Source organism: Microtus pennsylvanicus, chromosome 5 (assembly GCF_037038515.1).
Source record: "Microtus pennsylvanicus isolate mMicPen1 chromosome 5, mMicPen1.hap1, whole genome shotgun sequence".
Classification (NCBI taxonomy): Eukaryota; Metazoa; Chordata; class Mammalia; order Rodentia; family Cricetidae; genus Microtus; species Microtus pennsylvanicus.
This window is the reverse complement of record NC_134583.1, coordinates 138,844,578-139,132,935: the sequence shown is the minus strand read 5'-3', so window position 1 is coordinate 139,132,935 and position 288,358 is coordinate 138,844,578. Positions and strand designations below refer to the sequence as shown.

The following is a 288,358-nucleotide window of genomic DNA, read 5'->3' as shown; positions in this document are numbered from 1 at the left end:
GCATATATGGTATGATATAGTAGCTTGGTGTTGTTGTGGCATTCGTAACAGTGTAAGCAGAGGTTTTTGCTGATATTTTTTGCCTATTATTGGGAGCCTTTACTTCCTACTGAGTGGCCTTATCCAGCCTTTATGTGATAGTACATGCCTGATCTTATAATAGCATATTTTAACATGTTTGATTGAAATTCCTGGGAGGCCTGCGTTTTTTCTGAGTGGAGATGTGTGATGGGTATCTGGTGGCAAAAGGAGGGGTGGGAAAGAGACTGGGGGCTCAGGAAGGAGAGGAAACTGCAAGTGGGATATAATATATGAGAGAATAATAAAAATAATAATTTCAAATATTGGCATATGTTTCTTTAGAAGATAATGCCAGTATATCTACCTACCAATGTATGACAGTATAAATGTACCTTCACATAGTCACTACAAATGAAAAACATTTGAGAACACAGGCATTGTTGAAGGATTCAGGAGGTTTGGTCTTTGTCTTGGCATATAATGTACTGATAACCTGATTCAGATTTTCATATTATTATATGGTAATACCGTCTCCTTCTTTTGTTCTGCAGATTTAATATAAATGACTGAATAAATTTTACAGCTCTGAATAAAAGTCAAGAATCTGACAAATTTCATCATCATCATGATAATATAATTCAATAATTGGTATAAATAATGACTGCTTTGAAGCATTGTAAATTATATCTGGTATTATCTATGCTGTTATAATAACAGGTCATGACTGAAACTCATTATGTCTGAAAATGTTTCAAAATAAATGTTTTTATAAAGTTAATTATGGGTTGATAAATAAAATATTATAATGTAAAATTCTAAATCATAGAATTACCACATAAGTGATTAAATATTTAATTTCCAGACTCCTCATAAATACCCTTAGTTCACTTGTCATCAAATACTGAAGTTTATTAGTATTTTACTGTTCTGATTTCTCTTGGCATAGTGAATTGTCTTCAGCTTACTCAAGGAAGAGTTAATTAAAAGCAAATGCTGAAGAAGTTTTCTATATTCAGTGAAATAATTGCTTTCTAGCAAAGTTTACTAAAGGCAGTGGAATGCTCCTGAGGTCTAATTAGTCAGGAATAAGAAAATTCAGAGTTTGACTGCTAAGAAGGCACATTGACAATACTTGATAAGCTCCCGAAAAAGGCATTATTCAAAGAAGCCAGTTTTAATCAATGATTTAGTGTGACTGAACTAGTTGTCTTGAGGAGCCAACAGCTACCTGGGACTCAGGACATTGAGCTTGCCAGAAGAATTGTTAGGTGAGAGTTTCATATTTTGTAAAGGAAACATAATTATAGACCCCAAGGGAGTACATGGAACTTAAAAATCATATATTCACCCATTATCCCAGCCATTCTAGGCTGTTCTTGGCATGACAAACATTATGGATAACTCTGCTAAATTCACCCTCATAGAAGAAAAAGTGTTCTGGAGTCTTTTCCTATATTTTAATTTATTTAAATTAGTGAAAGTCATACTACATATTAACTTTTTCTTTCTAAATTATCCTAATTAATATGATAGTACAAGAGTTTTCCTATAATATATTAAAGATTTTTTAAAAACTTATTATTTTCTGAAACAATCTCATGAAACAAAGGCTTGTATAGAACTTGTTATATGGTAGAGAGTGGTTTGAGCTTCTGATATTTCTGCTTCCATTTCCCCAGTGCTGAGATAGCAGGTGTGAAAAACCCTGCCAGGATTAAACACCTCACTGAGAGTTACATAGCATTTCAGGTGATCTAGAATATTTTACATACACCTTTTTCTGACCTCTTGGGTCCTATCCGGCTCCCCAGAGGAGGCCGCTGCAGTGTGGGAGTCACTGCAATGAGAAACTCACCATGCCCCCCACCTAGATAACTTGCACATCCTCTGTGGCGCTCCTGTGAGTGTTTGGGAGATGGTTGCTGGCCCAGAGACCAACCAGGAGAAACTGCAGGCCACAGCTCCTGCACTCGCTCCAGCCCCAGCCCCTGCATTGCTTGCTGTTGCTCCGGCACTTGCCTGCCTCCTGGGGCCTCTGGCCTAAACAGTCTGGTTGGCTAGCTAACAGTGCCTTTGCCTCCCATCACTGCATGCAGTGGCCGCTGTGTGGGCTCTGCAGAGTGTGCATAATTTTCATTAAAGGTATTTATATTTGTACCAAGCTGTTTTCTTTCTCCTGGCTGTGACCCTCTTGGCAAAGGCAGGGGCCCCCAGAAGCTGATCCCAGCATGGAATGGGCAGGCTCAGGACTTCCACAAGGGACTCATCCACCCTTACAAACATTTGTTTCATGATGGCAGTGTTGAGATTTCTTTCCATAACACCTTAGATCCCAGGAGTACCTCGGATCCCAAGAGCTGATAATTCATATGATTTCTAATTAACCTCAGTCCTTGATAATTGCACATAAAATATTTCTATGTTTATATTTTTGGCTTTTGTTTATTTGTTTTCTTGAGACAGGGTTTCACAGTGTAACCCTAACTGTCCTCTGAAGATCAGACTGGCTTGAACTCAAAGACATACACCTGTCTCTGCCTCCCAAGTGCTGGGATTAAAGTCATGGACCTCCACTTTTTGACTGCATTTTTGTCTTTTAAAAATATTTATTTTAGCCGGGCGGTGGTGGCACACGCCTTTAATCCCAGCACTCGGGAGGCAGAGGCAGGCGGATCTCTGTGAGTTCGAGGCCAGCCTGGTCTACAAGAGCTAGTTCCAGGACAGGAACCAAAAAAACTACGGAGAAACCCTGTCTCGAAAATTTAAAAAAAAAAAATTATTTTAGGATTTATTTCTAGGGTTAGTAGTGGAAAGTTGTAGAAAAGAGTTGAAACAGTTTCTTTTTCTCCAACCAGGGCTCTCAATTTTCCTAATGCTGTGAACGTTTAGTACAGTTCTTCATGTTGTGGTAAACACCAATCATAAACTTATTCCATTTTGTATTATATAATTTTGTTATTGTTATAAATTACACTGTAAATATCTGATATGTAGGATTTCTGATACTTGGCCCCCAAATGTGTTTTGTGCCATATTTTGAGAACCAATTCTCTGTCCGGACATGTTAACTCAGAGTAAGAGATGCAGTGATATTCCAGAATGTCTTTCTCAAAAAAGGTATGAATATTTCATCTTGAATAATAAAAGTTAAAGTAGATTATTCACTTAACATAAAAAATATGAAGTGTATTTTTAGAGATATATTTTCTTTTCATCTAACTTCTCAAGTGCCACAGGATCTGTTCTGACACGGTTCCATTGATTCTGGTCATGACTTGGAAACAGTGCCATCTGCTGTCTGACAGGTAAAATGACAGGTTTCATTTTTAATGGGACTCTAGCTGTGGCTTTTGCTGCCATTTTGGAAGAAATCACAAGAGGCCTATATGCCTATGGGGGTACCTCAATTTACTTGTTATTACATTTTAACTTCCTTCTTAATACTATATCGTTATGGAAGTACATGGCATTAATTGATAGGATTAATACCATGATAGGCAAAATTGACTCCTTATCTATGTGTACTAGGAACTTACCTGAAAGGGTCCAGACTGTTGAATTTGACTCTCAGAAGTTGTCACAGAGTTTTGATAAGGTAACAGACAGAATATACCTCCAGGATGGCAACTTACATGATATCCAGGGACTGTTCAAGGAGGAGATGTTATCTTTGAAAGGAAGCAGTAAAACCTTGGAATCACAGGTGCAGAATAGGGACCAGAAAATTAATACCATAGGGAAATCACTAGAGACCTTTGCAGGTCAGGAGATTCAGACCTTACATAAAACAATGATTAAGAGATTTGAAATGATTGAAGAAATTATTGGAGCTGATATACCGGGTGAGAAGATACAAAGGCAGGATACAATGCCACTACCAGCTGTTAGAACTGGCTTACCCAGGGTTTTAGGGACATATCTTGTAATTTATTCTGACAAAGCATTAACTTCTAAAGGCTCAAAGGGAGCCAAAGAAGCTAGATGGACGCCAGTAGGAATGAATGACCTAAAGGAAATTAAGCAAGCCATCATTAATTATGGCTTGCACTCTACATTTATTAAGGAAATGATAAGAACTTGGGCTTCTAATGTCAGTGTTATCCCCCATGATTTCTCACAGTTAGCTCAAAGATGGACCTTCCTTGATGTTTGGAGTTTATTTCAGGGAAGAATCCAAACATATAGAACAGCAGGAATGGTGTGGAGGTTTCACAGGATCAAATTCTTGGTGTAGGAGCCTATGCTGATCCACAGGTCCAAGCTCTTTATGATGATGAAGTATTGTCCCTATGCCACAAAGCAGCCTTGAATGCTTGGAATAGGTTACCAGAGCTAGGAAGAAAGATAGAGTCATATACTAGGGTTAGGCAGGGACAGAGAGAACCCTATACTGACTTTTTGCAAAGAGTAATTAAGGCTCTAAACACAGGAATAACAGACCCAGAAGCTAGATGACTAATTTTTGAATCACTGGCTTTTGAAAATGCAAATTAGACTTCAAAAAATAATTGGGCCTTTAAGGTCTAGATCAGCACCTATGGATGAATGGATCCAGCATACCATGAATTTTGAGACCTTTAATTATGATGACGAATAGGAGAAGCGATTTCTAAAGTGATGAGGGGACATCAACCTGCCAAATGTTTTAATTGTGGTAAATTAGGACATCTGAGAAGGGATTGCAGGCAAGGTATTTCTAGGAATAATACTTCATCTGGGAATGGCAGGAATAGGAAACCTTGGCCTTCAGGTATATGTAGGAGATGTGGTAAAAGACAACATTGGATGAATGGATGCAGATCAACAACAGACAGACAAGGCAACCCAATAACATCAGGAAATTGCCTGAGGGGCCTCTCGCAGGCCCCCAAGCCAAAAGTGGCCCAGTCATTCCCAGTAACCATGGAGGACATGACACACCGGGAAAACTAAAAACTCTAGAAGCTTCTGTGCAAGACCATAATGTTCTAAATGATGTAAATTTGGAGAATAAGTCAGAAATTCAATTAGGAAATAAGAAGCGTATATTTTGGCAAACTTCTATAAATAATCAGAGACCAAAGCTGAGAGTACGTATAAATAGAATTGTGATTGTTGGCTTGATAGACACAGGAGCAGATGTGAGTATCATCACTCCAGAATCTTGGCATCCAAATTGGCCTCTTCAAGAGGCAGATGTTCAATTACTAGGAATTAGAACCATATCTCAAGTTAAACAAAGCATGAGATGGGTTGACTGTATTGGGACAGAAGGTCAAAGAGGAAAACTAAGGCCATATGTAGGTGATATTGCAATAAATTTATGGGGCTGTGACCTGCTACAGCAATGTAATACCCAGATTAACATTCCTGCAGTCCCAGGAACTCATAATTCTGGGAAGGATGTAATAAGGTACTATGTACAAAGGTCACCAGCTATTCAGACTGTACAAGAACATAAAGCCACTAACAAACCTTTAGAGGTACCAAAAGCCCTACATTTAAAATGGCTAACTGAGAAGCCAATATATGTTGAACAATGACCTTTAGCTGAAGATAAATTTCAGGCTTTAAAACAATTGGTACAGGAGCAATTAGATGTTTGACATATTGAGGAGTCAACTAGCCCTTGGAATTCTCCTGTGTTTGTTGTAAAAAAGAAATCTGGCAAATGGAAAATGGTGACAGATCTAAGGGCTGTCAACAAGGTAATTCAACCTATGGGCCATCTACAGTCTGGAATTCCTCTGCCTTCTCTGTTACCCAAAGGATGGCCTCTTATAGTTATTGACTTGAATTGCTTCTTCACTATACCTTTACAAGAAAAGGATAGAGAAAAATTTTCCTTCCCAGTGCCTACTTATAATAACTCTCAGCCTAATAGGAGATACCAGTGGACTGTCCTTCCACATGAATGCTCAATAGCCCCAGCCTGTGTCAATACTTTGTAAGTCAGCCATTGGAAATAATACATAAGAAATTCCCTAAATCTATAATATACCATTACATGGATGACATTTTGCTATCCAATTCAAACATAGATACTTTAGAAAGAATGTTTGAGGAAGTAAAGATAATTTTGCCTAAATGGGGATTACAAAATACTCCTGAAAAGATTCAAAGAGGAGATTCTGTTAATTACCTAGGTTACAGAATAGGTTTACAAAAAATTAGGACACAAAAGACACAAATTAGGAGAGACTGATTATGGACTCTTAATAACTTTCAAAGATTGTTAGGAGACATTTCCAGTCTGTGACTGGCTGTTGGGATAACACCTGATCTAATAACTCATTTAAACAAAACCTTAGATGGTGACAAAGATTTGAATAGTCCCAGAGAGTTAACAGCTGAAGCAAAAATGAAACTGACAATGGTTGAGGAAAAATTACAGGAGGCACATGAGGATAGGGTGGATCCAAATCTTAGTTGTATTCTAGTCATATTGTTTTCCAGAATTTCTCCTATGGGAATTTTAATTCAGAGGGAAGATACTATTTTAGAATGGATCTTTCTACCACACAAACCAAGTAAAAAATTAAAAACTTATGTAGAAAAGTTCTCTGAATTAATTATAAAAGGTAAACTGAGACCCCGTCAACTAGCAGGTATAGACCCAGCAGAAATTATAGTGCCTTTCACTACTGATGAAATAAGAAAGTTATGGGAAGACTTTGAAATAAGAAATAAGAAATGCCCCAGAAATAGATTACATAATGCCTTATTAACCTTGAATTTTCTTAATGCTAATGAGAAGGGAACAATAGCAACCAAAAGACATTGGATAATGGAAAAGTCTGCTGAACTAAACCAACTGGTTTATTTCAAGGATGTGCTGACCTCTCAATGGAAGCCAGGAGATGTGCTACGTTGGGGAAGGGGTTTTGCTCTTGTTTCCACAGGAGAAGAAAAATTGTGGATACCATCAAAATTAATAAAGGTTCGATTTGAAGAGGAGAAACCTCTTGGAAAGGAAAAATGACAGCTCATCCACAATGATAATAATCATACAAGTGGTAAGAAAAACATATAGAATGGGGGCAGGGTTCTGTTCTTATCTCCGCAGGAAAACACTCATCTTTGAAAAATTCAAGGGATGCTGGATGTTTGAATACTGACAGATGGAAAAATAACTATCCAATAGGGATTATCAAGAAAACTGAATAGATTCTGTAAGTAAGATATACTAAATCATATTTCTAAATTTATAGAGCTGGTTTTGGAGTTGGACACTGGCTCAGTCCCTCTCTAATTTTAATCCTGTTGTTAAGAGAAAAACCTAGTTTCTGGAGTTTCTGTCTCATGTCAAAAAGTCATGATATGGGACAGAAAGAAATATGAGTTTAGAAAACATCTTTGCTTTTCTTCATGTCTATCATACCTTTCATTGAATATATCTATCAGACCTTTCATTGAATATATGTATGTCTGTATATGTCTATATAATTAATGTTTAAGTTTTCCACAATAAACAATGAGTTTTTCTTGCAGTGACATTTGAAGTTTCCAGGAAGAATATGGGGCCCCATAACAACAACTCCACCTAGTTGATATGACATCATGATACTGATAGCACTACTACAAGTCCTGTGTCAGGTATCAGCTGCACAGATGGTTCCAACTTGGTTAGCTGAAATGGTGCATATCTTGTACAACATTCTGGCCAGACCTCCACAAAATACTCAGAGACTATTTGCAATTTTAAAAGACATTGATCTTCAAAGTTAACCATCATTTTCCTTTCACAGGATCCCCCAGAAAGAACATTGCCCCCGTGACAGCTGGAAGTAATTCTAGAGGACGACATCCCCTCTCCCAGCAAAGTTTGTCCTCGGGTTTAGGGACCATTTTTAGGGGTTGATTATAATTAGTATAGGGTTGAGGGTTGGGGGAGGAATTTTATAAGCTAAGGGATCTTTTTGGAAAAAAAAGAGGGAAAATTGGATGATGGGATAATAAATAATGGTATTTGTGAGTTACTGTTTATAGATAATTACATCGACATAGATTTTTGTATATGGATACAAAGTTAAATTATATTGAATATTGTATGCATGCATGCTTCTACCTCTGTTTAAAACATTTTTATGTATTGATAAATATATATATGTATATTGTATATATATATATATATACCATATTGCAGTATACATTTCTACCTCTGATTAAGATATTTATATATTGTTTATGTATTGATATTCATTGTTTATATTTCGAGGTCATTGTCCTCATTTTATGGCACAGTTGTTTATTCTCTTAGTCTTTAAGTTAGATAGGTATTAAGAATTGTAGATGAATAGTCATCTAGGTCTGTCATATTTATAGTTAGACTAAGCAGGTTCTTTAGATACTTAGAGATTATATTCTGTATAAATAACCTTCACCTCTTCAAAGAGCTGTAGAAATGGCATTTAATTTAATCTTAGAGTTCTGTGGTAGTGAGACATAATCACTTCTGGCAACACCGATCTATTACCTATTATCTATTATCTATTGTTGAGCACCAAAGACACTCTACTTGGAGCTTGTCTTCTTGGCAAAACCAGCCTCTGGGCAAGGAACTGCCCATACCTCAACTACTGACAAAATACATAGTATCAGGAAATGAATAAGGAGAACTGTCAAATCTTGACAAGACAGGGTAAGACGGTTTTGAAAAATTTCTTGCCTGTTAAAAATAATCTGTCAGTTATTCTAGGCCTTAGCCAAAGTTGGTTGCTTCAACGCTGAAAACATGAGTCTGGGTGATTGCCCAGGTAGCCAGTTGTCTCTGTGATTTGTTGCATGTTTTGGAAGTTGTTTGATTGCACTTCCTAATTACTCAGGTAACATTAATTCCCTTCTCAGATCTTCAATGGGGTTGAAAACTAGATAATTGTAGCAACTTTCCTCTCATGACTTGGCCAAGTTATTTATTATGCAAGACTTAAGCTAGTTAGGATAGAATATTTGTTCTTTTTTATTTTATCTTCTTTTTTTAATTTTTTTGTTTATCTTTTTAGTTGTTGAAAAAAATTCTGCCTCCTCCCCATTTCCCATTTCCCTCCCCCTCGTCCCACACATTACCCCCTCCCCCACTCCCCTTCTCCTCTCCCCCTCCCCCCCCACTCCATTCTCCCTCCCTCTCGAGAATGAAGAGCAGTCCAGATTCCCTGCCCTGCGGGAAGTCCAAGGTCCTCCCACTTCTATCCAGGTCCAGGAGGGTGAGCATCCAAACAGGCTAGGCTCCCACAAAGCCAGTTCATGTATTAGGATCGAAACCTAGTGCCATTGTCTTTGGCTTCTCATCAGCCTTCACTGTCCGCCATGCTCAGAAAGTTCTCTTTCATCCCATGCTTATTCATTCCCAGTCCTGCTGGCCTTGGTGAGCTCCCAATAGATCAGTTCCGCTGTCACAGTGGGTGGGTGCACCGCTCGTGGTCCTGACTTCCTTGCTCATGTTCTCCCTCCTTCTGCTCCTCATTTGGATCTTAAGAGCTCAGTCCGGTGCTCCTATTTGGGTCTCTGTCTCTATCTCGATCCATCGCCAGATGAAGGTTCTAAGGTGATAAGCAATATATTCATCAGTATGGCTATAGGATAGGGTCATTTCAGATTCCCTCTCCTCATTTGCCCAAGGTACTATCTGGGGACATCTCCATGGACACCTGCGAGACCCTCTAGAGTCAAGCTTCTTGCCAACCCTAAAGTGGCTCCCTTAATTAGGATATATAATTCTCTGCGCCCGTGTCCCAACCATCCCATTCCCCCATCTCATTCGATTCCCCCAAGCTCCCCAAATTCTCCTCTTCTCAAGTTTCTCACCCCAATTCCCCTTAGCCCCATGCCACCTCACCCCCAAGTTCCAATTTTTTGCCTGGCAATCTTGTCTACTTCCCATATCCAGGCGGATGACTATATGTTTTTCTTTGGGTTCACCTTCTTATTTAGCTTCTCTAGGATCACAAATTATATGCTTAATGTCCTTTATTTATTGCTAGAAACCAATTATCAGTGAGTACATCCCATGTTCATCTTTTGGAGTCTGGGATACCTCACTCAGGATAGTGTTTTCTATTTCCACCCATTTGCATGCAAAATTCAAGATGTCATTGTTTTTTACCGCGGAGTAGTACTCTAATATGTATATATTCCACACTTTCTTAATCCATTCTTTCATTGAAGGGCATCTAGATTGTTTCCAGGTTCTGGCTATTACAAATAATGCTGCTATAAACATAGTTGAACAAATGCTTTTGTCATAAGATAGGGTATCTCTTGGGTATATTCCCAAGAGAGGTACTACTGGGTCTTGGGGTATGTTGGTCCCGAATTTCCTGAGAAATTGCCACACTGATTTCCAAAGTGGTTGCACAAGTTTGCATTCCCACCAGCAATGGATGAGTGTGCCCCTTACTCCACAACCTCTCCGGCAAAGGCTATCATTGGTGTTTTTTATTTTAGCCATTCTGACAGGTGTAAGATGGTATCTCAAAGTTGTTTTAATTTGCATTTCCCTGATCGCCAAGGAGGCTGAGCATGACCTTAAGTGTCTTTTGGCCATTTGAATTTCTTCTATCAAGAATTCTCTGTTAAGTTCAGTGCCCCATTTTTTAATTGGGTTAATTAGCATTTTAAAGTCTAGTTTCTTGAGTTCTTTATATATTTTGGAGATCAGACCTTTGTCTGTTGCAGGGTTGGTGAAGATCTTCTCCCAGTCAGTAGGTTGCCTTTTTGTCTTAGTGACAGTGTCCTTTGCTTTACAGAAGCTTCTCAGTTTCAGAAGGTCCCATTTATTCAATAATGTCCTTAATGTCTGTGCTGCTGGGGATATACGTGCCCATATGTTGTAGAGTACTTCCCACTTTCTCTTCTATCAGGCTCAGTGTGTTCAGCCTGATATTGAGGTCTTTAATCCATTTGGACTTGAGTTTTGTGCATGGTGATAGATATGGATCTATTTTCATTCTTCTACAGGTTGACAACCAGTTCTGCCAGCACCATTCATTGAAGATGCTCTCTTTCTTCCATTGAATACTTTTAGCTCCTTTATCAAAAATCAGGTGTTCATAGGTCTGTGGGTTAAAGTCCGGGTCTTCTACTCTATTCCATTGATCGACTTCTCTGTTTTTATGCCAGTACCAAGCTGTTTTCAATACTGAAGCTCTGTAATAGAGTTTGAAGTCAGGGATGGTAATGCCTCCAGAAGTTCCTTTATTGTATAAGATTGTTTTGGCTATTCAGGGTTTTTTGTTTTTCCATATAAAGTTGATTATTGTCTTCTCCAGAGCTGTGAAGAATTTCGATGGGATTTTAATGGGGATTGCCTTGAATCTATAAATTGCCTTTGGTAGAATTGCCATTTTTACTATTTTGATCCTCCCAATCCAAGAGCAAGGGAGATCCTTCCATTTTCTGGTGTCCTCTTCAATTTCTTTCTTCAAAGACTTAAAGTTCTTGTCAAATAGATCTTTCACTTCCTTGGTCAGAGTTACCCCAAGATATTTTATGCTATTTGTGGCTATTGTGAAAGGTGATACTTCTCTGATTTCCCTCTCTGTTTCCTTATCCTTAGTGTATAGAAAGGCAACTGATTTTTTGGAGTTGATCTTGTCCTGCCATATTACTAAAGGTGTTTATCAGCTGTAGGAGTTCTTTGGTAGAGTTTTTGGGGTCGCTTATGCATACTATCATATCATCTGCAAATAACAAAAGCTTAAGTTCTTCCTTTCCAATACGAATCCCCTTGATCCCCTTATGTTGTCTTATTGCTATTGCTAGAACTTCAAGGACTATATTGAAGACGTATAGAGAGAGTGGACATCCTTGTCTTGTTCCTGATTTTAGTGGGATGGCTTTGAGTTTTTCTCCGTTTAATTTAATGTTAGCTGTCGGCTTGCTGTAGATAGCTTTTATTATATTTAGGTATGACCCTTGTATCCCTAATCTCTCCAAGACCTTTATCGTAAAGAGGTGTTGAATTTTGTTGAATGCTTTTTCAGCATCTAATGAAATGATCATATGGTTTCTTTTCTTTCAGTTTATTTATATGGTGGATTACATTGATAGATTTGTGTATGTTGAACCAGCCCTGCATCTCTGGGATGAAGCTTACTTGATCATAATGGATAATTTTTCTAATGTGTTTTTGCATTCGGTTTGACAGTATTTTATTGAGAATTTTTGCGTCGATATTCATGAGTGAGATTAGCCTGTAATTCTCTTTCTTGGTTGAGTCTTTGTGTGGTTTTGGTATCAGGGTAACTGTAGCTTCATAAAAGGAATTTGGCAATGACTCTTCTGTTTCTATATTGTGAAATACATTAAGGAGTATAGGTATTAGCTTTTCTTGGAAGTTCTGGTAGAATTCTGCATTGAAACCATCTGGTCCTGGGCTTTTTTTGGAAGGTAGATATTTGATAACAGTTTCTAGTTCTTTGCGACTAAGAGGTCTATTTAGATCATTCACATGGTCTTGGTTTAGCTTTGGTATATGATACTTATCTAAAAAAAAAGTCCATTTCTTTTGCATTTTCCAGTTTTGTGGCATACAGCCTTTTGTAGTAAGATCTAATGATTCTCTGAATTTCTTCTGTGTCTGTGGTTATGTCCCCTTTTCATTTCTGATCTTATTTATTTGCGTGTTCTCTCTCTGTTGTTTAATTAGTTTGGATAGGGGTTTGTCGATCTTGTTGATTTTCTCCAAGAACCAACTTTTTGTTTCATTGATTCTTTGGACTGTTTTCTGTGTTTCTATTTTGTTGATTTTAGCCCTTAGTTTGATTATTTCCAGTCTTCTACTCCTCCTAGGTGAGTCTGCTTCTTTTTTTTTCTAGAGCTTTTCAGGTCTTCAATGTGTGCTTTCTCTGTTTTCTTTAAGTGGGCACTTAGTGCTATGAACTTTCCTCTTAGCACTGATTTCATAGTGTTCCATAGGTTTGAGTATGTTGAGTCTTTATTTTCATTGAATTCAAGAAAGACTTTAATTTCTTTATTTCTTCCTTGATCCAGGTGTGGTTCAGTAGTTGACTGTCCAGTTTCCATGAGTTTGTAGGCTTTCTGGGGGTAGCATTGTTGTTGAATTCTAACTTTAATCCATGGTGATCCAATAAGACTCAGGTGGTTACTAATATTTTTTTGTAACTGTTTAAGTTTGCTTTGTTACCGAGTATGTGGTCAATTTTTGAGAAGGTTCCATGAGCTGCAGAGAAGAAAGTATATTCTTTCCTATTTGGGTGAAATGATCTATAGATGTCTGTTAAGTTTATTTGATTCATTACCTCCCTTAATCCTCTTATTTCTGTTAGGTTTCTATCTGACCTGTTCATTGGTGAAAGAGGAGTGTTGAAATCTCCTACTACTAGTGTGTGTGGTTTGATGACTGCCTTGTGTTTTAGTAATGTTTCTTTTACATAAGTGGGTGCTTTCATATTAGGGGCATAGATATTCAGGATTGAGACTGTGTCCTGATGAATTGTTCCTGTTATGTGTAAAAAATGTCCATCTCCATCTCTTTTGATTGATTTTAGTTTGAAGTCAACTTTGTTAGAATTTAGTATGGCCACACCTGCTTGTTTCTTAGGTCCATTTGCTTGATAAACCTTTTCCCAGCCCTTTACTCTGAGTAGATGTCTGTGTTTGTGGTTGAGGTGTGTTTCTTGTAAACAGCAGAATGTTAGATCCTGTTTTTGTATCCAATCTCTTAGCCTGTGCCTCTTTATAGGTGAGTTGAGTCCATTGATATTAAGTGATATTAATGACCAGTGGTTGTTAACTCCGGTCATTTTTTTTTTTTTGGTTTTTCGAGACAGGGTTTCTCTGTGGTTTTGGAGCCTATCCTGGAACTAGCTCTTGTAGATCAGGCTGATCTCGAACTCACAGAGATCCGCCTGTCTCTGCCTCCCAAGTGCTGGGATTAAAGGCATGCGCCAACACAACCCGGCTCATTTTTTCTTTTTTTTTGGTATTAGAGTTTGTGTGTTTCCCTTCTTTGAGTTGTGCTCGTGAAGGGTCACTAGATGTCTGAGTTATTGTGGGCATTGTTGGACTCCTTGGGTTGTGATTTTCCTTCTATTACTTTCTGTAAGGCTGAATTTGTGGCTACGTATTGTTTAAATTTGTTTTTATCCTGGAAAATTTTGTTTTCTCCATTTATAGTGAACTAAAGCTTAGCTGGGTATAGTAGTCTAGGCTTGCATCCATGGTCTCTTAGTTTCTGCAGTACATCTATCCAGGACCTTCTGGCTTTCATGGTTTCCATAGAGAAGTCAGGTGTAAGTCTGATAGGTTTACCTTTATAAGTAACTTGATCTTTTTCCTTTGCAGCTCTTAATGTTCTTTCTTTATTCTGTATGTTTTGTGTTTTGATTATTATATAGCGAGATTTTTTTTTTGGTACAGTCTATTCGGTGTTCTGTATGCTTCTTGAACCTTCAAAGGAATATCTTTCTTTATGGACCGTTGAGCTGTACTTCTCCTTCTTCTACCCCTATTATTCTTAGGTTTGGTCTTTTTATTGTGTCCTAGATTTCCTGAATGTTTTGTGATGAGACTTTGTTGGTTTTGCTGTTTTCTTTGATCAGTGTGTTTATTTTCTCTATGGTATCTTCAGTGTCTGACATTCTTTCTTCTATCTCTTGTAATCTGTTGGTAGTACTTGTCTCTGTAGTTCCTGTTTGTTTACCCAGATTTTCCATCTCCATCCTTCCCTCGGTTTGTGTTTTCTCCATTACTTCCATTTCATTCTTCAAGTCTTGAACCGCTTCCCTTACCTGTTTGATTGCTTTTTCTTGTTTCTCTTGGGTATCTTTGAGCGATTTATTCACTTCCTCTACCTTTTTGTTTGTAATCTCTAATTGTTTATAGCAGTTTTTCACCTCCTGTTTAAGGTCCTCTATTAATTTCATATAATTCATTTTTGAGTCGATTTCTTCTAATTCTTCTGGAGTAGGGTGTACAATTCTTCTTATTTCGGGATCCCTGGATTCTGGTGATGTCATGTTGCCTTTCAGGTTGTTAGAGGAATTCTTGCATTGGTGCCTTCTCATCTCTTCCTTCAACTGGAGCCAGGAGAGGCCTGGAGTCTTGGTCCAGTCTTTGCTGTGACTGACTCTCTGGTTGTATCTCCTCAGTGTAGAAGTAGGAACCGTTTCTGTGCAGATGGAACTCCTCAGCACCGAAACATGGACGATTGGTAGTCCAATGACCCGTGGATAAAAGGGCAAACTTGGGGGGCAGGGTGGGGTCGAGTAGAGCACAGGAGGCCCTGCAGCACAAGCTGAAGGTAGTCGGGCTCCCTTGCCAGGGTCCTAGAGGCCTGACCAATAGGCAGGCACTCACCACTCTGGGTGGGTAGACTTAGTGTAGGAGCAGGAAACTGTTCCTGAGCAAAGGACCTTGCAAACAGTGCAGGCTTGGGGGCAGGTTCATGTGTGAAAAAGACATCCCTGCAGAAGGAGCTGGGGGAGGGGAGTTTGTGCTCTCTTCTGGGACAATCCGCCCTTGGATAGCATACACTCACCCGTCTAGATGGAACTCCTCAGCACCTAAACAGGGACACCTGGTAGCCCAATGAGCCAGGGACAAAAGGAAGAATGTGGCAGGCAGGGCCGGGTCCAGTGGAGCACAGGAGACCCTGCAGCACAAGCTGAAGGTGCCCGGGCTCCCTTGCAGGGGACCTTGAGGCCTGCCCAGTATGCAGTCACTCACCGCTCTGGATGAGTAGTCTTAGTGTAGGAGCGGAGAACTGTTCTTGAGCAAAGGACCTAGCAGACAGCAGGGCAGGCTTGGGGGTTGCTGGGGGGCTGGGTCGTGTGTAAGAAAGACAGCCCTGCAGCAGGAGCTGGGGGAGGGGGGTTTGTGCTCTCTTCCGGGACAATCCGCCCCTGGATAGCACACACCTGTCCAGATGGAACTCCTCAGCACCTAAACAGGGGCGCCTGGTAGCCCAACGAGCCAAGGACAAAAGGAAGAACATGGCAGGCAGGGCGGGGTTCAGTGGAGCACAGGAGACCCTGCAGCACAAGCTGAAGGTGCCCGGGCTCCCTTGCAGGGGATCTTGAGGCCTGCCTGATATGCAGGCACTCACCAGTCTGGGTGGGTAGTCTTAGTGTAGGAGCAGAGAACTGTTCTTGAGCAAAGGACCTAGCAGACAGCAGGGCAGGTTTGGGGGGTGGGGGGCTATTTGTTCTTATTGTATATAATTTTGTAGTAGGTTTAGAACTCTCTTACTTAAACAAAAGGGGGAGGTGCTGCGGGAGCACCTTCTACTCCTTCAGCCAACAGCCACTGAGATACCAGCCCACTAGGTGTGGTCTATTTCTCTTTAAAAAAGGGCAGCAGTCCTCTGCTCGCTCTCTTGGTTCCAGCTCTTGTTTCAGTGACTAGACTCCTTTTCTGGCTGTCAGTGTTCTGTAAGTTTTTCCCCTAAAATAAATACCCCTTTTAATCCAAACTGGTGTGGGATTGTTTCGCACATTAATTTATGACTGCAAACCAGAATGTATTTCACGTGTTCTACAATAAATTTTATATTGTTATCAAAAAGTGATTTATTGTGCATAAGTAACCGATAAATAACTGAGAGCATGAAAATTAAAAATGAATAGAAATAAGGGTGATACAAGGCCAGCTGGACTGGGACTGAATGAGCATGTGATCAAACTGGATTCTCTGAATGTGGCTGAGAATGAGGGCAGACTGAGAAGCCAGTGATAATGACATCAGATTTGATTCTATTGCATGTACTGGCTTTTTGGGAGCCTAGTCTGTTTGGATGCACACCTTCCTAGACCTGGATGGAGGGGAGAGGGCCTTGAACTTCCCACAGTGCAGGGCGCCCTGACTTCTCTTAGGACTGGAAAGAGGGGGAAGAGGAATGGGGGAATTGGAGAAGGTGGAAATTTTTAATACAAATAAAAGAAAAAGAAATGAGTGATACAGCTTATTCTAGAGATGAACTGGGAAGGTAGCTTGATACCTAGGGCTCTGAAGAAAAAGGTACCCTGATTATTAGAAGTCAGGCCATACCTACAGCTGTCAAGGGAAAGTGTACTGGATACCTACAACTATGAGGAGAAAAGGTATCCTTGTGGAGACCCAAAACTGTGAGCCTATTTCCACCATGTCTGAAGGTCAGAGTTTGATGTTGCTCAAAGTTGTTAACAGGTGTGGCTACAAACCCTGACCTAAGGTGTGGTTGTTTTGTGTTTTAGACTTTAAGAGAGCCCATACAGGTAAATCCACTCCCCCTTGAGCAAAAATGAGAGAATTCAAACATACTTCTGCTACTTCTTTTGAATTAAGAGGTTTGTCCTAGGGAATGACTGCCTTTAGGATTCTTGGTCTAGGATAGTTTCACTGCCTGAATAGGAGAATGTTTTTCTCAATAATTAAGGACTTGAAGACTCAAAGTATTGAAGCAAGTAACAGTTCTAGTTGTCCTTTGCATCATGTTAAAACAGTCTTTTGTCTTCTTCCTCCCTGTTTTATTGGGCTATAAAAATATATGGAAAATTAAATGCAGGCAGATTTACAGTATTCACTGGAACTCCCACCCAGTACTATCCTATGCTTCTATTTTATTATTTTTACTTGTGTCTTCATTCTCTTTACTTATTTTTCTAATCTCCACGCCCCTATCCTGGTAGGTGGTATACATGTCAAAGATGGTCCCTGACATATACTGACTATCAGGAAGTCTGGCTATACCCAAGGCTGTGTTCCAGTGAGAGATGTTCTCCTTGCAGGATGTAGCAATACTGCTCCTATCCAAAAGAGAGCCTCTACAGCTGGGCCCTGCTTCAGTCTGCTAAGAGAGCTTCAAAGCAGAGATGTCCATTGCTGTTCTGCTCCACTTCCCTAAGGGAGTTTCCTAGCAAAGGTATCCAATGCTTCTCTGTTCTGACACATTAGGGAGTTTCCTAACAGAGATGTCAATTTTTTCTCAGCTTTAGCCCAAATTGTTACTTCTCTGCTTCACTGGGAAATTATTACAGTCTCTGGTGAAGAGTTGCTACTTCTGCTCTGCTCCTTTATGGGAGTTTGCCAGCAGAGGTGACCAAAGCTTCTCTGTTCCAATCCACTACAAACTTTCTTTTCACTCCAGTGAAATATCTTCAACCAAAACTCACTCAAGAAATTTATTAGGAAGGGGCTGCCTCTGTCAGGACAGAAATGGGCAGATGCCAAATGAGCATGTACAGAACTTATATAGGACTTCTTAGGGGCAGAGTTTTCCCAGGGACAAGATTCTCAGGGTGGGAATTGGATAGATGTCAATCCCTGATCTTGAACAATGCAGAGATTGGCAGGAATTCATGTTCAGGGGTTGGTAGATCTTGAGCTTAGGGATTAGCTGCTTTTGTGCTCAGTTGGTCAAGGGTAGAGTGTGTTTCTTTGACTCTTGTTTCAGGGCCAAAGTGTGTTCTTTCACTGGCCCCTTATAACCTTTTGAGTCTGGTTTCAGGATCAGGTGTTTTTTTCATTGGATGGGGATTCAGGAACAAAGTGTTTCCTTGTCTTGGCTTTAGAGTCAGGATGTATTTCTTTGGCTCCAGTATCAGAGTCAAAATTATGTATTTCACAAATCTGGTTTCAGGGTCAGGATGTTTCTTTGGCTGCTCCCTTTAACCTACATATAGGGTTTCCTAAAATAATAAATTCATTTTACCATGATTTTCTAAGTACAAACAGTATAAAAAGGACATCATAATGCTCAAAAAGATTGTTAACACTGTCAAATTAATTTCTACAGAAGAAAAATAGCCTTATGTTGTAGGCAGATGATTCTTTTTCATTCCTGGCTGCCCAGACCCAAAATAATCACACAGAAACTATATTAATTAAAAGACTGCTTGGCCTATTACCTCAGGATTCTTATTAACTAACTCTGACATCTTAAATTAACCCATTTTTATTATTTTGTGTTTTACCACAAGACTGGTGAATTACCAGTAAGGTTCCAGGGCATCTGTCTCCTTCAGCAGACACAAGGAGTCTGACTCTACTTTCTTTTCTCCTATATCTCTGCTTGGAATTTCTGTCTTGCTCTATTTTGCCCTGCCATAGACCCAAAGCAGCTTCTTTATTAAACAATGGTAACAAAATGCATTCACTGCATACAGAGGGGAATCCCAAGTCATTGTGTAGCTGATTATAAGTGTTTTAGCTAAAGAACTTACCAAAAGCTTTATAATAAGAACTCCTCAGTATCTTTTTCAGGTAGTCAATGTTTATTGTAATAGGCAAACATTTTAACAGATTGTTGCAAACAAAAGTTTTACTCCTATATAAAGTATAAAACTTTATCCTACTGAATACATTTATAGGGTTTCTCTGCAGTATGATTTTTTTTCTCATGATTTAGTCACACATGCAAATGCTTTACCACAATGATTACATTCATAGAGTTTATCTCCAATGTGTAATCTTTTATGCACTTGTAGAGTACTATGAAGTGCAAAAGTTTTACCACTCTCATTATATTCATAGGGTTTCTCTCCAGCATGTGTTATTCATGTCTTTGAAGATGACTATGATACACAAAGATTTTACCACACTAATTATATACCTAATGTTTCTCTCTAGTATGGGATTTTTTTATGCTTTTGGAGGTTAATGTGACATGCAAAGGCTTTATCCCATTGATTACATTCATAGGGTTTCTCTCCAGTATGGCTTCTTTCATGCCTTAGAAGATGACTTGCTGTGCAAGGGTTTTACCACACTGATTACATTCATAGGGTTTCTCTCCAGTCTGGGCCCTTTTATGTGTTAGGAGACTACTGTGATGTGCAAAGGCTTTACCACACTGATTACATTCATAGGGTTTCTCTCCAGTATGGGTTCTTTCATGTCTTCGGAGACTACTGTGACGTGCAAAGGCTATACCACATTGATTACATTCATAGGGTTTCTCTCCAGTATGAGTTCTTTCATGTCTTCGGAGACTACTGCATGTGCAAAGACTCTACCACACTGATTACATTCATAGGGTTTCTCTCCAGTATGGGTTCTTTCATGTCTTCGGAGACTACTGTGACGTGCAAAGGCTTTACCACACTGATTACATTCATAGGGTTTCTCTCCAGTATGAGTTCTTTCATGTCTTCGGAGACTACTGTGACGTGCAAAGGCTTTACCACACTGATTACATTCATAGAGTTTCTCTGCAGTATGCATTCTTTCATAAATTTGCAGATGACTGTGACGTGCAAAGGCTTTACCACACTGATTACATTCGTGGAATTTCTCTCCAGTATGAGTTTTTTCATGTTTTTGGAGACTACTGTGGCATGCAAAGGCTTTACCACACTGATTACATTCATAGGGTTTCTCTCCAGTATGGGTTCTTTCATGTCTTCGAAGACTACTGTGACACGCAAAGGCTTTACCACACTGATTACATTCATAGGGTTTCTCTCCAGTATGGGTTCTTTCATGTTTTCGGAAACTACTGCAATGTGCAAAGGCTTTTCCACACTGATTACATTCATAGGGTTTCTCTCCAGTATGGGTTCTTTCATGTTTTCGGAGATTACTGTGACACGCAAAGGCTTTACCACACTGATTACATTCATAGGGTTTCTCTCCAGTATGGGTTCTTTCATGATTTTGTAGACGACTGTGTTCTGCAAAGGCTTTACCACACTGGTTACATTCATAGGGCTTCTCTCCAGTATGTGTTCTTTTATGCCTTTGAAGATTACTGTGATATGCAAAGGTTTTGCCACACTGACTACATTCATAGGGCTTCTCTCCAATGTATAGTATTTTATGCATTTGAAGATGACTGTGATGTGAAATGGCTTTATCACACTCATTTCCTTCAAAAGTTTTCAATCTAGGATGTGTTTTTCCATGCCTGTGAAGATGACTGTCACATTCAAAGGTTTTAACACATTGAGGATATACAGAAGTTTTCTCTCTAGTTTGACCTTTTTCATGCCTACAATGATAATGGTACATATGAAAGCATTACTACATTTAATACATTGGTGAATATTTTTATCTGTTTAAATTAATTTTACAACTTAATACTATTTTAAAGAGGAATTATATGTTAAAGTTTATCGCCATGTTTACAATCTTGTTTTTCCCCTTCATTAATGCTTGCATTTCATCTTTGAACATATCTGATAACAGCCTTTAACACATGGTTAACATTTACAGAATTTTTTTTCTGTATGAGAATTTTCATGTATTTGAAGAGAATTGAAAAAAACTCAGAGCTTTACCACTCTTATTGCATTCATAAAGTTTCCTATACTGTGAGTGATACTACATTTGCTAAGTGAACTAGGACAAACAGAAGTATTTATACAGTCCTAGTACCCATGGTGCTTTTCTGAAATGTGAGATTGTTGATATATTAACAATGAGGCTATAAAACTAATTACTTGTATACTTTTACATCAAATTCAACAAGTATACTCAACATGGGAACTGCTATATATCTTCTATTTGTTCTGAGAGAGAGGTATGTTATATCTTTTCACATCCCTCTGTTCATGTGGCTTGTTTCCAGAGTAACATATGATATACCTAGTAAAGGAAGAATAACAAACATAAGGTTTTCCCCCATTGAGTTTTACCAGTTTGACTTTCTGTCCTCATAGACTTTTGGTATCTGGATTAAGGACTCTCCACAAAAGCTGCCCCTTGATTCATGATTCTAACTGTCCCCTCACTAAACTTAACACAGTCACAAGTATATGGGTTAAACTACTTTTTCGATGGACTATTAATGTAATAGTTTTAGAGGCATACTTATCACCTTTTCAAAATGTCTGTCTTTTATAATATGAATATGAAATAAATGGATTGACAACTTCATAGTATAGCTCTCATATTATGATTCAAAAGGTAATATACGTTAAGACATTGTTTCCTTGAATTCTTTCTTAAATGCAGTTCACCTATCTGAAATTAAGGTATATGATTTTGTGAGAATTTAATAATCATCAACACACTTTATTATTTACACTGTGGCTTTTGTTTAAAATATATAGAATACATTACAAATTCTTCAGAGTTACATTTGTATCACCTTATACATGAAAATTACCTTTCATGTCTTCTAGAACTTTGACAATGTTCTTGAATATTATGGTCTTCCCAACCGTATCCTAAAATATAGTGCCAGAAAAATGTATGTTATATATTTAAAATTGTAAAAAATTTAGTTGCCATTCAAAGCAAACCTTACAACCATGCCTGATTTATTTACCCCATTATTCTTTCTCAATCATATTACAAAATAGTACCATTAATCAATGAACGGTTGTCCCCTTATTTGAAACATGAAAGATAATTCAGTCTTACTTATAGCAGTGAGGTTTCTGTAGGTCTCCAGCATCACATATTTGTAGAGACTCTTCTGGGAAGGATCCAGCAAAGTCCACTCTTCCCAAGTGAAGTCAACATGCACGTCATCATAGGTCACTGAATTCTAAAATATACCATACATGTGCACAACAGAATGCATGATTTTGACAACACTGTAAATGTATCCATCTTTGACAGTATAGTCATGTAATTCTGATGCTCCCCATACTTATTTCATGACATGGACATCATAATTTAATCACCAAGTCACTTTAGAAGCAAACTGAATTGGAGGTTCACCTATGTCATTTTTGAACCCTTTGAATGGGATATCACCTTGCAAGAGAAATGTCTACTGACCAACAATGAAAGATACATAAACAGAACAGTACAGAGTACAGATAAGAGAAATTGTATGAATGAGTAATTCCTAACTACAAAAAAGAAAAATAAGATGAAAAAGCTGGATGCATTGAATCATGCCTCTAATTCTTGCACTCAAAAGGCAGAGGCATGTATATCTATCTGCCTCTGCGTTGAATACAGTCCATGCAATCACTTATAGGACAGTGAGAAATACACATTAAATACCTGTTTCACATGAAAAAAAATCAATCAAACAATAAAGATAGAAATAACTCACAGGTTTTTGCTGAAGTTTCTACAAAGAGTTATGCATGCATTAAACTCTTTATTCATCTACAAGAAACCGGAAGTGCCACAATTTAAACTGCAAGATATATAAGATTTTACTAAAAAAAAGCACTGTGTGTTTAAAAAGTTATGAATGGACAAATGGAAACAATAGCAATTAATATGCTGATTACAAATAATCAACACAGAGCAGGAAAGATGGCTCAACACTAAAGAGTCCTTCTGTTCTTCTATACAGGTGAGCTCACTAATATGGGAGATCATAACTATCCATTATTCCAAGTTCAGGGTTTCTAGTAGCATCTTTTGATCAATGTAAGGACCAGGTACTCACATTGTGCATATCCATGTATACAGGTAAAATTCTCTTTTTAAAATAAAAATTCAAAACAAACAAAACAGGCAGGAAGAAGGTTATGCACCTGCAATCCAATTACTCAGAAGGCACAGGTAGTATTAATGTCATGAATACATACCATGCTAAGAAACATAATGATACCCTCTGTCAAATTTTAAAATTGAAAATATGGGTGAAGTTCAGTACAACAGCATATGCTTTATAGGAACAAAAGCATCATACAACAATATAAAAACAAAAAAAAAAAACAGGAATACTGGCCCACCTTTCATCCCAGCACTTGGAAGTCAGAGTCAGAGGATCTCTGAGTTTGAAGCTAGCCTGGTATGTTGAGCTACTTTCAGGACAGCTAGGGCTACACAGACAAACCTTGTCTTCAAAAATAAACAAACAAAAATGAAAACAGTAGGCTACCAAACCACCTTAGCACCAAATGGCAATTAATTCTACTGATTCTTATGTGATTTAGTGATAGAGTTTATGATGGTGGGGAAGTTATGACAGCAACAGAAGTAAGCTGACTGATTAGTTTCAAGTACAACACAGTAGGCACAAAGAACAGGAAATGGGTTGAAGCTATAGAAACTCATATTGTGGGATTCCCCTCTGTAAGCTGTGATTATCACTGGTTAATAAAGGAACTGCTTAGGTAGGTAGGGAAAACTAAACTGAGTGTTGGGAGGAAGAAGGTGGAGTCAGAAAAAAGTCATGTAGCCCTGCTGGAGACAGAGACTGAGAACTTTACCTGGTAAGCACAGCCACATGGCGATACACAGATTAAATTAATATGTAAGAGCTAGCCAATAAGAAGCTAGAGGCAATGGGCTATGCAGTGATTTATTAATACAGTTTCTGTTTGGTTATTTTGGGGCTGAGCAGCTGGGAACTAACAAGTGGCTTTCCACAACAAACTCGTGCCCACATGGCCAACTAAAATCCACTTAAAATCTTAGAGAGCTTGGGAAGGAATTGTAAACACTAAAAAATGAAGTTTAGCTGCATTTATTCCCCCAAATGGGCTTTGCTTACTGGTGACATGCTACAACTCCTTTAAGAGAGGTTTTCCTGATTTAGAGGTAACAGAAAAAAAGCTATGCCATTTTGAAATGCCAGCTTTCTGGGCTGTGCTGCCCACGCAAACTTTTGACTCTTTCTGGAGGACTGGCTGTGTGGTCTGTGAGCAGATTGCTAATGGCAACTTAGACCCCCTGTGTGCCTGAAAACGGGGCAACATACACAGCTCTCGGAAGAAGCAAACATGCCTCTGTCATGTTGGACTGGGTGAAGCAAGCAGGCAGGCCGTATTTGCCCTACCAATGGCACAGCATAAGTTCATAAGAAGTGCTTAGCATTTTAAGAAGCACTCCTGAACAGTAAAGAATTACAGATACACAATAGGACAGATTCATAAATAACAGACCTCTAAATGAGACATAGTGTGTTTAAAAACTATACATAGGCTTGGGAGAGAAAAGAAAAAAATAGTTACATAAAGAAGTAAATGGATTATAAAAAAATGAAACAAAATCTTTAAAGAGACAGAGTACACTCATAAATTAAAGGAGTAAAGATAATAAATAAATATTAAAGAGTAATAGAATAAAAATAAGCCACATAAAGAAGGACTATACACAGAGTGTGTGGATTATGTATATTATTGTGTTTTCTTTGAACTTTTTGACTGTAAAGGAGCTAAGTAACCAACATGTATACTTTAAAGGTATCATATCTTCAGAATTTGGGTCTAAGAATTAGTTGCTTTGGGAAAGAGGTGCTTTTGTTTCAACAGAGGATGAGTACCTGTGGCTTGATGAATCAAGACTACCCAAAAGGTCACTGTGAACATCCCCAAAAAATTACTTCACCAAATAAAAAGCAGGAAGCAGTTTGGAGAGAACTATGCCCATATACCCAAATACAGTTCATAGATGTTTGTTTATATTTAAATGGGGATATGCTATAGAGATTTGCATTGGCATGGATCTTGGTTTATTCATACAAATTTAAGAACAATTTTATTATATGTATTTCTGCTCTTGACTAAGGTATTGTATTTGTGCAGCTCATTTAAAAATGTAATGTGTAATTAAAAATATAGGTAAATAGAGAGTCGTCTATATAGTAATAGTCAAGTTTGTAGTAATGTTCATTGATTTTCTAGACTACAGAGATGTATTTCAGATAGATAGGGATTTGTCCAATCTTTCAGAGATTTTCACAATATGGCATTTAAAATGTTTTAAGAGCTTAAGACTTTTCATGACAATGAGACACATCTGCTCCTGGCTGATGTGGGAGTGTCATATATCAATCTGTTGATTTCATTGGTTAAGCAATAAAGAAACTGTTTGGCCCTCATAGGTTAAAACATAGGTGGGAGGAGTAAACAGAACAGAAGGCTGGGAGAAAGAAGCTGAGTCAGAGAGTCGTCATGATTCTCCCACTCCAGGCAGACGCAGGTTAAGATCATTCCTGGTAAGCCAGCTCGTGGGCTACAGCAGATTATTAGAAATAGGCTAGTCCAGGTGCGAGAGCTAGCCTAGAAGAGGTTAGATAGAAATGGGCCAAGCGGTGTTTAAAAGAATACAGTTTCCGTGTAATTATTTCGGGGCATATGCTAAAGCTAGCCGTGCGGGCGGCCAGGTGCCAGGAAAGTAGCCCACCGCTCTTATTTCAACATATAGATAGGGATTTGTCCAATCTTTCAGAGACTTTCATAATATGGCATTTAAAATGTTTTAAGAGCTTAAGACTTTTCATGACAATGAGACACATCTGCTCCTGGCAGCACCAATCTACTTCAAGAGGATGATGGCCATCGAAGAGTCTCCTTATGGAGTTTGTTAGACATTTGGGCAAGAAACTGCTCTTGCCTGGACTGCTTGATGAACTGGACATGCAAAACCCATGGAGAAATGACTCCTGAACTTGCCTAAGGGTAAGATGATTCTTCGGGGTTCCTGATTCATGAAAGAGTCTGCTAGACATTCTGCAGGACTCAAAAGAAAGCATCTGGTGGACGCTTCCATTGTAATGCAGAACAGGTCTTCAAATTTCCTGCTTCATGAAAAAGTCTGCTGGATACTATAGGCCTGTGGGCTGAAGATTGAATGCCCCAACAATACAGAAGAACTTTGAGTGACTGTCTGGGCAAAAAACTGTCTCTCTCATTTCTAGAGTTTCAGACATTATTACAAAATACTTCCTGTTTACTTAGGTAATATTGTATCCTTCTGTGGTCTTTGATGGAGTTGAAAATTTATAGTTATAGTTTTTCTTAGTTATGATTTAAAAAAAGTAGATATATTTTTTTTTTGATTTTTGAGACAGGGTTTCTCCATAGCTTTTTTTTTTTTTTGGTTTCTGTCCTGGAACTAGCTCTTGTAGACCAGGCTGGCCTCAAACTCACAGAGATCCGCCTGCCTCAGCCTCCTGAGTGCTGGGATTAAAGGCGTGCGGCACCACCACCCGGCTCAGATATAAATATTTTAACTGTAATTCTTGCATGATATCTGTTTTGTGATTTGTAATTGTACTATGTTAAAATTAAAACCTTTCTTTTCATTTATACAGAAAAGGGGAGGTGATGTGGGATTCCCCTCTGCATGTTGTGATTATCATTGTTTAATAAAGAAACTGCTTTGTGCCTATAGCAGAGCTATAGGGCAGAACTTAGGTAGGTGCGTAAAACTAAAATGAATGCAGAGTCAGAGAGAAGTTATGTAGCCCAGCCAGAGACAGATGCTAGAAACTTTACCCAGTAAGCCACAGCCACATAGCAATACACAGATTAATAGAAATGGGTTAAATTAAAATGTAAAAGTTAGCCAATAAGAAGCTAGAGCATATGGGCCAAGCAGTGATATAATTAATAGTTTCTGTTAGATTATTTTGGGGCTAAGCAGCTGGGAACAAACAAACAGCTCTCTTTACTACGTCATATCATATCCTCAATGAGAAATTTCATCCAGAAAGGCTCCTCCTATTAATGGTTTCACACGCAATCAAATAAAAGTTACCAAGAAGAGGCACATGTTAAAATGCATCTTCCTATTTGGGAGGTTTTTCATTCAATCAATTACATTCTGACCTGGATCACTATAGGCTCCTGGTCATCCATGAAGAAAATTAATTTAGTCACTTCAATGATACTCATAGTCTACAATAGCCCCTAACTGTTCAAATGTTCAAAGTCTCTTCTGATGCTTAAAACAATCTCTTGACAGTGATTTATTGACAGAGGTTTCTCTCCAGTCTGGTCCCACAGTTATTCAGTCCCAAAGAAACACACAGAGGTCTACATTACTTATAAACTGGTTGGCCTATTAGCTCAGGTTTCTTATTAACTGATTCTTACATCTTACATTAGTACATAATTTGTGTCTGTGTTAGCCACATGGCTTGGTACCTTTTATCAGTGAAGCATTCTCATCTTACTTCCTCTATGTCTGGGTGACAACTGCAGACTGAGCTTTCCTCTTCCCAGAATTCTCCTGTTCTGGTCACCCCACCTATCCTTCCTGCCTGGTTACTGGTCAATCAGCATTTTATTAAACCAATACAAGTGACAAATCTTTACAAGGTACAAGACCATTGTCCCACAGCAAGTAACATCTTGTAAAAATCAGAAAACAACTTACATCTTTCCAACATACAATGGTATAGAATACCATTTACACTCCAAAATAGAGAAATGGAGACATAGTGATGGAAGATTGAACCAAGCCAAGACTGAAGCACGACAGGACAGACATCAAATCCTGTAGCTCTGCCTCAGATGCACAAGGCTTCAGTTTCAAAGGGCTTATATGGCCCTATCCATGCATCTTCTCATACATCTCTCTCTTTGGTTACTTCCACTCCCTACATTCAGCTAGTTCTCCATAGAATATGTCTTATAGTTTAGGCATCTCAATATCATGTGGTATCAAACTGAAACCTAGTTTGTATCAAAATACAACCCTGGCTATTCTGGAATATTATTGTAAGATGTGTTATATTTGTTTATGTTGTGAAACAATTGTTTCAATGATGCAAATATGTGTTGCATTCTTTTATGCATTCTTATTCTGTGAAGCTGTGATACTGGGCTGGTCTAAAATACCTGTTTGGCCTAATGATCAGTCAATAGCTTGGTAGGAAAAAATATGAAGGGCTGGCAGACAGAGAGAATAAATAGGAGGAGAAATCTCAGAGGCAAAAAGGAAGGATGACCAAGAAAAGGAGAGGAAAGCATGGGTCAGCCACTCAGCTACACAGCAAGCCACAGAGTAAGAAGTTTAAAAGTGTATTCAGAATAGAGAAAGATAAAAGCCCAGAGACAAAAGGTAGATGGGACAATTAGTTAAGAAAAGCTGGCTATAGCCTGGCCACCAGGACAGGAACCAAAAGCTACGGAGAAACCCTGTCTCGAAAAATCAAAAAAAAAAAAAAAAGCTGGCTAGAAATAAGACAACCTAAGACCAGGAATTTATAAGAAATAATAAACCTCAGTGTATGTCATTTTTTTGAGAGATGGGTATCAGGCACCCAAAAGAGTAAAAACAACAACAACAACAATAGGTTTCATCCTCACAGCTTCATGAAATGAACTCTCACAATCTCTTCACTGGGTTTCTGACTCTGCTAAACATGGATGCCAGTAACAATGCTGAATTGTAACCACAAACTAAAAACCCATTACCTTAAATTTTGACTCTTGTTTCCAGGACCAGCACATGATGAATGGTCCTGAAAAGTTTAACTTCTTAACTGATAGACACTAACACACTTGGCCACAGGTGTAGCAGAATTTGTAAGAAGTTGCTTCCTAGGACTAGGAATCACTTTGCTTATTTTTTACATAAATTGAAGGTTTATGTGGATGGAGTTTTACTCTTGGAGCACCTTGCTAGACTTCCATTCTATGGCAAGGACCTTCTCTATAATAGTAATAAACTCCTTGAATATTCCTGCTTCTTCCAGTAATTGGCTGCCACCTGAAACTACCTTTTCATTTTCATTTATTTCAGCACCTCTTGTTTTCTTTTTACTGTAGACCTGAATGAATCATCAGTAATAAACATCCAACAGAGTCAATACTTCATTTAAGGAATTAGCCCATTATTTTTTAATTGTGCTTTACTAAATTTCCAGGTTATAGGCAGATAAAGAAAGATTTTGTAGCTAAACTACCACATAAATGACCTCAAACTTAATCTGCTATGGAGTCTATCATTTCCAACTGAAATCCTATGATCTCAATTGTTGTAAGGAGAGGGCCGCTTATTCATCCCGGCAGCCCAGCTATCTTAGACCTAAAATAACCACACAAAAACTGTATTAATTAAAACGCTGCTTGGTCATTAGCTCTAACTTCTGATTGGCTAACTCTTACATATTAGTTTAACCCATCCCCAATAATCTGTGTACTGCCACGTGGCAGTGGATTACCAGCAAGATTCTAACCAGTGTCTGTCTCAGGTGGAGGATCCATGGCTTCTTTCTCTCTGCCCTTCTTCCCAGTATTCAGTTCTGTCCCCCCCACACACACACACACACAACTAAGTTCTGCCCTATCAAAAGGTCAAGGCACATTCTTTATTCATTTAGGGTAATCTCAGCACACAGTGGGGACTCCCACATCACTCAATCTCTACTCTCTGGTATTCCTCTTAAGATTTACATCTACTTGGTCCTATAAGAACAGAAATTAAATAAAGACTTCACAATTATCACAAAATTACCACAAAGTGACCCTTAAACTGTTGTTTCTGACCCTCCAGCTACTAGCCCCATGCTCTAGAGCCCTCTCTGAAAAAAAAAGAGATGATCTACTGCTATGGTTCTGCAGCCCCTTAGACTTCCTGGTGTTTTCAGGTAAACCCAGCCCCACTGATGCCCAATCCCAAAACAATATAGAACAATATCTGCTTCCTGCCAAATGGATTATAGCACAAGATATAGATTCTTCTCTATCTAGCTGCCCAAAATCATACACACCTACTAAACCTCTGCAGTTCAGAAACTCCCTTTGTTCCCTGGCACTAAGCATCACTGAATCATACCATTGCAGCTGGCTATAGCAGAAAGTTAGAAACATTTTAATCATGCATTGCTAAAAGACAATCAACATCATGATAGTTCTACCAGCTTTTAAACTATTTGAAAATTTATAAGACAAATTTGAAAGTAGACTGCAATATTCAGAACTTCTAGAAACCAGATTATCAGTTTTCAAATCTGTCTTCCCACTGCACACCAAAAGTATCATTCTGTGTGTACACTGGACAGTGATATTTCAAGCATAATAGCCTACCATGCGAGGGCTGCAGAGTCACCCTCACCCCAGGAAATCCATACATGGAGAGGCTCAGAGGACAAGGAGCACTTCCCAGGTGATTACATAGAGCAACAGAACCACAGCCTGGCCCATGGTCCATCCAAATCCCAGCAGAAATGACAACTCAACAGACCTTCTCTGAACACCCTACACTTGCTATAGCATAGCTTGTGGTCTTCCTTAAAACTCATCATGACAAAAGTAGAGAAGAATTCTGGAAAGAACCTGCAAGCTACCTGCCACTATTATTCCTGATTGCTAAGCCTTTCCAGAGTGCCTCATTGGCTAAGGCCACCCTACTGGGCCTCAGAATATTATCAGGTCCCATAATGGGTGATCAGAGATCAAATGTCTCTGATAGAACAGAACTTCCTGTTCTGCCCTTCCAGGCCAGTAGACAGGGCCCTAGTCCAGAAAGTTTGTATTTTAGTAGAGATTCATCTACTTTCCTAGAGCATACCCTGTTCCTCATCCAAAGCACAGGGTCCTTTGTATGAACATTCCATTACACACTCAATGTGCAGTACAGCCAACCGATCGCCTCATACCTGGGAAATCCTGCAGCCAAACACAGGTCACATTCACAATTTTTGTTAAAAAGAAGCCATGAATTAGGTAAGGCTTGGAGACAGGAAAGAGAATGTGGATATGATATAGTTATAATCTCAAAAAATTATTTTGAAAAGTTGAAACAGGATTTATGGCCATGTGCTTCAGAAACTAGGGATTTATATTAGAGAATATCAAAGATTTCTCAAACCTTTTATCTCAGGGTATATATTCAAAATCAGTAAAATAACAGTCATGTTAGGCAGGGCCACATTTTACTCAGGTCTATTTTGGCTGAACTACTCTAACTATAGCAATTTGGTTTCATTATAAGTCTCGTTTTTTATCCAGATTCTGGATTGCTTGGTCTGTGGACAACAAGAAATGACCATCTGGACATTTATGGAGCACCTACAATTGATTACCTGGTTCTGCAATGCTAATCTCAACTACTGTTGAAGTAGGAAAGTTATATACCACTATCCTGTCTCTCCCGTCTGCACTGCGGATCTACCAGCTTCAAGCTTTGTCTCTGCACTCAGTTCTTGCACAAATGCCTCTTCATCTATAATTATACACTAAAAGTCAGAGAGACTGGAGGTCATTCATTAGCTGGCTTATTTTTCCTTCTCACTGAACAGTCAAGGCCCAGTCCTGAAGAAGCTGAAGGACTATCTACCCAGCACTGGACAACAGAGGCAGGATTAGGTTTTCAAAGCAATTCTCAATTACACAGTGTGAGGCAACAATATCACAAGCTCATAGTCTCCAATGCCAAGATGTCAGAGCCTCTCCCATACTCAATAAAGCTCAGAGGCCAAGTGCAACTACCCAGTTACCACAAAGAACAATAGAAACTGTTTGTCTCATGGTCCATCCCTGTCCAAGCAACTATGAGAGCTCAGCCAACCTGCTCTTTTTGGTCTGGAGACAGTCGCCTTTGGGCAAAGCAATGCCCATGCCTCAACCACTGACTGACAAGATATATAGTATCCAGAAATGGATAAACAGGACTGTCAAATCTAGCCAAGACAATGTAAGATGGTTTTGAAATTTTTCTTGCCTTTGAAAATGGTCTGTCAGTTATTCTAGGTCTTAGCCAAAGTTGGTTGCTTCAATGTTGCAAATGAGACTTTAGGTGATTGCCCAGGTAGCCAGTTGTCTCTGTCATTTGTTGCACATTTTGGAAGTTGCTTGATTGAACTACCTACTTACTCAAGTAATATTATTCACCATCTTGGATCCTCGATGGAGTTGAAGACTAGATAATTGTAGTTACTTTCCTCTCATGACCTGGCCAAGTTATTTATCTTACAAGACCTAAATTAAATAGGATAGGATAATTATGGAATGTATTTGTTCTTATAGTATATAATTTTGTATTAGGCTTAGAACTCTCTTATTTAAAGAAAAGGGGAAGGTGCTGTAGGAAGTATTACAGCTTGTATTTGCCTGCCTACTGGGGCATGGTCTCTTATACTGTTTATGGGGAGGTCAAAGGTACATGTGCCCCTGCTCTCTAGTTCCCCTTGCTCCTTTCCCACTGGCTGCTCCTTTGGATTTTGTGATTCAACCGGTCAAGTGAAGAATTCTGATTTGTGAATTTTCCCCTAAAGAAATAACTATCTATTCCTTGATTCTGAGATAATGTAGAGTTTCTTTGAAGCAGGTTCCCCGTGACACTTGTGGCAGATTCCCCGTGGCACTTTCTGGTGGACTTAGGCCAGTCCTGTGACAGGTTCATTTCACCTTCCACCAAAAGGAGTCATGACCCACCAGGTTGAGAATCACTGCTCTAAACTGATATAAATAGATGAATAAATAAACAGCACTTTAAAAATTTAATGAAATTCAAAAACTGGGAAACAGTAGAAAATAGAAACAAAAAGATTTTAGCAGCCATGCCTTTGAAGAAAATGAAATCTAAAAACAATAACTAATAATTGACTTCTTAAAATAATAAAAAAAAAACAATTAAACACTCATTTATACTGATTTTCAAAGTAGGCACTTCCCTGGTAGAGAAAATGTCATTAAGAAGAAAGTGCATGACTTTGTTCCATGTAAAATGTTAGCTGCTGAGTATTGTAAGCTGACACATGAAGTTACGGCCAAAGGATTGTATCTCAGACATCTGAGCTGACTTCCCTGTGTCAACCAGGACTGAAGATATCTGCATGGGAGAGTTCACTAGTTAGAAACTAAATACTTAGTGGTTCAGGCTATCCTCCTTAACTGTACACCCACCAGTGTCTGTCTTCATGCACATGGAAGGAATTGATGTACAATGGGAAATTACACAGAAAGTCACACACTGTGCCCCATCAGGTCCTTCTTGTAATGGATATCCCTGCAGCCCACAGCCTTAAACTTCAGTCTAAGACCTAGCTATTGTCCAGTGTGTTTACCCCCTCCACTGTACACAGTACACTGTTCCTACTTTTCTGGGTTGAAGGGAGAAGCTATGCTCCACATGCAAATCCTTTTACTGTTATCGCAATGGACAGTCCCACTGTATGACTCAAACTGGTAATTTTAGAGCTCTGTGATGCGGCATACTTGTAATCCAAAAATTTATGGTACTTAGCCATGAAGATAGCAAGGACAATGTCCTGTGGAGCTACAGACAGGATTCAAGTTCACCTCAGTCAGCACAGGGGACACTGAGACACATCTGCTTTCCTAAGAGCTGAAAAATGCAGCTGTCCTAGAATTATTATACTCTCCTGGCACACAAGGTTGTGACCCCATAATGGCCCCAGGAGCAGCAGGTCAGATGCCTTTGATAGGGAAGTGGGTCTTCTGGCTGGTTTTAAATTATGGTTGTCTCATTTGTTATAGGAATGTACCTTAATGGCTGATTAATCCTAGTGAACAAACATTTGCATCTCATGTTAGTAATCTCTAACAGGCATGGTGCGCATGCTATGCATTTTTGGGTATTTGGGATGCAACCCTCCCTCACTTAAATTCTACTTTGTGTGACTTAATGACTCCTAAGAACCAGTAAATCCTCATACCATTAATTTTTATCAACTATACTCTTCTATATCACAGTTTAACAGCAGAGTGCTACTCTACACAGGAGAAACCATTTACATGCCGTACAAAATTAACTACAGATGAATCCCAAACACCATCATCTGCGGTTCCTGATGCACTGCTCTGTGCAGACACAGCCCAAGCAGTGAAGTGGTTCAGAGGCTGCCAGCATAGAGTGGCAAGGATTATTTAGGACTACTGAGGCAGGAAGACGCTAAACTCTGTGTCTATCCGCTGGCTCCCACCCAATTAGTGGAGGGCCAAACCAACGCTGCGAGCTTCAGTGGGCCACTTCACTTGGTTTGACAACATTGGCCCCTTGCTTGCCAAACCCAGGCACTCCTCCCATCTGTGGAGAGCAACCCCTCACTCACCATGGCACAGCCACCAAGCTAACTAACAGGCTCTCTGCCAGCAAGGGATCCCAAGGCGCAGTGCATGAGAGAGCTGAACCAGAAAGGAAGTCTGGCTCCAGGAAGAACCCTCCCATCTGACTGGCAGGTCTGATGGAGCGTCTGATTGGCTGGTGAGGTCTGAGTGACGGGACCAGGTGGGGCAGAGAGGACTAAGCACTGTGGTGGAAGACTAGAGAGAAGGTAAATTCCACATAAGTGGCTATGGGAAAGATGTTGTACAGGCTGGGTGGAGACATTTCTGTGTGGCTGCTTTTGGTAACTTCTATTGCACTGAAGAGACACATGACCACAGCAATACTTTGTTGTTGTTGTTGTTGTTGTCTTTTTCGGAGACAGGATTTCTCTGTAGCTTTGAAGCCTGTCCTGGAACTAGCTCTTGTACACCAGGCTAGCCTCTAACACACAGAGACCCACCCGCCTCTGTCTCCCAAGTGCTAGGATTAAAGGCACGTGCCACCACCAACTAGCTGACCACAGCAACACTTATAAAGAAAACATTTGATTGGAGCTGGCTTACAGCTTCAGAGGGTTTTGTCCGTTATCATCATGATGGGAAGAATGGTAGATGCAGACAGAAATGGTGATGGAGAAAGAGCTGATAGTTCTCCATCCATATCAGCAGGCAGCAGAAAGTGACTATGACATACCTACTCCAACAAAGCCATATCTCCTAATAGTATGATTCTCCAAGGAACTTGGGGGTTATTTTGATTCAAACAACCATAGAATCAAAACCCTTGTATCTTTTCAACCATGCTGAATAAGTAATCTCAGTAAACTCATTGATTTCCCAGGATGGACTTTGGTGAAACTGTATTTTTTATCTTCATTGGGACTTATGGTTATGAGATAGACATTGCTTCCTCCCCATCCATGCTGGAGAAAATTCTCACAACTGATCATAAACATATTCATTAGTGTTCCTATTTCTCATGGTATTAGAAAAAGGAAGCAGTACATAAAAGAACATATTAGAAGAATATAAATGTGTCAATTACCTTAGTTTTTAAAGAAAGAACTTATATAAATAACATGAAGACTGGATGGCTTCAGAATAAAGAAGACTAGAAAGGTTTTGCAAGCTATGAAGGTCTGAGTAAGTTGTTTAAGGTACATCAAAAACAGGATTTAGAGGTCATATATTTATTAAATATGACAAGGTCAAATCTCAACTGTTTCAAGGACTGACTAAAATGTATGTCAGGTAAAGTTTATTGAGTTGTATCTGGTTATTGAAAAATTAAAAGTAGTTAAAATTACACAACTGGTGAAAAACCAATCTTCTAGGTGTTTAATCATCATTCTTAGAGGCTATTCTAATGTGGTTAGGGGGATAAAAGGGGAACTATTTCTCCCATTTCCATACAAGATCAGTGAGGTTCCTAGGAACAAAGGCCATTGATTATTTATTCTCCTGTTCATGGAGGCCATGGAGAACATACTCAATGAATCTGAAACATTATCAAGTCTACAAAATAAAGATCAATGTGGGAAAGATTTCCTCAATGTGTCAAGGAAGCCATAGTACATAAAGCAAAGCTTTTGAGTCATCCTCACATTGATGGACAACTGATAAAAGAGAGACTTGAAGAGTCTGAAATTCCTTCCAAGCACAAGTGACCTCGAAAGACTTGTTGCTCAACTGGCCTTGACAACACAGAAAGAAAGATTAACTTTTGCCACCTGCATTGGTCTTCAGTACTCAAGAAGAAAGTTCATCAAAGGATAAGAGAATTGGTAACAACACAAAGGATCACACTCTACAGACATTAGATGTAAGTATACATGAGATGATATTTAGATAGCAAATCTTACTAATATTTTCTTCTTGATAAAAAGATGTTGTCCAGATATGAGACATCAGACCTTGGCTCCTGGGACACCTTCCCACAGCAAAGGACAGGGCATTTATTGTTTTAATATTCAAATTAAACTATGCTAAATACCTCCTCTCTCTATATCCAGAAGCCATGTGGGAAGGACATCATGCTGACTTTTGGCTGATAAAATGGGTATACAAGGGTGTGAAAGTTGGTTGTGGGCTCATCCCTCTGGAGACCGACTCTAGAAGTTAAATGGAAACCTCTAACAGATGGAAGCTATTGTGAGCCCATCAAGAATGTCATATGGACTTTGAACATTTTCGTGCTTCCCAAACAGTAAAGGAATTCCTTTTCTGTCTTCATCTGAGAGTTTGGTCTTTAAGAGAGGTTCAGTGGAAGGGTATCACAGTACTGCCTCCTGACAACCCAAATTCAACTGGAAGAAACCAGATCAAGTCATTGCTTCAACCCCATAATGGTAGTTAGTGTTACCTCTTCAGAGGGAGGTGAAATAAGAACTGGAGGGAGAAATCAACTATACAATGCAGGGTAACAAAAAAAGCTAACACTCATGGCTCTCTATTGGCTTCCTCATAGCTTGCAATCTACTTCCATCTTGTGCTCCTGATTGCCAGGCTTGCCCAGAGTACCTCAGTAGCTAGAACTGCCCAGCTGAGCCTCAAGACTGTTAACAGTTTCCCTACTAGATGAGCAGAAATTAAATGACTAATACCCTGTCTCGAAACACCAAATAAATAAATAAGCCAGCACAGCTCTTCCCAGCTCTGTCATTACACCCTAGGGGAACACAGAGCTCTAGTCTGCAAAATTTATATTTTAGTAGAAACTCTTCCAGTCTCTCAGAGCACTTCCTGTTCCTCTTCCATGATATGGTGTCCCTTGTGTGTGTGTTCTATTACAGAGTCACTAACCAGTGCAATCAATGCTTTCCCTCATAGCTCAGATGTCCTGAAGCCAAACATAGGTCACATTCAAAGAGTAACTCTTGATAAAGCAAAATTCATGATTTTTCTAATTACTGGAAAGTCTTAGAGGCAAGAAAGAGATGATGGAAATAATGTAATTATAAGCCAAAAAACTAATCTAAAATGGTCAAACAGATCATGTGCTCCAAAATTTAGTAATTTATATTAGAGCACACCAAGTATTAGTTTCACATTTTATCTCAAGCTGCCCATCTTAATATGTAAAATAACAGGTTTTTTTTTTTAGGCAAGGCCACACCATTTATCCAGTTCTATTTTGGTTAGATTAGTGTAACTACTGTAATTGGTTTCATAAATTTGGTTCTTTATCCAGATTCTTGATTCCTTACTCTGTGGATGCAAGAAATGGCCAGTCAGAATATTCAGCAATCATCTATTATTGATTACCTCACTAGTTACTTCTAATGTGAACTACAGTCTAGGGGGGAAAGCTTTCATTTTCCTCTTTCCCATCCCTCTCTGTGCTGTGACTACACCTGCTTTATGTCAATGAACTCAATTCTTACATGGGTCCTTCATTTGCAATAAAATCCAGAGAAGTTGGAGGACACTCATTTATTCATCTATTTTCCTTCTCACTAACCACTTAAGGCCCAGCCCTGAAGCAGTTGCAGGACTTTCTTTTCAGCACTGGGCAGAAGAAGGAGGATTAGGTGTTCAAAGCAATTCTCAACTAAATAGTATGAGAAAGGTAATCTCTATAAATTCAAGAGCCACTCTGCTCTACAAAGCTAGTTGCAGGACATTCAAGACTACACAAAGAAACCCTGTCTTGAACAACAAAAAAGTACTAATTTAGTTGTCTGTGATGTGCCGAACTATAATTCAGGTACACTGGAGACAAGGTGGCCAAATCTCTTTGATATTCTACAAGATCCTAGTCTGTACAGTGAATACCGGGACAGTCAGAGATTCATAATGAGGCTATTCTTTAAGATAAAATTAAAAAATTATTAATAAAGTAATAAACTTGATATTTTTGGTGTGACTAATTTGGTACAGTGATGAAGATATAAGGTGTTTAATTTATCCTTGGGGTCCTAACAGGTTTAGATAGATGGCAAGGGATATACACAACTAAGTTAATATAACTAAGTAACATAATAAAAGCTTTCCCATCTCTAAAACACTCCCCAAACCTCAGCTCCTGTCTCTCCTGTAAGGTGGCCAGATAAGGAGTAAATGTTTCTTCAGTAGAGACAGTCTCACCTGGAGAAGTCAGTCTTTTTCCACAGTGAAATTCCCAGGAAAACTCAAATTTTATAGTGTCTGTTATTTCACTAGTTGTTAGCCAAAGGGAGAAATTTAAATGTATCCTGGAATATCCTTATTCTTGCCAGGCAGGCAAGTGTTGAGGATTGATGGGGTGGAGACTAAAAAGCTTTATGTTCCCATGGAGACTGCAAAATGGGGGCTGTAGAATACTGCCACTGACAGTTACATTGCCAAAAAAGTAAATAGTGGAAGACCTGGAGGTGGCTGACCCACCATAGTAGAGTGGATACAGAGCACAGATGGTGCCAACTTGCCCTCAAGCACACCCTATGCACTGCACTTAAGCATCTGACCCTTGGGCTTTTGCAAGGCTCCATCCCTAACAATTCTTTCAACCTCCACAGCTCTTTGTAAATATCTGATTAGCTTAGCCTTACAGTGACTTCAGCTCAAGTCTCAGGATCTCCCCCAAAACATGGATGTCATCCGGTCACCACCATTCAAAACTCCTAACTGAAGGTTTAGTAGGCCTCAGGGAAGCACAATATGAATCCTATTTAGATACGTCAGACTTCATGCCTGCAAATTCCTTTCCTCTCCTTCACAGGAGACAAAAACTCAAGCTGGGGTCTGACTGACATGTGAGCTTACGGCTCAAATTGTCACCTATTTACCACATTGCAGACAAAACATTCTTTTGGCTTTGGGTAAATGGTCAACCATCTTTTAAAAGACTTTTATTGTCATTTTCCCTCCTGATCATTTTAGTATTTTACCCTCATTTTATGGAGTTTTGGATTCAGAAAATTCTTTACGCACCAAGTCTAAGCTTCTGATATAATCAATCTTTTATTTCTTCTGGGTCATCAGGACTGAGGTAAAGATGATCTTAGATCAGTCATTCACACCTTACTGCTATTAATAACATGTTCATGTGGGCTGAGTAGAAGGCTCAGCACTTAGAACACTGGCTGCTCATTACTAGGACCTGACTTTGATTTCCAGTACCTACAAGATAGCTCATTAACTGTCTATACCTCCAGTTACAGGGGATCAGACACCATCTTTTGGTACCACTGGTACCTGGCATTCTTTTTTAAGATGCATGTAGAAAACATTTTTAACATATGGAATCACGTACATATCTTTCTTTTCACCATTTGCATATCTGGTGCCCTAAGAGGCCAGAAGAATGCACCAGATCTCCAGGACTTGGAAATACAAAACTTGGGTACACAAGAGAAGCAGTGGTACAGAGTCAACTATCCAGGTCCCAAATATGTCATTATAATACTGAAGGTGAAGAGTTGCAGTGCTCCTTCTGTCTCCTATCACTTGAATGTCAGGAAAGTTCCTCTGGATGGTTGTCAAAGGACCCAATGGATTTCTATACCTCTGTGAATGGACTTTCTATATTACTCCTTATTTTTATTGTTAACACAGTTCTTTTGATGTGAGCAAAAATAACAAAAAGTTTGTTGAAACCTATCAGAGTCTATTCACACTATATTAAGAAAATTTCCATAATGAGATATGATTTTTTTCTTTTTGGAATTCTTTTGAAACAGGATATGTTCACATAGCCATGGCTGCCCTGGAATTCACTATGGGAACAAATCTGGCCTCAAACTCACAGAGATTGGCCCAACACAGTCTCCCAAGTTCTGGGATTGCAGCCATGAACCTGTAATTCCAGCTGAGGTGTGTGTTTTTAAAGACCTATCATTGAATTAGAAAATGAATGGGAAAAGTAAGATTTAAAAAAGAGCAACATTGTTTAGATGGACAGTAATATTTCTTAAAATTCTACAATTTAAATGTGCAAGCCATTTATTATATGATTGATAATTGGGTTATTTTCTTTGTTTTATTAATTTTATCTAACCAAGTCTAGGAACTCCAATGGAGGAGATCAGAGCCAGAGAGCTTTACAACCCCAAGTCAGGAACCTCTGCAAGAGCAGATCCAGACCAGGGACATTTACAGAAAGAAGTCTGAGCAAACAACCTAGGCTAGAGCAGGCCCAAGACAACAAACTCCATAGGAGTGGAGCAAATTCTGGGAGCACTGAGTGACCTCCAGGAACACAGAGTGATCAACAGGGTATCTAGAACCATGGCACTGACTGTACCATGAGAAACAACCATTTGAGCCTTGAATTCACTGGTACCTAGATTACCCACTGAATCATAGACAGCCCCAACCACACCAATTAGAGGAAAAGATGAGTACACAAGGTAAAAACAAATGCAACACCACAAAGAGCAACACAACACCAGTAAAATCTAGAGTCCCTACAACAGCAAGACTTGAACAACCAAATATAGATGAAGAAGAAGAAAATGACCTGAAAAATAACTTCAGGAGAAAGTTTGAAACTCTTAAAGAGGAAATGAGAAATTCCCACAAAGAAAATGAAGGAAAAGACAAAAAAAATGGAACATATCAGCAAATCCCTTTAAAAAATAAACCAAGAAGAAGGAATCAAACATATGAAAAAAAACTATTCAAGACTTGAAAACTGAAATAGAGACAATAAAAAAACACAAGCCAAGGGAATTATAGAAGCAGGAATCATGAGAAAACAATCAGGAACCACAAATGCAAGCATAAACAGCAAAATACAAGAGATGGAAGAGAGAATCTCAAGATAGTAGTAGACTCATCAGTTAAAGAAAACAATAAATCTAACAAAAGCTTAATCCAAAATATCCAGGAAAATTGGGACCTGCTCTTCCTGAACTGGGGATAGTCACCTTTGGGCAAAGAAATGCCCATGCCTCAACCACTGACTGACAAGATATATAGTATCCAGAAATGGATAAACAAGACTGCCAAATCTTGCCAACACAGGGTAAGACAGTTTTGAAAATTTTCTTGCTTTTGAAAATGGTCTGTCAGTTACTCTGGGTCTTAGCCAAAGTTGGTTGCTTCAACGTTGTAAATGAGACTTTGGGTGATTGCCCAGGTAGCCAGTTGTCTTTGTCATTTATTGCACATTTTGGAGGTTGCTTGATTGCACTTCCTACTTATTCAAGTAATATTATTCAGTTTCGGATCCTTGATGGGGTTGAAGACTAGATAATTGTAGTTACTTTCCTCTCATGACTTGGCCAAGTTATTTATCTTACAAGATCTAAATTAATTAGCATAGGATAATTATTGAATGTATTTATTCTTATTGTATATAATTTTGTATTAGGCTTGGAACTCCTTATTTAAAGAAAAGGGGGAGGTGCTGTAAGAAGTATTACAGCTTGTATTTGCCTGCCTACTGGGGCATCGCCTATTATACTGTTTATGGGAAAGCCAAAGGTGCATGCACCCCTGCTTTCTAGTTCCACTTGCTCCTTTCCTGCTGGCAGCTCTTTTGGATTTTGTGATTCAACAGGTCAAGTGGAGAATTCTGATTTTTGAGTTTTTCCCTAAATAAATAAATACCTATTCCTTGATTCTGAGATAATGTGGAATTTCTTTTAAGAGGGTTCCCTGCGGCACTTTCTGATGGTCTTAGGCCAGTCCTGTGATAGGTTCATTTGACCTCCCCAAAAGGAGTCATGACCCACCAGGTTGAGAATCACTGCTCTAAACTGATACAAATAGGTGAATAAATAACAGCACTTAAAAAATGGAATGAAATTCAAAAACTGGGAAACAGTAGAAAATAGAAACAAAAAGATTATAGCAGTCATGCCTTTGAAGAAAATAAAATCTAAAAATGAAAACCAATAATTGACTTCTTAAAATGATAAAAAAAAATAATTGAACACTCAGTTATACTGATTTTGAAACAGAGTAGGTACTTCCCTGGTAGGGAGAATGCCATTAATAAGAGGATGCATGACTTTGTCCCATGTAAAAGGTTAGCTGCTGAGTGTTGTAAGCTGACACATGAGTTACAGCCAATGGACTGCGTCTCAGACATCTGAGATGACTTCCCTGTGTCAACCAGGACAGAACATATCTGCATAAGAGAGTTCACTAATTGGAAACTAAATACTTAGTAGTTCAGGCTATCCTCCTGTAGAAGGAGCTGCGGGCCGCTTCCCACCACCCAGCTACCAGCCACTGGCTAGCTTAGCCCCAGAATAATTACACGGAAACTGTATTCTTTTAAACACTGCTTGGCCCATTAGCTTTAGCCTCTTACTAGCTAACTCTAACCCACTGCCATCATCCTCCCTAAACTGTACACCCACAGGTGTCTGTCTTCATGCACATGGAAGGAATTGATGTACAATGGGAAATTACACAGAAAGTCACACACTGTGCCCCATCAGGTCCTTCTTGTAATGGATATCCCTGCAGCCCACAGCCTTAAACTTCAGTCTAAGACCTAGCTATTGTCCAGTGTGTTTACCCCCTCCATTGTACACAGTACACCATTCTGACTTTTCTGGGCTGAAGGGAGAAGCCATGCTCCACATGCAAATCCTTTTACTATTATCGCAATGGACAGTCCCACTGTATGACTCAAACTGGTAATTTTAGAGCTCTGTGGAGCAGCATACTTGTAATCCAAAATTTATTACGGGGCTACAGACAGGATCCAAGTTCACCTCAATCATCACAGGGGACACTGAGTCACAACTGCTTTCCTAAGAGCTGAAAAATGCAGCTGTCCTAGAATTATTATACTCTCCTGGTACACAAGGTTGTGACCCCATAATGGCCCCGGAGCAGTCAAATGCCTTTGATAGGGAAGTGGGTCTTCTGGCTAGTTTTAAATTATGGTTGTCTCATTTGTTATAGGAATGTACTTTAATGGCTGATTAATCCTGGTGAACAAACATTTGCATCTCATGCTAGTAATCTCTAACAGGCATGGTACGCATGCTATGTATTTTGGGGTATTTGGGATGCAGTCCTCCCTCACTTAAATTCTACTTTGTGTCACTTACTGACTCCTAAGAACCAGTAAATCCTCATACCATAATTTTTATCAACTATACTCTTCTACATCACAGTTTAGTAGTGGAGCGCTACTCTACATAGGAGAAACCGTTTACAAGCCGCATGAAATTAACTACAGACGGATCCTAAACCTAAATGTTAAAAGCGCAGAACATCTGAAGACCCAGGAGAGACCAGGAGTCTCCGCGTTTGGCGAATGTGGTGATACGACGATATAAGCTCAACGGACACCACCTTCTGCGGCTCCTGACGCTCTGCTCCTTGCAGACACAGCCCGGGCAGTGAAGTGATTCAGAGGCTGCCAGCAGAGAGTTGCAAGGATCACTTAGGACTACTGAGGCAGGAAGACGCTAAACTGTCTGTCCGCTGGCTCCACCCAGCCAGTGGAGGACCCCACACAGGCCGCGAGCCTCAGCGGGCCGCTCCACCTCCGCTTGGCGACACTGGCCCCTCGCTTGCCAAGCCCAGCCACTCCTCCCGTCTGTGGAGAGCAACCCCTCACTCACCATGGTGCCGCTGCTGAGCTGACAGGCTCTCTGCCGACAAGGGAGCCCAAGGTGGAGAGCTGAACCAGAAAGGAAGTCTGGCTCCCGGAAGAACCCTCCCATCTGACTGGCTGGTCTGCTGGAGGATCTGATTGGCTGGTGAGGTCTGAGTGACGGGACCAGGTGGAGTAGGAGGGACTCAGCACCATGGTCAGCAGTGGCTTCTAACCTAAAGACAGACCTGTCCCAGATTGGCTAGAGATTTATGCCAAATTCAACAGCAAGTCTCTTACTAATGTAAATCAATGGGTTCAGTTTTCAAAGGAAGTATACAAATTCAGAAAGAGGCCAATCAGACAAAATAGCACAAGAGGAACATTGGGTATATTAAATTTCATTTTTTAAGATGCATGACGAAAACCTTTTTATTATATGAACTCACATACATATCTTTCTTTTCACCATTTGAATTTCTGGTGCCCCAAGAGGCCAGAAAAATGCACCAGATTTCCAGGACCTGTAAATACAGGAAGCTCTGACCAATCTGAGGTGGGTGCTAGGAATGAAACTTGGGTACACAAGAGGAGTAACGGTACAGAGTTAACTATCAAGGTCCCAAATATGTCATTATAATCCTGAAGATGAAGAGTTGTAGTGCTCCTATCACCATTTAATATGTGCTCAATAATTGGGTTATTTTCTTTGATTATCTTTGCATGTAAAAATGTTTGAACTGTGTGTGAATACACCTGTGCCATGATGTGTATGTAGCACTGAGAGGATAACTCACAGGTGTTTTTTACCCACTTCTTCTATGTGAGTTGTAGTGATGAAACCTAGGAATTCTTTTGACTGCAATTGACCTCAATTGCACTTATTCAGGATTAAAAATTATTTATATATATGCTCATGTAGGCGTGTGCATATGTCACTGCCAAGTTTAGAAATAAGAGAAAACTTGTAGAGTAATATGGGTCACCCAGAGATAGAACACAGGTCGTCAGGCTTAGCAGTAACCAATTTTAATGAATGAGGCAATTAACTATCATTCAATTGTGGTTCTAAGAAAGTGTTATAAACAAATATTGTTTAATCCCCAGGAAAAACAAATTTTAAAAAATGTGTGGTCATACAAATATCTTCCTTTGCAAAGGGGATTTATTATTCAATTTATCCTATGTTCCTCTATCCTTGTGTGAAATTATTTACAATTTGAAGATAAGACAATTGTTTCCTATTATAATATTACTACTAATAATCTTATTTGAGGACTAGTGAGATGGCTCAGTGGGAAAGATCTGTGGCGTGCAAGGCTGGAAAACTGATCTTGATCATCATATTAAGAGGACCAAAAGTAGAAACTGCAAAGTTGTCTTCTGGTCTCCACATATCTGCATTGGTCCTACAAATGCATAATCATATCACACACACACACACACACACACCATAAATCTTTGTTACAAAATAAATCTTAGCACCATTACATTATCTGGCATCTCTGGATGATTTCCTTAGAAGACAGTTCTTCAAGATGAAACACCAAATGATTAAATATAGGGACAGGGAGAAGCATGAAACATCAAGATATGTATATATCCTAATATATATTTATATGTACATACACAAATAAATATATAATAGATAAATAATTATATTTATATAAGAATATTTATATATAAATATGTAAAAATAATATATATTTTTAATTTTTTCATTTTTATTACCTTATAAAGAATACCAATCAAAATTTTCACATCCTCTCCTCCTAACACTTCCCTCTCACTCCCCCAAATGCTCTCCCCCTCCCCCTCCAGTCCTAAGGAAGGACAAGGTACCCTGCCCTGTGGGAAGTCCAAGGCCCTACCCCCTACATACAAGCTTAGGAAAGTATGCATCCAAATAGAATAGGATCCCAAAAAGCCAGTACATGCAGTAGAGACAAATCCCAGTGCCATTGTCATTGCCCCTCAGTATGCCCAATTGTCAGCCCCATTCAGAGAGTCCAGTTTTATCCCATGCTCATTCATTCCCAGTCCAGCTGGAGTTGGTTAGCTCAGGCACACTGTCTCAGTGGGTGAACAAAACCCCTCATGGTCCTGACTTCCTTGCTCATATTCTCCCTCCTTCTGCTCTTCAACTGGACCTTGGGAGATCAGTCCAGTGCTCTGATGTGGGTCTTGGTCTCTATCTCCACCCTTCACCAGATGAAGGTTTTATGGTGATACCCAAGATAGTCATCACTCTGACTACAGGACAAGGCCAGTCCAGGCACCCTCTCCTCTACTGCCCAGGGTCCTAGCTAGGGTCATCCCCGTGGACTCCTGGGAATCCCTTCAGAGCCAAGGCTCTTGCCAACTCCAAAATGGCTCCCTCATTTAAGATATCTCCTTCTCTGCTTCCATATCTGTCCTTCCTCCATCTCAACTATCCCACTCCCCCAAGCTCTCCCAAACCCTTTCCATCTCCCCTTTCCCCCCACCTCCCCACCCCCATGCTCCCAATTTTTGCCTGGTAATCTTGTCTGCTTCCAATTTCAAGAAAAATCTATATATGTTTTTCTTTGGGTTTACCTTATTACTTAGCTTCTCTAGGATCATAAACTATAGACTCAATGTCCTTTGTTTATAGCTAGAATCCACTAATGAATTAGTACATACCATATTTGTATTTTGGAGTCTGGGTTATCTCACTCGGGATAGTGTTTTCTACTTCCATCTATTTACATGCAAAATTCAAGTTGTCATTGTTTTTTAACACTGACTAGAGCACTAATGTGTATATGTGTAACACTTTCTTTATCCATTCTTCCATGGAGGGGCATCTAGGTTGTTTCCAGGTTCTGGCTATTACAACTAATGCTGCTATGAACATAGTTGAACAAATGCTTTTGTAGTATAGTTGAGAGATGCCATGTAGCCACCAGAGGGGCAAGACACAAGCCAGAACCTTGCCAATAGGCCACAGTCCTTGTGGTACAATATAAAATAATGGAAATTGGTTAATTCTATATGTAAGAGGTAGCTAGCAATATGCTTAAGTGATTGGTCAAGCCGTGATTTAAATAATATAGTTTCTGTTTAATTATTTTGGGATTGAGCAGCTGGAAACAAACAAGTGGCCTCCTACACCAACACACTTTGAAGATTAATACAAAAACTTCATGCTAATGATAATATACACTCATCTCTGGATAATGTTCAAAAAGGAGACAGCCTAGACAATTTTGCATTCCTCATATGCTGTCATCATTAAGTTTCTTTTAGGTTCATGCTTTATGACAGACTTGGAACAATTTCAATTTGGAGAGGAAACTGCAAGTCTAGTCACTTAGGCAGATGGAGGACTTATACAGCAAATATATTACCAGAATTATTTTTCAGGTACACCAGTGATCTGATACAACAAGTCATTCTTCAGTAACAGAGTCTTGAGGTAAAGGTACCAGGATGAGAAAGATAGGAAAAGTAGAAGACAAAAAAAGGTAACAGCTGGGTTGGAGAGTTCTTGTACCAGCTATGTCTTATATCAACCAAGTAAGTGTTTTAAGGAGAATATCATCTTGTGTACTACTTCCATGGGGGAAATGGAAAGAAATGAGAGACTTCTATGAAGTCAGGAGAAAGTGTCATGCAATGGGACAAAATTAGGAGGAAGCTAATCAAACAATGGTGCATAAGGGGGAAAGGGTATTTCAAGAATATTACTGACTAAGCCCACAGTGGCCTTGGGACTGATAAGCATACATCATTGTTGTGGGAAGAGTTGAATTCTCAGAATCTGAAGCAATCCCTCCACAAAGGCCTTGGCCACCAGCCCATTACCAGTTCTCTCAAGCACATCCCTGGGTTTATTGTCAACACATCAGGTCCTTAGAGAAAACCCCCAGGGCCTAGGTCCAAAGGCCTAGGTCCCCTGCTGTTACTAGCTCTCCCAAGAATACTCCTCACTGCCTGAGGGCCTAAATGAAAGCCTTGCTTGATCAGGCCAGACCTTAACACAACGATGTTTTACTTTTTTAATACTTGTCACCTAGTGTCATATTTCCCATCTGACAGAACTATGCTTTTCTCAAGAAGAAAACTAACTTTATGGCCCTTCAGACCTTAAGTATGTTGTGTGACCCTGTAATGCCTCAATGAGCATCTTGTTAGAGTCCTGTTTTTTTGATGTGAAGTTGAGCCTAATGGCTGGTTCTAAATCAGGGGTGTCTTCATTGTAATAATTTGGAGCCAAATGTCTGGACAGTCCAGATGAACAAGTGTGTATCCTAGCATCCTAATCTTTAACTAGCCTGGTTAGCATATACTTATCTTTGGGGCATTTTAGCAGAAGGCCTCTGTAATGAGCATGGAAGCAGATTTCTCTGAATGAATAAAAAAGGGGAATCTGTAGTGTAGATAGAGCAGGAAATTTATAGAACAAGAATGAATGTAACTTGGTGTAATGTAAAAGCATTTCTTCTTGTGTGTGCTGTGGAAAATTACTAAGGTGAAATATTAAGAAAACATTTGCCCCCTTGAAGGCTGCCAGGCTGCACCCAGGAACTGTGGTAATGAAATAATCTTGCCACACAAGAGGGACCCCCACCCTTCTGTGACCAGTCGATACTGATAACCTAGGACACCTGGTTATCAGAAGGATCAAATGAGGGGCAGTTTCGAACTGACTTAAAAAGAGAGGGCTGAAGGAGGATGGTCATTCTCACTTCTCACAATGGCCTGGGCACCAAGTCTTGTAGAGAGAGATCCTCCAAGCCTGCCTCCTGGAAAGCAGAAATATTAAATGCCTTGCCTAAACATTTAATGCTCTGTCTCCTGAGTGCAAAGCTTCATCTCCCGAAAACAGACATTTAACGCCTTGCATCCTGAATGCAAAGCCTCATTCCCTGAGAGTGGGCATTGAAGGTCTGTCTCCTGAGAACAGACAAGATACTCTGCCTTTCAGAACACTTTGCCATCCCGAGAGCAAAGCTTTATCTTCAGGAGTAGAGAACTAAAAGCCTTGTCTCCTGAGACCTGGTCACCCAAAAGCCAAGTCCAAAGGCCACAGACTACAAGGTCAAGAATTGATCCAGCACCTGGTATCAGCCTTGAACAGGACATCAGAACCTTATTTCCTGAGCGCAGACTACAGGGTCAAGAGTAAATCCTTGCTATCCAGCCCCCAGCACGGTCAGACGTCCTGCCTGAAGAAATTCAAAAAGCCCCTTTTAAACTGAGGAATACCAGGTCGTATGATGCTATTTCATGTATGTATGAGATGTTAAGAGAAGAGCATAGATGTGTTAATACATACGTTTAGTGTGTGAAATGTTAAGAGATATCTTATGGATAATTGATAAGATTAGGAAATGTTAATTCATAAGTTAAGGTTAAGAAGTGTTTTATAGATAAGTAATGGATAAGTTGTATTAAGGTTAAGAAGTGTCTTATGAATAAGTGATAAGTTAGATTAAGGTTATGAATTGGTTTTATGTATTAGGTTTAGTAGGATTAATAATTGTGATATTGAATTTCCTGTGTGTTGCCCATTATCAATCCCCCATGCCTATTAAGATTGTAAACCCCATTGATGCATCGGATATTGAAGTTGCTAGTAAAGAATCATCATAAAAACAATTCTCTTGCTTGGTCTGGCCACTCATCGCTCTCTGAGGAGAAGGGCACAGAGTCTTCATAGAAATTACTAGAAAAGAACATGGAGCTGAAGTCCCCCAGCTCGTAACATCCTCCCTCAGCTAAATTCTATTTTGTGAGACTTATTATCTCCTAAGCATTGGTAAATCCTTTACATCACCAATTCTACTCTTCTACATCACAGTTTAGTAGTGGAGTGCTACCCAACATGAGACACCTTTTACAACCTTAATAAATTAACTATAAGTGGATCTTACACATAAAGGTTAAATGCCAAGTGCTGAACCTCAAGAAGATCCTGAAGAAACTAGGCCTCTCCAAGCTTGGTAACCTGCTTCCCATGGTTGCACAAAAAGCATATTTGAAGTTGACTACAAAGATGTTTCTATGGGCCTGGAGAGATGGCTCAGAGTTTAAAGAGCACTGGCTGTTCTTACAGAGGTCCTGAGTTCAATTCCCAGCAACCATATGGTAACTCACAACCATCTGTAATTCAATTGGGTTCCCTCTCCTGGCATGCAGACAGAATATGTATACATAATAAATAAATAAATTTAAAAACAGCTCCTTGCTCTTAACACCCTGAGCAAATTCAGCCCACAGAGCAAAGTTATTCAGAGGCCACCTTCAAGGACCACATGGAACCTCACCGCACAGGGAGTCTGGTTACAGATTCCCACTGAGATCTAGGGAAGATCGAACACACCAGCTCCCACACCTTACCATCTGCTACTCTCCATCTGGGGATAGCAGCCCCTTTCTCACTATGTTGTGGCTTCCCAGCTCACCCATGCTCTCTTCTCAGTTACCTGAACCAGAACTCACAGCACAGCACATGAAACTGCTGTTGCCAGCACCTCATCAAAGCCTATCCTGAATCCAGCAGCCAGAGGGTCCTGGAGCACTTCTGACTGGCAAGCTGACTAGTGGGCCTGATTTGTTAGTGAGGCCTGAGTGGCAAGAGCATCTCCCATAGGGTTATACTGCTTAAAGACACAGCAAAATGGTTCCCAACCCTGCCTGACAAAGCCCTTTTCTAGTCCAGCAGAGATATGCATTTCAATAGCATTTTCCTCTGGCCCCAAGAGCAGACCCTGCTATCATCCCACACTCCTTAAGTACTTCCCCTTCTTCCTCCAGGACACAACGTGGCTAGCTAGCTTTTATAGCCCACTATACTGTGTGGGTTATGAGGAGTCCAAGAATAATAATATAGAAATGTAGGCTCCAGGAATAGAAATATAGAAATAAAAAAAAATATATAAAGTTCTAAGCCTAGGGGAATGAGAGCAGATTGTCAGCAGCTTCTTCAGCAGTTTAAGGATTAACTATTAACTTTGCTTTACAACACATAGCTCCATCTACAAGTCTGAAGTGGCCCTCTGCAAACTGACAGTCCCTCTGAAACTGAGTTTTTGGATAACCCCTCAGCCACTCATGACCAGCAATGAACATGAGCTGAGCTAACTTTTAAATTGTGGGTTGTATGTGGCATTTTGATTGTGCGTTGCCCTATATCCTTCCCTGCTATGCAAAACTGACAGGGGAAGTGCAGAGCTTCAGTAAACACCATCAGGAAAGTACTAGAGAGAAACAATGGACTAAATACAAACACCGGTTTAACTAAAAAAAAACCCTGTTAATGGAAATTGTAAAAAAAAAAAAAAGGCAATTTGTATCTGAGTTTTACCTTGATATTGTAAAAATTCTTTTGTTCAATGCTTACTTCTTGCTATAAAAAGGCATGTTCAGAAACAGCCTATTGCCACAGCTATAGAAGCCTGATCTCTGGCTGTGGTCACAGCTATAGCTGATTTTGTGCCCCCATGAAGATCTTTTTAAAATTTTTCTGCAATAAAGTTTGCTTCTAGCTTAATAGATTTTGGTGGGCTGTCCCCCATCTTTGCACGATGCCAGGAGTAAAACAGATTGGAGTGATTCTGTCACATGAGTGGAAGGGTGCCCCAAATATTAACAGTAAAGAGAGATTTAAGGACACAAAAGGAAATGTTTGCTGTGTGGCTTTACACTGCGGTCAGGTGTACTGAAGGTACTTTTTATCTGGCTAACAAAGGGACTTCAGACAACCAAGAAAGAAAAGCAGGAACAAGATCACAAATAAGATAATAGGTCTTTCTCCCATCAGAAAGCTGGATGATAACTCATTGCCTTAAGAGTTTTATTCCTGAAATCTAGAGCAAACTGCTGGCAAATGAATAATAATAAAAAGAGTAGTCTTCATGGAAACTTAAGTAGTTAAAGAATAATGGAACTAGGAAGAATGTTCATGAGCACTATTGTTAGCCAAAACATCTTCTTCAGTGGTAGGTGAAAAAAATCCAACCGTATTTATTATGCAAGGTTCTCTATATGATTGGGACTGTGAAACTGGGAAAGTGAACTAGATACAGCTTTTGAACTCACCAAGACAGGATAGATATGGAGTATTTTCTCTGAATTTGTCAATTGTTAATGGACTAGACATTGTTGATGTATTTATTGCCTGTATATATTACATATAGTTAGTGTAGTTACTGTATATAATTTTTCTTATATTAGTTATAACCTTCTTTTAAAATATTTAGACAAAAAGGGGGAAATATGGTGATATCTTGTTTGTACAAATAAGCCTTGCCTGAAGATCAGAGGGTGGAGTTAGCCACTAGCTAACCATAGAGGTCTGGAGGTCTATACTGATAGACAGGAAGTGATATAGCTGGGTGGAGAGAGGAAATTATAAGGTGGGACTGCTAGTATTAAAGGCATGTGACTCCCAAGTACTGCTATTAAAGGTATAAACCATCACTGCCTGGCTCTGTTTTTCTTTTAGACTGGATCAATCTCGTGTAGCCCAGGGTGGCCTTGAACTCACAGAGCTTCATCTGTCTTTTCCTTCCAAGTGCTAGGATTAAAGTTGTGTACCACTACTCCTGGCCTCTATGGCTAACTAGTGGTTTAGCTCTACATTCTCATCTTCAGGTAAGCTTTATTTGTTATAGCATAAACAAAATATCAGTTGTCTCTTGGTGGGCCCACTTCATGTGAACTTTCTTTTTCCATCCTTAGTGAAAATGGTGACTGTCCATGTGACTGTACTCAATTAAAGTGGTGGCAGACCATGTGTTGTTTCTCAGAACAGTTCCAATTTTGAGTTACAAGTTTTTGTTACATATTTTTTTAACCATACTGAATTCCTTAGCTGTTTTATTAAATAAAGTAGAACAGTATAAAATAACTTTCTCTGCCATCATATCAGATAATGGTCACAAATCTCAGAGGCAAATTCTGAACCCAGGCAGCTAGTTGTAATAACAGTTGAGCTATTTATCAAGACACATGGGACATGTAAACTCAGGTATTCAAGACCAGTCAGAAATAAGCATGCAGTGGCCACATACATTTACATATCCAACTGAGCCTGAAGTAATCATATAGGCACAGATTCATCCATACACACAAAATAGTAACAAGACAAAACTTTCTGTAGGAAACAGACTTTGATTACAAATTATAAACCATTTTAGATGAGCAACTTCAAATCCTGAAATAAGAGGTTACAGTTCTATCAGCATATAAGAAACCATAGGAATTCCTCATTTAGGAGTGAGGAATCTGAGAATGAAAACAAGGTACAGGACTGCAGGTGGAAACTGAGAGCATAGGATGTCTACAGTCTGACTGCAAAGTGAAAGAAATCCAGGAAGGAGCAGAAGATAAGGAAGGTGTAGTGATAGCAGTGGCGGGCCGCTTCCCCCCCCCACACCCCCGCTCCTGCACAGCTAGCTTTACCCGAAATAATTACACTGAAACTGTATTCTTTTAAACACTGTCTTGCCCATTAGTTCCAGCCTCTTATTGGCTAACTTTCACATCTTGATTAACACATTTCTAATAATCTGTGTAACACCACAAGGTGGTAGCTTACAGGAAAGCTCTTAACCTGCGTCTGTCTCGGAGAGGAGAATCATGGTGACTAGCTCACTTCCCTTCTTCCTAGCATTCTGTTCTGTCTACTCCGCCTACCTGTCCTATTTTCTGTCCTATCAGGCCAAGCAGTTTTCTTTATTAATTAACCAATTAAAGCAACAGATAGATACAAGACCCACCTCCATCAGGAAGGTATCCACATGGGTCTGTAGACCACAAGAGCCAGAGCCACATGGAAAATACAGTGGGTCTCTCAGGCTGCTGGGAGCTGAAGCGAGCAGGAGAGATGACCACATTAGTGCAGTGGGCTGCAACACACAAGTGTCCATGTGGAAAGTAATGCAGGCCAGAGGGAAAGAATGAAAACCACCTCAGAGCTAAGGCATGAGAGGTTGACAGATAGATGAACAGAGAACAGGCAGGGGGAAGGACAGAGTGAAGACAAACAGAAAACAAGAGAGGGGAAAGGGTGGGTGTGCAGAATCCAAAAATCCTGTGTGAGGGAAATTAACCCATCTGTTGTATGGTGTGAACAGCCCCAATTTGGACAAATTTTGTAGAAGATACCCCAAGTGTGTCTAGGGTTCAGACTTGGACCCACAAGTACCCATTCACAAGTCTTACTGAAGACCAAAGGATACAGAACTGAGTCTGGTTCTAAAAGCCTATGGCCAGGAACAGTATGGGGACTGTCTCTGCGCAGAATGTTTCCTGTACAAAGGAACCCAATGGACAGGATTCTCGCTGCTCTGGAAACTGGCCAGGATAGCATGGCACTTCAGTGGCTTTGGCAGGTAACCTGGAAGACTTTGACCCAGAAGGGTTAAAAGACTTGGAAGAGATCCTGTATCCCTTATAGGATTTTGGTTTGGAATTGGGTGACTTGCCAAGCCAAAAGTCAGTCCAGTGTGTTGGAGGGGTTGGGGTTGGGAAGCAGGTAGGGAGATGTTGTCTGAGTTTCTGTCCTGTCCAGTTCTCACAATCGCTAAGTCCCAAAGAAATCACACAGAGGTCTACATTAACTATAAACTGATTGGCCTAGTAGCTCAGACTTCTTATTAACTCTTATAACTTATATTAGCCCATTATTTTTTATCTATGTTAGCCACATGACTCAGTACCTTTTTTGGTAGGGTAGTCACATCTTGCTTCTTCGGTAGTTGGGTCAGGACTGCAGAGGAATGGGCTTCCTTCTTTTCAGAATTCTCCTGTTCTCATTGATCCACCTCTACTTCCTATCTGTGTCCCGCCTATACTTCCTGCCTGGCTACTGGCCAAACAGCATTTATTTAAAATATAATTGACAGAATATAGACATTTGTCCCACACCAAGGAGAATGGCTTTCCATATGGTTGCAGAAAAGACTCAACTCTACCCAGCCTCCACACCAATATGATAAGTATTTTTCTGTCTCTGGTAGTAGGTTTCTCCACCAACACAGTAAACCAAATTGAGCTAAATTTAAAAAGTAAAGGACCAGGTTTAATCTGAACAAAGCACTCCAGGGTGACTTTCAGAAAAGGGAACAGGAGAGAAATCAGGTCTAGATGGAGGGGCTTAAAAACCCTGTAGGCATAGTCCTGAGCTTTGGGGGAGGAGCCTGGGCTTTTGTAGGTCTTTCTGAGAAGGGTAGGGTTTGGAGAGGGAGGAGTGAGGCTGGGGTAGAGTTTTCAGCCAAACAGTTTCTACATACAGCTTCCTGATCCCAATGTTCTGCACAGATGCAGGCCACCAGTAGAAGTTATTCAGAGATATCCACTCAGGGAGTTGCAAGGACTTCATGGGATCTCAAAGGGCACAGAAACTGGCCATAGGTTCCCACCAATTCCAGAAGAGGACTTGCCACACCAACTCCTTCAGCTCACCATCTTCTCCCCACCTGGAGACAACACTCCCTCACACAAAGTTATGTCTTCTGAGTCACCCATGGGCCACTCACAGCCCCCTGCAGCAGCACTCACAGAACAGCACCCAAAACCATTGGTGTTTGCCCTGCACTGAAGAGCACTGAACCACTTCTGACTGACAGGTTAGACTGGAGGTCCTCATTGGCTAGTGTGGCCTGAGTGACAAGCGCAATCTCCCTTGGGTTACAGTGTGCTGAATGCACACAGCAGAACTGTTCTGGCTCTGGCTTCTACCCTAGACCCAGATCTTTCCCATATCTTCAGATATGCATTTCAATAGCGTTTGCCCCTGGCTTCAAGAGCTGACACCAAGGCCAGCTGGCCTGGGTCTGAAAAAGCATGGGATAAATCCGGACTAGCTGAACATAGAGGACAATGAGGACTACTGAGAACTCAAGAACAATCGCAGTGGGTTTTTGATCCTACTGCACGTACTGGCTTTGGGGGAGCCTAGGCAGTTTGGATGCTCACCTTAGGAGACCTGGATAGAGGTGGGCGGTCCTTGGGCTTCCCACAGGTCAGGGAACCCTGATTGCTCTTCGAGCAGATGAGGGAGGGGGACTTGATGGGGGAGGGGGAGGGAAATGGGAGGCGGTTGCGGGGAGGAGGCAGAAATCCTTAATAAATAAATAAATTTAAAAAAAAGACCACAAAAAAAAAGAGCTGACCCTGCTATCTTCCTGCACTCCATAGGTACTTCCCCTTCTTTCTCCTGAACACAATATGGCTTTCATAGTTCATTATAAAAAGTGGAGTGGAGTGACCTCCTCAGTCCCCCAGTTGGAAAAGCATGTAAACAATTAAAAAGAGATTTTAGGATACAAAAGAGATATATATCTGGCCTGCCTGGTTTCTGTCCTCCAACCAGGTCCCACAGTCATTCAGCCCCAAAGAAAATTATACAGAAGTCTACATCAATTATAAACAGATTGGCCCATTAGCTTAGGTTTCTTATTAACTCTTATAACTTATATTAACCCATTATTCTTATCTGTGTTAGCCACATGGCTTGGTACCTTTTTCAGCAGGGTAGGTCACATCTTCCTTCTTTGATGTTTGGGCAGGACTGCAGAGGGAAGAATGGGATTCCTCCTTCCCAGAATTCTTCTGTTCTCATTGCCCTACCTCTACTTCCTGTCTGGCTGTCTCACCTATACTTTCTGCCTGGATACTGGCTTATTTAAAAAATAATTGACAGAATACAGAATTGTCCTACACCAGTAACACATGTCCTAGTTTCCACATCTTTAAAGTATATCGGCTGATTTAATGCTGTTGTTTTTTTCTATTATCCAATGTCTTTCCACATATGTTGTTTTTTTCTCATTAGAATTTAGAAAATTCAAAGTTAATAAAGCATTTTATAATCTATTTCTAGGGGTATTTATTATTTTTTCTGACTATTTAACATATCCTTTAGTGTTTGATATGATCTTTCTATAACTGTCTGGCCTGTAGGATTTTGAAGTATATCAGTAATATACTTTATATTATACTAATCAAAAACTGTTTAATTTTCTTAGAGGCATATACTGAAGCATTGTTTGTCTTTATTTATACAGGTATAACTGTGATGGTCATAACTTCTGGCACATGAGTGATTAGTGAATAAGCCTTTTCTGAACTCAAAGCAGTTGCCCAGTGAAACATGAATAGGTATCAGTGGTGTAGTGTATATACTTTAGTTTTATAAATTCTACAAAATGGAGCACATCCATCTGCTAGATTTCATTCCTGTGAGTACCCTTTGGGTTACTTCCTGCAGGTAGTGGTGTTTGGTTATATAAAGAACAAGAATGACATTGCCTTATATTTCCTTGGCTTGTTGCCATGTGATGGAAAAATCTTTTTTTAAACCATTACTATTGACATGGCATATTTATAAAATTATGAGGCATTCCTTCAGCATTTTTCAAATCAATAATTGATCAATTTCTGAATTATCTTGTTCTAGAGAACCTGGCAGACCCATATGGGATCAGATGTGTGTTATATATCTGGAAGGATGACTATTCCTGATTATATCTTGTAACTGAATAAATAATGAAGCAAATTCTGTATCATTTGGTATAAATTCAGCAGTTTCAACATGCAAAACAACTCTGTGACTTGACAATTATGTTGAGAGATTCTTTAAAATCTTTTAGTACCACGAGAATAGCATATAATTCTTGCTTTGGACATAATCATAAGGGTTTTGATTTACTTACTTAAATTTTCTTATTTGTAACCTACCTTTCCTGATTTATTTGCATCAGTATAGAATGTAGGGGCTCCAGTTATTGGTGAGTCCCACACAATGTGAGGAAGGATCTAGTTAGTTCTCTTTATAAGTTGAATTTTCTTGTTTTGGGGGTACTTGTTGTTAATCTCTTCAAAAAAATTACTATAACATCTTTGTCGGAGTTCACTTTCTGCCCATAATTTGACAATTTCATCATTATTCAAAGACTCTATAATTTCTGCTGTGTTTATTCCTGATAACTGACAAAGTCTCAATTTTTCTTTTGTAAATTCAGAGACCTTTTTCACATAAGCTTTTAATTTTTACCCAGTTTATGTGGTAAAAAGATCCATTCTAAGATATCTTCCCTCTGCATTAAAATTCCTGTAGAGGAATGGCTGGAGAGGAATTTGACCAAAATGTGGTTAAGATTTGATCTATAAGATCCATATGTGCCTTCTGTAATTTCTCTTCAATCAAAGCCAGTTCTCTCACAGCTTCCACAAATAATTCCCTGGAACTATTTAAGTCCTTGTCACCATCTAAGAGTTTGTTTAAATTAATGAAGTCATCAGGACATATCCCAATAGTGGTCTGTAGATGGGAAATATCTCTTAGCAATCATTAAGAGTCTGCAATCAATCTCTCCCAATTTGCACCTTTTGGGGTCTGATTTTTTTTGTAAACCTATTTTATAACCTAAATAACTAATAGAGTCTCCTCTTTGTATTTTCCAGGAGCAATTTGTAATCCCCAACAAGACAAATTTTTCTTTACTTCTTTAAACATTCTTTCTAAAGAATCTACATTTGAATCAGATAGCAAAATGTTATCCACATAATGGTAAACTATAGATTCAGAAAATTGCTTGTGTATCATTTCCAATGACTGACTTACAAAACATTGGCACAGGGTGAGGCTATTAAACATTCACTTGGGAGAATCTTCCTTTGATATCTTTTAGCATGCTGAAAATTATTATAAATAGGTACCTTGAAGACAAATGTTTCTGTCTCTTTCTTATAAAAGTATAGTGAAGAAATAATCTTTTAAATCAACAACTGTAAGAGGGCATCCTCTAGGCAATAGAGAAGGGAAAGGAATGCCAGACTGTAGGGAGCCCATTGACTGAATCACCTTATTAACAACTCTTAGATCTGTTACCATTCCCCATTTTCCATATTTCTATTTAACAAAAAAATACAGAATTCCAAGGGCTGGTTGATTCTTCTATGTGCAAAGCATCTAGTTGCTCCTGTACCAGCTGTTCTAAAGTTGGCAGTTTCTCTATTGTTAAAGGCTATTGCTTAACCCATACAGGTTTCTCTCTCAACCAGTTTATAGGTAGACTTGTTGGTGCCTATGGAAGAGCAACAGCTGTTGTTCCCTTTTCTTGTATAACCTGAATGGTCAATAACTATTCTTTGCAGATGATATGATAGATGATAGTGTAAATAAGTGACCCCAAAAACTTCACCAAAGAACTCCTGCAGCTGATAAACACCTTTAGTAGCGTGGCAGGATACAAGATCAACTCCAAAAAATCAATTGCCCTCCTATACACAAAGGATAGGAAGCAGAGAGGGAAATCAGAGAAGCATCACCTTTCACAATAGCCACAAATAGCATAAAATATCTTGGGGTAACTCTAACCAAGGAAGTGAAGGATCTATTTGACAAGAACTTTAAGTCTTTGAAGAAAGAAATTGAGGAGGATACCATAAAATGGAAGGATCTCCCTTGCTCTTGGATTGGGAGGATCAAAATAGTAAAAATGGCAAGTCTACCAAGGGCAATTTATAGATTCAATACAATCCCCATTAAAATCCCATCGAAATTCTTCACAGATCTTGAGAGGACAATAATCAACTTTATATGGAAAAACAAAAAACCCTGAATAGCCAAAACAATCTTATACAATAAATGAACTTCTGCAGGCATTATCATCCCTGGCTTCAAACTCTATTACAGAGCTTCAGTATTTAAAACAGCTTGGTATTGGCATAAAAACAGAGAAGTCGATCAATGGAATTGAGTAGAAGACCCGGATTTTAACCCACAGACCTATGAACACCTGATTTTTGATAAAGGAGCTAAAAGTATACAATGGAAGAAAGAGAGCATCTTCAACAAATGGTGCTGACAGAACTGGTTGTCAACCTATAGAAGAATGAAAATAGATCCATATCTATCACCATGCACAAAACTCAAGTCCAAATGGATTAAAGACCTCAATATCAGTCTATTCTTTGTAATATCTTGTAATGTTTTCCCCAGAAACATATGTTAATTTATAATTTGTTTCTAAGATTGGGGGAATGTTAATTTGAGTGTTTCATTGCTGTAACAAATCATGTTCTCACAAATTCATTGCTTTGTTAGTGACATCTGGTTTTATTAGTCCTCTCTGTCCCTCTGACCCTATGCATTTCACCCATCTCAGACTCTGCTTTACCTGAGATAAAGTTCCAATCCCTAAAAGCTGAACATTTACATCCTGAAGAGGCCAATTTTGATAGCAAGATTTTGATGAAATTATTGTTACATCTGTTGGAGCCCACAAGACAATGCAGTAAATGCACAGCTGATTGATCAATAGGCAGATCCACAGGAAATATATACATACATGTCCACATGGAACAACCTATTATACAGAGCTGTAGGAACACTTGTCTTTTGAAAAAGTCACTGTCATATCTGTAAAAACCTTGTGAAATTATTATTTTTCCCTTCAAATGGAATTTATTCCCAGAACACCTCAGCAGTGTAACCTCTGCAGAGGTAGTGGAATGACCTTGCTCTATTTGCCCACATCATGAGGCCTTGGAGCTAATGACATTGACTCTTTGTTCTATCAGTCAAATTTACATAGAGAAAATCTCACAAAATTACCTGCTAATAGACCACATAGAATTTTTATTAAAAAAAAAAAAAAACAGGCACTGAGGAGGAAGGCAGCATGCCCCACCTTTCCTAGCAAACAAATCTGGGTATCCTCAAAGCTGGTTCTCACAAAAGAAATTAGATGAAGAGAATGGATAAATCCAGGATTCAGGGATGTTTAGCAATTTTATCTAATGGTTTGGAATGTCAGGTACTTCCTCTTGAATGCTGGCTCTTTCCTGGGTTGGGTCACCCATTCCAGAGTATTGTTTTGTCAGGTTCTACCTGCCCCTTTTTGTGATTTTGATATGCATATTATCATTGACCTTGCCTATGGAATTTTCCAAGTATGTCTGTAAAAAACTAGAAACCTTGTGGAGATCAGCCCTTACTCTTACTCTTCTTCTTCTCCTTGCTACTTCCACTTCTTCCCCTTACTCTTATTCTTTCTTCTCCTTATTCTTCCCCTTACACTTCTTATTCTTCCTCTCCTCTGCACCCCCTTCACTTCATTTTTCCCCTTGTATGAAAAATAAAGGAGATGCAGAGGTAATGTACTTGAATTAATTTTTTAGCCTCAAATCTTCACCTTCCATAGACATCCAACTCTGAGCACTGAGAGCTGGTACTGAAGCTGGTACTCAGGGCCCCTGAAAACATCTACGTCTGTATCTACCAGATCTTTAATGACAATGTCATTTATTCATATTTTTAATTTTGATTTTTGTTCATTTATAGAAGTTTGCCAAAAATTTGCTTTATGGTTTCTTCTAATTTTTGTTCTCTCTTTCATAGCTGTTCTATTACTCAGAGCAGAATGGTTTCCTACAATAGGTATTAGGTTCTTTAATTGTGCTGGGAAAGAGTTCCTTCTATGATGGCAGGAAATGACTGAATGGGATTTGGCACATGAGCCTGTGAGAGGCTCTCACAGAGTTTCCCAGTGGCAAAGGATTACTTTGAACATTCTTCATTGACCTCCATTCATTAGTCCAATGCCTGTTTTTGCCACAGTTTCCACATAGTCCAGAAGGGAGAGATGCTCTGAATGGATTATTTTTAGAAAAAAAAACATTTTTTCTAGGCATGTCTTGTCTACAATCCCTGTTAAGGTGACCTTGTTTGTCACAATTGTAATATTTGATATTTTGATTTTTCTTCAAACCTCTGAAATCACCTCTCCTATTTATGCATTATCATGGTCATGAGATTCAATATTTTGTATCTCAAACCTATTCCTCTGAAAGTGCTGACCTTGCCTTTAACAGCCTAATTATCTCTTTTCACAGAGAATTGGCATTTTCAAAAGCCAGAGATTCAATTATTATTTGTCTAGCTTCTTGATTTGGTGTCATTCTATTTACTGCTGAAGTCAATCTTTGTAAAAAAAAAATCCATAAAAGCTTCCTTTGGGCCTTTCATAACTTTAGTAAATGTCTCGATCTTCCTTCCTATTTCTCCAATTCTGTCCCAAGCATTCAAAGCTGCTATGCAGCATAAATCCAGGCTGTGGTCATCATATATATCCTTCTTTTCTATAGTAACATAGTCTCTTTCTCCAAGAAATTGATCTTGGAAGGTTGCCCTACCTCTAGTTTTACTCTATTGTTCAATAATCTTAGCCTCTTCTCTGAACCAGGTACTCCATTACAATTGTGTACCAGTCTCTAAAACTCCATTAATCAAATCTTTCCAGTTGTTAGTGATAATTCTATTGTTGGCAAAGTTACTTGTTGGTTCCCAGATGCTCAGCCCCAAAATAATCACACAGAAACTGTATTAATTAAATCACTGCTTGGCCTATTAGCTCTAACTTCTTATTGGCTAACTCTTACATCTTAGTTTAACCTATTTCTCATAATCTGTGTATTGCCACATGGCTGTGGCTTACTGGTTAAGTTCCCAACATCTGTCTCCAGAAGCTCCAGGGCTTCTCCCTGATTCTGCCCCAAAAGGAAACTGGAATCTTTTCTTGGAGAAATAAAGGGCCCTTCATCTGCACCAATGTTGCTGCTTCCATATAAGATGGGAGCCCTTGCTACACACACACACACACACACACACACACACACACACGGCTTGAAGTTCCTCAAGACATCAAAAGGGATAGCTCCTGTAGTGAGAGCAGCTGAATACATAATGACACAGACACAGAGAGACTAAGAAACTTGTCCAAAGTTACACAAATGGTAAGTGAGGAAGACGTAGCCAGAACTTAACTGTGGAGTAAATGATAAAATGTCATAGATGAAAATATTTAGATTTTAGAAAATGGTCATGGTCTGTTTTGTGTTGCTATAACAAAAATGCCTAAAGCTGAGTAAACTATAAAGAGAAGTTTGCAGTGATTTATGGTTTTGGAGGTAAGGAGTTCCAAGCTGAAACTGTCACATCTGGTGAGGTCATCATACTATGTCATAAAATAGCTGATCATAGAGCACATAAAATGGCTGGTGTGCATTCCAGGTAGAAAGTGGTTCATGGAGAAGAAAGATCACATGAAAGGATATGAAGTATGATAATGAGCAGAGAAAGTTCAATTTATTTGCAGCAGCTATTCTGGAGGTAACCAGTCCAGTCTGGCAGACCTAACCCACTCTTTTTATATAGTGGCATTTCATTTGTATTTTTAGCAAATAAAGCTTGCCTGAAGAGCAGAAAAGTAAAACAGCAACACTGGCCAGCCTTACAGAACAGGCAGCAATGATACACACCTTTAGTTCCAGTAGCTACAATGACACACATGTTTAATCTCAGTAGCCACACTAGCTTGCCCTAGAAACCAAGCAGTAGTGGTACATGTTCTTAATCCCAGAACTAGAACGGCTTATAAAGCAGAAGGAGACAGCTCCCAGTCTCACTCAGTCTCATTCTGAGGTTTCCTGGAGCAGGATCACCATTTTCAGACTGAGGTCAAAATAAGAGCCAGTGCCTGGCTGCTTTGCTTTTCTGGTTCAGGTTGAACCCCAATATGTGTCTCTGAGGTTTTATTAACCATGCTTCACTTTTATTTATTTGTTTTTTGCATTAATATTACTTATTATTATTAATTATTATATGCATGTGGATGTTTTCTTTGAATATTTAAAAAGCCGAGCCATGTCCCCAGACCTTAACACACACCAAAGAGTGGCATTAGTCCCTTCCAACATGGTGCCTAGGTACCTAATATCCATTCACTAGGTCCACCACTTCTCAATACAATTTATTACAATGGGGACCAAGTATTCAGTACGCAAACCTTGAAGTAACAAAAAAAAAATCTAAAACAACAGGAACATTAGCAACTTGCCTCAGTTCATGGAGCCAGTGGTTTGCAGAACCTGGTATTAAAGTTATCTTGGCTCAATGCCCCACCTCAACACCACACTGAACCGCTAATCTTTCTTCTCTCTGGCCAAGAGTGGGCTAAGCAGGTTCCTGCTTCTGCGTTTGCCTTGGCTTGCAGGACACTGACTGGGGTTTTCAAGTGGAACTTTACTAACAACCCACAAAGACCATAGGAAAATAAACAAGGGAAATAATTATGACATATAATAAAGTATTGAGCTTATAAAGAATAGTGTTTTCTCTTTTAAAGGAGTACTAGTACTGTATTGGTTTCTTGCAGCTGCTCTAACAATTACCACAAATTTAGTGGCTTGCAAAAACACAAATTCATTCTCTTGTTCTGGAGGTCGGATGCCTAAAATCAAGTTGTTAGCAGTGCTGTAGAATAGAACAGGGAGGCTACTGAGATGTCTCAGTGGTTAAGAGCATTGGCTGCTCTTTCAGAGGATCCAAGCTCAATTCCCAGCTCCTACATGGCAGCTCACAACTGTAACTCCAGTTCCAGGAGATCTAACACATTTACACCAATGCACATAAAATAAAGTTAAATAAATTATAAAAAAAGAACAGGGAGGTGGAGAGGTGATTTGGGAGCTACAGGATTTTTTATTTATAATATACTGATAAAACACAACTAAGAATGAAGATAAGCTTATTTTCAGGAGACCCTCAGTTGGCATGGTCCTTTATCTAAGTTCCTACACATCAATCTTTCTGGTTTTCAGAGAATTGGAAGGAATATGAAAAAGCATCCACAGGCTAGTGTTAAAAACTAGCCCATTGCTATGCCTTGGGAAACAACATAGACACCATGTGGTACTGGCAACATCATGGGCACCATGTGGTACCGATTCCCTTTGTGCTGTAGAGCATCAGGTTTGAGACCATAACAGACCCCTCTCTTGGTTTGAAAATAAAATAGCTCCCTGTTGCAGGGTCCTGATGGGTGTCCCTTGGGGAGAGAGAAAAATGGGCACAGTACCAAAATGATAGGCGCTGGGAACAGGTTGAAACAAGTTCAGTTTATTTTAGGAAGGGGTAAGCCTTACATTCTCCCCACTCTACCCCGGAGGGTGGAATCCACTGAGCTGGAATCTGTTGAGGTGATGTGGTCACTGTTCGTAGTCATCTCCTGTCAGACTAGGTTGCTGTTGTCAAGGCCCTCTGGCAGACCCAGGACAGCTTTGAGGAAATAGCTATTGTGCATGCTCTTTACTGTTGGTCCACGCTGGCTGGTTCTCAGGCCTATTAAGGCTTTGTCATCCCATACTCCCCTGAGGTGGTTTAAATGAGAAATGGGCCCCATATGCTTATGTAGTTGAACAAGACTTGTTTCCCAGATGGTGATGCTGTTTGGGAAGGTTATGGTACCTTTAAGGGGTGATGAAATATGTCATCAGGGTTTCGTTGTACAGCCCTGGCTGTCCTAGAACTCACTCCGTAGAACAGGCTGGCCTCAAACTCACAGAGATCTGTCTGCCTCTGCCTCCAGAGTACTTGGATTAAAAGTGTGTGTCATCACCACCCAATTAGGGAACCTTTTGAAATTACAGCTAAATTGCAGGCCATCTACACGTATTATGAGTAGAAAATATTTGAATACAAAATTATGTTTATTCTAAACACAGACTCTTTTGTTGCACTGCTTAAGCAACATAGTTTAACAACTCTATACAAGCACAGACACTGTAATATGGCAAGAAAGATAGAGAAGATTTAAGGACTGTAAGAAAAACAAGTATAAGTGATATGTAAGTTTTATCCTATTAAGATAAGGGACCAGAGGCACCTTAGGGTTCTATCTCAAAGAATGTTGAGTGAAGAGTGCCATTCTCCAGGATCCCCATGATGAAAACTGGTACTACTAAGGCAATGCTGAGAAAACGTCACCTTTTTATACTCTAGCTGCCAGCCAGAGCTCCACAAGCAACAAGTAGAAAAGAAAGAATACAGTCCGGCCAATGACAAAGGTAGGCAAAGTGACGGCATTGCTGACACCTGTGGCGCCTGTTGTTGTGGACTCTGACTGGAACTGGAAAGGGAGGTTTTCATCCATGTTGGGCAGGAGAATCAGCCCATGGTATCCTCTGTCACTTTGACCCCGTCTCTGTATACAGACCATGTGAGAGGATGATTAGCCCAGACTGTTGAGGTGGAGGAGGAAAAGCTACTTGTTTACGTCACAGTGGTATGGACAGACTGAAGGAAGGCAGAATGTGTACATTTAGCATGAGGATTGTTTGGAGTTCAAGGCATTGGAAAAGCAGCAGGTTTAAGCACATCCTTATGATTTACCACTAAAAGCAGGGATAGGTTTGTAAATGCCACTGAGCAATCTCCATTTTTCCACAGGATGGGGTTTGTAAAAATATCCCCTTTCTGTTCTTCCATGGACATCTTTGCACCCCAGAGGGCACCACCAGAGGAATCCATGTCAATAAGCATTGTCAATTAGCCTTTACCCACGTTAGTTTGCCAATTTATTTGCTTCCTCACACCTCAAAGTGCCTTTCCTGGGCTTGTCAATTCTCTAAAAATTAAGTGTTCTCTGGTTAAGAAGCTTTTTGAAGCCAAGTTCTAAGTTACTCATTTGAGTGCTCCTGTATGTATGGTGATCTGCCTATATTTTTGTCCATGATTTTCTCTTGTTAATCTCTCTTTCCTTGATCCAGTTCACAGTCTTCATTAGAAAGTCTAGGAGAGTTAGATGGAAGAATTGTTTGAAGCTTTTTTCTTTAACAAGTTCACAAGAACAAAAGCTTCAACTAAGAAAGAAGCTCTCTCTGGACATTTTTGAGCCTGAATTCCCAAAAGGTAGTCTGGACAGTAGAAGGCCCAGCACCTCCTCCAGCACCATGGGGAGAATCATAGAAAGGAAAGCCTCTGCTTCAGTCTAGAATGGCCTGTCCACTTTCAGGACCTCTAGTAGGAGACCACGTCCCAGATTCTGCAGACCATCAGTATAGGCCTCACCTCTGCTCTTTTTTTTTATTTTATTATTTTTTATTGGAAAAAAAGTTAATACAGTATATTTTGATAATTTTTCCCTTCCCCAAACTCTTCCCAGATCCCTCCCACCTCCCTACCCACCCAACTTTATATTCTTTCTCTCTCTTTCTTTCAAAAAAAAAACAACCAAGAAACACAAAAATGTAAATCAAAACAATCAAGCGAGAGACCAATAAGACAAAAAAAATGCCAAAATTAAGTAAAATGAAATTTAAAAGTCCACAAAAATACCATTGAGTTTGTTTCATGTGGGCATGAGTCCTGCTCTGGAGTGTGGTTGATAGACCCTATTCAGTGACATTTTCTGTGGCTTATAAGCTCAGGGACACTGTGCTGCCGAAAATTCTCTTTACCCAGAAGGTATTAATTGCAGATAGCGTCTTTGTTAAGGGTGGGAGCTGCTGTCCACCTCTTCTTAGTGGGACTCCACCTGGCTTGAACCCTAACGGTTCTTTTTTTTTTTAATTTATTTATTTATTAAGGATTTCTGCCTCCTCCCCGCAACCGCCTCCCATTTCCCTCCCCCTCCCCCGATCAAGTCACCCTCCCTCATCTGCTCGAAGAGCAATCAGGGTTCCCTGACCTGTGGGAAGCCCAAGGACCGCCCACCTCTATCCAGGTCTCCTAAGGTGAGCATCCAAACTGCCTAGGCTCCCCCAAAGCCAGTACGTGCAGTAGGATCAAAAACCCACTGTGATTGTTCTCTGCTCTTGAACCGCCCAATATCCAGAGGCTGCAGAACTGTCAACACTGGTACCAGGATTTTCCATTTCCCTTCCAGCTTTGGCCTCCAGAATGGTGACACAGTAAATGCCTCTTGTTTAACCTACTCTGACATTAATAATGTGTGGTAGTCAGGAACTCATTTGAAATGCTTCCCAACTGCCAAACACTGATAGACATGTTATTGGGTATATATACTGTATGTATGTGGATATAAGCATATGTGTACAAATGTGTGCATGTTGAAGCCAGAAGTCAACACTGGATGGCATTCCTCATATGTCAGTCACCTTGTTTTATGAGACGGAGTCTCTCACTGACTTGGAGATAACCAAGTAGGCTACTCTGGCTGGTCAGTGAACATCAAAGATGCTCATCTGTCTCTGTTCTTTACCACTGGAATATAAGTGGATGCTTCTGCCTAACCAGTTTTTCCAGGTGGGTTCTGGAAATTAAACTTAGGTCATCATGTTTGCACAGAAAGTACTTTATGAACTGAGTTATCTCCCTGGCCTTTAATAGACAGCTTGTGTAAATTATCAAAGTCCCTCTATTGCTAGTAAAAACAAATGGTTACTATACCCCTGGACAAATTAGGAAATTGAGACATAGAACAAGTATGCAACTTGTCTGAGCTGTCCCAGGTGCACAAATTGAAAAACTAGAATCTGAACTTAGACCTTGGAGCTATAGAATTTGCATGCTGAACTGATCATGGAGCAGAAAAAAATTTAAAATAAAGAAATAGTTTGCTTATCAACCAAAGGCATAGACTTCAGAAAGTCAGAGGGCTTGCTGAGGAAATACCAGACCCCAAAGTTCATCAAGGCTTTGCTTGTGGATTTTGTTCAATAACATCACTTGATAGAAAACCCAGAGGCCACTTCAAATATGAGATTGGGATTACTACTTAGAGTGCACTGGTCGATGGTAGATAACTCTGAAGAGAATTATTTTCTCCTTCACCCTCTACTTTACTGCTGTGAAACATCAGCAGCAGAAGTGATCAAGGGCAGGAGCCAAACCAGAAACCTTCATTACAGGGTTGGGCTCTTTGGAGTGGAATTCTTCTTGGCTCTGTAGTCCAAGTTTCTGCTAACTCGAAAGAACGTTTGTCAGTGGTTTCAGCAGAACCTCATCTGAATAAACAGGCTGCCAGTTACCAGAGGGCAAGTATACCGCATGTTTGGCTCTAGTGTTGAGAGGATGCAGGGTGGGGATGCTGACTGTGGAATTTTGATGCTTTCTCTCCTATCCTGTACCCTTTGGGATATATGGCTCAAGTGGTAGATGCAGATCCCTTGGATTTCCCTGGGGACTGAGGAGGTGGGGTAGCCTGGCAGGTATGTCTCAGACTTCTCCAGAGTAATCCCTAAGCCTTTCCCCTACTCTATTTTTGTTTGTATTGTAGAATTATCTAGAAGAAATGTGATATAAATGGAAGGAATAATAACATTAGCAGCTACTTTAAAATTTTTTAAATTATGTTTAATACGTGTTTGTGTATGCATTGATGCATATGTGTGAATGCATGAGAAAGCCAGAGGCTGACATCAGGAATATTCCTGTTACTCTCCCCTTATTTTTGAGACAAGATCTTTCACTAAACCTGGAGCTTGAAGATTCAGTTATACTGGCCAGTGAATCCCAGGGATCTTCCTGTCTCCGTCTCCCTGTCTTAACACAGCTTGCCACCAGGAAGCTACACCCACAAGGCAACTAAAGCCAGGTCCACCCACTATTTAGCTCAAAGAAGCTCTGTTCACAGTGGTACAAGAGCCTCACTTGCTGTGGTTTGAGGGTTCCTAGCACTCAAAGTTTCTTGCTTGTGACCATCTCAAGGGGTCTAGGTAGATCTCACCCAGAGCCTGACACTCCCTGGTGTCCCAAGAAGGGCTGGGTTTGGGAGGAGAGCACCTCTCCTGGGCAAGACCAAATGGAGACCATTCAGTGCCCTCATCTACTGTGCACAGCTGTTTAGAGTGAAGAGCGTAATAGAGGTGTGGATCATCACTTCCTCCCACCTATCCTCCTTGTCTGCCCAGACAAAGTAGGGTAATGAGGTAAACAGTCTCGGTGTGCAGGGCCATGGGACCCGAGTTTCTTCCTGATATTCTGTCAGGAGGTTGGCTGTGGCAGTGGGCTTTCTAGATTGGTAAAAGTCTCCCAAAATAATACATAGCCTTCAAAGGGTTAGGGAAGGTTTCCACTATCTCTAGTGAGGTTCCTGTCTCTTGAGTTGGAAGGCTTCCTGTCCTTGGTCCCTCCACATTCTCTTGCAAGTCTTCACACATGATTAGCAACATGTACCTGTTGGTTGTTTCCTCAGTACTGCTGCTCAGCAATTCTTCTCTCATTCCAGGAAAGACGATGAACATCCCATTCCATCTCATTGCCAGGCAGCACCTACACAGAGCTTCTGTCTCAGTTTGTCTTTTCAATTAGGAAAAGTGTCTGCTTTCCAGGAGCCAGGGGACTAAAGTCTTCCATGGGGCATATGAACTCCAGAGCTCATGCTGGAAGACAGGAGCCTCAAGTATCCACTCTCTTCTGTGTCCTTCTGCTCTACCAAATGCTTGCTGGGGAAACACAGGGTGTGTGAACAAATGTGGGGACTGCCACTGTATTCACCCCATCTCAAAAAGAATCTAGAGTTTGCCAGGGGACCAGGTCCACCAGAGCATAGGCCTGGGTTCTGGGTATCCCATGTCCTCATGAAAGCTGAAAAATGTTCTTTAAAGAGCCTGCCTCTGTGTAAAAGGCTCATCAGGCAGCAAGTATGGGTGCCTCCTGGCATTCCTGTCCTAGTCTACTTTGTCTCCATGACTAGAAACTGTTGGGTTTGTGTTCAAACTCTGATGGCCTTGTAAGAGTTCTGCTGGCCTCCTTAGGTACTAACGTGATGGCAGTTCTTGGTGTGGTCAGTGCAAGGGCCAGATTTGGTTTGGGTGGAATCGACTTGAGAAAGGATTAACTGAGGGGCTATTGCAGTCAGTATGAACATGTTTCAGGCAAGTGTCACACAAACAAGAGGTCAGTGTTTCCACAGAAGAAAAGAAATGCAGTATTATATTCATTAAGGAATTTATTTATCTTTATAAAACAACAGTGGTTGTGGCTAGACATGGTGGCACTGTAACATAGTGGATGGAGCATGAGAGGTTCAGAGCAGCACAACAGAAGCTATTATCATTGAGAATAACCTCCAAAATGAAAACCTTTGGATACTAGAGTTATTATTCTAACAATGCCAGCAGCCACAATGCCCTTCTAATGGACAATATTTATTTGTGATCAATTATAGGAATGGTAGGTCAATAAACTGGAAAAATGCCCAATTCCTTTAGGTGAACCAGCTTCTTTCCTAGGGTGACCTAGCTTGTCACATGTTAAATCATTGTCCTGAGTCATGACTTTTCAGTCTGAGCCAGAGGAGATACTTTATGTGCCTGTGCAGGATCTGGCCTACATACCTGCCAGCTTCACTAGCTGGGTGGCTGGCTGTACAAGCAGGTATAGAAAGTGGGCCAGGGTGGGGCTTCCCAACTGTAGTCTGGAGGAAGAGACTTTATACTGCTTTTCCATAGCAAAACCTATGTTAGAAGGTCCTATTTCAGGGTATTGGTTTATGAAGACACTTGGAAGGGGATGAGGATACAATCAGAAAAGAAAGCACACGATTGCCCAAGAGAAGATCCCAGTGTTGCTTTTTTCTTTCTCTTGGGACCTCTAGCTGTCCAAGAAGCTGGCACCATTCCCTTTGTCAAGGCTTAGAATGCCAGACTCTGGGAGGCTGCATGGCCTGCTCTGTGTTGAGGTTAGTGGCTCATTTAATTTGCTGGAAAGTAAAGCCAACCTTTCAAGAAAGTACTTGGTCCAGAAGAAAAAAATAGATTGTAATATTGGGCTGAGTTCCTTGGAGAAGCATGGAAGCTTCCCAGCCTCAGCTTTCTCAAGGGGTTGGTCTCAGCTCTGAGGCAGACTCTCATTTTACTTGTGCCTCTGATGCAAAGAAGTGCCGTGCACATGTTCCCATGCGTGAACTCATCAGAAACATCATGAGCCAGTGCCTGTCAGGCATACATATGACTGGGGCTACCTGTGATCTGGGTCTGTGTGGCAGGTCTCTTGCTGCCTGCCCTCCCAGAAAACAAAATATATCAGAGACCAGTCCTGTGGCTACAGCCAGGCTCAGCCCCTAGGCAGGTAAGTAAATTTGGAGCCTTGTGTAGTTCAGGTTCAAAAATGATTAGAGGATACACACCATCTTCCTGGAAGGTGAGGATCAGACATTCTTGATATTCTGGGGATGATATTCACAGTCCACCTTCCCCCCACTAAAGTGTATAAAGGACAATTTTAAGTCAGAATGGTTACAGCAGAGACCACCCTACATACTGCAGACAGAGGCCTATTTCCCAAACAGCAAAAGCAGAGAAGCTTCTCATTCCAAATCAAGGGACATTCAGTTAGAAACATGCCACACTTGAAACAAGAAAGGTTCTTCTGCAAAGAGTTCACGTGCACAACAGAGTGTCCACATACACTTTCTCCTGGACATGGCAGAGGGCTTATTTTCATTTTAAAACAAAAAAAATACCTTTAAAATGCAGCTATAGAAACAAAGGCAGGAGGAAGACTTAGTCAGGGAGGAGGGACACTTTTCAGGCACTGTTTCTTGCTATGAAGCCATGAGTAGGCCAAAACAAACTGAAAGACTGAAACATGTGTCTATCCCTGCCTCCCATAGGCACTCAGGTACATTTCAGTGCACTGGTCTTTCAGGACCTCATGATGCAAACACATGGTAGACAGATTTGTGTTTTCCGTTTAGCTTCCTGGGTATTCTTGATATGGTATGTTCCTCTGTATGCTGTGAATATGTTTTATTACCATTGGTTAATAGAGAAGCTGCTTTGGTCTATGGCAGGGCAGAATATGGCAGGCAGGAAATCCAGGCAGAGATACAGGAGGAAAGAAGGCAGAGTCATGGAGATGCCATGTAGCCACCGAAAGAGAAAGATGCCAGAACATTACTGGTAAGTCACAACCTCGTGGCAATACGTAGATTAATTGAAACGGGTTAAGATGTAAGAGCTAACTAGGAATATGCCTAAACCATTGGCCTGACAGTGTTGTAATTGATATAGTTCTGTGTGATTATTCAGGTCTGGGTGGCTGGGAAACAAAAGTGCAGTCTCTGTTCACAGATTCTTTGCTGAAAATGGACATTGCCTTGATTTTGAGGCCTAAGGAGAAACTTTCCTAACCGCTACCTATTTGACATGAGTTAAATGACTTTGGGTGGGGAAATAGGAACAAACCTGTGAAAAGGAGTCAGAGGTTGTGTGTGGCTGGGGCTTATAACCACACCAGAAAGATGACAATTCTTTTGGTCCTCAAGGAAGAAACATGAGCAACAGCTTGAGGATCTGGAAGTACTGAGTGTCCTGCTCCCCAGCAGAACCTGGATATGGTCATTTGCATTTGATTCATATTCAGCCCTTCAAAAGTTCAGAAGCAGTCAAGGGGCCAGGCTTGAGGTTAATCATGCATCATAGAGCCTGGCTGTTTCTTCTCTCATGGTTAACTGACTTCAGGATGATTAGTCCCAAAGACCAGGCTCCTTTCTAGCAGTGAGCCCTGGAAGAGCTTGGAATCAAAGACATGAGACTAAAATGCTTGGGATTTTCCTCCTGACAGGCTGAAGTCTCAAAGCTGTCAGGTGCCTCAGGAAAACACATTCGGAATGGCCATACACACAGGCCTGGGGGATGGTTCTCACACTATGGGGCATCAGAAGGGTCTGAGCAGCTTAGGAAAGATGCATTTTTCATGGTAGTATGCACTTACAATCCTAGAATTCAGGAGGCTGAGGCAGGAGGATATTTAATTTGAAACCAGCCTGGACTACAAAATGAGATCATCAAGTATTGGCTTGGGGTGTTGCCCAGTAATCTGCATTTTAACAGGAGCTGATTCCAGTAGCACCTGGCTCACCCTGTAAGAAACCCCAGTAGTTGGTAGCTGAGACAAATTTTGAGGCAGAGTCACACTCAGAGTCTCATCCTCCCAGGGGAGCAGTGAGACCAGCTGCTTACCCTGTCCTGGTGAGAAGGTGAGGGCCAATCTGTACCTTGTCACCTCCTGGGATTTCAGGGGCTGGACAACAACTCCCCGGGGCTGGAAAGGTAAGTCCATCAAATCTTCCACGAGTGACTTGTGCCTGTGACTTTAAGATGCCCAATTAGAACGAGCCTTTGGCCAAGATCTCCTTGGGAAGTGACAATAAGATTGTCTTGTTACTTCACCAGTACAAGTTTCTTCTTAGGCATCCCACTTGCCTAGAAAGATGACTTCCTTCATGCCACATGAGCCAACAAATCTGTGGGACCCCATTAAGGTGTCATGATATGATGATCACTTTACTGACCAGCAAAGGCCTAAACAGGCATGGAGGTAGTCACTCATGATGGAACCCCCAATTCATACTTTTCCATAGTCCCATGGTTTGGAACACTTGGGTTTCCTACTGGTCCTTATCATCAGTATAAACTACTAAAAATAATATATAGGAGAAATCCCCAAATACAACAGAAATCTCTTAAAAACCACTGGCTTTAGCTGCCAAGATCTGCAGCCCAATGACTTGGGATTCCCTGCCCTGCAATGCCAGACACCCAACAGCAAGAGAACAAGAGAAGCTGCAGTGTCAAATGCCTGCCCATAGAAGTATTCTTACCAATGATGCCCCACCCCACAGAGAGTGTTTGAGGGAGGAATGTCTCAAGTGCATTTTGGCATTTCATTCTGATTGTTATAAGTCAACAAGAGAGTGAGAGCTACACTGAGGAAAAGATCAGAGAGATGAACATAGGTAGATGCAATCAGGGCTTAAAAGGTAAAAGGTGAAACATTTTCTACATTTAATAAAAAACATTTTCTCTTCTGAAGCTCTGGAAGTCTAGAGCCACTTTTTTTTTGTAAAACCCCCCATCTAAAATGGCTTAAAACACATGGCTTAAAAGTGGCTACACAGAAAATATACACCCTCAAAGTCTTGACTTTCAGTTAAATACAAATATACAAAATGTAAACTGAGACAATAGAGAAATTTACAAAACTTTCCTTTAAAAATGATAAAGACAAAATTCAGTTCTAATTAGGATGCTATTAAAATCCATGCAAGTTGCATATCCCATTGGGTTTCTATTGCAATATTCAACAAGGACAATTCTAGTTCACCCCAGCTTGGGGCCACCTTGAAAAGCAGACCTGAGTGGAAATTTCTTTGAGAAACTTGGAGGCTTGTTGTTGGGATGAACAGTATCCTATCCCAGTTCCCAGGGGAGCTCTCCTGGCTACCCAGCCATAGTAGAAGCTCCATCAGCTACAAGTTCCGCTTCCAAGTAGAAGGGTCTGAGCTGGTTCCACTTTGGACTTCAAGACCAGAGCTGAAACTAGCTGCTTCCAGTAGAGTTTGAACTGATGTGGTTTGAATTTATGCGGTGGTTACAACTGGTCTTAGGAGTGGGTGAACTCTTGGAATTGTTCTGATGCTGGGAAGAGAGAGGAATAGAATCAGTTCTTGGTAAATTCAAAGCCCATGGATTTGACACATTCATGGTGGCTCTGGAAGTAGGGCAGTAGAATCCAGAATGTTCAAACCTTCTCTGTGTTTTGGCTTTTTGCATTCTCCCCAGAAGACCTGAGTTTACAGGCTGCTCCTTGAGCAAAGGGTTTTATCTGGTGCCCAGGAAGAGCCATGGAATTAAGAAATCCTAAATCTGTGAGCAGAGGAAAAGGGTGATTTCTTTCTAGAACTTGGAGTTTTACTTGATGGAACTGTTTAAACATGTCTTTGTATTATAAAAACACAAATATATCACAGTGTAGGATGTGAAACTTAAACTTGGTAGGGGGCAGACCCCATGAGTCTGAAGATGCTTCCTGCCCTGTGTCCCAGATAACAGATAGTCTGTGAGGTCACCAGAGGTGTGAGCTAGGGTTAAGTTCTTTGAGTCCATCAATCTCAGTCTCCTTAGCTGGAATGGAGCAATGAAAGCCCACACATGTGTTCACACTTCACCAGGATGCCCACAAGTAATGAGTCTCCCCCTCTCTTGGTACATGGGAGGTGCCTAAGATATGGTGGTAGAATGAATTAGTTATTGGATGGAAGCTGGGGTATGGGATATCAAGTACACAGCCTAGGGCCTAATCCATAATGCATCTCTGTAAATAAGCACCTTTATTTTATCCTTGCTATCTGAGGGAGAGAGCTGAGAGTTCAGGTCAAGTGACCACAGCTGACCTAGGGGAGGAGAGACAAGTAGAGAAAGACTTCCAAGCTCTAAGATGGGAATCCTGAGGCTCCTCCTTCTTGAAGGGCTAGGCTGACTAGACACAGCTGCAGCTGCCTTTGTAGTTGTGGAATAGGGCTCCTGGGTTCTCACACTCTGGATTTTCAGATCTTCCCAAGGGCTGTTCTTTCATTTGGTCTATACCAATCCTTCCTTCAGGGATAAGCTTTGATGGAACAAAGTCTGTTCCCAAGGGGAAAATGCCAGCTAGTATGAGGGGATTGAGCAAGGGAACAGTGTTTCCCAGTCTGAGGTGGGTTTGCCCTGCAGGGTGACCATTAGTGCTGACCACTGATAGAGGAGGTGCTGAGTTGTTTCTTCCTCTGTGTTTATTGGGCAGAGGTTGGTAATGCTTTTTCAACATCCTTCACTCTGTGGCACAGCCCTGTGATGAGAATCAGTTTCCCTGTGTCAACAATGTTAACATGGGACCCTGTATCACCAACAAGGGGTGCTGGGATTTTGGACAAGCTGACTAACAATTCCAGGCTACCAGGCTATACAAACAAGGGGCAGTCTGGATCTCTGGTGTGTGAAGTGGGCTGGAATCCTAGAGCTCAGGCCAGGTTGGCCAGGCTGACTCTCACCTGGCGCCTGAAGAGTCTATGAAACAGCCCTTTCTTTGGAGGTTCTGGAGGCTGATTTCTGTTCAGGTCTGGTGAGAGGGTACCATTGGGTCCAAACACATTCAGCTCCTTGAAGCATTCTGTTTCTATCATCTAGAAAGGCAGAATAGAAACAACACTGTCACCCTCGGGGGCCTTCCCTGAGACATTAGACCCTGCCCTACTGGCTCTGCCCCTTCCTCTAACAGGGCTTCTCTGCAACTTTCTGGGGGTCTCCACTAAGAATATAACCCACCAGAGGCACACTCTTCCCCCTCCAAACCATCTCCTATAGCTTACTTGACCATCATCCATACCGCATTTGATCAGCTGACTTACTCAATTTAATGTATGTACTTTTAGAAGATGCCCCATTTCCTTCCATTTCAAGCAGACCTCCTAGGGAGGCACCTGGCTGCTGCCCACCTGTTCTCTCTCAGCTACCTTGTTGGCTTCCAACCCAAGCCCATCTGTGCTGCCTACCCAGTGACCCTTCTGTTGTTTTGCACTTTCATCTTCTCTGACAACCCATCCCTCTTAGAGAAAAGCTGGTGGCATGCCCTGCCCACCTCATTTTGCCATGGGATTGGCACAGATCCTGTGGAGAACTTAGAGTAGAAGTCATCGTCCGTATGGTCCAAGTTGACACCTTTCACAGTAGAGAACTGCTCAATGTCCAGCACGTCCTTGCAGTACACAGCCCGGGGCTATAAGAGACAAAGGGCTCCATCACATGGGCCCTTCCTATGGCTGCCAGGTCCCCAAGCCTGTCTCTTAGGTTCTGATAGAGAACAGTGGGACATCTTCCTAAACTTCTCATCTTTTGGGTCCTCAAACCTGAGGTTCCCTCTCTCAGATCCACCAAGGGGACCTGATCCAAGTAAAATGAGAGCTGGGGACGCCCAGTCCAGAGTTCCTTTTTACCACTGCTTATTCACATAGACCATAGACCTGTGATCTCTTTCAAGACAGGTCCAAGAGGCTAAGAGGTTATCTCTGTCTTTAAGTTCATGATCTCTGGAATCTCTGGGCACCTCATCCATCAGCTGCCTTGGCTGCTAGGAAGCCCACACCATCAGGAAGATAGCACTGTTTCAGAGTGTTATCTTTTGGAAGAGAGGTGGCACTGGTTACAGTTTGGGGTTTGTGGTCTGTGGGGATGCTGTGGACCCAGAACCAGAGCAAAGCACAAGACGGCTTTGACAAAAAGGGAAAGTGTAGTGATATTTCATTTGTATTTTAATAAATAAAACTTGCCTGGAGGTCAGAGAGTAAAACCGCAGTAGTGATCAGTCTTACAGACCAGGCAGTGGTGGCACACACCTTTAATCCCAGTAGCCACCCTAGTTTGCCATAGAAACCAGTGGTAGTGGTACACACCTTTAATCCCAGCACTAGAGAGGAATATAAAACAGGAAGAGACAGCTCTCAGACAGTCTCATTCTGAGATTCCTGGAGACAGGATTGCCATTTTGGACTGAGGTAGAGGTAAGAGCCAGTGGCTGGCTATTTTGCTTTTTCTGACTTCAGGTTGAACCCCAATTTCTGTCCCTGGGTTTTTATTAATCATGCTACAAAATGGTTAATAACTAGTTCTTGGAAAGGGGTCTTGAAAAGCTCTGATTTGTAATATTGGCCAATTGCTGTGGTGTCAATAGTCCCATCCTGGTCTACTGCAGGCTCTTGTCCTGACATTACTAAGCAGGGGGCTGGGAAGAGACGTGTACCACATCTGCCAACTTTGAAACAAGCCAGTTCCCAACTCCAATATTCTTGTACCTTCCGCAGTCCTTGGCTCCATCCTCCAGACCCCAACAAGGGTCCTCAATCTTGAAAGCACAGAGGCACAAAAAAGCCTTGCTGGGTGGGCCTCCTTTGTGAGTGTGAGCTAAACATGAGCCTGGGCTATGCAGACCCAGTAGAGCACCTTTAAGGAAAATCCTAATTTAACTGGACAGTAGATGCTCAGCTATACTGAACTGAATGTGGTGGTCCTTAATACCCATTACAGCACTTTCCATTTAGGTTATCTCAATCTTCCATGTACTGGAAGGTTCAGGGAGGGGAGGTGTCTTGGACTGCACTGGACAGGTAAGACAACTGAAGGTTGTCTAGGCCCCCTATACTGGAGAAAGTACCTAAGTCTCTGAACAACCAATGTAGAGTTCCAGGGCTCACACCCCATCCGTACATTCTGACAACATGATTTACAGCCCTGTCACAAAATAGCCAGAGTGTAGGAAGGGACAGTCGGCAGTCTATAATGCTCCAGGAGGACAGCTGGACTCTCCAGTCTACTAGAAAGCATGTCTGGGAGAGGTGAGTTTAGAGCTCCTAGGAGCAGTGGTGGCTACTCACATCTGGAACGAAGGGAGGGTCCAACATCCCAGCCTCCAGGCGCTTGAAGTTCATGTTCCTGAAGAAGGGGTGCCTCTTGACCTCAGCAGCCCCTTCGTCCTGGCAGCCCAGCCTCTGCTTCGAGTCTTTGGTGAGCAGCTGCAACAAGAGAATCCCATGAGGCCATGTGGTTGGGCCTTTCCATCTGCCCAGAGGACAGAAGGGCGAAGGAACATCTGTGGCTATAGCTCTCACAAGTGTCTCTCTTCTAGCCTCCCCAGTGCTGCCTCCTAGAACTCACAGTCTAGGTGAGGAATTGAAGTGGCAGCAAAACAAGCACCAGATCACATCTTTGTAACAAATAAGGCATGTTCTCAGTCACCCTGTGGCACATTACCAGGCTGGTGGCTCAGATTAGTGCCCACACCTGGACTTCTCTTTTTTAATTTGTTTTGTTTTACAATGTTTATTTATTATTATTGTGTGTGGAGATCAGAGGACAACTTTGTGTGGTCCGTTCTGTCCCTCTACCTTTCAAATGGGTTCCAGGACTTGAATTTAGGTCACCAGGCTTGCACACACACACACACACACACACACACACACACACACACACAAAAGCAAGCTTTACCTACTGAGCCATCTCTCTGACCCTGAGTTTCTCTTTTCCATATATAACTGAGCTATGTTCTCTCCATTCCAAGAAACACCAAAGAAGCAAGGCTATGAAGTGGCTGTCAATACAAAACGCCTGTAAATACAGCTCCAATCGTCCACAGTGCTGGCAGATGGGTAGCATCATCAAGGATAAGATGAAAGAAGGATGAGAAGTAGGGCTATGTTACTTATCGGCTACTACCAGGCCCAGAATGATCCAGGAGACAAAGAAGTTAGATGTGGGGACTTCTAGACCTTAAGAGGCATGATTTACAGGTCTGGCATTTTAGTAGAGCAGAGTGTGTATTACAAAGAAGAGGATGTCTAAGTCCAGAATCCACGACCACAAGAGAAGACTTCTGGTGGTTCTTCCAGGTGACAAAGATGAGGGTTCAACCCTTTGTTTCTTTTCAGCTACAGACCAGAGTATCAAGCTTAGCCAGCATCTTTCCCAAAGTGGCCACAAGGGGGCAGAAGAGGGATATCAATGTCCCTAGTTACCGGAAGAGTTCCAGCTCAAAGACTGGGGTTGAAGCAGAAAGTTGGTGGGGGAGGGTGAAGGTGATATGCTGGGTGCCTCTGTTTTACTTCATCTGCCTGAGGCACCCTCTGATAGGTTTAATAAACAGACGAATGGCCAATAGCTAGGTAGGAGGGGTTAAGTGAGACTTGCAGGCGGAGACAGAACTCTGAGAAAGAATCTGAGGTAGGAGGTTTGCCAGCCAGACACAGGAAACCAGATGTAAGATACTGAGGAGAGGTAATGAGCCACATGGCAGAACATAATTAATACAAACAGGTTCATTTAAGTTTTAAAAGCTAGTTGGAAAAAAGTTTAAACAAAAGCTGACAGTCTGAAGAAAGACCAGCTACAGTGGTAGTGGTGTTAGGGTCATGTTTGCCTCATCCTCTCAGTATGTACATGTCCCTGTTGACCTAAGACTGTGACACCTCCTCCAACGGCCTTGTCACACCACACAGATAGCTGAAGATGGCATAAACAAGCATCACTGGCAACCATCTCCCTCCACCCTGACCTTTGCTGCCAGTCCCTCTGGTACCCACTCTGTCTGCTGCAATGCTTCTCTGAGGTTGATTAATGGGCTTAGGGTCTATTTGTTGCATGCCATTCTTCATCGTGTCTTTTACACATGTCAGGGCAGAGGAACACTTCTTCTTCTTTTGGACTTGATCAGATGGCAAATCCAGTCATTCCCTTCCCATAGCACTATGACACAGAAGTGGCCAGACAGGGGTAGTTGCAGAAAACAATGATGTGTCTAAGCCCCAACCCAGGCCCTGGGATTAACCTAGGAGTGGGAGATCACCTTTTGGAATTTTCAATTTAGTGTCAGGGGCCTGGTGCACCATAGTAGACATTGTCAACAAGGCTCGCTTTGTTAGAATCCAGAGCTGAGGGAAAAGGAGGTCCAAGTTCAAGAGCAGAAACTTGCTTGTGAACCAGCTTAGGCTATCATCCTCATCCTTTGCTTACTTCTCCACAAAGGATAGACCTTCATGGGTGTTCACTCAATCCCCATTTCTTGTTCATGGGGTAATCCTGCCCAATATGCCAGACTTCCCCTAAGGCATATCTAACATCTCAGTCAGATCAAGGAGCACATGCGATTCTAGTGTAAGGGCTATACCACCCATAGATGTGTATTAATGTTCCTATCCTGTCAGCCTGTCTGAGATGAGCTTACCATGTTGCAGATGGACTTGGCCTCTTCAGAGAACTTGGGGGAATATACCTCTTCAGTCTCCAGCACCCGGCGATCCACTTCTTCCCGCTTAACCTTCTCCTTGCGGCCTCGAAACGGCGACTGGCCCTCAATCATCTCATAGATGAGACAGCCCAGACCCCAGTAGTCAGGGCTCAGGCCATATCGCTGGTTGTTCAGGACTTCTGGGGCTGAGGACAGAAGGAAGGGAGAAAATGAGGGACAATAGGCAGCAGGATGCAGCCCAAGCACACAGCCGGTGCTGCTCCTCATCTTAGCAGTACCCAAGGGTAATGTATTCTCGCAGAAGGACTGGGGTTTTGGACTGGGGCTACCTTCTTTCAAAGCCCCAACTTCAACCCAGCAGGTGTGCAAATACCATTTTGTCTAGAAAGCCTTCCTGGACATGATGCTTCACTGTGCCCAAGAGCTCTGAAGGAGGTTTCAGAACTCTGATTATGGAGCATGGAAATGTGTCCTCAAATAGAATACACACCACAGTTTTCACTACTTTGTCCCCAGTGACAGGTATGACTTTCACATACAGGATGCACTGCATACATATTTATTTCAATGGAGAAGGGTACCCACCTAAATTAAAGATTCTATTCGATCTACCTGGACTTCTAATAATTTCTTGGGAGATGGGTTTGCTGTTCTAGAGCACCTCAGTTTGATTCCTAGCACCCACATGGAAGCTCAGGACCACAAGTGATTCCATTTTCAGGGGATCCAACAACCTCTTCTGACCTCTATGGGAACTAGGTACACAGATGGTACACAGACCCATACACATAAAATAATAAAAATAATAATTTTTAAATCCTTTATTGTATCTTTCCTACCACTCTTATAAAAATGACACACAGATTCACCACAGAAGCACAAAACAGCTACATGTCTTGAGGCCAGTCAGAATGAAAAGCACACACACACACATGACATGCACCAGTGGACACGTGACAGAGACTGTGTGAGAACAAAGCATTCAGAACTATGTCCAAAAGGAGAGCAATACAAATGTGTAAACAGATTTCCAGGCAGGCACTGAACAAGTGTATCTTTATCTACCTCTTTGCTTATCTCCCCTTATGTCCATTGATCATCCATACACCCATCCATCAATCCATCTATCTATCATCCATCCACCCGTCTGTCTGTCTGTCTGTCTATCTATCTATCTATCTATCTATCTATCTATCTATCTATCTATCTATCTATCATCTATCATCCATCCATCTATCCCCTATCCATCTATTTGCCATATATCCCTCAGATCTCTCAAATATAACTATCAGAATTCACATGGTCACATACACACATACTCACACAAATATCCCACAGCTTGCCACGTGTTATGTAGTGTGAAAAAGAGCATCTAGTACCAGAGACAATGTATTGAATCCCACACATCATCTGCAGGTACAGGCCTGGGTAGATGGCAACAGGTCTCTAGCCTAGAGTTTTCAGGGAAACCCTACACCCCAGAGTTACTGGGGATACATATACAAGGAATGTGCAGGGAAGTAAAAAATGTTCATAATTGGTAGGAGATTCTAAGAGTTTAGCTCCAGGTCTACTCCCAGCATGTTAGTCTTGGAACAGGCTGAGAGGACGCAGGGTGGTCCTTACTTAGAACTATGCTTGGAAACATGATAGGCTCCTCTAATTTTAGAGCTCTTCTTTTTTAAAAAAAATTGCTTGAATTCAGGTAAGTGCCTAACTAGAAATTAAACTTCTTGTGCATACAGCATTAGTGTCCCAGTGCACATATGCAATAGTCTCTGGAACTCTCTGAATAACGCACTGTGTGTTTTCTGTGAAAACAATCATATGCAAAACTGACTTGTTCTTGGCGATCTCCAGACACTGCTTTGTCTTTTCTCAGGGAGCGATGTGATTTCTCATCACGTGCTACTAAAACTGTGCATATTTTGGAAAATTGTATTGTATTCTTTTAGGTACAAGAAATTATTTCACCTTTGTTTGCATCTTAAAAACTGTTATTTCAGAATATTGGATATAAAAAATAATTTTCTGAAGGAGTTATAAAAAGGTGACAAATAAATTTTGGTGCAAGTTTAAAAAAATGCTTTTAAGTTATATATTTTTCTCCTCCCATCCTCCCTCCCCTTCTGCTATCTCCCACGGTCCCCATGCTCCCAATTTACTCCAGAGATCTTGTCTTTTTCCATTTTCCATGTAGATTAGATCCATGTTTATAACTCTTAGGATCCTCTCTGTTGTCTAGGTTCTCTGGGATTGGAAATTGTAGGCTGGTTTTTCTTTGCTTTATGTCTAAAAGCCACTTATGAGTGAGTACATATGATATTTGTCTTTCTGGGTCTGGGTTACCTCACTCAATAGATCCATTCATTTACCCACAAATTTAAAAAATGTAATTTTTCTGCTATGTAGTACTCCACTGTGTAAATATACCACATTTCCCTTATCCATTCTTCAGTTGAGGGGCACTTAGGTTGTTTCCAGGTTCTTACTATGACAAACTATGCTACCATGAACATAATTGAGCAACCTTTGGGTATATACTGGTATTGCTGGGTCTTGAAGTAGGTTGACTCATAATTTTCTGAAAAGTCGCCATACTGTTATCCAAATGGGCTGTACCAGTTTACACTCCCACCAGCAATACAGGAGTGTTCCTTTTACCCACATCCTTTCCAGCATAAGTTGTCATCAGTGCTTTTGATCTCAGCCATTCTTACAGGTGTAAGATGGAATCTCAGAGTTGTTTTGATTTGCATTTCTCTGATGGCTAAGGATGTTGATCATTTCCTGAAGTGTCTTACAGACTTTTTAGATTCCTTTGTTGGGAGTTCTCCGTTTAGGTCTATACCTCATTTTTTTATGGATTATTTGTTCTTTTGAGGACCATTTTCTTGAGTTCTTTGTATATTTTGGAGATCTTTGTGTATTTGTTTGATGTGGGGTTGGTGAAGATCTTTTCCCATTTTGTAGGCTGCCGTTTTGTCTTGTCGACCATGTCCTTAGCTTTAAAGAAGCTTTTCAGTTTCAGGAGGTCCCATTTATTAATTGCTCTCAGTGTCTATGCTACTGGGGTTATATTTAAGAAGTGGTGCCAATGAGTTCAAGCATACTTGTTACTTTCTCTTTTATGAGGTTCAGTGTGGTTGATTCTATGTGGAGGTCTTTGATCCATTTGGACTTGATTTTTGTGCATGGTGATAGATAATGGACCTATTTTCATTCTTCTATATGTTGATATCTAATTATGCCAGCACCATTTGTTGCTTTCTCTCTTCCATTTTATATTTTTTTTGCTTCTTTGTAAAAAAAAAAAAAAAGGTGTTTGTAGGTGTGTGGATTGATATCTGAGTCTTTGATTTGGTTCCATTGTTCTTCCTGTCTGTTTTTATGCCAAAATCAGGCTGTTTGCAGTACTGTATCTCTGTAGTTGAGTTTGAAGGCAGGAATTGTGATGCCTCCAGAAGTTGCTTTACTGTACAGGATTGTTTTGGTTGTCCTGGGTTTCTTGCTTTTCCATATGAAGTTGAGTATTATTCTTTCTAGGTCTGTGAATAATTTTGCTGGCATTTTGATGGGCATTGCATTGAATCTGTAGAGGTTTTTTTTTTTGTAAGATTGCCATTTTTACTATGTTAATTCTACCTACCTCTGGAGAAAGTGCTGTCGGAAGCACAGGGGAAAGGGGAAGTCGAGGAGGGAGCTACTTCCTGATGGAGTCAAGAAAAGGGAAGGAATCACTCCCTGGGCATCTTTCAAAAAGATGGTGACACCAAAGAAGTGGGTCTTAAGACCTTCTGAGAGTGACAAGGAAGAGAAGTGGACAAGGTCAAGAGTGTCATGTTATCGTCCACAGAGAGCACAGTGTCAGGAATGCTGGGAGAAAGAAGGGTGGAGTCAGAGAGATGCCATGTAGCCCAACCAGAGACAGACGCTGGAACTTTAGCCGGTAAGCCACAGCCACGTGGTTATACACAGATTAACAGAAATAGATTAAATTAAGATGTAAGAGTTAGCTAATAAGAAGTTAGAACTAATGGGCTAAGCAGTGATTTAATTACTACAGTTTCTGTGTGATTATTTCCGGTCTAAGCTAGCCGGGAGGCCGGGAACCAACCAGTGGCCTCCCTTCCTCCAACACCTACCCAAGAGTGTGGAAGATCTTTCCATTTTCTGGTGTCTTCTTTGATTTTTTTCTTCAAATATTTAAAGTTCTTGTCATAAAGGCATTCTTTATGTTGTAGGAGGCTGCTTATTGGTTCCTAGCTGCCCAGTCCCAAAGTAACCACACAGAAACTGTATTAATTAAATCATTGCTTGGTCAATTACTCAAGCATACTGCTAGCTAGCTCTTACATCTAGAATTAATCCATCTCCATTATTTTATATTTTACCATGAGGCTCGTGGCCTACCAGCAAGCTTCCAGCATATCTGTCTCTGGCGGCAACTCCATGGCTTCTCCTTGACTCTGCCTTCTTTCTCCCAGCATTCAGTTTAGTTTTCCTTGCTTAGCTCTACTTTTCCATATCTCACAGGCCAAACCAGTTTCTTTATTTACCAATAAAAGTAACACATAGACAGAACCTCCCACATCATTTACCCTTTTCTGTTTAAATAAAAAGGAAGGCTTTAACTTTAACATAGTAAAATTAAATATAACAAAATAGGTATCAAACAAGAATTATGATTACAATACTTATATCTACTCTATCTTTGATCATAACTAAAAACTATAATTATAACTATCTATTCTTCAACTCCATCAAAGACTCCAGAAGGATATAATATTACCTAAGTAAACAGAAAGTGCATTGAAAGTGGCTTCCAAAACTCTAGAATTGACAGAGACATCTTGCTGTCTGGACAGTCACCCAAAGTTCTTCTGTATTGTTGGGGCATCCATCTTCAGCCTACAAGCTCACAGTATCTGGCAGACCTTTCCACAAAGCAGTAAATTTCAAAGACAGTTCCACCTATATTTGCATTTTGTCAGTCACTTTCTTCTGTGTCCTACAGAATGTCTGCCAGGAACCCTGAAAAATGATCTCACCTTTAGGCAAGTTTAACAGTCATTTCTCCATGGGTCCTCCATGTCCAGTTCACACAGCATACCATCAAGCAATCCAGCCAAGAGCAGTTTCTTGCCCAAATGGCTAACAAACTCCATGAGGAGCCTCTTCAGGGCCCATCAACCTCTTGAAGTAATTGGTGCTGCCAGGAGCAGATGTGTCTCGTTGTCATGAAAAGTCCTATGTTCTTAAACATTTTAAATGCCATATTCTGTAGTCTTTGAAAGGTTTGAAGAATGCTTATCCATCTGAAATACAACTCTGTACATCTAGAAAACCTAACTAAAATGACTACAAGCTTGACTATTATGGATGACTATTAACCTATATTTCTTAATTATACATTACAGTTTTAAATGAGCTGCACAAACACAATACCTTAAGAGCAGAAATATATATAGTTTTCCCTGCCTATCTCTACTCTACTCTATCACACAGGCCAAGTCAGCTTCTTTATTCATTAGCCAATAAAAGATACACATAGAAGGACCTCCCACATCAGTTTCCTCTTGCTTGTTTAGAGTGAGTGACTCCAAGATATTTTATGCTATTGTGGCTATTGTGAAGGGTTGTGGTTCTCTGATTTCTTTCTCAGTTCATTTATCATCTGTGTACAGGAGGACTATTGATTTTTTTCAAGTTAATCCTGTATCCTGCTACATTACTGAAAGTGTTTATGAGCTGTAGAAGTTCCTTGGTAGAATTTTTGGGGTCACTTACGTAAACTATCATATCATCAGCAAATAGTGAGAGTTTGACTTATTTTCCAATTTGTATCCCCTTGTTCTCCTTTTGTTGTCTTATTGCTCTAGCTAGAACCTCAAGAACTACATTGAATAGATATGGAGAGAGTGGGAAACCTTGTCTTGTTCCTGATTTCAGTGGGATCACTTTGAGTTTCTCTCCATCTGGTTTGATATTGGCTGTAGGCTTACGTATATTGCCTTTATTATGTTTAGGTATGTTCCTTGTATCCTTGCTTTCTCCAAGACCTTTATCATGAAGGGATGTTGCATTTTGTCAAATGTTTCTTCAGCATCTAATGAGAAGATCATTTTTTTTCAGTTTATATGGTGGATCACATTGATTGATTTTCATATGTTTAACTATCCCTGCATCTCTGGGATGAAGGAGACTTGGTCATGTTGGATGATTTTTCTGATGTGTTCTTGGATATGGATTGCCAATATTTTATTGAGTATTTTTGCATCACTGTTCATGAGTAAGATTGGTCTGTAATTCTCTTTCTTGGTAATGTCTTTGTGTGGTTTGGATATCAGGGTAATTATAGCCTCATAAAAAGTTTGGCAATGATCCTTCTGTTTCTATTGTGTGGAACAATTTGAGGAGTGCTGGTATTCTTTGAAAATCTTGTAGAATTCTGTGCTGAATTTTTTTGGTTGGGAGATTTTTTTATGCATGTTTCTATCTTTAGCAGTTATAGTTTGTTTAATGTGCTTATCTGGTCTTGATTTAATTTTGGTAAGTGATATTTATCCAGAAAATTGTCCATTTCCTTTAAGTTGTTCAATTTTGTGGAGTACAGGTTTTTGAAGTATGGCCTGATGATTCCCTGGATTTCTTCCATGTCTGTTGTTATATCTGATTTTCTGATTTTGTTAATTTGAATATTCTCTCTCTGCCTTTTGATTACTTTGGATAAAAGTTTGTCTATTTTGTTGATTTTTCTCAAAGAATGAACTTTGTCTCATTGATTCTTTGTATTGCTTTCTTTGTTTCTATATTGTGATTTCAGCTCTCAATTTGATTATTTCCTTCTGTCTAGTCTTCCTGGGTGAATTAGTTTCTTTTTGTTCTACAGTTTCTAGGTGTTCTGTTAACTTACTAGTGTTGGGTTTTTCCAGCTTCTTTTATATAGGTATCTAGTGCTATGAACTTTTCTCTTAACACTGCTTTCATTGTGTCCCATAAATTCAGGTATGTTGTGTGGTCATTTTTCTTGAATTTTAGCAAGTCTTTAATTTCTTCCTTTATTTCTTCCCTGAACCATTGATGATTCAGATGAGCATTGTTTAATTTCCATGTGTTTGTGGACTTTCAGGAATTAGTGTTGCTGTTGAATTCTAATTTTAAGCCATGGTGATCCGGTAAGATACATGGCATTATTCCAACTTTTTTAATCTGTTAAGGTTTGTTTTGTTACCTAGTATGTGCTTAGTTTTTTTGAGAAGGTTCCATGAGGTTCTGAGAAGAAGGTATATTCTTTTATGTTTGAACAGAATGTTCTATAGATGTCTGTTAAGTCCATTTGAGTCATATCTGTTAGTTCCCCTATTTCTCTGTTGATTTTTTTGTCTGACAGACCTGTCCAGTGGTGAGAGTGAGGTATTAAAATCTCCCACTATTAGTGTGTGGAGTTTAATATATAATTTAAACTTTATAAATGTTTCTTTTACTTATGAGAGTGCCCTTGTATTTGGGGCATAGACGTTCAGTATTGAGATTTCCTCTTGATGGATTTTTCCTGTGACTAATATGAAATGTCCTTCGTTGTCTCTTTTGATTGATTTTAGTTTGAAGTCTATTTTGTCAGATATTAGGATAGCTAACCATCTTGCTTCTTAGGTCCATTTGATTGGAAAAAATTTTCCCAACCCTTTACTCTGACGCAATGTCTGTCTTTAAGGTTGAGGTATGTCTCTTGTATGCAGTAGAAGGATGGATTCGATTTTTGTATCCAAACTGTTAGCCTGTGTCTCTTTATAGGTGAGTTGAGTCCATTTATATTAAGGGATATTAATGACCAGTGATTGCTAATTCCTGTTATTTTAGTTTTCGTTGTTGGTGATGTTATTGTGTGTATTTTTCCATTTTGCCGGATTTGCTGCTGTAACATCTTCTAATGTCTATGTTTTTGTGGATGTAGTCAACTTCTTTGGGTTGGAGTTTTCCTTCTCGTACTTTGTGTAGGCTGGGTTCATTGCTAGGTATTGGTTAAATCTGGTTCTGTCATGGAATATCTTGTTTTGTCCATCTATAGTGATTGAAAGTTTTGCTGGGTATAGTAGTCTGGGCTGTCATCCATGGTCTCTTAATGTCTGCATAACACTTGACCACAACTTTCTGGCTTTTACGGTTTCCAATGAGAAGTCAGGTGTAATTCTGATAGGTCTGCCTTTATATGCTACTTGTCCTTTTTCCTTTGTACCTCTTAATATTCTTTCTTGATTCAATATGTTTAGTGTTTTGATTATTATGTGGCAAGGGGACTTTTTTTTATCCAGTCTATTTGTTGTTCTGTAAGCTTCTTGTATCTTTCTTTAGGCTGGGAAAATTTTTCTTCTATGATTTTTATTGAATATATTTTCTGTGCTTTTGAGTTTGACTTCTTCTCCTTCTTCTATCACTATTATTCTTAGGTTTAATCTTTTCATGGTGTCCCATATTTCCTGAATATTTTGTGTTAAGCTTTTGTTAGATTTAATGTTTTATTTGACTGATGAGTCTATTTCCTCTATTGTATCTTCAGTGCTGGAGATTCTCTCTGCTATATCTTGTATTCTGCTGTTTATGCTTGCATTTGTAGTTCCTGATTGTTTTGCAATAATTTCTGTTTCTATAATTCCCTCAGTTTGTGTTTCCTTTATTGTCTCTATTTTGATTTTCAAGTCTTGAATAGTTTCTTTCATCTGTCTGATTGCTTTTTCTTGGTTTTCTTTAAGGGATTTGTTGATTTTTTCCAATTTTTGTCTTTTCCTTCATTTCTTTGAGGGAAATTTTCATTTCCTCTTTAAGGGACTGAAACATTCTCCTAAAGTTATCTTTTAGGTCATTTTCTTCTGCTTTATCCATATTTGGTTGTTCAAGTCTTGCTGCTGTAGGGCCACTAGTTTTTATTAGTGTAGTGTTGTTCTTTGTGGTGTTGAGTGTGTTTTTACCTTGTCTACCCTTCTTTTCCTGATTGGTGTAATTAGGGTTGTGTCTCTGATGATCAATCTTTCAGGTGCCAGTGGATCCAAGGCTCTGATGGATGCCCCTTGTGGTACAGTCAGGGTCACGGTTCCAGTCACTCCAGAGGTTGCTCTGCAATCCCAGGTGTTATTAGGGCTTGCTGCCACAGAGATTGCTGGCTCTGACCTGTTCCCACTGAGGTCATTGCCTTGGGTCTGCTCTGGCAGAGGTTGCTGGCTCAGGCCTGCTCCCTTGGAGGTTGCCAATTCATGCCCACCGGGTCTGCAGAGGTCTCTGGCTTGGGCCTGTTCCCTCAGCTGCCCCACCTGTTCCTGTGAAGGTCATTGCCTCAGGCCTGCTCCAGCTGAGGTCACTGATTCAGGTCTGATCCTGTGGAAGTCACTGGCTCAGGCCTGCTCCCACAGAGGTCTCTGGCTCAGGCCTACCCGCCTCCATGGTTGCTCTCTTGTACCTGCTCCTGTGGTGGTCCCAGAGCTCTTCTTAATGGCCACATTCTTCTCAGAGGTCTCCCCAAAGAATATCTATCTGATACCTATTCTAGGTAGGTCCTTCTTCAACAACAGCTCCCCTAGAAATGCTAGTGCCAGGCTCTGGTCCCAATCCCCAGGATGACTTGTCTTTGAGACTTAGGTTGGCTGGTGGTAGGGGGTTACAGAGAGCTCAGTTTAGGTTACACCTTGGGTCCCACTGGCCTACCCCACCTGATTGGGCCTCCTACCAAGCATCCCTATGGAAAATCAGTACAATACTTTTAAACAGCAAAACAAAAAGAGACAAGAGGACTTTTAATTGATGGCCTTGGGGAGGCTCAGTTGTGATGGGCACAAAGTATTACTCACCCATGTAACCAACAGTGCCCACACGGCCACGAATAAGGTCTCCTTCAGGGATCTTCACGGCTAGTCCCAGGTCTGAGATCCGAATGTGGCCTGTTGGGGACAGCAGGGTCAATGAGTTCATAGTCACATGAACACCCTGGTCAAGGACATAGACACACAAGGCCTCTGCGCAATGAAGATGTGACCTCGGCCTGCTCTCACAAGGTAACCCTGTGACCTTAGGAGACTGTAGGTGAGATGTCTAGAAATTGTACATAATGAGGGAAACATTAATAAAAATGCAGAAGGATGTTTGGACAAGGCTAGTCACGGACTGACCTATCACATTTAATGTCCCAATAGGCTTTCTGGAAGGCTGAGGTCACAGAGTTTAAAATATCCTGGCTGACTCTCAGATTGCTTCACAGGAAAAATATGAAGTTCTTGACATTTTGCAACAATTTGCTTAAGGAGAAAAATTATAAAGCAATTTGAGAAGCCACTCCCTGCCTTCCTGATTGGTCTTTGGAGTTTGTTTGTTTTCTTCAAAGATATGGAGAAATGAGAAGAGCAAGATCTGGCCTGGAATCTGAGTTCAGAGTCCAAACTGACCCCCAAGGCCCAGGCAGCACTGCCTACCTCTACCTATGCAGAGTCATGGATTATATTTCACACTCAGGAAGGAGCACATGCCCTTGTCCATAAATGCCTGTCAGGCCTGAGTATCTCAGATGGCCTCCAGCTCTGTGGTCTCTTACAGGAAAGGGGAAGAGAGCCCCTGTGGGACTTCAGTGTGAGTAGTTCAGAGAATGCACTGTGGCCTGGACCTCTTGGAGGATCCTGTGCTCCTTGTTTCTCTACACACAGCTCTCTCCAAGTCACCAAACTGGGAAGGAGGAGGGGGGCTGTGTAACCCAGGAATATGCAGGAGACTTGGTAGTATCTTTGTCATGGTCAGGCTGGCCTGAGTCTCAGGCTTATTATATGTAAGATGGATACTTGGAAGCCACCTGTCCCTCTGTGGCAGGAATAACTAGGAAAACCTAGTTAGGTACACGAGAAACTATGTATGAGGTATGAGGGATTGAACTGCATGAGGGAATACCACCCACTTGCTTATACCCAAGGGCAAGTACAATGAGAGTACACAGCTAATGGCATGTTCACAGCTGGCTGGAGTCAGCAGCTGTTTTCTGTGGGCCATCATGTAGTACCCTCACTACACAGTCCTCTTCACAGTGTCCATCACAGTCCTGATGTTTCTGCTTCACAAACAGGACAAGGAGCAGGACAAGTGGCATGGATGTCCAGCACTACCTCCAAATCTTTGCTTCTTTGCTTTTGGTCATCACTCTCTGTCACTGACACTGGCTCTGATGTCAGAGTCAGCTGAGCTACACTACTTCACAAAGAAGGATCCTTCCTCAAGCCCAGGAGTAAGAAGCAGTAATGGGGTCTTCTGCCCTATGGACCCCCAACCCTTTCCATGGTCCTGGTCTAACCAGGCCCTCCATTCCCGAGAGTGTCTGCAGGCCCTTGCTCTGGGTAACTTGAAACATTAGCCTCAGACACTGTAACGGAAAAGGCCCCCATCTTCCAGTCCCTGACTTACCATAATCATCCAGCAGGATATTCTCTGGTTTCAGATCTCTGCAGGGTGAAAACAATAGGCATCTGAGCATGGCCATTCCATGCAGCAAAGACACATTGCATCTGAGCTGATCCTCTGGTGTCAAACAGGCCCAGGGGCCACAAGATGTCTGCCTCCCACCTCTGGGTTGAGATAGTCTGGTCTCTATGGGTCAAGACCATTGTCAGATCATTTCTCTCCTCCCAGTAATTTAACACAAATGCTGAAGTTTGCCTTTGGCTTCTTCTCTTTCCTACAGAGTAACTAGGAGGTCAGAAAAGGCCAATTCTAGTGCCTATCGTCACACAGGTGGTCCATGGGGCAGAGGACACTGGCTAGTATGGCTAGAGACTTGCTGGAGGGCTGGGAAGACATGATATCACAGAATACCCTGTAGGCAGAGCAGGTCCTAGAAACAAACAAAGAGAAGACACCAAGACCAGAGCACCATTAGGAAGAAAGCTGTATGGTGAAGATGGGCCAGAGGAGAGATGCCTATGGAAGAGGTCCCAGGAGGCTGGCTTATCTCCTAAATCCTACTGTGTCAAAGCCCAGGATTAAGCTCAAGCAGAAGCCACAGCTGCTAGTGGTGCTGTTTCATCTTATCCATAATGTCTCAATTCACTGACAGGATCTTGCTTATAAAGAATAACTTCTGCCTTCCCAGAGAGGGGAACAGACAGAAGACTGGATATCCCAGCAAAAGCTGGGTGAAGTTGTAGCTTAGATTGGGATCCCAGGGCTGACAAAACTGGCATCTGGATGGAGGCTCCAGTTCTGCACCAGCCAGCTTTGTTTAACCGATGGCAGTTGTTCTTACAGGAAGACTACCCAAATCCTGGGCAGTCCCACCAAAGGAGATGGGTATTGCGTACCCTTCTTTATTACAGACCAGCTTTGCTGCCTTTTATTATTTACATGGGTTTCTTTTGATGTGCTGACATTTCCAAGGAAAGGTAAAAACTCTCAACTCAAGAAACCAGTGGCAATGGATTGGAAACAACAGATTGCCACGAACCACGGGACAGGATCAAATTCACAGGCAATCTAGGGCAGGTAGAACAAGAAGGAATACCTTACTTATGTCAGTGGTTCTCAATTTGTGAGTTGCAACCCCCTTGGTATAGAATAACCCTCCGAAAGAAGAGGTAGCCGAAGACCATCAGAAAACATATATATATATTTACATTATGATTTATAACAGCATAACTACACTTAGGAAGCAGCAACAAAAAATAATTTTATGATTGGGGTCACTACAATTGAGGAACTGTATTAAAAGGTCGCAGCATTAGGAAGGTTGGGAATCACTGCCTTAGGTCTTTGCTGCTCTAGAGGAAGGGAATTTGGGACTCTAGAGGCTGTCCCCCCACATCCCACAACACTTTTAAGTGAAAGGCAATTAAAGAGGTTCTTTTAGCTCTTAGGGTAACTCTTCTGACTTCTTACTATAATAAAAAACAAAACAGAATTACAGGCAGGAGCTATCATTTGGGGCAGGAGCTCTCAGGAACATTCTTTATTGCTTCTAAAATCCTCTTGGGTTCCAAAGACAATCTTCACCCAGAAATCCCACGTAAAGACATGAACTGAGTGTGTGGGTGCCTGGGGTGTCTGTGAGGACTGACAGTATCCCATATGCTGGCAGTGTCCGGGGTAGAGCTATCATCAGTCCTTAACTTTCAGGAACTTATCACAGTTTTTTTTTTAAAGGCACATGGTGGTGGAAATCAATTTGCTACAAAAACTAGATTATAGTGGGTCCCTTGAGAAATGTAATGCAGCTGGCCAATATCAAAACATCAGTCCCTTCTTCTGAACACATAAGGAAATAATTCAGTATTTGCTCAAAATGCAGAAGGGAAGACAGAAGAGATGGCTCAGTGGTTGAGAGTACTTAAAAACTCTTCAAAAGGACCAGAGTTTGGCTTCCAGCATCCATATCAAGATGGTTCACAATCACCTGTAATCCCAGCTCCAGGGGAGCCACTGCCCCTTCTGGATTCAGCAGGCACTGATACAGACAAACTCACAAACACACATAAATTTTAAAAAAATAAAATAAAAATCTTTTTTAAAAGTACAGGAGAGGCAACGGAGTCTGTCAAAATCCTGTGCACTAGGGGGAGAACATGAAGTGCTGTTCACTGTAAGAAGCATCTTGGTATGGGGCTCTATAGAGTCCGGGCCATTGTGATGTTAAGATGGGGGGGAGGTGAAAGTTAGAACAGGCTCAAGGTTGGGTGGGGCAGGTCATGTGGCAATGTGATACCGTTAGACAGTGACTCTTCCCATATCTTACTGGGACTGATTCAAGGATCCACTGAGCATCCCTGGGCCATCTCTAGGAGCACCGCTCACCTATAGACAGTGTTCTCACGGTGTAAGTCTTCCAGGCCACAGAGGATCTCAGCTGCATAAAACAAGGCTCTCTCTTCTTCAAAGCCAGGGTTCCCCATGTTGTAGATGTGAAACTTCAGATCACCCCCATTCATGATGGTCAGGACCAAGCACAGCGCATCTTTGGTCTCATAGGCATAGGCCAGGTTGACCTGTGAACACAAGAGCAGCACTATAATGCAGTCACAGCAGCTGTCACCGACTAATACTGCCTTCTCTTGGATCATTAACACTAGGAGGAGAGGGGAGTGGAAGGGACAAAGCAGCTCATACCCTGTGCCCAGTTCTCCCCTCGCTGACCCTGCCAGCTTTCCCTCACAGCCAGCAAAGAACTCATGCTCAGATCTTCTGACAAGCGGCTCAAAGTAAAGGGCTTACAGCTTCCAAACTACAAAACATGTGCAGACATTAGTTTTGTTAAACCGGATGTTGCCTAGTTGGCTGGTCAGAAAAGCAAAGCATAGTGGCCCTTTATGCTGTAGGAGGGGCAGTAAAACTTTGGAACAATAAGGGCCTGACAAAAAAATCTTCTATGAAAGATATGTCAACAGATGTGGATCTGGTGGATTCCAGATACCTACGATGTAGAGAATGAGGCAGGTAGTGCTGGGTTAAGGCACCTTACACTATCCTGTCGTCTTCACTTTGGGAATTTGTACAAATGAAATCGGCCACTGATGGCCAGGCTAGGGATAGGATGTAAATATCAGGAAGAATAGGAGTTATTTCTGAGGAAAGGAGACAATCTGATAGTAGAGGTGGCATGAGCGCTGGGTTCTATCGCCAGTGGCTGGAGCTGACCCTCTCTTCCCTCTACACCTGCCCAGGTGAGCCCCAGGAAGGCTCCACGAGGAGTGTCATAGTTTGAGTGAATATTCTCTAAAGGTCCACATGTTCAAGAACTAGGACCCACAGCGGTGCTACTAGAAGAGAGGACCTTAGGTCATTGGGGGTGTCTTAGAAGGGGACTGTGAGACTGGACGACCTCTTGTCTCTCAATTCTACTAGGAGAGGAGAGGACCTTAGGTCATTGGGGGTGTCCTAGAAGGGGACTGTGAGACCGGACGACCTCTTGTCTCTCAATTCTACTAGGAGAGGAGAGGAGAGGAGAGGAGAGGAGAGAAGAGGAGAGGACCTTAGGTCATTGGGGGTGTCCTAGAAGGGGACTGTGAGACCGGACGACCTCTTGTCTCTCAATTCTACTAGGAGAGGAGAGGAGAGGAGAGGAGAGGAGAGGAGAGGAGAGGAGAGGAGAGGAGAGGAGAGGAGAGGAGAGGAGAGGAGAGGAGAGGAGAGGAGAGGAGAGGAGAGGACCTTAGGTCATTGGGGGTGTCCTAGAAGGGGACTGTGAGACCTGATGACCTCTTGTCTCTCAATTCTACTTTGTTTATGGTATAAATCCTACAACAGGGCTACTTGATGTTGGATAAGAAGCTCCAGAATTGGGAGCCAAAATAAATCACTGTTTTTTTATTAGTTAAATGTCTCAGGTATTTTGTTATAGTGACAAAAGTTGACACCAAGTATTATTGTGAGAACTCTCTGCCACAGGTAGTGGATGGAACCCACTTAAGGAAGGTGGGGCCATCAAAACCAATGGACCTTGAAGATGTGCCAGCCCAGGCTTGTCAGACATACCATGCTTTTCAGAGTAGGACCCACCAGCACCCCTGTCACAGATAAGGGTTCCACTGAGCAGCATCAAGATGCCACAGGCAGGGTCTGTGCTGATGCCCATGGCACCTGATAACATCGGCCATGCCGATGCCAGGGGTCTGGGCTGCCACCTGGAACCATGCCAATTTGGGTGGCCTGCATTGCCAACTGAGGCCATAGTGACATCCAGTCCTGGGCTGCTACCAAAAAACTATGTCTGGGTCCATGGTCCTAACACAGCCAGGGTATGTGTTGATGTTCATGGCACATAGTAACACCAAAGTTCACATAGACGTCCAGGACTAGGCCACAACCCATAGCAATGTTGGTGTCTGAGGGCTATGCTGCCAGTGGGGCCATGCTGATCTGGGTGGCCTATGCTGTCACACAAGGCCATGGTGTTGTCTGGGCCCAGGATGCTGCTTATGGCATGTCTGGGTCCATGGCCCAGCAGCAGTAAGGGTCTAAGTTGATGTCCATGGCTCCTGTTACCACCAAGGGCTATGCGGAAGCCCAGAGTCTGGATAGCCATTGAAACCACGTTGGTGTCCGAGGGCCTTGCTGCCACTGGGTCCATACTGATCTAAGTGGCCTATGCTGCCACCAGGGCAGTGATGATGTCCGGGAATGAACTGCTGCTGATGGCCATGTCTGGGTCTGTGATGATAGCTTATGCTGGAGAGGATGTGGAGTAAGGATCATCCATTGTTGGTGGGAATGCAAACTTGTGCAACCACTTTGGAAATCAGTGTGGTAGTTTCTCAGAAAATTGGGAGTCAACCTTCCTCAAGATCTAGCAATACCACTCTTGGGAATATACCCAAGAGATGCCCAACCATACTACAAAAGCATTTGTTCAACTATGTTCATAGCAACATTAGTTGTAATAGTCAGAACCTGGAAACAACCTAGATGCCCCTCAATGGTAGAATGGATAAAGAAAGTGTGGACTATATACATATTAGAGTACTACTCAGCGGTAAAAAACAATGACATCTTGAATTTTGCATAAAATAGATGGAAGTAGAAAACACTATCCTGAGTGAGATAATCCAGACCCAAAAATACAAATATGGTATGTACTCACTCATTAGTGGATTCTAGCCATAAACAAAGGACATTGAGCCTATAGTTCATGAGAAGCTAAGTAATAAGGTGAACCCAAAGAAAAACATATATAGATCCACCTGGAAATTGGAAGCAGACAAGATTGCCTGACAAAATTTGGGAGCAAGGGAGCAAGGGGTAGAAAGAAGAGAAGAAGGGGAAGTGGAGAGGAGAAGGGGAATATTGGGGAGAGCTTGAGGGAAAAGAATAGTTGAGATGGAGGAAGCATAGATATGAGAGAAAGGAAAGAGATATCTTAATTGAGGGAGCCATTTTGGGGTTAGCAAGAAGTCTGGCTCTAGAAAAATTCCCAGAATCCACAAGGATGACCCCAGCTAAGACCCTAAGCAATAGAGGAGAGGGTGCCTGAACTGGCTTTGCCCTGTAGTAAAACTGATGATTATGTTATATATCACCATAGAATCTTCGTCTAACAACAGATGGAAACAGAGGCAGAGACCCACATCGGAGCACTGGACTGAGCTCCCAAGGTCCAGTTGAAGAGCGGAAGGATGGAGAGTATGAGCAAGGAAGTCAGGACCATAAGGGGTTCACCCACTGAGACAATGTGCCTGAGCTAATGGGAGCTCACCAACTCCAACTGGACTGGGAATGAACAAGCATGAGATCAAACTAGTACCTCTGAATGTGGTTGACAGTTGGGGCAGACTGAGGGGCACTGGGATTTGTCTCTGCTTCATGTACTGACTTTTTGGGATCCTATTCTCTTTGAATGTATACCTTGCTCAACCTGGATGTAGTGGGGAGGGCCTTGGACTTTCCACAGGGCAGAGTGCCTTGCCCTCTCTTAAGATTGGAGTGGGATGGGGGTGTGTGTGGAAGGAGTGGGAAGGGACTGGGAGGGGAGGAAGTGGGAATTTGGATTGGTATTTTTTAAAGTAATAAAAAAATAATAATAATAAAGAAAAAAACAAAAACAAAAAACCCAAAGCAGAGATGAATAGTTTTGTTTTGTTTTGTTTTTTAAGGGAATGGCTAAGCTGTTGGTCTAGACAGAGGAGAAAAAAGTCAACTTCAGGGTAAAAACTATCATAGTATAATATGTATAGGATAGTCCTGTTAGCTAAAAAATAATAAAGCCTATATATGAATAAAGTATGCATGGAATGATTACCCATAGAGGGAGTTATTTGTATTTATTGTATATCTTTTTGTGCCACTTGAATTTTACCTCTCACATATTTTAGTTTTTATAATAACATGTAGAAGAAACATTTAGAGCTTACCAAATAGCCATATACCTCCATACTCCCCAGCCTCTTCTGCCTCATCCTGAGATGACAGCTGTGACCAGCGGAAGCATGGAATACTAATCAAGCAGGGATAGTGAAAGGTCCCAACAGAGACCCCTCAGCATTCTTTCCTGGGTTTGGTTAGGGTAGTCAGTAAGTGAAGAGGGTGGGTCAATCTGACTGGACTTGATGTGCCTGAAAGATAAGCTTTTGTTGTGTCTAGCTAATTAAAGTTAGGGCTAATTTATTACTTGGGCAGAGTCTTGTCTAGACTGACCTGGAGGCATACAAACAAAATAGCACCTCTCTAGGAAACTCCACCAGGATGGTCTCCACCACAGTAAAACCAGACAACAGCATCCATAGAACCCAGAGATCCTTGTTTGAGTCGATAGTAATCTTGTTTTGTTCACTGAGGGGTGTATAAGGTGGCCTTGGAGAACAGGGATCCCAGAAGTGGGGACTCGCTGCATTGGAGGACCATCATTCCTAGCAAGGGAAGGAAGTCCCAGTCACCACAAGAGTGGGCCTGTGACTGGGCCCTGAACACTCACCACAAACTGGCTGTTGACTTTCTCAAGAATCTGCTTCTCATTGAGTGCCATGGACTCTCCTTTCCTCTTTTTGATCCTCTTCTTCTCTAAGCGTTTGCAAGCATACATTTTACCTGTGGCCCGAACCTGGCAGGCACAGACCTGCAGTAGAAGAATACACTAAGGTCATAGGATACTAAAGTGGTTTACCCAACTCCAAGGCCAGGATGTCAGGTCTCTGGAGCTGGAACTGGTGGGTCCAAAGCCAGCAGGTGTGACCTGTGGTTGTTGGAGTTCAGGACATCTGGCTCTGTACCCAGTGCTGCCTGAACTCTGTCTTCATGAACTAGCTCTAAGACGCCTCCTCCCCTGAGAAGGCTCTTGGCCTTGAAGGTACTGAAATGACCACAGCATAAAGTCAGGTGACCGGCTGAGGCTTCAAGTGCTACCCCTGATCCCCACATCAGGTACAAGTGAATTTTTTCCTGCCAGCTAGAAGAGCTTGTTTTGGGAGTATAGTGAAAGAAGACCTTCACGAACCCTAACTTTACAACTCAGAGAAACGGGAAGAGCATTGAGAGTTTAGCACCAGTTCTTTCTTTACTGGTTGTATGACCTTGCCTAAGTCACCAGTCTTTTCTGAACAGTTTTCCTTGGCTCCAAAATGGAAACAAGGCTGACCTCAAATATTGAGAAGACCACATAGTATTATTAAATCTCTATTCCTGAAACAAGATATACTAGCAGTATCACGTGGACCCCTCATTGGCCAAGGTTGTTCAGTGCCTTCATACATCCTCAAACATAACCCAGGGGACCCATCCTTTCCTTGAAGCTCCCACTTGAGGTTATGGAAAGAACCTCCACTTCACCTGCCCTCACAGGGCAGTGAAGTCTCTTGTTACTCTCCTTTCTCTCTCACAAATATGTCCGCGTCCAGGCCAGACCCCTTGCTACCAGACCTCTCTGCTAGCAGAGGGCTAGGGCAGAACAAGTAGATCCTTCTAAAAGCACTACTGATCTAAAAGGGGTGAGGAAAGGGAGCAGAGGCCAGACCCTTTAACGAAGATTTTCACTCACCTCTCCAAAGCCACCTTTGCCCAGCACCCGGTACTGCCGGAAAGTATTTTTGGTCACTGGTTGCCTGAAAAATATCAAGAATCTGACATTGATGTCCTGAAGGTAAGATCTAAGACCCATAAAAAACAGATAAGGTGGCTGGCAAGGAACAAGCCAAGGACATGCAATGCCTTCCTCTGAGGCTGTACTAGAGACTCAGATCTTTGGCTCCCGATCCTGGGCAGCTAGGGGATGAGCCACCCTGGCTTGCTCAGAAGGACAGAGAGAAGGTTTGGAAGAATAAGCCCACAGGGCTTAACCAAGTTGAGTCAGGACTTCTCTCTGGAGGAACTCAGTGCAGCCCACGCAACTAAAGGCTCCCTAGTTGCTGCCCTTCCACTGACAACATCCCTTTGCTCTCTCCCAAACTTACAGTCTGTGGCCAGACCTAAAAGGGAACTCTGCTTCATATGGTATGTGTGTGTACGTGAGTGTGTGTGTGTGTGTGTGTGTGTGTGTGTGTGTGTGAGTGTGTGTGTGTGGCAGAGGCCACATAGGAACATACAGATCTCCCTATACCTGTAGAGCTCAGTTTGTCCAGCAGGTGCCCATACTTGGCTATTCTGGGCACTCATGAGTGAGTGCACCTTGCTTAGAGCGAATGTTGCTAGTTATAGGTCTGTTTCAGGTACTCTGTGATCGTCAGCTCTTAAACTTTCCTTCACAGGGACTGCTTTGCTATATTTCCATCCATCCAGGACACTAGAATACCATGAATGGCCAAAGAAGTGGTGATAAAATACCCATCATTTTCTGTCTTCAGCTTCCCAGTTCCCAAATAGATGACAAATAAAATACTCTAGCTTTTGCCAAGAACTCCAGGGTGAAAAGCTTGTTTTTATCCCTGTCCTGGTTGGCAAGGACTTATCAATGTAAAATGGGAAACCACCTCTTGGAGCACAAGAGCTATTCTCTCTCTCTCTTTCTCTCTCTCTCTCTCTCTCTCTCTCTCTCTCTCTCTCTCTCTCTCTCTCACACACACACACACACACGCTCCATGCCCTATAAAATTCCTGAGCAGAACAGGGGCTAGAGGAGACTGAACTGGGTCAAAGAACTGGATCCATTTGAGGAGGAGGACTGACAAGGCACCATGTCACAGAAACCCTCAGTACCTGGCTTCCTACTTAGCACTAAGGCATCTCAGGTGTACAGAGAAGAGCTAGCATCTGACACAGGGCAAGAAGCCTTTCCTACAACCACTACATAAGGGCAGAAAAGTTTATATTGGTATAACCATTTACAATGTATGGAGAATAAACAGTCAGTCACCACTATTGTAGAGGTCCTCTACTATAAAATGATTGTTCTGCAATTTCCTAGGAAATTCTTGGTTAACCCTGGGAGGGAAAAATTCCCCTTAATATTCCAGTAACACAGTTTAAATATGTCATGATTGAGGGGGAAACATTAGAGAGGTGGGGTGTCATCAGTGATGTGGGGCATTCCTAATCTAGGATCCTATCTTATTGGCTCTAAGAACTTAGTACCTTCCAAAGGGTATATTCTTAACTTTGTAGTAATCAAAATGTCCATTTCATGAAGCTAGTGCAGATAAATAAAAAGAAAGCCAGTGGCCTCAGCCAAGAATCAATTAGAATTGGACTGCTGGGTATAATGAGAACCAAGGGCTTGAAAGACTTTGTATTCAGATTCTGGCCTTCGCCAGTTCTTTGCTGTGTAGCCTAGAGCCAACCCACCAAACTCTCTAGGCCTTCCATCTTCAATAAAATGGATTTAATGAGAAGGAAAATGTATCCATACCAAAGCTTCTCATAAGTTGCTTTTGTAGTAGATGTCATTATTTGTAATAAAGAACAGGGATGTTCTGGGGATCTTCAAGCTGACCACACCTATAGCTAGATGTGCCTTGCTTGTGAGTGCTGTCATTGTTTGAATGCAAAACTGTGTCCCCAAGGTTTGTATGTTGAAGGCTTGGATCCCAGTGCTGCCATGAACAAAGTTGAGACCTGGTCAGGTCATTCTCACTGGTCAGGATAGAAAAATAATGGCTTTAAGCAGGTTGCTTTCATGATGAGCGTTCTGAAGTATGCATAGAAGGCAGGTCTTCTCTGGGGCCTTGAGATGGCTCCTGGCCCACAGCCTTTAACTATCTGTGAGGGACTTGGCCAGTGAGTGCTGTACAGTACAGTCCATAGAATAATATGGCTTCCTTCTCTGAGTGTGGAGCATACCCCGGGATACCAAGCTTCTGTGGAAGGGACTCCTGACCTGAGGGGACACTTCCATTCCCAGTCTATCCAGGAATGCTTTAAGCCAGGTATAAACTCTGCTAGTCATAAAATGAGGCTGGAATATTTCTCCTAGCCCCTCAGAATTGACTGGCCTAGTCAGAGACAAGATGAATCATGTCCCTTTCATGACTTTTGCTTTCTTGTCAGTCACAGAGAGGCTACATGTGCCCAAGAGAGAGTTACCCATGAGAGAACTTTGAAGAGACTTGGGCAGCAAACAAACTAGGCAGATGCCCAATCTCACTTATAATTAGTGAGGGGAAAATAACGAGTAAAGATACCCCGCTGCTCACTAGTGGGAGGAAAACATGAGAACAGTGCAGAATATAAGGAGCAGGGGCTCAGGCACTGGCAGGGCTAGAAACTGGAGGTGGCTGTTTTGGAGGGCAATTGAGCAAGCCCCTCACAGATTACAATCAGTGCCTTTTGAGAGTGTACTGCCAAAAGTACACAGAGTTTTATGTTCGAAGCTATTCATTCTTTAGGGAAGGTAGCACAAAATCCTAAGACTGGGGGCTGGGGGTATAGTCAGCATATATTTAGCAGATGCAGGGTTTGATCTTCAGAATGAGAGAGGGAGAGAGAGACAACACAGTATACAATAGAGAAAAACAGAGAACCAAAGAGGCATAAACAAGTTGATGTGTATGGGGGCACAACCCAGTTAATACTTTCTTTCATAAGTCCATAGCATTTCAAGACTACCCAAAACATTAGTGGAAGGAGAGTGGTCAAGTTGATTATCACCAGGAGTTTACAGAAGGTATCTTATCTCTGTATGAATTACCATACAGATGAACTCTACCCTACCCCTCACACTTGCACACTTCCACCTGATGAGTGCATGGTACTCACCTTTCTAACCATTTCCACTGCAGAAAACGATCGAAGTACATGCTGTCCAGGTACTCATGGAAGGGGTCTCCCTTCAAGTAATCATGAACAGACCTAGTCCAGAGTGACAAAAAGATGAACCTGTTATAATTTCCACCTTGAAGGAGCTAGACAGAGTCTAGTGGGTTACTGCCTTTAGAATGCAAACAACCCAAGCCTTGCAATGGATGCTCTACATCTGGCCAGAGGCCTGTTTGTTCTTCAAATGGTTGCTTAATTGGATTGACCTTGCAAGCAATTGTTTCAGGTCCTGTAGTAAGGCAGGGAGTATGGGGTAAATACACAAATGGGAACATAAAACGGTAAATCACAAACATTAAGTCAACAATCTCAGAGATGAGCTATATTAAATTACAACTCAGGAGGAGTTCTCTGAGGAGACCATGAGCTGAAGTGAGAATAAATGCTGACTTGCTGAGGTAGAGAAGGGGCTATGATTCATAGGTGGAAAAAGACAGAGTGGGATACAGTCCCCAAGAACCCAGGCTTTGGGTTTGGTCTAGAAGAAAAAACACTATCTTTCAAGGAGGAAAAAGATTTGCCTACATAGGTAGGAGTCTGTCCAGATAGATAAGGGTCAGCCCAGGTAGGCACAGGTTTGCCCAAGTAAGCAAGTGTAGACAGAAATTTCTGTTCTACCTGGTCCCCCTGCCATTCAGTTCCAAAGAAACACACAGAGGTTTATATTAATTATAAACTGTTTGGACTATTATCTCAGGCTTATTATTAATTAGCTCTTACAATTTAAATTAACCCATAATTCTTGTCTATGTTTAGCCACGTGGCTTGATAACCTTTTCTCAGTGAAGCATTATCATCTTGCTTCCTCTGCATCTGGGTGGTGACTGATTCTCTCCTTTCCTCTATCCAGAATTCTCTTAGTGTTCTCTCTGCCTATACTTTCAGCCTGGCCACTGGCCAGTCAGTATTTTATTAAACAAATACAAGTGACAAACCTTTAAAATGTACAATAGCATTATCCCACAGCAGGCAAGGACTCTCCCAGGTGGGAGGACCCTGATGGGTAGAACACTTACTGAGCACAAGCAGAGAAGAGTTCCTTGCAAGGCCTCTGCAGGAGCTTCGTCTCTGTCTGGGAGACCAGGTCCTGGCCAACTTGGGCGATAAAGAGTGGGGACTAGAAGAAGAAAAGGATTGTTGTCAGTGAGGAGGGAGGAACAGGGTGGCTGGAACTGCCTCATAGATACAGGGTCAAAGACAAGCCAGATGCCAGGTGATGGTACAAAGATGTAGATAACTGTCTCAACATTTGGCTGCCTGCCCTCTGTCTGCGCCCACTACACACACATACAAACACTATGAAAGAATAAAAGACCCCTACCTAGTAGCATTAAGTTAGCAGACCCCTACCTAGTAGCATTAAGTTAGCACAATTGGCCTACAATGCATGGACAGTGTTTAGTGTGGCAGAGAGGTTTCTAAAATGGACGGCAGTGAATGAGCCCAGACGTAGTGTGAGATTTCCCTCTATGTGACTTCATGGAAGGCTCTTTGCATCTCAGAGTCTTGTTTCCCCGGCTTCACCCATTCCCTCTCTGCCATTCACCCTTGCCAACCACCTCCCAGGACTTGACACACCATCTGAACTTCAAGTGGAATTTTAGTAAATCACAGGGAAATTTTTAGAAAACTGCAACAAACGGAATCCAAAAAAAAAATGCAATGTGAATTATGAATAGTTTGATTTTTCTCCCAGCTACAGAGATGTAGCTATAGGGCTGGGACACAAGCTAAGGTCCATCAGGCAGTGCCTACAGGAAGCTGATCCGGGGGGGGGGGTAGCATCTAGTACATCCCTACTGAATAAAGGAAGTGGCTGACTTTCTGTTCCTCATGGTTTCAAATGCTGAAATCTATTTCTTCTTTCCCAGACCTGCCCTCTGTGTGGGCTCACCCCCCTTGGGGACTCCCTCCTCAGCTGGCTGGAGAGGCCCCAGCCCTGGTGGAGGTGGCCTGTGGTGTGGCTGTAAAGGCATTTTCACCAAGAGCACATTTTCCACCATGAGCTGTCTTAGGTGGTAGCAGTTCCCTCTGCCTTCTGTGAACTCTGCCTGATCTATTCCTGTCCTCTTCCCATTCTCTGCCCTAAGAACTTAAGATTGTATCCCAAAGAGAAGATGTCTACTCTCCTACTGGAGTCAGGGGCCTGACCTTAGCCATCCTGTGGCTCCATCTCTTTCTCTGGAAAAAGGTACTCCAGAGATGATGAAGGCTTCTTTGAACTTTGAAAATTCAAGAATTTTTCAAAGTTTCCCCCTAAGAAGAAGATAAATTTGGTTGGGGGATTCTGGCAGTTTAGTCTCTTCAGAGCCAGTAACTGCAGGCAATGAAATTACAGGTCAATAGCTGTAGGCAAATCTTACTCAGGAGAAAGAGGGCTGGCTGGTAGGCCACCTGGGTTGGGAAGGTGGGTTCTATGCCTGGCAGATGGCTGCTCACTGCATAAGTGTCAATCACAAAATGCCTTGGGTCAGGGTCTGATCTTGATCTTAGTGTGAGAGACGCTGGATGTGGGAGTTGTGGGGAAGAAGGAAGCCATTCTTTAGCTTCACAGAGGAGGGGCCCAAGTTGACAAACTGTCTGTACTAGGCACCAGAGTCTATCTGTTTTTCACCTACACAAGACCCAGCTTATTCCTTATTAGCCCAACTGGCAACTGGCATGGGGAAAGTAGGAGAGAAAAAGTTAAAGCCAGTGTGGTATTGACCTCAATTGTTTTTCTCCATACAAATGACATGCCATAAGGTGACAGACACCCTACCAGAAAAGTCCCAATGTCCCTTGGTTACATATGGTGATTACACAAAATGAACTAAAACCAGAACTTGATGGCTTCACATTTTCTTAGCCCCTGATCTTTCTTTACTAACAAATGAAAGTTACTAACAGATCTAATATTGGAAAGCAATAAAAAAAAGTCTATTACCATGTTTTACATACACTAACACCCAATCTTGCTCAATAATGAATGGAACGCCTGGCACACATTACTATTTAATATACACTGTGGTTCTATGAGATAGGGACTACTATGTCATCATCTTGCAGAAGATGAAAGTTCAGAAAGGTTAAGTAATTTTCCCAAGATAATGCAGTCAAGAAGGGGTAGAGAAGAAATTTGAACCCAAGTTGGATTACTTTTGGTTGAGATCTGACTGGAAGTAATGGTCATCTGGTCCCCTCCTCTATCTGCTAGTGTAGAGAGCAAGACACTGTAAGGTCTGCCAGCAGCCTGTAAGTTCACAGGAAGAAAAGACCAAAATGGGCTGGACTCATCTCAAAAGACTTTTGGGAAGATGAAGTCAGAGACAAAACAGAACCTAGCCTGAAGCCTCTTCACCCCCTCTTCAGCCTTTACTTGTAGGTGAAAGTATCCAACAGGGTTCTTTTCTCAGGGACAGCAGGACTGCCATGAGTCTAAAGGTAACCCATTTATGCACATAACATCAGGCAATTCTCTTACTTGGGATTGGCTGCCCACAGGCAAAGAGCCCTGGCAGGATAGCCACAGAATAGACAGATAATAATGTTTTGGTTTAATAACTATGGGTTTAAATTCAGCTTCTGGTTCAACTAAAAGAAATTAAGTGATTCAAACCAAATCCTCTTTCCAGTGATTCCAAGAAAAGAGAGATCTAGACTGGAACCCTGAGTCTGCCAGAAAAGTCAGACAGAAGACACCACATCAGGGCGCAACTCTCCTGGGAACCTCCTGCTATGTTCTTCACTGCCTTTTTTGCCTTGTTCATTACTCTCCCAGAGGCTTCCTCTTCTTGTTCTTGGGGATCCTAGCAGTTCTTGAAGTCTAAGTTTACCAGAACACACCTCTCCATGCAGAAAGAAAGAAAAAATTCATGTAAGAGTTTTCCTAGGCACTGTCACACATTTAAAAAAATAATCCTCCACGCCATTCTGAAGCAGAGCAGGCCTTGGAATGTGTAGAGGAGATGGTTGAGGTAGTGGTCTGGTTGAATGAAAGATTTGGGGGATCCTGAAGCTGTATAGGTAATGAAATGGATACAGAGTAAGTATAAGCTTGGTTGGGGTGGCTTAGTGTCTTGTATGTGAAAAGTTGCAATCTTTCTCCTGGGAACAGCACTGTACAACGCTTGGTCCTCCAGAGTCCTGCAGTGTCACAGAGCCTTCAGTACTGAACTCATAAAAGAAATAAGCCTAGGAATTTGGGGGACGGAGGCAGACTGAGGAGGGCAGAGGAGGCATGGGTCTGTCCTGGGACAAGGCCAGCAATCACACCACGAAGCATGTATACATCACCTCAACACACAAGGCCTCTGCTGATGCTTACAAGCTCACTGTTGGAGAGATGGAGTCGAAACCGATCAGCCTTTGCCAATTCAGCCATCAATTAAGCAGTTGGTCCACAAGATGGCACTATTGAGCCCCTTCAGTACTGCTTCCCAATGAGAGGGAGAAGGCCAGGGCACACCACAGGGCCAGCTTTCTGTCCTCAAGTGTGGGGAGGCCAGAGGGGAACAGTTGAAACAGTCAGCCTAGATGACTTTCACCCAGTAGTATAGCCTTTACTACAACAGTGAAACGGAAGAATAACTGATCAATTCGGGAAGGAAACCTTGAGTAGTTTAAGATAAGAGCAGGGCCTCGAGGGAGACAGAGGATGTAGGGGATGAAGAGAGAGTTCTTGCTGAAGGCCCAAAGTTACATAGTAAGACCTGTCTAGAAAATGCAGACTTATAAAAAGAATAGTGGGTAGGTGGAGACCACAGAGTCATGAGCCTGTAGAAGACATCTTTAAAGTGGAGCCACTGATGACCTCAATGGTGTCAACTATTCCTAGAGACCCTGTGTAACAGAAAGAAGAAAAAGATTGCATTTTTTTCACACCAGAAAAAGCCCAAATATCTTGGGCTCTCATAACCAAAGCTTTGTCTCTGCATCAAAGTATTTCAAGAAGTTGAAGTGAAAAGTGGATCAGTTACACAAGCAGGTTTACTTGGACCTTCAGGCTCCTCCACTCACATAGCTCCTCAGTGGTCATCGACAGTCCTCTGCATCCCCTTTGAGCCATCTTGGAAATATACACCCTATAAATTGGGTGAGATATTTAGAAAGAACCCTTGAAGGAGGATCCTTAGGTGATCACTTTTCGACTCATCATGGCACAGATAGGAAAACTGAGAGAAAAGGCCCCTAGTGCTCTGATGTTGCTTATTGGAGAGATAAGGAGCATCTGAGTCAGTTGTGGACTTGAACCTTATAAGTTCTGGTCCAGTTCCATGGGGAAGACACAGCTTTGACCTCATCAGCTCCACTCAAAACCAGGTTGTCTGCATTTTACATTCCTAGTCATCTTGGATCCTAAAATCTCTCCATCTCCACGTCATCATTCTGCTTTCCAGAAGTCTCTCCCAGGAGTTGCCTCATAAATTCTTCTAATCACTTCCCTATTGGTTTGACATCATAACACTCAAAGCAGTTTTACCACATAACACAATTCCTATGATCCTTGCTGCCTTCAGGATCAAGTCATGAACTTCTTAGAGCTGTCCCTCAAATACCCTTCCAGACCTGCTTCCCCTTTCTGGCCTCTCTCCCAATGCTCTGGACATGTCCTTAGTAAACTTTGGAATTCCAGCCACTGGGCCCTTGCTTGCTCCCATGGACAGAACCCTTCTTCACCCATCATGGTACCCACGACACAAGAGATGCTTCAGGACCCACAGCCAAAAGAATCCTCTTAGCAACTAGGGCCTTCTGCCTTACCTCACCTCCCAATGGTAACAGCCATAATCGCTGTCCTCATGGCAGTTGCACGATGAACACCTCCTTACCACAAGCCAGGTATGAGGCTGTCCAGTGTGGTCTTGTCCAACCTCTCAAGGCAAGTTCTGTTATTGACATCTCTAGTTTACAGATACAGAGACAGCTCAGAAGTTAAGTGATTTGCCTAAGGTCACACAACTGAGGTTTAAAAACTAAGATTCAAACCTTGGCAACTTGACCAGAGAGCCCCATCCCTAAACAGCGGCAGGAGGTGAAGGACACCAAGCTTCTTCCTAAGTAGCATGTAAAACCGTGACTATGACCTCAAAGAGCAAACCATGGATGTTGGAAAAGGAAACATAGCATATTATTCATATTTTGATCAATGTTGCTTATATGGTCCTGTCACGTGTAGTGCATACATGTGCAGGTGAACAGACATGCATGCATGCACACAAGCTAATGTCCAACATATGTTTTGCTTCAACATACAAAACATCCCCCTGAGGAATTTAATGCTCATTAGAAGTGGTTCTGCCAGTGGACAAAAGGTCAGCTGGGGAGACTGTCTGCTCTATCTCCAGACGCAAGTACTTAGGTCTTAATGATGTGTATATTTTCATATGTGGGCAGCTGACATTCTGTATGTAAACTATTTGCAATCTCCAACTTTCTCAGGAAAAGCGAAACAGCAGAAAGGCAAGATTCTAGAACAAAGGAGTCCTCAGGGGTTCCCCTCTTTCTAATTTTACAAAAGGTTTGGCTTGTCCTGCTGGACATGGGTGAAGGCAGATGTTCTGAGGATCCTTGTTTTTCCTCGGGGAGGGGAATAAGGAATGAACAGTCCTACAAATATATCCTGAATGCCCATTTACATGAGGGGATTTGTATCAGCTACAGGAAGCCTGGCAATAGGAGTAGGGAAGGAATGGCAATCAGACACCCAGCAGGACCCAGGATCGAAGGCAGAGGCTATGGGCACCAGGGGAGAGGGCTGGCTTGACAGTCGCTGGTGCTGAGCAGAGGCCACAATGTCCTAGACCCTCCCTGTGAGTTTCCTATCATTTATACTTCTGCTTCTCTTGGAAAGTATGATGTAAAGTGTAATTCATGGCTCCAGGGACATAGGCATATATGCTGAGACTTAGAGAGCTGGGGGAAAATAGGTTGGTATTTCACTCCAGTTTCCCAAAATGGAGTATTTCCTAAGAGACTAAATATTCAGGAAATGGTGGACTTGACCCTTGATTCAGGTCTACCTAAATTTCAAATCTGAAATCTCTCAACTCTACTTGCTGAAACAAATGGATGAAGTTCAGAACACAGAAGGTGCTTAATATGCTTGTTAAATAAAGGTATGTACACATATGTGTTTAGGCTATGAGTTATCCAGTGGTAGTGTTGCTTGTTACCTGCAAGGTCCTAGGTTCCAAGTATGACACTACATTTTTTGAAAAAAGAATCCTTCTTCAGACTCCAGAAGTTAGCTTCGTGGAGTCATCTGATCTATCTCTGCTTTGGTGACAAGCTAGGGACAATTTTCTTAGAACTAAATAGAAAATCAGGGGGAATTTCAGACAGATACTTGTGGCTGAAGGCCAGAAAAGACGCAGTTGCTTTTGGGAGACATTTCTTGGGTCCAGGTGCTCTCAAGCCCAGTCAAGGTAGCACCATATCTACTATGGGTTCATCTGTTCATACAAGGAGTCCCTTCCCAAAGCTTTTTAATAATTTCCCCTTTGAGCAACTGGAAGATACCACCCTGTCATTTGCTAGAACAGGAGACCTGGGTGAAGAAAGCAGAGAGTGGCAGGAGCATATAATGAGGACCAGTTACAAGCCTAGACTCCTGGCTCAAAACTGCACATGCTGTCAAACCACAATCAAAAGACAGGGGGAAGGTTGCTAGACTGCAGCCCATGGAGAGCATAGCCTTGCTTAGGTGATGTAAGGCCTGGCTGACAGAAGAAAGTATGCCACTCTTTCACCTTTTTTTATTAAAACCTCGGGGTCCTATATTAGAGCTGCTGCCACCTGTCCATCTGGGGCAGTTCCTCTCTGCCTTTGGTCATGCAGGAGATACAATCCACAAACCCCAAACAAGAACAGATCAAAAGAGAGTAAAAGGTTTTGTTTTCTAGGTCACTGGGGAGAAATAAATCAGTATGGCTCACAAGCAAAATACCCTCCACACTGGGTCTAAGGTTGATATCCAGTAGTTCATAGCAGAAATATCTCTCTTCTCACTCAGGATCCCCAAGGTCAACCCTGCAGGTCAGCTGCCAAGTCCTGAGCAACACGATGGTGCCTTAGTAGCTATCAATCACTCAGAGGAAGTCTAGAAAGGTAACTTTCCTTTATCATGCTTCTGAAGTGCTAAGGGAAAAACTTCATTGCTTGCCAAAGAGGAGTCTCCAACCAGGAACAGGAGCACCTGCAGTGATGTGGGATTCCCCTCTGTATGCTATGAATACCATTGGTTAATAAAGAAATTGTCTTGAGCCATGATAGGGTAAAACAGAGCTAGATGAGGAAAACTAAACTGAATCCTGGGAGAAAGGAGGCGGAGTCAGAGAGAAGTCATGGAGCCACTGCCAGAGACATGTCAAAACTTTGCCAGTAAGCCACAGACATGTGGCAATATACAGATCAATACAAATGGGTTAAATTAAGATGTAAGAGGGGAGAGCTTGGGAGAATGGGACAGTTGGGATGGAGGAAGAGTGGATATGGGAGCAGGGAAGTATATATCTTAATTAAGGGAGCCATTTGAGGGTTGGCAAGAGAATGGACTCTAGAGGGGTTCCCAGGTGTCCAAGGAGATGTCCCCAGCTTGTTCCTTGAGCAGCTGAGGACAGGGCACCTGAACTGGCCCTATTCTATAGCCATACTGATGAATATCTTACATATCACCATAGAACCTTCATCTGGCAATAGATGGAGATAGAGACAGAGACCCACATTGGAGCACTTGACTGAGCTCCCAAGGTCCAAATGAGGAGCAGAAGGTGGGAGAACATGAACAAGGAAGTCAGGATCGTGAGAGGTGCACCCACCCACTGTGACAGTGGGGCTGATCTAACAGGAACTCACCAGGCCAGCTGGACTCGGACTGATGGAGCATGTGATCAAACTGGACTCTCTGAACGTGGCTGATAAGGAGGGCTGACTGAGAAGCCAAGAACAATGGCACTGGGTTTTGATTCTACTGCATGTACTGGCTTTGTGGGAACCTAGTCTGTTTGGATGCTCACCTTCCTAGACCTGGATAGAGGGGGGAGGACCTTGGACTTCCCACAGGGCAGGGAACCCTGACTGCTCTTTGGACTGCAAAGGGAGGGAGAGGGGGAATGAGGGGAGGGGGGGAATGAGAGGAGGGAAGGAGGTGATAATTTGTAGTAATAATAATAATACAGAAAAAAAGATCTAAAAAAAAGATGTAAGAGCTAGCTAAAAATATGCTTAAGCTATTGGCCAAGAAGTGATTCAAATGATATAGTTTCTGGGTGATTATTTTGGGGCTGGGACTGGGAACAAACAAGCAGCCTCTCCAACAACAAATTGATGTACTAATGTAGTCAACTAAAATCCACTTAAAACCTGAGAGACTTTGGGAAGGAATTCTAGGCAAACAAAAAAAAAAAACAGAGTTAAGCATGGCTTAACACGATGGCTCCTTTAAGAGAGGTTTTCCTGATTCAGCAGTAGTAGAAAAGAAAAGCCACACGATTTTAAAATAGTGGCTTTCTGGGCCATGCTGCCAGTGCAAACTCTGGCTTTTTCGAGAGGCTGAGCATTTAAATGGGGTTTGTGGGCAGCATGCTGCTAGTTACTTGGTGGCAGCATAGGCCAACATAGGCCAGCATAGGTTATCAGAGTTGAGGTGGTAAGGATGGCTCCCACCCGGCAGTCTCAGGCACTAATGGACTTCTGCCATGTTGTACTGGGAGGAGCAAGCAGGCAGGGCCATATTAACCCTAGCAATGATTCCGCTTAGGTTTTTAAGAAGTCATCCTGGTCAGAAAAGGATTACAGATGTACAATAAGGAGAGATTCAGAAATAAAAGACCTCTAAATGAGACACAGTGTGTTTAAAAATGTACATAGGCTTAGAAGAGAGAAGATAAAGAGTATAAAGAGTCATAAAAGGAAGTAAATGGTTAAGAAAAAATATAAAACAAAGTCTTTAAAGAGACAGAGTACAGACAGTTATACATTAAAGAAGTAAAGATAATAAAATAAATATTAAAAAGTAATAGAGTAAAAAATAATAAGCCACGTAAAAATGGAAAATAGAGAGTCTGGATTATGAATATTATTGTGTTTTCTTTGATTTTTTTTGACTGTGAATGAGCTAAGTAACCAACAATATGCTTTAAAGGTATCTTGTCTTTAAAATTTGGGTCTAAGGATATGTTGCTTTAGAAAAGAGGTTCTGCTTTTGTTTCGACAGAAGATGAGAACCTGAGGATCAATTCTAGACTAATGTGGTTTAAAGGACTAAGACCCCCTGAAAGTCGCTGTAAACACCCCTCAAAAATTACTTTGCCCAACAAAAAGCAGGAAGCACTTTGGAGAGAATGATATCCAAATTCCCAAATATTATTTATAAATGTTTGTTTACATTTAAAGAGGGATATGATATAGAGATTTGCACTGGTATGAATCTTGGTTTATTGATACAAATTTTAGTTCAATTTTGTTAAATGTATATTTCTGCTCTTGATTAAGGTATTGTGTTTGTGCAGCTCATTTAAAAATGTAATGTATAATTAAGAAATATAGGTTAATAGACAGTCATCCACAATAGTCAAGCTTGTAGTCATTTTAGTTAGGTTTTCTAGATGTACAGAGTTGTATTTCAGATGGATAAGCATTCTTCAAATCTTTCAAAGACTACAGAATATGGTATTTAAAATGTTTAAGAACATAGGACTTTTCATGACAACGAGACACATCTGCTCCTGGCAGCACCAATTACTTCAAGAGGTTGATGGACATTGAAGAGGCTCCTCATGGAGTTTGTTAGTCATTGGGCAAGAAACTGCTCTTGCCTGGACTGCTTGAAGGTATGCTGTGTGAACTGGACATGCAGGACCCATGGAGAAATGACTGTCAAACTTGCCTAAAGGTGAGATCATTCTTCAGGGTTCCTGGCAGACATTCTGTAGGACACAGAAGAAAGTGACTGACAAACTGCAAATATAGATGGAACTGTCTTTGAAATTTCCTGCTTTGTGGAAAAGTATGCTGGATACTATGAGCCTGTAGACTGAAGATGGATGTCCCAATGGTATATAAGAAATTTGGGTGACTGTCCAGACAGCAAGAAGTCTCTGTAAATTCTAGAGTTTTGGAAGTTGCTTACAATGCACTTTCTGTTTACTTAGGTAATATTATATCATTCTGGAGTCTTTGATGGAATTGAAGAATTTATATTTATGAAAAAGTTAAAGAAGATATAAATATTGTTGCTTGATAATAATTCTTGCTTGATACCTGTTTTGTTATATGTAATTTTCCTATGTTACAGTTAAAATCTTCCTTTTTATTTAAATAGAAAAGGGGAGGTGATGTGGGATTCCCTTCTGTATGCTGTGAATACCATTGGTCAATAAAGAAACTGCTTTGAGCCTTAGCTCTGGAAGAACAGAGCTAAGTGGGGAAAACTAAACTGAATGTTGGGAGAAAGAAGGTGGAGTAAGAGAGAAGTCATGTAGCCCTGCCGGAGACAGATGCTGAAACTTTACATAGTAAGTCATAGCCTCATGGCAATACACAGATTACTAGAAATGCGTTAAATTAAGATGTAAGAGTTAGCCAATAGGAAGCCAGAGGCAATTAGCCAAGCAGTGATTTAATTAATACAGTTTCTGTGTGGTTATTTTGTGGCTAAGCAGTTGGGAACGAACTAGCCGCCTCCATACAACATCTGCAGTAAGATTTAAGCTTGGAGCTCTCTATTTACTGCCCTAAGGAGCTATAGAATATTTCAAAGGAGGAGGAAAAACCAGTTTCTGTGGACAGGATTTCTATAAAAACACTTCCAGTAAACAGAAATGGCTCCAGGAATTTGGTGATTTCTTGTTTTGTTTTCAGTATTTACTTTTGTACATGGTGTGCTCTTTTTTAAAAAGACAGATTTATTAATACAGGGTTTCTCTGTATAATCTTGAATTTCCTGGAACTTGCTCTGTAGACCAGGCTGGCTTCAAACTCACAGATATCTACATGCTTCTAGGACTAAAGGCATGCGATACCACTGCCCAGCTAAAATTTATTTTTATTTTATGAGTGTTTTACCTACAGTATATATGCACACTGTGTGCATGTCTGGTACCTGTGGAGCCGAGGAGAGTGTCAGATGCCCTGGAACTACAGTTACAGATAATGGATTTAAGCTGTCGTGTAGGTATTGGGAACCCAACCCAAGCCCTCTGCAAGGGTAACAAGTGTTCTCAAACACTAAAGTATCTTTGTATCCCCCATATAGTGCTCCCTTCTTCCCTTCCTCCCTCCCTCCCTTCCTCCCTCCCTTCCTCCCTCCCGCCCTCCTTCTGTCCATCCCCTCTGAGGCAGAATTTACTGAAGAATTATTTTATTTTATGTGTATGAATATTTAACCTGCTTGTATATATGTGTATCATGTACATGTCTGGTGCTCTCATTATAAGAGAGAATCCAGATTCCCTGGAACTAGAGTTAAGATGGTATGAGCCACCATGTGGGTGCTGAGAATCAAACTCAGGTCCTAAGTAAGAGCAGCAAATACTCATAACAGTTTAATCATCTCTCTCGCTCCATGAGGCAGGATCTTGCTTATACTTCAGGCTGACCTCAAACTAATGGTGCTTCTACTGCCTCAGCCTCCAAAGTGCTAAAGTGTGCACCACCATGCCCAACTGCTATTTATTTTCTTAAATGAGGATATTTCCCACATCCTTTAAGCTTCAGCCCCCATAAAACCAGAACCTTCCTTTGCCTCCACTATAGAGTGTTCGTGGCCAGTCTCACAGGCACTTCTCCAGAGATCTGTCCAGAGTCTAGTTCATGCCTCAGCAGTCTCCAAGCTTCTAGGAAGATAAGTCCAACCTGTCATCTTTCTACTTCATGAAGATCTCAAACACCCAGAGTCTGAGCTCTATGTGGTTGAGTGTTTGAGCAACTGAAAGATAACACCCTGCTACTTTCTGTCTGAAAAGGGGCTAGATTTTTCTCCAGTGAAGATTTGTTTGTTGATTTTTTTTTAAGACAGAGTTTTTCTGTGTATCCCTGGATGTCCTGGAACTTGCTTTGTAGACCAAGCTGGCATCAACTGAGACCTGTCTATCTCTGTGAAGGAATTAAAGGCATGTACCATCATGTATGGCAACTCCAGTGAAGATTTTAACCATTGGGAGGTGGTGATGAATGAGGGGAAGCAATCTTCTAAGATTAAAGAAATTCAACCAGAACTTCCCACCCCCATCAGATGTCATACTTATGCCCAAGACCCACAGGTGGGAGTGTTACATAAGAAACACTCTGACTCTGGTTTGGAAATAACAATATTCTATATGAAGTCCACAATTCCACCACAATGCAGGCACATAACTCTCTAGGTGGTGACCTCTTGAACCTTATGGATGGGGGCCTGAGGACAGATGAGAATTCTGATAGGTCAAGAGTAAGCAGAGGTAGAGGACACAGTGTGATCAGTCAGATGCTTCTCCAGCTGGGGTCTAAGTCAAGTCTATCATCAGCCACAGACTCCCTGAGTGTCCATCCTGTGTCCATATCACAGGATTCAGCCCAAGAGCTTAAAGGTCAACTCAGTTCCCCAACAGCAATAGTTACAGACCAATGAAGACTGTGGGTGGCTAACTGTGGGCAGCCTCTTTGTCCTCAGGGAGAGCTAGAGAGATGGTCTCATCAACACAGGTGGTTCTACAGCTGAGGCAAGGCACAACCATGCCTAGAGATGAAGTGGTTGAGTAGGCAGTAAAGAGTTCCCTTCATTTTTCCATTTCTAGTGTCTGTGCTCTGGGAAGGGTTCAAAGAAAAATGAAGTTCTGGATGAATTAATTTTCTCCTTAGGATAAAACTGATGTGTTTCTGTACAGCATTCAGAGAATAGGATAACCTATAAGAATCCTGAGAGCAGGTGATGATGTGAAGGCAAGAAAGAACGAGGAACAAGCCCTACTGACTAGGCCACTGGGACCTATGCTGTTCCTTTGGATAACAAAGAAGAACACAGAACCCCCGGGAAATAGACATGGCTCTCAGGAGAATACTCACTGGGTTCAATAGATCTAGACACACATTTTCTTGGCTTTTCAAGTGTCTTCACCGAAATCAGAATGAAAAATTCTTGAGCAATGGGAAGAGAGACAGAGAACATTTTAAATAGTACTGGAATTTAACCAGGGGCCCTGGATAGCACTAATGAGAAGGAAAGGAAACCACACTGACTCTGACCCAGACCTCGACCCTTTACGTCAGAGGCAAAAAGAGGATAATTAACAAAATGTAGTGTGCCCAGACATGGAATGAGAGGCCAGCTGAGCTCTGTCAATTTGATAATACCCAGTTGTGACCTGTGAAGCCAAGTGTGCAACCAGAGATGTTTACACAGGCTTTGCACATGGGGCTTGCAACCCCAGAGAAGTTGCTGGGGCAGAAGGGGTTCTTCCTTGTGGTTTGTATTCAGCCAGTTTTGTTCTACGTGAGCCAGTGCCACCTTATGCAGGTTCTTCACAATTGGCAGTCTGGTCCCAAGGGGCTGAAGTGTAGAATGTCCCTTCAGGAGAGTTCCTTAGGCTTTATGTGTGAGAGGTGAGGGCACAGCCAGCTGATTTTCTGTCTTCTAGAATAGTCACTGTCCTCCTGTTCCAGAGCTTCCAATCCAGTCTCCATCTGAAAGCGGGCTAGTTTTTTCTAGTAAAGATTTTAATCTGTGGATGTTAAGATGAAGGAGGGACAGTAATCCCTATGCCTATTAATGTCATGTCTGTGTTCAAGGCCTGCAGATGGGTGCGAAGGTGAGATATACAGTGAGTCAGCCAAGCACAGGTACTGCTAGGATCAGTGTCCTGCCCACCCAGGACAGCTGGAGGAAGGGATACCCAAAATGGAATTCTAGACAGGAAACGCACAGAGAAGAAAGGAGGGCAGAAGCAGAGCTGGCCGTATGAGTATCAAAGGGATGTCCAATTTTCTGACCTGAAAGGTCATAAGAAAGGAAAAAAGCCCTAAGGGACCTGCTTCATCTTGCTATGAGAAGCTGAAATGAAACAAGGCTGTAGACAAAGACAATTCTGTTTCCAGGAAAAACTGTTCAGGAGTCAGAGGTATATCTGAATGAAGAACAATTTGTGCAGAAGGACGTTTACAAGAGAAAATGATCAAGACGCACTGCAAGTGGAACAGAAGTCCAGACTAAGGGACAGGGGAGTCCAATCAGCATGAGCAAGCTAAAGACAACAGCCCCACCTCACATTGAGACTTGATCATTCTTAGTGCCTTGTCACTCTAGCTACACCCAGGAAACTGATTCAGGGGGCAATTTTGCTGTGTGTTAAATTCTGAGAAGCCCAAACACTGAAGAGCCCAGACTCTACAGAATAAGGCTACATTCCAGCCTCACTCTTAATCTGTCACTCTTCTACTTTTACAAATATGCTATCTTAATCATTTTTAAGTGTACAGTTCAGTGGTGTTGAGTTCACTCTTTCAATCATCTTTTCCTAAAACGTTTTGTCACCCTAAACACAAACTGTACCCATAAAGTGGACACTCCACATCCTTTCTGGAAAACCTGAATGTAATTTCTGTAAGTCTGTCTATCCTGAGCTGGCCAGATGGTTCAGGAGCTGAGGGCACCTGTTACCAAGCCTACAAGTTAAGTTCAATCCCTGGGACCCACATAGTAAAAGTAGTGAACTGACTCCCATGGGTTGTCCTCTGACCTCTACATGTATACTGTGGCGTGTGCGCGTGCACACACACACACACTTTTAAATCTGGCATCTTTCACTTAGTTCAAGGTTTTTGAGCTTCAGCCATGCTGTCGTATGTATCAGAATTTGGTGGACTTAAATATGTCACTATACATATATGGTATATTTTATCTATTTATTTATATGTTGATGGACACTTGGATTCCAGTCCAGTTGTAAATAATGCAATCTGGACATTTGCAGACACATATTTGAGTCCCTGCTTACAGTTTCCCCTTCTTTATCATTACTAAACAATGTGTTTTAGGGTAAAACGGAGACAACTGTTGTTTTTCATTGAGAATTATACGGAAACTGGAATGAGCTAAAAGCATAAAGTCCCATGTGCTGTACAGTAATTAATGCTTCTCCTTCCCACCTCCAACATGAAAACCCGCTTTTGGTAAGAGAGAATAAATTCAACATGTAGATGAGGATGGGGTGGCACCAACTGCCTACTCCAATAAGCTCAAGCACTACACATGGTACAGTATCTAGACATTTACTGACCACAAAAGAACAGTCTACGGGGAATCTGGGCCTAGATGCAGGCCACCTATGGTGAAAGACAAAAACAAAGCCAAGCAGTGCACTTTTGATGTTATTTATCCATGTTTCTTGCCCAGGGTCTTGCAAAGTTCTGCAAGGGTGATTCTAGTCTTCTTTTTCAAGCTGTGTGACCAGTCCTTCTCTGGGCCTGTTTCTTCATGTAGGAAATAAACAATCTGGCTTAGATCAGTAATTTTCAACCGGGTTAAGTGGAATCCTAACTATTCTTACAGTCAGATCCTAAGGAGTGAGAAAGAAATGCAAAAGGGAAGCCTGGTTAACTACTGAAGATCTTCTTTGTCTGCCTGTACTCTGGAAAACAGGAGGAAGTAGCCTACTTGGCACTTGTATAGAAAGTGACTTCAAAAGTCCCACCCTCAAGCTTTCTTTCCAATTCTTTTCTGCCCTCAATTCTCCTCACAGTACTGTGGCAAGAAGCTGAAAAGCCAGGCATATGGTTGCACCACCCTTCCACCCCAGCCTGCCACTTGGAGAGACCCCTTATTAAGGCAAAGGCAGACTCTGAACTCATTACATTCGTTGACAACAGGGTGAAGATCCATTCCTGTTTCTGGGAGACAGGAATCAATAATCTCAGTGGAAGAGAAAAGCCAGATTCAGGCCCGGTGTATAGAGTTCGTGGTCTATGAAGAAGGTTGGAGAAAGTACTTTTGTAGGGGTAATTCCCATGCTCTTGGTTGCCCTGGAGACCACAGGTTGGCTAGATGGTGTGATAGCTAATCTTACAGGTCAACTTGACTAGACTTGAGAAATCTATAGGAAAATCTACCTCTGAATGTTTTTTTTTTTTTGAGTGCTTTTCCAACAACTGGACCATGAGGGTTCTGACTTAAGGACTCATCAATTGATAGACCCAATATTCAAACAGATTACCCAGGAGATGGGGTTACTGTGGGAGGTAAGGCCTAGTTAGATAAAGTTGGATACTAGGAGTACCTTTTTATAAGCCATAAATTTTCCTGGTCCCTTCCTGTTGCTTCCTGTCCATGATGATGTAAAGGGAAGAGCCACATACTCCCAACACCACAGTGCTCTTGTCCAAACACTGTAAAACAGTGAGCCAAAATAAATCCTTCCTTCATCAAGTTGGGGTTTTTTGTTTTTGTTGTTGTTGTTGTTTAACCAGAAATTGGTCACAGCAACAGGAAAAATATCCAATACAAACAGGTTGGTCAATTCTACACTACCTATATCAGAAAGTTGTGTCACCTGGTTCAGAGATCCTTGTTCCAGGCCACACTATCTTTATTATCATCAAGTCAGCATCCCATAATGCATCACTAGCTAGGAAGAATAGAGCATTTCTGAAGATAATGAATGGTCTCAGGAGAACCAGGGTGACAAATAACACCGAGGTACTCAGAAAAGTTTATCCTGTTCAATTCTTCTTCAAGTCCCATCAAGAAAATCTCAGCAGTGTACTAGTATATGATTAGCTCACCTCTGACACATACTAATCACCATACAGTGAGAAAGGTTCATCATGTCCAGAGCATTACTCTCTAGTTATCCCTATATACATACTGGTTTACCTTGCAGCTCACTTTGTTTTAGTTAAAACATGATTTGACTCAAAAGAAAAATGCTGATCACTGTAATTGTGGTCTGCAAATATGATATCTATGAAAACTGATGATACTGAGTCCAGGCCTGCACTCGCTCTCTTCAATTCTTAGATGAGCAAACTAAGGTGCTGCTGTTTGAATCTGAAATGTCCTCAATAGGGTTAACGATTTCAATGCTTGTTTTGTATCTTGTGAATATTTTGAAAGTTGTGGAAGCATTAGAGTAGAGCCTAGATGTAAAAAGTAGGTCATAAGTGCCTTGAAGGTTATACCCATGCCCTGATACCAGCCTGCACTCCCTGTTTCTTGGTATTCTGCCACATAAGTAGTTTCCTATTAACATTAGCTGTCAACTTGACACAGCTTTAAAAAGGTTTCCATTGATCAACTGTCTTTATCAGGTTGGTCCACAACCTTGTCTGTGAGGGACTGTCTTGACTGTTAATTGATGTAGAAGGACCTGCCCACTTATGGGTGGCACCATTCCTGGAGCAAGTGATTCTGGGTTGTATAAGGAAGCTACCTGAGCATGAGCCTAAGTAAACAAAAGAGAAAGCACAGCAAGCAGTATTCCTCCATGGTTTTTGCTTCAGAGTTCTGCTTGAGTTCCTACCAACTTCCCTCAGTGATGAACTGTGACCTCAAAGTATAAACCAAAACAAACAAACAAAAGCAAAACAAACAAAACAAAAACCCTTTCCTTTCTTAAGTTGCTTTTGGTCAGAGAGTTCAATCAAAGAAACAGAGAAGAGATCAGAGCACACCTCAAGATTCTGTCATCAAGAGACTTGGCTCTAGAGGGGATCCCAGGTGTCCACGGGGATGTCCCCAGCTAGGTCCTTGGGCAGCAGAGCAGAGGGTGCCTGAACTGGCCTTGCCCCACTATCACACTGATGATTATCTCGAATATCACAATAGAATCTTCTTCTGGCGACGGATGGAGATAGAGACAGACACAGAGCTCCCAAGGTCCAGTTGAAGAGCAGAAGGAGGGAGAAGATGAGCAAGGAAGTCTGGACCGCAGGGGTTGATCCACCCACTGAGACAGTGTACTTGTTCTAATGGGAGCTCACCAAATCCAGCTGGACTGGGACTGAATGAGCATGTGATCAAACCTGACTCTCTGAATGTGGCTGATAATGGGGGCTGACTGAAAAGTCATTGATAAAGGCACTGGGACTTGTTTCTACTGCATGTACTGGCTTTTTGGGACCCTAGTCTATTTGGATGCAAAGCTTCCTAGGCTTGGATGTAGGGGGAGGGCCTTGGACTTCCCACAGAGCAATGTTCCCTGCCCTCTCTTAAGGAGGGAGGGAGAGGGAGTAGGGTGAGTAGGGGAGCAGGAAGGGAATGGGAGGAGGGGAGGAAGTGTAAATTTTTGAATGGAAAAACAATTAATTAAAAAAAGAAAATTCTGCCACCATAGATGGAGCTGCTTTGCCATGTCTTTCCTACTGTGATGAACTTTGAAACTCCCTAAAACCTTTCCCTCTGAAGTTGTTTCTCCCAGGCACTTGATCACAATGATGTTAAAGTTACTAATACAGGCTCCAAGGATGCTTGCAGGACTAGAAGTTAGCAGGACTGGTCTTCTATGTGGTCCTGACAAGGAGTGAGGCCAGAGCTGAGAACCAGTCTGACCAGCCTTTGCTCAACATCCTGGTGCTACTGTCTGGGGCAGAAAAACCTACCACTGAGAGGGTACAATAGGCAAGAGAGGGGTCAAGAAATTAAGAAGCAAACTAGGAATCATTATTTCTTTTCATACAACCCCTTTTCTTTTTCAAGGGTGGCTGCTTTCCCAGAGAGCTAAACATACATTAGGGATGAATTTCTTTTGTGCAAAAGGAGGCTGATAGATCTACCATAATAGCAACAAACTTCCATTTTACCCTGTCATTTTTAATTTTTATTTAAAAAAAACTTATTTCCCTCATTTCACATATCAATCCCAGTTTCCACTCCATCCCCTCCCCCTCCCTCCCTCCATCTAACCTCCCATTCACTCCTCAGAGAGGGCAAGGATTTCCATGGGAAGTCACCCAAAGTATAGCACATTGCTTTGAGTCAGGACCAAGGCCCTCCCCACTATATCTAGACTGAGCAAGGTATCCCTTCAAAGAGAATAGGTTCAATAAAGTCAGCACAAGCAGTAGGGATAAATCTTGGTCTCACTGCCAGTGGCCGCACAGTCTACCACAGCCATACAACTGTCACCCACATTCAGAGGACCTAGTTTGGTCCTTTGTTGGTTCCCCCACTGTCAGGTTGGAGTCGTTGAGCTTCATTAGCTCAGGTAAGCTGTTTCAGTGGGTATCCCAGTCATGGTCCTGACACCCCCCCCCATTGCTCATATTACCATTCCTCCCTCTCTGCAACTGGACTTTGGAACCTCAGTCCAGTGCTGCACTGTGGATCTCTGTATCTGTGCATCAGTTGCTGGATGAAGGTTCTTTGACGACATTTAAGATAGCTATCAATTCTGACTACAGGGAAAAGTCAGTTCAGGTACTCTCTCCACAACTGTTTAGGGTCTTAGCTGGGGTCATCCTTGTAGTGCCAGGTTTCTTTCTAGCTCCACAATGGCTCCCTCAATCAAGATATCTCTTTCCTTGTTCTCCTTCTTTGTCCTTTCCCCATCTAGACCATCCCGTTCCCTCAAGTTCTTTTCCCCTTTCCTCTTTTTCTCTCCTCCCTTTCTGTCCTTCCTTCTCTCCACACCCCCATGCTCCCAAATTTCTCAGGAGATCTTGACTATTTCCCCATCCCAGGGGAATCTATTTATATTTCTCTTAGGATTCTCCTTGTTACCTAGCTTCTCTGGGGTCTTAGATTATAGGCTAGTTATTCTTTGATTTACATCTAATATTCACTTATGAATGCGTACATACCATGCTTGTCTTTCTGGATCTGGGTTACCTCATTCAGGATTTTTTTTCTAGTTCTATCCATTTGCATGCAAATTTCAAGATGTCATTGTTTGCCACTGAGTAGTACTCCATCATGTAAATGTATCACATTTTCTTTAACTATTCTTCAGTTGAGGGGCATTTAGGTTGTTTCCAGGTTCTGGATATTACGAATAATGCTTTTATGAACATAGTTAAGCAAATGCCCTTATAGTATGATTGCACATACTTTGGGTATGTGCCCAAGATTGGTATTGCTGGATCTTAAGGTACAATTTTCTGAGAAACCGCCATACTGATTTCCAAAGTGGCTGTACAAGTTTGTACTCCCACCAGCAATGGAGGAGTGTTCTTTCTCCTTACTCTGAATTCTCTCCAGCATAAGCTATCATTGGTGTCCCTGATACTAGCCATGTGACTGGTGTAATCTTAGGGTAATACTAACCAAAGAAGGGAAAGACCTATATGACAAGAACTTTAAATCTTTGAAGAAAGAAACTGAAGAAAATATCAGAAAATGCAAAGATTTCCATGCTCTTGGATAGGTAGGATCACCATAATAAAATTGGCAATCCTACCAAAAGAATTCTACAGATTCAATGCAATCCCCATCAAAATCCTAACACAATTTTTCACAAAAAATTCTCGAAAAAACAATATTCAACTTCATATGGAAAAACAAAAAAACCAGGATAGCCAAAACAATAACATACAATAAAGGAATGTCCAGAGTCATCACTATCCCTGATTCAAGATCTGCTACAGAGCTACAGGAATGAAAACAGCTTGGTGTTGGCATAAAAACAGAGAGGTTGACCAAGCGAATCAAATGGAAGACCTGGATATTAATCCACACACCTATGAACACCTGATTTTTGACAAAGAAGCTAAAATTATACAATGGAAAAAAAGAAAGCATCTTCAACAAATGGTGCTGGCATAACTGGATGTCAGCATGTAGAAGAATACAAATAGACTCAAGTCCAAATGGATCAAAGACCTCAACATAAATCCAACCACAGTGAACCTCATAGAAGAGAAAGTGGGACCTAACATTCAACACATGGGCAGAGGAGACTACTTCCTAAATATAACACCAGTAGCACAGACACTGAGAGCAACAATAAATAAATGGGACCTTCTAAAACTGAAAAGCTTCTGTAAAGCAAAGGACACAGTCAATAAGGCAAAAAGGCAGCCACATCAGACAGAGAACTGATCTCCAAAATATATAAAGAACTCAAGACACTAGACATGAAAATACCAAATAAACCAATTAAAAATGGGATACAGATCTAAACAGAGAATTCTCAACAGAAGAGTATCAAATGGCCAAAAGACACTGAAGGAAATGTTCAACATCCTTAGCCATAAGGGAAATGCAAATCAAAACGACTCTGTCATTGTTTATAGAAACAAAGAGACAATCCTATGTCTGCAGAGGGCAGGGAGAACAATATCCTGCCAGAGGTCCTTTGGTCCAAAAATAAACTCCAAATACTGCCTGGGCTGGGTATTCTCGCCATCCCACAGAGGAACACTACAGTGACTCTGTCAAATCTGCTGATCCCACCTGTCTACCTTTCCTGTCTAGGAAGAACCCCCTGCAGGGCTTGCTTGAGCTTCTGCTCTGACTTCCCTCAGTGATAAACTGTGATCTGGTAGTGTAAGCCAAACAAACCCTTTCTTCTTGTAAGATGCTTTTGTCAATGATTTTGTGTGTGTGTGTGTGTGTGTGTTCAGGTTGAGGCAGGGGGCATCAATGCACCAGCACTGAGCTTCATATGGATCCACTTAAACTTTCTAGCAAAATTAGATCTAAAGTGGGAACCACCTGTCAGGCCTTAGTCATTAAGATTTAAATAAAATGAGCCACAGGAAAATGCCCTACAGATAGCACTGCTGAGGCAAGTCACTCGATAGTCCATTCTGAACTAGCTTCTCTTCCCAAACCTCAGCTGCCTGGCCTGTAAAGTGGATGCACAAGTGCCCTCTTAGAGAGTTACTGGGAAGATCTGTAAGAAATCATGACAGTGTAGTGTTGTACTCCGAAGGATCTAAAGGCTATCACAGAAAACAACTGAAGGATGCTCATGCAGAATGGTTATGAAGGGTCAGGCTTGGTCCTGACCTTTTTCTGACAGACATCAAGGTTTTGGTTCTCCAGAGGAAGAGTGGCTCATGACACATCATGTACACCAGGATTTGTTCTTTTTGTTTCTGTACACACCCTGTTCCCAAAGGAACAGAGGACTTCTTAGAAAAACACTTAAGGCAAGGCAAGGCAAGCACAAGTCATTTGAAAGTAAGTATGAAGTATGAAAATAAGAAATGAAGCATGAAATTCATCAAAAAATTGTAAATGTCTCAAATAATACCATCAAGAAAGTGAAAAGATGAGATCCACAATGGAGAAAATAGTTGCAAATCATACATTTGAGAAATGACTTGTATCTAGAATTCTTGTATACAAAGAATTCTTGTAAATCAACACTTTATCTTTAAAAATGGGCAGAGCATTTGAATAGACCTTTTTCAAAGAAAATATACAGATGACCAATAAGCACAGGAAAAGATGAAACACTATCAGTGACTAGGGAAATGCAAATCAAAATCGTACCAAGAAACTAACTCATACCACTAAGGTTGATAAAATAAAGACAGAAAACTGAGGGCTGAGAAAATGGCTCTGGGGGTAAAGTACTCACTGCATGAGTATGAGGACCTGCGTTCAGATACCTAGGACCCACATAAAATCTGAATGTGATGGTGTACCTACAACTCCAACACCGAAGAAGCAGAAACAGGCAGGTCGCAGGATCTGTTGGCCAGCAAGTATAGCCAAAACAGTGAACTCCAAGTACAAGGAGAGGCTCTGTCTCCTAAAATAAGGTTAAGAACAATAGGGGAAGATACCTAAAAATCAACCTTTGGATTCCACACGTGCATACACATGTGAAAGCACCCACACAAATGTTCTCAATAGCTCTCTCTCTGCTCATTTGTGTTCATTCTCTCTTTCCTCTCTTCTCTTCCTCTCTCTCTCTCTCTCTCTCTCTCTCTCTCTCTCTCGCACGCACGCACGCGCACACACACACACACACACACACACAGAGAGAGAGAGAGAGAGAGATACACAGTGAAAAGGGGGAGTGAGAAAAGGGAGAAAGATGAAGATGTAGATAAATTAGAACTTTCAAGTGATGGTTATAAGATCTAATGTAATTTATTTTATATATATATGAATATGAGTGTTTTTCCTGCAATGTATGCATGTGTACCACTTGTGTGCCTGGTGCTCACAGAGGTCCACGAAAAATTCTTCTCTTTTTTCTTCTTTTGTACCAGGTTTCCTCCTCTTCTTTTCAGATCTGCTTTGGCAACATGCCCTCCTAGAAACTCCCCTGGTTCATTGGCTGGACTGTCAGTTTCTTGAGACTCACCATGGAAATACCATGAACTCTAACACTGCTGTCATCATAAACATTCAATTGATTTTCATCTGGGCTCTAGAACATTTTACGCAGTATTGACTTGTATCATCCAGCTTATCATCCAATTGAGGTCCTGAGATCCCCACCTTGAGGCACAGAAGACACAACAAAAAGGTAGGGTACTCAGAGCAATGGACTGGCCAGTGGCAAAGGAGGCCTTGGACAGTGGAAGGCATGAGAACCAGGAAAAGGCAGACACAAGGGTAGCAGAGATGGAGCAGAGAGTGGTACATTCTTTAAACAGCAAGGACAAAGACCAACAGGGCCTGCACATCAAGATGGGCCTGGAAAGTCGTAGGGCTGGAGCTAGTATGGCTGTAGAAAAGTAACAGGGAAAAGTAAGTTAGCCCAAAAGGTGTGACCATGACAGCCCTTGGATAAGTCTTCTTGCTCTGTAGCCCAAGAGTGCCAATAGGCCATAAAACGGAAAAGTTGGTAAACAAAGTTTAGAAAACTCTTTATCAATAGGTAAACAGGTTTCCTCATTTCAGGCCTTCTCAGAGCTTTTGATAAGTTCCCGAGTCACTAGCCATGAGAGATCTGCAGTGTAACACTTTCTACACGGTACTGATCACAGGGTCTCTGAACTAGTCAGTTGTGGGTGAGGGGGAGATGGTACTTGGTGTGCATCCTGAAGAAAGGCCTATGATGAGGATAATTTAGTTTGGGAGCATTGGCTCTGCAGCTTCCGTGAAGCCATCAGCGTCTAGTTCAGGTCCTCACCCAGTCCTTTGCTTCCCCTGTACCTGGGCCTCTGCATTGCTGAGAAGTGAAGCAGGCTTTTGAGAAAGTTCCTCCAGGAAAAGCTAATAAGCAGTTCAAAATTTATTGTAGGAAAACACTCAACCCAGGGGATGGCCTCCCCCAAGCCCCTGGACTGCAGCAGATGGTGTGGTTTAAATTTCAGAAATTGAGGAGTACTTAGGAAAAACAAATGTTGGCAGGCACCAAGGCACTTATAAAACCATCTGAGCTGATGAGGGAATCCAGGCCTCATGCCTCTAGAAGATGCGACAACATGAACAGAGGTGAGGAACCCGAATACTAAGATGAGGGTCTTCTGACAGAGGCTCTGGACTGGAGAAAAAGAAGGGGCAGCAAAGAGAGAGAGGGGATCAGGCCCAGTGCTTTCTGACACCCTACACTGAGACAGACCACAGAGCCTACTCCCTTTGAGGCAAAGGAAACTCTCTACTTCCACCAGATGATGGGGGGGGTACTGAACGGGAGGAATAGTAAATGGTGCTTCTTGGCCTTGCCACGTTCTAGCTGTGTGACCTGGGATGCGACAGCTGGCAACTCTCCCTTTCTTCAGCTATAGGGTGGAATATCAATAGTAATATAATAAAAAGGACTCTGAGTTAGTGCTTGATACAGCAAGTGAACATTTTCAGCTGCCATTGTTTTGGGCAGACACATGTAGGTGGCAGCTTCAATGGTGGCACAGATGAAGAGTAGGGCCAGACCTAGTACACTTGTGGTAGGAAGGTGGTAAAGAGTCCATGGGTGGTAGCATGAGTTCTGAGGTCTGCAGGCCCTGGCTGCCTGTATGTGTGCATAGTAGGATTTCGGTCAGGGAGCTGTCGTCACCATCATCCCTCGGCATATTCCCTCCCCTTAGGAACACTGCCTCTAGACGTGAATCATCTATGCACATTCAGAGTGCTTGCTGTGCTTTACATGGAAGCTAGACCAGAAATGCAGTCACCTTCAGCTGCTTCATATGCCATGACTGTGAGTCAAGAGGATGAACCACTTGCATGTTGGCATGGATAGCATGCTATACAATGGCTCACAGATGAAGGGAGCAGCCATATTGTGGGGTCATACACTGACCAGAGCAAGCTGGGCAGTTTTTGCTTTGAGAGATATTTTACCAGCATTAATTCTGCTAGTTTTATAAAGAATTAGTGATGTCTGCAGGTCCCATAAACAGAAGTGTGTGGCTAGGATGGAAGCAGAGTGAGGAAGAGCCAGGGCAGAAGAAAGAAAATGAGATCTGTAAAATGTCAGAGGCAGCCACTCAGTAGGTATGTGGAGTAGCAGAATGATACGAGTCACACATTTGGCTATGACACTGCCCTCGGCATGGAAAGGACATGCCATGCCAACTGTAGTCATTGATGAACACGCGTGCTTGAGAACAAGTACTAAGTATTGGGAGAGAATGGGGCAAGGACTTTGGTCCTGCAAGTGTGGTGATCTGATCTATCATTAACTTGGGACATTAATCAAGAAACTGTGCCCAATGTCTACTGGACTGAACAAGACAATCATTGGCCCTAAGGGGTAAGGAGCTGTTCACAATGACACCACACTTGACCAAAAGGGAGGCTACTTTTCAAAAAAGAAATCAAAAATTGGTTATAATTGCACATGTCTATAATCTTACCAAATAGGATGCTGAGGCAGGAAGATTAAATATTTGAGGGGCTGGTGAGGTGGCTCAGTGTGTAAAGTCACTTGCCACCATGACTGATGACCTGGGTTTGAGCCGCAGGTCCCACATGGTGGAATTTCACTGACTGATGAAATTCTCCTCTAATCTCTGTGCATGTCATAACATACGCGTGCATGCATGCATGTGTGCACGTGCACACACAAAATGCAAATTTAAAAAATGTTTGAGGTTAGACTACACAGTAAGTTCTTGGCCAGCATGAAATAGTGAGATTTTGTCTCGAAAAAGAAAAAAAAAAACGGTGGTAGAGATATTTAGGGCGGGGGAGTAGATGTTTCTGGGGTCCACTCAGCTAAAGCAGCTTAACCAAATAGGTAGAACAGCTATGACCAGACCATTAAATGGGTCAAGACAGTGTCCCGCATCACCACCAGCTCACCAAATGAGTTTTTTAAAGATTGCTTACAGAACCATGGGTGAGGGTATCTTTCCTTCTCCCATCTGTGAGCTTCCAACACCAATTTTGGTGAGACTCACCTTCCTATCTAAATCTGTGGGCTGTGGGCAGTGGGCAGTAAGAGGACCCTTACATGAAACCAGGTTTCCTACCCTATGCCAGGTCTATCCTGGACCACCCCCTTCTGAATCTATGTGGCTGAGGCATAATCTGGGTGGAGACGGCAAACGACCAGAGGCAGCCACCCTTCCTGTGTGTCAGGGTTGCACACATTCCTAGACAGAGCTCCCCAGTCCTCCCAATGAGAAGTCTGGGAGGACTCTTACCTTTGGAGTGAGATACTTGGTCATTATTTCCTTCCCCTTCTCTCCAAGTTTTTCATCTGGAGTAACTTCATACTCTGCCTAAAACAAAAGGAAAACAGAATTACTGAAGTTGGAATAATTATGGTGCCTTTAACCTCTTGATCAGGAACCACCTGACCAATCCCCTCTTTCTACAGAATAGGTAACTGTAGCACACAGAAAGAGGAAAACCTGGACAGGGAGCTCAAAGTACAATAAAGAAAAAAACACTCTACCCTCCATAGTTATTGATCCAGTCAACCATGAACTGAAACCTCTGAAACTGTGAGTCCAATAGTTTTCTGCCACAAAATTGATTTTTCTAATAGAAAATATAAACAGAAGTTTGACCAAAGAGAAACAGTGATTTTTCTAGATGTTCTTACTACAACCTTAAAAGAAACAGGTAATATGACAAGGGAACAGTAACTGTTATTTATTTATTTTTAAGGGAAAATGGGTTTACAACTTTAAGAATATAGTATAGCAATTCTCAACCTGTGGGTCACAACCCCTCTCGGGTTGCATATCAGAAATTTACATTAAGGGCTTTCTTTTGATTTTTGAAACAGGGTTTCACTGTGCATCCCTGGTTGTCCTGGAAATCACTCTGTAGACTAGGCTGGTCTCGAATTCACAGAGATATGCCTGCCTCTGCCTCCCAAGTGCTGGGATTAAAGGTGTGTGTCACCACCACCTGGCCACATTACAATTCTTAATAGTAGGAAAATTATAGTTATGAATTAGCAGTAAACCATATTTATGGTTGGAGGTCACCACATGAGAAACTGCATTAAACAGTCTCAGCATTAGGAAAATTGAGAACCACTGGTATAGTCCATCATAGTCGGAAGGCCATGGTTGAGTTCATGGTGGCAGGAATGGGGACCCAGGCTAGTCACATTTTGTTAGATAAGGAAGTAGAACACTCAAGCAGAAAACAGATTTGGGCTATAACATGTAAGGCTTGCCACTAGAGTAACATGTCAGCCATGGGGCCTAACTGCTATGTCCCAAAGGTTCTACAGCCACCACAAACAGAATCACTATTCTAGGGACTAAGTGTTCAAACAGGAGACAGTGGAAATATTCGATACTCAAACCAAAACATTCTGTCCTTGGCCCCCATAGGCTCACAGTTATCTCGTAATGCAAAATCTATCAAACCCAACTTTAGTTTTTATGGTTCTGAGAATGTTCAAAAGTCCAAAATCTTTTCTGAGACCCCTGAAACCAAAAACATACTCTCAGTTGTGATTCCTATAAAAAAAATTAAAAAGTTACATTCTTCTAATATATAGTGGTAGAATAAGCATTCCCATTCCAAAAGAACTGGAGAAAAGCAAGCCTGAACCAAAGCAAGCCTGAAATGCAGCACAGCAAACACCAAACCCTGTAGTTTCGTGCCCAGCATCAGACTTGGCCAGTACCACCCCTACAGTCCTGTCAACTACAATACACATGAATTCCCTGCAGGGACTGTGAACTGTCAGACATTTCTTGGTCTCATTGGATTTTTCCTGGAAGCTTAGTACAAGCCTCCATGACACTGTAGCTCTTGCATTCAGGCTGCCTGTGAAGTTAGCACTATGTGGATGGTGCTATCAAGTTCTATGGCCAGCTCGAGATGTATCCAGGACCCCTTTTATTTCAGCTGCACTGGGTCTCTGCATGTCTACTCAGATACTCTTGGGAAGCATAGTAAATTGCCTTTGAAACATTAGTCTCAGGCATTCCCCCTCCACATACACAAACACCCCCACATTCTACTTTCAAATCAATTTCCATTTTTATGACCTGGAGCCTTCTATGACTAAGGTCTTACCCTCGAGACCCCTGTCCTATTGTTCCTGTGCTCCATGATGCTAATCTCTAGCAATTAAACCTACTTTTATCCTTGGCTTTTTCTGTGCCTACCCTGTCTACAATTTAAGTATGCCCACATTCTTTTCTTCACAAAATTCAACATTTTTCCTATCTTTCTGTTCTACTTTTTGCTATGGAATAATGAATGCTCTTGTACCCTGTAAAGATTTGTCACTTGTATGGGTTTAATAAAACACTGATTAGCCAATAGTCAGGCAGGAAATATAGGTGAGGTGACCAGACTAGGAGAATTCTGAGAAGAGGAAAGCCAGACACAGTTGTCACTCAAACACAGAGGAAGCAAGATGAGAATGCTGCACAAAAGGTACCAAGCCATATGGCTAAACAAAGACAAGAATTAAGGGTTAATTTAAGATGCAAGAGCTAAAGAGAAATATGCCTGAGTCATTGGTCAGTGTTGCAATTAATATAGTTTCTGTGTAATGCTGGGTGTCCGGGAAATGAAAATGCAATCTCTGTTAGCAACTTTTTGCTCAGAATTTTTTCTATAAATTAAACTAAAAGGAGAAAGCAAAAACCAGGCCACAGCCCAACTACACTGTCATGAATTGGTCCATTACTTTAGGATTTAATCTCAGACATACGTAAAATGTAGCCAGATCCTTTGTAATATGAGTGACCTCTAGCCCAATTTCCCAGAGAATTTGTTTCTCTCTGATACCTCCTGGGCCTAGCCTTTACTATCTACATTTTGACCAGCATTCTGAACTCCCACCAGAATGGCCCATTAAGCTCTACTTACAAAACTCTAGCCTGCAGCTCTAAATGCTTCCACATTCCTTCTGCCAACCAGTTCTGAAGGCCTACAAACCTCATGATTAGGTCTATCACAGTAAAAATCCACTTTCTTAGTACCATTTTTTTTGTTTTAATTGCTTTCTATGTTGCTATGACAAAATTCAGAAGCAAATTAAGAAAGGAAGAATCTATTCTAGCTTAGAGTTTTAAAGAATACTTTTCATTGTGGTGGGGAAGGCACAGAGAAGCTCATGGCAGGAAGAGTATGACATCACATCTTGACAGATCAGGAACCAGGGAGGCAGAGGGTGGCATTCTACACTCCTCAGTAGTGGAAAGCCACTAGCCCAGAGTCATGAAGTCAGAGGTGGCATGGCTGGGCTCTGACTTCCATACCCAGAACTCTTCCTTGGTATCATTAAGAAACTTAGGACTCCAGGTCACTGAACAATCCAGAAAATTTCAAGTTCTAAAGAAATCTTTTTTTTTTATTTATTTATTTATTAAAGATTTCTGTCTCTTCCCCACCACCTCTTCCCCACCACCGCTTCCCATTTCACTCCCCCTCCCCGAATCAAGTCCCCCTCCCTCGTCAGCCCAAAGAGTGATCAGGGTTCCCTGCCCTGTGGGAAGTCCAAGGACCACCCACCTCCATCCAGGTCTAGTAAGGTGAGCATCCAAACTGCCTAGGCTTTTAAAGAAATCTGAAAATCAAAGTTTTACATTTTCCATGAGCCAAGAAAGGCTCCTTCACTCATCCAATGCACTTGCTAAATGGATGAAAGGTCTCATGTGTAACAAGAAGCTTGAGTGAGTTTGCCTTTCTCATTTAGACAAAGCAACTAATTTCAGATGGGGTAAAACCACTTCAAAACCTACACCTGATAATCTGTCAGCCTCAACACCAAAGTACAGACCAAAAAGGCATAGGAAATGACCAATGCATACAGGTCTGCACTCTTCCAAGCATTAAGTGATATAGTAGCTACTAGTCCCTCCTTGCCAAATTGAAGGCAGCTCACAGCTCAGGATCTAAGTTCTGGATCCCTTATGCCTGCCAAAAGACCCTCCTGAAAATAAAAACAAACAAACAAAAACAAAACAAAAAAATAGGTCAGGAAGCCTGTGGAAGGGCCACAGAGGGAGCAGTACATTTTTATCCAAATCAAGTAAGTTCCCTTGCCTTGATGCCCCTCTTCTAATAAAAAGAGCCAAGAGTCACAACACTCCAATGTATAAACTCGAAACCTATGACCATTTGGGCTAAGGCTTGGCTGTTCTAAATGATATGCAACCTTTTATTTTATAGGCTACAACTGAGGCTCAGAGAAGCAAAGAACTTGCCCAAGTTCACATGGCCAACAGCAACAACGTAAGAACTGGCCCAGTAGGCCCTGATTCCCACTGTGTCATCAGGTCACAGCAGATTTCTCCTACAATCAATTCCTCCTCACTAGCAAAAGGAGATTTGGACTACTGAAACTTTCATGGTGTCTTGCTTTGACTGATGAATTTTTGAGATGCTTTAAGGAGAGGAGGTAGTTCTTTCTTCTTAATTCTTCCTGTTACTTTCTTTCCCTATATTCCCAACAATCCTCCCTAAAGTTCAGATGGGTACAGAGAGAGAGGGAGAGAGAGAGAGAGAGAGAGAGAGAGAGAGAGAGAGAGAGAGAGAGAGAGAGAGAGAGAGAAGGAGACAGACAGAGAGAGAGATTTTACATGGAGCACTGATGACAGACTTGCAGGAATAACTGTTCCCAATATACAGAGGAAAACACTGAGGTTCCAAGCTTCACATATTACAGAGCGGTTGCAACAAAGCTTCAACACTAAAGCCAGCCCCCCTTTTCCAGGGGGAGCAAAGAAGCACCCAGTATCCTGTGTTACTGGAAGCCTCACCCTGTGGTCTGGCACATGGACATAGCCAGACTGCTTTATAGGGCCAGGACCCTGGGCAAATGACTGACCACCATTTGTGGTAACTCAATCCCACTCTGAACACTGAATTTGCACTGTCCCAAAATACATCTATAAAGGCAAATTTATTTAACCAGACGGAGGTCTGGGGCTCACTGATCAGGCTCAGTGACCAGCTGAAAATATTATTGCTCTGGGTTCTAAAATCCATGTTTTAAGAAAAAGAAAATAACATCACATTCAGGTCAGCTGTCTCCCAGCTGAGGCCAGATGGATGCAAACTTCACCAGAAGGCAGCTGGGAGCACTTGGGGACAGGCCTTCCCACTCCTGGATCAAAAGACCTTTTTTTGACGAGACTGTCAGGCCACCACCACTTGAGAAGCGTTAGTTTTGGGAGGCAGAAAACCAACAGAAAGATGCCAGCTGGTTTTTCCACACTGATTAAGTCACCTAGAGTGACAGGCCTTGTCTCCAGAATGATCCAATGAGGACTGGAGCTTGTGGGGATGAGTAGTGAGAGGCCACTGAAAGAGAGAAGGAAGGTGCCATGATGGATGGGCCCAAGGCAGATCATATGACACAAGACTGGGACTAGCCCAGAAACAACCTCTCTGCCAATATCCCTGTCCAGTAGTGAGGAAAAGTTCTAATCAGTTTATACCAGCTCATACCAAAAATGGAAGCAGCAATAGAAGTCTGTGCCAAGAGCCTAGAAATTTCCAAAAATGGCAGGCAGATGATGACTTCAAAGAAGAGAAATAGCTATGCGCTGTGGTATAAACTCATAATTCCAGCACTTGGAGGTTGAGGCGGGGAATCTCAAGTCAGCCAAGTTTCAATAGGAAGACCCTATTTCATAATTCTAAAAGACAAGAAAGGAAAACCTAATGCAAGGAATGTCCTTTGAACTCCATCTGAAGATGACACCTTCCCACCAGAGTGGCTAGTAGGCCATGTTCCCTACCACAACAGAAGAGGTTCTAACCATCTTCTTTCCTGTCCACCCGAGTCCTTCCCACTGCTCATAAACAGTGTCTTTGGAGGCTATTTCTCCTTTCAGATTCACTCCAGGTAAAAATAAGGCAGGCAGTATTTGTGATTAATAAGAAACAAAGGATGGCCTTGGGGAGCAGGTGCTACCTTGTCACAAGAAGCAAAATACTCTACTGAGTTCAGTCAACAAAGGGTTAGTCATCTCTCTGTACTGCCAGAGAGCACCAACACCACTGGTCACCCAGCTTATAAACCTGCTAAGACTGCATCATTAATCTCAGAAAATGCTGGGAAAACAGGTCCTAGCAGGGAAAACCCCTTTCCCTCAGATGATTTTTTTTAAGGACCATGTTCAAAGGAACCACTCTGGATCAAGAGTAGCATGTAAGCTGGATATTGTGGCATATACCTTTAATTCTAGCATTTGAGGCACAGAGGCAGATTGATCTCTATGAGTTTGAGGCCATCCTGGTCTACAAATTGAGCTACAAACCAGCCAAGGCTATACAACTGAGACCTTGGCTTTAAGGGAAAAAAAGGTTATACTAGTTTCTGCTTCACCTCGGCAGACTTACTGTCTAGCACTGGCAGAAATATGAAGTCAGAAATGTCAAGAAACTTTGCTATCTCCGGCTTCCATAATTATTGATATGGTCAACTATTCCAAAGCCTGTGATGCAGGTCTGTACCACGCCTGGGCGGCAGTGCTACTCCAAGCAGACCTTTTTGGAGAAACCGCAAGATCCACCCACACTGGTCCTGGTTATTTGCATGTGCTGACTACAGAGACTGTTCCTCCAAGTCCTTTCCACCCAGTAGAGGGGGAGGACAGTGTGACCATAAAGTAGCTTTCTCAACTCCCTTCCACTTTGGCATCTCAGTCCCCAGACTTTCTTCTGAAGACCAAGCTCTCACAGATCAGCCTATTTTAGTGCCTTCCCTCATTCTAGCATGTCAGAACATGGGGACAGCACAAGGGAAGCATAGCAGCTAATCTCCTCACCTGTGTTAACTTTATAAACTTCCCTGCTATGAACAACATTCACACTTCAAATAAGTGTCCACTTCCTGGGACCCAGGTGATAGCCTGCAGCATGCCACAGGGGGTAGGGCCCAACCTGGCTTACTTTCTGCACTACAGCTACAATGCTGAGCCACTGCAAGAGGAACACCCTCAGAGGTGCAGGGTTAGATGGATCTGGCCTACTCCAAAAGCTGCACCTGCCTGTCATGTCTCTCACTGAACAGCCCAACCAGGCCCCTGGGTCAGAGATTCACTGTGTCATCTTGGCACAGCATATGAGATGGTACCATTGAGAGAAAGGAAGAACAGGCCCCTGTCTTTGTGAGGGTATAGACTAAAACTACCAGGAATGACCTTTAATGTCTGAGCTACGTTTTCCCTCCCTCTACTCCTCCCTGTTCCTCCCCACTTCACCTCCCCTCTGGATCCACTCCCTTTCTGTCTCCCACTAGAAAAGAACAGGCTCCTATGAGATAACAACTAAATGTGACAAAATAAAATATAATGAGATAAAGAAAAAAATCACATCAAGGCTGGACAAGGCAATCCAGGAGAAGAAAAAGCCTCAAGAGCAGGCACGAGAATCAGAGACCTACTCTAATATGCTGGTTCCTACTCTTAACAGCTCTCTGAACTTTTAGCTGGTGCTGCTTACTTCTTTAGGCATTTTCTTATTTGCTGATAGTTGATCTTTTCTTAACCCAAAAAGGTAAGCTCCCATGTGGTAAAGTGTTGTGGAATATTATTTTAACTGTATAAAGGTATGTTATATTTGTTTCTGCTGCTTCTATTAATGATGCAAAGACATGTTACATTTGTTTGATTAAATAAAATTAACCTGGGGTCAGGAGGCTGAGTCAACCAGCTGACAGGAAATGGTAAGGAATAACAAAATGTAGTGAAGGTCTTTAGTGGGGGCTGAGCAGAAGGAAGGCCCTTTTTTGGGAGACACAAGCAAGGAGAGAAGGTTAGCTATTTGCTATTCAGCCTCTCTGAGCTAGTGGAATTTCACCTCACCCTTTGAATTCTGAGTCTAAAGAAGGATAGAGATTTAGCAGTGGCTGAGGGAACAGAATTCCTGCCTGGCTGCAGCCCCATGTGGCCAAACTGTTGCTGGTAGCTGCAGAGTTGCAATTGCCAGCTGGGACAGTAGTTTCTTAAGGTTCAGCCACTGTAATGAACATAAAACAACAGTAAAGGACTTGCTTTTTCCATTCATTGTGCATCTCCCAACTGGAGAAAACAGCCTCACTTATAGGAGATATCTGATAAATACATGCCAAGCAAACCTGGCTCAGTATCCACCAACCTTCCCTCATACCCCAAGAAGAGACTAGCAAACATTCCTACCTCCTCCATCCAGTCAAAATGAAAGAAAAAAATAATAATTTCACATGAGAAGTTATGTTGGCACTAGAAAACTCAGCAAAGTCCTTAAATATAAAAGATGGATCTGGAGGCTAATTATGACAACAGGTGGCAATGAAAGGGACTTGCTAATTCCCAACTAAAAGTACCAAGGCTTCAGATCAGCAGTTGGTGCTCTGTCAAGGTGTATATAGAGCATTTGACTTGTTAATGCAAGAGACAGACTCTCATTTCCTTTCTAATAAACAGCTCTGGATACTGGCACCGTAAGAAGGGAAGGACTGCACAAGCAGAAACTGGGCATCCATTGAGTTTTATTTTTTCCCTTTTTGTGGACTAGATACACCTAACATAGTATATGGCTGGAAAATTCCACCAGCTCCTCAGTTCAGCCTGATCCTGCTCTGCCTCACCAACTCTTCAGACAGGTCTCAAGGCTGCTGCCACCTCATCTTTTCCAGCAGCCTTGGTCCTGGACTCGCAAACTATGGTCATCACTGCTGCTCCAGCTGCCTCTATCTGCTGGGCAAAGCAGCCCCCACAGACCAAAGCTTTATGTTTCAGCTGTACAGTGACAATTTCTGGTTTTCCATTCCCAGCCCAAGCGTTTCTCATAAGCCCCAGATCTAGATACTTATCTTCATATGTATGTCTTATTAAAGGCTCGGAATATGAAAAGAAATTCTTGATCTTCTCTCAGCACGAGCTCCCCACAGCCTTAGTCTTGCTTCATTCTCCCAGTTGCTTGGAAGCTGGCTAATACTGTCAATTTGACATGATTTATAATCATGAAAGATATAAGCATGCCCATGAGGAGCAATCTAGATAAAGGTCACTGAAGTGAGAAGACTTACCCTACTATGAATGGTTCCACTCATGTCCTCCAACTGTAGAAGGAAGGAAGGAAGGGAGGGAGGGAGGGAGGGAGGGAGGGAGGGAGGGAGGGAGGGAGGGAGGGAGGGAGGGAGGGAGGAAGGAAATGGGACTGGAGATATGCTCAGAGGTTAGGAGCACTGGCTCTGCTATTCCAGAGTACCTAAGTTCAATTCTCAGTACCCACTATATGACTGTTCACAACTGTCTGTAACTCCAGCCTCAGGGGATCCAATACTGTCTTCTGGTCTTCAAGAGTACCAGGCATGTACATGGTATACAGATATTCATGCAGGCACAAATAAAACTTCTTGAGTAAGAAAGCCATTTTTTAGAAGGAGGAGGAAGAGGCAGAGGCAATGGCAACCTTTATTCATCACTCCTTGCTTCCTGACTATGGATGCCTCAAGTTCTTGACATCAAGACTTCCCCACCATGATGAACAAAAATAAATCCCTGTTTCCTTAAACTGCTTTGGTCAGTTATTCTGTTGACTAACAGAGAAAACATCTTCAACAATTCTATCTCATCTCCAGTCCATCAGGGAACTCTGGAAATACATGCCCCCTAAGCTTAATCCAACCACCTGTCACTACTGTTTTCACTGTGGCTTTCACCTGGGTTGCTATGAACTGGCTCTACCAGATTTACCTATACCCACCTAGATCATATCATGACACCTACTGCTTTGCTAAAATCCCCCTTTGTTTCCTGAGCTTCATGCAACATAAAAGCCAAAGTCCTTCAGAGGCATAAGGTCTTGCATGATCAATGCTTCTCCTACTCCCTGTGCTTCCTCAACCATGAACACTCTTGCCAACAAGCCTTCTCACAGCAGGTTCCCTTTCTGAAATGCCCTTTCACTATCTCCTAGCTCCAACTGCTTCTAATCTTCAATCATATGTTACCTTTGCAAGATTACCCATGCTTACCACTCTTCTCAACACTACAACCAGGCCTCCTTTACCTTACTCCCAATACTGTAATCTGTTCTGATTATTTTTTCCACCCCAATTACCACTTTCTAGGACTTAAAAATCACTGTCCTCCTGTGCTTATGGCACAGGGCACATCCTTTCCTGGCTAGAAGGTAACATCACAAGTGTAGACATTTTAGGCTATTCTATCAACTTGTCCCAAATGCCTAGAACTCTACCCAGCAAAGAGTATTTTTGTTATATGAATGAAATGCTAAAGACTAGTGAGGAGCTTGGTACTAGGGCTTCTCATCCTGGCTCAAGTGAAAGCTTTGTTGTAGGTCACAGTGTCTGAGTCCCTAAAAAAAGGCAAATGAGGCCAAAGTGAGGACTTTCCAAAACATAGTCCAGGTGACTGCAGTAGGTGGGTACACACAGAGGGCCCTGGTTAATTCCTGACCAGTGGTCTTCAGGTTTGAATGCCATAACCAAAGATCCTGGAAAAGAGGAGTCCCTCACACAGAGAGGTTAATGCCTGCCCACAGTTTCACAAGAGCTAGATCCAGAATCCTATCTCTGGATCCAGCAATTTCTGTTACTAACCATCTGCCAGTACAGTGTAATAACGTGTGTACATAGGAAGCAAGGACTCGGAGAAGAGGGGAAATGAGGTGGGAAAGGTTCTAACAGGGCCAGGAGAATAAGCAGGCACCTGCCAGGGAAATGAGATCATGGAGTGGCGTCGCAGAAAGAGGGGGTTCAGACAGTCAGGTCCAGGAAACTTAACTTAGTCTAGCAAGTCAGAGCTCCAACAAGCAAATACTTGGGCAGAACCAGAAGTGGAAAAAACATCTGGTGAAGGCTGGGAATTAAAGGGAAAGCAAAGGTTTGCTGGTGGCAAATCTGGTAAGCCATCCTCAGAGCCTGGGTATTAGCTTGACATCAATACTTCCCAACCCCAGATACACAATAAAGTCCCTGGAGATTTGAAAAACACTACTACCTGCTAGAAATGATGTTTTATCTGGTTACAATAAGCACATCTAGTGTCAAGTTGTGGTTCCCAAATGTCACTTTCCAGGCAAAGGAACCACGCTTCTTGGTATAGTACAAGACGGATCCAGAATTTTGTCACTGCAGGCAGCAAGGGGGCTGTTAGTGAATCCTGGGTTCCACAAGTGCTCCAAGGGAGGTTCCCACTGGCCAACAGTGAGTCCAGGAGGAAATAAGGAAAAGAACTTCAGCGCACTGGGACACATACCACACAGTTAAAGCCATGAATCTCATACATTACTATTGATGGTGTTAGGGAGCCAATTTCCAAATTGGCTCTTGATTTGCTGTGTTTTGGGAAGAGTGTATGTATATGTATAAGCATATGAAGGCTAAAAGTCAATTTCGGGTGTTGTTCCTCAGGTATTTTTCACCTTGATTTTTGAGAATGTATGTCACTGAATTTCATACTCACCAAATAGATTAGGCTAACGGGTAGTGTCCCCAGCATTTTGCCTCTCCAGCATTGTGATTATAAGAGCACACCAGCTTTTTTTTTTTTTTGGTAGGTGGCAGATCTTCATGTTACCAACTGAGCTATCTCCCAAACCCAAACTGGGCGTCTTGAAACATAAACATAGGAAAATCTTTCAATCAGTTTCTATTTGAACTTTACTGTTAGATAGCCGTAGAAGAAGCAAAGAAAGTGCTCCAGTTAGCATGAAGAAGAGTAAAATTAGAATGCTGCCATGTCGTAAATCTTCACCCCTCAACAGATTTAGGTGTTGAATATTGCTGTCTCATAAAGCAAGATGAACAGATAACTTATACTCCCCGCTGGAAGGACTTAAGACTACTCTGAGCAATCAGGTACAAACATGAACACACAAATACACACATAAGAAATCTACAAGGAATACTGAGGGCCCAGTAAGTAAGCAGCTGCTGGAGTAATAGTTCCTCTACTCTAGAAGAACAGACCCATCACAGAAGGTGCTGATGGGGGAGCCTGGAGCGAAGAGAAAAACCAAATGATATAAACCCAGGTCAGTTCTACAGATAGCAAAACACAAACTCATAAAGTGTACAAGAGAATCAGAAATTTTTACACTCATATTTAATGATAATAAAGAAAATTTTAGTTATAATAACAGTATTATGGTGGGTTTTTTCCTTCTTTCTCTCTCTTTTTCTCTTTCTTTTTGTTTTTTTCGAGACAGGTTTTCTCTGTATAACAGCCCTAGCTGTCCTGGAACTAGCTCTGTAGACCAGGGTGGCCTCAAACTCACAGAGATCCTCCTGCCTCTGCCTCCTGAGTGCTGGGATTAAAGGCATGCACCATCACCTCCCAGCTTTTTATTTTTTCCTGTATGTGTTGTTTTTATGCATTGCTGGGGATGGAACCCGGGTCTTTTTGTATATACTAGGTCAGAGCTCTAACACTGAACCACATCCTAAACTGTTGTGGTTTGAATAAGAATGGCTACCATAGGCTCATATATTTGAATGCTTGGTCATTAGGGAGTGGCACTACCTGGGGGAAGATTAGGACATGTGGCCTTTGTTGGAGGAAGTGTGTCTCGTGTGTGTGTGTGTGTGTGTGTGTGTGTGTGTGTGTGTGCTCGTGCGCGCACATGCGCGCGCTTGCCTCTCTCTCAGGATGTAGCTCTCAACTACATTTCAGCACCTACCTGCATGCTGCCATGCTTCCCTTCCCACCATGATAATAATGGACTAAATATCTGAAATTGTAAGAAAGCCCCCAGTTAAATGCTTTCTCTTACAAAAGTAGTCATGGTCATGGTGTCTCTTCCCACAATAGAACACTAACTAAGACATAAACCCTAAGTCATGTTTTTGGTTTTATTTTGCTTTAAAGAGCCCTTACTCTTTAACGATGCATACTAAAAACTCCACAGATGAAACAATTTTGATAGTTGATAATTGTTATAAGCCACCACTGAGGGGAGGGTGGAAGTCTGGGCCAATACTGTTGAAGTGCGGAGAGAGGCACATGAGGATGCATTACATTATACAGCTGACTTTTACTTTTTAGTAGACTGAACATTCCATAATAAGTTTAAAAAAAAACAGGCTCTACTCTCAGAGATTCAAATTTATTAGTCTGGGTTTCAGCTTGGGCACTGGTAGTTTTTAAGGCTCCCATGTGTTTTTAATCTCCAGTCATGATTGAGAACTAGCTTGATCATTCAAGTGAAAGATGCTAGGGCCTGTGTCAGGACCAGGACTGAGGCAGAAGCCACTGCCTGAAAAGGGATCAAGAGGTCAAGAAGCTGAGCACATGGTCCCTGAACATGGGCAAAGAATGAGAAAGGCAGATGAATTAAGGCCACTGCAAAGACTTCAGCTTCCAGTAACTGGGGAGCCAGGTACATTCTTGGGGCTGAGAGTTTGGAGGACCTGGGAGAAATGGTTCCATGTGTTGGGTATGTTGACTTGGTAGAGGTGGTGGAACTTCAATGGAGAATGTCTACCCTAGTTGCTTTGCTTATTGGTTTAGAGACAATAGGGAAACTCTGAAGAGACATAAAAACTTGAGCCCTGTGGGGAAGCAGCCTAAACAGAGATAGAAGCCATGTGAGTCTCTAAGAAACAATAGTATCTCGGTTCTGTCCTTGACAGGAAAACCAAGCTTACCCCACTCCCTTCACAGGGGTTCCCTATTGCTTTATCCAGCCACCTAAAGTCCCTAATCTCCATCCCCAGATAGAAATCCAAAGGGTAGTTGTCTAGGCGATGGACTTAGGGGTCTTGAACATCCTGATCAAAGGCGAATGAACTCCTGAAAATTTTCATAATCTCCTTTAAAACTTATGCTTTTGTTAAACAAATGAGATACAACACAGCTGAAGGAAGTCCTGGAAGCATCAGGCACAGCCACCTGATATAGTGAGTGCTGGCTGAAAACAGCCAATGGACACTCACTGAACAAGAGTTTACTGATGGTGTCTTTGTGTTCAGGAAGCTCTGCTGAATGGGGTGAACAAGAAACTCAAAAGCCAAAAGTTTGCATTTCCTGGAGAAATAGACAGTAAACTGATAGACAAAGATACTAGCTGTGTATTTTACATGAAGCATCTCAGCTGGAGGAAGGGCAACAGCATCCAAGAGCTACCTCAACATTAAGAACCTTCTCATGCAACAAGAGTTTAAGTACTTCTGGTTTCAAAACCATCAGGTTTATCTTTATTTCCTTCTGACAAAACCAACTGCTGATCACTGAAAATCCAAGGGCCACTTGGCAGGGACTTACCACTAAGTCCAGAAACTGAATGTAGCACTCCAGTCCAGGCCTGGTTTCACAGAACTGTCGAAAAAGCAGTCTCCCAATTGGTTGCTTGTCACATAGACTGCAGTAATCTCTGTCTGGAGACAAGAAAAGTGTGGTGAGACCGGGGAGCACTAGGCAGTTACTCTACAATTGTGTCAAGAACTCTGGATAGATGAGGCCAGATAATGGTGGATGTAAGCCATTATTTCATAGGATCTGGATGGGGGGACAGCAGTCTAAAACAGAGAGTGGTGCCAGGCCAACCTAGCTGTTTTTCAGTATTATGACTTCTATACAGAGACATGAGTGGTTCTGGCAATTATGGCTCTTCTCTGGCCAAACAACAAGAAAAAAAAGCCTGATTCTGGCGACTGGGTGAAGGTGTCAGGCTCATGGCCTATATGAATGCAGCTAGTACTCCCTCTTGCTCCGGAAGTCGGTGCCTACAACAGTGTCCGGGACCTTGCGTGGAAAGCGGCTGTGAGAATGGGGCTGAACCAGGAGGGCAGAAAACACGACAAGAAGCAGAGTTGTTCCCTGGTAATGTCCAGATCTCTGGATCAAACCATGCCTGCAGCCCACAGTAAATCTGAAAAACTGATTTCTTAGGGCAGTTTGAAAAAAAATCCTAAATTACTTATAATTCAAAGCATCCTAGTATATATACAATTTTGTACTGGGTTTTTTGCTTTTTTTTTTCTTCTATTTTTACCCAATTGGAGAAAAGCCTGCACTTTGAATGCTTCACATAAAAACTGCATTTCCCATATGAACAGGTATAGAAACAGGAAGTGATGAGCCTTCAGCCACTCAGCCACCAAGAGGGTCCTTAAGAAGAAACAAGGTGAACCACCCAACCCCAGCCAAGAGCTGGAGCGCTAGCACTGGATGTTTTATTATTTCAGTGGCTCACCCCATCCTCTCTTTGACCCTCTTTATTTTTCCTCCTATGAAAAACAAAGCACATATTTGGGGCTAGGACTAGAATTCTTTCCCAGAAATAACACTTAAGATTCTTTGAGCTTTCCCTAGGCAGAGGATGCTTGGGGAAATGACCACTGAGCCATGCTGTCCCAGACACTCCAACCTTCCAATCCGCAGCTGTCCCTCAAACTAAAAAAGCTTGGAAGCAACTTGGTGGAAAGGAAGGGCAGTGATGGAGCAAGGACAACCATTCACTAGCAAGGGAACCTATTATTAGCCCAGATGTAAGTCTTCTTATTCTACACCATCTTCTCTTCTAGGGAACATCCTCTCCCCAAGTCCGAAAAAATCCCCACCAAACCTTCTGGTTTTGGGAGGCTGGTGCTTCTCAAGTTCTGAAAATGGTTTGTGACTCAACCCCAGCAAATCAGAGTCACCTGTCTTCCAGCTATAATGACAGGTTCAAGAATGAGCAAATGCACCCAGGAGGTGGTAGCACACACCTTTAATCCCAGCACTCAGGAGGCAGAGACAGGCTAATCTGTGAGTTTGAGGTCAGTCTGGTATACAGAGCAAGTTCTAGGATAGCCAGGGCTACACATTGAGAAACCCTGTCTCGAGAGAAAAAGAGAAAGGAAGGGAGGGAGGGAGGGAGGAAGGAAGGAGAGAGAGTGTGCAAATGACACAGCCCAATCCAATCAGAACCTTCATACTCCCCACAATGATAATGATAAGGTCAAGCATGGGCACTTGACTCAGTAATAGCCAAATTGGAGGTCTATTTACTGGTTACAGCCATAGGTTCAGAAAGTGGCCCATGCCCTAGACCTAGCCACCAAGGTTAGGGCATGTGTCCTTAGCCCTGGAGCTGCTTCTAGAACTTCCTGGAAAAAGGCTTGCTTATCTCTAGAGTGCTGAGGACTTAAGACTGATGATAAGTTTTTTTTTAATTCCATGCCACTAAAGCCCTGCCTGAGGCCTGGGCATTCATATCTGACAGTAACTACAAAGAGTAGACATATATCCATCAAACTCTCTTCAAAGGCTTCTTGCTTCTCTGCACTAGAAGGTTCTTTTAATTTAAAGGTCACTTCTTTAATTCAGGGCAGAGTATGTGACCACTACAAGATGTCACAGAGCAGACTTGAAGAGATGGCCTAAAGAAAGGGATAGGAGCAAGGAAAAAAGGAACAAGTATCATCAAGTCATGTTGTGTAGGTGGATAAATTTATCTGGTGATAACTGTAGCTGTCTCAATTATCTATGTTCAAACACAGCACACCAAGCCTCTTCCCTCTCCATCTTTCCAGGCCAGCCTGACATTTGCCAAGACATCAACCAACAGAGGGTGCAACAAGACCAAAGGCCCTGTTCTCAGAACTTTCCCCTAGCAATACCTGACCCAGGCCTCTCACAATCTAAGGACACTATAGACAGAGGTACTGGCAGGAGCAGTCTCACATGTCACTCCAAGTAATCATGGGCCTGAATTTCTAGGCCTCAGAATGACCAGGTCCTGAGAGTCCCTTCACAGACTGGAGCCCTACTTGATTGCCAGTTTCACAAATGATTAGAAGTCTCAAGAAGGACTCCAAGGCCAACACTGAAGCTCAATTTTACCCAGTCCAAAGCTCTGCTTTTCTCCACCTCTGGTGGTAATTACTAGTCTAGTGTCTGTCTCCCTCCCTAAATCTAAGGCAAAAGTTGGTAAACTTTTGTAAAGACCAATAGTAAATATTTTAGCTTTTGAAGTCTATATTGTTGGGGTCATAGTTGTTCAATAATGGAGTTGCAACAAAAGTCCCCTTGGCACTGAATGAATTATCTATGGGTATGACTATGTCTAATAAAACTTTATTTACAAAATCAGGTAGAGGGCCACAATTTGATCACATTAATACATTTCCAGCCCTTGGGCCTCCAGCCCCTTTACAATGTAATGTGATACAGAACTGATTCCTGTGTCATAACTGCTTCCTTCCTAAATCCAGGGAATGTCTACTGTCTTGAAAAACCTAAGGAGGAGCTAATAAGTAATGAAAACATCCTTGAAACTTGAGCATATGACTAATAGTAAGGAAAGCAGGTATGAAGTCAGGAAAGCCAAGTCTATTCCAGCTGGAACCAAGACCCTCCAGAGTCTGGTAACCCCTAGAAAGAACATACATCAATACAAACACAGGAAAAACCATGAGATGCCACAATACTGCAATCAAATACAACTTAACACTCACATCAGCAGCAAACACAATATGGATGAAACCAAGGGTGACTGTGTGTGTCCAAAATCTGGAAGCAAAAGAAACACATGCACAGCTGATCCTATAAGTCTAAAACTCAAAAAAGACAAATCCACAGTGACCAAAATCAGAACAATGATGAGAAAGCAGGAAGTTCATGACAGAGGTGCATGAGAATGATTTGGGTATGGATAAAATGTTCCATGTCATGATTAAAGTGATTGCATAAAACGTCATTTAGTTATACACTTGAAATTGGTGACCTGCAGGTAAGCAGTAACATTTCAATAAAGATAACTAAAGGAAAGAAAAAGAAATTAGTCACACAACCTGAGTTCTCTGAGCTTGTTTCTTCGGCCACAAAATGAGAAAATCCTAACTGTGGCCTCACTTGAGGGCAGTGTTACTCCAAGCAAGGATATGCCTGCATCCTCCAGGAACTAGAGATCCCCAGGCTCATTCAGACTGACAGGAATTCCCAAGATGGAGCCCATCTGTATTTGAACATGCTGCTCCAGTGTGGAATAGTTCTTCCCTCCTAAAGGGAGAAATACTCTTAAATTTCTAGCCCAACATGTATGGAGACACATGTATATAAGTTTACACCACTCACACCTTCCCGTGTAAGCCTTTTAACACCTGACTGCCTAGTATTCATAGAATATGAGGTGTCTCATGAGCAAGCACCTGGATCCACACTATGTGAATTGGTTGTGAGGGTCTAAATATGTCTGTAGTTACCAGACAGCAGAATTACTACTACCAAGCTGGTCTCAATCTCAGAGATCCACATGCCTCTACCTCCCGAGTCCTGGGATTAAAGGTGCGAACCATCATAATAGGGCTTCTTTTCCTGAAATCGTAAAGGCTTAGCAGGAGACACACTTAGTGCTTCTGGTGCCTCCCTATTTTTTTTTTTAAAGGGGAACATTTTTGACAAAGAATGAAGCTGCAGCTGCATCTAGTTGAGCAGTGTCCCAGATAACACACAAGTTCTAGATTCAGTCATACCCAAAGTCATGTGTTCTACTGCTGGACTTTTTAGTTAGATAAACCAATGGATTCCCCTTTACCTTTAAGCTAATTTATTTTAGCTTTTACTTTATTACAACAAAAATGGGCTGACTAATAAGCCTTTCAGCCCTAAACAGTAAGTACTTAGATGACTCAAAATAAAAGCCTATGTACAAAATCTTTGCATGTTGAGTGATCTGTTACAGCAAGCTCCTGTACCACTCACAAGCAAGTACTGCTTCCTCCTCTATCACAAACCTGGATCTGCAGAGATTCCAGAAACTATTTATCCACTGCTGATCAGTTTAAAAGATCAGAAATATCTAAGCTTCGAATCCTTCTATTCCGGAGGCAAACAGGGCTGATTCCCGAGGTGAAAACTACTACGGAGCTAGTGATATATTGGGATCTGAGTGCTGCCTCTATCCTTTGGCTCACTGGTCCTCGGTCAGGTGTGGATATCTATGTCATGGCTGTCTTTCACAGCAGGAGGTTATGATAACAGTGTATACAGACCACAATGGCTGAGGCAGCTCCTCTGTAACAGGATTACCCAACTACTACAGAAATAATGCTGGCAGACATTAAGTGGCCCTGGGTACCTAGGTTGTCTTGGCTAAGTCCCTTTCTTGAGGCTCAGCTGCCCCATAGAACACCCAATCAGAGTTAACCTGCTGCCACCAGGGCTACCAGCAACACATAGGAGCACCCCGCCTAGTCCCAGCACACGGTCTGTCCTGTTCCAGGAAGATAGATGATAGAAATTATAGCTTTTACTGCTTTGAAAGCTCAGAAAGGTAAGTAAATGGAACCAATGAAAAGAGGCTTGACTTCCTGGTGACATGAAAGCAGGCTCTCAGGCAGAGTTACCTCTCTGTCCTTGAGCCACTGGGTCCAAATTCTGGGAGGGCTTGGCTCTATTACCAGCTTTGCTTGCAGTGAAACCCTCTCTCTGAAAGAAGCTACATTCTCAATAGCTCATGCCTGAGGTCAAAACTTACAACCCAGATAATTCCTTTAAGACTGAGAAAAAGGAATGATATTGATAGTGAAGATAAATAAATGTTGTCATTGTTTTCGTTCTTTTCCAGTTACATGAAATGGGAACATACTTTCTTAATTAAGACTCTGTGGTATGTGGGCACTTAGAGGGCAACCAGATCTCCCAACAGAAAGCAAGAACACAGGCATAGAGGACAGCAGGGCTCCCCTCTGATGGCCACAAGACCTGAGTGCAACCCAGTGGCTACCCAACACCCTCCTTGGCTCTGGGAGAGTTGTTGGCAACCCTTCTGGATCAAGCAAGGAACACCCATGGGTGGTGGCGTGGAGAGGAGTGACCATGGCTGAAACCTGCTTATAACTGTTTTCATTGTTGCCCCAGGCACTCCTTGAACTCGAGCCAAGGAAAATGTTCATTCCATTTCAGGAATAAGAGCAAGAATGAAATGTGGCTTCCTGAGGAAATGGAAATGCTAACACCGGAGCCCTCTGAAATGAAACCACATGTTATGGCAAATGAAGGGGGAGGGGCTCTAAAATGGATTCCTGCAGCCATTTCTCCTCCAGTTAGATACCCAAGTCAATGTACTTCATTTGATTTTGTTTCCCTAACACATCAGGTTATTGGCATGGAGATAAGTTCCTCATAGTCCCTACAGGGGAAACTCATGTGGAGAATGGATTAAAGTTCACAAGTCTCCATTCTGCCGTATGACAGGTATAATACAACAGAAAAGGTGATTTGAAATCAGCCTTCTCTCAGAAATTCTTGCCAAAACTAGAAAAAGTGGTCTGGCTTTTTCTCTGAGGAAAAATAGTCTATGATGTTGGAGAGGCATGATAACTTCCTGCAAAAGGGCAGTTCCTCGCAGTCTACTTCTTGAAAGGAACATGAAAAGGGAAAAATTTGGTAATTAGTCAGCAACAACTGAACAGGTTCTGATTACTTCAAAAACGATGTTTTATATAAATAAAAATGACACATTACATAAACACACTCTCACCGAAACTCATCTTCCTGTGACTCTCATTCCAGCCTCTAGTTTTACTAATGCCTGTGCTTGGCACATATCTTCAAAATATTATAAATATAAAGCCCAAGTTTTACAGGGTTGGTGGCACTTGGACAAGCCATGTGTCAAGATCAACAGCTTTTGGAGCAGGTGCGAACAGGCAAGGGAAGGAAGAATGCCTGCCTGTACAAGTACATCAGGAAGGTACCTGGAAATCCAGGAAGGGACTAGAGCTGATACTGACAGGAGTGTGGAGATACAGCGTACACACTGGGGCCTCTTTAAAATATCATAACCCCAGAGCCAGGCAGCGACCTCCTCCTCATTCTTAGAGTATAGAAAAGCAGAGAATAGGCCGGGCGGTGGTGGCGCACGCCTTTAATCCCAGCACTCGGGAGGCAGAGGCAGGCGGATCTCTGTGAGTTCGAGACCAGCCTGGTCTACAGAGCTAGTTCCAGGACAGGCTCCAAAGCCACAGAGAAACCCTGTCTCGAAAAACCAAAAAAAAAAAAAAAAAAAAAAAAAAAAAAAAAAAAAAAAAGAAAAGCAGAGAATATAGATATTTCCTCACAGTGGGAATGGGATGATGAGCTGGTAAATTAAGAGGTAGGGTGAGAGAAATGGGAGGAACAGCTCGGGATGATGGGCCCAGAATTCTAAGAAGAGCTCAATACAGAATCAAGTTCCAAATCTGATTTTCTTTCTTGCCAGTTTGTAAAGGAGAGGTTGTAAGCACTGGATTTGAACTGCTTTCCTCTACCCAAAAGTTTCTCAGTGACTGAAAGCCTCATTTCTGCAAACTACTCAGAGGACATGACACCTGGTGACAAACGAGTTACCTGGTGCATCAGTGCTGGCTCTTTGGAATGCTGGGTGCAAGTAGGACACACACAAATGCATGACCTGTGTTTGTTTCTACTTTTATAAATGTTAAAATTGTTACAGGTGGAGGTTAACAACACTTTGAAAATTCCAGCTGAAAAATCAGTGAAGAGCCTGGAAAGCAAAGATCTGTGACTGTCAGTTGTCCAAGTTTGCTCAAGAGGTGGGAAACTTGTAGTGCTCAGAACTATTTTACTTTGCAAGCCTGAAGCAGAACCTCCCAGCAATTTGGGACCAGGGCTGCCACAGAGCAACCAAGGACAGGGTGGCTTAGGGTGACTGCTGTTCTCTACCCTGGGGCCCTGCTGCAACCATCCTAGGGATACCATCCAGGTACAGGGGCATTCTTTCTATTGTTTTTGTTTGTTTACTTGTTTATTTTCTCTTCTTGAAACGCAATTTCTACTCAGACCTATACAGTTTTAGATTGCAATGCCCAGGCCACACCCAGGCAGACAACATCAGCACTGGGACAGAATGAATATTTTGTGAAAGTTTACCAACAGTATATTCCTATAAGATCTGGCTCACTATTGTGCACCTCAACAGTACACAGCCCAAACGGCAGCACAGGTGTCTATGTAAAATGAATGAGCAAACGAATGAAAGAAACAATCCTACTTCCAATCTCAGGCCATTTCCTCTGCACCCCTCCATGGTCAATCTGCTGGAAATAAGGTTCATTCCAGATGGTTAATTGTCACTAATATGCCTCCTATCCAACAGCAATGAAAGAGGTCCAAGTGGCTTGCTGGACTCTAGGTACCAGTCAGAGCTACTTGGACTCAGATAACTTTAGTCTGTGCATTGAGGGCAGACACCAATAGATGCTCAGGACTCTCTCTTAACTCAATGCAAAAAAAAAATGGTGCAGAGCCCCCAGGATCAAGGAGAAGTGGACCTGAGCCCAGCTGGCTTGACACTTTTTGAAGAGCACAGAGCTGGACCAGGGAACTGTACTTTGCCTCTGGCCCCACCTCTGACCCTATATGACCCTGGGTCCATCATCCATGAATTTTCCTGTTTTGATAGTGCCACAGGGAGGTTGTCTTGTTGGTGGATGTGACATCAGAACCCCTGAGATCTTTTTTTGTTTTGTTTTGTTTTTTGTTTTTTTTAAATATTTATTTATTTATTATGTATACAATGTTCTGTCTGTGCGTATGCCTGCAGGCCAGAAGAAGGCACCAGACTGCATTACAGATGGTTGTGAGCCACCATGTGGTTGCTGGGAATTGAACTCAGGACCTTTGGAAGAGCAGGCAATGCTCTTAACCACTGAGCCATCTCTCCAGCCCCATACCCCTGAGATCTTTAAGCTCATTCTGTTGCCCTCCTCCTACGTCTGTAAACATGAGCTTCAAGGTAATATTTTCTGATGACCTTGGGTGCTGAGAAGCCTCAGCTTTCTAAGCCCTGGAACAGATGGCTGTGGAGCCAAGGGTGGTTACTGCACTTCTTGGAGCATCATGTTTTTCTAAGCACTTCTGTTGCTCTAATATGACAACACCCTTCTGGCTACGCAAGCCTACTGGGGAAGAGTTTAGGCCAGGTGGGGCTCTAATTCTTCCAAAGTTGGGTCCACTTTGCCTTTCCAGGGCCCAGACTGGCTTCACCAGGAGAAATGAGCTAATAACACAAACTACAGGAAGGCCAGGCCAGAAAGTGGTGGAGGGCAGCCAACTAAATATCAGCCTCCACAAGCTAACTGAACTATCCTCCACACCCCTGACCAGGTGTCCCTACTTCTTCCTGGGCCACTGGCCAGCATATAGTGAGGCTAACAGCTACACAGCCAAAAGCTTGAGAAGAGAATGTCTGGGAAGGTGAAAGTAATGATGGTTTACCAAATGACCTGATGTCTCTGGGTTGGCAATTTTTCAGTCTTAAACATGATTTTCCTCAACATGATTCCCAATTGGACTCAGACAGCCTTAGCCTGTGCATTCAGGGCAGTCATTTCACCAATGGGAACCCAGAATTCTTTCTCAACCTGGTGCAAAGAAATGAGACTTAGCATGAAATTCAGTCTGCCCCTCAGCCCTCATTCTTGGAAGGTCAAACAGCACCTTCATGTACTGGCTAGACGAGCTAAGAGAATGATTGGGATGATCCTCTCCAGTCTTGCTACGGAAAACTGAACCTGACATTACCTCCTTGAATCTTCAGTTCTACAGAATGAACCACACGGGGTTGTGTAACTTATATTTTGCCTGATGCCTTTGGCTACTGTCCCTAGAAGCAGCCTCGCTCATCAGCCAAGCTAAAAGCCCTCTCTGTCTTACTATCTTCTCCCTGTAGTGCCTGGAACAGTCTACATTCTTATGAGATGACCAATATACGATTGATTAAAAAGCGGTAGCAGCCCAAAGAACAGTTACTCACCAGGATCCTGTTTATACTTCTTTTGTCCAAACAAATCTGGTATTCCTTTAAAGGGGGAGTCTTGTAGTCCCCAGTGTCCCAAAGTCAATGTTTGGCTTTAATGGGGTACTGGAATTGCATTTCCCAGCACATTCCTGTGCTGGGACCTACACGGAGGAGAGTCTTTAAGCCAACAGGACAGAAATATAAACAGGATTGGCCTACCTCAGAGCCAGCAGGGGACTAGGCTACCTCGCTTCTCACACAACCAAACACCTAGCACAGCCAGACATGGAGCATTTGCTGAGCCAGTAAATGAACAGATTAAGGTCTAATAATACAGGGCCAGACAATTGTGTGGCTGAGGAAGAAGATTGCCAGGAGTTCAAGGCCAGCCTGGATTACGTGATGAGTTTCAGGTCAGCTAGGGTACAGTATGAAGTCCTGCATTTAAAAAAAAAAGAAAGAAAGGAGGAGGAGGAGGAGAAGAAGGAAGAGGAGGAGGAGAAGGAGGAGGAGGAGGAGGAGGGGGAGGAGGAGGAGGAAGAGAAGTGAGGAGGAAGTTCTAGCTGAATTAATGCTTATCTAACACGTGTGAGGCCCTGGATACAATCCATAGTACCACATGATACAGGCATGATGGTACACACCTGTAATTCCAGCACTTGAGAAGTAGAATAGGAAATCAAAGCTCAGGATCACCTTCTGCTACACACCTAGTAAGTTTGAGTCCAGCCTAGGTGAAATGAAACCAAAGCAAAAGTAGCTATTGAATGGTTGCATGCTAATACATGTAATTCCAAATTTCTCCCTATGCTGTGCCAGGGTTAGGGTTCAGACTTATAGGAAAAACAGTCCCTCCTATATGAGCATCAGGCGAATAAGGCAAATCCTTTATTAAAACTTCAAGATCCGCAAGCAATCAGGATGTCTCCGAGTGTAAAGATACTTGCCACCAACTCTGACAACCTGAATCTGATTCCCAAGACCCATGCAGTAGGAGAGAACTGACTGCTGCAAGTGGCCCTCTGATCTTATACTTGTAGAGTGGCATATGCAAACCCCAAACCATAAATAAAATGTAATTTTAAAACTTGAAAAAATTCCAAGGGACTGGAAAGATGGCTCAGCAGTTAGGAGCACTAACTGCTCTTGCAAAGAATCCAGGTTTGGCTCCCATCACACATATGGAGTTTTACAACTACTCCAGTTCCAGGGGATACAGCTCCCTCTTCTAGCCTTTGCAGGGAACAGACATACACACAGTGTGCTTACATTCACACAGGCAAAAATCCCATACTCATAAAATAAAAATAAATAAATCTTTATTTTAAAAAATAAGATTTTTTTTGTGTGTGTATACTGGAAATCAAACCTGCGTCCTCTGGAAGAGCAGCCAGAGCTCTTAACAGCTGAACCATTTCTCTGGTCCCCCAAATAAATAAATCTTTCTTTAAAATTCCAAGATCTTCACTCAAGGACTCCCACCCACCTGGCACAAAGACCCCATTGGAGGCTATTCTAGCCTCCTCCCTGGGATGTGACACTTTGAACACCACAAGGCAGATCTACTCTGTCAGTCTAGACACCAGTAATGGATGCCACACAGGTGTCTCATATAAATCTTCAAGGGCCTTCTCTGCAAGGAGCCAAATAGACACTTTAATTATCAGAGGCAAAGAAAGTAAAATGCCTCATGCATTTTCATTTTTATCTCAGTAAAAGAGCACAATCAATTTGTCAGCATGCAGTACCACTTCTTGCGAAACACCAGTTATTTTAGACTAAAGCTTTCTAATCTATACAAGCACTGAATAGACGCAGGCAGAACCCCACACATGCTTCTCCTTGCCTCTTTCTGTTGGAAGAATCCCACATACCTCATGATTGTCTAGACCCCATAAGTTTCCTCACAGTTGATACTGCTCCCTAGTTCTGCTCCTTTCTTTCTCTTGACAGCCTTGAAAAGGATATTTAACTGATGGAAAACCTAAAAACAATCCTCCAGGGTGACATAACATGGACGATAACTGGGGGGGGGAAGTAATTGGGTTGATCAAAAATACAATTTGGCCAGACATGGTAGCACATGCCATTAATCCCAGTACTCGGGAGGCAGAGATAGGCATATCTCTATAAGGTTGAGGTCAGCCTAGTTTACAGAGCTAATTCTAGGACATCCAAGGCTACACAAAGAAACCTGGTCTCGACAAAGAGGTGTCCCAATAGACACAACCACTAGTCTCAAATATTTTACATTGGCATGATTTTTTTTATATTGACACAAAATTTAAGGTTATTTTTGTTACATAGTATATATGTTTTTATTCTTGTTTAAGGTATTATACCTTGAAGCTCCTTTTAAAAGATTTGTAAAGTTTTAGTATTTTAAACCTATTTAGGATAATAAATACAGGTTAATAATCATCTATAACTACCAAACTTAGAGTCATGTTAGGTATATTTTCAAGGTCATAAAGAGATATATTTTAGATAGGTAGGTAATCTACAAACACTTCAAAGACCTATAGAATATGGTATTTAAAATGTTTTAATGACATAAGGCTATTCATGACAGTGAGACACATCTGCTCCTGGCCAAATCAATTTATTAATAAAAAAAAAGATAATAGGCAAATAGGCAGTGAAGAATCTCCATATGGAGTTTTCTTTCTTTATGGCAAAAGCTAGGCATTTGAGCAAGAAACCACCCTTGCCTCAACTGCTGACAATATGCTATATGGGACTGTCAAACTTAGCCAAGATAAGGTAGGACAGTCCTTCAAAAATTCCTGTTTCACAGAAAAGTCTGTCGGATAGTCTATGCCTGTAGGCCAAAGATGGATGCTCCAACATTGCAGAAGAAACTTAGGTGACTGTCCAGAGAGTCAGTTGTTTCTGTTATTTCTTTTAGTTGTGGAAGTGGTTTGCACTGCACTTCCTGTTTACTCAGATAACAGTATATCCCCTCTGGGGTCTTTGACTGAGTTGAAGACTAAGCAGTTATAGCTGCAGTTTTACTTACCTATGATACAAAGTAAGCTAGGTACAACACTTTATGCCAAATACAAATGGATTAGACATTGTAATTCTCACCGGATACTTGCTCTTATTGTTTACAGTTTTACTTTGCTAGAGTTAAAACCTTTCCTTCTAGCTGGGTGGTGGTGGCACACACCTTTAATCCCAGCACTCAGGAGGCAGAGGCAGGTGCATCTTTGTGAGGTCAAGACCGGCCTGGTCTACGAGACCTAGTTCCAGGACAGGCTCAAAAGCTACAGAGAAACCCAGTCTCAAAAAAGAAAAAAGTAAACAAAAAAAAACCACACTTTTTTGTCTTATTTAGATAAAAATGTGAAATGTTGAGGAATAATCTTTTTTTATAATGTGAATATGTGTCACTATGATTAATTTAATAAAAAGCTGAATGCCAATAGCTAGGCAGGGTTTTGGGGGCAGAGAGAATGCTGGGAAGAAGGGTGGAGTCACAAAGAGTCAGAGACAGAGGAAGCAGGAAAGCAGTACAGAGTAAAGGTAATGAAGTCATGAGGCAGAAAGTAAATTAATAGAAATGGGTTAATTTAAGTTACAAGAGTTAGTTAGAAACAAGTCTAAGAAGATCTCCTTAGTAAATTAGCAGCATGGGAGGGAATGGGGAGAGTGGTAGGGGAGTGGGGAGGGGAAAGGGGGGAAGGAGAGGAGAACATGAGGGATCCAGAAGATTGAATTGGGTAAAGGACAGAGAGGGAGAGCAAGGAAAGAGATATCTTGAAAGAGAGAACCATTGTGGGGTTAGTGAGAAACCAGGCACTAGAAAAACTCCCAGGAAACCACAAAGAAGAATCAATCAATAGTAGATAGTGTACATAAATGGTTCCTCCCCTGTAATCAGATTGATGACTACGTTAATTGAGATCATAGAACCTTCACCCAGTAACTGATGGATGCAAATGCAGAGATCCACAGCTAAGCACTGCTCCAAACTCCTAGAGTCCATAAATTACAAGCAAAGGGGTCAAGACCATGGTGGAAATACTCACAGAAACAGCTGATTCAAGCTAGTAGGCACTCACTAACCCTGGAATAACAGCTGAGGAACCAGTATAAGACCAAACTAGGCCCTCTGAACGAGAGTGACAGTTGTGTGGCATGAGCAGTTGATGGGACCACTAGCGGTGGAACTAGAATTTATCCCTAGGGCATGAACTGGCTCTTTGGAGACCATTCCCTAAGAAGGGATACCTTACTCCGCTTAGATAAAGGAGCAAGAGCTTTGGTCCTGCCTCAAGTGATGTGACAGATTTTGTTGATTCCCCCATGGAAGGCCTCACCCTCTCTGAGGAGTGAATGGGGACTGGGGTGGGGTAGGGTGGAAAGAAAGTGGGAGGAGTGGGAGGACGAGAGGGAGAGGAAACTGGGTTTGGTATGTAGAATAAGATTGTTTTAAAAATTAAAAAAGAGAAAAGAAACAAGTCTAAGATATTGGCCAAGCTTTTATAATTAATAAGAAGTCTCCATGTGGCTATTTGGGAGCTGGCAGGTGAGACAGAAAAAGTCTGACTACAGAAGTGATGTGGGATTCCCCTCTGTATGCTGTGAATACCACTGGTTAATAAACTGTCTTGAGCCCGTGATAGGGTAGAGTAGAGCGAGACAGGGAAAACTAAACTGAATGCTGGAAGAAAGGAGGTGGACTCGGAGAAGCCATGCAGCCACCACCGGAGACAGACATGGCAGAACCTTGCCGGTAGGCCACAAACCTCATGGTAAAATATAAAATAATGGAAATGGGTTAAATTAAGATGTAAGAGTTAGCCAATAAGAAGTTAGAGCTAGTGGGCCAAACAGTGATTTAATTAATACAGTTTCTGTATGGTTATTTCGGTTCTGGGTGACTGGGATGAACAAGCAGCCTCCTACTACACAGAAGACTGTTCACCTCAACATGGTAGAAATGCTAGACATTTTTTTCCTTATAGAATACTACTTAGTTTTCCTTCCTGGAGGTATCCTAGGCCATCTTCATTAGAAGGACATTTGAGAGTTACAGTTTGAGGTTCTGAAGTCAACAGAACTACTTCTGGGGTATAGAATATAAATTAAATACCTTGGTTCTAAGAACCTAATTTTGTTTTCCCAAGAAGCCAGAATTGTGCAAGAGTGTCTCATCCTGGCTGTGTTCTCAAGGGCACAAGACACAATGCTGAGCTGGTCATCCAGGATCAACTTTAGTCACAAGTGACATCCTCAGAGGTACTAAATATGGGTGGTTTGGGAAATCTATCTGACTGTTTATTAATTCTCTATCATCTTTGACTTAGAACTTGGGTGGAGTGCTGGCCTATGCTCTCATAGCTGCCTTCTCCAGGATTAAAAGTAAAGTCCTGAACATGACAGGTCTTTGAGAGTAAAGGGGTAGATGAATTGATGGCGGTTGAAGCCTAAAGAATAAGAAGATAGATCTCAGTCTCTTACCCTCCTTTGACTTCCCTCAGTCTCCCTCAGCACTCCTTTCCGTTACTAGTCAGGTTAACCCACTGTGATTTGCAAAGCTTGAATCTATCCCTCATGTTGTATGAACCAAAAACTCTGTCCCAGGAACATCACCTTCATTACACAGAACACTGAAGAAATTGAAATGTTCTCAGCCTGTCCATTGCCTTCAACATCCTTATCCAGTCTGATGAGAAGAAGAGGAAGACACTGGGTGGAGAAGACAAGTGAATTTATTTCCAGGTGATATGTTGTCCCAACTCAGGTCATCTTTGTAAAATAAAATAATAAAATAATTCTCCATAGTAGCCCGGGTCAGAACAGTCAGAACAGTCCGGCCACAAATGGAATTACATCGCTAAGGGAAAGCGCCTCAATTTCTGTCCTTGATTTCCCCGTCCAGCTGGTATCCTATCCCCTTCCATACTAAGTCACAGAAGTGCTACGTGGTTGGGTACATCAACCTAAATTAGCTTTGCTAGGCTAGACAGAGACTCAAGGATCCTTTGCCCCATCCATGGGGAGAAGTCAGTTCCGGGAATAACAGCTCCAGTTCATCTGAGTTACTGACTAGTGGATAGCAGATGGAGCAGACCTGAAATTAACCAGATTCCCCTAAATGTAGACACAATCCTCATTCTAGTATGTGTGCATGCACACATAACTCCTTCAGAAAGCCTTAGATTACCTCAGTCCCACCTGTGGGCTCCTATAAAAAAATTCTCTAAATAACTTCTCTGATTACACCTCCTTGTACAATCACAGCATCCAAAACAGTGAAAGGGCACAGGATGTGTTAAGGACTAAAACTATGTCCTTCCCATCAAAGCTTTAATTCTCAATGTGATAATATTGGGAGATAATAAGACTTTGGGGAGGTGATTAACAGTATCTGAGGTCATCAGGATGCGGCCCTAATCTGTGGGCCTTGTGTTCTTATAAGAAGAGGAATTAACAATGGGAGTCAGAAGGAAGGTCATGTGAGGATACAGTAAGTCAGGAAGAGGCTTCACCAGAAACCATTCCTAAAGACACCCTGATGTTGGCCTTGCAATCTCTGGAGCAGTTAGACAGTAAGTTTCTGTTGATTAAGCTGCAAGAGGCATTTTGTTGGCGCAGCCCCAGCAGACTGACATGATGGTATATGGACAAGAGTGAGCTGTGAGACTTAGCTCTACCACGTACAGTAATGTTATGACCTCTGTTAAATCACTTGGCCTATTTCCAGGTCTGTAACAGGGCTTGCTAACGCTATCTCCCTTACGACTTCCTGAGAGAACTGTGGAGGAAGAGCTAGTGCAACTTCACATGGAACAGACAAAAGGGGGACGTGGGACTAATTGGCTAGGTTGTGTGGGAGGAGCATGAAGGCTGGGCAAGAGGTTGGCACAGTTCAGTCTTTGTTCTCACTTAAGACCTAGAACATGCCAGTCAAATCACAAGGTCAGGGCTGGCAAGATGGCACAGGGAGTAAAGGCACTTGTTGCCAAGCCAGATGACCCAAGCTTGATCCCCAGAATCTATAGGATAGAAGGAATTGACTCCACATGTTGTTCTCTGACCTCTTTATATAACACAGCAAGCACAAGAATTCAAACAGACATAAAATAAATAAGAGCCAGGAGTAACGGCATATGCTTTTAACCCCAGCTCTCGGGAGGTAAAGACAGGCAGATCTCTGTGGGTTCAAGCCCAGCCTGTTCTATATAGTAAGTTCCAGGACAGCCAGAGCTATATAGTGAGACCCTGTCTCAAATAAATAAATAAATAAATAAATGCTTGATAAAAGAAAAGGCCAAGGTCACAAGTCAGAACAGTACCCCAGGCGAAAGAGAATGGGCTACTGTTCCTATGACAACAGTCAAATGTTGAGATAAGCAGAGCACGTCAGTCACAGTCAGATATGTGTGCTCAAGGAGGGCCTCAAAATACTGTTCCTGCCCTCACCCACCATGACTTAGAGACTCACTGTTCTGTAGGTACTCACACCAAGAGGTATTGTGGAATAATCTTTTTGCACACTGTGAAGATATGTCTTTGCCAAGGCACATTCTGATTGGTTTAATAAAGAGATGAATGGCCAATAGCTAGGCAGGAAGAGGCTAGGCAAGACTTCTGGGCAGAGAGAGAAGAGAAGATGAATGTGGACAACACAGAGGGAAAACAGAATGTGCAAGATGGAAAAGAGGTAAAAAGTCACGAGGAGAAATAGATTGATATAAATGGGTTAATTTAATTTATAAGAGCTAGTGGGATAAGTTTAAGCTACAGGCAAAGCTTTCATAATAATAAGTCTCCGTGTAGTTTTTTATGAGCTAATGACCCAAAGAAAACTGATTACAAAGAGGTCCTTTGTACAAAAAGGGAAAATAATCAATTCTTGGGAAAAAGTATCCAAGACAGTACTAGTTTTTCTTGATAAAAGTCATTTAAAGAGCCAGGCATGGTGGTGCACACCTATAATCTTAACCATTTGAAAGGCAGAGGCAGGAGGATCACTGCCAAGTCCAAGTCAGCCTAGTGTATATAGCAATTTCTAGGTTAGACAGTGTTACATAGTAAGAATCTGTCTTCACAAATAAATAAAAGCAGCATTTTTCCAAGCGAATAGCTGGCTGTAGCTATAGAATCTCCAACTACATGCCTGAATAACTGGAGAAAATTTGACAGCCCAGATCAAAACAGTGATTGCAACTGCCACTTGTTTTACCTATACAGGTAGGGACTGGGGCTTCCCCCTAAGACACGTGTTTCGTCCCTGGGAATGAAAAACTTTGCTTCTGCGGGTAAAACTCAAGGTTCTTTGAAGAGTCTGAGGAGTCAGGCTGTCTGATTCTGCTCATTAAACTAAGAGCTATGTGACCAGTAAAGGGACCATCGTCTATGATTTGGTTTACAGTTGGAAAAACATGAGAAGGAAGAACATGGGCAGACAAGAGGGCCGTTCTGCAAGCAGAAGTTTTTGCTAATGCTTTATGACTTACACACATTTAAAAGGATCAATAAAAACTTAGAAAAAACAAATAAAATACAACTAAGAAAAAAACAGGTATATCTGGGTTCAGAGTTTAAGAAGAGATATAGTCCAAAAATACGGAAGTGGACAAGTGAGGCAGCTGGTCACAAAGAGAGATGAATGCTGGTACTCAACTCTGTCCTTACAGAGACCCTAGCACATGGCATGGTGTTACCCAAATCAGAGCAGCCCTTCCATCCTCTCTGGAAATAACCTCACAAACATGCTCAGAGTTGTGTTTCCTAGAGGATTCTAAATGCAGTTGACAATGAAAAATAATCACAAGAGCCATCTGTGGTGATACCCAGTGTTCAATAAGAACTACTCTGAGGCCTCTCCTCTGGGTGTGATGGACAAGCTTTCCCTAGAGGGCCAGGATTGATCAACAGACGCTGTCCAGCCTGGCTCAGGCAAAGGTCTTGGTATTTCATCCAAAATCTAGTGTTGCCCATCCATTCTCGCACAGTTGGTTAATGGTTACCTGGACTTAGATCTCTGCAATATGGCCAAGGCAACAAGACTCCAAACTGATGCCTTCCCTAAGGCTAAAGGATTTTGGAGGCAGCCAGCAAAGCAGGCAAGATTAGTAGCCACACCCTGTCTAAGTATCTCCCTGACTTTAAGTGCCAAATTGCACAGCCAGACACTGTTGTGAGATACCTTGATAATGGGTATCTCAGCCTCTGACTCCCAAGGGACAAATCTGCAGACTTGACATAGGTCCTCTTGTACTGAATTAGATCCAGCTCAATGAAATATGCCCAGGAAATAAATCAATAGCTTCCACAGCAGAGGACACAGACCACATCGTCTTCTTTTGGGCAATTTATCTTTGGAGTATAAACAGAGCTAACCAGTATTTATGGTCAAATAACTATGTCTTACCCAGTCCTGCTCTGCCATTTAAAATGGGAAAACACCACTTCTAGATCAGTCTCTGACCTGTGAGAGGGTGATGGGTCTGGCATCACTTTACCACATGGACTGAAGGCTCTATGTGGCCTTGGTCCCTTCATACCTGACTGGCCATGTGGAATTTTTCCTTCCCTAGCCTGGGCCTCACCTACATGCTATTCTTGGATGGGCATGGTTGCTTTCTGTTATCTCTGACAGTGAGGAACCCACCAGATAGCTCAGCATTTGTAGGTGACTTAAGAGAAGCTTGGCGGAGAAAATTTTGGTAAAGTAACCTTTTGTCAACCTTCAGAAGAGTTTCTGTATGAGAAGGTAAATATCCCTACAGGCTCTGCTGTAGACCTGACCAGAAGTTCCATACTTTTTAACGTTTACTTGCTTGTTTCTTATATATTTTGATGGGAGAGGGGTGCAGGTGCCATAGCATATGTGTGAAGGTTAAAGGATAACTTGTAGGGGCCCTTAACCTGCTGAGCCATCTTACCAGTCCTCACTTGTCATTCTATGTGTCATGTTATTTTTATTTTCAAACATCTCAGCTGCATTATAACACATTTCAGTTTATTTATTTTAATGCAATTTACACTTTCCTAATTTTTCCATATACTAATATAAATCCTCTATTTAACGTGTTTTTACTTCAATTTGTTAAATTTTCATTTTGAAAATTGAGTTATTTTTATTCAAATACACTTCATTCTTTGTTAATACTTTCTCAGTTTTTCAAGTCTCTCTAACATTTCTTTTAATTTTTTTCATTTGTGTGTGTGTCTGTCTGTCTGTCTATCTGTCTGCACTGATATGTACACATGAGTACAGCACCACTGAAGGCCAGAGAAAGTGTTGGATCACCCGGAACTGGAGTAACTGGTTGTTAAGAACCACCTGACATGGATGCCAGGAATCAAAATTGGATCCTCTGAAACATTATTCACTCTTAACCATTGATCCATCTCTAACCCTCTCTTACACTTGTGTGTGTGTGTGTGTGTGTTCTTTAAGAAGGGATGTCCCCTCCCTTTGGATCTGACTAGGGGTTCATCACTACTCCAACTAACAGAACATGGTAAATGTGATTCCTGTGACGTCAGAGGCTAAGCCACAAAGCAGGTCTAGTTTTTGTCTCTTGGAATGCTCCTTTGTAATCAACAACCATGTTGTAGGGGAACCCTAGGACACATGGCAAAATATAGAAGGTCTACCAACAATCAGACATGCAAGTCAATTAGACTTTCAGTTTTTGGCTACATAATCTTAAAACTGAGATTTCAAACACTATGTAGGGAAAATTAAATATTTGGACTATATGTTTGAACTCCCAACCCACAGACTCTGCAAAGACAAATGGCTGTTTTATATCTTCCCATCATGTAGATTACTAACTGGAAGCTGGAATGTTCCCTAACATATCTACAGTACATAACTTAGGTCTGGCAGATAGTGTTGTTTAATAAATACTGTACTGGTTGGTTTTGTGTGTCAACTTTACACAAGCTAGATTCATCAGAGAGGAAGGAGCCTCAGTTGAGGAAGTGCTTCCATGAGAAACAGCTGTAAGACATTTTCTCAATTAGTGATCAATACGGAAGGGCCCAGCCCAGGTGGTGCCAGTCCTAGACTGGTGGTTCTATAACAAAGCAGGCTGAGCAAGCCAGAGAAATTAAGCCAATAAACAGCACCCCTCCATGGCCTCTGCATCAGCTCTTGCCTCCAGGACCCATCACTGTCTGAGTTTATCTCCTTGACTTCCTTCAGTGATGAACAGCAATGTGGAAGTGTTAGACAAACAAACCCTTTCCTCCCCAACTTCCTCTTTGGTCATGGAGTTTCATTGTAGCTATAGAAACTCTAACCAAGACAAATACTGTTGGCTTTGTGAAGTATATTAGTAACGTATTATTCTACTCTACTCAATAGCTCCCTCTTCAAAAAAAGTCCTGTGACCATCTCAAGACAATCTCAGTCCATGGCTAAACAAAGGATCATTCTGCCCTCCCGGCTCCTCAGAAAGTTAGGGGATTGGTCAACCCTGCTTCCTGGCCTCAGGGATCCACCCTCAGTGAAAACAAGTGACTCCTATCTCCGTCTTCCAACCTAATACTGTTCTTGACTGGGTGGCTGCCATTTTGTTTTCTCATAAACCAGGTATTTCTAAGGCAGTGGCTCTCCAACTGTGGGTCACAATCCCAAGGTCAAACAACCCTTTCTCAAGGATCACCTAAGACCATCTGCCTATCGGGTATTTGTATTACAATAACAGTAGCAAAATTACAGTTATGAAGTAGCAACAAAATAATTTTATGGTTGGGGTCACCATAACATAAGAAACTGTATTAAGGGGTCATAGCATTAGGAAGGTTGAGAACCACTATTCTAGGACAAAAGTAATGTGAAGGAAAGAACATTAGTACCATTAATCTAAAACTAATGCTAAACAGAGATTCCACTGCTAGAAATAGATATTCCCTGACAAGAACAGGTAACATAATACCCCAGCATCCACGAATCTCTAAGAAACTAAGGTTGTCTGATCAGAGTGCCCCAGAGATCTATCTGCCTGTGTCTGCCTTTCTGATGCTGGGACTATACATGTGCCATCACACCCAGCTTTTATACATGGGTTTTGGGATGAACTCAAGTCCTTACGCTTGTGCAACAAACATTTTACAAGCTGTGCTATCTCCCCAGTTCCCGCTGACTGCTTTCTGAAGTGTGTCACACCTCCCTCACCCTATCACCACCTAACCTTCACTGCCAGGAGCCAGGCGGGATCTGCTAAATCCAACATAAAGGTGGGCTGACCACAAGAAAGTTAAGGTGTGAGAGGTCCTTCTGTCTATGTGTTGCTTTTATTGGTTAATGAATAAAGAAGCTGCCTTGGCCTGTTGATAGGGCAGAACTTAGGTAGGTGGGGAAAGCTGGACTGAATGCTGGGAGAAGGCAGGCAGAGATAGAGACACCATGGGGCCAATGTCAGAGTAAGACATGCTGAAACTATAGCAGGTAAGCCACTGCCACGTGGTGAAACACAGATTAATAGAGATGGGTTAAAATAAGATGTAAGAGTTAACCAATAAGAAGCTAGAATTAATGGGCTAAGCAGTGATTTAATTAATACAGTTCCTGTGAGATTATTTTGGGTATAAGCTAGTCAGGCGGCCAGGACGAACAAGCGGGCCCTCCTCCTACAACAGACTTTCTATTTCTAAAGCAGAACATCAACAGATGCCAAAGGGAGGCTCTGCAGGACCTGTCTTAATGGTAAACGAACCTGCTGTAATTAATGTATTAATAGCATTTGACTAATGCCAAGAAATCTCTCCAGCCTCCTTACCAAAATGCCCTGAGGTAATCACAGAACAAAGAGCACAGGAGGAGACTACCTGTGTGTGACTCCCACCCACTACTCCCTTCAGGAGCTTCTTCCCAAGCTTCCCCTAGCATTCTTCCCACAGATCAATATCCTGACTCCCTCCAAGTAGAAAGAGCTCATTTCAGACCCCCGTGAAAATGAGCATTTCTTCATTATAGGAAAGGCTTTCTAGGAGCAATCTTTGATACATGGACTAGTCAGTCCCCAGAACAAGGCTGACAGTTCTGAGGATCAGTTGATTTTAAGAACTCTCTGGCCAGGCAGTGATGATACATGCCTTTGATCATAGAGGCAGAGGCTGGTGTATCTCTGAATTCGAGGACACTCAGGGCTACACGGAGGAACTCTGTCATGAGGTAGAAAAAAGAACCCTCTGAACTTGGCAATGCTGGCAGCTAGTCAGCATGCACTCCTGAGGGATGGGAAGCACAGAGTGAAACCTGGCCTCAGTACATGAGGAGAGGAAGAAAGAAGATGGTCTGCCAAGGTCCCACACTTGCCTTGGGTTTCACAGGGTACCCTCACACTCAAGACAGGGTTCTATGAGACTAAGTGGCAGCTGGCCCAGGGTGGGGGTGAGAGGCTGGCTCTAAGCCCTGGTTGTGTTACTCTAGAGGGTGGCATCTGGGAAACAGAACTGATTTTGATCCAAGAGTGTCTCTGGTCTTTTCAGGGGGCTGAGGATGGTGGGCTATAGCTATATGCCCTAGTTAAACACAAAAACCCACCTAAAGAAACAAAAACAGGCACATGAGTGTAGAGGCCCAAAAATGTAAGCCTATTCCAACTTTTCTGAAGGTCAGAGAGTTTTCGCTTGTTCAAAGTTGTTGACAACACTGTGGCCACACACCCTGACCTAGGGTGTAGTTACTTGGTGTTTTGGACATTAAGATGGCCCACAGAGGTGTATCCTCTCCACCCTGACCAAAGGTCAGAGAATTCAATCATATTTCTGCTCCTTTTTTGAATTAGGAGGTTTGACCTAGGAAATTGCTGCCTTCAGGATACTTGGTCAAGGGGGGGGGGGGGGAGTTCACTGCCTAAACAACAGAATGCTTTCTCAAGATCAATGATGTCTCAAGTATTGGGGAAAGTAACTGTTCTGGTTGTCCTTTGTATCCTGTTACAGCAGTCTTTTTCCTTCTTTCTCCTTTTTGTATTGGGGTAAAAAAGCATATGGAAAATTAAACAGGGGCAAACTCAGAAGTCAGAAGAATCCAGCATTCAGTATTAGCTGAGTTGCCTTCCGTTACTATCCTATGTCTCTGTGATTCTTTCTTATCTCTGTAATCCTCACACTCCTATTGTTGGACATACAAGCCCACTGAAGCTGGGATCATGGCAGTAGTCACCCCCAAAACATGTCTCCCAACATATGGCAGCCCAACGTGGTGGCTCACAACACACGAGCTCAATGGAGCCAGCCCTAGTTCCCAGGCAACGTTTTCTCTCCACCTAACTGCTGAGTCCTTCAGTAACCACTCCACAAAAAGCACTTTACGGACAGGACTTTTGTTTTCCACACTCACATTCCTGTGTGGACAGACACCCTAACAATCAAGTGGCCAGTGAACTGAAAAGATGGGTGATCAACTTCCAGAAAAACTCTCACAGTGGTTGTGTGTTGAAAGAACTATGAAGGTACCCTCTTTATTTTTTTCCTTTTTGATACTTCCTTAAAACAATGTGGTGGCTGGAGCTGAAACAGCCAAGTCAGACCAGGAGACATGCTATAGAGCAGAGACAAAGGCGCCTGGCTTCCCACTAACACAGAAGAGTGCAGCAGAATAATCCTCTTGTACACTGTACAGATTTGTCACTTGAACTGATTTAATAAAACACTGGTTTGCCAGTAGCCAGGCAGGAAGTATAGGTGGTGTGACCAAATAAGGATAATGAGAAGAAGTGCAGAGTCAGGTGTTGCGGGAGGTCCTCCCACTCCTCCAGCCTATAGCCGCTGAGATACCAGCCCATTGGGGCGTGGTCTCTCTCCCTTTAAAAAAGCAGCCACTTCCCTCTCCTCTCTCTCTTTACTTCCTGCTCCGCCGGTGACTAGACTCCCTTACTGGTTGCATAGAGGGCTGTTGTCTGGGACGGTGATCTGTAAGTTTTTTTCCCCTTTAAATAAATACCACCCTATTAATCATAATTCCAAACTGGTGTGGCATTGTTTATGACTTACGCCTTCAGTCAGGAGTCGCCACCCAGAAGCAGGGGGAGCAGGAGATGAATGTGCAATCTAATAAAGGTACTGTCACATGGCAGAGTATAAATAAGGAATATGGGTTAACTTAAAATGTAAGAGCTAGTTAATAAGCCTAAGCTATTGGCTGAGCATTTTGTAATTGAAATATGCTTCTGAATGGTTATTTGTGAACAGGTGGGCAGGAAAAAACATCCAATTGAATTTCCACATAAGACCCAACAAAGCTTAAAAAAGCAATTCTAAACACACAAAAATGGAGTCAAATTCAACTTCTTAGTAACTGCTGCTGTGGGATAATGCTCTTGTACCCTGTAAATATTTGCCACTCATATTGCTTTAATAAAATGCTGATTGGCCAGCAGCCAGGCAGGAAGTATAGGTGAGGTGACCAGACTAAGAGAATTCTGTAATGACAAAAGGCTAAGTCTGTAGTCACCATCCATACAGAGAAGTAAGATGAGAATGCCTCGCTGATAAAAGGTACCAAGACACATGGCTAACACAGACAAGAAATAGGTTAATTTAAGTTGTAAAAGCTACTTAATAATAAGCCTGTGCTAATAGGCCAAACAGTTTGTACTTAATATAGTTTCTATGTGTTTCTTTGGGACTGAATGGCTATGAGACCAGGCAGGACAGAAACTCTGTCAACAAACTGCTTTTTCTCCAGGGGGCTCTGTTTGCTGACAGTGAGCAGAAGCACAGCTCCTTTAAGAGACACAGCTTCCTGACTCAGCATTAGTGGCAACAACTGGGTGGCTCTTCTAAGAGGCCCTGCTACCAAACTCTTAAATGGGGTTTATAAGCAGCAGGTGGCACACATACAAGACCCACAGAAAAATGACTGCTGAAGTTGCCTAAAGAAGGGTCCCTGCTTCATGAAAGAGTCTGCCAGGCATTCTGCAGGACACAGAAGAAAGTGACTAACAAACTGCAATATAGGTGAAACTGTCTTTGAAATTTCCTGATTCATGGAAAAGTTTGCTGGATACTATGGGCCTGTAGGCTAAAGATGGATGCCCCAATGGTACAGAAGCAACTGTCCAGGCAGCGAGATGTCTCTGTCAATTCTAGAGTTTTGGAAGTTGCTTACAATGCACTTCCTTTTAACTTAGGTAATATTATATCCTTCTGGGGTCTTTGAGGAGTTGAAGAATAGATAGTTATAATTATAATTTTCCTTAGCTATGATAAAAGATAAAGTAGATATTAATATTATAATTGTAATTCCTGCTTGATACCTATTTTGTTATTATGTAATTTTACTATGTTAAAGTTAAGTCGTCTTTTTTATTTAAAGAGAAAAGGAGAAATGGTATGGGAAGTCCTTCTGTTTATTGCTGCTTTTATTGGATAATAACGAAGCTGCTTTCCGCCAATGGCTTATCAAAGTAAAGCCAGACTGAAAGAGATACAGAGAGAGAGTAGGCAGAGTCAAAGAGAAGCCATGTAGCCGCCCACAGGAGAAAGAGCACTGAAACCTTGCTGGTAAGCCACAGCCACATGTCGATATATAGAAATGGGTTAATTTAAGATATAAGAGTTAGCCAAACACGCGGTTTTGATCCTACGCAATGTGCTGGCTTGGTGGGAGCCTAGCCAGTCTGGATGTTCACCTTCCTAGATATGGACGGAGGGGGGAGGACCTAGGACTTACCACAGGGCAGGGAACCCTGACTGCTCTTTGGACTGGAGAGGGAGGGGGAGAGGAGTGGGGGAAAGGAGAGAGGGGTGGGAGGAGGGGGAGAAGAGTGGGAGGAGGGGGAGAAGAGTGGGAGGAGGGGGAGGGAAATGGGAGGCTGGGAGGAGGTGGAAATTTGTTTTTTTTTCTTTTCTTTATTCTCCTTTTATCAATAAAAAAAATAAAAGAGTTAGCCAAAAATACACTTAAGCAATTGGCCAAACAGTACTGCAAATAATATAGTTCTCGTGTGGTAATTTCAGGGGTCTGAACAGCTGGGAACAAACGAACAGCTTCTGACTACAGTCACCAGCCAGATGCAGAGGGAACAGGAGATGAACTTACCATGTTAATAAAGATACTTCCATGTGGCAGAGTGTAAGTAAGGAATATGGATTAACTTTAAATATAAGAGCTAGTTAGTAAGAATCCTGGGCTATTGACCAAGCATTTATAATGCCTATTCAGCCTCTAAGAGGTTATTTGGGAACTTATTCCAACAAAGCCACACCTACCAATAATAGTGCTACTCCCTTTGGGGGTCATTTTATTTCAAACCATCACATGTCTACATTCAGATAACATTCTATGTTAGCCTCAATAAACCCTCACTACACCCTACCATTTACCCACAGTCACTTCACCCAAGAAGCTTGCCAGGAGTATATTCTAGGACAGAAAGAATCAATTCTTTCTTTGTGGCATGGTGGTTAAGAGTTTAGAATCAGGAAATAAGCTGGTCCGACTTCCATCCAAGTTCTCTCAGGTAATAATCACATGACACCAGGAAAATCATGTCACATCTATGAGCCTCAGTTTCCTCAACTCAGCTCACAGTAGGGATGGTCCAAGACCTCTTGACGATTAGATGATAACACAAGTGAAGATCCTACCTACATGAGACATACTTGAACATCTTTTACAGATATCAATCACACATGAGCCACCTTCAAAGTCAAAATATACAACTGTGACAACCATCACACTATGGTCATGTCCTACATTGAAAGATGCTAGTAATGACACACAAGGTGGTCCCATAGGATCACACTGCCAAATAACAAGCTAATCTTCTCAGTTTGTGAGAGCAAACTCTTTGTTCGCACTATGAGGAGAGGCTGACTTAAGAACTTGTCTCTTGTTAAACCGTCTGAAAGGGTTCTGACTTGGTATCTTTCTTTATTTTGGATTTTAACGAAGACCCCTTCATACCTATCAACTTAGCCTTTCTCAGCTGTAACATATATGCTGTAGTTGTGATTTCCTTTCTTATAGCGTACATTAAAACAAATGGATAATATATTCAGTCACTGCCAAACCACCCAAAATCATTGCCACCCCTATAGTTCTGACATGGGCACTGAGTAGGAAACTGCAAGTTTCATCACTTATCTCTGTGAATATCCTTGACTCGAGAACACAAGAACACTAAACATCTGCCTAGTTACTGCTTGAATGTTCTTGCCCAGCCAAATTATAGACCTGGACAGAAGACCCAGCCAAATTCCTTCCAGACTGCCCAAATTCTTCCACTAGGCCTGATGCATGCTCTAATCAAAAATTACACGCTAAGAGTCTGGAGATAGTTCAATCCCAAAAACTCATGCTGAAAAAATTTTTTAAAAAAATGCTGAATGTGGGTGGCATATATTTGTGATCTCAAAACTAGGGAGGTAGAGACAGGAGGATCAATGCAGCTCACTGATCAACTGACCTAGCCTGAACCATGAATTTCAAGCTAGTGAGAGGTCCTGACCTAAAAAAATAAAAATAAAAAAAGAAGAGCTCCTGAGGTTCCTAAGCATGTCCCCTGGCCTCCACATCTATATCAGTGTGCATATGTGAATATACAAACACATACACACACAAAATTACATGCTAGAAGTGAGCTGTCTATGGAGGAATCTGCAATTGTTCCTACAAATGCATCTGTGAAACCCAAACGGCTTTTGCTGTGGTGAGATTTGATTCATTTCATGGTTTCCTGGCAAAGCCAGTGAAACCCAGCAGGGACTTCACAAAACAAGCATTCTTTTTCAGCCAAACAAAGAAAACCTTCAGAAAGCACTCTGCACCACATGGGCAGCTAAAAATGTTTGTTGGCAGGATTTCCATCAGGTAGCATGTTCCTTACGTAGAGTTGCAGTGACTCTGGCTCAAATAAAATGTAATCTGTGACGAGGATACTGTGGCCAGCTTCTGTGTCAGAGTCACTTTTGAGCAATGGAATCATTTCGATGGAAAATTATGGGCTTGGTCCATTAAGAAGCAACAGTGTAAAATGGTTTTTGGCATTTATTACATGTTTGATTTGGCAAATTCATACCAGCTCAGACAAGAAAGCAACTCACTTCTAGCACCACCTCATCTTCCTGTGTCCAAATGTAGGCTTGAAGAAATGAGTCAGGTGTGCTAGGAAGTGCTAGGAAGCAGAGAATTGGAGACCTACATGCAAATGGAGCCTGACCTGGGCAGGAGACCCACCAGGCAGCAAAAAAAATCAGCTTGCCTGGATTAGCAAATCTCAGGTTAAAACTGACAGTGATCTGAGAAGCAACTGGGACCTGGGAACAACCAGGCAGGGCCCGTAAGTGGGCAACTGAGGCAAAATTTCAGAGCCTCATTTGTAAAAACAAGAATGAAAAGATCACCTGCTGGTCTCAATAGTTAAGTGTGACTAAGTGGTCAATTATTTGCACAGCAAGGATCTTATAAGATCCAAGGAAACAGCTAGGAGGGTTCCTTGACTTTTTCTGCCAAGCAGTCTCTGCCACCCTGGGAAAGTTTATGTCCTAGGAGGAAAGGCCTTTTTTAATGAGTACCGCTGGGCCTCCCTGTCCAGCAAGGTAGGGTGTAAAAGAGCGCAGAGTGATCTAGCTGAAGATAAAGAGTTAGAAAGCAGAAACTATAAATATTTGGAAAATATCCAAGCCTGTTTAACCCATGGCCTATGGGATTGATAGAAAACACTATCATATAAAAAATGCCAAAAGATTGGTTCTCCCAGGCCCTCTACAATGCCCCACTGCCCTCCCTTGCTGATCTTCTAGGTTATGAGTCATTTCTCCTCAGATATGTGCAAGTGGAAGGATCCAAAACAGCCAGCAACTCTTCAGCACAGCCAGTATAGTTGCGGCCATATGCATGCAAACATGTGTGCACAAACACACAGTCACACACATAAAACACACATAGAGACACACAGAGAAAGAGACACATACACACACACTGGCATTTATGTGTCAAAATGGCATACCACATAATATTCACTGGGAAAGCATGAATAAAGCTGAGGAGGCCAATCTGTTTCATATCACTCTACAGACTCTTCTAGAAGAGAGAGAATAACATATAACACAAACCAGCCCCCAGTGCAGAGTAGTCATCCAAACTGGTTTGAGACATAACCAGACAGAGTGTGGATAGAAGATGCAGGAAAGGAACCACAGGCATAGGACTTATGTATGCCAGGAGCCTCCACTTTGACATCTTTGAGAAGTCAAAACTTCCCGAATATAAAGACAGTAAGAAACAGAAGAAAAGAAAAGGGGGGTGCAGCTACAGGCTGGAGACATAGTTCAGCAGTTAGGTATTTGTTGTGAAAGCATAAGAACTGTGCTCTGGGATAATGCATTTGTACACTGTAAAGATTTGTCACTCGTATTGGTTTAATAAAATGCTGATTGGCCAATAGCCAGGCAAGAAGTATAGGTGGGACAACTAACTAAGAGAATTCTGGGAAGAGGAAAGGCAGAGACACAGCCGACATGCAGAAGCAGAGGAAGCGAGATGAAAATATCTTACTAAGAAAAGGTACCAAGCCACATGGCTAAACATAGATAAGAATTATTGTTTGATTTAAGTTGTAAGAGCTACTTGATAATAAGCCTGAGGTGACAGGCCAACCAGTTTATAATCAATATACGCCTCTGTTTCTTTGGGACTCAATGGCTATGACAAGCAGGACAGAAACTTCTGTCTAAAAAACTGGAATTCAGATTCCTGTATTGGCAGAGGCTGCTTGTTAATGTCCCAGCAGCCCAGACCCAAAATAACTACATACAAACTGTATTAATTACAACACTTCTTGGCCAATCACTTAAGCGTATTGCTAGCTAGCTCTTGTATCTTAAATTAACCCACCTCTATTAATCTGTGCATCATCACAAAGTCGTAGCCTACACGGCAAGGTTCAAGCAAGCTCCCAGAGATGTCTTTCTCCTTCTGTGGCTATATGTCTTGTCTTAGTCTCTATCTGCTTGGAATTCCTACATTACCCTACTCTGAACTGCAATAGGCCCAAAACAGATTCTTTAAATCAATGCTATTCACAGCATACAGAGGGGTATCACACATGACTTTCCCTTTTCTGCATAAATAAAAGGAAGGTTTTAACTTTAACATGGCAAAACTGCATAAAACAAAATAGTTATCAAGCAAGAATTGTAGTTACAATATTTATAACTACTTTATCTTTTATCGCAACTAAGGAAAACTATAACTATCTATTCTTCAACTCCATCAAAGACCCCAGAAGGATATAATATTACCTAAGTTAAAAGAAAGTGCATTGCAAGCAACTTGCAAAATTCTGGAATTGACAGAGACATCTTGCTGCCTGGACAGTCACCCAAAGTTCTTCTGTAACATTGTGGGCACCTATCTTCAGTCTACAGTCCAAAGTATCTGGCAGACTTTCCTATGAAGCAGGAAATTTGAAGATCTTTTATGCCTTGTACTGGCAAAGTTCATCAGTTGCTTTCTTCTGTGCCCTGGAAAATGTCTGGCAGTTTTCTCATGAAGCAAGATCCCTGAAGTACTGTCTCACCTTCTTTAGGCAACTTCAGCAGTCATTCTTCTGTGGTTCCTGAATGTCCAGTTTATACAGCATAATATCAAGCAGTCCAGGCAAGAACAGTTTCTTGCCAAAATGACTAACAAACTCCATAAGGAGCCTCTTCAATGCCCATCATCTTCTTGAAGTAGATTGGTGCTGCCAGGAACAGATGTGTCTCATTGCCATGAAAAATCCTAAGTTCTTTTTTTTTAGACATATTTTTATTCTATGAAATTTACATGTGTTCAAAAAAAGCATTCATTGCAAGGCTTTTCATTTTAAATAGAAGGGTCCCTTAAAAATGTATCTACATAATTTCTCTACATAGATGCACCCATGCTGTACCTGCTCCAATAACGATACATGTAAGCTTAAACCATTATAGATAATTGGGGGTTTTTTTTTCATTCAAAAATTTACACTTCCTCCTCTCCTTCCATTCCCCTCTTGCTCCCCCACTCACTTTCCTACCCCCCTCCCTCCTTAAGAGAGGGCAGGGAACCCTGCCCTGTGGGAAGTCCAAGGCCTTCCCCCCTACATCCAGGCCTAGGGAGCTGTGCATCCAAATAGACTGGGTCCCAAAAGGCCAGTACATGCAGTAGAGACAAATCCCAGTGCCTTTATCAATGGTTTCTCAGTCAACCCCAATTGTCAGCCACATTCAGAGAGTCCGGTTTGATCACACGCTCGTTCAGTCCCGGTCCAGCTGAAATCCTAAGTTTTTAACACATTTTAGATGCCATATTATATTCTGTTAGTCTTTGAAAGGTTTAAAGACTAACTATCCATCTGAAATATATCTCTATATACCTAGAAAAGCTAACTAACATGACTACAAGCTTAACTATTATAAATGATTATCTATTAACCTATATTTCTTAACAATATATTCATTTTTAAATGAGCTTCACAAACACAATACTTTAATCAAGAGCAGAAATATATATATATATATATATAGACCTTAAATTTGCCTTAATAAACCAAGATTCATACCAATGCAAAGTGTTCATCTCTATATCATATCCCCCTTTAAAAGTAAACAAACATTTATAAACAATATTCAGGAAATTGGGCATAGTTCTCTCCAAACTGCTTCCTGCTTTTTATTGGGTGAAGCATTTTTGGGGGGAAGTGATCTATGAAGAGCTGTTCGTTCAACTAGCACAAACCAGAAAGCCTTCTTAAAGGAGCCACACAGTTTTTGCTGTCAATGCTGAGTCAGGAAGACCTCTCTTAAAGGAGCCTCAGCACCCCTGCTTGCTGCCAGCAGACAGAGCCCATCCGGAAAAAAAAATGCAGCTACTAAGAATCTGTGCTAAACTCTGTTTTTTGTGTGTGTCTAGAATTTTTTTTCCAAGCTCTCTCAGGTTTTATGTGGATATAGCTGGCCCATGTTGGTGCACCATTTTGGGAGCCTGCTGGAAGTGAATTATGGAAGATTTTTTTAGGGGGTGGGTATGGTATTCTGCCAGGGATTCTACCTAGGATTTTTTTTAAGATTTATGTGTTATGTATACAGGGGATCCCCAAGACAAGCTGATTAGCAAGACCAGACATTGGAAAGCTCTGGATTTGATTAAAAGACCTTGCCTCAGTGAATAAGGTGGAAGAGTGATGAAGGTCAATTCCCAACGTTAACCTTGGACCTCCACATGTATGCGCACACACACATGTACCTACATCCATTCATATGTGCATCCACACACATTCAAAAATCATGCACAAACACACGCACAATGCAATACGTATACACACTGAAAAAAAAAAGAGGAATAAAGGGAAGGAGGAATGGAAAAAGGATAAAAAATTAGAAGCAGAAGATGAGTGGAGAGACTACTGCAGTAATCTTTGTAGGCTTGCAAGCATAAAGACGATGAGATAGAAAAGAGAAGAGACCCAATCAACAGTGACAGGAATGCTGAGGCTTCTACCCAGTGAGGCTGGCAGAAACACTGTGGAGAGACAGGAATCCAAGAGGAGTTCCTGGTAAGAGAAGGTGGGAAGTTCATATACCAGTGGGTAAGCAAGGTTAAGAGCTATACCTCTCTTGATCAGATGGTGACAAAAGACACCAGCAGCCCCAGGAGAGAGAATCTTGTGGCTGGCCAGCCAATGGGACCATGAGACGTGAGGGGCCTCCTCCACATCCCACACTTGTCTGATTCCTATCAGCTGGGGTTTATAAAAATACCTCACCATGCAGGCCTCACTTGGAATAGCCTTGAGTCAGACTCCTGGGTGGGGTAGCAAAGAGTGCAGGCAAAGGGACAGGATGACATCCATGCCCATCTGCCACATTCCAAGGATCCCTTCAGGGGAAAAAAGGGTGAGAGAACAAACAGCAGGGGAGCGAGAAGCCAGTCCTGGAAAGAACGGGGAAGAGACAGGTGGGCAGCAGAACAGTTTTTAGCCTGGAGAATTCTGGCAGGTGATGCCACAGGCATCCCGTGACTGGTATCATCTTCACTGTCCTGGCTGCAGGTGGGAAGCAATTCTAGCTGCTCTGTGTCCTATGTTGCCACCTGAACCTTGGGGTTAGTGTCATCAGAAGTGGAAAACATGTGGTCCTGTCTATATAAATGAATTATGTCCCTTCCTCCTGAGCACACAGCAGACCAATCATAAATATCTGAAAGGGAAGTAAACGAACCTCTCATAGTCCTGAATGTCCAGCCTGCTTTGTTCAGGGCACTCTTTAGCCATCTCCTCTCACCCCACATGTGACTTCAAAAGCTACCAGAGCTGAGCTAATCTTTCACAGATGATGCCTGTGGCCTCATCAGTATATCTTTAATCTACTTGGTTTTCTGCATCAGGTTCACCAAAGGAGTATGGATAGTGACCTCCCAAATATGCTTAAGGCTATCCATATCCCTGGAGAAATCATAGCCAGCATGGAGATGACTTTGCTTTGGGGCTGTGTTTGAACCTATGCCTTGTTTTTGCAGAGCTCTGTAACTCAGTAACTCACTGTTCTCTCTAGGTCCCTATCCCTGAGGCAGAACTGGGAAGTGGCCTCAAGTCCATGGAGTGTTGCAGTAGAGATGATATTTCCACAGGAATCACCCAGTTAGATGGTGCTAACTATGCTGAACTAGGACCTAGGAGTTTCCTATCCTCTCATCTGTTCAACTAACACCCTCCTGGCTCTCTGATCCTTTCCCTTGCTATTCCTCTGATTCTTGGTTCTGAGACTATACATCATACCTGTCTAACTGCCCATGCTATGAACCAGTGTCAAGTGTGTTTTCTATTCATCTTCCCAACCTGGGCAGCCCCAGTGCCTAGAGTAAAAGCTGACTACAGGCTAGTGGATGGATTGGCTATCACCTTCATGTGTATAGTAGATGAGGAGTCTCCCACCTGGAGGCAAGAGGATGATGAGATGGGCTTAGAGATACCACCCAGGGCTGCCAAGCCTGCTGAGTTAGTAAATGGAGATCTGAGGGGCCCAATGGGCTGAGGGAAAAGGTTCCATTCAGGTTACATAAAGGAGAAGAATGCCACATGATTTAGCTTTCCAGGAGTCACTGCTAAAGGCCTGACCCTGCCACCTGGTAACTCTCTGGGTCCTGGAACACAGCAGGGATAGGAGTGGGAATTGGAGGGATAGAGGCTGATCACATGTCATCTGCCTACTACAGCCTTTCATGAATCAGGTTAACAGTGTCTGCAGATACAATTATGAAGGTGAACACATAACATTGCAGAGGAGCTGAAGGCAGCAGAGAGAATGTTTCACAGAGTGCCCTGATATAGTTTAATGCATTTTAGTCTTCAAAAAGACAACACTGAGGGCTAGAGAAGAAGCTCAATGGTACAGTCCTTGCCTAGCATCCACAAGGCTTTGGGCTGAATCCTATGCGCTGCAAGGGAAAATAAAATCACTGTGGCTTTTCAACATCAGTCGGAAGACTGAAATGCTCAGTGAAATGCAAAGACTTCATCTGAACACTGTAATGCCAAAACTAGGGGTAGGGGTGGGGAAGGGCCATCAAGATAGCTCAGCCAATAAGGGTACTCTATCACCAAGCCTGATGACCTGAGTCCAATTCTTAGAACTCAAAAGTGGAAGAGACCCCACTTCTCAAGATGTCCTAACCTACACACACATACACACACCATTTATGACCAAGGACTTGTGTTCAAGAAAACTTGACAAAGACACATGTAAGATATAAGTGATAGGGAGGGAAAGGAGGGACATCTCGCTAATGTTGGGTTGTGAGTAATGGGCAAGTTCCCAATACTCCACTGATGTAGCCCCCACCTATAGAAGAGCCACTGTGAGAACATGGACACTGTACCTTGTTCATTATTATGTTCCCATTGATACCTAATAAATATAACAAATGGTGAAGGGTTTTAATGACAGGGGAAATAGTTTTATATCACATAAGAAAAAAAAGAAACAAGGGCTAGGGGTTTGGAGTAGAATGCTTATCTTGTAAGCATGAGTTTGATCCTCCAGAGTCCAAGCTTGTTTGGTTTTGTTTTGTTTTAAAGGAAAGCCATGGGATGTTGGTATGTGCTTATAATCAGAGAGTTGAAGAGCCAACACAGGAAGATCTCTGGATTTCCTAAATGGCGGTGGTGGAGGAACCATAACAGCTGAGGGTATCCTCTGGCCTCCATATACACAGTTATACACGTGCGTACACACACACACCACCACCACCACCACCACAACCACCATCACCACCATCACCAATAACAACAACAAACATGCATAATACATATACACTACTCAGAAAAGGAGTGGGGTGGGGAGAGAAATGAAAAAAAATTAATACATAGAGAATAGTGTGCAGGTGTAGATCAGTTTCAGGACTCATGCAGGAGGCCCTTGATTCAGTCCCAAGCATTACAATAGAGGAATAAGTAAACCAAACTGTGTAGGAGAAACATAAGGAAAAAGATAGAAGACATTACTTAAAAGTCTTAACCATGAGCCCAGTAGTTGCACACACCTTTAATCTCAGCACTCAGGAGGCAGAGGCAGGCAAATCTCTGAGTTCAAGTCCAGCCTAGTCTACAGAGCAAATTCCAGAACAGTCAGAGCTACCCAGAGAAATCCTGTCTCAAAAAAAAAAAACAAACAAAAAAGAGTCTTAACTATAGCTAGGCCTAAGTGGTAAGTTTAGTGCATTTGTTTTGTTTTGGTTTGGTTTGGTTTGGTTTTTGGCTGTCCTACAAATAGCTTTGTAGACAAGGCTGGTCTGGAACTCACAGAAATCTGCCTGCCTATGCCTCCCAAGTGCTGGGATTAAATACATGTACCACCACCACCTGGCTAGTTTAATATTTTTAAGAAAAGTAATTTACCAGCTGCTATCACTGAAACAACAACAAAATGAGGAATTGGGAAAGCACCATGTAAGATGGCTAGGGAAATAATCCTCTCCCATTTATTCCTGTAGCCCAGTAACAACATATAAGCCTGGGCCTGCAAGAGGGAGGAAGGTACCACCTTAGACCTACAGAACCAAGATCTTTCATACCCTCTTCCTTGAACACCATGGGTGCCAAGATAAGGTATGGTGTGGGTTCAATTGAGCCTTCTCAAAAAGATAGGTTGGAGTCTTAGCCCCCAGTAACCCAAGATGTACCCCTATTTTGAAAAGGGGGCACGTAGAAGTAATGGGTTTTAAATGCAGACATTAGGATAGAGCCTGAGCCAAAAGGACTTTTTGCACACTTATAGAAAAGGGACATGTAAGCACTCACACACCTATGCAGATAAAGAGGCACAGATGGGGGATACATCTACAAGGCAGCACAAAGGTCAGCAAACTTCCAGAAGCTTGGATAGGAATGTCTGTAGGAAGGACCCATCCCTGATGACACCTTGCACTTGAATTCCCAGCCTTCGGAACCCCAAGGTGATAAATGCTGTCTTTTAAGCTAGGCAGTGTGTGGTACTTTGTCACAGAATTTCTGGCAAACTGTTACAGTGTGGGAAATTTCCCTCAGAGTTGCCTTAGCAAGTCACTTGAATTTCTAAGATCCAGTAAACCTTTCTAGAAAATGTAAGACAGTGGAGTTTACATTTTAGTCCTGAGATAAAGTTTTATACAGAAACCCAAATATAGAAAGTAACAAAGGCCTGGTAAGATAGGTAATACCCACACACTTCCTGCATAGTAGCCCCTGAAAACCCCAAGTCCAGATTATCTAGAAACCCCTGACAGCGCCCCATCCCGAGAATTGCAAAAGCAGAAACTGTTAGTATTCGGGCCTCTATACTGGCCTGACGTTGGGGTATACTTTCTCAGCTGTAGCCACTAAGAGCACCTCCTGTGCACATTCACCATGTTCACCTTTAAAATAGTACTGCCCACCTCCCATCTCTCCCTCTTTTTCTCTGTCTCTATCTCTCTCTCCTCTTTTCTTTTCTGCCACTCCTGTCCCCAGAGGCCAGTCTCCACTCTCCCCTCCCCCCTTTTCCCATTCACATTCCCCCAATAAAAAAATCCCTCCTCTGGAGCTCTGTCACATGGCATCTCTCTCTCATACGCCACTTTCTTTTTTCTAAATTACAACAGAAACCCACTGACCAAGAGCACAAATCGTCTCATCAATGCTGAGCCCAGGCGGTTCCTTCAAGAGCGCCAAGCCTGTTGTGAAGGTAATAAAGACCCGGAACCTGGAACTGATCCACCTTCACCCTCACAAAGTGCCAGCTGCACACAGTCACCTGACCTACCACATCTAAAATTATCTTGCCCTCCAAAGACAAGCAGATGCTTTGCTTTATCAGAGCATGGTTAAGTGGCAGAATGACAGATGTGATGTAGCCTTATCATCCCAAGGTCAGCAGTGACGTGCACAGACACTTGATTACCCTGGTAATGAAATCAAGAGGTCACTACCAGTCTGACAGGCACTGGGTCACAAGGACAAGAAAGACTCATGTGATTGTCCCCTCTGGCCTACAAACCCTTCTAGGAGCACAAAGTCACCAAAGAGAAAAGCAATAATTTTCTACAGCAACTATGGAATCTAGTCTTCATTCACTGACTGATTTGGAGTTTTGAGAGTACTTTTGTTTGCTTGTTTGGTTTTCTGTTCACTTGTTTTTCTATTTAAAAAATTTTTAATTAACTTATTTGTGGGTGTGGATGTTTTGTCTGCACATATGTCTGTGTACCACATGCACAACTGATGCTCGAGGAAGTCAGAAGTTAACAAATCCCCATGAACTGGAGTTACAGCCAGTTGTGAGATGCCGTATGGGTGCTGGTAATTGAACCCTAGTTTCTCTGCAAGGAGTGCTCTAAATCACAGGGTCATCTCTCCAGCATCAAGTTATTTTGTTTTGTTTTAACAGTCTCAATACTTAGCCCAGGCTGAACTTATACTTGTGGCAATCCCCTCCAGCTTCTACTGCCTGAGTTCCGAGACTGTAATTATGTGTTATCAAGTCTGGCCATACTTATTTTATTTGTAACTATACCAATCACATGTCTTCTCTACAAAATTATCTTACAAATGAAATTGAGGCCCCAAGTGCCTGCCTCAGGGCTAGCCAGTGCATAGGCTTTCCTTTTAAGAAAACTTTCTAGCCAGAAGAGGAGTCTGGGTAACCCTGAGTCTTCTGGGATATGTTGTGCAATTGAAAGCAGGCAGGTACATGGGAAACTTATGGACGAGGGAAGGTGTTTTAGGAAGAAGGATGGCTCAGATAATTCCAATCTCTGGGACACTGAACCTACTCACTCACCCACCAGTGTCAGGCAGAAAGTGATGGCCCCATTCATCACTTACACAGTGCAACTTTTCTGAGAAATTCAGAAGTCCTCTCAAAAGGTCCTTAAATCAGCACCAACATGATGATGAAAATGACAATAATGATATGGGATAGTCTGTTGCCTACATAATAGCTCTACCAGTTTGACAGAAATGTCTCCCTCCACACAAAGAAGCTACAACTTAAAGAAATCAGCAACTTGTTCCATACCCCCGACCTGCAGCAGCAGAGCAACTCTTTGAGCTTGTCAGCAGTAATGAGACCATCCCTCCCAGCAACATCACTTTGCCAGGTGGCCAAGGACCTCGCATGGTGACTCAGAGCTCACATATCTGCTGACTGAAATTGAATTAATAACCAATGAACAGGCTAATTCAAATTAGTATGGTTTGGGTGCTTTCCTGATAGGAACCTATTTTTTCCTCTGGGGATGTCACCAGGCTGTGACATCCTGTTAACTGTTCCTCAGAAAAGTTAACACTTTGGTATAAGGCTCTCTCCACAGAGCTACTCTATTTTCCCCAGCCTTGGAGCAAATTGTAACACACTAAGCATAGCAGCCATTCTCTTCCAACAGCCTCCTTCCTCACAAGTGTCACCCCAGAGGAGTGGAAAGGGCTTTGACTTATCATATAGCTTTTGGATACAGAAATCAGAAATATTGACAAATGGTAAAATAATCAACTCTTTCACTCAAGTCCCTTTCTACCTTTTTTTTCCTAAATAAAGGAATAAAGTGTAAAATGATCCTGAGCTAAATAAATAAATAAATAAAATCCTACACTTTTTCCCAACAGAACCATTTATATCACTGGGAAACATCTGCAGCCCTCAACAATCTTTTACCTTTATAGTGATGTTTTCAGTCTTTCAATCTTTGGACACTCTGAGAACTTCTTTGATTTGGGTCCTCTTAACAAACTAACATGAATAATTAGCCTATTAACTAATAAAGTTGTAATTGGGCCCTATCCTCCTGTCTCATTCAGCTGTGACTATAATCACTTAGCTCAAATCTGGAGCAAACAGGAAAAGCAGATACAAGGAGGAAGGAATTCCTGTCTTAATACTAGTACTGCCAATCACTGTTCTGATGATGGAGGAAGGTCATTGGTTAAAATAAAAGAAGCTGCTTGGCTCTCATTGGTTAGGAGATAGGTGGGAGGAGTAAACAGAACAGAATGCTGGGAGGAAGAGGAAGTGAGGTCAGACTCCACAGCTCTGCTCTCCGGAGCAGACGCAGGAGAGACGCCATGCTACCTGCTCCAGGGAAGACGCACGCTATGAAGCTCCGACCCAGGATGGACTTAGGCTAGAATCTTCCCGGTAAGCGCACCTAGGGGCGCTACACAGATGATTAGAAATGGGCTAAATTAATATGTGAGAATTAGCCTAGAAGAGGCTAGATAGGAATGGGCCAAAGCAGTGTTTAAATGAATACAGTGTCTGTGTAATTATTTTGGGGCATAAGCTAGCCGGGCAGGCGGCTGGGGGTTGGGGATGCAGCCCCGCCGCCCCTTATTACTACATAGGCCAAGAAAGTAAGATCCAGACAGCCACTATATCTGTTCATCAACCCATCTGTCCACCCACTTCACTGTGCCACAGTAGAGATTCAAATGGAGAGGAAGTGGGGTTCAGATCCTTGAAAACCTTGCATAAAGGGTAGAAACGTTTGCCACTCTTCTCCAGCTCAACAACTGGTCCCTCACCATCGTGGAATGATCTCAGTCAGGTATCACGTCTGTGTTAGTCACTGTCTTATGCTCAGCTGTGATTACGCTCCAGGGAGCAAGAATTTGTTTTGCATCCCTGGTGGGTGGCACATAGCAAATGCAAACATCACTGACTAAGTAGGTAAGTACGCAATGCACAATATACAAGGCACAATAAAGAAGAAAAACACGAAACATCTGCTCCATGGAGGGCATAATGCGTCTCCATGGTTAGGTACTGGTTGGAGCATAGGGCCCAAATGTTTGCAGTTAGATGGTGCTAGGGAGTGGAAAGCTGTAGTTCAAAGCCAAAGAATTACACTCTTGGGAGGGTCATTTAGCTCTGAAAGCCTGCCCACTCACTTATAAACTGGAAAGGAGGTTTTAGACAGCATATTCCAAATTCCTTGAGTTAGGGATTCTCTATAAAACTAACATTACTGTACTAAGCACCCAAGTTGTAGCTTTACAAGGCCAAGAACTGAGACAGGAACCCAGGCTTACCATCCTAAACAGTGTTGTAGGAATTTGGTCCAATGGACAATTGTTTGGGATGACTTAGCCCAACGGACATAGTCTTCTCTGGAGATGTGTGACCCAATAAAACCCAGGGGTGGGGGTAAAGATCACACACCCTCTTGGACTGTGGAGGGCTCACTGAAGCCATGGCTTGGTGACCTTCTCCAGATCTTTCCCATCTCCCTTGGAAGCAAGAGGCGGCGGCAGCTGGACTAGCAGTGGTGTCACTGATTCGTTTCTGTATTGTGAGTGCACTGTATTAAATAAACCTGATTTTATCCCACACCTCCTTTCCAGCATTAAAACTGTGCTAAAAAGATCATGGCTTAGCTCTTATGACTATCCTGGTATTTCTTGTCTTTGAGGATAGGAGTAGAGAAAAGAATTAAATTAGATACTTTCAAGTTTAAACCCCTAAGTCTAAAAACTTTCATTACTTTTAAGTCAAAAACATTAGCTGAGGTTAAATTTAGTCATAGCAAATACATGTCATAAACTTCTTTTTAAAAGAGCCCTAATTTGAATATACCCAAGAGAGGCCCTATCATACAACAAAAGTATATGCTCAACTATGTTCATGGCAGCATTGTTTATAATAGCCAGAACCTGGAAACAACCTAGATGCCCTTCAACAGAAGAATGGATGAAGAAAGTATGGAATATATACATATTAGAGTATTACTCAGCAGTAAAAAACAAGGACTTCTTGAATTTTGCATACAAATGGATGGAAATAGAAAACACTATCCTGAGTGAGGTAAGCCAGACCCAAAAAGAGGAACATGGGATGTACTCACTCATATTTGGTTTCTAGCCATAAACCAAGGACATTGAGCCTATAATTAGTGATCCTAGAGAAGCTAAATAAGGAGAACCCAAAGAAAAACATATAGGCATCCTCCTGAACATTAACCTTCAGCAAGTGATGAAAGGAGACAGAGACAGAGAACCACATTGGAGCACAGGACTGAAATCTCAAGGTCCAAATCAGGAGCAGAAGGAGAGAGAGCACGAGCAAGGAACTCAGGACTGCGAGGGGTGCACCCACACACTGAGACAATGGGGATGTTCTACTGGGAACTCACCAAGACCAGCTGGCCTGGGTCTGGAAAAGCCTGGGATAAAACCGGACTCTCTGAACATAGCGGACAATGAGGACTACTGAGAACTCAAGAACAATGGCAATGGGTTTCTGATCCTACTGCACGTATTGGCTTTGTGGGAGCCTAGGCAGTTTGGATGCTCAACTTACAAACCTGGATGGAGGTGGGGGTTCCTTGGACTTCCCACAGGACAGGGAACCCTGATTGCTTTTCGGGCTTGGGGGGGGGACTTAACTGGGGGAGGGGGAGGGAAATGGGAGGCGGTGGCGGGGAAGAGACAGAAATCTTTAATAAATAAATAAATTTAAAAAAATAAAAAAATAAAAGAGCCCTAATTTAAATATTTTGTGTCATTCTTCATCCAGCCAATATTAATAAGCCCTAGTATGTGCCAGGCAGTACTTAGGGAGTGAACCAGGTAAAACACAGCCACTTCTAGCACAGAACAGTTGGTCCAGTGAAAAAGACAGAAAACATACAAATGAATGAATAAATGAAGATGACTTTAAATGGGTTTATGAGCACAGACCATTTAATAAATGGCTCTATGTGAAAAAATGCAAGTATAGCAGGCTCTTCTTTAGATGGCTTCTTTTTGGAAGTAACATTTCTTCTGGGACCTTAAAGTACTCTGGCAAAACAAAGTGTGGGAAATGACATTCTAGATAAAGAGGATAGCAAGGGCAAAGACCCCAGAGATAAAAACAAGCTTAAGGAATTCACAGGGCAACAGAGTGTCCAGAGCATCTGTGGATGAAGGAGACAACGACCCAAGGACATTGAGGGCTGACTGCAGAAGGCAAGATAGAGACAGTGCTGCCAAGGGTTTGTGGACTCCCATGGAGGAATATATCACCCAGCCTTTCATCAAGGTCTGCCTAAAAATTCACACTTCCTTTGATTACAAAGGTATACAATGCCCATGGCGATATTAGCAATACCTGGGACTTGATACCAACAGAAACTGCACAGTCATTCATATCTTAGTTGCTGCAGATATCCAAAAATACCATTTATACTCATCATAGATGTAAAATCACAATAGCTGCTAACCAGCTGTTAGACCTCGTTATTTCAAGTATTAACAAAAAGCACACACATTTCTATATTTTATATTTTAAAGGTATTTAATAACTGTAGTTGAAAGTAACTGATTTCCTTGGTAACTCTGTATATTCCATTTTGCACATGTAAAAAGTATTATTCTGAAAAGGGGTCCTTAGACTTCACCCCAGCCAAAGCTTTTTGTCACTTAGGACCTACGAACCACAGGTCAGAGTTAGAGGTTCATTCCGAGCAGGATAGAAAAGTGGATGTGGGTGTGGGTGCAACAGAGTAGTAGCTGTCATTTTCTTAAGTCATCTGGGGGTCTGGGTAGAGAGGATCTGTGGCTGCCCAAGGCAAGGCTGAAGGCAGGAGAGGCTGTGGCTTTCAGTGACCACTGTTCTAGATGATTCTAAGCAGAATCTCAGGGTCTTTGTGAACTTGGCTCCTCTCGCTGTTGCACAGCCTTTCTACTGCACCGCCCCACACTGCCTAGTGGGTCCTTTTCAGAGCCTGTCTTGGGACATCTTCCCAGGGAGCTTCAGAAAATGAGCTCATGTGTCCACAAGAAAAACAAACGGTGTTTGCCACTGTTTGGTTTGTATATTGGTCTAGAAAAGAAATGGGATTTTTTATGTAAGAAAAATCCTTCCAGTAGGACCCCAGCAGTGGCTGGGCAAACACCACGGCAACAGACTATAAACAGACAAGAAGGCCCAGCCCCTGGCCCAGGCCCATGTGTGGCAGTCCCTCAGCTTACATCGGCCTTCCTGTTTTTTCCAGCCTCTTCCACACTGCATCAACACACAGAGGCTTTTCAACACCCTCTCAGAGTACTGAAACCTCATTCTCACACAGCAGGCCTGGTTCTCATACCCATGGGTAGAGACTCCACCAAGAGACCTGAAAATGGACTTAAACAGGGTAGAGCTGTTGGGTAAGGGTCCATGGTCCAGGAAACTCTGACAGCATAATCTTGTGCTCCCAGACCTCAAACCCAGAAGTGAACAGAATAGGGAAGCCAGGAGTTGAAGGATAAGCAAGAAGCCCCCTAGGAGAGAAGGGTGCAATGAAGGCCCCTAAACTTATATGAAATACCTGGATATAGCTGGAGTCTAGGTAGGGACAATTAGCTCCCCTTCAAAAGAGAAGCTATATGTCCCTCAGAGAACAGAAGTAGAAAGGAAGAGGATGCTGACTTGGGATCTAGGATCAGGTTACTAATGAACTGAATGTCTGCATCATTATCAAAATACACCTGATGAACTCTAATATCCAACACAATGGATTAAGAGAGGAGCCATATGAATGGGAACAGAGCCCTAACAGGGAAAGGAATGAGAAAGTGTGCTTCCTTCTATTGTGAAGGTCACAAGGAAACCATCTACAAAGCAGAAATGGTCCTTCATCTTGGACATCTAGAATGAAACAAAAGTGGACATCTATTGTTCAATGCTGTGGGATAATGTGCTTGTACACTGTAAAGATTTGTCACTCGTATGAGTTTAATAAAACGCTGATTGGCCAGTAGCCAGGCAGGAAGTATAAGCAAGGTGACCAGACAAGGAGAATTCTGAGAAGAGGAAAGGCAGAGACACAGTCACCAGCCAGACACAGAGGAAGCAAGATGAAAAGGTCTTACTAAGAAAAGGTACCAAGTTACATGACTAAACATAGATAAAAATTATCAGTTAATTTAAGTTGTAAGAGCTACTTAATAATGAGCCTCAGCTAATAGGCCAACTAGTTTATAATTAACATAAGCCTCTGTGTGTTTCTTAGGGACTGAAAGGCTGCGAGACCAGGCAGGACAGAAATTTCTGTCTATAGTTCAAGCCACTCAGTCCATGTTATCTGTAATAGTGATCTACACTGATTATAGACTATACATATATATAGTATACATATATATTGCATATATATAGTATACATATACATATATTGTATACAGAGGCTATACAAGACAAAGTCTAAGTGAGTTTGTCAATGCAGGTATAGCCAAAGAAGCAGGTCTGCACAGTATACAAGTTACACTGTGTGTGCTTTTCTAAACATTTACTTTTTAAATACTTTATTTTAGGTGATGGATATTTTGTCTGCATATATGTATGTATACAATGTGCATGCCTGGTATTTAAGGCACCCAACAAAGGCATTGGATTTTTTGGAACTAGAGTTACAGATGGTTGTGAGCTACCATATGGGTTCTGGGAATTAAACCTGGGTACTCTGGAAGAGCAGCCAGTGTTCTTAACCACTGAGCCAACTATCCAGCCCTATCTGCTCCTTTCAAGAAGGAACAGGTTAGCTCTTTTTTTTTTCTGGTGAAGAAGGGCTTTTTTTGTCCATATGCACTAGCATATTAGGCTTTGCTTCCCACAAGACTTTGTCAGGAACAAAAAGAAAAACCTTTTATTCCTCACATCTCAATGTCCTCACCCATCTGCCTTCGCTCTACCTTCCAGAATCGTCTGTTTCCCAGAGTTTCCCTTGGTAGAAAGGGACAGAGAATACTGCATCTACTCCTTCCTGTTTGTAACCAGAAATCCCTGCAAATCATATTTGCATGTTTTTATACTCTTAAGAAGTACATGAACTCAGTAAAGAAAAATATGCAGACTTTTTTCATCTGGATGGCAGAGATATATTGAGTTCAGCAGACCCATTTAGTGTGTTTGCTAGTCCCTACAGGAGCTAAGCCCATGTTAGGACTAAAGACAACTAGGCTGAGTCAATAGGCTGCTGGTTCCATCATGAAGACCAGCCTCCCAAGTAAGAGGGATGGTAAGCCTAAAACAGAGTGGCCTCCCAAGAGCAGGATGCATGGGATCTAGGAAAATCAGGGCGTTCTGCCTGGGGACTCCAGCTAGCCATGGCCCATCTTCTTTGCTCTCCCTTGATCTGGAGTACTGCGGGCCATTTAAACAGTCATTGTGCTTCAGTTTTCCCTTCTGGAATAAAATAACAACACCTGCCTCAAAGATACCAAGGAAGTAACAGTTCATCCTGGCACATACCAAATAGTGAACAAATACTGGTTGTATTTTTGGCCCATTAGCCAAAGATGGCAGGTGGAGCCAGAATTCCTGTATCTGCTTAGCTGAGTTGCACTGGCCTGGCTGTACAGAGACTTTGGCAGCTAAAGTGTTCCTTACCTATGGTTCTTCGGAGGTCGTCACACTGGCTGATGTGAGGAAACTTCAGGATTTCCTTCCACTTCTTGCTTTTCCCTTTGCGCTTTCCTCCACCCCCTGCAGAAATGGAAAGATGCCACTGATGTTGGTGCTGCCCAAAACTCCAGAGCCTGCATCCCACTCCCATGAGTCTCTCCACCAGCTTCTGGGCTTTAGATCAAGCCGGTGACATGCTCTGAGCCCAACATATTCATTCATTCATTCTTCATTCTCTCTTCCCCCCCTCTCTCTTTTTCCCCCCTTCCTCTCTTCTTCCCTCCCTCCCTCTCTCTCTCCTTCTCCCTCTTTCTCTCTTTCTTTCTTCCTTTATACTACCAAGCCATATGGAAGAAAGAAGTCATTTAGGTCAACCCAGCTCACAGATGGCAGAGTTAAGACCCCAACTTGAAGATGTCAGTGCTCCTGCCCCTCACTGGCCTGTCTGTAACAAGTTTAATGCTCTTAAAGTTTCAGAAGATCAAAGAAAAACACTGGGGTCAGAGCATCCTGTGGGGATGGGAAGAGTGGAGGGCTCAAGTCTGTGAGCTCCCAGAAGCCAAAGACTAGATCAGACCCCTGCAGGGTTCGTTCAATTAGACACACATGTAGTTTGTTTGCCTGTTCTTTGGCAAATAAGTTGCTAATATTTAAACATAAGGACACTCTCCATTAAAACTCAGATTCTGAGCCAGGCGGTGGTGGCGCATGCCTTTAATCCCAGCACTCGGGAGGCAAAGGCAGGCGGATCTCTGTGAGTTTGAGGCCAGCCTGGTCTACAAGAGCTAGTTCCAGGACAGGAACCAAAAGCTACGGAAAAACCCTGTCTCGAAAAATAAAATAAAAAAATAAAAAAAAAAAACTCAGATTCTGTACTTCTTATCCATAGTCAGGCTTCCCACATGGCAAGAACCAGCTAGAACTGTGTAAGAGTTGCCCCATGAACAGGATATCAGACACCCAGATGAGTGTCCCCACCAGCTGGGCATCCTCTCAGAAGCCTGTCTACTCTCTATAAAGTTGTATGTTTGCTTGCCTGGTTGCTACAGAGGGTGGTACACGCAACCTCATAGAAGGGTAAGCAGGTGAACTAGGGTAGGTATGCCCATTCCAACTGCTAAGGACCTGAAAGTGCCATCAGAACTCATGTGGCCCATATGGTTTCCATTCCCATTCCTACACTACTGATTTCTGGAGCTTGCTGGGATGTAGAATCTCTTTTTGCATCATAAAATAGCATAAATTGGTGGTTTTAAGTGTAAAATTCAGTATCATAAAGAGAGTTCATATTGCTGTATAAATGTCACCATTAGCCATCTCTAGAACATTTTTGTCATCCCAAAATGTAAACATGAATTGTTAAAAAACAAAACAAAAAAAAACTTCCCCATTCATCCTCTTCAGTTTTCTGTCTCAAGTAGAATCTACTTGGTAAAGTCATTTCTCTTTGGTGTCTTTAAGGCCTAGCCATAACATAATACACGTCAGAAATTTATTCCTTTTTAGGGCTGAAGAACATTTGCTTATACAGACATATTTCTGTTTTGTTTTGAAACCAGGTCTCATGTAGCCTACCTAGGCTGTTCTTGAATTCTCTGTGTATCCACACCTGACTCTGAACTTCTGACCCTAGTATCCCTACTATGCAAGTGCTGAAGTAATAGGTATGCAACACCACCCTCAGTTTATGTGGCACTTGGAAATAGAGCTCTGAGCTCTGCATTGCAGACAAGCACTCTACAAACTGAACTACATCCTGCCCCCTGAATACAGGTTTCCCCGTCTGTCTACGGATGCTGGAGTGTCTCCTAATTTGAGGCAAATATATGTTCCATGAATATTTTTGTATTCAAGCATCTGTTTCAGGCTCTATTTTTAATCCCTCTGGGTATATTTCAGGGAGAGAAGCTGCTAGGTCACACAGCAAGCCAATTCTTTTTGAAAAATAGATGTTGCACCTTTAACAATGAAGATGCCCCCAGACTGTGATTTCACTCTCTGATTAGAACCTAAGAATGTGACTTCTCCAAGGCTCCCAGGTGTTTCTAGAATAACTGGGCTATGAAAAGCAGGTATCTGCTTCTCACAAGCAGTAACTTAGTTAATCGTAGATTAACACAGATTTACGATTTCATTCAGCCAGGATGTGTTGAGCATCTCCTAAGTAGTGATACCTCTGCAGGTTCTGAGACACAGTAGTCATGTCCACAGAATACAGAAGTCAAACTTCCCTCTGGTGATTTTCAACCCCCAAGACTACTTCCCAGGAAACATCTCGAAACATCTGGAGATACTTAATTGTCACAGACTACTATAGCAGTTGATGGGCACAGCACAAGGCTGTGAATAAACATCACACCATATGCTGGGCAGCGTCCCAAGACAAAGAATATTGGCTCTAAAATGTAGCAATGTGGAGAGAAACCTTATTTTATCTAATGGCAGCACTTAGGAAGGGACCAGTTTGGGGGAGGTTTGTTGATTATGAGAACAACTGTCTAGAACATTAAATGAGGTGGGGAAAATGAGCCACCTGGAGGAAGAAACACTGAAGCTGAGCCCAAAAACTTCAGTGGACTTTAGGAAGTAAAGAAGGCACATGCAGGCAGTGTTAGTGCACACTTTTAATCCCAGCAGTGGCAGGTGAATCTCTGAGTTCCGAAGCCAGCCTGGTCTACAGAGTGAGTACCAGGACAGACAAGGCTACATAGAGAAACCCTGTCTTCAAAAACCAAAAAGAAAAAAGATGAAAGAAAAACAAAAAGAAGACACACTCTGCACCATGGAGGCTGCACAGGGACAGGGTACAGGCTCCTCCGTGGTACCTGGGGTAGCTGGGTAGCTTTCCTCCTAATCCTTACATCTTCAGTTTCTAGAACAAGGCTAACAAATTGTGGAAGACAGAATAATGCTCCCCAAAGATGTCCTAATCCTGAGAATCTGTGAAAATGTTAAATTACATGGTGGGGGGAGGGGTAAGGTTAAAGAAAGAATTATAGGCAACAAGAGAGACATTTTCTTAAATTATCCAGACAGGCTAATCATTGTCAACTTCAAGACATTTTAAATCACCTACGGACCGAATCTTCAGAAATCTTGAACCAAAATAAATCTTTTCTTATGTTGTTTCTGGCAGGAATTTGGTCTCAACAACACAAAAACAACCAGTAATAGGTCCAATGGAACCAAGGAAGGGAGATGCATCAGATCTGATTAAGGAAACATGAGGGAAAAAAAAAACTAGCCTAGCCATTGTGAGCTGTGAAGATGGAACCTTAAGCCAAAGAATAGAGGAGACCTGCAGAAACTAGAAAAGATCAGAGATTCTTCACTGGAAACCCAGCGTGATTTTAATTCAGTGAGACATGGGCCAGACTCTCAGCCTACAGAACTGTAAGATAATAATATGCATGGCACGGGGTTTTGATCCTACGTAATGTGATGGCTTTGTGGGAGCCTAGCCAGTTTGGATGTTCACCTTCCTAGATATGAACGGAGGGGGGAGGACCTAGGACTTACCACAGGGCAGAAAACCCTGACTGCTCTTTAGACTGGAGAGGGAGGGGGAAAGGAGTAGGGGGAGGGGGAGAAGGGTGGGAGGAGGGGGCAAAGAGTGGGAGGAGGGGGAGGGAAATGGGAGGCTGGGAGGAGGTGGAAACTTGTTTTTTTTTTCTCCTTTTCTCAATAAAAAAAAAGAAAAAAATAATATACATGGTTTTGATCCACTTAATTCTACAAAATAGTGTGTTGTTTCAATCCACTTAGTTTATGGCAGCTTTTATAGCCACCTGATGTGGGATTCCCCTCTGTATGCTGTGAATACCATTGGTTAATAAAGAAACTGCCTTGGCCTGTGATAGGGTAGAGTAAACCTAGGCAGGGAAAACTAAACTGAATGTTGGGAGAAAGAAGGGCGGAGTCAGGGAGAAGCCATGAAGGCACAGCTAGAGACAGACGCCTAATGTTGCCAGTAAGCCACAACCACGTGGCGATACACAGATTAATGGAGGTGGGTTAAATTAATATGTAAGAGTTAGCCAATAAGAAGCTAAAGCTAATGGCCAAGCAGTGATTTAATTAATACAGTTTCTATGTGGTTCTTTGGGGAGTTTGAGCAGCCAGGAAACAAACAAGTGACCCCCTACAACAAAAACCAGAGGCAAATGATACAGGATACTTTCGGCAGAGTACTTCTTCCCCCACAAAAATGACCTCCACACCTACATCTGGCCCTTTAGTTCTGCAAAAGGTCCCACAATAAACCCAGCCTCCAATAACTCCTATAACACTGCAACAATGCCTAATTTCTTACAAACAAACCTGCCTCAAAGAAGTCAGCACTTCCAGACAAATAGCACAAATAGGCTGTTGTTTCTAAATTACATATTTAATGACTGAAAATGTTTGTTATTTCAGTAGAACTTGATTATATCTCTGTCTCTTGAGATACAAAGCTAGGCCCAATCCCATTACTGTAGAAATTCCTCCATCATCCTGGCCACAGCTGTCCCCAGGCCCCCTGTACTACTTTAGTGGGACGTCAGGCCTACAAGGTGCCTAGGACCCTACACCCTACCTGCTTCCTGGGGCCCAGACAGGCCTCAGCAGGAACAGTTAGTATTTCTCAGATCTAACCACCTGGGAGCCCACAGACTCAGCTCATTTCCTCGGCTACATTCAACCCTACGTTCATCTTCTCCCTAGTCCACCAAACATGGGCTTCTGCACTGCTCTACAGGAACACCCCCTTCCTGCTTTTCTTAGTGTTTCTCACTCCTGCTTCCAGTATCCACTTGTACTGCCATCCTGGAGGCCTTCTCTGACCTGGTCAGCTGAAGGACATCTGTTTTCCACCTTATCCATATGGCTCGGCAGAGTTTGGGGAGCTTTGGTTGTTGGCTCACTCTATCTCCTAAACATACACATCAGCTTACAGATCACTCCTCCATTCTTTGAGCACATTTTCAATGTCCCATTTGAGAACCTCATGTGAAGTGAGTACTAGTGACCATCCCTGAGCTCACAATGTCCAGATATCATCCTGTGCATTGGTGTGGTTGCCCACACTGACAGCAACCATACAACAGAAAAGATTCAGTCTTGCATTTTCTACCATTCTCTCTCAGCCTGTGGTAAACACTCAGTGTCTGCTCATAAGATGGGAATGTGTGCTTTGTCTCAGGCACCTGCACACATCGTGTTTCTTGCAGACTCAAGTACCTACCAGCAACAGTCTTTCCTACCCCTCTATCTACCAAAGCCCCACCTGGCCTCTCAGTATAGCTCCCCCTTTCCTGTGGTGCCTTTAAAAGGCAAAACCCTGTCTGGCCCTCGGCATCCTGAAAAGGGTAAAGGAAGACAATGATTCAGTTAACACAATACCTGATAACTGCAAGCTTTCTTCATGTCAGCTGAGCAGGAAAATGAACGATTACTTGTAGGAACCTATGACAACCTTTCCTCTGATGCAGGCCTCTGTCCCACTCACAGATGAAAATTCTAGGCTCAGTGAGAGAAGCTCACCAAAGTAACACCATAATAACTGCATGCACTAGCTCACGGCCATCTATGGATGTAAATAATCTTGAGCCCTCCGTCTTTACTGGCTGCTCCATTGTAGCTTTAAGAGCCTGTAATGAGCCAGGCAGGGGTGGTGCACACCTTTAATCACAGCACGTGGGAGGAAAATGCAGGTGGATCTCTGTGAGTTCAAGGTCTGCCTGGGCTACCAAATGAGTTCCAGTACAGCTAGGACTGTTACACAGAGAAGCCCTGTCTCGAGAAAAGGAAAAAAAAAAGAGCCTGTAAAGACAACCCAGTCTCTGTCAGTATGGAGGTAACAGCCCAGTCCAAACATTAAACCTCAAGGAACCCCAGAGAGTAGAGGTCAAAGCCAGAGAGGGAACATGAAAGAGGGTGGCTTCAGACAGGAGGATGGCCTAGAGCTAGGAGCATGGCTCCTGTCATTAAATAAGAAAGGGATAAGACATAGAACAGAGGTACCAGCTGAGCTCTACTCATTCACTACTCAAGGGAAGTACCCAAAGGACCAAGGGATTAGACCTTAAGCTTGAAAAAGGAGGACAGGGCAAAGCCTGGAAGGGGAGACACTAGGAAAGTATGTGTGTCCCTTGAGCAAGGAGTTTCAAGTTCCTGCCAGCTCCTTCACTGGTGCAGTTTCTAGAGACACTGCTATGTGTGCCCTCTGATTAGGAAACGGCAGGAAGAGGGATGGAGCCAACAAAAGGGTGACTTTTCAATAAGAGGGCATGCATCAGCAGTGAAAACAGTCGAGGGTTTACCAAGCAATAATAGTCACTCTTTCTGTCTCTTCCATATCTTTAGTTGTTTTGCTTTATAGACAGTCTCATTATGTAGCCTTGTTTAGCCTTGAACTCTCTATGAGTTCAACTCAGAGACGGGCCTGCCTCTGTCTCCAAAATGCATGTGTTGCCACACCCACCTGTTTGATTTAGAAGTTAAATAACCGTGGTGTTTCTTACAAACTCAAGTCCAGGGAATTTGGTAAAGTGAACCCATTTTTTACTCATCATCTAACCCTAATGATAAATCCTACTCATTGAATCCATTTTGCAGATTAGAAATAGAGTCACAGAAAGGAAAGAGTTTCAAATCATTAGACAATTTGGCCTTTCACTGATGGAGGAAGGTCATTGGTTAAAATAAAAGAAGCTGCTTGGCTCTCATTGGTTAGGAGATAGGTGGGAGGAGTAGACAGAACAGAATGCCAGGAGGAAGAGGAAGTGAGGTCAGACTCCACAGCTCTCCTCTCGGGAGCAGACGTCCGCCATGCTCCCGGCTCCTGGGCAGACACACGCGATGAAGCTCTGAAGCTCCGACCCAGGATGGACTTAGGCTAGAATCTTCCCGGTAAGCGCATCTAGGGGCGCTACACAGATGATTAGAAATGGGCCAGAGCAGTGTTTAAAAGAATACAGTATCTGTGTAATTATTTCGGGTAAAGCTGCTTGGCTCTCATTGGTTAGGAGATAGGTGGGAGGAGTAGACAGAACAGAATGCCAGGAGGAAGAGGAAGTGAGGTCAGACTCCACAGCTCTCCTCTCGGGAGCAGACATCCGCCATGCTCCCGGCTCCTGGGCAGACACACGCGATGAAGCTCTGAAGCTCCGACCCAGGATGGACTTAGGCTAGAATCTTCCCGGTAAGCGCACCTAGGGGCGCTACACAGATGATTAGAAATGGGCCAGAGCAGTGTTTAAAAGAATACAGTATCTGTGTAATTATTTCGGGGCATAGGCTAGCCGAGCCAGGCGGCTGGGGTTTTGGGGACCCAGCCCCGCCGCTCATATTACTACATTTCACAACTCCAGCAAAGGCTCGGGTGATAGTCTCGGGATGATGTTCATTTTCTCTCTGGGGAAGCTGAGGAAAGTTTTATGGAAAGGAGCTTTCTTCTTGTTCTTCTATTGTTCTCACAACACTTGGAGCAGCAGCACAAGGCCTGACTAGAAACTGATGTTTCCAAGGCTGGGGAGATGGATCAGGGGTTAAGAGCACTGACTTCTCTCCAGAAAACCTGGGTTTAATTTCCAACACCCACACGGCAGCTCACAACTGTCTGTAACTTCAGATCCAGAGGATTCAACACATACAGACATACATGCAGGTCAAACACCAATGCATGTAAAATAAAAACATATAAATAATCTTTAAAAAAGAAAGGAAGAAACAAATTAATGTTTCCACTGGTGAAATCAGAGGGAACAGAAGCCTGTGAGTCTGATGCAAGTGCTTGAGCAATACCAGAGATAAGGAATAACCACTTGAACTTCCTGAAAACTTCTCGTTCTCTGATTTCTCATCACCCTGCCTACTTCTAAAGGGGATCTGTAGAAACACGAGAATTTGGACACGTCTCCTGAAAATATTCCTCCCAATTCCAAAATTTGATAATCAGGGCTCTGACTCATCGTGACAGCAGTCCCATTTTTCTGTGTCTTGCCTGCCTTGTATCACACGATAGTTGGCTACTATCAAATCCAGAGTTCTCACGACCTTTCATCAGCTTGCTGTCTTCCTGCTTTCTGTCATTCTCTGGGGGAAATGTCCCTGAGGAACAAATCTGACCTGCCTCTCTCAAGGCCACACATCATGGTCTTTCCTGAAGTCTGTGACAGTCTGACAGGTTCCATTATGGTGGATGGAAAGGAGGCCATGCAAGCAAGCTTGAGTAAAGGTACCAGTGGTGGCATGTGTGACTAGAGGTGACATGGGAGAGCCACAGAAGCTATCAGCTCGTCCCGCAAAATGGTTTGGAATATTGCTGATAGAAATTCAGGGTACACAGACTCAAAGATTTCTTGCCAGGACCCCGTCCATGAATTAAAGGTCTATGGTTTGGTAAGGATTGCGCTATGCCTATGCAAGGGACCAAGTTTGTTATAGATTCTCATCATGCTGAGCCGTTCTATTATAACAGATTATATATCAGAGAGAAAAGCTGTAGAGATCAGAGATGCCCTCAAAGACATTCAGAATATGGTCTGAGAGGTTCTTACACATCCTAATGACTATACCATAGGTCACTCCATTGTATTTCCAGACACAAAAGGCCAATGACCTACCTGCACTTGGCCAACATCTAGACAGCAATGCTACAATGCTGTCTGAGAAGTGTGTGTGACTAGACTCTACTGAGTTCTTTCCACTCAGGTGAGTTCTCAGGACTCAGCTACCCATACACCATTACTACCCGTGATGAACCTATGTAGCGGAAAGCCTCACAAAGGGGCTGCCAAAGGCTTGTGTACCACAGTCTCCTAAGCAAGTATCAGCCAAGGACTCTGGGCAGCTAAAATCCATTCTCCTCTGGGCAAGGACTACCAGGAGCTTTTAGAAGTCATGGTCTTTGTCTTAGTTACTTTCCTATTGTTAAGATAAGAGCATATGATAATAGCATCATGACCAAGACAACCTAAAAAAGAAAACATTTAATTGGGCTTAGTTTCAGTGGGTAAAAGTCCCCAATGGCAGAGCAAAGGCATGGTAACAAGAACAGCTGTGAGCTCACATCTCGATCCACAAGCATGAGGCAGAAAAATCACACCGGGAATGTCACAAGTCTTTTGAACTATAAAAGCCCACAATCAGTGATACACCTGCAATAAGGCCACACCCCTAAATCCTTCCCAAAATTTCTACCAACTGGGGACCAAGTAGTCAAACCTATGAACCTGTGGGGACCATTCTTATCCAAACCATCACCATCTTAGTGTCTGAGTGTTTGGGGGCCTTCCCAGCTAGGCGTATGACTCCAAAGATGGGCAGGATACAGAAGTAGAAAGGTCTGGGGACACAAAGCAGCATCCTATCCAATTTCAAAGCCTGATCCCACCACCAACTGAATCACATGGCAGGGCCCAACCTCGGTATCCAGAAGAGCCAACTCAGAGACTCAGGAAGAGGCCCAAGTTGCATAAGATTAAGTCATTCACACTCTACTGATATTCTTGATACTCGGATATATTAAAAATCAGGCGAGGGAGAAGCCTGAAAAAACTCAGTAAGGCAGGGATGGGGCAGGTGGTGAAAGAAATCAGAGGAGCAACAGGCAGGGGAGACTCTAGGTCGATTGGTCTGTCTACTAGCTGGCTCTTTTATTGCCACTTTTATCAGGGGTTCCTGATGTAGCAGACGATCTCACTTAATGAACAGACACAGCTGTGGTGGGGCCAGGAGCCTCAGTACAACCCAGGCCTCCGAGCAGTCCTTGCCTCTGCGGGACTGGATGTGGTGAGACAAAGACACACAGTTCTAACCCCAGAAAATTCCATGGTGCCACAGTTTCCAGCTAGAATAACCCAAAGCTTCCCGAGTGGAGCATGGAGAAGCACGGTGTGCTGCCCAGGGCTTGTGGGGCCTGTGGTCTGTGGCAGGTCCCAACATCACATAAGCCCTGCCTCATGATCACACCACAGCTGGGGTTTCCAGAGCATAAAAACCTCAGCCACACCAGGGGATCCCACAACCTCAAATTAGAAAAACCAAAACCAACACAAGGCCTGGTTACTGGTCACCATGGGGACAAAAAGACAGGCCTCCTCAGCACTAGAACTGAGCCTGAGAGAAGAGTCTGAAAAAACTTGGAAGAGATACACAGCTGAGGACGACCTCTCAGGAAACCCTTACCCAAGAACAGTGCTGGTGATGGAGGCTGCATCCTTGGGCAACAGTCATGCTGTCATACATCAGCTGACCCACAGCTTCTTCACTGCAATATAAGTGGTGCTGCCCTGCTGAGCCTTGGTTCTGAAAGGGGTTTGCTACTCAGGTAATAGTTTATCCTTCTTGGGTCTCTGGTAGGAGTTTGAGACTAGATAATTACAGTTTTCCTTGTTACCAATTCAGAAAAGAAACTCACAAAAGAGATACAAAGTGTATAAGCTTGAGAGACATAAAGCTTAAATTGTTTATCTAAGGAAATGTTTTGAGGTCTAAAAGGATAGTTTTAGGATGCAATACAAGTTATGAAAGAAAATGCCTTAGGTATAAAACTTTAAATTCATCAAGGTAAGATAAATAATAGAGTTATTTTCTGTTGCAGGGGACCGCTCATTTGTTTCTGGATGCTTAGCCCCAAAATATCCACACAGAAACTATATTAATTAAATCACTGCTTGGCCCATTAGCTCTAGCTTCTTATTGGCTAACTCAGATCTTAATTTAAGCCATCTCCATTAACCTGTGTATCACCACGAGGTTGTGGCTTACCAGCAAAGTTTCAGTACGTCTGTCTCCTGCAGCTCCATGGCATCTCTCCAACTCTGCCTTCCCAGAGTCCATTTAGCTTTCCCCACCTACCTAAGATCTGCTCTATCAACAGTCCAAGGCAGTTTCTTTACTCATTAACCAATAAAAGTAACACATAAACAGAAGGACCTCCCATACCATTTCCCCTTTTCTGTTTAAAGAAAAATAAAGGCTTTAACTTTAACATAGTAAAATTGCATATAACAAAACAGATACCAAGCAAGAATTACAGTTACAATATTTTTATTTACTTTATCTTTTATAATAACTAAGGAAAACTATAACTATAACTACAAATTCTTCAACTCCATCAAAGACTCCAGAAGGATATAATATTACCTATGTAAACAAAAAGGAAGCAACTTTAAAAACTCTAGAATTGACAGAGACATCTCACTACCTGGACAGTCACCCAAAGTTCTTCTGTACTGTTGGTGTATCCATATTTAGCCTACTGGCATATTTAACAAATGGTGCTGGCATAATTGGGTATCAACATGTAGAAAAATGAAAACAGAGCCATATCTATCACCATGCACAAAACTCAAGTCCAAATGGTTCAAAGATCTCAACATTAAGCCAGCCACACTGAACCTCATAGAAGAGAAAGTGGGAAGTACACTTGAATGTATTAGCACAGGAGATTGCTTCTTAAATATAACCCTAGTAGCACAGACACTAAGAGAAACAATGAATAAATGGGACCTCCTGAAACTGAAAAGTTTTTGTAAAGCAAAGGACAGACACAGTCAACAAGATAAAACAACAGCTTAGAGAATGGGAAAAGACCTTCACTAACCCCACATTAGACAGAGGTCTGATCTCCAAAATATACAAAGAACTCAAAAAATTGATCATCAAAAGAACAAATAATCCAAATTTTTAAAAAAATGGAGTACAGACCTAAATAGAGAACTCTTCACAGAGGAATCGAAAATGGCTAAAAGATACTTAAGGAAATGCTCAACATCCTTATTCATCAGAGAAATGCAAATCAAAACAACTCTCAGCTTCCATTTTACACCTGAAAGAATGGCCAAGATTAAAAACACTGATGAAAACTTATGCTGGAGAGGTTGTGGGGTAAAAAGAACACTCCTGCATTGCTGGTGGGAATGCAAGCTGGTACCGCCCCTTTGGATGTCAGTGTGGAGATTTCTCAGAAAATTAGGAAACAACCTTCCTCAAAACCCAGTAATACCACTTTTGGGTATATACCCAAAGGATGTTCAGCTGTATCACAAGGACATGTGCTCAACTATGTTAATAGAAGCATTGTTTGTCATAGCCAGAACCTGGAAGCAACCTAAATGCCCCTTGACCAAAGAATGGATAAGAAAAATGTGGTACATTTACACAATGGAGTACTACCCAACAGAAAAAAATAACGACAGCTTAAAATTTGCAGGCAAATGGGTGGAGCTAGAAAACATCATTTTGAGTGTGGTAACCCAGACCCAGAAAGAGAATTATCACATGTACTCACTCATAAGTGGTTTTTAAACATAAAGCAAAGAAAACCAGCCTATAAATCATAATTCCAGAAAACCTAGACAACAATGAGGACCCTAAGAGAGACATACATAGATCTAATCTACATGGGAAGTAGAAAAAGACAAAATCTCCCAAGTAAATTGGGAGCATGGGGACCTTGGAAGAGGGTTGAAGTGGGGAGTGGAGAGGTAGGAAGCAGAGCAGAGAAAAATGTAGAGCTCAACAACAACAACAAAAAAGATTTAAAAAAAGAGAGACTGTTCTTTCTGCAAGTTTCCAGGGCCCTCAGAATGAGCACCTTAAGTGCACTGTGTGTCTGCAGCAGAACACCTGCACATCCCAGGAAACAATAGGAGACTAGGCCCCATTGCAGCTGGGTAAGTGCCACACAGGTAAGCTCAGCTGCTGACTAACTAGCTGGTGAACTTCGAGTAAACAACTCAAGTCTCAGTTTCTGCATCTACAAAATGGTAAGAAAACATCTACTTTGCAACCCACAATTGTAAAAATAGCAGAAAACATGGGGATGATTTAGTGCACACAGCATTCGGGAAAAAGTTTCATCACTGTTTGTTGGTTATTTGCTTACAGCAAAAACAAGCTGTAATCTCCTCATGTTCCCCCACCATAGTTCCCTTACACCATAGCTTTACTTATTACCTCATCTATCAGCCTCCACTGCCCACCCAGTCACACCAAAATACAGAAAAGATAAAGTCCAAACTCATGAGTATCCCAGTCTCCCAGAGTTCCGAGTACTCCACACTCTTCTGTCCTCTGGACCCAGGAAGGTTATGAATCAGTCATTCTGGGGTGGCACTGTGAGCCAGGCACAACCCTAGGGCCATGCAGCAATGGAAGTATGGATCACTGGAGCCCTCTACAGGAGACACTCTGATTCCCCTCCCTCCTCCATCCATGCTACCACTACCTGACATCTGATGAAGAAAACAACCAACCAGCTCCTGCCAGCAGAGGTGTTCTCATAGCCACAGACCCTGGTCATGAAAGCAAACTTACACAGAATACCACATAAATTGTGACTGGGGGCACACACCTTTAACCTCAGCACGAGTATAAGAAGTTCAAGGTCATCCTCTACTACATAACAATTTCAAAGCCAAGCCTGGGCTAGAGACCCTGAGAACTGAACCCAGAGCTTTGTGCATACTGGGCACGCATTCTACCAACTGAGCTACATCCCCAGACACACCTCTCAGTTTAAAAATTAAGATGTTTTTATTTTTAAACATATATGTGTGTGTGTGTGTATATATATATAGATATATATAGGGGGTGTGCGTGCGTGCGTGTGTGTGTGTGTGTGCGTGTGTGTGTGTGTGTGCGTGTGTGTGTGTGTGCAGGCACCTGCAAAGGCCAGAGGCATCTGGAACTGAAACTACAGCAGGTTATGAACAGCCTGACATCATGGGTGATAGGAATAGAAGTAAGGTCCTTTGGAAAAGTATCAAGTGCTCTTAACTGCTGAGCCATCTGCTCAGCCCTGCCTCTCGATCTTAAAATGTACTCTCCAAGTCTCGTGGAACTCTGATAGCCCTGGTCTCAAAGGCATACACATTTCCCCATTTACTGTCTCTTTGCAAGGAATGACACTTGAAGTTTAAAGAAACAGCCTCTGTAGCAGGGTGCAGATGAAGAGGAGCTGAGCCCACCAAAGGGCTAAGACACTATACCCTGCGACCTGAGGTAAAGAGCACCTCATCCCTTTTCTTCTCCAGCTACCGTGTCCTCAGGGGCACATAAGGATTTAAACCAGGCCAATGTTAGACAAAACTTGCCCTCGGACCCTGCAGGGGTACCCAGAAACCACTCAGGACCCACTGAAGCATTTCAAGTTTACAGGACATACAACTTTGTCAACACATAATTAGATAAATTTGAGGCTCTGCAAGAGAACCTTAGGATTCGTTCGTGTGTGTGTGTGTGTGTGTGTGTGTGTGTGTGTCTATGTGTGAATTATACCGAGGCTAATTGTACAGCATCTTGTACATGCTATTCTACCACTGAGCTACATCCGAGGGATTCTTTTGGCAAACCCACAGGAAAGATAATCAGCATTCCTTTATCTATCAGATAAGTGCTCTGATCTTCATCCATTTGTTCCTCTGGTCAGTAAACACCTGCTATTCCAGGCACTGATAATGAACGAGAAAGGAGACACAGCCTTGTTCTTGTTCTCTGAGTTTGGGGTTGGGGGCAGTCATGCCAGCATCTAGGAGGTCAGGTTCTAGGGGGAGTGTAGTATCCATGAGAGTTGGGGGGGGTACCATGGCAAGGAGAATGGCTGGGGCAAAAGGATGCCCAGCAGAGGGAACAGTATGTACAAGGATTCCATAACCAAGAGTGAGGCTGAACACACTATAGCTCAAAAAAGTGGTAAGGAGTGTGGTGATGTACATCTTTAATCACTGAACTCGGGGGAGAAAAAGGTAAATCTCTGTAAATTTGGCAAGCCTGGTCTAATAGTGAGTTCTAGGACAGCCAGGGCTACATAGAATTATCCTGTCTCAAGCACCCCTCCAAAAAAGAAATGGTTAGGAAGGGGGCCCAGAAAGCAAAGGTCTGGGACCATGGCAGGGTAGTAGATGAATTTTCAGAGGTGCCCTAAGGGAGCAGGACTAAGAGCTCGGGGTAACAGAGTTTAAAAACTAAAGGAGAAGGTGCCTGGATTACCCTCCAGGCCATCTGTGGTGAGCACCCTGGCCTAAACGGTTCCGTGTGTAAGAGCTTGCTATGCAAACATGAGGACCTGAGTTCAGATCCCAACACCTATGTAAAGCCAAGCATGGCAGTGCACCCCTGCAATCCCAGCACAGGCAGGGCAAAGGCGGGTGAATCATGGATGCTTGCTAACCAGTCAAAATGGAAAGCTTCACACTCAGTAAGAGACCCTATTTCAAAAATATACAGGGGTGTACAAAAAGAAGACACAATAATGTCCTCTGGCTTCCATATGTGCCACATGTGTGTATACTACATACACTCAGGGAGGGAGGGAGGGAGAGAGGGAGGGAAGGAGAGTTCATACAGAATTCAGGAAGCCTGAGACACAGATAAGCTAAGGATCTAAGGATGTTCAGACAGAGGTCTACGTCTAGACTGGAGGTAGAGTGCTGCATGATCACTGGTAGGGCAGGCCCTTCTCTCTGCCTCTGAGGTTGGGTAGTTAAAAAAGCTCCAGTTCTCCCATGGTTTCCCTTTACATTGGTTAAGAGCCATTAGCTCTGGCTCCCAGAGGCAAGAACACCTTGCCTTATTCAGCCCTCTGGAATTATGCCTGGCATGTACTGAGTACCAGGAATTTGTGGAATGAAAGAATGAGGGGATGACTGAGCAAGTATTACTGCCGTTAGCTGCAACAAGAGGCTAAACAAGACAGATGCAGTACTCTCTGTAGCATGTGCAGAGTAAGTGTTCAATAAATGTAAGCTACAGGTATCCCCTGCAGCACTGCATGACAGAGGAGAAGCTAAGCCCAAGGCTGCCAACAACCAAAACAGAAAGAAGCTGCTAGAGATGTAATAGGATGCCTCAGTGAGGGCCACAGGAAATAGGCAGGCTTCATGTTGACAGCTTGTCATCTTCAAATGTTGTGAGAGGGCATGCAGTCAGAATGAGATGCTCCTACAGGCTCAACCAGGAAGCTTCTCACCAGAGCAGACTGTGGATCACAAGAGATAGATGGCTGTCCTCTACAGTGGAGAGAAGAACCCTCATGCTACTATTGGCCACCAGGCTCCTCCTGATGTCACTGGGGTGACAGTGACAATGACAACAGAAGGAGTAATTGCCTTATGGTTAACTAGGCACTTTCTAGATGCAAGGCTGTTCTCTGCCAACCATCACTGCAGTAAAACATTTAACCTTCTTGCTATGTCTTTAAAATGACACACAAGGGGCTGGAAAGATGATTCAGTATTAAGAACACATATCGCTATTGCACAGGACCTGACTTCAGTTCCTAGCTCCTACAATCAGGTTGTAATTGGACTTTCTTTGGACCATCAGCTCCCAGATAATGACATGGAGACTTCTTATTAAGAATGAAAACTTGGCCTTAGCTTGTGCTTGTTCCCAACTAGCTCTTAAAACTTAAATTAATCTGTGTGTATTCATCTTCGTTCTGTCACATGATTTGAGACCTCTCCTCAGTACCGTAAATCCTACTTCCTCCATGTCTGGGTGGTGACTCCCAGTCTCTCAGATTCTTCCTATGAGTTCTTCCTTCTCTCTGGAAGTCCCACCTATCCTCTCCTGCCTAGCAACTGGCCATTCAGCTCTTTATTAAACCAATCAGAAGGTGCCTTGGAAGAGACACATCTTCACAGTGTACAAAAAGATTAGCCCACAACATCAGGTAGCTCACCAGTGCTTGTAACTCCAGCTCGAAGGGATTTGACATCCTCTTCTGAATTGAAGGTACCTACACCCATATGCACAGTCTCATACACAGATAAACATATACATGTGATTTAAAAACAAAATAAAACTTTAAAACAGTGACATACCAGGAAGAATGAGATCCCCCATGGCAGCTTCTACTTCATTCTGACAAGTTTTCTGCTGCTGTATTCAGCTTTTATCTCAGATGAGTGTCATCAGATGAGTCTAGAACCCTATAAACAAACACGTTCTCTGTTGTGGCCATCTTCTTCCTCTTCTTCTCCATTGGATCTCGTGTAGCCCATGCTAACCTCAAACTTGATATACAATCAAGGAAGATGTTGACCTTATGATCCTTCTGCCTCTACTTCCTTAGTGCCAGGATTACAGGCATATACCACCAGGCCCATGTAATGCCATGTTGGGCAATGAATCCACGGCTCCTTGTATGCTAGGCAAACACTGTACAAACTGAACTACTTCCCCAGCCTCAAGTTCCCTATTCTTATAAGGGTTATGGTCCAAATAAAGGGTTGGCAAACTTCCTGTAAAGGGCATCTGTTTAAAGATCACATGGTCTCTGTCAAAATGACTCGCGTCTACTGCTATAGAGTAAAACAATGACAGACAATATATAAACAAGGAGGCACAGCTGTGTGCCAAAATAAAACTTTATTTATTAAACCAGGAGTTTGGGCCAGATCCACACTGACAGAGGGCCACAGTTGGTCCATCCCAGCCTATATTCTCAAAACCTGTAAAGTTCCTACCCACCTCTCTACAGTAGTTAAAGTGACAGCAAGGTCCCTAGCAGGTCTGAAACCCAGCTCGTCTGTTGTTCCTACCAGGTGTTCTACAGATGAGTCTTGGCATTTTCCCAAGAATAATAGTGGCAACAGAGCAGAGCCTGGAGCTTGGGCTCTCAGACTGCAAACAGGTGAGTATTATCCACGAGGCCTAAAAGAACAATTCTCATACCCCTCACCTTCAAAAGCTTCCTTGACACCCAGCCTGTCCCTTAATTCCTGGTCCAGTAGAGAGGAGGGATGCACAGGTCTTAGGTCCAAGAGCATCTCCTAAGGTCTAGCCATTCAAAACAGGCATGGTCTCAATTTGCAAAGAAACAGAAACTTGGAGAAATATAAATAATAAAATGTACCTGAGGGCAAAGCTAGGCTTTGAACCAAGGGTTTTTGTGGTACTACACAGTCACCCAGGTTCGGCTGCCTTTTCCAACCCCCAGGAAGGGTCAAGAGCAAATATACCACCTTACATCCAAGCTGAGAACAGGGGAACAGCAATCCCCTGCCTCCAGTGGCTCCAGCTCCACTTGCAGAGGAAAGGCTGGGTACTCAGCTCCCAGTACTGGGCATTAGCAAGTGGTTGTAAAGTCTCTGAAGACAGAGTGCTTTTGCCACCATTAGACCACGACAGATTCATATGCACTCCTCCATCTCTTGTCTACTTCAACCCCTCTCTGGGTTGCCACTCTGCAGAGTGCTAATGAGTGTCACATACTCGCCCCTCTGGAACTAAATGCTCCTCTAGACAGAAGATATACTGCCTAGCTTTTAGGTCATCACACACTCCCATCTGACACTAACATCAAACCTTCCTGGTAGCAAAGGGGTAGGATCCAGAAAGAAGCAGATTCACCTGACACTGGCCCACAATACCCATGGTTACCCAGGTGACAGTTGGGTGGGCAGTATAACAAAAGAATAAAGGGGAGATGGGGAGCTGAGAAACATCACTGAACATATAGGATGTTTTCTAGGCACCCATTACTGTGTCTCTGTTTAATTACTTCAGAACAAATTTGGCATGTAGTCAGCCAATTAAATAGGCAATGTGCAGGGTACATACAACCTCTGATCATATTAAAACAGGAGCCTAAGGCTGGGGGACAACTCAGTAACAGAGAGCACTCACCTGGCATACACAAGGCCCTAAATTACATTTTAAGGGGGGTAGGGTAGTGACAGAAAGAAGCAGGAAGAGGGAGAAGAGACAGAGAATAAAAGTGAAAATCACAGCCTGGGTGTAAAATGGGTATACTTCTGACTTCTACTTTCTCATCTGCTAAATGGGACATAAAACTACATCCCTTGCACAATTCACAAGGTTAAGTAAAGCAAGATTCAAAGAGAAGAAGCTATGTAATGCCATCATCTTGAACACTGAATATGACTTCTTCAGGACTTAATTTCTTTGACTATACAATGGGTTCACCCTTGACCATGAGACTTCTGGAAGGTGAAAAGAAGTGCTACCCTGGCACCCAGAGCAGAGCCTGGCCTAAGTGGTACCATCTTGAGAAGAATGAAGATATTCTAAAAAGCCATTGTGCCCCTCCCTTTTGCTATCAGACTATAAAGATAATGGCCCCAAGGGATTAGAATCTTATCCTGGAAAAGGAAAAGTCCAGAGTCCTGGTGCCAGCTTCAGGGAGAGGCTTGCCTCCCAGAAAGAGATTTCACACAAGTCTGACAAGTTGTCACACATCTTAGAGGACAGACAAGAGCCAGATAGTAATGGGGCAGTGGTGGATGAGGCCACACCTTGACCAGGACTGCTCAGTTTAGACATACCATTGGCCCTGTACTCTAAACCTATACCTCATGTCAAGAACCCAAATATGGGCTTTGAGACGGTCAATGGACCTCTGTGTTCCTCTTCCCACTGTGGCTGAACTGAATAAATCTCCTTTCTCTGTTTTTCACTATGGTTTGTGACTTTAATTGTCCTTATTGAAGGCAAACGGAAAGTTAACCTTTCAAGGCTGCTGGGGCCCAGGTTCTAACTGGTTCCTAACAGCTCTAGTAACTGGGAACTTAGGGACATCAGGCCAGGCAGTCAGAAGTTGCCTGGTGACCATAACACCAATAATACATAAGAAAAGTATTCTGATTCCAGCCTGTCCAACAAATAGCAGCCCAAAAATTTATGCACAAGCTCAAAATCTTTTCCCCTGAGAAAAAGAAGTGGATTTAGGGTGGTGTTTTATTTTGTTTTTGTTTTGTTTTGTTTTGTTGTTCTGTTTTCATTCTCTAAAAGACTTCCCAAACAGCTACCAACCTAAACACAATGAGGTCGTAAGTAAGCTTTGAAGCCAAGACATCCGGTGAAATGATGAGGCTAAGGAGAAGCAGGCATGCTCTGAGCAGGCAGCTGCTTCCTGACTTCCTGACAGGAGCAGCCCTGAGCCCCAAAGCTCACCAGTATATCTGAGAACCAGGCTCCAGGGTAGACAAGATAACTTTGCCCTCACCCCCAGCAACTCAGAAGACTCGATGACCTGATACTGACTGTGTAGATGCTACACAGAACCCAACCCTGCTGTTGCTAAAAAGGGATAGAGACTTCACTGAGCTTCGGGTTATGTTGGTGATATTGCAGAAGCACCAAGGAACTTTTCTGTGCCTCCAACGCCAGTTTTCAGAAATCTCAAGAGAAACTGGAAAGTCACAGAGGCAAAGTGGTGCCTAGCTGCAGCCCAGCTGCCTCACTCCAATATGCCCAAAACCAAGCCAGGAGTTTCCATCACTTCGGTCTTCTGCTCCCATCCAAAACCAACAGAAGGTCTACTCATTCTTCAAAAGTCAATCCAAATATCAACTTCTGCAGAGCTCCCACTGCTATTGCCAGGTACCTTATCCCTTCTTCCCTGCTACCCTGGCCTCCTTCAGGGAACTTTACAGGAAGTGGCCCACCTCAGAGAGCTTAGTACAGATAGCAAACCAGAGACTGATGGCCAAGTCCCAAAAAAACCCTGTAAGTCCCACAAGAGCTGGCATGATAACTGGCTTCCCACAAGAGGGACATTTCAATGTCACCTGAAGGACAGGTAGATAGATGTGCATCACAGGGATGAGAGTCCTGGACTATTGGGAGCCTGGAAAGAAGAAGGAAACCAGAGGAAGATAGTGGAGTCATTGTGTGGGAAGGAGACAAAGTCAAGGGAGATTTAGAATCCTCAGGATATTGGCAAGTGCAGTAAAAAGGGCACCTTGGGAATATTACTCAACGTATGGGTGAAAAAAGCAACATAAACCAAGACCAAAGAAAACATGAGATAGGAGGTTTTGAGGGAAGACGGTGAAGAGGTCCTTCTTTCTATGTGTCTCTTGTATTGGTTAATGAATAAAGAAACTGCTCAGCCTGATAGGGGCAGAACTTAGGTACACAGGGAAGATGGAACTGAATTCCGGGAGGAAGAAAACAGAGTGAGAGGAATGCCATGGAGCTGCCAGAGACAGACAGGCTGAATCTTTCCCAGTAAGCCACTGTGGCGATATACAGATTAATAGAAATGGGTTAAATCAAGATGTGAGAGTTAGCCAATAAGAGGCTAGAACTAATGGGCCAAGCAGTGATTTAATTAATACAATTTCTGTGTGGTTGGTTATTTCGGGGCTAAGCTAGCCAGGCAGCCGGGATGAACAAGAGGGGCCCCCTGCAACAGGAAGATGTCAATTAAAGGAGCAGCTGAGTTGGAGAAGTTGTCTATCATTATCCCACTCCTCTGATAAGCAGAAAATGCCTGAAGTCACTCTTCATCCATGAACCCTTGCTGAGCTCCATGTTTTAAATGCTGGAAATAATCAGAAACGCAGGTATGTGACCTCCCAGCCCCTGAAGATAAACAAGAACCTGGCTACACAGGCAGAAAATAAAAAGAAGCATACCCAGACCGTCTGGGCCAGGCCAGAGGGTTTGGTGATTAAACAGCCTTCAGGGAGGCCATGTAGATAAGTATTAGAAAGCCAAGAAAGCCCTTCCTTTTCCACTCCACCTATGACCCAAGTAGCTGTTAAACTATGGCCAGGTTACCAGCCCTCTCTGGTTCTCAGACTTTCTACTGTACCCTAATACAAAGATAATGAATACTTCATGCTATGGATAAAAATGTTCTCTTCCAGACCTCTGATACCCAGACCTCTGTGGGCCTAGTCCAGTCCTAGGTCTTAAGGAAAAAAAAGGAAGACCAGAATGGTGGTGGCACACACCTCTAATCTCAGCACTCAGGAGGCAGACACGGGTGTATTTCTGAGTTCAAGGCCAGCCTGGTCTACAGAGTAAGTTCAGGACAGCCAGGGCTACACAGAGAAACCCTGTCAAAAATTGAAAAAAAAAAAGGAAAGGAAAAGAAAGGAGAGGAGGAAGGAAAAGAAATAGAAGAAACGAATGAACTCAGAAATCCTCCATCATGCCAATAAACATGGCAGCCACAAACACGGCATGCACAAAACTGTGAAAGAGTAGTAGGCAGAGGCACAGACCCACAGCACAGCTCTGGGTAACCCCCACAACATCAAAATACAAACCAAATACCTTTGATTGTTAATATTCACTGCCAACTTCATTAGACTTAGAATCATGATGAAAATATGGCCTCTCGGGTATGACTATGAAAGGTTTAACCTAAATATGAGCATCTACGATCAGGAGACATAGAAAAGGGCACCATCCCATGGGTTAAGAGTCTGGAAGTAAATAAAAGTAAGAAGCAAACTGAGCACCAACATTCGTCTCTCTCTGCTTCCTGACTGTGGATGCGATGTGACCAGCTGCCGCAAGTTCCTACCTTTCCTACCATGATTGACTGTGTCCTTAAACAGTGGATCAACCTAAACCCTTCCTTCCTTAAGTGGCTTTGTTAGGTATTTTGTCATAGCAACAAGAAGAATAACTAATACATGCTCTTAGTCAATCTTCTCACTCCACCCCAGAACCCATTTTTGTAAGTAAAAAGAATTTGGAAAAATGATAGTTTCTGAAAATAAAATCTGCTCGCTTCCCATATTTTCTCATGAAGCTAAAAATACAAGTGTGTGTGTTGTCGGGGGGGGGGGGTGTTAAAGTCAGAGGAGGGGTAGGGGAAATTGTGTTTTGTGAACAGCCTTGGCCCTCATCAGCAGACTCTCTGGGAATGTGACCCAAAGGAAGGCTGGGGGACAGAAAGCCTTATTTTTAAAAAAAAAAAAAAAAAGGTCAAAGGCACACCCAAAGCACAGATTAGTAATACAAACACTGTGGTCTCCTTCCATGACTGAACTTGAGTGTTTAGGAGATGGAGAAGTCTGAGCCCAGTGCCTGAAGAGGGCCAAGAAAGAGTGGGAACAACCAGACACTGCCTGTGATGAAGATGCTTCATGGCCAGGAACAGGCCATGGACTGTCATCATGCGGAGAGTGATGATAGCGGACAGTGAAAGGCAGTAGGGTAGTAGTCCACTTCAGGCAGGACCCTGGATGGTTCTGGTCAGCCCACCCACCTCTCTACAGTACAAGACAACCTACAACCAGGCCAACAACAGGGTGTAGAGTTTGCAGATCATCTATTCAACACATTTATTAAGCACCACCTGCTTTCCAACCCCTGAAACAAATAGAAAGTACAACAAGCAGACAGACAAGTCCAGTATACACCATAGTAAGGAGGGCGCATGTTGGTTCCCAGGCTCTTAGCCCCGAAATAATCACACATAAACTGAATTAATTAAATCACTGCTTGGCCCATTGGCTCTAGCTTCTTATTGGCTAACTCTTACATATTAATTTAACCCATTTATATTAATCTGTGTATCACCATGTGGCTGTGGCTTACAGGCTAAAGTTCCAGCATCTGGTCTCCAGTGGGGCTACATGGCATCTCTCTCATTCTGCCTCCTTTCTCCAGGCATGCCATTTAGTTTTCCCTGCCTACCTAAGTTCTGCCCTGCTGTAAGTCCAAAGCAGTTTCTTTATTCGTTAATGGTATCACAGCATACAAAGGGAAATCCCGCATCAATACACAGACTGATACTCAGGTGCTTAGAGCCCCTTCATTTTTTCCTTTCCCTTCCCTGCCCTATTAGACTCTACTGCCAACTCTGCTGGCCATCAATGTGTTCTGAGCCATCAGAGGCACTAGGCAAGTCATGCCCTTGCCCCCACAGGTATGTAAACTCCAAAGGCAAGAAACAGACCCACTTGGATGACTATACCACCAGCCATTACTAGAGGAGGCACCCCCATTTGACAACTGCACACCAGATACTCAGCTCCTAGCACCAGGAAAATACTGAGATCAGGAGACACGGAAAGGGCCATTCCCACCCAAGAGGGCAAGCCAACCTGGAAAGAGAACCCAAAACAGAGGACCAGGGTAGGATGCAAATAGGAGTGGAACATCAAAGTCCCAAACATCTAAAAGATAATCTGTCATTTGAAAAAAGCCCCAAGCATGGTAATAAACCACTCCAGGAAGAAAAACAGAAATGGTGACTCCAAGCCAGAGGACACCAGCATTTTATAGAGGAACTCTCAAATGGTGTTTCCTTATCCTTATCCTTAAGTGAAAGATTTAAGCCAAATTACTAATAAACAACTAGAGGGCTTTTCTTTTTCTCATCCTCCCTTCTTGTTCTTTCCCTCCATCCTATTACTTTTATTTTTAATTTTTTAAAATACATTGAAATTGCCACATAAGTGCTTGTCTTTGTAGGGTATTCGACATTTTAATACAGTGATACAGTGTGTAATCATCAGATCATGGAATTTGTTACCAGTTCTATGTGTTGGATACATTCAAAACTGTAGTGGCATTTCAACTGTATTTTAATATAAAGATTGCCTGAAGATCTGAGAGCAAAACAGTCCTACTAGTCAGCCTTATAGACCAGGATACAGTAACACACATCTTTAATCCCAGTAGCCACAATAACACACACCTTAAACCCAGTAGTCACAATGATATGCATCTTTAATCCCAGTGGTACACACCTTTAATCCCAGCCCTAGAGAGGAATATAAAATGTGGGGAAACAGCTCTCAGAGATACAGTCTCCTTCTGAGATTCTCCAATTTCTGACCCTGAGCTTTTATTAATCGTGCTCCCTCTGCATTGGCTTTCTTAAAACAATTGTTGTCAGGCCAAGCATGGTGGCGCATGTCTGTAATCACAACATTTGGGAGGTGGAGGCATGAAAATTAGGTGTTCAAGTCCAGTCTTGGTTAGTTACATAGTAAGTTCCACATCATCCTGAGAGACATGGGAGTCCCCCCCCCTCTCTCTCTCTCTCACACACACACACACACACACACACTCCAGTAGCCTGAGTTAGAGGTAGTTATAGCTATTAGCTGTGGTCTTAGGAACTGTGCTCTGATCCTCTGTAAAAAAGAAGTATGCACTCTAACTGAGCCATCTTTCCACCAGATTTATTTTTTAAAACTTGTTTTTAGACAAGGTCTAACTAAGCAGCCCATACTGGTCTCTCAATTTATTATCTTCCTGGCTCTGTTCCTCCCATGCTGGATTACAAGTGTGCAGTTACCATATCCAGCTTCAATAGACCATTTCTGCCTGAGGATACATGAGCATGTAGGAAGGGTGGGGATTCCCCTTGGCAAATCAAAAAAAAAAAAAACAAACAAAAAAAAAAACAACAAAAAAAAAACGGCAGCTGTTGTCTTGTCCCTACCTTGGTTCCTGGAAAAGAAGGAAGAAAAGCAGGAATGGGGAGATGTGAATATTCCATATCATCTCCAAATAAAACTGGGCTGCAAGTCCAGAGAACACTTGTGTCCTATCACAGGTCCACCCTGCCTGGAGTACATTAGGATTTCTTAAACAACCTATCATCACTTTGTGGCTAGAATAAATTATATTACTATGTAGTTTTAGTTTTAAGAGCTTCATATTGGTAAAGGTTACTAGTTTAATGTTAACTGCATTATTATAGCCTTATCCCTATATTTTAAAAAAATGATGACCTCAAAACAACCAAAAAATCAGAAGCAAGCCAAGCCTCTCACCAGCTTGGAGAGGTCCCAAAATACATCTCAGTTTAATGGAAGGGCCCATCCTGGACAACCATGCCTCACACAGTCCTGCTGTCTTATAAGGACACAGCTATCAGATGAGACACTCGTGGCTCTTAGGCTTGAAGAAAAATTCCCAAAGTGTCCCACCCCAGCACCTCTGAAAAGACTCTGGGACTCTACTGACAGCTCCCAAGGACTACCTGGGCCAGCCTTTCCTACACCAGAAGACAGGGCTGAATCCATAGGGGAGAAGGCATCAGTCATCTCCCAGTGATGAAGTCCATGGTTTAGCTGGGAAAACAACTATGGTAAAGGACAAGACAGATCCTAATAGAAAAAGTAGAGTAGGAGCAGCACACCGGAAACAGAAAATAAAGAGATTTAAAGGGCAAAACAGGAATGAACAGGAACACTTACCAATGTGAGTAAGAAGCAGAAGCTTAAGACAAGAGGCCACCATTTTCGGCTTTGGGCAATAAGAGACTCTCATGGGACCACCCGCTAGTCTCTGCTGAATCTGTCCACAAAGCTCAATGACCAGTTGCTTGACTCTCAATCAATAACAGTATGGGCGGGCGGGCAGGCTTCTCAACCTGCTCTTTGGACCAGATGACCTGACAGCCTGAATCAGGCACTGCAGCAATCAAAGGTAAGCTTCCAAACAGGAAGCCTCAGCACACTGACACATGAGGCTAGCCAGATTCCTCTTGGTAAAAGGTGGCACCATGGGTGATGGTGATGGCAAGCAGAGGCACATATACAAGTAGTAGTCACTAGCATCACCACAGTAAGCAGGTGTTCCATAACTGAAAAGCAGGGGACAGGACAAAAACTCAAGGTAGAAACTGCCAACGGTTGGGATGATCTTCTTGTATACTGCATGAAGTGTCTCACCTGCTTAAGGCAACTTCTGAATGGTTTCCTAAAGAGTTGAAAGGCCAATAGCTAGGCAGGAGAAGATAAGCAGGACTTCCGGGCAGAGGTGGAAACTCTGAGGAAAAAATCTGAGGTAGGAGATTCACCAGAGCCAGATGCAGAGGAAGTTAGACATATAGTATGGGGAGATATAACAAGCCATGTGGCAAAATGTAGATTAATATAAACATGTTCATTTAAGTTATAAAAGCCAGTTGATAACAAGCCGAAGGCAAGGCCAAGCTTTCAGTCCAAAGGAAGACAAGTTACAATCAGCATGCTACTTAGTAAGCCAGGCTTACCACCAGTGGCCAGACATGAAAGATCTGATGGAGGTAACAGGAAGGAACAACTCCTTCCCAAGGAATCATGAAAGCAAGATGTGCTGAGTCCCTCAGTGGGGAGTTAAGGAGTATCCCAGATACAACCTGGACATTCACACTGCAAGCAAGCAGCAAGCACCACATCAGATCTCCTCCAGGGAGCCCCTTTCTAGGGAGAAATGAAGGAATGTTGCTTTATTTGGTTAGAGAAACTTATTTAATGAACTCCTATAATAACCTAGGCAAACAAGAGTCCTTGATTTTTCTGTCTTAAATGTTTAAAATATGCCAGAAAAGGTGACATGGAATGCTATGAAAACCAGGAAATACAAAAGTGGGGCTCTGTCTGAAAGATCACTAGCCACTCAGGAGACAAACTGCATCTAAAATGGTCTGCTCTGTTTACAGAAAGGGCCGATCTATCTACAGGCACCTCAGACATAGTAACTGAGGAAGGTAGGTGGTGGTGGCACATACCTTTAATCCCAGCACTCAGAAGACAGAAGCAGACCAATCTCTGTGAGTTTAAGGCCAGCCTGGTCTACAGAGCGAGTTCCAGGACAACCATGACTACTCAGAGAAACCCTGCCTCAGGGAAAAAAAATCTCGAAAGAAAGTTAATAAACTTTCTCTTATCTTCCTCCCACCAAGTCCTCCACTATACTTTCATGTATTTTATTTTGTTTGTCCAAAGAATTGAAAATTAGGACTTCAATACTTACACAACAGTGTATTCCCATCCTTCCTGAAGTTCCTATGATATCAGTAAAAGAATAAAACAGAGTATACTGGCTGGTTTTGTGTCAACTTGAAATAAGCTAGTCATCAGAGAGGAAGGAGCCTTAGTTGAGGAAATTCTCCATGAGATCCAGCTGTAACGCGTTTTCTCAATTAGTGATGAATGAGGGAGGGCCATCCCTGGGCTGGTAGCGCTGTGTTCGATCATAAAGCAGGCTTAACAAGCCATATGAAGCAAGCCAGTGAGCAGCACTCCTCCATGGCCTCTGCATCAGCTTCTGGCTCCAGGATGCTGCCCTGCTTGAATTCCTGTCCTGCCTTCCTTTGGACAGCAATACGGAAGTGTAAGTTGAATAAACCCTTTCCTCTCCAACTTGCTTTTGGTCATGGTGTTCTGTTGCAGCAATAGAAACCCTAACTAAGGCACTGGAGTGGAAGCTCAGTGATAGAATGTTTGCCTAGTAGAGATGGGGCCTTGGTTCTGACCCCCCAGGACACGCACACAGGGCAGGGTGCAGAGGAATAGGTATAACCCTACAAGGGCAGGGAACTAGACAGAAGGTAGTAGCAGAACAAAGCTGTCAAACCTTCTTGTGTGGTAGATAGTAGATCAACCCTCCAACAGCAGGCAACAGCTTGGCTGGCCAGAGAAAGCTATCGTTCATATTTCTGTTTTATTGCTGTTGTTTATTTGGTTGGTTGGTTGGTTGGTTTTGTTTTTGTTTTCAAGACAGGGCTTCTCTATGTAGTACTGGCTGTCCTGAAACTCACTTTGTAGACGAAACTGGCCTCAAACTGACATAAATACACCTGCCTTTGCCTCCCAAGTACTGGAATGAAAAGTGTACCACCATCACCCAGCTTGACATTCATATTCCTATAGGTAGGAAAGTCAGCAAGAAAATCCCCATTTGTAAGCTAGCTCTAATTATTCATCATCAGCACTGCCTGCAAATGCTTAGACAAAACCTGTTAGGAAAACTAAATGTGAATTGTCACTATTAAATTTTTTTTGAGACAGGGTTTCTCTATGTAACAGTCCTATTTGTCCTGGAACTTGTTTTTTAGACCAGGCTGGTCTCTGACTCACAGAGATCCGCTGGCGTCTGCCTCCTAAGTGGTGGAATTAAACCACCACTGCCTGTCTACTCTACCAACTTTTAAATCCCTTTCTTTCTTTACTACAATTGGGTACAGCCTTTAGCACTGTGGACACAGAGCAGAAACTTCACGTTGCCTGTAGGTAAAGTCTCAACATGACCCACATATATGCATTCAAGGTTTTTCCACTCTGTCCCAAACATAAAACTCAGGAATCCAGGAGCCAAAAGAGCCAGTGCAGCAAGGACCTGGGACTCAACATCCCCTCTACCACAAGGCATGTGGGAGACAGGTAACAACTTTTCCAGCAATGAACACACTTCATACTTCCCCGTGGCTGCGTAGAAAGAGGTATGCCTCTCCAACGAGAACACTGGTCACAGCTCATGCAAACACTGACATGTACACCAGCATTATCACACAATCACACAGTCTTCTCCCCAAAGACCAGAGCTGGCCTTAGCTACAGAAGGTCAGTGGGTTTGGGGCTCAGAAGGTAGCTCTGATGGTAGAATGTTTGTCCAGGATTCAAAAAGCCTTGAGCTCACTAGGCAGTAGTGGCACAGCCCAGGCACTTGGGAGGCAGAGGCCTGGTCTACAGAGTGAGTTCCAGGACAGCCAGGGCTACACAGAAAAGCCCTGTCTCAAATGACCAAAAAAAGAAGTCTTGGGCTCAATCTCCAGCACCTCAGAGACTAGACATCTTGGTGCTTGGGCCTGGGGAAAAAATCTCAAAAAAAAAAAAAAAAAAGCAGGGGCAGGCAGGGAGGTCTGAGAACCCGGAAATGTCAAGTTTGTCTTTACCATCTTTGCACATACCCCACTTGCCCACCCATTGGGTCCTCATGCCACCATCACCACCATCCCATAATCCCCATTGTCCTAATGACAGGTTCTATCCATGACAGAACTACCCAGTTCATCTTTCTGAGTACCTAGCCCAGCACTTGTGATGGCTTGAATTTGTGATGGCCAAATTCATATGTTCATATCTTAACCTGAAGAACCTTAAGATGTGACTGCATTTGGAAACAGTCTTCAAAGAGACTGTTAAAATGAGGACATCAGGGTAGGCCCTAATCCAACAAGACTGATATCTTCAAGAGATTAAGAGATAAAGACACCCATAAACACCAAAGAAGATTAGGTAAGGACACAACAGGACAGACACTATTTGGAAGTCATGGAAAGAAACTCCAGGAAGTCCAGTACTGCAAGCACCTTGAGAATATGGGCCTTTGGAAGTTAACACATGGTTAAATCCTAATTCTGATCCCTGTTCTTTAACTGAAATATGGTCTCCAAGAGAAACTTTAAACTGAAAGGATCTTGGTATTTCTATAGCAATTTTCTCACAATAAAAGCAAACTACAAACTACAGATGCCAGGAGGGGTCATCCAGCAAGAACAGGAACAGAGGCTAAAACTGTCATTGTTCTTGGAGCTGCAGCCTTACAACCCAGAGGGTGCCTGCTCTATTAAGGTGAGAGCCTATTTGTCAAGGGGACAGAGAAACCTAACCCAGTAACTTTATTCCACAGAAAAATACTTTTTCAATACAGAGTTTGCACTATAAGAGGCATGGCCCTGTCATCAATGACAAATACCAAAGAACAACCCCATAGACAACTGTCAGGAGCTATCCAAGTCTCAGACACCCGACACCCTTCTGAATGCCAATCAACAGGCAGACATAATGGGACAGTTAGTTTAGCAGCAAATATCAGTAAGTGTCCCACAAAAGCCAAAAGTATTAAATTTTCCCAAGACCAATTTCTTGGAGCTAGTGACTATGTGATGTACAGAGACAGTCTACATGTGATGAATACACCTTGGCTGGATGCCCTACAGCAGCTTTGGATGCTTGGGACAGGATTGAAGATGTCGGAAAGAGAATTGAATCATTTATTAAAGGTATACAGGAAGAATGGCCAAGATCAAAAACACTGATGACAACTTATACTGGAGAGGATGTGGGGTAAAGGGAACACTCCTGCATTGCTGGTGGGAATGCAAACTGGCACAGCCCCTTTGGATATCAGTATGGCAATTTCTCAGAAAATTAGGAAACAACCTTCCTCAAGACCCAGCAATACAACTCTTGGGTATATACACAAAGAATGCTCAATCATACCACAAGGATATGTGTTTAACTATGTTCACTGCAGCATTATTTGTCATAGCCAGAACCTAGAAACAACCTAAATGTCCCTTGACCAAAGAATGGATAAGAAAAAATTGGTACATTTACACAGTGGAGTACTACACGGTGGGAAAAAAATGACATCTTAAAATTTGCAGGCAAATGGATGGATCTAGAAAACAACACATTGATTGAGATAATGCAGACCCAGAAAGACAAATATAATATGTACTCACTCATAAGTGACTTTTAGACATGAACCTAGACAACAGAGAGGACCCTAAGAGAGACATACATGGATCTAATCTACATGAGAAGTAGTAAAAAACAAGATCTTCTGAAAAAAATGGGAGCATGGGGATCATGGGAGAGAATAGAAGGGGAGGGGAGAGACTGGGAGGGGAGTGGAGAAAAATATATAGCTCAATAAAAACAGTTTAAAAAATAATAAAGTCTTACAAGGACCAAAAGAAACATTCACTGTTTTTTTTACAAATATTGACTTCAACTATAAATAGAATGATATCACATATAGAAATTAGATAAAAACTAATTGAATCTTTGGCTTTTGAAAATGCTAATTCAGAATGCAAAATGGTAACTATGCCTTTAAAGGCAAGATCAGCCCCCACAGATGAATGGATTAGAAAGCTAATTTATAAAACTAACAAATGTTTTTCATTTGATCAGTTATAACCTGCCAAAAAGGAAACTATCCAAAGTTAGGACTAGGAAAGAGTTTTGTTTTCATATTTCCAGAAGCATGAAGGCATCTAAGGAATCAAAAGACTACTGCACAAATGAGACACCTAAAGAAAAAGAATAAGTAATCCAGAGAAAATGTCCAAAGAGAAATAGTAACTTGACATAATGGTGCATCCCATTTCCAACAGGATAAAACTTCATAAATCTTCCCAAATGCTTGTTTCTGAAGTTCTCTACAGACATATGAGGGAAAAGGTCGTTTTTAAGTTCCAGTTCTATAAAAAGTCAAAGCTGTCTTTGGAGTTGGAGTGTGGCTCTCTCCTTCACTAAACCCAAGCATGTTTGTTAAAGGAAAATCCAACATCTGTCTAATGTCAGAAGAGCCATCTGACATGGAACAAAAGAAAACCCAAAATTTAGAGACTATTCTATTGTCATTAATCTCATAATTCTTTGGCTTTATTTTGACTCTTTAAAACTTTCTTAAGGTATAAATATTATCTAAAAATTTATAAAATTAATATATATTTTTTAAATTTTTGTTATGATATTAATGGTCATGTAGAATACTAACTAATTCTAGAAAAAGGCTTCATCTAGTTTTCTGTACATAATTTCAGGTTTGACAAAAAGTAACTACAAGTCTTAAATATTTTACATTGGTATGGGTTTTTGTATATTGATACAAATTTGAAGGTATTTTTGTTATACTGTATATAAACTTCTATTCTTGTTTAACATATTTTTGTATATTGATACAAATTTAAGGTTATTTTTGTATAACCTATTATACATATGTTTCTACTCTTGTTCAATGTATTATAGCCATACAACTCATTTAACAATGTAATGTACATTTCTAATCCTTGAAAGATATTATTACAAACTATTTAGGATAATAAAGAAATGCAGGTTAGCTGGGCAGCGATAGTGTACACCTTTAATCTCAGAACTCGGGAGGCAGAGGCAAGTGGATCTTTGTGAGTTTGAGGCCAGCCTGGTATATAGAGTGCATTCCAGGACAGTCTGGGATATACATAGAAACCCTGTCTTTAAAAAACTTAAAAAAAAAAAAGAAAAGAAGAAAAGAAAAAAAGAAGAGAAAAGAAATGCAGATTAATAGTCACCGATTACAATCAAACTTATAGTCATATTAGGTATGTTTCCAACGTTAAACAGATTTATTTTAGATAGATAGGTGGTATTCAAGCACTTCAGAGATCTACAGAATGTAGCATTTAAGATAATTTAATAACATATGGTTTTCTATGGTGAGACCTGTCTGCTCCTGGCAGCAACAATCTACTTCAGAGAAGATGATGGGCATCAAAGAACTCCATTTGTACTTTACTTTCTTTGTGGCAAAAGTTAGCCACTGGGAAAGAAACTGCCCTTTCCTCAACTGCTGACAGTATGCTGTCCAAATTGGGCAAACAGGAAACAAAAGAAAGTGATTACCAAACTTTGCCAAGGAAAGGTAGGACATTCCTTTAAAAATCCTGCTTCACAGAAAAGTCTGTCAGATATTCGAGGCCTACAAGCCAAAGATGGATGCCCCAAATTACAGAAGAACCTTGGGTGACTGTCCAGGCAGGCAGCAGTTTCTGTCATTTCTTGGTTTTGGAAGTTTTTTGTGCTGCACTTTCTGTTTGCTTAGGTAATCTATCCTCCTCCAGTGTCTAACGGTTATAGTTCTCCTTGTTACAATGCTCAGAAAAGAAATTCACAAAAGAGGTATAAAGTATATAAAGTTGAAAGACATAAAAGCATAATTTTGGATTGGTAAAGCAAGTTAGGGTATAAAGTGATTTAGGTACTAACTTTGGACTCACCAAGATAGGATAGATAATAGAGTTTTTTCTGAATTTGACAAGTGCAAATGGGCTGCACGTTGTTAATGTAATTATTACCTGTATATTTTGTATAGTGTTGCTGTATAGTTTTACTATGTTAAAACCTTCGCTTTTTATTTAGACAAAAAGGGGGAAATGTTGTGTGACTTTTTATTGTATTCTGCCAAATCAAGATTGCATAAGCAACAGCCTGGAAGTTAAATAGCCAGTCTTTAGCTCATGAAGCTAGAAGGGGCATAAACCTGTGAAAACTCAAGTCTATTCAGTTTGATATATGTGTCCTTGGCTTTTGCCTTGTTAAGCAGGCATAGAGCCCTATGTGAAGTGAAGTCCAGAACATTTGGAACCATTTCTGATGAATGGGACACTACTACATCCATACAGATCACACCAGCCTATAGGGATTGTAGCATGCCTAATAAAAACCCTGAGACAGATATTGGGTCAACCTGAAGGTCAGAAAAACAAATAGCCAGCCCACTGGCTCTTACCTCTACCTCAGTCCAAAATGGCAATACTGCCTCCAGGAATCCTGAGAATAAAACTGCATCTGAGAGCTGTCTCCTCCCATTTTACATTCCCTTCCAGGGCTGGGATTAAAGGCATGCACCACCACTGTCTGGTTTCTATGGCAAACTAGTTTGGCTATTGCGATTACAGGTGTGTGTCACCACTGCCTGAACAGTTACCCAAAGTTCTTCTGTACTGTTAGGGCATCCATCTTAAGCCTACAGGCCCATAGTATCCAGTAGACTTTTCCATGGAGCAGGAAATTTTAAAGACAGTTTTGCCTCTATTGACAGTTTGCCAGTCACTTTCTTCTGTATCCTGCACAGTGTCTAGAAGACTTTTTATATTCTTTCATGAAGCAGGAACCCCAAAGGATTGTCTCACTTTTAGGCAAGTTCAGCAGTCATTTTTCTGTGGGTCCTGCATGTCTAGTTAAGCAATCCAGGCAAGAGTAGTTTCTTGCCCAAATGGCTAGCAACTTCATAAGGAGCTTCTTCAATGCCTAACTTCCTCTTGAAGTAACTGGTGTGGCCAGGAACAGATGTGTCTCACTGTCATAAAAAGTCGTAAGTTTTTAAACATTTTTTTCTTTTTTATTTATTTATTTATTGATTAAAGATTTCTGCCTCCTCCCCGCCACTGCCTCCCATTTCCCTCCCCCTCCCCCAGTCAAGTCCCCCTCCCTCGTCAGCCCAAAGAGCAATCAGGGTTCCCTGCCCCGTGGGAAGTCCAAGGACCACCCACCTCCATCCAGGTCTAGTAAGGTGAGCATCCAAACTGCCTAGGCTCCCACAAAGCCAGTACGTGCAGTAGGATCAAAAACCCATTGCCATTGTTCTTGAGTTCTCAGTAGGCACTGAGCTGAACAGAGAATTCTCAACTTCCTTAGCGATCAGTTTTTAAACATTTTAAATGCCATATTCTGAAGGTCTCTGAAAGATTTGAAGAATAACCTAACTGAAACATATCCCTATATATATAGAAAATCTAACATGACTACGAGCTTGACTATATAGATGATTATCTACTAACCTATATTTCTTAATTATACATTACAGTTTTAAATGAGCTGCACAAACACAACACCTTAAGCAAGAGCAGAAATACACATATAACAAGATTGACCTTAAATTTGTACCAATAAACCAAGATCCATACCAATGCATATCTCTATAGCGTATCCCCCATTAAATGTAAACAAACAATTATAAACAATCTTTGGGAATATGGGCGTAGTTCTGTCCATACTGCTTCCTGCTGTTTGGGGGCACTGTTAATCAGGTTTTTCATGGTGTATCCTGTGTGCTAGGTTCATCTCAGTCAGAAGCTGGGTGAAGCAATTTTTGTGGGGTGTTCACAGCAACATTTCATGGGGTCTTGTTCCATCATACCACACAGTCTGGAAGCAATCCACAGGTTCTCATCCTCTGTGGAAACAAAAGAAAAACCTCTTTTCCAAAGCACCATATCTTTAGACCCAAATTTGAAAGTCATGATACCTTTATAATATACATACCGGTTTAGCTTAGCAGCCCATACAATGAAATGTTTCTCTATACTTAGTGCCTTCACAGTCAAAAAATTCAAAGAAAACACAATAATATACATTGTGAATTTTCCATCTTTACGTGGCTTATTTTTCTTTACTCCTTTTAATCTATCTGTACTCTCTTTAAATACTTTACCCTTTTTTTAAGCATTAACTTTATTTTATGACTCCCTATACTCTTTTTCTTCTCTCTTTCAAGCCTACGTACATTTATCCAACACTATGACTCATCTGGATATGTCTTTATTGCAATATCTATAATTATTTTATGACCAGAAGCACTTCTTAAAATGCTAAGTGCTTAAGAATCTAAGCTGCGACATTACTAGGTCAAATAAGGTACTGTCTGCTTGCCCTGCCCAGTCTAAAACTTAAGCAGCAGCGTTACTATGATTTGTATGGTACTGTCTGATCGCTCATCACAGTCCAGCATGACAGAGAGGCTCACCACCTCTGAGAGACATGCACAGTGCCCCATCTCTAGGCACACAGCCTGTCCATGCCACCATTAAGCAAGCTGCAGCAGTCTGCTCACAAACCCCACGCAAATGCTCCGTCTCCTGAAAGAGCCAGAGGTCGCACTGGCAGCACAGCCCAGAAAGCCAACATTTTAAGACAGTTGAGGCTTTTATCCTGCTATGGCTGAAGCAGGAAAATCTCTATTAAAGGAGCTGCAGCAAGCTGCCAGCAAACAGCAAGAAGCTGTGTTAGCCGGGCGGTGGTGGCACATGCCCCTAATCCCAGCACTTGAGAGGCAGAGACAGGCAGATCTCTGTGAGTTCAAGGCCAGTCTGGTCTACAAGAGCTAGTTCCAGGACAGGCTCCAAAAGCTACAGAGAAACCCTGTCTCAAAAAACAAAAACAAAAAAAAAAAAGCTATGTTAAACTCTGTATTTTTTTTTTTTTGGTCTAGTATTTCTTTTCAAGCCCTCTCAGGTTTTACATGGATTTAGTGACCTTGTGGGCACCAACCTATTGCACAAAGAGAGAGCTGCTTGCTTGTTCTGGCCACCCAGAACCAAAGTAACCACACAGAAACTGTATTAGTTAAAACACTGCTTGGCCCATTAGCTCTAGGTTCTTATTGGCTAACTCTTACATCTTAATTTAACACATTTCTATTAATCTGTATATCACCACAAGGTCATGGCCTACCAGCAAAGTTCCGGCAAGTCTGACTCTGGCGGTGGCTTCATAGCTAATCCTTCTCCCAGCATTCAGTTCTGCCTTCCCTGCCTACCTAAGTTCTGTCCTATCAACAGGTCAAGGCAGCTTCTTTATTAACCAATGAAAGCAACACAGACAGAAGGACCTCCTACACCAAAATATCACTACAAGAAATGGATGCTCAGGTTCTATGCTGGGTCTAGTGGGTCCTCAGGGAAGTCTTTCCCAGCGAAATCACTAAGACAGAGGAGGCACATATGACATGTAGGCTGAAGATATGTCATATGAAGAGTAGGCTCATGCCAAATGATTCCCAAAGATCATCTTTAGCTCCCCAGCAATCCACAGAGCTAGTTCTATTTTCACCAAGAACATTCATCAGATGAGCAGCTTCTGCAAAGTCACACAGCTTATAAAGTACTGGAGCTCAGACCTGAACTCTTGAACGTCAAGTCCAGGGTTCATAAGCTGTGCCTCATCATAACCTAGGACTCAAGCATCTTTTCCCCTGACTAATCAGAGGCTGGTCACCCCCCTTGTTGCTGCAGCTGGCAACAGAAGCTCCCACACCCAGCTCAGCACTCATAGTACTAGTCATTTGCAAAGCTCTAGATCATCAAAGGTCTGTGAGTTAAAGGAATAAATGACTCAGTGTAGCTGCCTGTCCAGGGCTCCAGACTTCTCTTTGTCTAGTATACAGATCTGTATATGCTGAATGTCTGTTTACTAAAGCAAAACAAAACAGCCAGAGCAGTCAAACAAAATCTGTAGGAAACACATTGTTTCAGGCATCTCTGGGGCCAACATACAATAGAAGGGAAAAGACCTTAGAGAGCTCTATACAACAAACTACCCTGGCGTTCTCAAACCTACAGAGCAGAGAGGATAAAAGCTTCCAAGAGACTGTGTAAGTGCTTGCTGGGGCTGCAAGCTTCAGTTGAGCAGTGCCCCAAAGGGTGTGGAGGATGTAGCTGTACATGTGTAGGCAGGGTGTGGTTTCCTGTAAATACTCCATCCCTCACCCTGGTGCCTCCCCAGGTCCTCAATGCTATCTGACCCTGATGGTGTAGCTTACGGAAGTTTCTGTCTACCATTTAGGTGGGTCTTATTATTATTAACAAAGATAAGATTATGACTAATAATAATGGTAACATTTCAAGAGATTTCGCCCTCTCCTTCAGCCTGGCTCTCCTGAGATAGGGGAAGAGTTCAAATTCCACAGTTATGTTCCTCTGGAGGCCCAGCATGCCAGTTCACTCAAACACAGATATAATTTCCAGAGATTTCTTAAGAGCTCACAGGGCTCTTTTCAAAACTATGCCAATCAAATTGCTGTTTGGGCTGCGGGAGGAAAAGGGTCTATTGTTACACCTAAGACACACTTAACCTCACATTTGTCCCAATAAACTGCTGAAATCTCTTAGAGACTCAGACCAACCAATTCACATATCTAAATATCTGTCATTTGAAGATCTTCAGGAATAAAGGTTATGGGTCATGTGGAGTAAGCCATACCCAGCAGTGAATGACACGGCTTATTTGAGACTTGGGGAGTTATAAGGAAGAGGCAAGCAAGCGAGTATGAAAGGGAATGTACAGTATGGAATTGAATAATGGACCAGAAAGTAAGAGGGGGCTACAGGAAGAACAAAAAGGCTGGGATACTTAGCATGCCAGTGTAAATATCCCTGGAAGGAGAATATTTGTGTCAACCCATGCAAGTCCACGAACAATAAAACGAGAAGTCAGGAGAATAGGAGGGTTTTGAACACATTCGAGGAACTCAAAGGCTAATGGCAGGAACAGACAAGACAGCAGGCTGGTGTTGGGCAGGTGGCAGTCACTACTCCAGGCTAGGATAAGAGATCTGGAGGACAGAATTGGATGTTCCTGTCAAGGTGACAGCTTCTCCAGAATTAAAGCGTAACACCATATGAACAGGGCCAGATCACAGAAGCACCCAGAACATCAGCTAATTACAAGGCTGAACACACTTGTCACTATATCACCTGAGGAATCCTGGCACATATGTTAAGGGCACAGGATGCTCTCAGGAAACCATTTTCCTGGAGATTGTGGCTCTGATCACCCACCTGCACCCATTCTTCCCTTTCACAGGATACTGCACCACTATTGTTTATAGTTCTACAAGTCGCCCTAATCGTGAGAAAAGAGGCCACATGCTTCAACACTTCAACAATGGGGAGCATGTGTCATGTCATCTAATTTCCTGTAAAAACTCCCCCTGTGATGGAACAAACACAGCTGACAAAAATACCTGTAGGCCAGGACAGGGGTAAAGGTGAGAATATCACAAACAAAGCCTGAGAAAATGCCACACCTCTTCACCAATAAGGGACATACCCACAGGTCCATAACCTTGCAAAGTTTCAGAGAAGCCAATCATTTGAGATCAGTGTCCGTGAAGAAAGTTTAGCCTCCTACTCAGGTCTGCAAAATCAAGTCAACTGTGAATGAAAATGAAGGCCGTTCCTAGGTATGGTCTAGAAGGTTTTGTGGGGGTTTTTGTTTATTTGTTTTTGTTTGGTTTGGTTTTTCGAGACAGGGTTTCTCTGTATAGCTTTGAAGCCTATTCTGGAACTTGCTCTGTAGACCAAGCTGGCCTCAAACTCACAGAGATCCGCCTGCCTCTGCCTCCCAAGGGCTGTAGATATTTATTATAGATATTATTGTAGATATCTATTGTAGATATGAGGGAAAGAACAGCCAAAGGCATCTGAAAGGGTCCAGACTGAACATGGCCAGAACAGACTAGGCCATAAGGGGTTAGGGGAGGGAGAGAGGAAGAGAAGAGAAAGGGATACAAAAAAAGACCAAGAGGGCAAGAGAACCAAGAGAGTGCATGGCCAAAATGGCTGGATTATAGGGGAATCAGAATCTGGAGAAAGGAAAGTGAAACTCAGGGGTTGGAAAGGTTTAGGGTAGAGGGCAGCAGTGAGAAGAGCCGAAAGGAGCCAAGACTTGGAAACAGGTACTTGTTGCCTGAGAGTTTGGAAGTCAGCATCTCAGCCTTTTGTCCCTAGTTTCTTTGGGACCTAAAAGGACTCAATTCTTCCTGGGGCCACTTCCTGTGAAGAAGCAGCTCAGATTTTAGGTTTAGTTTTTGTTTGGTTTTCTAGATTTGTTTTAGGGACAAGATCATTCATTTTGAATGAAAATGACCCCTACAGGCTCCTAGGGAGTGGCTTTATTGGGAAATGTGGCCTTGATGGAGGAAGTGTGTCACCAGGGGCGGGCTTTGGGGTTTCAGAAGCCCAAGCCAGACCCAGTGCTGCTTTCCCTTCCTGCCAATTCAGATGTAGAACTTCCAGCTAATATCCAGCACCATGTCTGCCTGCATGCCTCTATACTTCCCACTATGATTATGGACTAAACCTCTGAACCTGTAAGTTAGTCCTGATCAAATGTTTTCTTTTATAAGAGTTGCCATGATCATGGTTCCTCTTCACATCCTAAGCCAGTCTCTAACTCACTATGTGGCTGGAAATAACCTTCAACTCCTGGTTCTCCTGCCTCCACCTCCCAGGTGCTGGGATTAAACGAGTAGACCACAATGCCCCAGCTGATACTTCAGGTTTGAGACCTGGCCGAATAGTGGGTTGAGGAGTACAACTGTGGGCTTTCAAAGTCCCCGTTCTCTACTGGGGTATCTGAGCAGGTGAGGGTCCCAGTCAACTCAATGCTTTCAAATGCTCCCAAAGGTCATATAATCTGACCCCTTAATTTTGAGGAGGACATGCTGATCCACAGAGTCACTCAGTCTATTTACTGTAGAGTCAAGACTGAACTAGATTCTGTTTGTAAGTCTCCTGGACTGAGCATAGGAATCCTGGACATGAGAAAAAGCCAGAAGCCCAGGATAACAGCCTGTCCAGCAGCTATAGACCCAGTTCCCAGCCTGAAACACTACATCAATGCTAAATAGTAAAGCACATCTCCTAGCCCATACCACCCTCACCATGTCACCCAGCCACATCTATACCTTGTGGGAGTATAGCCAAGAAGGCTCCCCCACCAGGAAGCCATGAAGGCTTCTCTCACTCCATTCAGACACTGTCTCTCCCTGCCTCCTGCCACAACTGCAAGGCCCGATAGTAACACACTGTCCAGGCCAACTCTCCTGCTTTACTATTTAACTTCCTCACTCTGAAAACCATGAAAGTCAGAAAGGGGAAGAAAAGCGTAGTGGAGAATTACCGAGCACTCAAAAGGCACCAGCAGCCAATATAGGGCCATGTATTTCCAAATAGGACTTGGGGGGAAAAAAAGAAAGCATTTTTAAAAGTTCCAAGAAACGCAAACACAGAGCCAGACACAGCTTCCTAGTCCCACAGTCTCTCAGGTGGGCTGCAGTATACAGAAATGCAGCTCCTTGTCAATACCTGTGAACTAGAGTCAGATACCAGCGCCATGTACCAAGCTGAGCTGCATGGAGGCGGACCTGGCAGTTTGAAATTTGTCAAAGCACACTGCAGGCACGGAAAAACGCTAAAAAGATACAGCGTGTTTTAAAATGTGCTTAGATGCTACAGAAAGAAAAGAAAATGGGTATAGACAGTCATTAAAAATTGTTTAAAAGTAATAAGTAAAATCTTTAAAGAGAGACTATATATAAAGTGATATAAAAAAATAAGCCACATGAGGATAGGAAACATAACATTTGAAGTTTAACCTTATATGGTGCTCTGTTAATTTTGAACTCTTTAAATGCTAGTGAGCCAACAGCAGCTACCGAGAGACACTGGATTATAAAAGGAACTGCTGAATTAAACCTGCCTCTATAGTGTAGAGATGTTTTGGCTTCAGAATTGAAGTTGAAAAATATATTGATTTGGGGGAGAGCTTATGCCTTTGTTTCCACAAGAAATGTGATGGTTCTCTTCAAAATTAATAAAGATCAGATTTGATCAGGGGAGAACCACAGAGGACTATTCTTGCCAGAACTTTAGATAAGCCCTACATTTTCCCATTACACAGAAACTAGACAACAAATGATACAGCTAGCTCTCCCAGGACTTGACCATTATCAAAATTTTTCAGGGTCCCCTAAAGATGCCATCACCCCAAAACAACAGGAAGCAGTCTAGAGAACATGATGCCCACATTCCCAAGAGGGGGCTAGCATATGGATTTTGGTCATTTGGTTGGTTAAGGATGTTTGTCATCATTTAGGTGCGCTGGTTACAAGTTGTTATTGGTTACGGCCAGGGAAAAAGTTGAACAAAGGAGATTAGATTCAGGGATCTCTTTCTGAAGGGAAATGCTGTAGGAAGTCTTACAGCCAGTGGTTACCCGCCCCCTGGGGCGTGGTCTCTTAAACTATATATGTCGATGTAGAGCATGTGTCCAGCCTCTTTTCTGGCTGTGGGATTCAGTTTCTGATCTCCATTCAAGCAGAGGATTCTGATTTGGGAGTCTACCCCTAAATAAATAACCGTCCATTTCTCAATTCTGAGCTAGTGTGGGATTTCTTTTAAGAGTCCTTCTTCAGGAAAACGTGGGGGGTATAGTATAGAAATGATGATATAAAAGGCTGGATGGTTGACTACATTTAAACAACCACTGATCTCAAAATATTTTACATTGGTATGGATATTTGTATACTGATACAAATTTAAGGTTATTTTTGTTATACTGTAAATGATATACTTAATGGGCCTGAGAGCCAGCTGAACTAGACTGATAACTGCTGGGACCCTGCTACAATACTGTATATATGTTTCTACTCTTGTTTAAGGTATTGTACCTATGCTCGTTTAACAATGTAATGTAAAGTTTCAGTCCTTGAAAGCTATTATTACAAACTATTTAGGATAATAGAGAAATGCAGGCTAGTAGTTAGTCACCTATGACAAACTTGTGTCAGGTATGTTTCCAAGGTCAAACAGAGACATATTTAGATAGACAGGTGCTACTCAAATACTTCAGAGAACTACAGAATATGGCTTTTAAAATGTTTTAATAACATAAGGCTTTTCATGACAATGAGACACGTCTGTTCCTGACAACACCAATTTACTTCAGAGCAGATGATGAGCATTAAAAAAACCTCCACATGGCCGGGCGGTGGTGGCGCACGCCTTTAATCCCAGCACTAGGGAGGCAGAGGCAGGTGGATCTCTGTGAGTTCAAGGCCAGCCTGGACTACAAGAGCTAGTTCCAGGATAGGAACCAAAAGCTACAGAGAAACCCTGTCTCGAAAATCCAAAACAAAAAAAAAAACCTCCACATGGAGTTTGCTTTGTGGGGGAGGGGGCAAACGTTAACCACTGGGCAAGAAAATGACCTTGCCTCAACTGCTAATGGTATGCTGTCCTAACTGGACAAGCAGGACACAAAAGAAAGCATTGTCAAACTTTGCCAAGACAAGGTAGGACAGTCCTTCAAAATCCCTGCTTCACAGAAAAGTCTGTCAGATATTCTAGGCCTTCAGGACAAAGACGGATGCCCAAAGTTGCAGAGGAACCTTGTGTGACTGTATTGGCAGCCAGTTGTTTCTGTCATTTCTGTCATTTTGGAAGTTGTTTGCTCTGCACTTTCTATTTACTCAGATAATATTATATCCTTCTCTGGTCTCTGATGGAGTTGAAGATGAGATAGTTATACCAAATTAAAAAAGAAACTCACAAAAGAGTTACAAAGTGTATAAGGTTGAGAGAAATGAAAGCTTAAGTTGTTTATCTAAGAAAAATGTTTTCAAATCTGAAAGATAGTTTGGGGTTGGTAATGGAAGTTAGGATAGAAAGTAGATTATATACCAAACTTTGAACTCACCAAGATAGCATAAATAATAGAGTATTTTCCTTGAATTTGCCAAATACAAATGGACTGGATATTGTGAATGTATTTCTTACTTGATTAAAGTACATATTTGTATATAGTTTTACTTTTTATTTAGACAAAGAGGGGGGAAATGTTGTGGGGTATTTGTATACCATGTAAAAATGTTTTGCTGTGATTGGTGTCAAAACACTGAATAGTTAATAGCTAGGCAGGGGATATAGGCAGAGAGAGGGAATTCTAGGAAGAAGAAAGTGGTCACCAGCCAGATGGAGAGGAAACAGGATGGGCATTACAGAGCAAAGGTAACCAAGCCACATAAAAGAATATAGGTTAAAAAATATGAGTTAATTTAAGTTATAAGAATTAGTTAGGTACAAGCCTAAAGCTGGAGGCTAAAAGAAAAATTCATTTACAGGGCACTCCTCAATTTAAAAAAAAAAAAACAGCATTGTTTTAAACGGTAAAAATCAGACTGCTTGTGAATCAGGTGTATGTAATCCCAGATGAAGACAAGAGGATCAGGATCCAAGGTTATCTTTTACAGTACATAGGGGCCAGCTTGAATTACATGAGACCATGTCTTATCCCCCACCCCAACCTCCCCACAAAAGAAATCAGATCGTTTGGAGCCACACAACATCCTCAAATAAACTTCCCTAAGACAACCATCGGAACTGCCCTGCCTCCAGATGGTCTCACTCACATTAAGGGGTCAGAAAGCCTCAGAGGACCTCCCTGCTAGGCCCAGAAAAGGGCCTCAAAGCCCCTCAGCTCCTAAGAGCAGTACTGTTGACTTCAGTTCTCGACAGGGACATCCAAACAGCTTCAGAGGCCTCATACAAGTTCAAGCAGCAAAGAGGACTTGGAGCCAATGCTTCTGACTCAGATCTGTGTCTAGTTGTATCTGCTAGAGAGATACCTGATGGACCAGAGGCTCCACACAGGCACTCCAAAGGTGGTGTCTGTCAGCTCTCAGCTGCCTTAGTCACCAGGTCTTAAAAAACAGGAAGTTGTGGCTCTCAAATCCAGAGGCTGGAATCCAAGGTCAAGATTTAAGGACGTACAGCAGCTGGCCATCTTTTCCATGATGAGGAAAGTGGGGTGGAAGGGAAAGAGGCCAACACTACAGAGAAGCAGAGCCAGGAGCTCTCAGGAGACAGAGGGGAAACCAGAAACAACAGATGACATCACTAGCCCCACCCACAACTAAGCAGGAGCCAAATTCCCTAGAGTATTTTGTTTACTGAAGCCAGCTGGAGTTGAATTCCTGTCACTTCTGCAGGGACAAGCTTTATGCAGAAGTCAACTTGCTGGACTTCAGAAAAATCGGGCTGTGAACTGACACAGAAACAAGATGCAGGTGCCCATAGTGAGCACAGGAGGCAGCATGAAAGCAACTCATTGTAACAGCATTACAGAGCATCCACAGTCCCGTCAATTTTGAGGTAGCAATGCTATGACCCTCCTCTCTCCTTGACTTGCTACTCTTGCCATCTGTCTTCTCCCTCACAAGGCCTACGAAGGAAGAGATGACCCACAGTAATTCACCCATTTGATTAAATACTTTGGGAGAGTTAGGAAGAAAAGAGGAACAAAGAGAGATGCGAGGTTAAGAGCCAACATCCTCCTTGGCCAAGGGCAACTAGACTTCAAGTTAGAAAAGCTGACCCAGGCTTGATAGCACATTGCCTCTAGGGTGAAGGACCTAGTGTTCAAGAGTGAGACTGCCTTTAAAAAAAAAAAAAAAGTTTGGATCCTTCTTTCCCTAGATGGTAAGCTTATCAAAATTTAATTTGGAATGGTGCCACATTCCAAATATCTAGTGATTATAACTACCTGGTGATTACTTCCTTAACAATCAGGGTAGACACAGAATATTTCATCACCTTTAAAGAGTCTATTAAGACAGCACTGTTCTTAGCTCTATGGCATAACTGCCTGGTCACAGCCAATGGCCCATTGTGGCTACAGATGACATCAACTAAGTGCTCTGCCAAGAGCAAGGACTACCATCCACTGATTCTCCTTTGGGAAAGTCATGAGAAACAGTTAATTGGCTGGCAGAGGGAGCATGGGATGAGACACATAAGAAGTAGAAATGATGAGGAAGAACCATGGACAGACAGCAATGAAAGAAGAGGCCTGGAGAGCAGCAGGTGAAGGGAAGCATCGTACCTGGGAGAGGGCCTATCCCACCACACCTGAACCAGACTTGTAAACATTTCCACCTGTGACCAGGTGCCAAAGCCATCCCTACCTTACACAGGGTATGTAAAAGAACGAATAAGCTCCAAGCAGCCTCAGCTGACAACAGCCGGGACTTGTTTACAGAGAGACCAAAGTCCATAGACCCTAGGTTGGGAGAAGACTCAAGTTACTTCTCAGTTCCCACGAAACAAAAGCGACAGTTGCCCAAAAGGTTAACATACTTGATTATACCTACTTTACTAGCATCCTTTCTTTTTCTTCACCCTCCAGTCCCCTACTATATTTCCTGGAATATTACCTCCAAAAACAGTACTTTCGTTCAAATTATTGTCTCTGAGAAACCCAAACTAAAACGGGTATGGTAGGCAGAGTGTATCTTTGTACTTGCAACTAAATAACCAAATGCAAGTTGGTTTTGCTCAGTTAGGGGAACAGGAAGATAATAAAAGCTGTATCTCATACATCGCTGATGGGCATGCAGACTGCACAACTCCTAAAGAAACAGCTTGGAAGTTCCTTCCAAAGTTAAACATCCACCTACTAACCAACCAAGCATTACAGTCCTAGGTATTTACCCAGTCAAAATAAAAACTCATGCTTATATAAAATGCTGTTTGCAAATGTTTATAACAGCTTTATTCATAATCACCAAAAAGCTGGGAACAATCCAAATGTCTTTCAACTGGAAAAGAGATAAACAATGGACTACCACTCAGAATCCAAAAGGAGCTGGCACAGCAACCGGGATCAACCGCAAATGCTCTGTGGAGTGAAAGGAACCAGACGTAAGACATACTCAGCAAGAGGGAAATCATGTCTGGTACTGGAAACCTAGCTAACTGTTCAATGCTAGTGAGATCATGATTATTGAATGTGAATATACAACCTCTAATTTATGAGATCAGCATAATCCCTATTAACTATCTATAAACATTTGTCCTTATACCCACAAAGTGTAGTCTTCACCCCTCATTAAGGAAACCACTCTTTGTAACAGACAGAGACCATTACAGAAAACCACAACTAATCAAAATGCAGAGTTGTAGAGTCCGGTCCCAATGGAAACATCTACAAAATATTCCCACACCTAAGGCTCAAGGAATACTGCAGAAGAGGCAGAGGAGAGATTATTAAGAGCCAGGGATCAGGGAGTTTGCTATGAGATTGTATTTTCTAATAACATCAGGAGCTGCATCCAGAAAGTCTCACCAACATGACTGCTCAAACATGAGTTAAATAAGAATGACACCAATGGACATGTCAAACTGGACATGGAAAGGCCCCAAAGTCCTCAACCCCATATAAAGAATTATAGACAACTAAGGAAAGCTGGATGCAGGAGAAGTGGTCTTCCCCAGGGAAGAATACACCAATTGGTTGTTCAGTGGCAAATAGCCCTGAAAACAAACATACAAGTAACATTACATAGACCTAACAGGTCATATTAGGAATATATGTGTACACACATACATGCATGCAATAGCAATAAGTTTTTAAAAAGAAGCCCTGAATTTCAAAGAGAGCAGGGAGGGATTTGAAGGGAGAGAAGGGAAGGGAGAAAATAATTATATTATAAACTCAAAACTCAATTTAAAAAAAATAAACTATGTGTGGTAGCACATGCCTGTAATACCAGCACTCAGGAGATAGAGGCAGCAGGGTCAGAAGTTCAAAGTTATCCTCAACTAGGTAGAGAGTTCAAGACCTGTCTCCCTAAAACCTAGCTCAAAAACAAACAAACAAAAATGTAACTATCTAAACCCATCACAATATACATCTGCAAAGAAAGGGTGGGCAAAGGAGACCAAACCTTCCTGGACATCAAGAGATGACTCAAAACAATGACCTTAAATAAGTCATGGTCTCCTGTTCCCTCAGTTTCTCCTTCCTTTACAATGAGCTTACAAGGCATAGTGACCTTTGGGACCCTCCAACTCAAGACATCAGGTGACTGTGAAAGTTGTTCCCAAATCACTCAGAATTACAGAAGTATCATTTTAGCAGGCCCCACATGTGGTTCATCCTCTCCCATCATGCTTTGCTCTGAGTTAAAGGAAGTTGAAAGAAACTCACTGCCCAGTTAGTAAAGCCATAAGATTTTCTAACAGGTGTCTAGCTTCTTGAACTTTCTTCTTTTTCCAGGAAGCCCTACAAAGGCCCCATGATTATATCTGGAAATTACTGTGCCTATGAAAAAGCATGGCCACAATGCATGTATCTACACGCAGCAAAGAACAACCATGAACTCAAACACTCATTACCCAGAACCCCCATCACAGAAAACTTGCAGAGGCTTCTGGGAGATGTTGTATTCTTCTCGACTGTGTCATCATTCACAGTGATGGATGGGCTATAGGCCCAGTCTAGCACAGCTGTACGCTGGAAAACATGTAGGGACATGTGGCCCATTAGAAGCAAGCGTCAATCACATGGGCACAAAAACAGTGTGGTTGCTAGCCAGGTGGTGGTGGCACATGTCTTTAATTCCAGCACTTGAGAGGCAGAGGCAGGCACATTTCTGAGTTCAAGGCCAGCTTGGTCTACAGAGTGAGTTCCAGGACAGTCAGGATTACACAGAGAAACCCTAACTTAAAAGAACAAAAAGTGGGAGGGGGTGTATCAATGTGTCCAAGCTTCTAGCTTAAAAATAAAAAAGAGAAGATAAAAATTAAAATAATTAAAGGGGACAGATAGATAACCCTAACCCTAACCCTAGCCACAGGCACAGCCACGTCCAGAGACACGATGTTGAACTTGACATCAGCCATGGGTGTTTCTCTTGCAACTGTAGGACTCTTGTCAGGGCTACCATAATCTCAGTACTCCCCCTAGGGCTATGATCAGAAAGTCCTAGGAGTAGGGACACCATTTTGGCACCCAAGGTGTCACCACTGAGCTGGTACTGAACTCACATGGCCCAGAAAGTCATAGCTTCCTCAGCAGACAGGGCCCTGAGAAGGGAAAGCCAGGTTGCACACTACTTAGGAGGGGTGGAGTCTCCGTAATCTACATTGGCTGTAGCCCTTGGAGACTCTCCATTTGATCTCCTATGCTTCTGGATACTTGGCACCCTGGCCCCAAGAGAAGAAGATGAAATCTGGACAGGATTCCTAGTCCATACCTCCCACCATGGTCCCACCTTCTGATGTGTTTTGGGAGGAAGAATGCTATTGTATCTTCCTCCAGGGGCCCCACAACCATGAAGGAAGAGCCACTAACTCACCCTTACCAATGCCCCAAGTCAGGAACCAGGAACTAAAAGTGAAGGTATCAGGTCCACATTCCTGCTTCTTACCAGAACACTTCTGGCTGTGAATCAGGAAAGGGATAAAGTGGAATATCTTCAATGAAAAGAGGTCAGGAAAGCAAGAAGTCAGAGTATAAAAATCCATCAGCTGTTGCCATCATCCTTTTTCCAGGAACAGCATCTGAACCTGCCAGGCTCAACCAGCTCCCCTCCAAAGACCTTGTCCCAGTTTTTCCCTTCATAAGACATTAATTATCTCTAGAGCAGCTTTGTGATATGCTCATGTAGTTATATATTTGTTTGTATGTCTGTGTATATGTGTGTTCGTGTATGTGAAAGTGATCTATGTGCCCATGCCCATGGAGACCAGAAATCAATAGTAGGCATTTTTCTTCATGGCTCTCTGCCTTATTTTTTGAGACAGAGTGTAGGAGGAGGCTGCTTGTTCGTCCCGGTCACCCAGAACCGAAATAATCACACAGAAACTGTATTCATTAAATCACTGCTTGGCCCATTAGCTCTAGCTTCTTATTGGCTAACTCTTACATCTTAGTTTAACCCATCTCCATTAATCAGTGTATCACCTAGAGGTCGTGGCCTACCAGCAAAGTTTCAGCACATCTGTCGCCATGGTGTCTCTCTGTGCCTTCCTTCTCCCAGCATGCAGTTCAGTTTTCCCCACCTACCTAAGTTCTGCCCTATCAACAGGCCAAGGCAGTTTCTTTATTCATTAACCACTAAAAGCAACACATAGACAGAAAGATCTCCCACACCATTTTCCCCTTTTCTGTTTAAATAAGAAAGGTTTTAACTTTAACATTGTAAAATTACATATAACAAAACAAGTATCAAGCAAGAATTACAGTTACAATATTTATATCTACCTTTATCTTTTATCATAACTAAGAAAAACCATAACTATAAATTCTTCAACTCCATTAAAGACTCCAGAAAAAAATAATATTACCTAAGTAAACAGGAAGTGTATTGCAAGCAACCTCCAAAACTCTAGAATTGACAGAGACATCTTGCTACCTAGACAGTCACCCAAAGTTCTTCTGTACCATTGGGGCATATATCTTCAGCCTACGGGCCCATAGTATCTGGCAGACATTTCAACAAAGCAGGAAATTCCAAAGACAGTTCTGCCTATACTGGCAGTTTGTCAGTCACATTTTTCTGTGTCCTGTAGGATGTCTAGCAGACTCTTTCATGAAGCAGGAACCGTGAAGGACCATCTCACCTTTAGGCAAGTTCAGCAGTCATGTCTCTGTTTGTCTCACATGTCTAGTCAAGCAGTCCAGGCAAGAGCAGTTTCTTGCCCAAATGGCTAGTAACTCCATAAGGAGCCTCTTCAATGCCCATCATCCTCTTGAAGTAGTTTGGTGCTGCCAGGAACAGATGTGTCTCATTGTCATGAAAAGTCTTGAGTTCTTAAACATTTTAAATGTCATATTCTGAAGGTCTCTGAAAGATTTAAAGAATACCTACCTAACATATATATACCTAACTAGCATGACTACAATCTTGACTATTACAAATGGCTGATGGAGGAAGGTCACTGGCTAATAAAGAAACTGCCTCGGCTCATTTGATAGGCCAGCCTTTAGGTGGGTGGAGTAAACAGAACAGAATGCTGGGAGGAAGAGGAAGTGAGCTCATACGCCTTAGCTCTGCTCTCTGGGGCAAACGCGATGAAGCTCCTACCCAGGATGGACGCAGGCCAGAATCTTCCCGGTAAGTGCACCTCGGTGCTACACACATTAATAGAAATGGGCCAGGCAGTGTTTAAATTAATACGGTTTGTGTGTTGTTATTTCAGGGTATAAGCTAGCCAGGCGGCCGGGAGCCGGGGTGTGGAAAGAGGCCTGCAGCTCCCTCAACAAATGGCTATCTATTAACCAACATTTCTTAATTATACATTACATTTTTAAATGAACTACACAAACACAATACCTTAAATCAAGGGCAGAAACATGCAATATAACAAAATTTACCTTAAATTTGTGTCAATAAACCAAGATCCATACCAAATCAAATTATTCATCTCTTTAGCAACAGAGATGCTTACTGAACCTGGAACTCATCAAGGGGCTAGGCTAGCCAGTTAACTCTAGGAATCTGCCTGTCTCTGCCCTCTCAGCACTGCAGTTAGACCCACGATGCCACCACGCTTTACATGGATACTGAAGATCCAAACTCGGGTCTTTATACTAGTGCAGCAAGTACTTTACTGACTAAACAATCTCTGTAGGACAGTAATAAAATAGCATAGCAGTACAACAATTACAGCTACAAATGAATACTCAAGACCTGGGGCGTGCTAGCTTTCCTGCTACAGTGACTTAGTGGCCAGCCCATAAAAGGAAAGGGCCACCATCTGGGAAACAGATAAGCATGCAGACGGGCTTAGGCTGGCATTCCAAGGGGAATCCAGAATGGCTGTGATGTCACCAACACACAGCCCAGGCTGCCCTTAGAATATGGTTAAATAAGGCTTGGGTGTGTAGAATGTACTCTGCTTTTTGTTTTAATGTGGTTTTAATCAAGGAATCATGGTACATTGTTCCTCCAGGAAATTCTGTCAAATGTTTTGCATTCCACATAGAAAACTACTGTCTATGCAAATTAAGAGCCCAAGTTTTAAAATTCAGACAGGGCAAGTAACATTTTGTTGTTTCCTTAATATTATCATGAAATAAAAATGACAGGGAAAGAATGCAAATGTTCTTCTCTGAAAGTACACACAAACCCAAAAACATTTTCCCCTCCTGCCCAAGGTCAGGAATGTGGGGGAAATTTGTTTTGTAGATGTTCCGTTGGAACATGAGAAGGGCTGTTGAAAAGAGCCATGACAGGGCATGGGGACAAACCTAAGAATAGCCTTTTCCCTCCAGAAGGGTTATCTATTACAACAGCATCATTCTCGGCATGACTGAGCAGCACAGACTATGACTGGGGCGGAGATCCAGAAAATGCAGCAATATGAACCATTCCAAATTCCCTTGACTCAGAACCAGGCAGGGGAAGGAACTAAGCCACACCCTCTGACATTCACTTCTGCTTTTACACAAGGCTTTGACCCAGTTATCAAGATCCAAAATCAAGCTGATTTGGAAACTATGCAGATGGGAAATGTATCCTGTCTGACACCTTCTTCAACCTTTCTGGAAGCAGGGTGGGTGGAATAGACAGCATCACAGCCCCCTTCCACAGATCCAATTTTTGCACGTAGCGTCCAGACCTCAATGGAGCTCATTTTCTCTGAACCCCTCAGTTTCTACATCTGTTTTTAAGATTTCAGGGGCTAAGCAGAGATCTTCTCTCAAAAAAAAAAAAAAAGAGGAGCGAGTTCTGGCTATAGGAAAGCAGGAAAGCACTTTCAGAAGATGTACCCAAAGTCTGGGCATGAGGCTCTGAGGCAAGCTGTGGCCCTGAAGAGTCATATAGAGGTTCACATCCATCTCTGAAACAGATCTGTGGAAGGGGGTCTCCAGGACCTACCAATATACCTAATTCATTAGCAGGACTGCTTTTGGGTGTTGATGATGGACATATCTGATAATCTAAAGAACAGAGCAAAAAATCCTAGTGTTCAGCTCACTCTCTCTACTTTATACAATCCACAATTCCCACCATAGGAATGCTCCTAACCACAATGCTTTCCACAAAGACAAATACAACTAAGACAATCCTCCCAGAGGCCCATCTCCTAGGTGATCTAGATTCTGTCAAGTTGACAATTAACATTAAATTACAAGTACTAACTTGCCCTAGGTGAGGAGTCAGCAAATATTTTCTACAATAAACAAAATGGTATAGGTGGGTCATGTGATCTCTATACTGACCACTCAACCCTTTTACTGCAACTCACAGACAACATATTAACAAGTAAATGTGGTTCTATCACAGCAAACTGCTTATAAGGCTTAATTCTGAATTTCATGCACAAAAAACTATTTATCTTTAATTGGTTTTCCTGTTATTGTTACTACCACTTAAAAATCAATAAATCACTCTCAACTTTCAGGGAATACAAAAACACGAGGAAAGTAGACCTGGTCAGAAGGGTTAGTGTGTCAAACCCTGTTCAGATCGTTCTCTGGAAGTCCTGCTTCAAAGCCAAGCAGCCAGTGCACTGGAGCATGTACCATTTCTTGCTAACATTCATCTAATAGCAAAAGAAAAGAATAAGAGACTGCCAGCAGATATGGCTAGGGATGTGACTCAGTGATGGTTTGAATCTGAAATGACCCAACACAGGTTTACGTGTTGAATGCTTGTCCTCCAGATGGTGGCGCTATTTTAGTAGGCTGTAGAACCTTTAGGAGGTGGGGGATAGCTGAAGGTCACTAACAGTGGGCCTCTGAAGCTTATACCAGACCCTACTCTTCAACTACATTCACTTCTAGTTCCTGGTTCACTGTGATATGAGACGTCTTCTCCATTCTCCTGGTGCTCCTACCTCCATGGACTCGATCCATCATGTCTTTCCTACATGATGAGCTAAAATCCACTGAAGTTGTTAAGTACTATGGTCACATTGAAAATAATCATGCTGAGATAGGTAACCCAAACCCAGGAAGATAAACAGGGTATGTACTCACTTATAAGGGGACATTAGCCATTAAGTAAATAACCAAGTTACAATTCATAGACCCAGAGAGGTTAGGTAAAGAGAAGAGGCTTCAGGGGAGGGACACAGGGATCTCCCTGGAAGAGAGAAATGGACTGGGGGCAAGTAGGGATGGGTGTAGGGTGATCAGGTAGTGGGGAAGATGGGGTGGAAGTAGAGAGTGAAGGGAAAGATAGCTGGAACTGGGGTAGGGGAACTTGGGGGTGGAGTGGAAACCTAGTACAGTGGAAACTTCTTGGAATCTATGATGGTGATCCTACTGAGGATTCCTAATGGAGAATACGGAGCCCCAGCTGGCCATGTCTTGCAGCCAGGCAAAGCTTCCAATGGCGAGACTAGGTTGCATTTAACTTTGTTGTTGGTCAAGAGGGTACCACAGAAATCCCCAAACAACCCAGGCTGTTGCTAAGACAAGGTTGCTCTCTAAAAACTAACAGCAGGGCTCCATTGCTGAGGACAACACCCACACAACTCATTTAACATGGAGAAGTCAAGTTGGTGCCTACATGGAGCCCTCACCCGTATGTTCTACCTCTTCAGTGTAGGAAGGCACTCTACGTGCTACCAAAAGGGAAATGCGGACACCAATCCAGTCACAAAACTTTGGAACTTCCTGTACAATATGCTAGGGCAATGGTGGCACCGAACTTGAGGGAGTAGCCAACCAATGTTGACTTAAGGCCCACTCCACAAAAGGGAACACACACCTGATACTGCTTGGGTAACCAAGAACCAGAGACTAGACAGTCCAAAGACCTAGGTAAAACCAAACACTACTGGTCTATTAAAAAAAGTTAATAAAATGACTCCTAGTGATATTCTGCTACACTCTACACTCATAGGCAGTGTTCTACCCAGTCATCATCAGAAAGGCTTCTTCCCACAGCAGATGGGAATAGATGCAGAGACCCACAGCCAGACATGCTGAGAGAGAATCTATATAGTGGAGGTCTCCATCAAATCCCTCCCCTCAGAGCTCAAGGAATCCCATAGAGGAAGTGGAAAGAGTCTAAGAGCCAAAGAGGATGGAGGACACTAGAAGAATGAGGATCTCTGAATCAACTAAGCAAGGCTCATATGAGTTCACAGAGACTGAAGCAGCAAGCACAGAGCCTACACGGTCCTCTGCATATACAGTATAGCTATTAACTTTGTATTGTTATGGGACTCTTGATTGTGAGAACAAGTGGATCTCTGACTCTTGTGCTTGCTCTTGGAGCTCTTTTCCTTCTATTGGGTTGTAGTGTGATATGGTAAGTTGTTGTCTTTTCTGGTTTTGGTTTTTTGAGACAGAGACTTTCTGTGTGGTCCTGGCTGTCCTGGAACTCCCTCTGTAGACCAGACTGGGTTTGAACTCAAGAGATCCACATGCTTCTACCTCTGGAGTGCTGAGATTAAAGTCCTGTGCCACCACCACCCCTCTTGTTTCATCTTATATTTTATTTTGTCATGTTTGGTTGTTACACCTTAGAAACCTGTTTTGTTGTTGTTGTTGTTGTTTTGTTTTGTTTTGTTTTGTTTTTCTAATGAGAGACACTAAGGGAATGGATCCAGAGGGGAGGTGGGAAGAAGCTGGGAGTAGTAGAACAAGGGGAAATTATAATCAGGACATGTTGTATGAGAAAATAATCTATTTTCAATTTTAAAAAAGTAAATAAATGAATAAAAAGTGACAGAGTGAAGAAAAGGGGAGTATTATGGTCACAGATACGCCAAAGTAATACAATGGTAGAACACTCAACTAACATGTGAAGGGCCGTGAGTTTGATCTCTAGTGAAGAAAGGAAGAAAATGAGGGTGGGAGGGTGAAAAAGAGGAAGGAAGGAAATGGTTTAGTCAATTATAAATAGGATCCATGTTATGAACGTTATACAACATTAAAATTAATGCACATATAGGCTGATATGATAGAGTTTTGTACATTTACATGAAAAAAGCAAGTGTGTAATCAATACACACATCAGGACCCTGCTAATGGTTTTAAAAATAAAGCTAGAGCCAGGGACCTTGCTTAGAAAATGACTTTCCTGATATGTCTGAGGCTCTGGTTCTATACCCAGTACTATATGCATGCACAAATGAATGGATACTAATTTTGTGTGTGTGTGTGTGTGTGTGTATAAATGTATGTGTACATACATACACACACATGTCCTCACATATTTAAACATTCAATATTTTGGCACACCACCAAACTTCAACAGCCACAGAGAGCAGAGGGGCCTACGCTTGGATGCAACCCTGACTCTCATACCTCTTTTATCATAAATGCATTCTTTTTTCTTGCATAGTAAGACAGAAAAAAACAGTGCTTCTAGCCATAAAACCTGGGAATATACTTGAAGCACTCTGAGTCCTTTTGCATATACCCCAATATGTTTACAATTAATTATACAGGACAAGACATTCTTCCAAGAGGGAAAAACAAACAGAGGCAGTACAACGAGAGGAACACAACTAGAACTCTCTTCTTCTATCTCCATTAATTTTAATTGCACTATTCTGCAGACATCACCAACCTTACACCAAGGTCCTAAGCACAGCCAAAGTTTTCATCTGGGGTGTTATAGTTCAGGCATAAACTCTCATTTTGGAACCTATTTTGGTTTGTCGTACAGACACAGGCATTGCTGGAGTGATCCCTGTGGAAATGAGATTTTCCTCAGTGCCAATTTTTAAATCTTGCCTCTAGATCCTTTTATGTGTTGGAAGATTCACACAGTCACATTTTTGTGTTTGTTTGTTTTGTATGGAAGAGCACATTCCTTCTCCCCAAACTGACCAGGTTTGCCATTTTCCATTGCTCTTATTAAATGCATCTTACTCAAATGGAATGTTCTTAGGGTTTCCACCCTTCCTGGGTCTGGAACTGGATGACCTAGGAGGGTCACACAGATCCTCAAGCTTCAGGGTGCCTCAATATTTACCTGATCACAGCTGCAGAAGATACAGTGCTGTCTCTAGTTATAAAATCTTCACACTATAGGTCACAGCATTTAAGAGGGTAGAGCTCATTATTTAGAATTACTCTCTTTATAAATGTATGTAAATTTTATAACAGCTTATTCTTTTCTGGGAAAATGGTTGCAAACAGAAGAACACGAGTTTGATTACTGGAACTCACCTAAAAGCTCACACATCAAGGTGCATGCTTGCAATGGCAGTGCTGAGGAGGCGGACACACACATATACTATCCTGCCATAGAAGCAAGTAAGCCTAGCGAATCTCTGTGTCTGTTAGGACATTTCTTTTTTCTTTTTTCTTTTTTTTTTATTTTATTTAAACAGGGTTTCTCTGTGTAGCCCTGTCTATCCTGGAACTAACTCTGTAGACCACCAGTCTGGCCTCGAACACACAGAGATCCATCTGCCTCTGCCCCCTGAGTGCTGGAATTAAAGGCATATGCCACCATTGCCCAGCTGGCACCTCATTCTTTTATGATGAGACAGACAAGGGCAAGACTGTGTGACACTCAGTTATCCCTTGCTTCATTCACACCCATTCCATATGACCCAATTATTTTTCCCTCTCTCCAACTCCAGCCAAGGGCAAGCAAATGATGAGATGACACACACACAAAAAAGTGCCCTTTAAGTCTTTCTGCTAGCTTCAGAAAAGACCCTTGATGTGCCTGGGGATTTCTAAGCTAGTGGATACCTGATCCCTGACCCAACCAAGAATGAAATGGGGCTGAGAGAAGAGACTGAACATTTTCTGAATCCAGGAATAAAGCAGATTCTCAGATACAAATCCACAAATTCTCATCTTTGTTTAAGCTAATTAAATTTGGATTCTATCATGTACTGCCAAAGGGTTTCTGAGCAACACAATAGAATTGTTTCTTTTTTCGAAGCAGGGTTTCTCTGTATAGCCCTGGCTGTTCTGGAACTTGCTCTGCAGACTGACCAGGCTGGTTTTGAACTCAAAAATCCACCTGCCACTGCCTTCCAAATACTGGGATCGAAGGCATGCACCACCACACCCAGAAAGAAATTTTTTAATATTCTTTCCTTGCATCTAAAGTTCATGTTATCTTTTATTTACTTTTTAAAAATATTTTTAAATGTTTTAATATTTTTAATTAAATTTATTTTGTATATATTTTTAATAACTTTCATTTTCACTGGATACAAAACCTGACAGATGGGACAAACCTAACCTGGCCCCCTAGCCTGCTGTCCCCAACACAGCCTCACCTGGTGCCATCATCCAGAAGCTCTCTGTCTTGTATATAGCAGGCACTGCACTGCTATCTTCCCAGCGCTGGTACTCAGAACACCTCCAGCTAACCAGCTACCTAACAAACTTCACATAATCAGTCAGGCACCAATGCTCAGAGATAATGCTACCTTACAGTAGCAATAGGACACAGGTGGTGCCTGTTTGCTATGCCAAACCTACTTCATTTCTCTCCTGCCTGGACTTCACCCCTCAGAGCTCAGCCTCTGGGCCAGACCTGCTCCCCACGGGACAGTGAAGCTTTCTATTCTGTGCTAAATCAAAAGACAGGAGACCAGAATGTTCCACTCCATATTGGGCTGAGAATTCTATCGAGCTAAAATCAATTAGCACCCTGCCCTTCCATCTTCTGCCTAAAACCTGGACGTGCATATCCATTTGTAAAGATCTCTCTCCTCTTTCACAGCAGGGACCCAGTCAACACTGAGCACGTGATGGTGACTCCCTAAGACAGCCTTTACACACCTACCATACATTTCCACTAATAACCTTCCTTCCTAGAAGCCCCAAACCCTCCTCCTTTACTTAGCCTAAAATGGTGTGTAAACTCCAAATTCTAAGCACCACCTTGGGCCATGTTTGTGAGCTGCTATGCCTAAATGTGAGTTAGATAAAAATCTCCCTCCACTCCCTCTCCCCTTCCCACCCTTAATCTGACTGTAGTTATTTTAATGTGTAGACCCTAGGCTTTGAACCTAAGAAGGTACAAGTCAGTTTCTCTCTCCACTGCCATTTGTAGGCTCCCCTCAAGGAGGGCTGTTATATGATCAAGCCAATACCATGCATTTCTACTCATCCCCCTTGCCTCCCTGGTCCCAGTGCCTGAGTCCAGGGGAGGGCTCAGTACACATTCATTAGGTAAGTGAAGGAGCCAACCACAGTGCCATGTTCAAAGTTACATATAACACTCTCAATAAGGCTGCTTGCCATAGCCCTACCAGCTTCATCCTGGCAAGAGATGTGTTCGCAGAAAACCTGTGGTTAGCAGCGGGAGGCAGAATTTGAAGAGAGCCCCATGTTAAAAAATGCAAACTGATTCTATATATGTGTGTAATTTTAAATCCTGTTCTATACTGTCAATAGCCGTATATAAACCATTAAACAGACATTATATTCACTATAAATATATGAAAATACATATATTCTCTAACATATGGACTGAAGGGAAAGCACATTAATGTTTAAGAACACATTGAACAGATATTTATTCCAATAAAAAAAATAGGAGACTTCCAGGATAGAAAATGAACAAAATCAATTGAACACCTTGATACAATAAAACAAAATATATACATCAAAGTGAGAGTGTGCATGTATATATATGTTTACATACACATATCTTTGATTTGGAAACATTTTTGGAAAACATTGCAATTCAAAATATAGAAAATAAGATATAATTTATTAGCATGCTGAGAGGTGTACTTTAAGTATATGGAATCATCTAGATGTCTGTTAATCTCTGTGTCTTGTGATACATAATGGAATTTATGTACACGTAACTACTTTCTTTTTTAAAAAAATTGGGTTTTTCAAGATAGGACTTCTTGCATAGCCCTGGTTGTCCTGGAACTCTCTATGTAGACCAGGCTGGCCTTAAACCTGGAGGTCCGCCTGTCTCTGTCTTCCAAATACTGAGATTAAAGGCATGCACCAAACCACCAGCATATAACTGCTTTCTTATATGCCTCCAACATTTGCCCCCGCCCCCGCCAAAAAATAAAAATAAACTTGTTAAAGTGTTTTTTTAAAAATGCAAGCTGCACTCTATGGCTAGCCTTACATCAATTGCTGACTAGGCTGGGAACAAAGCACTCCAAAGTACATCTGCCCCACATCCCAGACATGACTGAGCTTGGGAATCATAGGCCAAGGGAGCAACCCTGACCCCAGCTACTGCTGTCCTCTGTTTCCCCTTTGGATCCTTAAACATCCTGGGAACAAGTGTCAGCACCTCAGGTCTTTATAGACAGGATACCCAATGGAGAAAAGCTGTGCAGGACATGGCACAGAGGAATTTCTTCAACCCTAACCCTGACACTCTGCAGTCAGCTGAGGTCACCAATGGGCGGGCCATACAGGGCCTAGGCAAAGACTGGAGGCCTGGCATGGTCCTGCTACCTGTGGCCTGGATATCTGCATTCATCAGCCCAGATATACAGCCACCAGTCTCTGATTCTGCATTCTCAAGGCTGCCAGTCTCTGTCAACAAGGACAGCTCTCACATTCTACCTGTTTTTAAAATTAACTGCTCCAAAAATGTTGTCCCTTCCTAGTCAGGAGTGAGGTTCTGCAAGGTGCCTCTGTTCATTTAGATTACACAAACAAAAGCATATATGTGTATATGTGTGTGTGTATGTATATCTATTGAAATAAAAAATGATGTCTTTTCCATATGCCTTAGCTTCACTGCCTCCTGTCTCCCAGAATCAAGTTTTCTGCTGAGCTCTTTTATAGTGGAGTGACTGCATAATGAACTATGGGAACCAGGGTCTCTTCCAATAGCAAAAGGCTCACTGTCAATCCTTGTGCAATTGTAAAACACACACCTGCTCTGGGGTCATCTCTGGGCCTAGCCCAGATGTGGCTTACAGTGAGTGGGGTGTATGGCTCTCAGGTCTAGGATATATCTACAGCTTGCTGCTGCAGAGGTAAGTTTCTTTGCTGTATGGGGTCAATGGCACTCAAGCATGCAGTCTTGCAGACTGCAGATTATCTCCTAACCCTGCTGCTCTAAACAAAGGGGTAGGATGCCGGCTTTCCAGCAGCAAGAAGGAGCCATTTTGTAGTGAGGGACAAGCAGGCCTGCTTTTCGTCCCGCCCCAGAAATAACAACACACAAATTGTATTCATGTAAACACTGCCTGGCCCATTAGTTTCAGCCTCTTATTGGCTAATTCTCACCTCTTGATTAACCCATTTCTAATAATCTGTGTAGCACCACAAGGTGGTGGCTTACCGGGAAAAATTCAGCATGTCTGACCTGGCAGCTTGGCTCCATGGCATCTGCCTCACTGCCTTCTTCCTCCCAGCATTCTGTTCTGTCTACTCCACCTACCTAATTTTCTGTCCTATCAAAGGGTCAAGGCAGTTTCTTTATTAACCAATGGAAGTAACACATAAACAGATGACCCTCCTTCATCAGTCAGTTTTCTTCAAGAATACAGCCCATATCCTCATAGATTATCCTACACTCATATATATACATGTAGCACTAAGTGGGCTCAGTGGGGTTTTTATTATTATTTGTTTGGGGGGTATGTTTTGATTGGGTTTTTTTCTTGGTATTTTTGAGATAGGGTTTCTTTGTGTAGCGCTGACTATACTGAAACTAGCTCTATAGACCAGGTGGCCTCAAACTCACAGAGATCTGCCTATCTCTGTCTCTCAAGAGCTGGGATTAAAGGTGTACCTAAAAACTGCCTGGCTGGCTCAGTGGGTTTTAAAAAAGAAAACACAAAGGGAGGGAAGGAATAGTGAGGGTAAGGCATAGAGGAAAACACGGAAAGGAGAGAAAGGGGGCAAACCTAAAAGAGTAAAATAAAATAAAAATTACAAGCCCGGTGTAGTGGTGTATGCCTTTAATCCCAGCATTTGGGAAGTAGAGGCAGGAGGATCTCTGTGAGTTCAAGGCCGGTCTAGTCTACATAGTAAATTTGAGGACATCAGGGTATATAAAGAGGAGAAAAAAAGGAAAACACACACCAAAAAAAACCTCATACTACCCAAACCTCCAATACTTTGAGACACTGTAAATCAGAAAGGTAATACGAAATTTTCTGATTTTACATTTTCTAAGTTCATATCCTCTGTGCTAGACAACAATAAGAAGTCCCTGTTACCACTCAAGGTACTATTAACATCTGCACACTATCCCAGGAGCATACTGGGATGGGCCAGGGAGACATCAAGGCTTTGGTCCCCAACTCCTCACAGCCCAGTTCCTCTGAAAGCTGAAGCTTCCTGGGATCCTTTCTGGGGACAATCTTATTTTCCTTAGGCTTGAAATAATACAAAAATATGATTCACATCACTTGAATTAGTTTCACTCCCATTCACTTTCCAAAAATTTCCTTCACAACCAGCTTTTGAAATAGATCTGTAGAAAATATGACAGTTAGTAGGCTTTTCTCAGTAAAAATACTAAGATACACTAAGCACAAAGCCCTCCAGCAGCTCATAGGCCCTAGTGACTGAGCAAGACCAGTTAAGTCAGGTCTGGCAACTAAACTACCAGACAAAAGCTTACACCTTCCTCCCAAATCTCACACCAGGATGTGGGTCCCAGACAGGGCTAAGGGGAAAAAAATAAAATAAATTAAAAGAAGCAAAAGAAAAGGACTTGTATGTAAGAGTCATGTCCCAATTTTTATTTATTTATTTATTTATTTTTTGGTTTTGGTTTTTTGGAGATAGGGTTTCTCTGTAGCTTGGCTGTCCTGGAACCAGCTATTGTAAAATAGGCTGGCACTCGAACTCACAAAGATCCTCCTGCCTCTGTCTCCCAAGTGCTGGGATTAAAAGTGTGTACCACCACCTCCCGGCTAAGAGTCATGTCTCAAATTTAAATTCAAATTTAAAAAAAGAAAAAAAAAGTTATGTCCCTACAGGGCTTGATGGCCTGCACCTGTAAAGGTGAAGGTAAGAAGGAGCACCAGGAGTTCGACGTGCACCTGGTCTTATAGGCAAAGTCATACACAGAGTGAAAGAAGTGTCTCCATGCCACAAAATTCTAGGAGAACTAAGGCCAAGTGCCATAATGAGAATTTTTTAATTTTTTTTTTATTAAGACAACTCCTGACCGTGAAGCCTGTTGCCTGCTCTTCCTGAGAAGAGGAACTTTTGGCCTTTCTGTCTGAATAGTAAGAACCAGGCCTCAGGAGGTAGAAGGTGTCTGGCTCCACACTGCCCACCTTGTCTAGCTGACCAGAAACCCTTCACCAGATGGATCCTTACTACAGCTCTTATCAGTCCCTAACCACCTTCCAGTCCCTCAGAGCCTCCCAGAAAGAAAGAAGGCTTTGTTATGAGAACACAGATGACACTGGGCTCACTTTCTTGTTTTTTGTTATTGTTGGTTGTGTTTTTTTGGTTTTTCTTTGGTTTGGTTTTGTTTTCGTTTTGGTTTTGATTTTGGTTTTTCAAGATTTCAGGACAGAATTTCTCTATGTAGCCCTGGCTGTCTGGGAACTCACTTTGTAGACCAGGCTGGGCTCAAAATCACAGAGATCCGCCTGCCTCTGCCTCCTGAATTCTGGCATTAAAGGCATGCACTACTACCGCCTAGTATCGTTTATTTTTTAAACATTTATTTTGTGCCCAATATATACAGGCATAAAGTAAATAGGGCTGGAAAAATGGCTCAACATTAAAAACATGCATTGTTCTTGCACAGGTTCTACTTCCAGTACCCATGTTAGGGAACACAAAGCCTTCAGCTCTAGGGCATTTGACATCTTCTTCAGGACTCCACAAGGACTTGAATTTATATGCAGATAGACCCACACAAACACACACAAAAATATAGTCCTTTTAAAAACAACAACAACAACAATAAGCACACAGACTGTTCTCACGAACTTATAGGTCATCAGTCCCCAAACACGGATTATCTTGAACAGCAAGTCCTACATACAACACGTTTTCAAAAAGAAGTTAAAAAAAAACAGCATTAGAAATGATTTGGGCTGACATCCCAGCACCTTCCCTTTAAAATGATTCATGCTTTCTGTTCTTGAATCAATTCATAAGCTTAAAGGAGCTAAAGCATCTGAAATGTGTCTTGTAACAAGCCCTTGATTAAAAAAAAAAAAGAGTCCTACACTCCCACTGCAAGGCATTTGTAACACATGATGCAAACGGCCCACAAACAGTAGTACATTTGGTTCTTCTTCACTGAGGAATCTATTTGCATATACTTAATGGTATGAATTTGTTCTTAAACCTTTTGCTTCCAACACTGCCCAATTCCATACACACTGTTGAACTCCAGGACACAGTCAAATCAAGTTGCCATTATTCTGCATCCAGTATCGGCCCTCTGCCATTCTGGTGCTTCACCGTAAGTCTACACATGAAAAACACTGAGATTGACGGGAGCCGGCTTTAGAAATCACAGCTATCACCCACCCTAACCTTCCAAATTAAGCTGAAGACTCTTCAGCATTTGAAATCCAGCTGAAAAAAGATAACCCCAAAATATACTTCTGCTTCCTACCCACAGTGGAACCTGGAAAGATTCATAAACCATCCAGGCCTCAAATTCCTCATTTATAAAATGAGATTAGCCAGCTGAACCTACCTAGACAATTTATGGCAGTGTTGCAGAGACCGCTTGTTCGTCTCAGCCACCTGGCTAGCTTAGACCTAAAATAATCACACCGAAACTGTATTAATTAAATCACTGCTTGGCCTATTAGCTCTAGCTTCTTACTGGCTAACTCTTACATATTAATTTAACCCATCTCCATTAATTTGTGTAGCCACATGACAGTGGCTTATCAGCTAAAGTTCCTAGTGTCTGTCTCCGGTAGCTCCACCGCTTCTCTCTGTCTCAGCCCTTCTTCCTCCCAGCATTCAGTTCCGTCTTCCCCACCTACCTAAGTTCTGCCCTGCTATAGGTCCAAGTTTCTTTATTCACTAATGGTAATCACAGCACACAGAGGGAAATCCCGCATCATGGCAGCGAGTAAATGAAGTAACATCTGTAAGGCTGGGCTGAAAAGATCTGTCAGTGGCTGCGAACACTAGCTGCTCTTCCAGAGGACCCAAGTTTGGTTCCCAGCACCTACAAACGGCAACTCAGAACTGCCTCTAACTCCAGCTCCATGAAATCCGACTCACTCTTCTGGCCTCCAAGGATACCTATCAAATGGCATACACTCACACAGACTGACAGACAGACAGACAGACAGACAGACAGATATATATATATAATATATATATATATATAACTTTAAAAGTACGTCTAAATAAAAAGACATGTAAAGTAAAACTATTTGTATGTATACGAGTGTTTGTGTGTGAGTGTATTTGAGTGTTTGCGGTGTACATTAGTGTGTACATGTGAGTGCAGGCACCAATGCACATGTGGACTCAGGTGCTCTTCTCTTTCCCAGCCACGTACTACCCCTCTGAGCCTGTGACTTTTAACCTTGAGTCAAGACTCTTAGGTTGTAATCAAATCATCAGGTTACCAAACAGGAACCCAGGGACACCTCTGACTGCCAAATTCAATCAATGATAAGTTTCTTTATCTCACCATTATCTCTGTTCTCTTCCTACCCTCCCTCTACCCCTCTGTTGCCTTTATTCTGGGAGGTCCCTAAGAAAGCAAAGTGTTCTCAACAAAAGAGTATCCCTCTGGTCCAGGATCACATACACCCTCATGCTGAAACAATCCCTACGGAAAAACCAAAAATAAAGGCTCTGACTGGTCAGACCTGGCTCATATGCTCACTGATGGAGCCAATGAGAAGTCATCCCTACTGAATCTTGGGGAATTAGTATCAAGAGGGCAACAGCGCACTCCAAAAAAATGAAGGTTCTATTATCAGAAGATCAGTGGAGGCTGGGTTGGGGGGGAAAAGCAAATACCATATATCCACTGATTTTTTGGAGCTGCTGTTATGCCTCTGCCCTGAACACCCCACATCCCTCAATCTCTATGTTAGTCAACCTATCACTAATAGAGACCCAGAACAAGCTTACACCTATCCCCAAAGCCAGCAACATCTCTAAACTATTCTTCACTGGCTCACTCCTCTCTTTCAGAGTCTGGACCTCCAGATGCTTCTCAGAGCTCACTGCCCACTACAATCGAGAGCCTCTGCTATCTGGTCTGCTATTTTCAAGCTTAGGGAAATCATATTTCTCCACTCAAAGACTCCCTTCTGCCTAAAATAGGAACTCCCAACTTCTCAGCCTGGCATTCAGAAGGACTCCCCATGAGACCATCTTCTTCTCTAGCCTGCCCACTCCCTGTTCTCCTAAATTATTCCCACATACCAGGACAACAAAGCCACCACAAACTATTCCTCCGTTACCTCCATGTTGTTTTACCTACTGCACTCGATCTGGTCACCTCACTCCAGAGGCTGCCCATTCACAGGCTGGACACCATGCCCAAGCTCAAACCTTGAGAGCATTTCAGCCTCTGATGGATCACCAAAGATCACTAATACATCAAATTGTAGGGAAATTCACACCTATCACTCTGAAGCCTTCCTTATTCATGCATCTGGCAGCAGGACTGTGAGTGGCATATCACTGCCTCCAGCCATTGACGTCCATTTCTCTGATGAAGCCTCTGCTGACTACCATCCTTTATCAAGACAGCCATTGTGCCTAGAGTCTACGATGACTTGGTGAAATAACTTCCCTTCCCTCAATTAAGAGTGGAATGTTTGAAGGGGAGGGCAGTCTCTGTTTTAGCATTCCTGAAGTGCTTTCCCAGTGTTTATACACAGAAGGTCTTAAATCTTATCAGCATGATGTGCAGATCTCATTTCAACACCCCAAAGCATCTCTGACCATCAGTTATTCCTATGTTTACTAGACAGCACTCACGGAACCAATTCTCTATGGCACTTCTAGTTTCACTGAAAGAGTCAGTGCTCACTCCTACCAACTGTCATTTTATTATAAAATAAAGTGTGTGATGTCAGTTATAGAAAAGCAAGCATGCACCTGCACACCAAGTAGAGCCCAGCCTAACAAATAAGTGCCAGGGAGGCAATGTTGACCCTGTGCAGGTCCCATCCATTCTTCCTTATTGCAATCCACTCACCAGTTTCAAATTTTCGGTCTGCCTTATGCATCAAGAAAGACAATAAAGAATTTAGGAGAAATGACTCAGTGGGTATAAAAATGCTTGTGGCAAAAGTCTGATGACCTTCATTTGATTTCCAGAAGACCCTCATAAAAAGCTGGATATGGGGTTGTGCACCTATAATCCTGGCAGTCTTACAGAGAGATGGGAGGCAGAAAGAGAAGAATCCACCAGCAACTTGTGGGCCAGCTAGGCTAGAGTGCCTACCACAGCAGAAGAAACAAGATTTTGCCTGAAACAGGGGAAGAAGAGAGCCAGTTTCCCACAAGCTGTCCTTTAATCTCTACATGCATGCGGTGGCACAGACAAGCCCATGGTCATACACACACGCATGTGCACAAAATATTCATTCATTCACAAAAGGATTTTCCCAAAGATCCAGTGAACACTTGAAGTGAAAAGATCTGTTCACACATTCTATCAACCCAGCTCGTCAACAGTGAGGCCAAAGAATGATTCCCTGAACTCTTGACTTAGCAGAGATGAAATGATCATGTAACACTCCCAAGAAGACAGTTCTTGCTCACATCTTGAAGATTTGAAATGTTTGAGTTACTCTATGCTAAGCTTTTACTCCCACTTGGGTCTGGTTCCAGACTTCATCCCAGTTGTTACTGGGTCTCTATGATCAACAAGGCCTTATCTCTGAGTGATGATAAAGAGAGGTTGTGCCTTCAGCCTGTAGCCTTCCTTAGGCACGTCATTGAAAAAAGCCAAAACTGAGTGATCTCTAACCACAACTTCCAGCTGCAAAGAACTATGTAAAAGAGCACCAACTGCTTTGTCCTAAGACCCTGGACTGAAATCTGTGTCACCTGTTAAAATTTTTTGTTTGTTTGTTTTTTGTGGTGGCTTTTTTGTTTTGGTTTTTCAAGACAGGGTTTCTCTGTGCAGCCCTGGCTATCCTGGAAATTGTTCTATAAACCAAGCTAGCCTAGAACTCAGAGATCTGCCTGCCTCTGCCTCCTGAGTACTGGGATTAAAGGAATGCACCACCACTGTCTAGCATTATCTGCCAATTTAAGGTAGTGTCTAGAACAACCTGCATAAGGGTGAGGCAGGATGCCAGGAGCCTCGAAAGTGCTCTGTAGTACCATTCAAATTTCTTGCTTCTCTTGTGGGTGACAAGAGTCCCCAAACAACTTGAAAAGCAGGCACTACCTCTTTATCTGAGGTTTTAGGGATGTCTTCAAGTACACATGACAATATTTCCATTGCATGTGTTTGGATGGAAAATTCTTGCATTTTTTTCAAAAATATTTACCTACTGTTTTCTTTAACCAGATTAAGGACTGTGTATTTTTAAATTTTCCAGGAAGACAGATTATTAGGATGATACAGTGCAGAACAATCAAATTGTTTATTTTTAATTCTCCTTTCTATGATCCACTACAGAAAATAAAAGAACCATGCATTCCCCTTTCTTAGAGTGCAGGTGGCAGTTAAATTATCACAGTAGCTTTTTGTCCTGCTTGTTCCTATTACACATGTAACCCCTCCTAGCTCTAACTCTGTCCTCGGGGATAATTTTTATTCTCATGTATAATGCCTGACCTTCAAATTCTTTAGTGAGGAATGGAAATATGGCTCAGTGGTTAAGAGCACTAGCTGCTCTTCTAGAGGATGGGGTTTAAATTCTGCAGGGCCCATTTGGCAGCTCAGATCTGCTAGTAAGTCCAATAGGGATCTGAGAACCTATTTTGGCCTCTACAGACATACATTCAGGCAAAACACCAGGTAAATACACATAAAATAAAAATGTTTTAAAATTTAATTAAAAAAAAACATTACTAGAACTGTCCACAGTGAATCTGGACTAACAAATTCTCAAGACTGGAAGAGTGTAATGAGCCCCACAGACCACTGGGACTGACCTATACATTCATAGGACTGGAATAAGGTTGGCTCAGAGAATTGAAGCTGTATGCTATGGACAAACATCATCCTGGTAGCACATTCTCCCTTCTTTAACTTTTCACAGAGCTATCAATAATACTTTCTGTGGGAATTGAAACATATTAGCTGAGTATATTTAACAGGAAAAAATACCATGTTGCCTCAAAAAGAAAAACAGTGGGTGTCTAGATCCCACTTATGTCAAGTTATTAAACCCCACATCCTTGAGCTTGCCAGACACTACTATTCCCACTGTCAGCAGATTGTGGTCCTAAAATGAAAGTGTCTATTAATGGACAGTGGTACCCAGAAAAACCATAGCCTGGGTATCTGGGGACAGGTGCTCCATCTACCTTTAGTCCCTATAATTATTAATCTCCACTGTCAACTTGACTGGAGTAAGACCATGCCAAGTGGGGGCTACAGAAATAGCTCAATGGCTAAGAGTATTGGTTTGAAACTGGCTGTGGCATATGTCTTTAACCCCAGAATCCTGAGGCAGAGGCAAGCAGATCTCTACTGAGTTAAGGCCAACCTGAACTACATATTGAGTTCCAGGACTGCCAGGTCTGTGTAGAAAAATCTTGTTTCAAAAAGGAGGAAGGAGGAAGAAAGAAGAAGAGGGAAAAGAGGGAGGTCATAGAACAGTCACAGGGAGAAGATGGGCATCTACAACCTAAGGAGGAAAGTCTAGAACAGCTCCTTCTAGCACCTTCGGGGGGGGGGGGGGGGGGAGTGGCCTGCCTGTACTTGATATTGGACTTCTGGCCTCTAGAGCTGTGCCGGAATAACATTTCTGTTGTTCTAAATTGCCTGTCCATGTCCATTGTCACAGAAGCTCCAGGAGGACCAGCCCAGCCCAGGAACTGGTTAGGTGACATATGCTGAGCTTCAGAACCTGGATAAGATTGATTCTGTCTTGCCATTGTCATCTTTTTTGTTTTGTTTTGTTTTTGTTTTTCGAGACAGGGTTTCTCTGTGGTTTTGGAGCCTGTCCTGGAACTAGCTCTTGTAGACCAGGCTGGTCTCGAACTCACAGAGAGATCCGCCTGCCTCTGCATCCCGAGTGCTGGGATTAAAGGCATGCGACACCACCGCCCGGCGCCATTGTCATCTTTTTTTTTAAATTTATTTATTTATTAAAGATTTCTGTCTCTTCCCCGCCACCGCCTCCCATTTCCATCCCCCTCCCCCAATTAAGTCCCCCCCTCCTCAGCCCGAAAAGCAATCAGGGTTCCCTGTCATGTGGGAAGTCCAAGGAACCCCCACCTCCATCCAGGTCTAGCCATTGTCATCTTAATGGGCTGCTTTGTACCTCAGATCCCTCTCTAAAGAAGAAAGTTGCTAGTTACACTGCTGGGCTCCTTCTTGCACAGTGGTGACATCAGGTCCACACCAAATTCATGGCCTTTCTCCACATAGTCTGCTGAGTGCCAGAGTGCTAATTCATATGTTTCTGGGAAGAAAGCATCACTCCTGCCAACAGCTACAGAGTTATCAAAGACATTAGCCTCTGCTTCATGCCAAGCTTTTAATTTGAGCTTGTAATTCAGGGTGGGAATCTTATCACCCTTGCCTGGATAAATCACATGCAAACTTTCAACCAAAGTAGTAACCAGTAATGGAAGAGCCATAAAATTCCACAGAAGAAAATACTATACAAATGAAGTCAGACAGCTGGCAGTGGTGGCACAAAGCTTTAATACCAGCACTCAGGAGACAGAGGCAGGCGGTTATCTGAGAGTTCGAGGCCAGTCTGGTCTACAATGTGAGTTCCAGGGCAGGCTCCAAAGCTATACAAAGAAACCCTGTCTCGGAAAACAAAGAAAGATAGAAGGGGGAAAAAAGGAAGTTAGACAGGCATAAAAGACATAAGCGGAGCCAAAACCAGTCCACACATATCTCAGAGGGGATTAGGAAAGGATGCCTCTGATCCCGGGAATGATACATTTATTCTCCCCCAAACCCTATGGCAGGAAAAGTTGTGAAATCAGACAGCAAAAACAAGAGCCCTGAGAGGATGGAACCATGAGTGACTAAGGTTTAGAGCAGTGTTCTCAACCTTCCCAATGCTGCAGCCCTTTAATACAGTTCCTCGCGTTGTGATGACCCCAACCATAAAACTATTTTTGTTGTTATTTCATAACTGCAGTTATTTTGTAGAGGAAGAAGGGGATGCGCCAGATGTGTGATCCTAGAAAATCACTTCACCTCTCCGAGCTTACTTTCCTTCCTTACTTGAAAAAAACACTTATTTGGGTTTTTTTCTTTGAGACAGCATTTCTCTGTGTAGCCTTTACTGTCCTGGAACTCACTCTGAAGATCAGGTTGGCCTCGAACTCACAGAGATCAACCTGTCTCTGCCTCCTGACTGCTGGAATGAAAGGCATGTGACACCACATCTGGCCTCCAGCTTAGAATTTGAACCCTCACCAAATCACAGCTCCCAGGTCTACTTCACAGGACGGGAGTGATGATCAAAGGTAAGAAAAATAGTCTGGATGTGGTGGCATATGCCCGTAATTCCAGCAGCCGTTAGGCTGAAGCAAGAGCATCTCGAGTCTGAGGCCAGCCAGAGCCACCTGGGATGCAGAATAAAACTCTGCCTAAATAAATAAATGGGGAGGTGGGGGAGTGATGGACCACCATGAAAAGCTGTGGATCCAGGGACAGGGAGATGATATAGCAGGTAACACAAGCCTGGCAACCTCAATCAAATCCTCAAAACCCCCTTTAAAAAGATGTACACAGTGGCACACACCTATAATCCCTGTACTCCTACTACAAGATTGAGAGTCAAAAACAAGAGACTTGGGAGAAGTTCATGGGCCAGGTAGGCTAAAATATACAGTGCAAAAGATATAAGAGGCCCTGCCTCAAAAACATGGCAGGAGGTTAAGATTATCCTCTCTTCCTTGAACTTCCATGAACACGCTGTGACAGGTTCTCCCTCCCTCTCTTTCTGTCACATATACACACACACAAACACACATAAAATGAAATAATGAAAGCATGAAAACTGTGGGTCTGCTTTCCAAGCTTGCATTTCCTGTCTGTTTATACATTCAGAACCATGGGCAAATAGCCTTTTAACTCAATCTTGACTTCTCTAATCCAAGTTCTGGATACTGTAAGAAAAGGTGACTGATTACACGGAGGTGAGGGATGTTAAATCCCAAAGTTCTCAAAAATGTCACATCACAGGTATCAATCTCCTTTCTCACAAGAAAATATGCTCTGAACAACTCTCCGGTCACTTAACTCCATTACAGAAATTACAACTATTCTTCCCACAAAGGAGGATGGTACTAGGCAGGCATTCCCATGGAGGAAAAATAAATCTTTAAAATAAATACAGAACGATATAATAGGTAGGCTATTCCTACACTGCTGATACCTGAAATTCAGAAAGCATAAATGGGGGTTTAGATGCAAGATCAGTCAAAGGCAACCAATGACACTTCTTTAAAAATTGGTAAGTCCAAAGAGTCTGTTAGAAAGTACCAAGCACTCCACTGAAACACTGATGCTGAATTCAGTTTTTCCCAACACCCACTCATTTTGTGAGAAACTATAAACACAGAATGAGAAGTTTCTGCAATGCTGTTGACCAAAAACAGCTGCAGAAAAGCATGAATGGGAGGATCCATTTGAATGAAAAAATATCTCAATATTCTTACTCAATGTTCCTATGCATCTATGTACAGAGTGCTGGGAATGTGACCACCCAAAAGCTACCTTTAGGGGAGGGGGCTTAGGGAGATAATTTCATCCCCAGTTCCCATCATTTAAAAAGCCAGTAAAGGACAGGCATGGTGGCTCATGCATTTAATACCACCACTGAGAAGATGGAGGAGGCAGGTAGATCTCTGCGCATTTGAAGCCAGCAAATTCCAGGACAGCTAGGGCCATATAGAGAGACATTGTGGAAAGAAGAAAGAGAAGGAGAAAGAGAGGGGAGAGGATGGGAAAGGAAGGGAAGAGAAGAGAAGGGAAGGAAGAAAAAGAAAGACAACAACAATGGCAAACACTTTTAATCCCAGTGCTAGGGAGGCAGAGACAAAAGGATTACCAGGGTTCTCTGGCAAGTCAGTCTACCCTATGGAGTTCCAAACTAATGAGTGAGATACCCTGTTCCAAAAACCAAGGTGGATGATGCCGGACGAATGGCACCCAAGGATGACCTGACTATATGTATATACACACACACACACACACACACACACATACATATAGTCACACAAAGAGAATGTCTTAAATGAAGCCGGACTGCAGTGGCACATACCTTTAATTCCAGCACTCAGGAGGCAGAGGCAGGCAGATCTCTGTGAGTTCAACGCTAGCCTGGTTTACATAGTAAGTTCCAGGTCAGGTTCCAAAGCTACAGAGAAAACCCGTCTCAAAAAAGCTACCTAGTATCATCTCTGAGTGGCCTGAGTGATGGGACTGGCAGCAGGTGCACACAGAATAAGTTTTAATTCCTCAGCTATGCTTTGCCTCATTTAAATTTTCACGAGAGAGCAGCATTATCTAAAACCTTAAAAATAGTTGGAATGGCTCCTATTACACTGTAAGTCACAATTGTACACTCGATTCAATGTTTAATGTCCCTTGTAGAGTAACACTGATGTCCTGAATAGCTAGACAGGTGACTGAGAACAGCAGTTATGACAATACAGAAGGAGACTCAGACATGAAGGCACAGACTCCAGACTCAGAACTAGGTGTTCTGGTATAATTTGTCTCTTGAGCCTCAGAGTCTTCATCTCTAAGGATGGAGAAGAGTAAATCACAGGATTCATGCAACTGGGAAGATGAACAAAAAACAATGGTCAAAAATGTCTTGGTAATTTGGTTTGATTTGATTTGGGATTGTTTTGTTTGTTTTTTTGTTTTTCAAGACAGGGCTTTTCTGGGTAGCCCTGGTTATCCTAGAACTCAATGTAGAAGTTGTCCTGGTCCACCTACCTACCCACAACCCCCAGTGCTGGGATGAAAGGTGTGTGCCACCACCACCAGCTAAATAATAGAATTTTAATTATATTTTTCATTGCTGTTATCAAATACCTAACGAAAGCAACTTAAGATAGGAGGGTTCCTTGGTTTGTTGTTGTTGGTTGATTGGCTGTTCTTAGAGTTTGTTGTTGTTTGCGTATTTGTTTAAAAAAGGGGGGGGTCACACATAACCCAAGTTGGTCTCAAATCTGGGGTTCTTAACAATAGTCCAAATTAGTTTCAAAGTTGCTGTGTAACCAAGAATGACACTGAATTTCCAGTGCTCTTGCCTCCACTTCCTCAGTGGGGGATTACAGATGTGTGCCACCACATCCGGTTTTATTTGGTGCTGGGGATTAAGCCCAGAGCTCTGTGTATGCAAGGCAAGCACTCTGACTGAGCTACATCCTCAGCCCAAGGAAAGGTTCATTTTTGGTTCATAGTTCAGTAGTGCATCAGTGGGTAAGTCGTGGTGGCAGAACAAGAGGCAGCTGACCACAATGCATTGTAGTCAGGGAGCAGAGGGAGAGGAATACTGTTACTAAGATCACTTTCTGCCGCCCATGGCATGGTACCACCATGCGTGGGCTGGTCTTTCACCTCAATTATTCTAGCCTAGAAACCTCCTTATAGACATTCCTAGAGATTTATCTCCTAGATGATTCTACATCCTCACAGGCTGCTTTAAAAGGAAGATAACCTAGGCTGTCAAGATGGCTCTGTAGATAAAGGCACTGGTCACCAAACCTGATAACTAAGTTCAATTACCAGGACCCACAGAGTAGAAAAGAACTTCCCTAAGTTGTCCTTTGGCTTCCACATAGGGTGCATACATACACACATACTAATAATAATTAATAAATATGTGTGGGTTGACTTCTTAGAAAGAATAAGCCCATTGTCCACCCTCTCCTTCCCTCAGAGCTAAAATGGTGCCTAGTGCACAGAACTATGCTTTCACTATCTGCTTTTTATCTTAGGAAGATACTTAGTGTGCACAGGCCCACCAAGAGCAGCCAAGGTTTACTTATCAGTACCTAATGAGCAAGGGCTTGACTCACCCTGAGCCCCTCAAACCCTATCTCCTTGGCAATCATTCCTGAAATGTTTTTAAACCAACAAAAAAAAATAATGAGCAAGAACACCAAACACCACACTATAAAACTGTAGTAGGGAGAAGGCCCCCTTGTTTGTCCCAGCCACCCGGCTAGTTTACACCTGAAATAACCACACAGAAACTGTATTAATTAAAACACTGCTTGGTCATTAGCTCTAACTCTTATTGGCTAACTCTTACATATTAGTTTAACCCATCTCCATTAATCTGACAGTAACCCAAGAGATGTGCTTCAATAGCATCCAGAGACTCGCCCCTCACTCTGTTAACTCATTTGAGGACATCCAGCTTTTCCTTCATGAATTGGCATTTTGCTATCTGTTGTGGAGAATTAAGCTTTGGAGTTTTGTTTGTTTGTTTTGTTTTGTTTGGGTTTTTCATTTGTTTGAGACAGGTTCTCACTATGTAGCACTGGCTGTCCTACAACTCACTACGTAGCTCAAGCTGGCCTCAGGCTTACAGAGATCTACCTGCCTTTCTCTGCCTCCAAAGGCTAAGATTAAAAAGTTGTGACCACTAAGCCCAGCTTTGTTTTCTGTTTGTTTGTTTGTTCCCCCTAATTGGATACTACTGATGAGAAGACATCTGGGGTAAATACCTAGGGCCAGTGCACTCCATCCCAGGCAATGGTTAGCGGTTTAGGGGATAAGTATGTGGTGGAATAACTGGTGGTTACTAATTATTATATATCACAGGGTTTGGCATCATCCATAAAGCTCCATCATACTGGCCTCCTTCTCTTCAGAGAAATTACAGAATTGACTGTTTAGAAACATTTCCTCTGAGTTAGCATACATTTTCCTTGTCTTAATTGGATCCAGCCTCGCCGCCCGTGAGCAAAAAGTCATCCTTCAAATACGAGGTCCCAGTCACTGTGTCTGGAAGAATCACTGCCCAGCTTTTCTGCTCAGACTCATTCTAGCAGTGACATGAAAATTGTGAAGATCCCATCCTAGATTACCCTTGATCTGCACAAAAGAGAGATGAGGTTGTCGGATTAAAGCAACTCCTTCAACTAACAGCCTCAGAATCAGGGACAACTATTTGCACTGAACATTTGGTCGAATGCAAATATTTATTTCTGTGAAAACAACGAAAACAAACCACTTCCAACTCAGGGGGAAGGGTGAGTTTGCCAAACATTTTTCACAGTTAAGACAAACATTTGGAAAACATTTCCCGATTGGCCCTCTACCCTTATGTAATCTTGCTTTGCCATGGTGAAGCACTTACTAATTTATCATCTACCATGCTGTGAGATGGCGTCTTTGTCTCTCTGTGTGTGTGTAGACCAGAGGACAGCTCAGGTGCCATCCACTTTGTTTTTCTGTTGCTGTTTTTAAGACATGATCTGAGTATATATAACCCTGGCTGACCTAGAACTCTAGGCTAGCCACCAACTCACAGACATCTGCCTGCCTCTGCATCCCAAATGCTGGGATTAAAGGTGTGCACCACCATGCCTAGTATGTTCACCTTGGTTTGTTTTTTTTTTTTGAGACAGGTTTATAGTGGAATATTATTTGTGTTTTAATAAATAAAACTTGCCTGAAGATCAGAGGACAAAGCAGCCATGCTAATTGCCATACAAGCCAGGAAGTGGTGGCACACACCTTTAATCCCAGGAATCAGAAGACAGAGGCAGATAGATCTCTGTTAGTTCAAAGCCACAATAGCCTACACAAGATTGGGTTTGTCTAAAAGAGAAACAGAGCACAAAGCACCTTGGATCACAGGCCTTTAATCCCAGCACTGGGGAGGTGGAGACAGGAGCCATATGGCTGGGCAGGGAGAGGGGAAAGAGACAGGAACTCAGAGGAGTGTGGAATGTAGACTCTTCAGAATTTGTGGAGACAGGATCTTGCCCATTGTCGGTCTGAGGTAAAGGTAAGAGCCAGTGGCTTGCTGCTTTGCTTTTCTGATCTTCAACTTGAACCCCAGTATCTGTCTCTGGGTTTTTATTATTCATGTTACACAGGGTTAAGGTAGGCTGGCTAGCCAGTGAGCCCAAAACCTGCCTGTCTCTGTTCCACTAGCACTACCCAACTAGCTTTTCCCCATTTTTTACATGGGTTCTTGGATAGGAGTCCTGGTCCTCATCTTGCACAGCAAGCTATCCCCCCACCCCAACACCTACCTCCTTTAGGGACTCTACTCCCCAGTTTCCTTCCCACAACAGAGGCACAGCACCATAATTGATTCTGGAAATTATTTTGAACAACAAGGACATTGCAAGCACACCCTCCTGGATACCACATATACACACCATGAATGCAGGCCTATGTGCATCTACCCACAACACGCAAGTCAGGGATAAGGAAGACACTGAAGTAACCCATGCCAATCAAGTCAACAACCCAATTCTTCATGCTCACTCCACTCCCTGCTATTCCTTCTCACACATGTTGCTTGGATGACCTAATGAATTTGTTCTGGGCACAGTAACTGACAGCACTGAGACAAAACAGAACCTATTTCAGCATCAACCCTTGAAAGCTGCTTTTCCTAGCCACTTGCTGACCCTTCCTGATGTGGGATTCCCCTCTGTTAAGCTGTGAATACCACTGATTAATAAAGAAGCTACTTTGGGCCTACTGCAGTGCAGAATAAGGCAAGGTGGGAATTCCAAGCAGATAGAGGAGGGGAGAGTAGGCAGAGTCAGGGAGCCGCCGTGCAGCCGCCAGAGGAGACAGATGCCTGGAGCCTTGCCGGGAAACCACAAACTCGTGATAAAATATAAACGGACAAGCAGCCTCTGCCTACAGATTGGCACACCATCCATGTAAAACCTGAGAAAGCTTGGGAAGGAATTCTAGACACAAAAGAACAGAGTTAAGCATGGCTTCTTGGTAGCTGGCATTTTTTTTTCAGATGGGCTCTGTTTGTTGGCAGCGAGCAGGGGCACCGCAGCTCCTTTAAGAGAGCTCTTCCTGACTCAGCATTGGTAGCAAAAACTGTGCAGCTCCTTTAAGAAGGCTTCCTAGTTCGTACTAGTTGCATGAACAGCTCTGGCTCTTTCAGGAGGCTGAGCACTTAAATGGGGTTTATGAGCAGCATATTACAAACTGCTTATTGGCATGACATGTTTTTTGAGGGAGGGTTTCTCTAATCCCAACTGTCCTGGAACTTGTTCTGTAGATCAGGCTGGCCTTAAAATCAGAGATCCACCTGTCTCTACTTCCAGAGTGCTGGGATCCACCACCACCACCACCCAGCTGACCCTTTATATCTTCTTTCTTTTCTCAATCTAGTCTATTGAGAAGTAAAAACCCTTCAAACTGCTTTGCTCCATTTTCACCCTCATTTTAGATCATTTTTTTTGAAGTCCATATAAGGTTTTTTTCCTTCTGTCCTTGCATAGTAGTCTGAATGAAAATGACCCCCATGGGCTCATATATTTGAATGCTTGGTCCCTGGTTGGTGGACTGCTTAGGAAAGATTAGGAGATGTGGCCTTGTTGAAAAAGGTGTGTCCCTGGAGGTGTACTTTGAGGTTTCAAAAGTCCATGACTAGGCCCGGTCTCTCTGACTGCTGTTTGTGGGTAAAACATAAGCTCTTGCCTGACATAGTGGCACACGCCTCCCAGAACTCGGGAGGTAGTCAGGTGGATCTCTATGAGGATGAGGCCAGCCTGGTCTACATAGTGAGTTCCGGGCTAGACAGAGCTATGAAGTGAGACCCTGCCTTAATTTTAAAAGCAAAAAACCTCTTAGCTCTTCAGTGCCTACCTGCTGCCATGATGGTCACTGACTCACCCTCCGAGACTGTAATCAAGTCACCATTAAATACTTTTATAAACTGCCTTAGTCACCATGTCAGTTCACAGCAACAGAATCGTAACTAAGACACCTTACTGTGGAGGCCCAATGTGAGCCTATCTCCACCTTGCCTGAAGGTCAGAGAGTTTAAAGTTGCTCAATTGTTAACAGTGGTGGTGCACACCTTTAATCCAGGCAGATCTTTGTGAGTTCGAGGTCAGCCTGGTCTACAGAGAGAGTCCCAGGAAAGGCTCCTATCTCGAAAAACCAAGAAAAAAAATAGACTGTATCAATATGTACTTATATTAGAAATTTGAAGAAAGAACATGGGGTCAGGCATGGCATAGTAAACTGCGCACTTGGGACACTGAGGAGAGAGGATCACGAGTCAGAGGTCAGCAGTAAGATATTATCACAATAATGAAAATGAGCTAAAAAACCTTTAAAGGAACATGGAGTTCCGTATGTGTTTATATCATACTCTCCATTTAAATCAGGAAGGCAGTTGCTCAATTTAGGTAAATTTCCCAACAAGAAATGAAGAGGGTTGGGGAACATGGTGAACTGAGACAGCCCCAAGCTCCACATATCTACCTGGATTCAGGACAGCCCACTCTCTCCTTTGTCTCCCTTTCAGTACCGTGTCAAATCCCAACAGAACTCCAGAAAGGAGGACGGCCTCTACCTCCCTTTTCAGTCTAGAACAACCAGCACTTCCACAACCAAAGGATTTTCCTACTTTGTTTTTGGTGGTTTCTATCTGAAAGAACTGATCTTTGGTTTTTTATTTGGTTTTTACTACTGTTTGCTTGTCTGAGATAGGCTTTCTCTGTGTAGCCCTGGAACTCTCCATGAAGGCAAGTCCTAGAGTTAAAGACATGTACTACCACTGATCCTGATGAAGGCTCTACACCCTAGAAAACAAGCAGTTTTTTTTCCAGATTCAAGCCATCTCTCAAGCGAAACTTGGGTTTTGGTTTTGGTTTTTTGAGACAGAATCTCCCTCAGTAATGTAGGCTGGTCTCCAATTCATGGCAATGCTCTTACAGACATGAGCTTCACCTAGTACAATTTTAAACTTATCTTTAAATTACATATATGTCCTTCTGGACATTGTCCAGGTCTAAACACAACAGAGTCCATATGCTGTCTACTCAGCTGCAGAGTTGGCACCCTTAATCAGCTTCAATTCTTTTGGGGAAAGAAACTATCCAGTTCTGCTCATATCTAGTTTTCTAGTTTAAAGAGCCTAAAAAGGAGCCAGGTAATGGTAGCACACGTCTTTTATCCCAGCACTCAGGAGGCAGAGGCAGGCAGATCTCTGTGAGTTCTAGGCCAGCCTGGTCTACAGAGCTAGCCCCAGGACAGCTAGGACTATTGCACAGAGAAACTCTGTCTCAAAAAGAGAGAGAGAGAGAGAGAGAGAGAGAGAGAGAGAGAGAGAGAGACTAGAGGGTTGAGATGTATCACAGTAGTAGAGTACATGTTTAAGCACAAGGCCCTGAGTTCAATCCCAAGCACAACCAAAATAAAAGTAAACCTCATGCTCAAATTGTCTTTTTTTTTTTTTTTTTGTGTGTGTGTGTGTGTGTGTGTGTGTGTGTGTGTGTGTGTCTGAGACAGTCTCACAATGTAGCTGGTCTGAAACTTACTACATAGACCAAGCTGGCCTAACTAAGAGATCCACCTGCCTCTAACTCCAGAGTGCTGAGATTAAAGGCATGCACTACCACCCCTGACCCAACTGTCTCTTTTAACCTATCTCTAATTATATTTATCCAAGGGTGATATTCAAAGCAACACTTCTGCCAAGGATCCTTAAAGTATTCATTGAAAAATGAATGTAAACACCAATGTTATCTTGTAAGTGTTCAGAAGATAATTCAAGAATGGTTTCTTAAAAATGAGAATGGAAATAGGATTCAATCAGGAAGTAACTGCTTTCTTTTTTAAAAAGTAGCTTGATTTATACAAATAGAAGGTGTCCTCTTGTGTCTGAATGATAATTAAAGAAACAACACTGTCTTCATTTTCTAAAAATAAATCTCAACCATAGCACTCTTTTATTAGGTACATCTAATGTTATAACCATGGTGGCTCACACCTGTAATTTCAGCACTTGAAAGGCTGAGGCAGGAGGACTGCTGTAAGTCTGAGGCCAGCCTGGGCTACACAGGGAATTGTAGGCAAATCTGTCAAAAAAAAAAAAGTCTAAGTATTATGTTTTACCTTAAGCCACAAATTTATTGGTAACAAATATTAACTTTAAATATTGCCTACAGGCCTAGATGGTTTCATAATGTTGACAGTCCCCAAGCATGGGTTGAGAGTTAAACAATGCTTGGAAAAGGCAAATGCAGTCATGTGTAGAATCCATTTCTAACACCCACTTGGGCTTCCATAAAGCCTGCAGTGCAGGCCCAAAGGCTATCATTGGGCTAGCTACTTACTACAAGAGCTCTGGCTTTTGAAGACAAAACTTATGCAAGAATTAGTTTGGGCACTGAAAGATCACGATCTTTTATAGCTTAGAATCTGACAAGCAGCAACTAAACAACTGAAAGATGAGTCTTGTGTGCCTTTATCGGACGCTTATTAAAACAGGCAGCTAGATGAAGCACAATCATCATTTAAAATTTTCTGTTGGAAAGTCAGGCCTTTTGAATGTTGCTTTTGGATTCCCTATCTCTATGTACTGAGAAGGAAACTACATGAACAGGCAGTTTCATTTAACAGCTTAACAGTATTGTGTTTAATAGGCCAGGCTGCTTTCACACACGCCAGCTGCCAGGCTAAAAGCTGTCACTCTTCTGCATAGTCAGATTGAAGAAAGAAGCTTTGGGTAGAAGAACTGTGCCTCCTCAGAACTGTAGTGACTACAAGCTTTGGAAATACCCAGACTTCTGACAACTTAGCCCAACCATGTTTCAGCTCCAGCATCAGGAACTAACAACACACAGGGAAAGCAGGCTTCCAAGCTGCCCTAGAACGCCAAGCCTATCAAAGGCAAAGCCCACTTCTCCCAGCTCTAGGTGTTGGCTCATTTTCTCCTGCTAGCCTCCCTGGCTCTTTCAGCACCAAGGTTCACCTTCTCCTGGGTCCCTAATCTTGATCATCAGGCAGATACAGGCAAAAAGTCATAGCCTTATCTATGAAAAGTTTCTTGTACATTCTGGTTTTCAGAAATTGTGACAAATTGCTGAGTCATGATGTTCCAGCACTTGCTAGGAACTCAAAAGAAAGAATACATGTTCAATAAAAATCAAATCAAGGTCTTTATCGAACAGACAGGGCTATGACCACCTGCCTGGGAAGAAAGGAAAGGTAATACCTTGCAAATGTTCCTCTCACCAGTACTGTTCAGATCTAGACTGGGAAAGAGAACTTTTACTGCAATAATAAACCAAAAAGAAATACACAAAAGGCATTCTGCAAACACTCTCACCCTCCACCAGTATTTCAACAGGAGCTAGCCTGCCAATTTTCTGAGATTCTGAAATGTAAATAGATACAAAAGACTTGGTCTGGGTTCCTCTTTCATTAAATGTGTAATCACTTAGCTCATTTTCATAAACTGGCATGAATTCTGTCTCAATTTATTTCTTTGTTACTTAACCATTCCTTAGGAAAGTTAAAGTTCTTAAGAGAAATCAAAACCAATTTAATACTTTCTCACACTATCAGGAAAAATAAACAAGTCACACAACATAATTCAGTAGGTTTAGCATTTTGCACTTAGATCTCCATATTTTGTTATTTCAAAGTAATTATCATAAAGGTGAAACTTAGAGGCAGTCAGTTCTCTGTCAGTCCAGCCTGGGCTACACAGTCAATTAGCAGGGATATACAGTGAGCTTGTGTCAGAAAGAAAGAAAGAAAGAAAGAAAGAAAGAAAGAAAGAAAGAAAGAAAGAAAGAAAGAAAGAAAGAAAGAAGGAAGGAAGGAAGGAAGGAAGGAAGGAAGGAAGGAAGGAAGGAAGGAAGGAAGGAAGGGAGGGAGGAAGGGAGAGAGGAAGGGAGGGGGGAAGGAAGGAGAGAAGGAGGAAGGGAGGGAGGGAAGGAAGGAGGGAGGGAAGGAAGGAGGGAGGGAGGGAGGGAGGGAAAGAAGAAGAAAAGGAAGATGAAGAGGAAAAAGAAGAAAAAAGAGAAAAGAAGCAAGTTCATTTGTTTGTTTGGTGGGTGGGTTGGTTGGTCTCACTAGGCGTAATCCTGGCTGGCTTAGAACCCTCCATGTACACCAGGAAGGCCTCAAACTCAGAGACCAGGCATGTACAGCCATGACCAGTTTATTCCATGCCAGGGATCAAACCCAGGGCTTGGCGCATGCATGCTAGGCAAACACTACATACATAGACATATACATATAGCCTTTCTTTTTCTTTTATCTTTCTCTTCCTTTCTGCATCCTCTAACTCCTTCCCTCCCTTTCTTTCTTTCCTCTCTTCCTTCCTTTTCTGTGAATGGCAAGATAGTGCTAGGGAACAAATCAACGTCTTTTGCATGCTAGGCAAGAATTCTACAGCTTGAAACATTCATTTCTGAATATAGAGATACTACAGTACTTGGAGAATTACTAAATTCAATATGACTTAAGTAGAAAACTTAAGAGAATATGCGTTTATTTCTAGACTCCTCCATGTTAATTAGGATAATCTCACAACTTTAATAAAGTACCAGTCTTTATTGACTAGAAGCACTTAAAATTTTAGATTATCTTTAGACATAACAGGGGAGAATTAAATACAAATTTTAGAATGAAGTGTCCATGTACATGATTAATTTATCACTCACATGTCAATCTGTTTTCTTGCAGGCAAAGACCTCTCATTTGCAAGGCATTCTTAAGAGCTGTTTCTCACCAGGAGATGTCTATTGAACTCTCACAGGAAAACCAAAAGACTTTAAAAGGAAAAAGGCAAAGGGCACATTCTTGAGCACTTCTAATCACAGTAATTCAGTCCCAATGGGAGTCCACCATTCCACAAACACTTTCCGTCCATAGCCGTCTGCCCTAAGACCCCAGAAAATTCTATATTCTAGTCCAACACACAAAAATACCAGTCAGAGCCGGGCGGTGGTGGCACACGCCTTTAATCCCAGCACTCGGGAGGCAGAGGCAGGCGGATCTCTGTGAGTTCGAGACCAGCCTGGTCTACAAGAACTAGTTCCAGGACAGGCTCCAAAACCACAGAGAAACCCTGTCTCGAAAAACCAAAAAAAAAAAAAAAAAATACCAGTCAGTAAATTCATTTCAGTCAAAACACTGGGAATAATAGCTGGGGAGGAGGGTGTCAGTGCTGAGGGAACAATAAGCAAATCCTTAAGAGAGCTGACTCCCTGAACAAGAGGAAGAATCAGTGGAATATGCAATATGGGACCATCATACCCAGCGATTCTCCAAGAAATAATTTCAGAATTAATAGAGTCGATTATCAAAATAATCAAAATAACTTCAGAATCAATTTGCCCAACCCGTCCTGAGATGTACCATCCTATCCCACCATGAGGTGGCAGGGGAGGTCTCTCTACCTCCAGGCCCAGTATAGAGCCTCCAGCCCACACCTAGCTCTACGTCACTAAAAATTTCAAGTTAGTAGAGGTGAGGAAACAAAACAAAACCAAAAGTCTAGGGTCTTAAACCCTAAAGTCACCTTATAATAGTAATAGTGACAATTGCCCCCCTAAAAAAAGTTGAGTGAAGGGCAGCAGAGGAGAGACCTGCATATTTGAAACTCTACTCAGCTTTTAGAGCATTGCCTCCTTCCAGGTGGCTGCATAGGCTGACAAGTGACCTGAAAGTACAACATGAAGGCCAAGATGAGTTGCTTAAACCTCGCCCAAGGAGGGTTGTAAATTACTGGCCACAAACCATGTACAGAGCCAGAAGGTGATGGAATGGGCTAGATAAACACGGGGCGTTTTATTGCTGGCCAGAAAGTCTTCCTTCATTCATCAAAATGGGTGAATGAAAATATTAGTAAGTAGGGATGGCATTTTCATGTGCTGCATACTGAGAATCCAACTAAAGGGAAAAAAATCTTACAGCTTGCCCTGGATATTAGATCTAATACAGCCTCCTCTCATGAAAAGGAAAAAAAAAATTCCCCCTTCTTACCAAAAGGTTGCACACCAGAGTTCAAATCTCAGCAAGTGAGATATTAAATCCCAAGTTTTCCTAAATATGTATGTTTACTTTCATGCAAAACAAACCTTTTAGGCCATCTAAGTTTCTGACCCCATACACACTTTTTCAACTCAAGAAAGAGTCAAAATACATAGTAACAGGTATTACTAAGGATCTTACCCACTCACTCCACTTGAATGACATTTCTAACGGTTAAATGCCGGAGATTTAGTAAGATGCATACAAAGTGCACCTAAACAGCAGCACCCTTACCTTTAACTGAGCCAAAACAAAACAATTACCTAATGCGGGATGAGGTGGTTATTAACAATTCACCCTGAAATTTTTTATTATTTTCCCAGTGATTTTTAAAGCCACCCTTTTATTATTCTATAAACTGGCTAATTTCTCAACATCTTACTTTGCCTTTAAAAGGCTTTCTTCCACACGACGACGGGATTTCCCTAAGAAATTTTCCCAGAGGATGATTCCCACCAATAGCCTTTATCAACTCAGCCTGCGCAAGCAAAGACTTGGTTTCTGCTAATTCCAAACAACACACACACACGGTGGGGGGTGGGGGTAGTTCACACTCTCAAAAAACATCCCAGACCAATTGGAGAGACTATTTTATTGGCACGTTTTCTTTTTCTCTCTTCCCTGAAAGAATGCTTTTTCAACTGACCTTTCGACAGCGGCGGAGATCCCAAGATCTCTAGGTTCAGCTGGAAACTAGAGAATATTTTAGCATCTTAACTCGTGCCTGCAAAAGTCTGTGCCCCAATCCTAATCTTCTGAGCTCAAAGGCAGAAGCCCCCCAACATTTGCAGACAGATCTCCGAACTGTACCGCGAGCACTAACTCACCGCGAGCATCCTTACACGCCCGCTGCCCACTCGACACCCGCAACCCGGCCAGCGGCGAATGCGCCATGCACGCACGGGACCACTCGAGCTTACCTTCCCGGGCTTTCAGCAACACCGTATTGGCCACGATGTTTTCCAGCTCCATTGACAGTCGGCAATCAGCAAGAGAGCCGGTCGGCGTGGCTGTCAGCGCCTGGGGTGATGCCGGTGCCGTAGCTCAGGCTGAAGCCGCTAATGCCAGAACAGGGAGCAAGCAGCCCGCCTTGCTACCGCATTATTCTTGCTCGGAGCCCGCGGAGTTTCCCCCTCTGCACTGAGGAGCCGCCGCCGCCACCGCTTCTTCCTCCCTCTGTGTCCCCCCTCCCCCCTCCCTCAACACTCTCCCCCCCACCCCCCACCCTCTGCGCGTCTCTGTCACTCCATTCTCCTCCCCTCCGACTCCCGCGGATGCTTTAATGCCTCGGATGCTTCAGCCTCTCCTCGTTCCCCTCCCGGGGGTGTGGTACTCTAGGCTCGAGCCGCCGGACCGCGCAGGCGCCTGCTCAGAGGCACCGCCCACCGTGCGCTCTGGGCGCGGGACGGCCGGGAGTTGTAGTCCGTGCCCGGACGAGGCGGGACGCTTCTGAGTTGGGGTATGGGGCGGAGTGCAGCGGATGTGGCGCTGAACCCAGGCAGCCCAGCCTTGCCGGCAGGAGAGTCAAAAACGACTCAGCCGAAGCAGAGCGGAAAGTCCCTTTCCTGTCCCGCCAAGATCCCAGGAAGCATAGAGCACAAGCCCCGGCGGCGGGACGCTGGTGTGGGAGAGCCGGGCGAAGGCGCGCCCCTGAGGTTCCGCGCCGCCCGCCTTCTGCCGCTCACACGCGCCAGGTCACTGACAAAGGTGCACTTTGTTTCCGGGCAGGAAGGGGTTCGTCAGCCCGGGCGACCGGCGGTGGCCCATCTCCGGCCACGTAGTCTGAGCGCCCCCTGGCGGCGGCGCGTCCAGGCGAACCGAAACGCAGGCGCCCGGGATTCCCGGGATCCCCGCGTTCGGAATAGCTCTGCGGGGCGAGCAACTCCACGATTCTCATTATGTTCATGTTACTAAAAACACATAAGGAACCGTCTGAGGCGGCTGTGGGAGCGTTAATGAGTAACAAGCCAGGCCAGCGCTAGCCGGCATGGAAAAGCACTCAAATTCCAAGCTTGTTTATCTTGGAGCACTTAGCTCTTTACACTTTAAGAACGTCAGACTCCAGATGTGGTCCCAGCTCCTCTTCACCCAAAGGTCCCCCAGTCCTGGGAAACTGGCTCTCCGGTCACCTGGGGTCTTGCGAGGAGAGTCCTAAAGCTGGAGGCGGAGCTGCGAGGCCCCAGGGAACAATGAGGCCTTTGCCTCCTCTGGGCCTTGAGGGCCGGATATCCGTTCTGAAACCTCTGAAACCAGGTCTGAGGCTTGTGTCCAAAAGAAGGAAAAATTCTGTCCCCAGAGCTGCCAGGAAGTAGTAGGGAGGTGCTGAGAGAGATGGAGAACAGTCATTAAGTATTGGAGAATATAAAGGAACTAACGGCATTTCCAGAATGTGGTCACTAGACTAACGGTGATTCTAACAGCCCATGAGAGTCTTCATTTCTGGTGGGTATACTTGCCGCCACCACTTCCTAGTGTCTGGATTTGGGTCAGTGGGCCTCACTTGTCTGCAAGCGGAGTTAATAAGTGCTTGTCAGAAGCAGAAAGTTAAGCAAACAACTTGAGCACCAGCACCACAGGAATTACTGTTCTAAGCAACTCAAGCTGAGACTTTGGATACTCACTCTTATGCCCAGAGCCCTAACTTGTGATGAAAGGGTCTCTCTCAAAAAGAAGAAAAACTCTTAAAAGTGAGCATCACCAGAGAGCCCAACTACAGTTGCCTTTTTTTTTCAGAAGCCTAGGCCTGATGAAACTCAATATTTGTTTATTTCATTGACAATTTTTCACTATTTTTTTTTTAAATGGGATCTCACAAAAACCAGGCTGGCCTGGAATGCCTAGTCGTGCCGTCTGGGCCCTCTCTGTAAGAGCAGAAGGTGCTGTTAACTGTAAAATTTTTGGCCTGATAAGCCTCTCTGCTGATGCAATAATCCAAATCAGACCAAATCAGACCAAATCAAACCAAATTAGAAAAAACCCAGGTTAATGGATGCCAGCGCTTCCGGGAGGCCCTCCAGAAAAACACGAAAGGGGGTAAGGAGAACTGGAAAGACCAAGTGTTCATTCTCTGGATGGGAGTCAGTTTAAATAGCCTGTGGGAGTGGTCTTGACCCTCCCTGGGGAGGGGTCACCGTTTAGCAGGCTTTCTCGGAGGTGGAGTTTAGACGGAGGCAACTCCCAGAGGAGGGAACTTAAAAATGGAACTTTCCACCAAACATTTCAAATTGGGTGCCAGGGAGCCGAGGTGACACTTCCAACCAAACATCCCAGACTCCTTGGATAAAGGGATACCAGGGAGCTGAGGAGACACCTCCAGTCAAACATTAAGCACTAAGCCATCTCTTCATCTTCATAATATTTTGTTGTTGTTGTTTATTTTGTTTTGTTTTTTGATAGAGTTTCTTTGTGTGACGCTGGCTGTCCTGTAACTAACTTTGTAAACCAGGCTGGCTTTGAATTTACAGAGATCCGCCTATCTCTGCTTCCCAAGTGCTGGAATTAAAGTTGTGGGTCATCACTGCCTAGCTCCATAACATTTTTTTAATAACTAAATTTGAATGCCTTCACAAAGTAACCTGTTCACAAATTTCCTGTGTTTACTGGTACTAGAGATCTTTTAAAAATGCAGATTCTGATTAAAATTCAGATGTCGGTCTATGGCAGATTCTGAAATTTGTTTTTGACAGACTCTAGTGTTCTCTCAATCCTGCAAGAAAATAGACCACCACCCTCTTGATTAAGGAAGCTCTGTTAACTAACTGTAAACCTCACCACTCTGTACTTTCTTGTATCCAGCCCAAATCAGCCATGGTTCTCTACCTCTCTGATAGAAAAAAAAAACACTCCTATTTGTAACTCTGTAAAGTCCTACCTGTCTCCAGTTTACAGATATGAAACAGATTCGGCAAGAGTGAGTCCCAGTAGACACTGAAAGTAGGTCTTAGCCTGTCCAGTTCTCTGTCCACTATAGGGTGATGCATCCTCTCTACAAAATAAACAGTTGTAGGTCAAGTTATCTGTGCCTCTGTGAGGAAATTAGGACATTCCAATGTAGGAATGGAACAATGATAGCATTTACTCAGCAGGCCTGTGCTAGCTGTTTGACGTGATTATCAACTTAAACATAACATCCGGATGAGATAGGGAACATAGCTGAGGTTTTGTTATTTGCCTAGGGTTACACACTAGTAAGTAAAAGTCCTAGGATTTGAACCTGGCAGGCAGATCAGAGTTTGTGCATTGATCTCTGCCTGACACATACAGGACACTACAACTTGGTACTGAACATTTTTTTTTGTTGTTTCCAGAGTGAATTTGTAAGAAGACAAAGCAGGTGTGGTTTACTAAATGGTTAAGACTTTAGGGAGTTTTCTATTCCCATCCATATCCCACTGGGAGGATCGTTTCATTCCTTTTTTTTTTTTTCATTCCTTTCAATTAGCTGCAATAACAACTCACAGTCCAACTTGAAAGATTGGTTTGTTTTGAGGAAGAGCCATCTATTAAGTTTCAATAACTAATTAGGGAATTGTTAACAGCCAGCTGAGAGTAAGAATGGAAATCCAGATGAGGTTCCTGTGATGATACAAGGGATGGGAAAGACAAAAGCTGACAAACTGCACATGGGATCAGCTGAGCTAAAAATGCACAAGAAACAGGGATTCTTATTCTTCCAGAAGCACACATACCTCCCATGGATAAAGCTGCTTATTTGTAAATAGAAATCTGCTTTTCTGGAGAACCACAAACTACTTTCATTCTGAAGTATACATTCCTTGTGCTTCAGTAATTACATAGGCTTTCTGGATCCTACTAGAGTTGGAGTCTTCATCCTTATGAAATCTCGACTTTCAGGTCAGCTGGAAACAGCTGGAAATAGAAATTCCATTTTTTTTTTAGTCTCTTCTTTCAATGTTTACTAATTTGCCAAGCACTGCCAGGAGCTCAAGCAACTAAACAAGTGTCCCAGAATTCAATGAGGACCAACAAGATGCCACAGGCTGGCCAGTAGGTCATCACCCAAAGATCCAGGGGTCACAGGATTCTGAGTAGGCACGAGACAAGCAGGAGCAGGGCCTGAAGGGCTCTAAGCCCAAGAGATGCAATTGCTCAGTACCGGATTTTGTGGGCTAGGCAGAGACAAATCCTCACTAGTGGAAAATGGCCAGAGGTGAAGGAGGGCTTACCAATTGCAGCCGATGTTGTGTGAAGAGGTCCAATGATTCTTTAGTTGAAAACGTGATGCTGTTGAAGGGTCCAGGGTCCAGGCCCATCTCAGCGGTAGGAGGTAGTGCCAGGATGGCCTGCAGAGTTTTGTGACACCAAATGTTATAATTTAAAAAACGGTGGGAAGAAGTCATGCCATACAAGAGGATTCACGTGGGAGGTTTATTGGAAGAGGAGAGAGAAGAGGCAGAAAAAAGACACAAAAAGGGGGAAAGGGGGCAGAGACTGGTCCCTGGAAACAAGAGTGGTAGAAGAGAAAAAAGAGAGGGAAAGGTGGGCAGGGCCCACCTCTTAAAGGGGGCTTGGCACATACACAAGCAGGCTAGGCAAAAGGCTAGGTCATTGTCAGAACCCTGATCAGGCCAAGGTACTACCTTCTTAATGGCAAGGTTCCCAAGTGGGCTGCTAGGTAATGCTTAAATGCTAACAACAGCGAAACCCTGCTCATAAAAAAGAAAGAAAAAGAAGAACCAAGGGTCTTTCACATGTGCGGCAAGCACTCTACCATAGCCAGTCCTCACCAGGAGATGTGAAGGTGATTAATCATAATGTCATAGTAACTAATGGCAGCTTTGAAACATGAATAAGAAACTTCTTTATGATTTTTATCAGTAAATTGTAGATGGAAGTTTCTGGCCCACCTAGTCCCATAGCCATTTAGTCCCAAATAAACTCACAGAGGCTTATATTAATTATAAACTGGTTGGTCTATTGCTCAGGCCTATTCCTAACTAGCTCTTATAACTTAAAATAACCCATAATTCTCATCTATGTTTAGCTACATGGCTTGGTACCTTTTCTCAGTAAGACATTCTCACCTTGCTTGCTCTGTGTCTGGGTGGCAACTGATTCTCTGCCTTTCCTCTTCCCCAAATTCTCCTAGTCTGGTTGCCCCGCCTATACTTCCTTCCTGCCTACTGGCTAATCAGCATTTTATTAAACCAATATGAGTGACAAATCTTTACAGTGTATAAGAGCATTGACCCACAGCAGTAAACATTTTGTTTATATAATTGTTTTATGTGCCTTGATACCCATTTTAACTAAAGATTCTTGGGCAAAAAGGAGTCAAATGGAAAAGTGTAAAAACCACCAATATAGATAAGTTTCTGCCCTCTCAGAGGCTTGAGGAGTACCAGTTAGATCATGATAAGCAGCTATTAAATTCCCTTCTCCCTGTGAGATCAAACTTTGAAGGGGAAGAGTGGATCTGCACTGGCCTCCCAATCCAATGTTATAAAAATGTCTCTATTTTCTAGAAAGTCAAAGCCAATCTTCTCTTCAGACTTTCTGCTCTCCAATTGAACCTCTCTCCTCAGAGATGTCTCTTGCTTCCAAGTCAGTAGTTCTGTGGACACTCTACTTTAAAACTAGTAAATAAGACAAGCTGGTTTGAACTCAATTATCAGTCTGAGAGAAAGACAAGATCCTCATCCCCCAAATGGTTTATAGAAAGTTGAGCCTTTTTTGTCTCATTAATGCTGAACAATCAATAGACAAAGAATGCATATTACACAGTAGGAGCATAAACCTTAATTCTGCACTTTCAGAATCAGGGCAGAGAATGCGTCTCCCTCCAGTAATTTACAATTATTAACAGTTATCTTTATGCTAATGTAAAGAACAATCTAAACCATCACCCTGGCTCATTTTATGAGCAGTATTTGTCAAAGGATTGCCTTTTTAATATGTATTTATTATGTATACAATATTCTGTCTTTGTGTATGTCTGCAGGCCAAAAAACGGCACCAAATCTCATTATAAATGGTTGTGAGCCATCATGTGGTTGCTGGGAATTGAACTCAGAACCTCAGAAAAAGCAGCTAGTGCTCTTAACCTCTGAACCATGTCTCCAGCTTCTATGTCTTCTTTTTTTTTTTTAAGACAGGGTCTGGCTATACAGCCCTAGCTATTCTGGATTCACTGTACAGACCAGACTGTCCTCTAACTTGTGGTGATCCTCCTGCCACATTCTTCCTTCTAGATACTGAGATTCCAGACAGGTACCACCATGCCTGGCCAAGAACTGCTTCTAAAAGAGAAGGAGGCAAACTGAAAGGAACCTTAGGCTAAAGTGCTTAGAATCAGCTAGCTGACTCATGGGACAAGCAGGCAGGAAGGACAAACTTACCACTACAATAACATAAACATTCCCTTGCTCCAGTCTCTAGGCCTAATGACCTTAGAAACCTTAGGGGAAAAAAAGCTTTTACACATATAAAGTGAGCCATCGTGGATATGTGGATATTTTATTTATTCTCAGGAAAGAGAACCTACTTTTTCCCTCTTTGAAGCCTCAACTAGCTAGTTAATTCTAAATGAAATCTATTGAATAACTGGACTGAATTTTCTTACAGTAATGTAGAATAAATGGGCTATAGGCTACAAGACTGTAGCCTTGAGCATCTGCCTTGAGCATCTGCCTTAAGCATCTGTCTTGAACATCTGCCTTGAGCATCTGCCTTGAGCATCTGTCCCTGCCACAGTGATATCTCAATTCCAGGGTTTAGACAGGCAGATGTGGCTAGAGATCCCATTCCTTGAAGGAGTTTCCTCTGTAGACAAAGGATGTCATCTAGCAGATACTTTGGGAATGGAAGTAATAAGCCTCAAGCTCCACATGGTATAGTCTATTCGGGTTCATGAATGTGTTAGGACAGTTCCAACTTATTAAAGAAGGAATTCTCCTCCTGGGGTGCGGCTTGGGTCCTAGAGTGTCTGTTGCGCATTGTTCAACCTTTACAACCCTGTGTGTTCAGTATCTGACTGGGAAACCATTGAGGCCTCTCTCCAGGCTGACTCTATCCTCTCTGTGTTTGGGAGGGGAAAGATTCTGTTTATGGTTTGTCTTAGTTGATGTAGGCTGCTGTAACAAAATCCATACCTTAAACTGAGTAATTTGTGAACCATAAAAACGGTTCCCAGCTCATAGTCTTGGAGGCGAGGAAGTTTGAGATCAAGGTGCCAGCAGATGTATGTGCCTGGTGAATTACCCCATATATAGTACTTAGCTGCTTTATCTGTACATGGTCCTGATCACAATAGGTTTCTATTCTCATGACCTACTCGTCTCTAAAAAGTCCTGCCTTTTAATATCAACTCATGAAATTTTCAAAGGACATAGACAGTCAGATCATTTTTGTTGGGTTTGGGTTTGTTGTTTTAAAGCATTTCTTTAAGAAAAAAAGGTTTTTTTACATTTATGGGGGGAGGGGCAGAAGTCAGAAGACAACCTGCAGGAGCTAGTTCTTCCCTTCCACTATGTGGGTTTCAGGGATGCTACTCAGGTCCTCAGGCTTGGTAGCAAGCACCGTTATCCTTCTGAGCCATCTGGCCACCACTGCTTGTTTTTGAGACAGGGTCTTTTTTTTAATTTATTATTTTTTATGTGCATTGGTGTTTTCTCTGATGTGTGTCTCTGTGAAGGTATTGGATTCCCCTGGAACTAAAGTCACATACAATTATGAGCTGCCATGTGGGTGCTAGGAATTGAACTGGAGAGCAGTCAGTGCTCTCAACTGATGAGCCATCTCTCCAGTCCTTGAGACAGGGTCTTATTGTAGAGCTCAGACTGCCTTCAAACTTATGATCCTCCTGCCTTACTCCTGTGAGTTCTGGGCTACAGTTGCAAAACTGAAAGAGTATTTTCTTTAATTTTTCCAAATACAAATAGATTAAGTAATATAACTGTAATTCTTGCTTGATAACTGTTTTGTTATATGTAATTTTACTATGTTAAAGTTAAAACTTTCCTTTTTGATTAGACAGAAAGGGGAAATGCTGTGGGATATCCTTCTGTAAGCTCTGAATATGTTTTGCCCTCATTGGTTGATAAATAGCTGCTTTGGCCTATGGAAAGGCGGGATAAAGCAAGGCAGGAAAGCCAAGCAGAGATACAAGGGAGGAATCAGGGAGATGCCATCCAACCACCCAAGGGAAAACATGTCAGCAGACTGGAAATGCCACAGCCATGTAGCAATACTTAGATTAATAGAAATAGGTTAATTTAAATGTAAGAGCTAGCTTGTAATAAGTCTGAGCCATCCGCCAAACATTTATAATTAATATCAAGCCTCAGAGTGGTTATTCTGGAACTGGTGGGCAGGAGAGAAACTTCTAATTACACAGAACCATATCCACCCATAGCATTGTTAAATATGCAGTAGAGAAGCACTGAATTCAAATCTCATAGACACCAAGGATAGATGCAAAAGACAGGTCTAGCTCTCAGCTTTTTCCCCTAAAGCCCAATTACTTTCTCCACAGACTTCCAGCCATATTTCTGTCTTTTATGTCAGCACAGATGTGTGTATTCACAAGTGCCTATGCATATGTTCATTATATATAAATAGAAGCACTATTCTACCTTCATGATACATCTTCACACCACAATATATCTTGGGGAGTGCTCCATATGGAAATTCTTCAGGCTTTCAGGCTGTCTCATTCTTTTCACATATACAAGATATTTGTTATAGAGATGGCTGGACTAGAATTTATTTAACTAGTCATTTTCTGGTGAACATGGTTATTTTGTCCCATCTTTTTCTGTAATAAATACTGATTTTGTTTTGCAAGAGTGAATGACTCCAGAGGAACTGGAAAGAAGACACAATGCTAGATGGCATAGTTCACATCCTGATTCATGTTTTTCTTGACTGCATTATGGTTCCATTGTGATGTATTCATCAGAGAAGACTGATCAGACATGGGTTTAAACCAATAGAAAGTCTTTATTAGTGGGTTGGCAATTACAATGGATGTTTGGGATCCCAGTGTAGTCCTCTGCCTTTCTCAGAATGAGTTTTTAAGCACAGACACTAGGTCCTGAGTTGACATACTTCAGTTAACAAGAAAAGTTATCCAGAATTAGATCTATAGAAGCCAAAAAGTAACCTCTTCTAGCTAACTGTTATTGTTAACTAAAGTATGTCAATCCAGAAGGTGGTTTTGTGCTTAAAGGTTCACCCAGATAAAGGCTCAGGGGCACACTGGGAACCCAAACACCCAGTGTTGTTGCCAGCCCACTAATAAAGACTTTCTATTGGCTTAAACCCATGTCTAAGCAGTCTTCTTTGATGAACACCCCACAGCATTTCTGGAGGCTCCAGTGAGATCCCAGAGAACAAACTCTGAGACACCAGAGGTCTCAGAGTCCCTTGGAGGGAGGAAGAGTGTGATGGTCAGGAGACTTCTCAGGATTTGCGCAATCTGAGATATTCTAGGTCCCTAGGGCTCTCTTTGAGCAATCACTGCCTAAAGCTTCAGAGGGGTCTGAGCCTCCACCCCAAAGTAAACAGATTAGAAATTTACCTGCTCTGTCACCTCTGGTAAGTCTGGTGCCTGGACACACAGGGAAGGTTGGACATAGCTGATCCAGTGTCTGGGAACCATGTGAGGCTTCACTGGATCCCTCTATTCAAGTGTATGAATGTGGGGTGGTCACCCATATCTGTTTTGTTTTTAACTCTGTGTCTATTTATGTGTAGCTCTCTGTGTGTCTTTCTATGTTTCTGTCAGTTTTCTTTCCCTGTATTGACCAGTGGCTTTTTCTGGTGTACGACCTTCCCTTCCTCCCTGAATTCTTTTGTCTCTGCCAGGTCAGCCGGAAAAAAAAAAAAAACCAACAAACAAAAACAAAACCTTCCACCTGTCCCATCCCATTCCAAGAGCTGGAGGGCTTGCTCACATTCAGGGTTGGTCCCTGTGTGAAGGTGGGGAGAGGACAGATCTCTCATCCAGGGACCCCTGCCATTTAAATGGAATGTGCACGGCACACACACACACACCGGAAGAGGGAAATAGATCCCCTAAGTGAGCATTCCCTCTGCCTGCTCTAAGCAGCTTTGGAAAAGGGGGGAAGTTCCTTTGGGATGAGCCCAAAAGAAAAGAGAAAGTCCCACTCCTTTCTCTTTCAGAATTTATGTCTAATTTTCAATCAGGGATCTGTAAAACCACCATTCTCTGAAAAAAAATAAAAAAACAAAACCCACTAACTCCTGGCTGGGTATGGGGATTTGCTATCCGATAATACACCTAGACAGAACAGATTTTTCCCTTCTGTCCAACACTGCAACCTTCATCATTATTGGAGTCGTATGATGTGGGAGTGGGAGGAGGCACATGTTACAGTGCATGTGTAGAAGTCAGAGAACAACTTTATGGAACTAATTCTCTCCTTCCATCGTTCCAGACTCCACATAGGGGTTTTAAGGCTCATTAACATGGTAGTATCTTTCAATGTTTTATTTTTTTTTAAATTTTGAGACAAGGCCTCACTATATAACCCTGGCTGGCCTAGAACTCTCTTTGTAGACCAAACAGTTTTGAGTTTTGAACTCACAGAGTTTCACATACTGGGATTAACGACCTGTGTTATCACACCTGAGAGTTTGGGTGTTTGTTTTGTTTGCTTTTCTGTTTTGTTTTGTTTTGTTTTTGAGACAGGGTTTCTTTGTGTAGCTTTGGAGTCTGTCCTAGAACTCACTCTGTTGACCAGGCTGACTGTGAACTCACAGAGATATGCCTGCCTCTGTCTCCTGAGTTCTGGCATTAAGGCATGCACCACCACTGCCTATAGTGATATTTTATTTGTGTTTTAACAAATAAAGCTTGCCTGAAGATCAGAGTGCAGAGCTAAGCCACCAGAGGCCAGAGAGTGGTGGCACAAACCTTTAATCCCAGGACTCCAGAGACAGAGGCAGAGGGATCTCTGTTAGTTCAAGGCCACCCTGGGCTACACGAGATTAATCTGTCTAAAAGAGAAACAGAGCTCACACAAAGGTGATCCCCACACTTGGGATCCCATGCTTTTAACCCCAGCACTAGGGAGGTAGAGACAGGAGTGGTGTGGCTGGGCAGAGAGAGGAATAGAAGACAGGAGGAGACAGGACTG

General features: G+C 42.4%; 2 protein-coding genes and 1 non-coding gene across 4 annotated transcripts; 1 reads left to right on the top strand and 2 right to left on the bottom strand.

The window, feature by feature from the left end:
- Positions 1-19,350: 19,350 nt before the first annotated feature.
- On the bottom strand, positions 19,351-44,198 carry LOC142850640 (uncharacterized). Its single transcript, XM_075974579.1, is given in 5 exon segments — positions 19,351-19,935; positions 19,938-20,926; positions 22,046-22,106; positions 22,303-22,429; positions 44,111-44,198. Coding segments are annotated over 5 exon segments (1,446 nt in total). The 5' UTR covers positions 44,114-44,198; the 3' UTR covers positions 19,351-19,669.
- Positions 44,199-70,796: 26,598 nt separating this feature from the next.
- Positions 70,797-277,591, bottom strand: Grk5 (G protein-coupled receptor kinase 5). Of its 2 annotated transcripts, XM_075974572.1 has the most exons (16): positions 277,157-277,591; positions 191,826-191,921; positions 145,559-145,671; positions 131,555-131,632; positions 105,127-105,227; positions 104,051-104,143; positions 100,902-100,965; positions 99,843-99,983; positions 95,234-95,424; positions 92,855-92,892; positions 91,264-91,353; positions 81,398-81,606; positions 79,056-79,193; positions 77,267-77,404; positions 76,680-76,811; positions 70,797-75,288 (listed from the first exon to the last, which is right to left on the bottom strand). In XM_075974572.1, the coding sequence occupies exons 1-16, from the start codon at positions 277,206-277,208 to the stop codon at positions 75,190-75,192; spliced, it is 1,773 nt and encodes a 590-aa protein (XP_075830687.1). In that variant the 5' UTR covers positions 277,209-277,591; the 3' UTR covers positions 70,797-75,189. The 2 variants fall into 2 exon arrangements, with proteins under 2 accessions (XP_075830687.1, XP_075830688.1); XM_075974573.1 differs by lacking the exon at positions 191,826-191,921 and having other exon boundaries at positions 277,157-277,354.
- LOC142851462 (small nucleolar RNA SNORA44) lies at positions 163,098-163,226 on the top strand. Its single transcript, XR_012910780.1, has one exon. It is a non-coding gene; the product is annotated as a small nucleolar RNA SNORA44 (small nucleolar RNA).
- Positions 277,592-288,358: the final 10,767 nt, after the last annotated feature.

What these genes read in the sequence shown, in the direction of transcription:
- Grk5 (XM_075974572.1), bottom strand. Translation starts at nt 277,208, where the DNA reads ATGGAGCTGGAAAACATCGTGGCCAATACGGTGTTGCTGAAAGCCCGG. An exon ending in CTCTTCTCTGCTTGTGCTCA is followed by an intron (nt 104,144 to 105,126) that starts GTAAGTGTTCTA and finishes ACTCTGGACTAG; the next exon opens with GTCTGTTCATGATTACTTGA. An exon ending in CAGTGGAAATGGTTAGAAAG is followed by an intron (nt 100,966 to 104,050) that starts GTGAGTACCATG and finishes GATATTTTTCAG; the next exon opens with GCAACCAGTGACCAAAAATA.